General features: G+C 44.7%; 2 protein-coding genes across 5 annotated transcripts; one reads left to right on the top strand and one right to left on the bottom strand.

Annotated features, from left to right (window-relative positions):
* Positions 1–87,635: 87,635 nt before the first annotated feature.
* On the bottom strand, positions 87,636–241,608 carry CPS1 (carbamoyl-phosphate synthase 1). Of its 2 annotated transcripts, none has more exons than XM_048870121.2 (39): positions 241,457–241,608; positions 211,532–211,678; positions 193,441–193,550; positions 189,124–189,268; positions 188,176–188,265; positions 187,068–187,124; positions 184,310–184,402; positions 180,288–180,377; positions 178,076–178,204; positions 176,595–176,701; positions 174,195–174,336; positions 171,638–171,715; positions 170,006–170,104; positions 169,132–169,227; positions 163,314–163,503; positions 160,975–161,132; positions 160,307–160,435; positions 156,194–156,338; positions 155,630–155,840; positions 152,379–152,577; positions 148,942–149,118; positions 147,469–147,587; positions 133,782–133,923; positions 131,710–131,775; positions 130,149–130,212; positions 126,023–126,204; positions 119,040–119,234; positions 118,173–118,240; positions 115,171–115,246; positions 110,167–110,244; positions 109,039–109,146; positions 108,241–108,330; positions 106,727–106,897; positions 104,330–104,404; positions 99,016–99,114; positions 91,916–91,975; positions 90,765–90,877; positions 89,875–90,004; positions 87,636–88,668 (listed from the first exon to the last, which is right to left on the bottom strand). In XM_048870121.2, exons 2-39 carry the CDS (start codon positions 211,655–211,657, stop codon positions 88,570–88,572), a joined length of 4,506 nt encoding a protein of 1,501 aa, XP_048726078.1. In that variant the 5' UTR covers positions 211,658–211,678; positions 241,457–241,608; the 3' UTR covers positions 87,636–88,569. The 2 variants fall into 2 exon arrangements, with proteins under 2 accessions (XP_048726078.1, XP_074974223.1); XM_075118122.1 differs by having other exon boundaries at positions 241,520–241,608.
* Positions 241,609–257,239: 15,631 nt separating this feature from the next.
* LANCL1 (LanC like glutathione S-transferase 1) lies at positions 257,240–285,195 on the top strand. Of its 3 annotated transcripts, none has more exons than XM_048869402.2 (10): positions 257,240–257,326; positions 257,635–257,731; positions 261,222–261,339; positions 272,692–272,899; positions 277,219–277,354; positions 277,814–277,960; positions 279,956–280,138; positions 280,620–280,796; positions 281,320–281,392; positions 283,105–285,195. In XM_048869402.2, the coding sequence occupies exons 2-10, from the start codon at positions 257,651–257,653 to the stop codon at positions 283,179–283,181; spliced, it is 1,200 nt and encodes a 399-aa protein (XP_048725359.1). In that variant the 5' UTR covers positions 257,240–257,326; positions 257,635–257,650; the 3' UTR covers positions 283,182–285,195. The 3 variants fall into 3 exon arrangements, with proteins under 3 accessions (XP_048725359.1, XP_048725358.1, XP_074974222.1); XM_048869401.2 differs by having other exon boundaries at positions 257,323–257,411; XM_075118121.1 differs by lacking the exon at positions 257,240–257,326 and adding an exon at positions 257,392–257,415.
* The last annotated feature ends 3,163 nt before the right edge of the window (positions 285,196–288,358 follow it).

The raw sequence follows: 288,358 nt of genomic DNA, 5'->3' as shown, positions 1-288,358 counted from the left end.
ATAGGCAACTACACAAGAGGGAAACAGTGCCTGTGTTTGCTTTTGAGACTACCAATTCTGGTGCAGAGGAAGTCAAGCAGTGAGGGAAGCCTTGTCGTGAGGATCTGAAGTTGCAAGTCACACTAAAGAGAAGACTGTGTAGGGGAAAAAACTGAGAAACCTAACTGAAGGAGATATGAGATAAGACTGAGGGAGAGAGACAGAGAAGGAGGGAGGAGATAGAGCTCACGCAAGTAAATATATTTAAGAAGCTGCCTTAAAATGTTTCATGAGAAGTAAAGAGCTTGACAGAGGACTCTGATGGAAACACAGGGACCAGGGCATTCTGGTCATACCATTTGTGCTGGGGTGGCATAGAAGCTGCTATTCATTTTTAGCTGCTATTCATTCCCCAGCTGGCTGGTTCTGCCAGTTTTAGGGCAGCTTGATGTCACAAGAGTGTCACAGAGCTACCTTAATGGGAGCCAGGGATCTGGCCCAATGTACAGTACTAAACTTTTATAGTATAATTATGATCCCCTCTCATGTGCGATTTGGATTTTTCAGTGGATTATACCACGGATATTCCAAATGGAATGTTTAATGTAATGGATTATATGTCTTTATACTGAAAGACTCGAGAATAGCAGGAAGCTGCTCTTTTTCTACACTGGTAAAGACAGACTCCGAGGACAAGAATGCTCAAAATATCAACACTTTAGTAAACTTATTTGAGCATGCAAGTTGCATTTGAGGGCTGGTCTGTCAGAAGTGCAGCCAATTTATACATTTCAGAAGGGGTTGTTTGTTGTTTCTCCAGAAAGCACATCAGAGACCCACTCCTGCATGGCAGACATTATTAATGTGGGAGTTTGGGACTGGACTTGTGGTTTTGCTCAGGTCATTCCTGAAGTTTAAATGATAAAAGAGAAAATGGATGTTTAGATCCATTTTTCATAACAGTGTTGCCATAGGAGCTGATGTCTATTCTCATTCGGAGCAGCCCACATTTTAAGCCTAAGGAATTTATGGCCCAATCAGAAGAGAGCAGAGTGTTTCCTTTCCTTTGCATTTGCTCTGTGTATTTTACATTTGTGCCTGTGAACTTGGCTACATCTTCCCAGAGAAATACATGGTATTTTTTCCTCATGCTATTGTCTCTCAGGATTCCTCCTGGTGGGTTTGAATTACACTAGTAAATATGTTCCTGTGAGTCTCTGCATCCCCTTCCTAATTAAAACATCTTGCAGCCTTATCAAAGCAGAGACATTAGCATTCTGGGCCAGCTAGCTCTGATTTCTAACAATTCCCTGCATACCCAGGGAATAAAAGTCAAAAAAGTCAGAGAAAGAGAGAGAGAGAGAGAGAGAGAGAGATTGTCTCTCTTTAGGCCCCAAATTAAATCTATTTGAGCAAGTCTCCTCTAAGCCTCTCCTATCCTTGTCGGCCATCACACTATTTTTACAAAGCTGCCACTGCATGCAAGATTTTTGGCTTCAGGGAGAAAGTGATCAAGATGAAAGAATTACTTACTCCACTTCTACCAATCTAGTAAATCATTCATGAGCCTCACCTGAATCAGAGCCAGCTGTATCTGTCATATTCTTGATATAAGCCATGTGCTTTATAACATTTATCAACGAGCATTCAAAATCTTCTGTTAACACTCCTGAAAATATACACCATGCGTACTGAGAAATAGGAGAAAATAGAATTTATTGTTCTAGTTAAAGAATGTCTAACTCAAGTGCCATTGTTTTAAATGAAAACCATTTAACCTTTTTTTTTAGGAGCACAGAGTGTCTTTGTTTGCTAAGTGTCAAAGGCCATATCCTATTTATCAGATACTAGTTTCATTCTGGTTCCTATTGCTAGCTTATTTCAGATTCTTAGTGCAGTTAACAGGCACGAAAGCAGAACAATGGAAAGTATAATCATGCTTTTGATGTCACACCAGAAATTTTATGGCTCTTTGCTGCATCAGATCATATTTTGTTTGTTTCTTTACTAGAAACAGCCTAGTACATCCATATTATCATAGTTTACAAATTACATTATATACCTTATTGACACTGCCTATTTATAACATGTATTGGGCTAGATTTTTATGCCCATACTTGCCGTGAGTGGAATCTTACTCCTCTAGTACCCTAGCTTTCATTGGAACTGTGTGTGTAGAAAGGTGCTACTCAATGTCAGTGTATCAGAATTGGGCCCTTAGTTAAGTTATTTAAATCCTATAATGAGTTTGTCTTGCAATACGCTCAGAATAACAGGAGGAAAAGTGCCAGTGGACTGCTTATTAATAAGGCAATTAATAACAACAAAAGGCCTGATCCAAAGCTCATTGAAGTGGTCCCATTACACCTTACAAGTGATTGGGCTAAGTACAGGAGTAATGGGTGACATTCTATGATTTGTGTTATATTAGACATTTAATGCTCCCATCTGGCCTTAAAATCCATAAATCCCTAAATTCCACAAAGCTCAAAGCTAATGTAGTAAACACCAGGCCAGTGTAAGCCAATTTTTAGCCACTAACAGAGAATTATCCATTACATTTTGTAGCTCACTCCTTCTTAATGTTTACTTGGCACATCCCTATGATCTAGCAGAAGGGATTTTGGATATGTTTTTCATTCCTTTGTAATATTTTTCCTAATGACCAGAGCAACACAAACCCCTGCTTAATCATTTCTGGCACGATCAATACTGTTGCCTCTTGCAATGCATATTTATAAGTGTGCTGGCTCAGCACGTTTGAATAGTTATTCACTTATTCCCTTTGTTGGCTAAGTGTATAGACGTTAAAATGCTCCAATAACCATCCTCTACCAAGCTTGCAGTCTGCATGCCCTCCACATCATACTGCAAACTGTCGTGTGTAAGGAATGTCTCATCGTCAAGCGGTAGGAAAGTACCCATACAAGTAAGTAGTGCTCTGCATAAACTGCTCTGAACTAGAAGAGGGAAAAGAAAGGAGACAAGCAAGGGCTAATATAGCTAGATGCAGTCTATGACAGCAAAATGAGTTCTGCCTCCATAGCTGTACCACGTTACCAAATTACATTAGCTAAGCCCACAGAAGCACTCTTCTGTTCGTACAGGTCATCTACACCAGAGGTTTCGTAGGCATAGCTATGTCAGTTGGGGCCGGGGGGGGGGAGGGGCAATTTTTTCACACTCCTAGCCAACATAGCTGTGCCCAAAAAATGTTGTAGCTTTGACCATGCCCCAGCAGTGTTAGGGTTAGCAAGGAGGGTGGCATAAGAGGGATTAATTCCCAGCTGCCTGCAAGGCCCGGTTAAGAACTAATTGAATGAAACTCCGTGTGTTAGTTCACCCTGAAATTCTATTCCTCATTGCCTCAATTAAGTAGGAGCTTTAAAAACAGCATTCCAGCTCAGAGAAGTCCACCACAAGTCGTGACTGTTTTGCTTTCTCCTGGCCATTTTCCTGTCTCCATCTTGAATGGAGGATTTAAGATTTTTTTGTTTTGTTTTGTTTTGTGTGTTGTATCTTATTCTTTACACAGGATGCTTCTGTTAATGTTAGGGCTGTCGATTAATCGCAGCTCACTTGAGATTAAAAAAAAGTCTTAATCGCGATTAAAAAATTAATCGCATTTAATTGCCATTTTAATCACACTGTTAAACAATAGAATACCAATTGAAATGTATTAAATATTTGTGGATGTTTTTCTACATTTCCAAATATATTTATTTCAGTTACAACACAGAATACAAAGTGTACAGTGCTCACTTTATATTATTTTTATTACAAATATTTGCACTGTAAAAATGATAAGCAAAAGGAATAGTATTTTTCAGTTCACCTCATCCAAGTACTGTAGTGCAATCTCTTTATCATGAAAATTCAACTTACAAATGTAGATTTTTTTTCTTACATAAGTGCACTCAAAAACAAAACAATGCAAAACTTCAGAGCCTACAAATCCACTCAATCCTCATTCTTGTTTAGCCAATCGCTAAGACTAACAAGTTTGTTTACATTTAGAGGAGATAATGCTGCCCACTTCTTATTTACAATGTCACCTGAAATTGAAAAAACCAGGCATTCTCATGGCACCGTTGCAGCCAGCATCACAAGATATTTACAAGCCAGATGTGCTAAACATTCGTACGCCCCTTCATGCTTCAGCCACCATTCCAGAGGACATGCTTCCATGCTGATGACACTCATTTAAAAAAATGCATTAATTAAATTTGTGACTGAACTCCTAGGGGACAATTGTATGTCTCCGGCTTTGTTTTACCCACATTCTGCCATATATTTCATGTTATAACAATCTTGAATGATAACTCCGCCCATGCTGTTCGTTTTAAGAACACTTTCAAAACTGTAGATTTGACAAAGAAGGTACCAATGTGAGATTTCTAAAGACAGCTACAGCACTTGACCCGAAGTTTAAGAATCTGAAGTGCCTTCCAAAATCGGAGAGGGACGAAGTGTGGAGCATGCTTTCAAAAGTCTTAAAAAAGCAACACTTTGATGCAGAAACCAAAAAAGAAAATCAACCTTCTGCTGGTGGCATCTGACTCAGATTATGAAAATGAACATGCGTTGGTCCACACTGCTTTGGACTGTTATCGAGCAGAACCCGTCATCAGTATGGATGCATGTCCTCTGGAATGGTGGATGAAGCATTAAGGGACATGTTTCAGAGTAACAGCCATGTTAGTCTGTATTCGCAAAAAGAAAAGGAGTACTTGTGGCACCTTAGAGATTAACCAATTTATTTGAGCATGAGCTTTCGTGAGCTACAGCTGATGAAGTGAGCTGTAGCTCACGAAAGCTCATGCTCAAATAAATTGGTTAGTCTCTAAGGTGCCACAAGTACTCCTTTTCATTAAGGGACATATGAATCTTTAGCACATCTGGCATGTAAATATCTTGTGATGCCAGCTGCAACAGTGCCATGAGAATGCCTGTTTTCAATTTCAGGTGACATTGTGAACAAAAAGCAGGCAGCATTATCTCCTGCAAATGTAAACAAACTTGTTTGTCTGAGCGATTGGCTGAACAAGAAATAAGACTGAGTGGATTTATAGGCTCCAAAGTTTTACATGGTTTTATTTTTGAATGCAGGTATTTTTTGTACATAATTCTACATTTGTAAGTTCAACTTTCATGATAAAGAGATTGCACTACAGTACCTGTATTAGGTGAGCTGAAAAATACTATTTATTTTGTTTTTTTACAGTGCAAATATTTGTAATCAAAAATAAATATAAAGTGAGCATTGTACACTTTACATTCCGTGTCGTAACTGAAATCAATATATTTAAAAATGTAGAAAGAAATCCAAAAATATTTAAATAAATGGTATTCTATTATTGTTTAACAGTGCAATTAAGCGCACGACTAATCAAGATTAATTTTTTTAATCACTCGACAGCCCTAGTTAATGTGCAATATTCCACCCAGCCTGTGGGCACCAGATTATGTGGCCACCATCAATGGTCAATTTGATTTTCACAGGACTGCAGCATTGGTTACAACTCAGGACCTTCTGTTCAATAAAACACAGGCCTCTACTACTTCAGTTAAAGGAGAATATGCTTTAGAAGAGTTGGTTGAAATTTTCTGCACACAACGTTTTTCCATGGACAAGTGTCCTTTTAAAAAAAATCATGAAAAAAAATAAACATTATCAAAATACTTATTTTGCTGAAATTGTCTGCAATATATTTTACACTACCATTTTAACTGAACCTTTTATCAAAATCATTTGCCAAATAAGTTTTCATAATTTTTTATTTACTAAAGCCTGATTTTTAGTCAGAAATCCTAGTTTTCAGTAAAAGCGAAATTTCAGGTAACCCATATTGGAGAAAATGTCATGAAAAAAAAATAGGAAATGGGTCTATTTCAAAGTCAAACTCGTGAAATAGAAACAACTTGGAATTTATTTATTTTTGCAACATCTTTTTCCTGGTTTTTGCCCAGCTCAATTCATGAGATGTAGTAGTGAGGTTTGTTGAAGATTTTCTGTCAAAACAGTTTTTCAGTGGAAAATTCAGCTTTCTGACTAAACAAAATTTTTCACAAAAGGTCATAGAGTTTAAGGCCAGAAGGGTCCATGAAATCATTTCAACTGACTTCCTGTAAATCACAAGCCACCACCACCACCACCACCTGTACACTAAACCCAATAACCAAACAACGGCTGAAAACCTAAATGCCCAAAACCAAAATCTTTAGATTCTGCAACGCCACCATATTTCCCCATGGGAACAGTAGTGTGAATGTCTCATGCTCCCATTTCCTTCCATGGGCCAGGCTCCCAGCCAGACCATCTCCCATAATGCACCATGGCTGTGCAACTGCCATGATCTCTGACTTCCCCTTACCCAAAGGGAAGAAAGAGATGCATCGTGGGAGAGGTAATCCTGCTAGGGAGCCTTGCCTGTAGAGAAGAATAGGAGTATGAAGTGCCTGAGCTACAACTCCCACTGGGCACTACAGCAACATTTCAGAATGAAAAAATATTACAGTTTTTGATTTTTTTTTTTTTGAACAAAATCAAAATTTACAGGGGAAAAAAACCCCACTTTCTGATCTAATTAGTAGGTCTTATTTCCACAAAAAAAAAAAATGGGTAGTACTACTCATACGCATTAACTAATACATGACACTATCTGGCCCAGGACCGTTCAATCAGCCATGGAACAAATGAGCTGGGAAACCCCAGCCACACCGTCGGCATTGACCACAGAGAGGCTGATGCTGGAATCAGTATTGTGACTTTGTACCCCTGAGATCCCACTCTTACATGGTGTTGATCTTCCTGTGGCAGGCTGAGGCAGCTTCAGGACAGCGATGCATGAGTAGAGCAGTGCAAAGCTGCCTTAAAGCAGGGCAGTACATGTCCCTCTGTGTCTTGTGTTTCAATAAAATGCTCTGTATGTCCTTTGCTTACTCTTCACTTGCTACATTCAGTTCTTTCACACAATGCCACCGTAAAACGCTCAATTGAGGGGTCAGAAGTGATGCTTTAAGTGCGTTAGTTTGAGTAGTATAAGTTAAGGCCACCTAAGTGGTTTACTTTAAGTTGAGTTTCCAGAAACTTGCTGGTTTCTGGGAAGGACCTTTCTGCATTCCTTGCCTTAAACTTACACCTTATCTCATTTTTGTTTGCTCTGTGTAAGACACTGCCATTCAGACTTAACCTCATACCTGATCTAATTTGTTTGCAGTTACATTGTAAAGGTGGGCAGCATCGATCAGCGTGTAGGACACAGGACTGGGAGTCAGGAGTTTTATTGTCAGCTATGACATAAACTTAAACTTTGGGCAAGTCAGTTTACCTCTCTATGCTTTGGTAAAATTGAGATAATGGAACTGACCTGCTTTTGTAAAGCACTTTGGCATCTCTACATGAAAATGACCATTTAAAAAACACATTTTGTTTCAAATGCCAGTTAAGTGGCAGCAATGTACTTATGCAATACCCTGCACTTAAAACCCAGGCAATGAACAGTTAAGGGTATCAGAAATCTGACACTCATTGTTCTTCCTAATGACAAACAAATGGATATTTCTGCACTATATACCAAAAGCACAACTGCAGCTCTAGTGTTCCCCTGAGTGTGGGGTGAACATGGCTAATGGACTTACGCACCAATTCAGCAATGCACTTAGCATTTAGCAGTTGGGGCCTTTGTGGGTATGTCTGTGCTGCATTGTAAACCTGGGTCTGGGAGACCTGGGCTTGTGGAGTCGATGTTCCCAAGCCTGTGTGTGAATGTCCACACTGTATTGTAAACCTGGATCTACAACTCCTGGACTCAGGTCGCAGAGGATATGTCCACACTGCACTGTGAGACCAGGGTTAGTAGAACTTGAGTGAGCAGAGTTTGTTAACCTAGGGCCTGAGTGTCTACACTCATTGGTACCCCAGGTTAGGAATTGTTGAACCCTTGGTCCCAGCCTGGGTCTCCAGTGCCTACGCTGCATTAAGCAGGTCTGAGTCTAACTTCCTGGCACCGCAAACATATAGCCGCTCTCGCCCTTTGTTCACGGTGCAGTATGGAAAAAACTTGCCTGTCCACCAATCTTGACTGTCCAGAGGGCAAAGAAAGTTGGCCTGTGGGATTCTTTTGGTAGACTCCCAGAGCATATGTCCAGTGGAGTTGTGGCTACACTGCAAAGCAGTAGGGCTTGAACCCTGGGTCCTGGCTAGACTCAAACTTGGATCCTCCACCCTTGTGGGGTCCTGGGACCCTAAGTTGAGCCCTGGATCAGTGTGATTTGTGTGCAGATGGAAGGGGGGGTGGGATAGGCTTGAGCCTGAGTTTGAACCCTGGGTTTACACTGCAGAGTAGACATACCCACAGCCGTGCTAACACTCCATACTGCACTACGCAGACCTTCTGACTCAGCTCTGCAGCTTGATCTGTGATCACCCTGCAAAATAATAGGGCTTGGCCCAGAGTCTCAGTGAGACTTGGGCTCTGACCCATCCCCCTCACAGGATCCTAGGATCTAGGTCCTGTGTGCTCGCTGACCCAATTCAGACTCATTTGTGTCTAGATGGAAGTGGGGCTTGGGCTCAACCCTGAGTCAGAGCCTGGGCTGGGTGTGCATTGTACACGCACACTGCAGCATCGAAGCTGTGTTCCCCTGTGCACCAGGCAGCCCACAGATCCCTCTGAAGAGTGCGCCTTCACCTTGCCCCCAACCCAGATCTGTGCCCATAAGGCACAACTGAGCCCTCAGGCTTTAGTATTAATGAGGGGCTATTCTTTCAAGATCCGTTTTAAAAATCCAGGGCCGATAGAAGGGTTTAGTGCAAAGAGAGTTAGCCAGGCTTTTTGTTCATGAACTTTCAGCTTGCCAAACTAATGAGATTACAGCGAGCGATGGCTCAAAATGAAATAAAGCACAAAGTTAAAGCCATCAAAGACAGTTGCTCTGCTGTCAGACTATTCATTTTCTGCCATAATTTCTTAAAGCTGATTCTCAAAAGTCCATTTCTGTGGAGCTAAAACACCCTTCTGTCAGATGCAGTCATAAAGAAGAGTCTGGCAACAGGAACACTGTCCTCTCCTGTTTATAGTTCGAGAAGTGGCAAGGAACAGCAGCCTCGGAGTCTGACAGTACCAGCTAACAGCACAGCTTGGTGGATGTTTATACGGCCGTGGAAGCAATTATATTTTAAATGGGTTGATGTTACACTGATAAAGTGCACTCCCGCCCAGGTCTCAGTTCTTTTCACCCATTAAAAAAAAAATCTGAATAGAGACACAAAATCATGGTGTGCTTGCTACCTGTGGCCCTGGGAATGGACCGACGCAGCAAGCCTGAAGTAAGTGCATTAAATTTGGCAAGTTTGCTTGATCAGGGAACAAACAAACGTATCAAATTACAGGGTAGGCATAATGTAGTTTTCCATTAGTTGCATAAACAACCCTCATGCATGAGTAAAGGCTAAATCCCAATCCCACTGAAGTCCGCGAGAATTTTGCTATTGATGTCAGTAAAACCAGGCTTTAGAACTATATTATTACTTAGCTCAACAGGTGCTATTTAGCAAGACTTAATTAGCCATTACATATCATATAAAGGTCTTACCAGACCCGACAGGAGTTTAACTGGTGAAGTGACAGGCAGCATAGGAAATGGTCAGATGGCCTGGGTAAGGTTTGTACATGGCTACATTATTTGAGCACCTTGCAGTCTTTAGCATATTTATACTCCACAGCCCTGTGAGGTAAGGAAGTGCTATTATCCCCATTTTAGAGACGGGGCACCGAGATGCTAAGTGACTGCCCATGGTCACACAGGAAGTCTATGGTATAGCAGGGAATTGAACCCAGGTATCTCAAATCCCAGATTAGATCCCTAACCACAGAACCATCCTTTCTCTCAATTAAACAGCCACTTCCACTCAGTGGGCCGGATTCTGATCTCACACTGACTTCAACAGCGTTATTCCTGATTTACACCATTGTAACGGAGATCAGAGTAAGGTCCTGTGATTTAGATATAATCGACATTGGTGAGGCCTCATCTGGAGTACTGTGTCCAGTTTTGGGCCCCACACTTCAAGAAGGATGTGGATAAATTGGAGAGAGTCCAGCGAAGGGCAACAAAAATGATTAGGGGACTGGAACACATGAGTTATGAGGAGAGGCTGAGGGAGCTGGGATTGTTTAGCCTGCAGAAGAGAAGAATGAGGGGGGATTTGATAGCTGCTTTCAACTACCTGAAAGGGGGTTCCAAAGAGGATGGCTCTAGACTGTTCTCAATGGTAGCAGATGACAGAACGAGGAGTAATGGTCTCAAGTTGCAGTGGGGGAGGTTTAGATTGGATATTAGGAAAAACTTTTTCACTAAGAGGGTGGTGAAACACTGGAATGCGTTAGCTAGGGAGGTGGTAGAATCTCCTTCCTTAGAGGTTTTTAAGGTCAGGCTTGACAAAGCCCTGGCTGGGATGATTTAACTGGGAATTGGTCCTGCTTTGAGCAGGGGGTTGGACTAGATGACCTTCTGGGGTCCCTTCCAACCCTGATATTCTATGATTTTATGATTCTACCACTGGAGGGCAGCTCAGATGCCATAAAAATCAATGTACTTTCTTTAAGCAAAATGTAGCTGAAGAGTCTAAGATTAGTCTATGCAAAAAAAACCGGGAAGGACCTGTATACCAAAGGGCAGATCCTCAGCTCATGTAACTTGTCATAACTCCAGTGACTTCAATGGAGCTAAGCACCTCAGATATCAGGGGACACTGGAATACAATGTAGACTAATTCTGCGGAGAAAGTACAATACAGAAGCCTTGCAAAAATTCAGCTCCCCTATATGCTTGGAGTAAATTCTTTCTTTGACTTTCTTTGTGAGTCAGCTAATAACTTTCTCCCGGTTCAAAGCTATTACCATTCTGGTAAAGGCAAGAGTAGATTTTGTGCCCGGACTGGTTAATTTTCATAATTATTTTGCAAGCCATCTGGTTTCATCACTGAGGTATCTGTGCATTCATTGTACCACAGTGAGGCCAGCAATGAATGAATGTATGAAGTTACAAGATTCTAGCTCAAAGGGAACATAGAAATTGTGTCAGTGAGTCAGTCACCTGTAAGAAGCTTCTGGTTACTTGAGATGATATCAAAAAGAGAGAGAGAGAGAGAGAAGATATTGCTAAACAAAAAACTAAAAACCAATTGCTGCTATGTTCCTGAAATGGAAAATAGGCAAAGGCTAACCATGAAAATGGTCACTTTGGATGCATGTCCGTCCAACACACACACACACACAGACAATGTTAAACCCCATCTCCCAAAAATAAATCCAAATTGAAAGCATAAAGCCAATTCCTGTAACTCTAGGGATTTCTGACATAGCTTGTCATGTCCAGCATGTAATGGAATCAATGCTATAATCCAGTGCCCATAAAATCTTTTCAAATGGTGTACAGCAGGAGGGGTTCTGGTTTCCAAACACCTTTTGCACTTGGTTGGTGAAATGGTTGGGTTAGAAATACATTTAGAGCTAATAGACAGGCCTTTGCCACGAATGAATTTTGTTAGCAGACAGATTTTAATTGGGCCAGGAAGGAAAATAAAGTTTGCTAATATCATCCATCCTACATAATACTTCACTGCCAGGAGGAGGAAACTAGTACAAAAATGACAAAAACCTACTCATTTCTATTACACAATTTTTATATTCTCACTTTTCATCTCGCTCTCAGATGTACATGAATTTTAGCCACTGAGAGATCAGATTAGAACAGCCTATCATTTTTACAGCACCCATAAAATAATTTTGCCATGGCCCCAGAAGGAACGCAGAATGTCTGATGGACCCTTTTCATTTTTTAAAGGCCATTTTTAAATGGTTCCTCATTCTAAAAAAGGAACAGAAATATTCCCTCCATTTAAAGATACTCACCATATTCTCCAGGACATTTGGGTTCTTGTTGCCATATTATAAATTTGGACTATTACACAGGTGAAGTCAGCTGTGAAACTTGCAAATGAATTCTGAACAGCCACTGTGAGGTGCCGAGTGCCTCTCGGAGGGTGCTGAAGCTCTACAATCCAGCTGAAGTCCGTGGAAATTCAGAGCCTTACAGGATTTGGGCCTAGACGAGCATTACTTCTGGACTCTAAACACCCTGAACATTTGGATTTGTGGCCTTGGTTCAGGCCTAAGAAGTAAAACCACAAATCTCTTCAGTTATAAAAACAATTCTCTGCTAGACACAGCCAGGTTTCAGCATCAGAGGCACGGTACACCGCAGTGACAATGCTATTGTGCTGGAGTTTTGAGGGTTTTTTGGCCAATTAGCTGGCTTCTAAAGATAATGAAGTTATCTTCAATAAACTAAAAAGCTCTATGGCTTCTAAGCAAGGCCACAGTGTGGCATGTGACAGTCACCAACTGTTCCTTGGCTAATCGATGAACAGTATGAGGCTCTGTGCCAACACTTACTGTTCAGTTCCTGCAGCCTGGCTTCTGGGAATTTCACTCACCAGACTCCCAGCTCCTAAACACTCTGCCTGCAGACTCACACAGATTGTCAACACAGTTAATTGCCAGGAGGAGCAGCAGCTTTATTAAGAGAGCAGGTCTCACTGTAAAATCTTCACACCCGTTAGCATGAGTCAGAATAGCAAGATTAAAACAAAAACCCTGTGTGGACTCAAAAGCTAGAGATGAACCATGAACTGTGTTCAAACCACTAGCAGTTGACAATCTATCTCCATAGGGGGGGGAAAAAAATCTGCTAAATACCAAAATAATCAACTTTTGCCTCCCAGTGAAGTGCAAAGAGCAGACGTCAAAGCAGCCTTCTTTGTAAAACAAAGTAAAGACATTCTTTGAAATCTCAACTATTCCAGGTTTCTCTACTATGGCTGCATTCAAACTCTACTTCAGGAAACGTAACGACCATCTAGTTACTGAAAACAGTGCTAACAATGACAAATGACATTATTTACGCATCTCTCTCTACATTACACAACTCCTAAATACAGAGTGAATTCTCCTCTCACTCCCACTGAGGTAACTCCATTGACTTCAGTGAAGCTATTCCCCACCACACCAGTGTGAAAGCAGAATCCTTATTCTCTCTTAGTCTTCAGAGGAACAGCCGTGTTAGTCTGTATTCGCAAAAAGAAAAGGAGTACTTGTGGCACCTTAGAGACTAACCAATTTATTTGAGCATGAGCTTTCGTGAGCTCACGAAAGCTCATGCTCAAATAAATTGGTTAGTCTCTAAGGTGCCACAAGTACTCCTTTTCTCTTAGTCTTGCAAATCTGTATTTCTGAAAGCTGACTTACCCAGATTTGCTGTGAATGATGATGTTTAATTTGTTATTTACTGGATTCTCAAACAGAGAGTTCAATACCAGATCAACAGGCCTGATCCTCAACCACTCTCTGCACATTGTAACATTCTATACCCACTTTGCATGGCTGTAAATAACTACACAATGTCAGAATGGCAACATTTAATTATCCACTCATTTCTAGAGCTGTCGCTCAGGCCATTCAAACCCAAAGCATAGCAGTCCACCACACAAGGTTCTTCTAAGCTCCTATCTGGCAGAGACTTGCCCCATTTTATTGTCCACCTCATTATGGCAGATGGAGATTAACTGATCACTGGACTGAAAGTTGGTGGTTGCCTAGGGACTACTGATCATGACCTGACTACATTCAACATGGGCAAAGAGGACAGTACAATTAGCAATATCTCTCTCTAGGGATGAATCAGGGAGACTATTTTCTGTAGGTCTATAGAACTTCTGCCTCTTTGGTTGGAGGAACTGGCAGATGGGTCTGATTCTGTACTTCAGCTCCCGTTCTGTAAAACTGGAATAATATCATCCCCTCACCTCACAGGAATGTTGTGGAGATAAATTAATTAATGCATATGAAGCATTCAGATGAGCACCACAGTAAAGCCCAGGAGGAAATTAATAATTCCATCTTCAGAGCAACGTTTGAATACTGTGCAGTAAATAAGACATGGGGCCACACATTGAAAAGTGAGAAAAATGCAAAGGATTTAAAAAAGGCTCATTAATTGAGCACCATCCATTTTGTGCACTGAATGAGGCAGGTGTCCTGTGGAAAAAAATATTTCAGGATCACATAATTATACACTGTATCATAATGGATATGGACAAGGGAGACAAATTAAAGTTACACAGGCAACCTTGATGCTGACATTTCCTAACTATTGAGTGCTTAACTTTACACCCTCAATAACGTTTTTAAGTTGCCTTTGTGTGTTTTATATATTATATATAAATACACAGGGAAGAGACAATGAGTAAGGTAGTATGTCAATAACAGTACTGGTATGTTTCAGTCTTTCTAAGGGCAAATCTTCCCCTCTTAGGGTGAAACCAACAAGCTAAGAGAAATTGCTCAAACCAGATTCTCCCCCAGGGAGAGGGGTATGCGTGTACGGGGAGAGCTTGACAAACCAGTAAAGTGCCCGAACCACTGCCGCTTATTGCTAAAAGTAGGCGAGCTGGCACGGCGTAAGTGGGCCTATGCAGGAGCCTTAGCATGACTGAGTCAGGAGGGAAGGGGGATTGGGTGCCACAGAAAGGGCAGCTTAACCCTGCGTCCTTCCTGATGAGATCTCTCTCAAAATCGCTGAGATATACATTTTAGGAATATGGGAAACTTGTCTATATGTGCCCTCAGGGATGTGTCTGTCAGAGCCAGAAGGCATACAAACTCTGAAAAAACACATCTGGCTAATTGATGATCAGAAGGAAACCTCTTGCTTAACCTTTGAAATTGCTTGCTTAACAAGTTTTCTTTGAGTGACGTGTTATTGTAATACTAATGAATAAATAAGGGAAGAAAGTTTGGGGTAGTTGGACTCTTCAGGGACTCTCCCTGTGGACACATCCTGTGATCCCCACAAGCAGACGGAAGATTGGCCATGGGAAGACTGCCGCTGTGCCACTCGAGAGCCACACCCAACTTTGGTAATTATTCAGGGTTGGGGATATTTTACTAACCTGTTGTGGACGTATGTAAGTGCTTGACACTAAGTAAAGTTTAGCTTTAAGTGAAAGCACTCTTATGTTGTCCTGTTTGTGCCAGCCATCTATCGGTCGGATAGCCATGTCTCCCTTGATTTATTTCCTGACACCACCTCGCATAGAGTAAAGTTACCAAGAGCTTTGGGTTGAAAGAACCCAGGGTAATATGTAGAGGTGTGTCTTGGGGGCAACAATGATCATGTGAGTCAGTGAGTACTGAAGGAAGGGGTTAGAATCCCCCGATACAGACATGAAGTAAGGGTCTGACACACAGGACTGCTGGTATGACCCAAACAAATGAACATGTTATTGCCTGCCCTTTCACATGACCTGGATCAAGCTGCCAAAGAGACATACTTATGTGACATGACAAGGGTCAGTTTTTTGTGGTTTCCATTACACTAAGAACTCCACAAGGCTTGATGACCTGTTGGAAAGCGTTCACCTCTCCTATTGATTCTGGGCATCTGCATGCTATGTTTGCCCCTATGTTGCTATTCCCTACACCCACAAAGAGCAGCAGGTGCTCAAGGAACATGTTGCTATTGGCTTCCCCTCTTAAGCAAGATGGGCTTTTATGCAAAGTTGTCCTCTTCCTTGATTGTGGAAGGTGTTCTTTTTGCTCATCTAGCAAACTTCTTAAACAACTCTCAATTTTCATTCACACTTCTCTGGCTAAATTTTTTCTCTCAAACAATGTCACTCATAATTTTCCTCTTCTTTGGGAAAGTTGGTGCTTCAAAAGCACTAAGTATAAATATTACTGACTGGGACTGTCCGCTGTTTGCCTGTGATGAATATAATCAAGGTCATGATCACTGGTCTCTAAGCAACCACCAACTTCAAGTCCAGTAATCAATTCATCTTTATCCATCATAAAGAGGTCCAAAATCATTACCTTGTGATGGGTGCAACATCTGTTGTGCTGGAAAATTATCTGTAATTTTTAGAAACTCTAAGTTGTTCGACCGGGGCTGCATAAGACCACCTGTGTATGGCTCCCAACTTGAAGTCCCCCATGAAAACACCATTTTCTTTCCACACATTAAAGACAGGTGCTTAAGGAGCAACTCTTCTTGCTCTCTGGTTTGATTCCAGCATCTGTAACAGACCCCTATTAGTTGCCCTCCTGAACTTTGTTACTTAATACCTTGATCAATATGCATTCGAGAGCCTCTGGTTCTGAATTACTGATCATTACCTGTTTTAGAGTTATGTCTTTAACATACCTTCCCCTGCCCTTTCACCCACTCTCTCCTTTCTATTAGGTTGTAACCAGGACTTTTAACATTCCAATCATCCCCAGGCCCAGTGCAAGGGGCTGCAGGGGGCTGTGCTTGGAAATCAAGTCTCATTTGGGGGGAGGAGTTTCTCCCCCATTTCTGTCTCTCCTCAGACAGAAAGGGGCAGCCACTAACGAAATGGTGAACGGCACTTGCTGCAGAAGATGAAGCACTGAGGCAGATGTTCTAAGTCACTGCCTGCACCTCTCCCTCCTCCTCGCTCTCCTGGAGGGGGCACTGCTCTGGGGCATTACACTACCCCGCTGGCAGGAAAGGGTACAGACCCTGGGCAAATGACCATGTCGCTAAAAACAAGAGCAGGCCTTATTGCCAAGGGATGGGTTAACTTTGGCCTGCTGCTGGCTGGGGCCCAGAACACTGATCTAGTGTGGTAGAGGGGTTATACTTCCCATCTCATGAAGCCTCCCAACCCCTGAGCTATAAGGATTGGGACCTGCCCCTCTTATGGAGCGCTGTGGCCTCGGCAAGGGATGCCACAGTCTCACATGAAAAGTCAGTGGCGGAACCCAGAAGTCCTTATTTCCAGGGCCCTACACGAAATGCTACAGCACGTTCCCTCTCAGCACTGGGAATTTCACCCAGGACCTAGTTCTTGTTTCTCAAAGCCAGGAAGAATGGGGTCATCAGGAGATTGGGAGTCAGGACTCCTGGATTCTATTGCTGGTTTATTATAGACTTGTGGGATCTCGGGCAAGTCACTCCCACTCACTGTGGCTCAGCACCCATTAATAAGGTGGGGATCTAATACTTACCTGCTACTGTAAAGGGCAGTGAGATTTACTCGGGAGAAGCTGGTCCATAAGTGCTAAGTGTCAAATGATCACTGAAGGTCAGACCCAAATTCCCAGAGTGTCAAGCATTTCGATCTGGGGTTTCAGTTCAGCCCAGTATGGAAAAGGGCTCAGCTATGGAGTTTGAATCAAGGAGGATCAGCCCGTACTGTGTGTGGTGACGAGCTAACAGGCCTTTCCCTCTCAGGTGCCTGTGATTTTGGGCCTACAAGGCCAGAGGGATATTAATCACCTAGGCAACCAATGGCCAGCAACCCAGTAGAACTTCCAGGCCTGTTAACATCCGAGCATTCAACCTCAAGAGACAGTGGAAAGCAGCAGGGGACAGAGGGTGACAGGGAATTACCAGCCCTGGATTCCATGACCGAAGATGGGTTATTATTGACTTTGGATGGTGACCAACAGGAAACCAACAGGGGTTCTTGCCCCCAAACAACAATCATCCATTGTCCTTCTGAGCTCAGAAAGTTTACCACTGATTATCTGATCAAGATTCACTGTTGCCAAGGATTAGGGAAGTATCTCTATCCCCACTGGACAGATGAGGAAACTGAGGTACAGAGAAGGGAAGTGACCTGCCCATGGTCACACAGCGAGACTGGGGTAGAGCCAAAAAGAGAAATCAGTAGTCCTGATTCCTTCTTTGACCCATAAGCACGTCCCCTGAAGGCAGAAATAGAACCCAGGAGTCCTGACTCCCAATGCCTTGTGCTTATCACTACACCTCACCCCTTCACAAGCAGAGAAAAATCCTGTCTCCCCCTCTAAGACCATCCATTCTAGGCTTTCAGTTTTGCAGTAGCCCTTCGCACTTCTTAGGGGCAGGGCATATTCCAGTGTCTGCACAGACACTCTCAAGTGGATCCTCACTGCCCCCAGTGAGGTAGGTAATGGATGATTATGGTTCCCCAGTTTGAAGAAACTAAGGTAGAGGAAAGTGAAGTGATTTCTAAAGACATATGGCCAGTCATGTCGGAGTTGGGAATAGAACCCAGGAGTCCTGCCTATCCTCAGCCTCTAGAAGGAATAGGACTTATAGTCCTGACTTTCAAGCTATCCAACTGCTGGAATTTCATACTGGAAATGCTCTCAATAAAGTGGTCTCAAAGGATCTACAAGAATTTATCACAGAAATTATTCAGCAAGTGTTTTGGAAGAACTAATACTCAGGAGAATCCAAAACTACTTACAGATAATTATTGGAGAGAAGATGGCAAAATTTATCAAATAGATGGATTTGTTATGAAATTGTACCTTGGTTTTAAAGGGGAATAACTAGAGGGTTGCATACTTCATTGCTAACAGAAACCAAGCTAGCAAGTGGTGGAAGGGGCAGGAATTCAGACTGTATCCCTGGACCTGTAGTAATTTTTATCTGAGCAAAGTGAGGCCTAACACTCAGCTCAATGGTGTTTCCCTGTCTGTAACGTAATAACTTGTGAAAACAATGTGTGATCGATTCCAACATTTCAGGAAACGTTCCAGGCATCAGTGGGAAGAACACTATCTAGTTTGGTGAAAACTGGAAAACTAGGATGCCAGAAAAGCCTGATTTCCACATAGTGCCTATTGGTGCTGTGGCAGAGGAACATGGTGAGATAAGAGGTAACTCAGCCAATCACCATTCCCTCCCTCCAGTTCATTAGTATACTTCACAATCATTAATTGATGAGCCAGCAAATAAACCTCAGGTCGGGACTGAGGTACTTAGAGTGTGAGGCTGGGAGGTTCAGGATTGGATTAGCAGGAGCTATATTGAGACGGTCAGAGACTATTCCAGTCCCACCTCTTTGACAGCATCCCCCAATGAGAGCTAATGAGCAGCCCCTTCCTTATGATAGGGGAAGGAGAACGAAAGAAAAAAAAAGAGAGAGTGAGAGAGGAGGGAGGGAAGATCGAGGGATGTGATCATTCCCCTCTATTCGGCATTGGTGAGGTCTCATCTGGAGGCCTCACACTACAAGAAGTATGTGGAAAAAAATTGGAGAGAGTTCAGCGGAGGGCAACAAAAATGATTAGGGGGCTGGAATACATGATTTACGAGGTGACGCTGAGGGAACTGGGATTATTTAGTCTGCAGAAGAGAAGAATGAGGGGGCGGGGATTTGATAGGTGCTTTCAACTACCTGAAAGGGGGTTCCAAAGTGGTAGTAGATGACAGAACAAGGAGTTCTTGGACAGTCAAAAAGTTTTTGATGGAATGTCAACATTTCTTAATTAAAAATCCCACATAAATTGTACTGGTTTTATTTTTAACCAGCTCTAACCAGTTCTGTGCATACTGCAGTGGGGGAGGTTTAAGTTGGCTATTAGGAAAAACTTTTTCACTAGGAGAGTGGTGAAACACTGGAATGGGTTACCTAGGGAGGTGATGGAATCTCCTTCCGTAGGAGGTTTTTAAGGTGAGGCTTGACAAAGCCCTGGCTGGGATAATTTAGTGGGAGACTGGTCCTGCTTTGAGCACGGGGTTGGACTAGATCACCTCCTGAGGTCCCTTCCAACCCTGGTATTCTCTATGATTCCATGAGGGAGAAGGGGAGCCAAAAAGGAGAAAGCCAAAGGGCCCCAATGATTCTAAGGGGCAGAATTGTGGAAGGGAAACTTCTACCTTCTTAACCTTCTGTTTTCAGTGCCTAGAGCTTGGCCAGTGATAGATGGATCAGACTGAACAGGTTCCACACATCAAGGAGGCTCTTAAACCGGAGAGCTCTGTTTTCTATCAGAATCCCCAGCCCAAGAGGAGAAAGCTCTGAAGAGGCTCCTTCTTTGCACTCAGGTTAGAATCCTCATCTCCAGCTACAGCCCCAAGAAGAATATTTACTGCAGCAAGGACACAGGTTCCCCAAGGTTGCCGCTGTCCTGCATAGCTGATGTCAGATGTCTGAGAAGTTACTTTCTCCCCACCACCTTCGCCCAGTAGGCTGAGGCTCCTGTGAACTCACTGCCAGGCCCAACCCTCCCCTGCAGGGCTGATGGCCTGACCCTGTCGAGACACTCTCGATGTTTGAGTAGCTCCCTCTGTATCCCCTGAATAGCCCCATACAGCTGTGGATGCTCCCCGTGCAACAGTGAGTTTTACAGATTCACAGGGTTTAAGGCTAGAGGAAACCATTAGATCATCTAGTTGGACCTGCAGTATAACACAGGCCTTTAAATGTCACCCAGTTACCCCTTTATTTAGCCCAATACCTTGTGTTTCACTAAAGCATACCTTCCAGAAATGCATCCAGTCTTGATATGGAGACTTCACCACGGTAATTTATTCCACTGGTTAATCACCCTCACTGTTAAAAAATGTGTGTCTTATTTGATTTTGTCTGGTTTCAGCTACCAGCCATTGGTTCTTGTTCTCTCTTTCTCTGCTTGAATAAAGAGCTCCTTTAGTACCTGGTATTCTCTCTCCATGAAAGTATTTACATGTCGTAATCAAAGTCATCTCTCAATCTTCTTTTTGATAAAGTAACAGATTGAGCCCCCCAATTCTCTCACTGCATGGCAGTTTCTATGGCTCGTTAGTGCACCCTCTCCAATTTTTCAACATTGTTTATAAAATGTGGACAGCTGAACTCCATACAGTGTCCTGGTATCATCTCACAAACACCACATTCAGAACCAAAATCACCTCCCTACTCCCTCAACCAAAAAGTATTTCCCCCCACATGTCACTGAGGGGGAAAAAAAAAACAAAAAACAAAAAAAAAAAAGTGTCCTTGGGGAGCAGCTCAAAACAATTTTTTAAAACTTTTTTTGTTTTGTTTGGCCACTCTTCTGTGTTTGGAATGAAGCAGGATTAAGTGCTCATATCTTCTGAGTCCATTAGTAACTAAGGAGGATGTGAAACCTCAACTTCTAAGGAATCAACTTTTTAAAAATCAGCTGGTCCAGTTAACTTACATCCAAGAGTCCTAAAAGAGCTGCCAAGGGAGCTATCTGCCCTGCCCCCATACCCTACCATGTTCATTTGCAATAAATCATGGAATATCGAGGAAACTCCAGAAGAGTACTCATGCATTGAAACTCAAAAAAGGGCAAGTGGGATGACCTGGCAACTATAGGCCAGTTAACTGGATATCAATCCCAAGCAAAATAATGCAAAAACTGCTGATGGAAAAAATGGCTTTCAGGTGATAAAGAATTGAACGTTTGGAAAGAGACTAAATGCCAGTCAACTTGGTTATATGGAAAATAAGCCTTGTCAAAGCAAAGCTCATCTCATTCTTTGATGAGATTACATGGGATTGATAAAGGTAACTGTAGACAGAGAAGACTTTTATAAAGCATTGATTTAATGCTGCTTGACATTTGTATTAAAAAATTAGCATTACGCAGTATCAATAAAGCACATGGTAAATGGATTAAGAACTAGCAAACTGATAGGCCTCAAAAAGTGGGGAATCATCACTGAATGGGGGTGCTTGTGGCAGGGCTCTGCAGGGATCAGTACTAGGCCCCGTGCTATTCAGCATAGTCTTCAGCGAGCTAGCAGTAAATATAAAATCAGTGCTGAAAAAATTTGTGGCTGGCACAAGGATTGGCAGGGTGGTTAATAACAATGAGGACAGGGAGCCATGCAGAGCCATCCGGACCCCTTGGTAAGTTGGGCCCTTCAGACCACACGCATTTTAATACAGCCAAGTGCACAGTTATACGTCTAGGCTAATGCAAGGAATGCAGGCCACCCCTACAGACGGAGGGACTGTATCCTTGGAAGCACCAACTCTGAAGAGGAGCAAGCAACTCAACTTGAGCTCCCACTGGGAATCTGTGGTAAAAAGGGCTAATGCCCTGCTTGGATGTATAAACAGGGGAGTAGTGAGGAGATTTTACCCTAGTATACATCACTGGTGAGACCTAGACTGGGATACCGCATCTAGTTTGGCAAATTTACTCCAGAACATTTTTGTGAATGCGTTTCTTTATCATATTGCTGGATTTAGAGCCATCTTTCCCCTCCCTTCCACTTTTGCTTGTTCTATACAATCAACACACCTAGCCGGCCGCCAATTTTCTTACTAATGAGACGTTCCCAACCTTAGCTCAACCTCATTCAAGGGCTCGATGTGCATTCTCAGATGATATTTCAACCTATTCCAGGAAGGTTCCCTATGGATTAGTTCCAGAGCGCTGCTGGAACAAGCAACAATGTACCACGAGGTGTAGCAATGTTGGAGGATAGCTGAATGGCAGGAGAAGTTAAATATTCAGGTTGGGCTTTATAAAAAGGAGTCCAAGGGTTGAGTGTCCAATTCCCACTGAGATTCGATGAGAACTGGCACCTAACCCGTAAAGTACTGCTATACCACAGCCAGGGCGGTGATTTGCAGCTCATCTAGACATACCCATGCTAGCTTTAATCTACCTAACTTGGTAAAAATAGGAGTGAGGATGCACTGGCACAGGCTTTAGCATGGGATGCACAAGCAAGTACATGCCCATGGGGGAAATGGGAGGGTCTGGCAGGCTTGTGCAGCCCAGGCTTGTGTATCCTCAGTGCTATTTTTAATAAGCTTGCTAGAGGACAGCTGGCATGGGTACATCTGCCCAAGTTGCAAATCACGCTCCAGCTGCAGTGCAGACATTCCCTTAGGGCTCCTTTGAAAGCCTCAGCCTTAATCAAGATTGTATATTTGCTCACTCTGAAGGAATCTTGACATAACGGATTCTTTTCTTTTAAGCAATACGTGCTGGAAATACTGTATACTTATGGTCATCATCCGGAATACTGGAAGATATTCTACTTTATGCACATACTGATACTTGGCTAGTTACAGTACACAGCTGCAAAATAAGTTCATGGTGGGGTGTATTCACTTTAATGCCATATTTGCCTTCAAAATCCCTAAGGAAGGGCACAGAATCCACCTTTGCCATCTCCTATTGGAACTATTTATGCTTTAAAATTCCTGTCTGAAATAAAATGTACGTATGTTAGACTGGATTCTCTACTGGTATAACTCTGTTGACTTCCATGAAATTACAGTAGTAGAGAATAAGTGATTCCCCACCCCGTCCCCATATTCAAAATGTACTGAAACTCACCTTCAAATACCAGAGTAGACTAGTTAACATACCTGGATATTGCATGCCTAATATACATTTTTAAGGTTATTTGGCTCATGGAGTCACTTGCAAAATCTTTTCCTTTAAAACATGTGGTTATGACTTTCAAGGTAAGCAGTTATTCTATGCATGAAAGCAACATCTGAAAATGTTTGTTGTCTCAAATCCTCTCTCTCCTAATTAATAAGCAATTAGTAGAAACTGGCACATCAGCAGAAGATAGTTCAGTAGAGCTAGTTAAAAATAAAACCAGTACAATTTATGTGGAATTTTTAATTAAGAAAATGTTGACATTCCATCAAAACTTTTTGACTGTCCAAAAACATTAATTGGCGCCAAAGATATCCAGAAACCTAAAACTATATTCAATGATTTTTCTCCCTGAAAATTTCATTGGTGGCCAGAGAGAGGAGGATTTAGTTTAAGATCAAGTTTGACCAAAAAATTCATTGAAAACTTGAAATTACCAGAATTTCAACCAACTCCGCATTTAGGCAGCTGTGCGGGTAGTTAGGATATCAGTGAGGGTCCAGAGGCTCAACAGAAATTTATGCACCTGGGTGCCTCAATGCCTTTGAGAATCTGAGCCTGTGGGACTAAAGAAGCTTGTAGCAGTCATGAATCAATCTGGGGCGCTGGACTAGGGGGCAGGGAGCAAGGAGCCAGGAGAGGAGTGAACTACAGGTGGAGTCTTGGGGGGGAAGCGGCGGTGTGAGGTCAGAGCCCCAGGGGGTGGCCCGAGGGGCAGCGTGGCAGTTCGGGCACCTGTGACCCACACAAACTTTTAGGGCACTTTCACCGCTCCCGGAATCAATCCAGCTATTTTGTTGATGAATCATTTCAAAAACGATTTTACCACAGTGGCACATCCCTTTCGCAGTGCTCAGACCTAGATATGAGATAGCTCCTTACTAATCGTGACCTCCTCAATGGCCCTCTGCTCCCTACCCAGGAAGAAAGCACAAGGAAATCATAATGGCGCTGCAATTTACCACCACCGCAGCACCACAGTGTTAATAGAAGCACAGTACTGCATAAATGAGAGAGGATTTCATCTCCTTCATCCAGAAAGTAAAACACAGCTGAGACAAGACCTTCATCTTGAAGGGATCATCTATATTCTCATTTCTTCTAGAACCTTTGCCATACACTGAGAAAACTGAAGAAAGACAGATGGAAGGGAATCTTAACACCTATGAAATCAAACAGTTTAAACACACATGTGTTCCTGGAACGTGACTGCCAGGCCTAGGGAGGGAGCCAAGATGTGACACCTCCAATATTACCCCCTGTCCTTTACGTCCCATCCCTTTTGTCGAGAAGAAAGAAAGACTGTCAAACATATCCATAAAGGATCTTGCTCGTCACACGTGATAAGGCTCAAATGCTTTCCTTTGATTCTCTCTCCCTCTCTTTCTGTTTATTTCCCACCCACCCCACATTAGGCTTTCACCAAACCAAGTTACTTAGCTCTTCTTTCCTATAAATTGGTTCCTGTTTAGCTTGTTCCTTGAAGACACTGCTCAGGTTATTGTCCATCGTTCAGTTGGCTCCTGGTTTCCCTCCGTCTTCCGCAGGTCAGAATGCTGATTAGTGATTAAGTTGACACAGAAGAGAACCCTTTCTAGTTCCCACATTTCTTGATGTCCTTTCTTGCAACTCCATAACGCTCAAGTGGCCCCTCTTACAATTTCTGATTTGGCTTCCTTGGTATTTCTTCAGTGACTTCAATGGCTGTGCCTGCCTCAGTAGTTTTCCTTCAGAGAGAACAGTACCACTCTGCTCACTCCAAACATTGCTCCTCTTCCTGAGCCAAAACCAGGAAGGCTCTGTGCATTTACAGATCGTTACATTTCTTTCAATCCTTCTTTGCTTTTACTTTTATATCCCACTTCAAGGAAGTTTCCTCACTTCTTGTGTTCTGTGCCAGAAATGTCCCCAGATTTCTGTGGGGAAGTCTTAGATTCAGTCAGAAGCTCTCACATGATTAAAAAAAAATATGAGAGAGCTAGAAACAGTTAGGGTTTCTTACCCTCTAACTCCAGTTCCTTCTGTAGTCCCATGAAACACTGGTGACATCTTCCCCCTTCCTGCCTACTGCTCAGCTAGCCAATCGTTAGCAGACAAAGCTAGAGTTCTCAGTTATCAGCTGCTCTGTAGTGTCCCAGTTGCTTTTCAAACATACCACTGCTGAAATAGACCCCGCTTTCTTTGTTTTGATAGACTTCAGAAGTTAACCTCCACTTCCATCCTCTGGTCACACATCCAACCATTTGCTTTGACAGGTTTCAGAGGAACAGCCGTGTTAGTCTGTATTCGCAAAAAGAAAAGGAGTACTTGTGGCACCTTAGAGACTAACCAATTTATTTGAGCATGAGCTTTCGTGAGCTACAGCTCACGAAAGCTCATGCTCAAATAAATTGGTTAGTCTCTAAGGTGCCACAAGTACTCCTTTTCCATTTGCTTTGAGAAACACAGCACGCATTTGATGATCCATGGAACACACTGTGTTGCATAACCTACTTGGCAATACACCTCCGGTTTTTCCAAGCATGGTTTCTGGGTCCAAGGTGAAAATCTGGTCTAGGGCACTGCAGTAATTACTAAATTAATGACTCTATGGAATGTCTCCACGCACTGCCAATCTTCCTATGACATTCTAGGCTGCTACACCAAGTAATAAACGCACAGTGTGAGCAGTAGCTTGGAGGATTTCAGAGTAGATATTGGTCTCACAAGCAGGCTTTGGAAATGTAAACGTATGTAGGAAGCCTAGTGCTTCAGGCTTGTTCCTCATAAAACAACTTTTAATTAATTTTTTTTAAAAAATACCGCCCCCAGCAGCTCTTAAGCTGACAAGAAATGCATTCTGTTATTCTTTGCAGAAAGGCACTATACACTGCACTTAAATTAGGTAGAGAAAAAAGGCCTGATTCGGTCCGAAGGGCTTTAACAACATCCTTTTAAACAGAGGACACTGCATTTTTGTCAAACCATTTTAATATGAGACAATGCATATCTACCCAGTCATCTTAAAGTTATTAAATCGTACCTCATTTACCTCCTTCCTAAGAGACACTTCTTATTTTACAGAGAAAAATCTGTGTAAAAATCTTATTCCCACCAAATTGTAATTTACTGATTTTGAAAGTAAAGAATTTAGAGCAAGACAGCTTTAAAAAATAAAGAAATAAAAATAAAACACATTCCCTCCCCAAAAAACAAACTATCCACCAATGAGCCTTGAAACTTGTATCACGGTGGATACTATATTTGCTTTCATTTTCACTTTTTGGAGAAAAAAAATCATAAGACTTTTTTAAATTTTAAAAGACACTAGAATTCAGGAGTGGGGTATGTCTCATGACCATTGCTTCTTTTTTGGCCTGCTCTTGTAAACACATGAATAATTGTATTGCCACATGTTGAAGTCAGAGAGACTACTTACAGTCTTGATCCAAAGACGAGATAAATAAATGGAAAGAATTCTATTGCCTTCAATGGATCAGGTCCATAGGGCTACGTGTATCTCTGCAATCGACCTTGAGTAAAGTGCAGTGCATAACTTTACCATCCAAGAAGGAGACCACGGAATGCAATGCGACTTGGTCACATTTTCTCCCTTCCTCCACAGAAGGAGTAAGTTCTACCTATGTATGGATAGGGCCCTCACCTCACCACAGTAGAGTCTGAACACCTTAGAATCATTAATGTTTTGACAACAGTTCAAGTGATAGCTGGGGTCAGATCCTTTTTGGGATCAGGGCCTAAAATATCAGTAAGTTCCCAATCTTAGACCCCACTCTATAGCTATTGGGAAATACTGACTTTCTATGGGACTTCTTTTAACTAAAATAATTAGTTGACAGAGGCTTGAAGATAATCTTCCTCATTCTTTCCATTGAAAGTCATGAGAATCCAAACTCATTTGAAGAGAGAGAGACCACCTCTTACAAGCGACCACTTTTGTTAACTTCCATGAGTGGTCGCTCTTGGCAGGTTTCCTTTTTTAAAAGGAAAAAAAAATGAAATCAGAAAATAAATTAAAAATCCACAATAATAAAACTGATTTCATAGGGCCCTAGTAGTGGGATTCTTAGGAATGTCTTGGGGAAGAAAGGGAGAAAGCATGGACAAGGAACTTGTTACATTCCTACCCTTACCATCTTATCCAACCTTCTCACACAGGATCTTGCTAACTTCTTCACAGGGAATATGGACAAGATCCCAAAGGACCTAACAGGAATTTTGCATAAACAGCACAAACTGAGAAACAGTGAAACAACATAGGATTGCGAGTGAGTTTGTAAGAGATAACAGCCCACAATACACCAATGGCTCATTTTGGCATTCCCTTTGATATATCTGTTCCAGAAGAGCATATCAAGTTCTTACCATACACAGTCCAACGAATCAGCAAGAAGAGTCAGTTCAAATAGCAAAGAACTTGATCAAAAAGGTCCTGAATTCATTGGCAAATTAGGATGTCCATTGCATAGCAAAGAGCGCAGCAGATCTATTCCAAATGGATACACCAGAAACACTCAACAACTGTGAAATGGGTAAGAGGCCTACAGGACTAAGGCTCACCTCTCAAAAAGAAAAATGTCCTTCCATTGCACAAACTCCTCTCCACCAGAGACCTGTGAAGCCAGCCACTCTCACCACCAACCATATTAAAGAAAATGGCAACTGCAATCTGCTCCATATTGCAATAATACAAGTTAAATGCAATATGTTGGTATGTTCTCTCTCCATGGGGAAGCAATTTCTGACAGTAGAGGACCTTTTAATCTAGCAGACAAAGGCCTAATGAGATCCAGTGGCTGGAAACAGAAAGCATACAAATTCAGACTAAAAATAAGATAAATGTTTTTATCAGTGAAGGTACCTAACCATTGCAGCAACTTAGCTAGGGATGTAGTGGATTCTCTATCACTTTAAGTCTTTAGCTCAAGATTGGATGTCTTCCTTAATGATATGCTCATAATAGAAGTTAGGAGCTTGATGTAGGAATTACTGAGCAAAGTTCTTTGTCCTGCATTATACAGGGTGGCAGAATAAATTATTCTAATAGTCCCTTCAGGCCTTAAATCTATGGAAGCTGAGAACATTGATCTGTGGCCCTATGCGTCCCTGTATTCACATCCTACACACTACTGCGGTGATATTTGTTTAAAATATGCCTTCTGAGGTACCATTTAAAAACTAACACTGCACTAGTCAATAATATTGTTGTGAAATGTATGTGGCAATGCTGGATATGGAATTATGGATACAAACTTTAAAGTATAATAAAAATGAGTAACTAAAAGGTATTTAAACCAGGCCTGTCAGGCATAGTTGATAAACAGGTGTTTTCCAGACAAGGGAAAGTGACCAACACCTCAAACCAGGTGTGGCCAAATTCAGTGGGCCATTCATTTGTATAGAAGGTTGCAGGAAGAGAACATTTACATTGTAAAATTGCAGCAAGAAACATCACATGGGAGCACACCAGGCGACACCTTAATCAAGATGGAGTCGGCCTCGCAGAGGAGACAGGAAACTGAACCCCAGGGGATCAATTTGACTTTGGAAACAAAGACAGGCTTTGAGATAGAAGGACACACAGAAAGGCTTTAAATCATCATCCACCTTACAAGACAAGGAAAACCAGTGCCTTGGACTCTGTGGAGAGCCCAGAAAGGAAGACTGGTGAGGAAAGTACCTTGAACAAAGACTGAAGCTTGTGAAGCTAAGTCTTAGCTATTAGAAAGCGTGCGTTTACTTTTATCGTTAATAAGCATTTATCTTTATTCCTTTTACTTGGCATCATGTGACCTATGTCCTGTTATTAATAAATTCATTTTATTTTTATTATAAAACAGCATAGTGCTGTGTTTGAATGGAAGGGTGTATCTGTCCCAGTTAAGCTCATAAACTGTAATGTACTGTCTCTTTAAAAGAGCAACAAACGTAATATCTTCTGCGAATGTACAGTCATAGGGGCTGTGCAATGCAGAGAGATGTCTCTGAGGAGCTCGGGGGCTGGTGTTCACTGGTTCACTAGAGTCTTGAGTTTGCTGGTGAGGAAGACAGACTGGTGTGGCAAGGATCTGACACAAAGACTAATCTCCAGCAAAGCTCACTTTTGCTGAGGCAGAGGTAAGACTCCGCTCTGGTTTTCCCAGCAGCATGTTACAGTATCACAGCTGCGGGGAGGGATAGCTCAGTGGTTTGAGCATTGGCCTGCTAAACCCAGGGTTGTGAGTTCAATCCTTGAGGGGGCCATTTGGGATCTGGGGCAAAAATTGGGGATTGGTCCTGCTTTGAGAGGGGGTTGGACTATATGACCTCCTGAGGTCCCATCCAACCCTGGTATTCTATGATTCTATGGACAAAGCATAGGTGCCTGATTATAGACTATCCTTCTCAGGAAGCAGTGATTTAATTAAAGAATAATGGCTGGTTTAAAATACTCCTTCACAATTTACAGCAGGTCATAACAGATTATAAAAGAGGGTACACAAGATGGTACTCTAGCAAATTAGATGCTTTCAGGCACTATGCAAGAACAACAAGTAGGGCAGGGACTAGGAGGAACTGAGGAGACCAAAGATGTGAGTTGTAACTATACATATTCTTCGTGTCTTTTAAAGAGCATTGGGATTCAGTTAGAGTAGAGCCTCAGATTTATGAGCACCAGAGTTACGAACCGACTGGTCAACCACATCCCTCATTTGGAACCGGAAAGACGGAATCAGGCAGCAGCAGAAACAAACAAACAAGCAAATCCGGTACAGTACTGTGTTAAACGTCAACTACTAAAAAAATAAAGGGAATGTTTAAAAAAAGATGTGACATGGTAAGGAAACTGTTTCTGTGCTTGTTTCATTTAAATTAAGATGAATTAAATTAAAAGCACCATTTCCCTTCTGCATAGTAAAGTTTCAAAGCTGTATTAAGTCAATGTCCAGTTGTAAACTTTGGAAAGAACCATGATAATGTTTTGTTCAGAGTTATGAACAGCCTCCATTCCCAAGGTGTTCGTAACTCTGAGATTCTACTGTACAATGAAGGTGGCTAAAGCGGATATTTCCATGGCAGATCTTACAGTACAAAGAAAGTCACTGAACTTGATCTGCAGATTAAAGAGACATGAGATATTAAGAAGACAAGCTTAAAACAAACAAACCCATCCCTAAATCTAGTTGCCTAGAGGCTGCTTAAGTTAAAAGTCTGAGAAAGAAAACTGATCCATTTAATGAATGATGAACTTTCATTGTTAACACCAATTTTACAATAGACTTGAGACATGGATTTATGTATTAGAAAATTAGAGAAAGTAAATGTAACAACAGGATGGATAATAGTTACAGATACAGAGCCAAATACATTTGCCTCTGGAATACAGCTCCAACCCATTGGGTCCCATTCTCTCTCAGCTGTGAAAGTCCAGAGTAACACCATTAAGCTCCAGCTTATCACCACTGTTTGGGCTGGTGGCCTGCGTGATATTTTCCCCAACCTTCAAGCTTGAGTTTTAGGTTCACTTGTACATTTCATTTCAATCCTCACTAGCCTGACTTCACTGACTCAGGAAGTGGTAGTCATGTGGCCATTTGCCACTTGGCCAAATGCATCAGGTCTGTTATGGGGTCCCGCCCCAGACTGAGCCCCATGTGTACAGAAGCAACTCACTGGCCAGCACTCCTTGTGGCTGGGTGTGGAGGTTGCTGGGCCGTCCCCTTGGTCACTTACATCAGGGTCTGCCATGGCCTTGAGCTAGGTCACTGAAAAATTCAATCCCCTTCCAGGGTACTGAAAGTCCCAAATCAGCATCACTTTAGCCAATAATCCCAAATTAACATAAAGGAAAGATCTTTCAGCCTCCTGGGCTCAACTCTCAGCCCTTCTCACTCTTATCAGCATGCTGACTCCATGGGCTTTTCCTCACTAGGAGCCCAACCACAATGGTCTTGCACCTCCTAGGCTCCTTTTCCATTCCCAGTTCCACATGTGGAACACTGGCCCCAGGATGGCCTGCCTGGAGTCTGTCCCCTTGTCCCAAGAGCTTACCACAGGAGTTTGCGACACTCCTACAGCTCTGGTCACAACCCAGCCTGATTGTGGTCTTCCACAGCCAGCTCCCAGCTGCTGGGCTCCCACTCTTTTTAAATCCTACACCCCACATTGGTGTGGCAGGGCGGGGTGATTAAACAGGATGGGCCAACCCCAGGCCTCTTGACCCTGTTACAGGGTCCTTATTCTAATCTTTCGTTTTAGGGGGCTGGTCTGCCTTGTTCTGCACTGGTGTTGAAAACAATTCCAAATTCTGGCAAACACCCCAATAGGAAAGGGCTTTCTAAAGAGAGTAATGTTTCTATTACTTTTGGAGCATGACTGTTGCCCTAGAAGTCCCCTGAAAGGGTCAGTGAAGTCTGGTAGGGATGTCGGACTAGGAGTTTGAGAACTTCATGGCTGCACACATGAGCCAGTCCTGGAAATCTGGAGCCTTGGAGAGCTATTCGTATGACCCATCTCCCCCCTGTGGCTTTCTACTTTGCCCTTTTAATAGCAACAGGGCAAGAAACTCAATTAACTCCTCTATGTAGAGAAAGCATTGAGAGGGGAAGGCATGCAGACACAGAGATGGCAGGCAGAATGGTGGGCGAACAAGCCCACGAGCCAGGAGACGAGAGGGAAACAGCCATTGTTGACGGATTTATGTGATACAGGAAGATTTATGCAGTGTCTTGGCCACTAGTAAGCACTGTGGCCACTTGCCACATAATCATCATACTTCCATCACATAATTATGCACTGGGTCCTGATTATAATGAGCCCTTTCCCCTTTGGGGGTTAAGGATACTGGTTTCTTTGAGAAATACCTACTTGTGCCGTAGTAGCTGCAATATGTCCCATCATACAACCTAAAACCACAGCCTGAGCTCCAGTTAAAATGCTAGCAGCGCCTTCTCTAGTGCCCTAATGGATTTCTAAATGTTGTCTTATCACTGAGCTCCTGCTTTCCCTTGCCCCTGGGGGCTATTCCTCATCGCACGTCCTTGTTTATCAGTATAGTGATCATCATCTGTTTCAATATTGTCCGTGACACGCATTGAGCCCCCCGCTACTCCCACCTTCCGCCCAAATCTGATTTAAAAGTAGATACTGAACCTAAGGGATCATTTCCCTTGCACGGCTTTGATCCATGCTATATGCTGAGCTTACATCTCCCACTGACTGGCATTACCTGACATCAGACTTCTACAACGTCTTGGAAAGAGATAATATTAGATGTTATCGAGGACCTCTGCTGAGCCCCTTTGGCTGATACACCACCCATAAACCTGTCACTGCTTCCCAGTGCAACTTCTCATTCCTCCTTCGTTCACTCATTTCCCTGCATTGCTTTTTAAGGTTCTCATGCCATTTATGTCATTCATCCATCTTAGTTAATTACATCTCACTATTCAAAGTGAGTAGTGGAGAGTTTTCCTCTGGTTTATACCCACCGATTTTTTGGGGGGAGGGGAGGAGGAGCTGAAATAGAACACAACTTTGCTCAGTCCATCTCCTTCCCTCCATCTCCAGCACACAAGCTTTCCTTTGTCAGGTTTGTTGGCCTGTGACTGACAAGCAATTACAATAAGTAATTTCATTTCAGTGGAAGATAATAAAACGTGATACCATAACTACCCACAGAGCCTCAAAAGTATTTATGTTCACTCTAATAACCTGGTGTGATGCTGTTAATCTTGACAAAGACTGCCTAGCAGGTGCCGGGGACCTGAATCTTCATCGTCTTTCACTGTTTGCCGATCCTTCCGCAGGGAAAGCGCCAAGCTGTTAAAATGCAATGGCCCTGCTCTATTTTTCTTTTTTTAATTACCTTTTAGTTTATTCGAGGCACTCTCAGATGCGTAACTAATACTGGAACCTGCCTTGGCTCTCCAAAAGAGAGGCAGGCCTGGAGCATTTCAGCATTTGCAGTGTAGGGCATAGGGAGCCGTTTTCCACTGAGAGACAAAGAGAGAAGACATTAAAATGGAATGCAGAATGAAAAAAGAACACTTGTCATTTTCAAAAGCACTGATTCCATATTGAAACTTCTTCCTGCCCCCATAGCCTCTCAATACAGGTTGCCTTTGTTTTCAGATGCTCTTCATGGAGGCAAGGCAAGCCAAATTCTCTGCTGGGGTAATGTGGCAGAGCTTCCCTGAAGTCACTGGACTTCCTGCCAACTTATTCCAACAGCAAATTAGCTAGCCATTTAGACAAACTGCTATGTACTTGAAAAATCACCCAAACAAGCGCTCCTGAGCTCTCCTGCCAGCAAGCTGTATTACCATTCACCATTGTGCACGGGGATTTCTACGCCTTCTCCCTTTCCCAGGTAAAGCAAAGAGATAGAGCCAGTAGAGTGATCCTGTATTTCCCATGCTCTCCATCCATTGTCTTTACTTTCCATTTACTAGAGGACTAGGTCTTAGACAGTCTTACTGCATTAGATACCACTAGTCAGAGCAGCAGAAAGATCTCAAAAGGCGAACACATATAAGGAGTGGCTATGCGTTCTTCTTACTGTCGTGCTAGGATTTTGTTAGGAACAGTGCTTAATTTGTAATGAAAGAGTTCCCGGGGCTCAAGGAATTTTTTTACATTCATAATAACTGGCAGCAAGCCTAAAGGTGCCAGGGCTCAGTCCTGGCAAGCCCTGGCACAAATTGAGTACTGGTTAGAGAATCATGAACATAATTCTTAGAGACCAAGAGACTTAAGGAATGCCAAATTAAAGCTCTTTAGATTTTCTGTGTACCAGCATGACTCTAGCCACATTAAAGAATAACCTTCTACATAGCAGAGCCTGCCCTGATGCTTTACTGACAGAAATGGCCACATATATCAAGACTTGGATTATTTACCATGCACAATAATATTTTGGTCCATTTGTCCTCCTATGGCCAGAGAACAAGTGAGCATGGTGTGGGTGGGTCTGTGTAAGGAGGTGGAATGTGCATGGAGCCTCGCCCTTTCCTATGACAGGTGCCACCTTTCAGAGAGCACAGGGACTGCCGCCTCTGGGTGCCACTGGGATGAATATATTGCCACAAAGTGGGTGAAGAGCCGCAGAGCGAAGACAAGAAGCAGCAGACTCCACCATCCCTACAGGTGAGTGCAGCCTATGCACTTCTCTGCTAGGGAGTTTGTGGAGATGGGAGATCATGCCACCGCATTCATTGGGGTGGTGCACTTTCCTCCATGCAGGATGCACATGACTGGCATTATCTAGCCCTCAGTCAGAGGAGGAAGAAAATCACCTCCATCCCTACACCCAGAGGTATCAATATTGGAAAAGTGCATGAGGAGAAAACAGAAGGGGAATTAGGCCTTAAACTGATGCATCAGGCATCAGCCATGCTGGCATATAACCTGTCTGTTCCAATATCTTAATGACCCCCCCACAGTGGCAATTCCCGAGTTCTTAATCTAAGAGAGGAGAGTTGCATCAAGGGTGAATTTGGCTCCAAATGCACAAGTTTTGATGGATAGGGCAATTGTACCATCACCGGTGGCATGTCTAAGACACTTGGCAAATGACCATATGATTCCCAGCTCCTGAGCTAATGTAGTCACGTCCAGTGGCAGTTAAGACATGCATCCTTAGTCTGCCACCAGCAGAACAAGGACCAGGACTAAACTTTAAAAACCTCAGGACAGATGCTTGCAGTGGGGAATGGTATGCAGGCTAGTATGAAATTCTGGATAGCAAATCCACAACTATGGCACTTAATCTACCCAAGCCCAAATACTGGACATACAGTGAAATAGTGCAGGGAGCCTGATGTGTGACAAGTTCTGTGTGACAAGTTTCCGTTGCATTAATAATGCTTCTGGCAATTGTACTTCACACAGCATTTCTCTTACCAAAAAGGTGCAGAAACAAAGGCAAGAAAACAGAGGTTTCTTTTGGAGAGTGATGACTTGGTACTAAACTGGGTGATATTTTTTCTAGCAAGGGACCACTGAAACAGCTGAACCCAGTTTAGGGTATGTATTCTCAGATGGTGTGATCAGATTGGTGGTTAGACTCACTTTGGGCCTGTGTGCTAAGCAGTAGCCTTGCCAAAGGATTTCCTGAAGCATCAGCACGTACCTGATTAAAATTGGCCTAGATTCTGCTTGACATCCTGTTGATCTTGTCAAATCAGCAATCATTGGTCTACACCAGAGGTCCTCAAAGTGTGGGGCATGCCCCCTCTAAGGGAGGTGTGGAGGACCATCGGGGGGAAGGGGCATGGCAGGGCCCAGGCCAGCCCCCATGGGGGCGAGGAAGGAGCACCACCCAACCCTTCCCTGCCCCCCACTTCGCTCCAGTCAAGGCCCCAGCCTCAGCCACTGGCCGCGGCTCCATTCCCAGTGCAGGGCCGAGGCTGGGGTCAAGGCCAGGAGCAGAGCCACACCTGGCCATGGCCCAGCTGCCAGCCCCCACTGCAACCCCGCTGTGGCTCCGCATCCACCCCACTTCCAGCCTCAGACACACCCTCAGCTACGGCCCCAGCCTCGGCCTCCTTGCCCGTCCCCATCCCCCACCAGCCGCAGCCCCGCTCCTGGCCCCAGATCTGGGGGTGGGGTGAGGAGGGTGAGGACAGGGGCAAGAGGGGGGCACGACCCTTAAAAGTTTAGGGACCGCTGCTCTACACATATTACTGGGTACCAATGAACAATTTATCCAAACTATCACAAAGTAAATTGGAATAATGCCGAGATCAAACCTCTCTGTTGTAAACATCAGAACATGTGGCATCTTAATCACAAAGGAGGCTTAGAAATATTTGAGGGAGAGGGCAACATACTATTTATGACTCTCCAACTTCCAGAGATGCCAGATAGCGAGTAATCTACTTTCCTACCAGCAGACGGAGACAGAAGTAAAAGCCAAGCTGTCAGCTTTCTATACAGGTTGCTGTCCATGGTTATCACACCAATTCTTTCCCATCTCTGAGCAAAGAGAAAGCCCCTTCCCTGGCTGGAATAGTTCAGTTGTTTTCTCCTTAACAGAGTCTCCCTCAAACCCCTTTGAATTCCAGGGACACTCAGTACTATTGCTTAGGTGCTCCCCCATATGGGACCATTCCCTTTTAGGCCACTCTTGTGGGGACTGATCCACCCTTCTCATCAGCTCCAATCACCTTAAAGAGGCAGGGATCATCTTCACAACCAATGGCACTGGATTTCCAGTCCCTTGTCTTGTCTCTCCATGGCCATAGCCTGTGTGTCAGAGAGATGTCCAAAAGCCAGTCTTCCCGGCTCTGTTCCACATAAACTGGGACCAGGGTAAAGAGAAATGAGGAGTTATAGGCAGGCTACTAAAATAAGTAATACCTTCTTGTATTGCTTAGGCTAGCAGTCACCTGTGACCACGATCACACCAGTCTCTACTGTTACCTTTCCATTCCCCTCTCCCCCATTTGCCTGTTTATTCACCAGCTGTCTATTGTCTAGTCTGGTTCAGAGACTGTCTTCACATTATTTGTTTGTACAGTGCCTAGCACAATAAGGCCCTTCTCCCTTTTTGGAGGCCCTAGGGGATACCACAGTAGAAGTAACAAACAACAGTTAACAGCAGAGACAAGGGGTGGGGAGAAAACGTTTTCAGCTGGGATTAGAACAGAGATGCAGAGACAAAGGATGGCTGTTCCATATGGAAGGAGTGACACAGGGGAAGACTCTTACATTAAACAATGGCAAGGTGGAGATTTTCATTAAAATGCTCCTCCTCACAGCCAGATCAGAAGACATCACTGTGCAGAAGATAGGAGGGATTATGGCCAGGAGATCCCACTGGATCGAGGGATGAGAGAGGGGACACATTGCTCTGGCCATAGACGTGTTTTTTTACAATGCTAATGGTTTTTTGCATGTTCAGTCGCTCCTTTAATGTGTCTGGTGGAAAGTATGCAGGTCTGTTATGGGGCTGATGGTTGTGATTCATTGGTTGTTTTATTTGTCACGAGCAAGCTATAATACTAGGTTAATATTACAGATAAATACCAGCTTTGGAATTTTAATCCCCTCCATAAAATCTGCCTTAATCTTCTACAATACAGGATTTGTTGGGGAGGGAAGGATGGGGGAAATTCTACACGCCTGGTAAAATAAGAAGGGCTAGGAAAAGGGGAAATGGGCAGCCAGGAGAAAGTTGGTCTTGTTAAAACAAAACTAGTTTAGAGGCCTGAGTCTGCAAAGGGAATTCAGGTGCTTTTTCAATTGCTTCCATGATTTGTGACCTTTGTTGCACACTTGGCTTTAGCAACAGCAGGCCAGACTCTTGGTGTAACCCTACTGAATTTGAGCGGAAACAAGCCAGTTAATGCCAGCAGAGACTACAGCCCTAAATACTGACAACTTTGCTCTTTTCTCCAAAGAGCGGCTTTATTATTTCCACCTTGATCCAGTAAGTTATTTAATCTGAAACAGTTACAAACCAACAATTTCCCCCACGCACTAGCTCCCCATAGTATATGATTCTTGGTATTACTACCACAGGGCAATACCAAATTGCATTTTGTCGAGAACAAAATATAGCCATTTCACCATCGACGCTGACGTTATTTATAGTCTAGCAGAGTGTTCAGCCTGCGTCCATTTGAAGTAGGGCTGTGGTGGGAAGAGCCTCCTGTAGGATATTTCTGGAAAATATCTGCCATTTGTGCAATTTAGATCCATTCTGAAAGCCAAAAAGTTCGCTTTTCAGAAGCATTTTGACCAGCCCCAGCAATATATGGTCTCTGCTGGGATTTTATTATTATTTGTATTATGGTAGCATCTGGGAGCTACAGTCATGGACCAGGACCCCATTGTGCCAGGCACTGAGCAAACACAGAACAAAGAGACAGTCCCTGCCCCAAGACAAGAGACAACAGGTGGATACAGACAGACTGGTGGAGGAGTAATAGGAAACCATGCTGATTTAGCATTCCCCATAGAAGGGTGAGCTTCACCAGAAGAAAGTAATTACCCCAGCATTCCCTCAGATAGCCGAGTTCCAGCCAGGGGCTAATATTGGACACATCATACGTTACTCATGGGATGCATTGCTGCTACAAGCTACATGTAGCACCAGCTCTTTGTGCCTATCCAAGCCACGCTCCAGCCGTAGAGCGTAGATAGACCCAGGCATCTCGTAAAGTAATACATACTCACAGCAGAGTCTTCCAGAACCTGGAGCTGGTTCTGGCTGAATCCTTCAATTCCTCTGTCTAGATCTTGTAGCGGCTAAATCTGAAAGGCTGAGCAATTCCTCTTTTTCACAGACATACAGACACACTGGCCTTGCCTACGCTGGTGGCGGTGCATAGCGAAAGGGCAGCTACACATGGCAGTGTAGGTTCTGGTAGCCTACAAAAGTAGGCTGTCTCCACACTGTGGTGTGTAGCTACACATGGCAGCGAATGGCTCTGGTAGCTCCCTGTGGTAGGGAAAAGCTCCAGCAGCGTGGAGTCAGCTGGACACTACACTGGTAAAAATAGCAGTGTAGACGTGGCAGTCACTGCTCTGGTGTGTAGAGAGTCATGTAGGGAATGTACCCTAAGGTTCTGGTGTGTCTTTACTCACCTAAGCAGTGCCGTGCTGTCTACACTGGTATTTGTACCCATGCTAGGGGGCATGCAGTGTATGTACTCCACACACTGCCACAGGAGAGTGTACAGTGTAGACGTATCCAAAGAGACTTCAGTAGCCAAAACACTGTGCTAGTTATACAAATGGCAACATTTGCACCCGTTTATTTTTCAGTGTATCCTATAGTAGGGGAGGAGGATACTTGAGGCTCTCCAGATCAAGACCTTGGTTCTGCAAACATTTTAGCCCATGTGTACGTTTACTCCTGTGAGCAAACAGGGCCTAAGTGGAAGTTCATGAGCTTTATCTAAGAGACAGGAGAAGAGGAGAGCTAGCTGAAAAACAGTAAAAATTCAGCAAACGTGTTCTTTTTATTTTGTTAGGTCTTTTTTTAAAAAAATTGAAATTTAAAAACTTTAATGACATTTTTCAAAAAAATATTGACCAGCTTTAGAACTGGTCAAACCTCTCTAAAGAAAACTAATCTGAAAAGTTTTGTAGAATTTTTTCAGAGGGATTGGTGGGGGGAGGTAGAAATTTGAATTTTTGATGAAAAATTTAATCAGAAATTAAAATGGTTTAGGCCGGGTCTAAGTGAAAAATCCATGAGTAAATATCTGAAGGAAAGCTCCAGCAGCTGTTTTCATCCTGCTGAAGATAATGCTAGTAAGTTTACTAGACAGGCATAGTGATGCCACAGATACTATCTTAGGTACTTAAATAGACCCCACTACCATAGTATCTGAAAGCCGCAATTATCGGTACACTTATCTTTACCACACCCCTCTGAGGTAAGGAAGTGCTATCATCACCATTTTACAGAGGGGAAACTGAGGCACAGAGCGACTAAGTGACTGACACAAGGACACAGAGGAAGTCTGTGGCAGAATAGGGACTTACACCCAGCTCCCACAAGTTAATGCCTAACCACTGGGCTGGCCCTGTCATCCTGGGGGTTTTCATAGAATCATAGAATATCAGGGTTGGAAGGGACCCCAGAAGGTCATCTAGTCCAACCCCCTGCTCGAAGCAGGACCAATTCCCAGTTAAATCATCCCAGCCAGGGCTTTGTCAAGCCTGACCTTAAAAACCTCTAAGGAAGGAGATTCTACCACCTCCCTAGGTAACGCATTCCAGTGTTTCACCACCCTCATAGTGAAAAAGTTTTTCCTAATATCCAATCTAAACCTCCCCCACTGCAGCTTGAGACCATTACTCCTCGTTCTGTCATCTGCTACCATTGAGAACAGTCTAGAGCCATCCTCTTTGGAACCCCCTTTCAGGTAGTTGAAAGCAGCTATCAAATCCCCCCCCTCATTCTTCTCTTCTGCAGACTAAACAACCCCAGTTCCCTCAGCCTCTCCTCATAAGTCATGTGTTCTAGACCACTAATCATTTTTGTTGCCCTTCGCTGGACTCTCTCCAATTTATCCACATCCTTCTTGTAGTGTGGGGCCCAAAACTGGACACAGTACTCCAGATGAGGCCTCACCAATGTCGAATAGAGGGGAACGATCACGTCCCTCGATCTGCTCGCTATGCCCCTACTTATATATCCCAAAATGCCATTGGCCTTCTTGGCAACAAGGGCACACTGCTGACTCATATCCAGCTTCTGACTCTGACATGTTTTGTGACATGGTGTATTGAAGCTTCCAAATGTAGGGCTGAAGTTGTTGTTTTTCCCAAAATCTGAAGGAAAAAGGAAGAGAATGACAATGTTCATGAATCCCTTCATCCCTTCCTATTTTTCAACAAACCATAGAGCTGGTTGAACTTTGGATGAGAAAAGGGAAGATATTTTGAAAATATTTATCCACTTTTTCCCCTAATTTTTTAGTAGCTCCAAATAGTGTTTGGAGAAAGAGCAGTGAGAGTTCTAATATTGCTTGGAAAGCTGAAAATACAATATTGACCTCTATCTCTAAAGATATTGCCTTTTTTCCCCTTAGGGTCATATGTAGATTGCAGGATGACAATGGAAAATTTGAAATCATTGGAGGCCAGTACCTGTAACGTGTTATTGGGCAGGAAAGTAAGTAATCCTGGGCTTTAACCTCTCTCCTGTGAGGAGCCTGGCACTGTAAGAATATGGCAAATGCAGGCGAAACAACCCACAAGTCTGGGTTCAGAAAGATGGTCCAGGTAAACAAGAGACAAAAGACTTTCTTGTATAAAATGAAAAGGTCAAGAGTATAAAGATGTGATCTCTATGGGGAAAAAGAGCCAAGGAAATGGTTATCTATTTAAATAGCTGATTAAACAAAATATAATTAGGGCTAACTTGGCCTGTTTCCCAGAGTTTATAACCCTGCACAAGGGAGCTCTTCCAGGGGTAATATAGCCAGAAATGTGCTGTATTAAGTGAGGCCATTTAAATGGCTAACCTTTTTCTATCTTGCTTCTGCTTGTTCCGGCAGTATTGTTGCGTTATGCAGCTAACCTTTTCATATTGCAGCCTGACTGCCTGCGTACATTTCACATGGGGTTTTGTGTTTTTTCAGTCAGTACAAGAGTCACAGGAGTGACTTGAGCCAAGTCAGAAAATGAAAACTAGCTCAGCTATGTATAGAACAGTGAATTTGCCGGGAAATCCCAGGATTAGCTAGGCAATAAAGAGCTCTAGAATTTTATTCTGCAGGTGATTTTGCACAGATCTAATCACTCTATCGGTGTAGGGGTTTGATTACAACTCAGCTGTCAGGTAGTCCTGTGCCTCGGTTTCCGATTAGGCATCTGCTGATAGTTAGCACCCCACTCTATCCAGGTAGGCAGTCCCCCTCTCAATGGTTATTAGATTAGTCCCCAGCCGAACATAAGAGACCATCCCTTCTAGGAAAGCTATCTGTCCTCTGCTTGTGCGTATGGGTTTTCACAGATACCTCCTCCCCCTTGAAGGTACCTTATTTATAGACTTTGGATACAAGTATCTAGATCTTAATAACAACTAAAGCAAAGGTTTTGTGTTAGCTCTTCCCCTTAGTAAAATTAATATTTCACTTCTAAATTCTATTATATTTATGGACCAAGATGAGAGCCTTTTGGTAGCTAATGCAACACCTGTAAATTACTATTTCTGGTAAAGAAACACAGGGGCTAAAATGCTAGGTTCGTATTCCAAAGTTGCAAATTCTAATGCCCAAAGGTTTGTTTTTTTCCAGTTAATAGATCTATTAGCTGGTTTGTTAGTTAATGTGATTATGGATTAATTAAGTCTCACCAATTCTTAAAGCAAAATGTGCATCTATATGATGTGATCAGAAGTGTTTCGCTCATGCCAAATAAATCCCACTGGGGAAAGAGGGGAAACTTTACTGCCTGCCCTGCACATTACCAGGAAGCAGCTCACTTTGCAAAAGGCCTCATTGTTCGCACTCCATTGCAAATCCAGGAGGCTCCATGAGAGTGTGTCACAAAGTGCACAACTCACCACTAGGATGGTGCCTCTTCCCGGTCACTCTGAAGAATATGTGCCAGGTCAATGCCCCTTCCTGCAGTTGCACTCTCTCTGCAGCCCCTCTCTCACTTCAGGACTTCGTGCTTTGGTCACTCAGTGGTTTCCCCTTCCGGGGTATAGTCCTTCCAAGTCGGTGTGATTCTCACCCAGGCAGTCTTCTAGTTCCCTGCCCTACTGGTGCCACTTCCTCAGCAGCAGGTAGAGGAAGCCAGACCTGCCCTGTACGCCGGGTTCCAGCCCAGGGACTCTAAAATGCACAGCCAAGGTCTGTTCAGTCCCCAACCTTGCTGCTTACTCCCCAAGCTGCTTCCTACCCTGCATCTCACTGGCTCTCTTCCCACCCTGGTCTCTTCAGAGTATGCCTTTATTTCCGGGCCATACTCTTTCCCTGGGAATCCCGCCTACCCTCACTGCTTAACAGAGGGTGACCACAAACTACCACCCCGCAGTCTCTCCGCTGCCAGCTTCCTGGGTTACAATAACCCAGCCCAATCCTGCTCAGATGAGCATCTCTCCACTCAGGCTCTCTCTCCCTCTCATTTGCTGCCTAATTGGCTGATTGGGCCCACCTGGCCTAATTCAGCCCTCTCAGAGCCAGTGTGGGCAGGACACCCCATCACACAGGGTGCTTGCAGATCAGTGACCTGAGTCAAGCCAGGCTGTGTCTACACTGCAAAGCAATAGCGCTCGGACTCTGAGTGCCAGATTAACTCGAGCTCGGACCCTCCAGCCCTGCAGGGTCCTGGAACTGGGGGTCTGAGCCCTGAGTTAGTGCAGATGCAAGGAGGGTTAGGCTTGAGTTTGGGCTCAAGCACAGGCTTATGTTGCAGTGCAGACACACCCTAATGATACACCTACGCTGCCAAAAAGCCACGTGGCAGCCAGTCTCAGAGCCCAGGTCAACTGACTCTGGTTTGCCCTACGGGGCTGAGAATAACAGTGTAGATGTTCCTGCTCGGGTTGGAGCCCAGGCTCCGAAACCCAGATGAGGGGAAAGGTCTCCGGGCCCAAGCTCCAGCCCAAGTAGAAATGTCTATGGTGCTACTTTTAGCCCCAGGAGCCTGAGCCCCAGGAGCCTGAGTCAGGTGGCCCGAGCTCTGAGACTCCCTGCCGCAGGGTGGTGGTTGTTTTTTGTTGTTTTTTTTTTGCACGTAGACACATCCTGAGTATCTGATTTAATTTCATATTTAATTTGACATTTAAAGAAGTAATCCCTGATGTGGCCGTTTTTATAGATGTCACCGCTGTAGCAACCCTTTCAGTACCCATTCTCACGTCAATGTTATGATGCATGGGAAATATTTTTTGATCAACTTGTTCTAACTCTGCAGTTTCTTTTACAATGAAGAAGGTAAAAGGGAGGAAGGACATAAAAAAGAAAGAAGTGCAAATGTGTCCTGTCTAAGATATACAAGGGCCTGGTTCAAAGCACACTGAAATCAATAAGAGTCTTTCCATTGACTTCAGTGGGCTTTGGATCAGGCTTCTACTTGGGTTGGGAGGGGAGTACAGTGATCATCATCAGTTTTATCAAAGGACAATAGCAATTCAGTGCACAACTCCAGAATAGCTGAGACGCCCAGTTGTAATGTACTAGCTAGTGTACAATGTACCACTGCCCATTGCAATACATCATGTAGTATAGGACAAATAAATTGCTTACTGTCTAATTTCATTGATTTTGATTTTTCCTCTAAGTTTGTTTACAGGAAAATATCAGTTCAGAAAGTGATCTCAGCCATGTGCTTATGGAAAATATATGAATTAAGGAAGTCCAAATGCCACCACATCAAACATCACCTCCCAGTTATTTACAATGCTGAACATAAATCCTAATTGCCTGATTAAAAAAAAAAATCTGTATTGATTTCATTTTGAATTGATACAGTCCCACATGTACAGTAGGCAGGGTTTGGATTTCTTGCACAGACAGTTTTATATTCCTCTAAGGAACAGTAATTTCAAACGCTTTCAGAAAAGGAAAGAAGACACAGATCTAAACAAACAGACACAGAATATCTAGTCATTTGCGGAGAGGAGTTTGTCACTTTCATGTTAGAAGCACTGGAAGATTTCTACCAAGGGTCTTCATCATCCCAGTTACACTGGGCAGCACAGATGGACGTACACTCTGGCAAGCCACCGTACATTTATATATACTGTGGAGCTGCCCTGAGGTCAAGGAATAACTCACAGCAGCCTTGCAGACTTGCTGGATTTACAGTTGCCTCCTTCCTCAAAGAATTTCCCTTGAGTTGTATCTATTGAATGTCAAGCCTGACATGACCTATCACCGGAATTGGTTTTCTTGTGGGTGTATCTGACACCATTACATTTGGCTCAGAGAATTAGCACCACAAAGTGGAAAGCCTAAAATAAAATTACTTGGAGATTTCAGATCGTACATTTAAAACTAAGGAGTAAAATGAATGGAAATTCCACCAGCATTGCATTCTTAAATTCCTAGCAGTGAGAGGAAAACTTAAGGATGCATTAGGAGCTGTAAACATTTGCATCTCTTACTTTCATTCAGGATATGTCTAACTGCAATATAAGCCCAGGGTTAGTGGGACTCGAGTCAGCTGACCCATGTTAGGAAACTCTGGGCTTGAGCGTCAACATTGTTTTTTAACCCTAGGTTAAGACTTTTCTGACTCATGCTCAAACCGAGGGCTCTGGCGTTCACACAGCAGTGCACAGCATGAGCCAAAGTAACCATATCCCATAGGCCTTCGCACCCCACTCTCAAAATGTGCCCTGGGAATGTGGGAAAAACTTTACTGCCTGCCCTGCACATTACCAGGAAGCAGCTCACTTTGCAAAAGGTTTGCTCGGTTCGCTGTCCATTGCAAACCCAGAAGGCTTTCTGATAACGTGCTTGCAGGCTGGTGATCAGAAGAGAATGGGTTAACACTGTTATGTGGCATGAGGAAAGGTTGCTACTGAAACCTTTGTTTATTTTGCTGCCTGTAAACCAGAGCACATAAAAGAAAGCCTCAGATATTCTAGGAACGGAGATCAGCATGAGAATCCAGATCTGGTCACAGCTTTGCAGCAAGGGTCTCCCATATACACTTTGGATATGAACAGCCCCAAATTTTGCAGCTTGGGACCATCTCTAGTTTGATATCGCTTTAGAGAGTGAACAAAATCTCTGCTGTTGGACCTCACAGGGTCAGCGATGTGGTTTCTTATTGCCTAGTACAATCCCCATCAAATCAATCACCTACTTGTACATCATACTTGCCTGCTTTCTCACTCAGGGGTCATTCCAGTCATTTCAAAAGAGTTCCTTCTGAATTACACGGACTGGGAATAATAATTCCTATTATTGTTGGAATTTGCATCTGGATCTAACAGTTCTGCAGTTGCTGCATGGCTGGGAATAAGGAAATTCTGTTGAAACCAATGGGAAGTTAGTATATGCAGTGGGACCTTAAATTGTTAATTTGTACTGTTTATACTAGCTGGGTGTTAAATTTCTATACAGAAGGTCAAAACGTGATTTTGTTGTAGTTTATTACACATTATTGTATTTTGAGATGCGCACAGCATCTCCAAGCAAGGAACCTAGAACAAAGGAGGACCCTAGGAGATCATTCCTAGGCCCTAGACTAGACCCCCACCCCCTTCACCTTCTCTCTCTATTCAGCTTGGATTTCAATATGAAATCAAAGTCCATTAACTGTGACCTCAGAGTGACCTGCTCATTTCCAGGGCATATCTGCACAATTCCTATGCCCTTTCATGAGTACAATAAATAATAATAAAAATAATAATCAATCATCTCGTATCATCTATACAATCAACACATGAACAAACGCCAAAGAAATCAACAAAACTCAGTAGATGGAATTATGGGTAAACAACATAATAATTAATGCAGATGAAACTGGCTTTACCCCTTCTCCCCTGTAGAGGGAGCAGAAAGCTCCATCCCTCAGAGGGTATGTCTGCACCACAATTAAACACCCGCAGCTGGCCCACACGAGCTGACTTGGGCTCACAGGGCTCAGGCTAAGGGGCTGTTTAATTGTAGTGTAGATATTTGGTCTCAGGCTGCAGCCCGAGCTATGGGTCCCTCCCACCTCACAGGGTCCTAGAGCCTGGGCTCCTGCTCAAGCTCAAACATCTACACTGAAATTAAACAGTCCCACAAGCTGGGTCAGCTGATGGGCCAGCCTCAGGGTTTTATTCACAGTTCAGAAATACCCTGAGTATTCTGTACCTGGGGCGTACATTAGATTAAGGGAAACAAAATCAACAAAAATAAAGGATCCATCAGAGAGCACAGTGTGTGTGTTTCCTCTGCCGTAGTCAACAGCAGCTATAAGAACAAAATGGCTGCTGCACATCCAGAGAAGCCTTAGAGATTTAAAGATGCAGAGCACAGAAATTAAAAGGCATCCTGGTTTCACAGCTACCAACACAACCTTGGAGAGCGTGGAGACTAGTGATTTGCTAAAGAAGGTAGCTCGTCTGGTTACACTAGCGCTCAGAGGCAGCATCACCTACAGTTAACAGTGCCCAACACTACCCCGTATAAGACCCTGTTTTCAGTTTATTATACATGTGCGGCCTGAATAGCATGACTGTTATCATGTCTGCAGAAGAGAAATAATGTGTCTACCCCCTGAGCATTGCAAAGTAGACCAAGCCTTGACCCTAATTATTCTGATCAGCAAGCTCATTCCGGAATCCGCTGGTTTGAAAAAAGTTCAGTTGTGAAGTTAGGTGAAAACATGAATCACAGGCATTTTCACCATTGCGTGAATTAATAACCCTCTCCCCACAGAATCATCTTAATGGGACAGTGAAATCAGATTTCTACTTCTCTAGAAAGGAGTTTACAAATGGCTGGGCCATGAGCCCTCCTGCATACCTGCACAAGGGAGTAACGGGGACTGCAGACTTCCCCTTTGGCCCAGCACAGGCTTCCCACACTACAAGAGCCTGGACAGGTGTGGGAGGGGTACATGCCACTGGATTGCTACCCCTTACCACACAGGTGGGCAGGGAATGGGCAACCTGTGTTTGCCTCCCTGCAACATACCAGCTCCAAGTTGGTGCAGGAGTAGCAAACACGCTGGAAGAGGTGACTTCCCTGCTGGAGTGAGAGAGAGGCAGGAACTAAATTGCAATTCTTGGAGTGACCATCTGGTTCCTGCCGTGGTCCTGGGACAGCCCAGCTATGCCCTGCCTGGCCCCTACTCAGGTTGCATTGTAGGTTTACGGTCCAGCCCTAAATAATTACCGTATGCCCTTCGTTCTCCAACACACAGAGATAAATAAACGTACTGCCTTCTGAGTCCTCTCCTACATGTTACCGTTAATATTTTTCTCTTGCTGCCCAGCCTCTCTCTCTTTCTCTCTCCATACAAGATAAACACATCACAGTAATGGAGGTTGAATGGGCTCTAAAAATGCATATTCGGCAAGTTTTGCAGAATGTCCTGACTTCAGCACAACAGAATCCGTCCTTGCAGGAGAGTTTCCGACGGCTGAAATCAATTTATATAAAAGGCGAACAGAACTTCCTTTGAGCTTTTTCATAAAATTATCTCGGTCACTGGAAGATCTGCAGCATGGACCGGCTTGATGAATCTACAGGACAAGCCATGTCTTGTGGTTTGTTGTAAACACCACTTACATAATAGTGATTAATCATCGCCGCAGATGCTAATTCATGTATATGTATTTTGTATAAAAGCTTTTCTTAGCATTCCCAGCTTGTTTACTTTGAAGGACTTGATGCCCCCCGCAGGAAGATGTATTGATCCTAAAGGAGGCCAGTCTCTGAAGAGCACTGGTTCTTGCAATATTTATGGCATCTGAAGCTTCTTCTCCACTGCTGATCTTTTGAAAAGAGATCCCGGAGGAAGGTGATAAAGCATAGGCAGAAAAGGGGAAGAAAGTAGGACGGAGTTGCTACAAGAGGAGTCCCTTTGCTCTGAGTGCGCTATCGAAATGTAAACAGGAAGGTGATCAGGGATGGCACCAATTGCCAAATGAAGCCTTTCAAATGGATGCTAATGAATAAAAGAAAAAGAAAATCTAGTAGAATAAACTTTACAAGGAGGCAAACATTTTCATCCCAGCCTCGGCTTTCCAACTCGGCTCTGCTAACTTGGGCCAGCTGAACTGCTACGTTAAGGCAAGAGTTGCTGCTAACAGGCGGCACCATAAGGTAATTTCTTCACAGTCTAGCACGTCCAACCTTTCTAATTACCCAACCTGGGCACATTGATACCTAAAGATGAAATAAATATCAAAAGCTTATACCCTGCTTTTTAGCCACAATTGAAATGCAATAAGAGGAGGTTGAAAGTGGGAGGAAAGTATCCATTTGCTCCTTACCTGGTGTTCTTCTTGAGATGACAGTCCAAATTATACCACACACATCCCAACATCATAATTCCCAGATTAATATATCCTTTTACTTGTGTAGCAAGGAATAGGGGAGGTAAAACGTGAGAGGAAGGAAGATCTTGTAGAGAAGATGCCTGACTGGGCTCAGAAGAGCTGGGTTCGAGTCATGGATCTACCAGTGTCTTTGTATGTGACGTTAATCAATTACTGTTTTGGGTGCCTCTGTTCCCTATCTGTAAAATGGGGATCGTTTCTTCCTTGCACTTTGGGCTGCCTTTAGCTTGTCAATTGCTTGCAGCAAGCACTGCTCTTACTGTGTTTCTACAGCACCTGGCATAAGGGGCCCCCAATCCCACTCTAACCCAGGAATAGATGGGCTCTAGAGATGATAAACAAAAACTACCGAGTCCTGGACAGACTTCCACATGAGGAGAGATGGAACAGATGGGATTGATTAGTTTAAAAAGAGAACAAAATCAGAGGGGATATGATAAAGGTATACAAAAAATGAATGGGATAGAGAAGGAAATCAGATGGTTGTAACATATAATAATAAGTTAAAAGCAGATATTGCCTGAGTCATGTAGTCTTTTTATTATTTGTGTTGCTGGCCCTCAGCCAGGAGGCAGCTTCAGGTTGGCTTCCTAATGGAGAACAAATCAGTGACACATAGTCTGGGTATGCTACAAGTGTAACTTGTTCTATTGACACATATACACCAGTCCTGGAACAGAGGTGGTCACAAACAGCACAGAGGACAATCCTTTCTTTCAGGAATCTGAGCTCACAACAGTGACCAGCTCGCAGGAGACAATTCTTCCTTGAAAATTGACTCCAAATCAGAGACCAAGGCAGAGATCAAGCTGTCTGAAGCTCACACAGCTCCCTCTGCCCAGTGCTTGGTATGACAAAACTAATTCCACGTCTGAACATTTGCTCACACACGAAGAACTTGGAAGGCTACTTAAAACAGCGCCACCTGGTGATGCCTGCCATAACAGTTATAGTAGCAGTACCAACCAAATATCAGGATCCTATTGTGCTAGATACTGTACAAACACACAGCAAAGAGAAAATCTCTGACCCAAAGAGCAGTGACTCATTTGGTCATACATTGGATACATGTGATACCCAACAGCCAACTGTAGTTTTATATATATGTCAGTCATATTGTTGAACTAAATCCTGCATTGTTAGCAGTGTCAGGATATAGATATTCAGGCCTGTCTGTAAAGGCCTATACTCTAAGAATGTAGGTGTATTCTTATCACTTAGCTAGTTATAGAGGTATAAAAGAAAGAATCAAAATCACTGTCTGCCGGTGTTAGGGCCTTCTCTTACTGTGACGGTCTGAGGCCCTGTTCTTAGGCTAAGGCCTCTGGCTAAGCAGCAGAGGCAGCCATAAGCTGGGAAGCGACCGTTCACATCCTCACATTCCAAACGAGTCACATTGAAACTAGGTGCTATTGGGCTGTTAGGAATACAGTCCTGTCCTGATAGTGCCTATCCCCTCCAGAGAAAGGGAAGTGCCTAGAAGATGTAAAAGGAAACTTAGTTTGATAGCATCCTGTCTGGCAAGAACTCACTTATCAATAGCTGGGATGTGAAATCCTCATTTCTGTGTTGTTCTATCATTGTCGTCCCCATTTCCCTATTGTTTGTCTGTGTAGTCTCTGTCTGGTTCTGTGATTGTTTCTGTCTGCGGTATAATTAATTTTGCTGGATGTAAACTAATTAAGGTGGTGGGATATAATTGGTTAAATAATCATGTTACAATGTATTAGGATTGGTTAGTTAAATTTCAGGAAAATAATTGGTTAAGGTATAGCTCAGCAGAACTCAAGTTTTACTATATAGTCTGCAGTCAATCAGGAAGTGGGGGGGATGGGAATGGGGGTGGGGAATTGGAATCATGTTTTGCTAAGGGGGGGGAATGGGAACAGGGACACAGGTAAGACTCTGTGGAGTCAGAGCTGGGAAGGGGGACGCTAAGGAAGGAAACTGGAATCATGCTTGCTGGAAGTTCACCCCAATAAACATCGAATTATTTGCACCTTTGGACTTCGGGTATTGTTGCTCTCTGTTCATGCGAGAAGGACCAGGGAAGTAAGTGGGTGAAGGAATAAGCCCCCTCACAAGCAGTCACTCATTCACCCCACCTTTGCATTCTTCCCTGTTGACATATGCCAGTAGGAAGTGGGGGGAGAAAAGCAAATAGAAAACAATCGTTGTTTCTCCTATTTTCCAGGTGCCACACAAACTCATCCGCCAAGAGCAGGATTACAAAAAAAGGATTAGGCATTTTTCTGGATAACGAGAACACACACACACACAGATATATTAGCTAGGATTTGAAGAGTATGAAGGATGTACATCCTCATGCTTCAGCTATGAATCTACCACAAATGGTTGAGTGTTAGGATGAAACTCCTTATGGCCAGGCTATTCCATAATTGTCCATGGCAGGGACAGGAATTGTCTTTTCTTCGTGGATGTGTGGGGCAGGGGTGTATGTCCACACATAAAGCACCTGGCACACTGCAGCCCTGTCCCCTGATAGGGACTGCTAGGCATTCCTGCAATGCAAATAAGAAGTAATATTCTGCATAGTGAAGGGTAAACTTTAAAAGGCTTGAATGAGTCCTCCAAAGTCTGCGGTGTATCAGTACAGGGCCTGACTCAAAGCCCGCTGAAGCCTTTGGAAAGATTCATACTGACATCAATGGATTTTGGAGCAGGCCCTTCATGAGGAGAGAAGTAGATACAGAAGAATATTTTTTTAAAAAAAGCCCTAGAGAAGCAATGGCTCTTTAGTGAGCTGTGAGGAAAGCAATGTGTATCAAATAGTTCAGTACAAGAGAGAGAAATGGACATTCAAACTCATTTCACTACATAATGTTATTAGGTATAGGACATTAAACCAGCCAATACAGCTTCATAAAATGCACAGAGAATAAGAGTATGAGCCAGAAAGATGGAAAACACCGGGGAGAGATCACTGTCATTCATAAAAGAGTACCTGGCAGACTAAGAATTAAGTTCACTCTTTGGGGCAAGCTAATCCCGGATGTTATAAATACATTTTAATGCCTCTGTCAGCATGCTGAATGAAAGAGAACACAGTGCGTATCAGGTATTCTCAACAGTTCACAGGGAGTGAAAGAGACATATTTTGATTCCAGTTTTTTGCCACTTTCCCTTTTAGCTCTGCTGGACAATTTTCTGATCAGTTGGACAGGACAGGCAGGCATCCAGGCGTAAGAGAGCACATGAGTGTTCTGATTCAATGTGCTCTTTGGCAGCAGGGCTGTTTCAGGTTGTAGCTGGGCTCTAGCCTTCCACCCCTGGAAGCTTACATTCAAACTCTATCTCTCACAAAGGCAAACGCCTGCCGTGGTTAGAGTGTTGAAGACTCAGTGTAGATACGGAGGGTAAAATATCATAGAATACCAGGGTTGGAAGGGACCTCAGGAGATCATCTAGTCCAACCCCCTGCTCAAAGCAAGACCAATCCCCAATTTTTGCCCCAGATCTCAAATGGCCCCCTCAAGGATTGAACTCACAAGCCTGGGGTTTAGCAGGCCAATGCTCAAACCACTGAGCTATCCCTCCCCCGAAAATGGAACAAGCCTGGAAAGACACTGCCAATGTCAATTTGCCAAGCTGGAGAAATCTGGGAACACTGAAACCCATCCCAAAATACATTGCATCTCTCACCATGGGAATCCAGAGCCAATTCCCAACCAGTCCTTTATGAGAAGATAGCCATGCTGACACGCAATGTGTTCCTTCAGACCGAAAGCTGTGCTGGTAGACAGCCTACTAGTCAGCAGCTAGATATTTTCTGCTTCCTTCCCACATACTCTGCACTGCCATAGGCTAGCTGGGCAACACTAGATCACTGCAGTTAGATCAGTGGAGGAATGGGAAATATGTGCCTGCTTCTGTTGATCCTCAGCTGGTGTAAATCAGCACAGCCGTATTGAAATTAATGAAGCTATGCCAGAGTGACGTTCAATGCAGGGAGAAACCAGGGCAACATTTTCAAAATAATAAAGGTTTGTCAGCTGTGTTCTCATCCGGTGGCCACGTGGTGCTACTTACCCCAGCACATCACAGCAGTAGTTTATGTACAACAACACGACAAGCTATAGCAAAACATTCAATTGGCAGAGATTTCATAGATAGTAAGGTCAGGAGGGACCATTATGATCATCTAGTCTGACCTCCTGCACAACGCAGGCCACAGAATTTCACCCACCCACTCCTGCAAAAAACCTCTCACCTATGTGTACACCTTGTGTACTACTGAAGTCCTCAAATCATGGTTTAAAGAATTCAAGGAGCAGAGACTCCTCCAGCAAGTGACCCGTGCCCCATCCTACAGAGGAAAGCGGAAAACCTCCAGGGCCTCTTCCAATCTGCCCTGGAGGAAAATTCCTTCCCGACCCCAAATATGGCGATCAGCTAAATCCTGAGCATATGGGTAATATGTAACTTAGCCCAGCTGTCCTTAAAGGGACATTTCAGCTGTCAGATGGGTGCTGAGCATGTGAATTTGGCTCACCTGATACGCCAGTTGAGAGAAAGATTTTTCGCAGCTTACCTGTTGCAGTGTTACTTTTAAACCAACGTATGAGCTCCTGTTTCTAGCAGCAAGTGCATGCAGCTTGCAACTTTATAGCTAGCAGCACCAAGGCACAAATTACTTAATTCATCTTTTCCTAGGAAGGGAAGACAGCTGCTAAGGCAGAGTGAGATTTAGTTGGCCGAAGTGTGGCCAATATCCATTAAAATATGGGCCTCAGGAAATGCAAGTGACTCCTGTTTCCAAAATTTCCTCCAGAAGCATCCTCATACCCAAAGACTTGGAACTCCCCATCTCTCATCACTAGCAATAGACAGTCAAGGACTTTCATTAGAGTCACTTCTCCCAGGAACGGTAAGTATCAATGTTCAAGGCAAGGAGGGACAATTAGGCATCATTTTTCACCACTATTCTACTACCACCAGTGTAATTCCATCAGTTTGAAGGCAGCGGTCATGACTAAGGTCACCAAGATATTCTGCAGCAAGTGTTTTAGGTTGTGGTCTTGTTTGGACCCTGTCGGGAGAGCAAAGGAATGCCATTTTGCACGAGGTAATACTGCTTCTGTTGGACAGCTTCTGCCCGTTGGAGATGGCAGTCTTTCCACACTGCAGCCTGTCCTGCTGACTCCATCAGAGCAAGGCTTGGGAGGCCAGTCCCAGAGTAGGTTTTCAGAGGGTGGAGGAGAATATGACTGATGTAGAGGACATTTGGGGGAGGGGAGAGAAAGAGGAAGCAGTTATAAATCTGCCTGCCCACAATTACGGGCAGGTGCTTTTTCTAGCTTCTTGCTACATTTCCTCTCATGTCAGTGGGAGGGAGAGATTCTAGTACCAGTGTCACTAATCGTCTCTGATGTGTGGTTGGCACGGTTGGCTGTGAGAGAGTCTTTTTGTGGCACTCTCTGGGAGACAGAAGCCTTTGAATCTGGGAGTTGGATAAAGTGTTCCTCTCATTTCATATATAGGTTGTCTGAAAATGTATAGTCAAGGTCCAGGTACCTGTCAAAGTGTGACAAAGAGATAAAATAGCCTTATTACAAAGGACTCTCCCATTCAAGTCATTTACAACCTTCATAATAAGGGCTTTCTTTTCAATGGGACTAAGACGGCTGCCATCAACTATAACATCCTCAGTCATTGCAAACTTCTTCTACCTCACCATAGTATTTATTTTTTTTACCCAAGCCGTAAATTGAGAGGAAAAGCATTTTCTGAGCATGGCACATGCTACATAAACCTCATCAGAAGGTGATAGCAGAAAAATCCGCTAAAATGATCAGCAAAAAGAACAAGGAGTACTTGTGGCACCTTAGAGATTAACAAATGTATTTGAGCATAAGCTTTCGTGGGCTAAAACCCACTTCCTCAGATGCATGCAGTGGAAAACACAGTAGGAAGAGATACACAGAGAGAGAGAGAGAGAGAGAGAAAGAAAATGAACACGAAACAATGGGGGTTACCATGCCCACTATAACGAGAGTTGCCATACCCACTATAGCCAAGAGAGGTGACAGCTGAGGATCCTGGAGCCTAGAGGGGGTGTGCCCTTGTAGCACCACAGAGGGGGAATACAGGTGCAGTTGCCCTGAATTGTGATAGCAGGTACCAAAATGATTGCAGGAAAATACAATATGTATCCAGTTCATAGCGCTGGCTTCCAAAGGAACATGTGCCAGGATGAGTGTTATGCTCAAAACCTCTCTAGTCTCCCAGGCCCCAAACGTTTCCCCAAGAGTTTACATAAGTTAGGGTCTCTGTGATCAGCTGGTTAGAAACACAAGCTGTGGAAGTTTTTAAAAGGAGGGGGATTCAGACAGAACCCACAGTTCAATGCTTTAAAATCTTCCTGTCACTTTCTGCTAGCTGCTGCCATGGGCTTCTGCAGCCTCCATCACCCCGGGCAAAGAGACACCATCTCCAGGGCATCTCTAATGGCCCGCTGATTTAAAAAAAAAAATCATCACACATCCGAGAGCCTTGCTACAAAAAAGTGGCAGTTATGGTCCAATGCTGGCCTCCTGCCCATCCACAACAGCAGAGAACAAGTAATCCATAACAGTTTGGTGTCTCGAGCGACACATGAAAAGAAAATCATCAACTTGCTGAGTTGCAACTGCATTGGAACAAACGACAAACTACCTTTACCGTGGTGATTAGGTTCTATGCGCTGGACTAAGAGATCTGCCTTGGATGGAGCAAAAAGCACAGCCCGGGGACAACACTTTAGCTGGGGTAAACTGGTGCCAATGGAACTATGCTGGTTTACACCAGCTGACCTGCTGTGTGAATTGACACTGCCGAGGGGAAAATGTGAGCTTCTCTTTGTCAGGAGTTCTTTGTAAAAACACATCCTTCTTAGGCAAAAGATGTGTGGAAAGATTAAAACAAAACTCTAGGGTCAAATAGAGAGAAAGAAGGAAAAGCAATGTCATTCTTTGATTGGAGCCATCAAATTCACTGTCATGTTGTGGCTTTTATTTATTATTAACACAACTCCGTTCTCATCCCTCAATGTATCAGAATGGGGTGTAATAATATTAGAGTGCTTGGATATATGTGCTTCCCACGAGGCTCTGTGGTTTGTAAAAGGGGATGTGCCATTCCCATGCATGCCCTTGCAACCCTGTGCGGCACTGTCCATGTCTTAACTCCCTATTTGGGCATCATTCAGATCCCTTTAACGGATTGGGGCAAGGAGAATCCAAAACAAATAAAATAGCATGTCCCCTTTAATAAGGTCTCAGGAACAATTACAGTAAACAGTTCACAAGGGCCTTGCCCCAGGACCCTGGCTCAGAGCTCCCAAACTCCATCCTACAAAATCATGACTGGTGTGGAGAAAGTAAATAAGGCTCAAAATTATCTCATAGCATCAGATAAGACAGACAAGCAATATATGCTGCTTTAATTGTTGAAATGGGTTTCTGAATCTGTTGATGAGAAAAATAGTTTAGAAACCTACATACATTTTTTCCCAAGCAGTTTTCATCTCTTCCAGAGCATTGCTTTTTTGTTTGCTATATACAATTAAGTGATGCTATAGATAGTGCCCAGCATAATATAGGGACCCTACGGCTAAAATGGTTTTGCTTTGAACTCTTCAAAAATAGTCATTAGTTCAGTACAATATACTGCTAACTAACTGACCCAAACATGAACCCAGACCATGTTCCGAAGGGGATCACAGATACTATGGCTCTGAACAATCTGTGAGCTATGTGGGTTTTTCACTAAAGGATTGACACGTGTATAAGGACACATGTGTGTCTACCGCTTCCCCCCCACAAGCAGTGTATCACTTCTTCTACAGTTAATGAGTTGTGTGGTTCAGCAGGGCATAGATCCACCGCCAATGGAATGAAATTGAATTTCTATGAATATACTCTGCAAAGCAAAAAACACCAAACCAAACGTAAGCTGCTTTTAGTACAGAACATTTTGGCCAAGGAGTCTACACGTATGGATGTGCCCTAAGATCTTTAATGTTCACGGAAAAAGAGAAGTCTTTGGTTTTTAAGGGCCTGCCCAAAATACCCTCTCCCAGTAAACTGCATGGAACTCACTTCGTCGACCTTGGGATGGGGAAACCGGAATGCTGGCATGATTTGAACTGATGGTTCATGGGAATCTAGGCATGCTTACCCCATTTAGCCATTACTTCTGGAATGCTTATGAAACATGGGATTGCAGTGCTGGATCAGTTCAGAGACTCACGTAGCCCAGGGTAAAGCTGAGCAAATCAGATTTTTTCGGTTCAGTAGCCAAAATAAAAAAAGCCAGACAAAAAAATTGTTTTGGGTCAAACAAAATGTTTCACTCAATTCAAAATGAATTTCTCCCCCTGCCCACTGTTTTTGGGTTGGGGGGTTAAAACTTTTTTAAAAATGGACCTAGCTAACTTTCAAAACAAATCATCATTTTGAAGTGAAAAAGCCTAAACATTTTGCTTAGAAAACGTCAAAATGAAATGTTTCAACTTTTTTGAAATGTAAAAAGAAAAATTTCAGCAAAAGTATTCACTGAATTTGACCTGAATTCACAGATAGTTTTGGTCCTGCATTTTTCTTCAAATAAACTATTTACCCCCCAAGATTCATCCAGCTCTTGTTCAGAATACTGCCTCTGACATTGATAAACAGTGCTCCCAAGGAAAGTATCATTCCCCACACCATATAGCAACTAGCAATCATGGGTTTATATAGTCCAGAGTACTGCTTCTGTCATTGGCTAATACCCATTGCATCAGAGGAAGGTGACACTTCCCACACCCTATAGCACCTAGATATTTGTGCAGACCTGCACTTGGGAGGGGAAAGGAGATGAAAAGAAGTCAATCATCTCACATCGTGAAGCATGAGGTTTAATTACCCACAGCATTATCTTAGCTTGCTTCAACAGTATTCTTAAACCATATACCATAAAAGAGCTTCCTGCAATTTCTTTACCTCCAAACAAGTTAGAAAAGAAATGATTTGTTTGCTGGAATTTAAAAAAAAAAAAAAACACACGGGAGAAGCAAACAAACAAAGTAGATTTAGGCTACATATTAGAAAGGGTGTATTAAGGAGGAATGTTTAAGTTCAGGATGGTGACTTTCCTTAAGACAGCTCTTAATAAATAAGAAATTGCAGGAGCAGTGTGAAACAAGCAGTAAAGACTATTTTTAACAAAGATCAATGTTTCTGCAACAGATAACATCAGTGGTGTTTTTAATTTAGCCTGTTTCCAATGCAGTGTGCTTTATGGTCCTTCTAGGTATGGAGCAAAACTGTTGGGTCTTTGATAGTGCAAGCCCGCACTGCAATCAGTATCTCTGATGGTGCCTTGCCTCTTTGAGGGGGTTCTGCCAGTGGGAGGCTGCTGCTCATTTCCCTTGGCACTAGTTAGAGTTTCAAATGCACAGCTAAGAATGAAAAATGAATAAATAGGATTTGCCAGGGCCCCTCTCGCCAGTCAAGAGAGCAGGGAAGGAGAACAAAGAGGAAAAGTTCGTGTGACCTTGCACCATTTTCAGAACGCTTGCTGGGGATGGAAGGGGCTAAGTTTTCCTTTTATTTCCCAGAGAGGGAGTGAATTTTAATGCCCATGAACGTGAGAGAGACTGGTATCAGTGGCTGGTGCTAGGCACAGTTTGGACAGGCTCGCCCCACAGTAACTATGTCAGATCTGCCCTTCTTCTCTGGCCTGCCAATGCCCCCTGCTATTTCATACACTGAGCAGAGAAAGCCAGATGGTGCCAAATTAAATTGTGGGTGCAATTGTGCCATCTGGACAGACATCCACTAGTGACGGGAGCAATATGATCAAATTCAGGTCACTTATGACCAAAAGCAGGTTGGAATTCCAGAGCTGATGAGCAAGCAAATTAGCCTTGCGCTGCAAACCTTGCCTCCTCCTATTGGGGGTGATCGTCACACACCGAAGCAACAGAAGAGTCAAAGAAACAAAATACAGATGGGGGGTGGGCTAGATTCTAACTGGAGTAAATCAGCCTAACTCCACTGGCTCCAACATGGCTACACCAGCTGAGGATCTGCTCCCTGATCGACAAAGGACTTTAAAAATACCTTTGGGATTCTATTTGCTTTCCAAAGCTGCTTCAGCCCCCTGTAGAAATGAATATCCATTTCCACTCCCCTTCCCGCCTCACCTCATAAAGCTCTTTTTAAAATGCATCTCACAGTGCCAAAAAAAAAAAAATTAGTGTCTCCTCTCCTCCAAAGAGCAATTAAATCCCATTACCCTTCAGCAGGCCCACTCAGGCACAACGGTCACTGACAGCCTGTGAAATTGTCATCAAGGAATCATCATCAAGGTGGCTCAGAGCTTCTGTCACGGAGAAGCCAGCACAGCTCAGCCTGGAGCCCTGGCAGCTTGGCGGGAGGAGTGCACAGAGGGAATCCTCATTCCGGAGTTTTCTTAATGGTCAGGCGTTACTTGCCCAACGCCTGCTGGGGCTCCCTACGGGGCAAGGCACTGTCATTTTTCCACCATCGCTGGTAACAATAAGAGCAAGCATCAGTGGAGTGTAGAGAAACATGAGCTCCCAGAAGGAATAAGAGTGTGTTACTCTTATTTACCTAGCACTGGAGAACAGAAAAAAAGAGGAAAAAAAAAAACCTACCACAGGAAACAGCTACAATAGAAAACACGGATAGGAATTGTCCCACTGCATGGCAACACCTGCAGGCATTTTGCTTTCCTTCCACTTGAATTAGTGGAGCTGTGAGTTTAGCCTGCTTGCTTGGGGTCTGGCTTTCGAGGACTGGGTATAATTCGCTTTGCTGGCTTTATGAAGTGTTTTCAATGGGTCCAGGAGCCATGTCCTGGTATTAACCCTTACAATAGTGGCTTTTTTCCAGGCCCACTGCCAAATGAATGCTTTTAGCTGGCGTGTGTGTTTAACTGTAACATTCAGAGAGTTGAACTTGGCACTGCCAGGTCTCAGCTTGTCCAGCAGTCTAGAGCAATGGTTCTCAAACTTTTGCGTTGGTGACCCCGTTCACACAGAAAACCTGAGTGCGAACCGCACCCGCCCCCCCATTATGTTTAACACTTATAAATGCTGGAGGCAAAGCGTGATTTGGGGGTGGAAGCTGACAGCTTGTGACCTCCCCATGTAATAACCTCGCAACCCCCTGAGGGGTCACGACCCCAAGTTTGAGAACCCCTAGTCTCGAGGTTAGTCTCTGTAACTGCCCCCACCCCTACCCCAACATGCCACAAAAGTGGGCAGCTGGGTCTTGGGAGAACAGGAAATTCCACAAGGCAAAGGGAGAGCCATTCGAGGGGTGACAACCCTCTTTAGAAAAATTCAGCCAAATTATTCTCTGTGTTCTTTCTACAGGCTCAGCCGTGGTTTTGGCCCACGCCTTGAGCTCCGGGGGAAGCACCTTCTCTTGCTACCTCAGACAGACTGAGTCACGTTTGGCTTCCCAGAGATTCAGCATCTGTTTCTTGCTTGCATGTCCCTTCAGGTCTGGGTAGCTATACTAGCTGGGGGTGGGGAGGAGAGGGGTGGAGCCAGTAAAAACTGCCCTGCCCCCCTTTTGTGGGGAGAAGGCATAGCATCCCCGTGGTGGCCGTTCTCCCCATTGTGCTGCCATCCACGATCCATGGAGTCAGCATCATGAAGTAAGGCAGTACCCACCTTATTGAAGCCAGTTGTCCATCTAAGGCACCCAACAACTGAGGTACTCAAAATCACTAGTCACTTTAGAAAAATATTGGCTTGTATTTTTGGAAGGAAACTCCCTTCTTTGGAATTTCCCACAAAAAATATTCCCTGTTAATCCTCTTTGTTCCTCATTTATTTTTGTGGTGAAAAGAAGAAGAGTTCTCAGTTGCTCTGCCTTTCATCTTAGTTCTCTTCATCCAGAAAAGGTGTCCCATCAGAGCAAATAAACTAGAAACAAAGGAGAACAAGATCCAATGTAATAACACAGGGGGCTAGACCAGGACACCCTTCTTCACCATGAGTAGTACATTACTACACACTAGGGTGGGCAGATGCCCAGTTTTCGACTGGAAAGTCCGGTCGAAAAGGGGACCCAACAGTGTCCAGTCAGAGTTACTGACAGGACACCCACCCAATGTCCGGTTACTGAAAGTGGGGGAAGCAGGGAGGTGCTGGGTCATCACCCATACCAGCCCCTACTCAGCCAGGGCCACCTCCTATGTGCGTCGGGCAACTGCAGCTCCCAGCCCTGGCTCCACAGGTGAGTCCCTCTTGACACGGGCGAGGGGTAGTGGAAGGGGAAAAGCAGCAAGTGACGGGGGAGAGGGGAAGAAGAGTGGATGGAGATCATGGAGGCAGGGTCTCGGGGGAAGAGGGGAGGTGGGAGAAGTTCCGGCACTCATAGAATCATAGAATCTCCAGGTTGGAAGGGACCTCAGGAGGTCATCTAGTCCAACCCCCTGCTCAAAGCAGGACCATTTTTTGCCCCAGATCCCTAAATGGCCCCCCTCAAGGATTGAACTCACAACCCTGGGTTTAGCAGGCCAATCTCAAACCACTGAGCTATCCCTCCCTCCCCATTCCCTGCTGGAATGTCCATTTTTAAAATATTAATCAAGTTGGCAACCCTACACCACACACAGTTGACATTGACTTGAATAGGGCTGCTCCTGGTGTAAATTGTTATTCAGCATGAGCAAGGCTAGCAGTCTGGCCCAGAGATTAGACTCTTCCACCCCGTCCACAGTATGCAAGTTGAAGTTGGGGAAGAGAGCATCATTGACTGTTAGTGTTATATAAACATTACATTCTAATACATAAACCATGTCAGGAAAAATAAACCAGGCTGCTTCTCCCACCCATTTAATGGCCATTTCCTGAAGGCTGCTTAAATGAAGGCCTGGGTCAGAAGAGATTATTGAAGGGAAGCTATTTCCCAGCTCAGCATCAATTATTTAACCTGGTGATTAATCATTTACAGAGCACTTTCCATTTTACAGTATTTAACAGACACCACAGTTGGTTACAGGCCATTTCACTTCGAGCCAGAGCTGGACTACCCAGCAGAGTAGGAGTGACCAAATGGATTGTGCCCGTACGAGGCAGAAGCCATTCTCATGCCACCAGGTGGGTTGGGAGAGACCAGTCACTGCCTGCCCTTGCTACACCTATAAAAATAGTTCTGCCAGTCACTTAGCTAAACCCAAAACACAAGGGGTGAAATCTTGGCACTACTGAAGTCTCCCTATTTATCCCCTTCCTGAATAGGGCCTGGGGAGAACCCAATTGCCTGCTTTACCCTCAACATTTTCAAAACACCTGCAATTCTGCATTGAGACAATCACTATAATCAAACCTTGTGCTCTAGCTGATCACCTGCAGGGGTCAGGAAGGAAAGTTTTCCTTTTTTCACTTTCCTCAGAGATTGGCCACAGTTGGAGACAGGGCACTGGCTGGGAGGGTCTTAAGCATGTGCTTAATGTTAAGCACGTAGTTAAGTGCTTTGCTGAGCCAGGGCTACAGTGCTCACTCAGAGCCTGGCTCGGCGTGCCCTACTCACATTATACAAGTCTTCTCAAGGGCCCTGACTGATTTCATTTACACTGGTTGTAGACTGGGGCAGTGCCATTGACTTCAACACAATTATTATTGATTTACACCAGTGTGAGATCAGAATCTGGCCCACTGACTTCAGGTGTGAATGTGCCTAGAACTGGGCTCGTCTCTTGGAATCTTCAGTTAAAAAAAAAATTGACCCCAGTCCCCTCAAAACTGTGAAATTGCCATGGCCATTTAAGGAAATGTTATGTTTTCTAATTATACCACAATTTGCATGTTGAGTTCAGTTAAACTCTTCTCTGTAAAAACAAGCTTGTGTTTACACTGGGCATTCAGAACACTGCTGTTTCCTCTTATTCTGAGTGGACCACAGAATTATTCATTTGAGGCCAAATCCTGACTGCCTTTTTACTCCCACTGCTCCAGATTCTGGCCTTGGTAATATCTCTGCATACATCCAGAGTGATCCCAGCGAAGGCAATGGAGATGCAATGTTACAATGAATTTACACCAGTGTAACTGAGACCAGAAACTGGTCCACTGATTTCAATGGGAGTTTGGCCTGAGCAAAAATCTCTCACCCTGATCTCACTTCCACAGACAGCACAGTGGTCCCATGGCTTCACTGGAGTCAATCCTGATTAACCTGATACAACTGAGAGCAGAATCAGACCTTTTGTAAAGAATGCAGGACTTGTTCCAATGTCATAAAACTTTACATAAAAGTTGTACAAGTGACCCAGCTAATTATTTCCTGAAACAGTCTTACCCTGAACCCCCAGAAGGCCAATACTAATGTGGAGCCTTACGACAATACATTCTGGGCCATTTAAAGGGATATATTTCATGTTTTACGACATTTTTTTAAAAAAAAATGCACCATCAGCTAATCTCATGGAACATTAAAGACAAAAGGAATTTATAAATATTCCACATTAAACTTTAAAGTTTGCTGCTAACAGTCTGCAAACTTGCTGCTCTAGCATAATGCATTCGATGGTTCACTTTGTCACTGGTTATTGGATTTGGGACCCATCCAATAAACTTTTGTCATGTTGTTAGACTGTGAGATCTTTAGGGCAGAAATCGTCTTTTCCTTCTGGGTATGTGCAGCGCCTAGCACAACAGGGCCCTCATCCAGGACTGGAGCTCCTAGATGCTACAACATCTGGAAATCTTGAAGGGTTGTGTCACGGGATCCACTCAGTGCAAGTGGTGCCTCCTCCTGGGTCACTCTGGGGATGAGCTCTGGTCAGGCAGTGCACCCTCCTCTGGTGGTGTCTTCACCCATCCTCTCTCGCCCTGCAGCCCCTCTCACTCCAGGAACTGCAGCTTCCTCTTCATGACTCAGCCCTCCAGCCAGGTCATCATAAGTGTTCCCCCCTTCTAGGGTATCAAAGTCCTTCTTGACAAATGGGCCTTCCTGCTCACTGCCCCGCCAGTGTCACTTCCTCAGCGGCTGGTAGGGGGACCCGGGCCCACCCTCTGCTCTGCGTCCTGTTGCAGGAGCCTTCTCACTGGCAGCTAAGGTTCAACCTACCCCTGTATCTCGCTGCTCTTTCCCCTGAGCCTTGCCTACCTCTCTAGTTCCCCTCCTTGTCTGGGTTTGCCAGTCCTAATCCTCCCTTCCCAGGGAGGAGGCTACTTGCCTCTAGCCACTCACCTCCCACGTCCCAGGGAGTGACTGCAAACTCCTTCCCCGCAACCCCCTTCTGTTCCAGATTCCTGGCTTCCATAGTCATAGAATCATAGAATAACAGAGTTGGAAGGGACCTCTGGAGGCCATCTAGTCCCACCCCCTGCCCAGAGCAGGACCAATCCCAACTAAATCATCCCAGCCAGGGCTTTGTCAAGCCTGACCTTAAAAACTTCTAAGGAAGGGGATTCCACCACCTTCCTAGGTAATGCCTCTAGGTCCTGCCTCTCCCTACCCAGCTAAGCCTCATGTCTAATTAATCAATCCCTACTCCCTGGCTCCTCCTCCAAGTGCAGCCTTGGCAGTTAATTAGGCCTAATTTACCCTCTCAGGGCCAGTGTGGCAAGTATAGAATCATAGAATATCAGGGTTGGAAGGGACCTCAGGAGGTCATCTAGTCCAACCCCCTGCTCAAAGCAGGACCAATCCCCAATTTTTGCCCCAGATCCTTAAATGGCCCCCTCAAGGATTGAACTCACAACCCTGGGTTTAGCAGGCCAATGCTCAAACCACTGAGCTATCCCTTCCCCCCATCACAGGTTGGAAGCCATAATTATGTTTATGAAAATATTCCCTCTTGCACAGTTCTGTGCTAATGGAGAGGCAGGGATAACAAAGATAAGGATGGACCTAGGACCAGGATGGGAGAGGGAACCATGCTCCAGCAAAGTTGAATCCAATAGCCAATGGCAGCATTGGGAAGTGATGGAATCTGCCCCCCCACCCAGGGTTCAGCAGGGCACGGCAGGGCAGGGGGGGCCACATGCAGTGCTGCACAGCTTCTGCTCCTAGCCTATGAATCATTACTGTAGGCCAAGATTTTCGACAATGACTAATGACTTGGGGTTCCTCTAATTTTTGGCTCCCAGCTTGAGACACCTTCAAGAGACTTGACTTCCAGAATGTGCTGGGAACCCAGCCTGTGAAAAAAAGCAGGCCTGCTCATGGTGTCTCATGCTGCACACCCAAAATCCATCGGTGACTTGGTAAAAGGCTTGAAAAGTCCATCACCTATTCCCCATCCAGCCCTGGCTCTCCCCAGCCCCGCGCAAGGGAAGACAATACCGTCACACACTCCCGCCTCACTGGCTACCCCCGAGTCCTTTCTGCCAGGCCTCTTCCCAGCTACTTCAACCTCCCGGCCCTTTCACTTAGCTCAGCGCCTAAGGTGGGACACCCTGACATTGCAGCTCACTCAAGAGTCTGTGCTGTTGCCTCCTTTCACGTTCCTAAGACATCCCCCTCCCGCTGTGCTACGGGGCTCAGGTACCCTGCCGGAGAGTGGCTACAGAAACCCCCTCTGGGCTGCCTCACTCCAGAAGAGATTAGGAATAGAGTCAGACCCGCCCCACAAGGAACAGCGCATCCACCAAAGCGGAAGGGCGACCAGCTCCTTGGTTTCACTACAGCACGTGCCCCAGATTTACAGGCCAGGACGTGCGTGCTGCCCAGGTGGCTCCTGCATGCTTTCCCCCCGTCCAGTTGCACACCCTGTCTGCGGAGGTATATTATGAGAAGCCACCACTTTCAAAAGTAAAGTCGGTGGAAATTGCAAATTGTGTGACACACTATCCAATCTAACCCTCACCACTGGCTCCTTGATGATTAACATATACTACTTGCAGCTGGGCATAGGCATCTGGAGAAGGCTGATAGGCTACTCCCAGTGATGTCATCCTCCCTCTGCATGCCCTGACTCCACTCCCTCGGAGAAAATGGGTTCAGCATTGCTGCTCTTTCCTTGGCATTCTACCCCAGCCTTGCTTACCTCCTGCCACTACCACTGCAAAACCCACCCACCAGTCCCACCTGCTCCCCTCTGAAATCCCTGGGCCTGTGTGTACCCCACCTCTTTTGAACTGGGGCAACCAACAGACAGCTGGGTGGCAACCATCTCTCCTTGTGCCTCCTAGCTTCTGTCTGCCAAAGTCAAGTCAGTCGTCCCCAAATTTTTCAGGGTCGCACCCCAACCTTGCCCCTTGGGGCTGAGAGTAGGGCCACAGCTACAAGGGCAGGGACATGGACAGGGGTAATGGGGCCGAGGATGGGGCTGGGGCAGGGGTGCTTGGCACTCCCTCCCCACACACCATGAGGTCTGGCTTGGGCCTCACTCTGCCTCTCCCCCCCAACATTCCTCCATGCACTCCCCCAGGGGGCGCACTCCCCACAGTTTGGGGACCACTGGTCTAAGTGGATCCCAAGCAGTTTTTAAAAATAGATAGTGCGTGCCTTTCCCAAGGCCACACCCACAACTCTGTCCATTTAATTGTACGCAACGACCACAATGGAAAATCCTTTGTGTGTGTGCGCACTTCCTGCTCACATTCTAAGTTGCAAATGGTTCCCCCACCCGCCCATGAAACCTGATCAAAATGTAGCCCTCAGTGTTTGTGAGAAAGCCAAAACACTGGCATCTCTCAACTTCACTAAAAGGAAACGTAAAATGCAGGGACAGGACTAAATCAAAAACCTGGACAAAAAAGCACTTTCAGAGACTGGCAATGTTCCAATTCAGATTTTGTGTTTCACAACCATCTGTACTACTATAATAGCAGGGCAGTGTTTGGCTCTGTGGTAGAATCAGATGCACTTGGCAGAAATAAGGAAAGAGCTATAATTCTGTTCCACTGGGGAAAATGATCATTAGAGAATATTATCTGGATAGCGGTTATCTAAAACTGGCTGAATGGGCTCGATTTGCAGTGAGAAAATTTGCCAGAAAGAAATCAAAACATATGCATCCGGATGAAAACACTGTACTTCAGCAACATGAAAAGCCAATAATCTGGGAGGAAGTGAAAGCTGGATCGCTAGGAATTTTAAGCAATGATGATCAAGCTGCATCTAAGGTGGATTTCAAATCGAATCAGATCATCCAAGATTCCAAATCTTTTCTGAATTTTGGAGTAATAAACAAAAGGCTGCAACCAGTCTGAATTCTGGACTGATTTATACCCCATTTATTTCAATAAGGGGTATACACATCAGCACACATGAATTTGGCCCCGCTACTGTGATATGCAGTAAATACTAGAGGCTAAATTCTGTTGTCGTGTACTGTATCTGCACGTGGCTCCCACTGACTTATAATGGAGGTCACACCTGTCTTTGAAGGAAAAGTGTGGTCCTTTACTGCACCAAAGTAAACCTCAAAATCTTCCACTTCACATGTATCAGCAACTCCAGTCAAATTCCCTGTGTGATCACCCTACTCACAGGGTAGATTTTTATTTTATCTTTGTGAAGTTGTAATCATGGGCAAAAGCCTGCAACCCCTTGCCTAGCAAAATAGCCACATTTAAACCTACAGGTTTGGACCCATAGATGATGAATACCAAAGCAAAAAAGCTAGGGACGAGGAGAATTCTAGGTAGGTCTGGAGTAGAGTAACTCAACTGAGCCAGTATTGAGTGCATGAATCTGATTCCCCTAGTGGTCCTTTGGTTCTACATCCACAACGCTGTGTCTGGATCAACCCAGTAAGGGTTAGCTAGTCTTCATTCCACATATGGCAGCCCAACCAGACAAAGAGCCTGATTCTGAATATTGAACTCAATGGGAGTTTCACCATTGATTGCAAGGTAGGTCTGAACACAAGTCTTGGAATTCACTACAACGTAGTTTCTCAGCTCATGGTCCCTACCCTCAGTTCATGGATATGTCTGGGGAAGTTGTGACCATCCTCCTTTTCTTTATGACTAAATATGAAGGGGGCCCTGGAGCTATGAGTGGTGTTTCCCAAACCTTTCCCCCACACACACTAACATGGTGTCACATTACGGAAAAGTTGGAGACCCATTTCATTACACCATGCAGAAAAGTGTTTTTATCTAGCTACATGATGTTAGAATGCTTGGAACTCTCCAATTAAATATTTTGTCTTGTCTAAAACTTTCATGGTCCTTAATTTCAAAGTCAGACAAAGCCACCTCTTTGTAGATCAGACCATATGTCCCTCTCCCATGGCATGGGAGCCACCTGTAATTTCTCACACAGCATATTGAGGGACTTAGAGCTGCATTTGTGTGAGTCTCATTCATTCTGCATGATTAGTCCTAAATCTTCCAGTACAGATGTTAACACATATGGCCACCATCATCACCACACTAATCACACAAAGAAGACAAACTTTCCCCTTAACTTTGAGATTCAGATTGACAGAGCTGGGCTCTAATTATCCCTGTTCATTGTTTTCCTTCTCTGTTCAGCTGATTAAATTAATACGCCACTCTATAAACCAAAAAAAAGTTGCAGAGCTTGTTTGTTTGGAAATTGGGGCTCATAAAATTTATAAGAAAGATGGGTAGGACTGCATAGTACTGTTTCCTATTGCTAAACTTTTGAATTCTGTGAAATCTTGCATGCCTTCTGCAGGCATATTGTCTCATGCTGATCTTGTACGTTAAGTAGGGTCAGATCTGGTGAACACTTGAACAGGAGACCTCTAAAGAAAGTCTAGAATTCAATGGTTCAATAACATGGTACTTTTCCTTCAAAGTCAACACTCAACCAATATCTCAGCATGATGTTTGGGGGGGGGTATTGTTCTCTCTGAGCCCATCAGTGGAAGGTTCCTCAGGGCCAGATCACCTGTTGCCATTAAAGAACCCATGACTAGAGCATGGTCTCCATCTTCACAGAGAGAAGGTCTCATGGACACTTCTCCTTCCTTCCATAGATGGGAGGGGTGATGTGCTTCATAATCAGATAACATCCCTGGGGCAGCTACAGCCTTTGCTTACCAGTCAAATTCAGCACCCATCAAAGTGAGTGGAAAGACTCAACTAAATGTAATGGGTCTTGTGGCAGGACTCCATCATCATCATCGTTTGTGAATGCATCACAGCTGTTAATGGACTTATCCTTACAATGGAAGAGTTATTATGTTTGTTTTACTTGTGGGGAGCTGAGGTAAAGAAAGATTAAGAGCCAGACTTTTAAAGGGATTCAGGTGCCTAAAAATGCAGACAGTTGGATTTACAACAGCACCTAGGCATTTAATTCACATTGACTTTGTGTGTCCTCAGGCACCTAAATACAAGAGTTGTGCAACTAACTGAGTTTTTTGATGCACTGGCAATTCTGAAAAGTGGGAGGAAAAATTCAGCAAATTGACCAGTAACCAAAAAAACCAAACAAACAAAAAAAACCCACAACACCATTTGAGGTCAACCCAAAACATTTCATTTCAATTTTGACCAGTTTATTAAAGTTATATATTTGTATATTGTCATCTCTCTATTTTGTACATATATAGCAGTCTTTTTAAATAATGAAGGACATTTCTAAACAGTCATTTTGAATTAAAAAAAATCAAAACATTGAGTTTTCCAAATGCTATGTATTTATTTTTAAACACAAGCAATTTGGTGAAACCAGTGCCCATTCCAGTGCAACCAAATCTGCAGTTTTTTGATGCAAAAAATTTTGGCTCAAAAATTTCACCCATCTCCACTAAATCCCTTTAAAAATCTGGCCCTACATGACTTGCATTCAAAATATTTTCTTCTTTCTATAGTGAAAAGACAGGTTACTTCTTCTTGCTGTGGTTAGCCCTGGAGAGCTGACAGCTAAGACAACGATATAGCTTCTGCTCCTTCATATGCATCTCCCCCAGAATTGTTTAGTAAGCGCCCATCAGTTACACCTGTGTACATCGATTGAAGATAATGGGTTTGCAGAGGTGCCATTGAGAGCATCATTTGCCAGCAGAACATTTATTACTGGCAATTATGCATAAAAAGTATAGAACCCAGCATGACTCAAGCAGTTCAGACTGAGTTTGCAGGGCTAGTAGGTAGACGTGCATCTTTACCTGTCAGCTGAGCACATCCAAATTTGCGTCATTAAAGAGACAATGCACATGAAAGCACGGGGGCATTTTTTACAGTGGCTCTTTATTGTCCCCTAATTCTGAGATCAAACAATTTTCTACTGTCATTATGGCAATTACAGCCCGGCGACCATTATAGTACAGAATGTAAGGCTACCAACATCGGAAGACAGCACAACCTCCATCCAAGCCCTGGCAACCAGCACGTCCAGAGACTGTATTGTTAATATCATTAGCTGGAAGCAGCGTGGGAGACAGCTCTGATTTATAGCATAAACTATTATATACCAGTTCATGCCTCAGGACATGGAAGCTAAGACGTACAGGAAACTTATAAAAGGCCAGTCCAGGAAAAGTGAGGCCTAGCGTAAAGCCGTTAGCATAGAACTCAGAAGAGATAGATTCCAGCCTTGACTGATCTGTTGTGTGACCTTGAGCAGATCACTTCTCCTCCCTGGCCCTGTCTTGTCTTTAGCTTAACGCTTCAGGGCAGGACTGTCTCTTGCTATGTGTGTACACAGCACCTGGATATCAGTTTGGTCTCTAGGGGCTACCATAATACAGCGAATAACCATCAAAATAAGAAACTCAGACAAAGGGAAGCCAAAGTACATGGGACAGAGGGCAGGGGCAGAAGTAGTAAATTAGCACTGTGGGCTTGATGTATCCAGGCAAGCCTCAGAACCTCAGAGGCCAGCCCTGTTCTGAACAGAACAGGGCGGGGAACAACAAAAAACAAGCATATGCGTACTTGTCATGATCGCAAATAGCTGTGAATCATCAGCATTACCAATCTGCTTTAAACAAGCAAACAAACGACTGAACGAGGCCAATATTGTAATGGCTTCAACAGCTAAAAATACCTGCTGCCAAGCAGTTATTTGCTATCTGAATATAAATCTTGACTTGACATATGCATGCATTATGTTTTCCAGGTTTCTGGCTCTCTTTCCATTGTTTTGTAGTCCCAGAGAGATCATAATTAAGGAACACTGCCCCCATCAAAATGTCTATCAGTGCACTCGCCTGTAAATACTTCTAATAAGTATGGCTAATAAAATCCAATTTATTAGCCACCCTTGTACAGTATTTTTGCAGCCATTTCCACTCATCATGGATGAAAACAGCTGTGCTGGGGTTGGCATCACTGCCAGTCTCATTCAGGCTCACCTGTAATGTGGCAAGTAATTAAAGCCCTTATAGGAACAGTGGGGCTTTGATTGCTTGGCAGAATTCCATCCTCTGCGCTTCTGTCTGAGTCAGGGAGATAACGTCACAAACACCATTTCCAATATAGCTCAGCAATTAAGCCACCTTTTATTATTGTGACCTGATGGGAGAATTTAGGAGCTAGCTCCTCAGCTGTTGTAAATCTTTATGTCTTGTCCCAGGATGCACTGGGCAAGTTCTGTGGGCATACATCAGTTTGGCTGGTCAGGAATGTGAAAGAGCTACTACCACTGGACCACTGCAGGTAGAAGGGCAAAAGAAGTGCTTATTTGGAGTAATGAAAAAGTGTTTGCTCCATAAAACTTCTCAACAAATTGGTTTGGGGTGGCATTTGATGAGCCGTGATTGTTTGGCGTTAAAGGTGGACATAAACTTTTGGTTTTATTTACGTCATGACCTTCCCTTACTCAGCAGCTGGCTGGTCAAAGAACCACAAAACAGGAAAGTCATTAAAATCTTAAAATAGTGATTACCAGGAGGGCATTACTTAGCGAGCGCAAAGACTGCACATCACGTTCTCTTAAAGAAATGACAGAGTGTATTTCAGATGCTGTTTTATAGGGGAGGCCTCTTTTCTGGGCAGTCGATAGTCAGTTGTGTAACATGGAGTTCTTTTCAGTGAGATAAAGATAGATCCAAATGCATCACAGGAAATATGCACTTCCCTAACGTTTCCTCCTCTTCTCTCAGTCCTTTTCTCTCTTTTATTACATCATTAAGCAGGATACATTTGTAATTTATTGAAAAATGAATTTTAAAATTTGCTAAAGGGGGAACATTAACTTTCAATTTTTGGTTACAAATTTCAGTTTTCAAAATAAATATTAACTAAAAAACAAACAATGAACAATGGAATTGGAAAAAAACAGTTTGGCTGTTTGGTTGAAAATTTTAAAAAATGTTTGTTGGAAATTATAAAAAGGGACTCATTAAAATCCCCCCCCACCCCAATGAACTGGTGTTTTTGACCAGCTCTAATCATTGGTATTAATACTGATAATTGTTTACAGTGATAATTACTTTGAGAACAAAATCAGCTTGTTTTCATTATTGGTTTCTGGCATTCTTACTTTTACATCTGCAGTGTAATTCAAGAAAGCATTGCATGTCGGGTAGTCTGAACACAAACAGGGAACGAAGAAAAACAAGAAAGATGGAGGAGGGGAAAAAATCACATCTGCCAGCCACCAGACCCCCAAGAATCATCGCAACCTGTTACATTAGGTGGACCCAGGACACGGGGGGACCTTATGGTAGAATCTGGGGCTATGACTTTAAGAAAAGCCAGTTACCGAGAAACAAACAAGAGAGTGGTTTTTCTCCAGAAGTTAGTTTGGAAGAAAAAAAAATCTTGATGAGGCAAAACATTTTAAAACAAAAGGATCAGTAAATTAGGCTGAGTTGAGTTGGTCAGGGTAGATGAATTGTCATGATTAACTGAGATACAAGGTGGGTGAGGTAATATCTTTTATTGAACTAACTGCCTTGTCTCTCTAATATCCTAGGACTGACATGGCTCAACAACATGGCATACGTGATTACTTGAGGTCTACTGTTGGCCTCAAGGTGGAAATTTTCCCAAATACTTCAAATGAAAGAGAGTGGAAGAGGAAACTTATTTGGGAGGTGTCACAGGATCCACTCACCTCTGGTGGCACCTTCTCCTGGCCCTCCTAGGGATAAGCTCCAGACAGACATTGCACCCTCCCCTGGCAGTCTCTTTCCTATTGTCCTCTCGTTCTGCAGACCCCTCGCACTCTAGGAACTGCAGCTTCCTCTTCAGCAGTTAGCCCTCCAGTCAGGTCACTCCATGGTTCTTCCTTCCCGGGTAAACATAACCAAGTCTTTCCAGGACAAACCATCCCAGGCAGTCCACTGTCCTCTGCCTGGCCTGTGCCAGGTCCAATAGCTGGTAGGGGAACCCAGACCCACCCACTACCCTGGGTTCTAGTTCAGGGACCCTCAACCCAGCCGTTCCGAGCTTTACTCTCCCAGCACTCGCTACTCCTTCCGTGGACTGCTTCCTATTCTTCTGGTTCCTCCTCTTTCTCTGGGTGTACCAGCTCCAACTTACTCTTCCCAGGGAGTGACTGCAGCCTTTCCCAGCAGCACCTGTCTGTTGCCAGTTTCCTGGCTTTCTAGGACCCTCCTGCTCAGCTAAGCCTGCTTTCAATCAAATTCCCTGCTCCCTGATAGGTGCAGCCTATGGAATTAAATGGCCCTTAGAGCCATCTTAACTCCTTCCAATCTTGTGAGAGGTGGACACCCCATCACAGGAGGCAAATGGAAGGATAGATGTGACTGCTCCAAGTTAGTGAAGAGGCAAATGATTTTGTGTGTGTGATATATATATATAGTGGCAAGAGCATGAAAGCTTGAATTCGAGTGCAGAAAACCAGAGCCTCCCTCAAAATCTCCCTTATTTAGAGAGAGAGCCCTCATTTTAGTCCCATCAGTTATTTCCAATCCCTAAAGAAAGTGGAAAAGGAAGAGACAAAAGGGATAAAAACAAAAAAAAACCCTGAAAACTTATTTCAATTCAATTTGATATGAATCAAAAATTTATGGTTTTGAATGGTTTTATGGGGAGAAAATCCATAAATGAAACAATTTCAAGTGAAGCAAAACATTTTCATAGCATTTGACATTCTTTATGGAACATTTTCCCCATTTTATGACCAGCTCTAATACAGACTCAGGGCTTGGAGGCTAAAGAGAGAGCCATTTACATGTGGGGAATGATCTCCACAGTAACATACAGAAAAGGGCTACTAGGCTGACCAGAGTAATGGAGAGCCTACCTTATGATGGAAAACTAAAGGATCTTGACTTCTTGTAGCCTTGCAAAATGAAGGCTGAGAGGGGATTTGATGGCTCTCTAGAAAGAGAGCCAGGTCTCTGAAAGGTAAACTCCCAGGAAGGAGGAGAAGAGCTATTTAAGCTCAAGGACAATGTTGGCACAAGAACAAATGGATATTAACTGGCCATGAATAAGTTTAGCCTGGAAATCAGAAGATTTCTAGCCATCGGAACAGTGATGCTCTGGAACAGTCTTCCAATAGGAATAGTGGGGGCAAGAAACCTAACCGGTTTTAACATAGATCTTGATGAATTTATTAGTGGGATTATAGGATGGGGTTGGCTGAAATAGCAGGGTACTGGACTCTATTACCTAAGAGGTCCCTTCCAGTCCAGTATTTCTATGTTCCCACCGCATTTTTAGCTTCCTGCTTGGGTCATTTTTCTGGACCTACTCATTATGGGTCTTTGTCCGACACCACATCAGGTAGCTGAACCATGGCAGGTTGAGAGGCATATTGAAGCAAACAGGTCAGTTGGAGGAGGTGGGGAAAGCACTGAAGGCATAAATCAGGGTAAAATGTTTAAGGAAATAGGTAGTTACAGCTTGGGATCAGGGTGCGAGATGAAGAAATGTTGGTGATGTAACCATGAGGGAACTGAGGCTAATCAGAGATTGGCCCCGGTGTCACAACAAGTCATTGTAGTACAGTGTTTACTGAGTTGCCAAAAACTAATGCCACTAATGAAGGTGTAGGCCTAAAGGAAACCTCTTTTGCACAAGCCTGCATTTTTACGTACATTGACACTCTTAGTATCAGCAGTGATTCTTGTACATCAGTGTATACGGTGCAATAGAAACCTCTCTCAACAAGCCACTTTTATATGCTTAGCTGCTCACAAAGAGGCCATCTCTAGAGATGCACACATGCCACAAGATGTGCCTCTGCAACGCAAAGGTTTCCGGGGCGGAGGGGGTAAGTTAGCAGCTGGCGCTCGATTTGGGGCACTAGAATGACAGGAGCCATTCTCAAATCTCAACTCTGGCTCCAGGTTTGGCTTTTGAATCTTCCCCTTCACACACCCTGTCTAGGCCCTTTGGGCCTGTCTAGCTCTTGCCAATGTCAGCCTCAAGTTCGAAAGGCAGGGGAGGAAGCACTATAATGACACTCCTGTAATGGCAGGGGAGACTCAGCAGTTGTGGCAGTGATGGGAAATGTACTGCAGAGTCTTCTTCCCCTGGCTAAGCGTTTGTCAGGGCCAGACCAGCTACCACCGGCTGCTGGCCTGCTCCCTGCCTGACTTCACTGCTAGCAACCAAGGAGCCCAGCTGCTCTGCCTTGGAAGGGAGAGTGGCCACAGCCCCTGGCTGGCTGCTGGGTTAGCAGCCCTGCTTACAAGCCTGACCCCCCCACAGCTGATCAACCCATACCACGTACTCAGCAGCACTTTCCTTTCCTTTGTTCCAGTCCCTGCTCCCACTCTGCTCCCCTCCAGCTTCAGGCTTCGAACCCCTGCTCTGCCTCCTGCTTATGACTTGGGTTGACCCTCTGGTTCTGGCTCTCCAATACTGACCCTGGATCTGCCTTACAACTCCAGTTCGGCTTCTACCCTTCTGGCTTGCTCGACGCCGCCCACCCTGGACCCAGCTCTAACAGGCTGAGTTCTCACATCCACCCCTGGGCCTGACCACCCACTGCCTGGCTGGCTACACCATTGCCACAGGCGGCTACCTATCTGTGGTTACTTTGCACTGTCATTAGCACATGGCCCTAAGTTCAGGTCGTTGGCAATGAATGTGTTGTTTAGTTCTGCCGTATTACAGATTAGGCAATGTTAACATTGTAGTATCCATAGAAAACTCGTGCCTCCTGATACCCGGAAGGCACAATCTAAAGGAGAGGACACGTGACCACCCTGTGCCCAGCCCAGGGACATCACGTTCTCCCCACCGCATCAGAGTTATCCACGGTGGGGCTCTGTCCTTCTCCTAATGTGGCCCAGCACGTTCAGCCGCTCGCCCTGGCACCCGGGCCCAGGCAGGGAGCCGCTTCTTCCGCAGGCTGAAGCCGGCCACTCCAGCTCGCTGCGGCGCAGCAGCTGCCTGAGAGCCCAGCTGCAAAGAGCAGCAATCTGGAGCTGCCGGTGTGAGAAGTGGCTGGTCCTAACCCCTCTGCTCCCTGCCTGGGCCCAGATTCCAGGGACAGGGGCTGATTATGCCAGGCAGCAGGCACAGTGGGAGAAGGACAGAGCTTCTCTCCCTCCCAGGAGAAGAAGAAATCTGGGAGGGCATATAAACTCCACATGTCCCCACTACAGGTTGCCTATGACTATATCCCGTGGGTCGACTTTTCAGTCCTCTTACAGAGATCCAAAATGATATTTCTGTCAGACATTTATCTCAAACAGCTTTCTCTATGAAGCCCAAAAAGGGGAAATCTGTTCAAGACCTGTCTATTAATTTTTCCCCGGTAGGGTATTACCTCTTGATCCTTGTAAGTCTTTCTAACCCAAATCCCTATAGACCATTCAACAGCTGAATTGAATGATTCCAGGCATTCCTGCTGTAATTTACACATTTTAATTAAATTCATTGTTTTTTAGTTGAGGTTTTCCTGCACCCAAAATAATTCAGCTGGACTGGAAACTGTTCAGACAAATCTTCTCTGAATATCTTGCTTATACAATAATATTTATAGCCACACTGAAAAATTCATCCCAACTTCCAACTATGGGAAAAGTTAATAGACAATGATAACTCTTCTTTAGAATAGAATTCTCAAATAAATTATGTTAGTCCCAACAAATCTATACAAAAGATGTGATTTTCTATACAATCCTATAGGATTTTTGAGCAATTTCTATAAAGCCTTAGTTAATTTCTAGAGAAACTGAGTATATAAAAATTCTAAAAGCCTTTTCCATAAGAGGTTACATCCTGTTTTCACAGAAAAGATTTTGTTATTTGCATTACAATAGTACCTCTGTTTCCTGCACATATGAGCTTGCTGCCTCCCTGGACCACTTCCTACCTGGCTCTGTCTTGGGACTTTGCCTCTGCCTCTTCCCAGGCCCCCTGCGTTCTCTAAGCCTCTTCCCTAAGCTCACTGCAGAGCTTCTCAGTACTTCCTGCCACCCAGCTGGTTCTGCTGCAGGGAAGTTTTCTCTGTGCCCCAGGCAGGGCAGGGCACTGACTCAGCTGAGTCTTCTTATCCCTGAGCCCTCCACCAGCATGGAGAATCCTGGGCACACTCACTTCCCCCAGCTTTCCTTTACCACTGCCTTGGGTTTCCTAAGGCAGTCCCACATTCCTTCCAGGAAGCTCTGTCTGCCAGCAGTTCCAGTCCCATTCCCACTCAGCAGACTTCTCTCCCTGTGTCAGGAGCCAGATATCTGCTCTCCTTCCTGGTCATCCCCCACCTGAGCCAGGTTCAGCCTTTTAACTCCTCCATCTGCAGTGACACCTTCTACAGTTGTAGCAGGCCAGGGCTGATTGCACCCACAGCCTCTCCTTAACCCCTTCAGGTCCAGTGTGGCCTTCTGTGTGGTTTGGTGGGCATCAACGTCCAGGACTAAGAGCACCACAAGCATTTTGTAGAGGCATGCACCGTTCTGGTGTGGGGCATTTTAAAAATCTAGTCCTTTTTGCTTTCCATTTCCCTTTCACAATTTATATTTCTGGTTAAGCACTTGGAGAAGTCATTTTGTTTAGTTAATTCCTATCTGTTGAGGAAGATACATTAAATCAACACATGTCACTTTAGTAATTCCGTAGGGTGAACAGGCTTTGCGATGGATTTGCCTTGGCAGGCAACATAATGCTAAGGGATTGTGGTAAATGAATGAATTCTGCAAAAAAGCCATCTTCCTATTTAAAGGAGATAATAAGCACCAGAGCTAGTGTGGAGGCAATTAATCCTAATCACTTAAAAGACAATAAAAATTTAATTATGGGTTCTTTGAAAACTAAAAACCCAACAATTATTGTTAATAGGCTTTTCTTGATCATAAATAGTGAGCAGAATTTGTTGAGGCTATTTTTCCTGTAGTTAATTAAAAAAAAATCCAGCTTTTTGTTAAGGATGCCTTGGTTGAACACAAGCGTACACTAACGCACAAAATGGGTCTACGGGCCGAAGTTTTGATCCTGTAGGACAGAAGTGCAGTTAGCAACTGAATTCTTGGACATGCTTTAGACTAATTGGCATTCTCCACTCCACAGAGGCTTCAGATCTTTATTATCTGTTCATGGAAGTAGTTTTCTCTCATCTCAACAGCTGGGCATTGCTAACTTCATTTCAGGTATATTAATACTGGAAAATGCAAATGCTGCAAATCATTATTTTGAACTGTGTTTATTTTAAAGTTTTCTGCATGGTTTGGTGCTCAAAGACCAGAATTAATAGCACCAGTAGCTAACACCCAGGCGGTGAATGGGTACATCTCCCTATTCAAATGACCATGGGCCCAATTCACTGTTGCCTCTGCCTCGCATAGTTATGTGCACCAGTGAAAAGTGGGTGTAAAATGCAACCATTCTGATCGGGCAGAGTTTTAGATCCACCTTGCACAGCTGCTAATGACTGCCCAAGGCCCAGGCAATGATGAACTGAGCCCCTTGTCACGTTGCCCTAAGGCCTCTGTGCACGGCCACTCCTGCCACCTAGAGCTGGGCAAACACATGATTATTAGGTTCAGTCAGTGAACTGAAAAAAATTGCAAAAAAACCAAAACCAACCCCAAACAAACAAAGGGGGGGAAGTCATTGAAATTGACCCAAATTGTTTCGATCAACCTGACTCTGCATTTTTCAGTGGAAAAAAAAAAAAGTTTTGCACAAAAAGTTTGCCCAGCTCCACTAGCAACCTTGACGCTTTCTCTGACAACCATCTATCAGGAATGAGGCTTTGCAGCGGGGCCTGCCCCGTCCCTGAGCAGAACACAGCTGAGCCAAAGCCGGATGGACCACTCTGCCTGGCCGGTCGAGGAAATCAGCAAGTCTGCTTGCTTGCTCCTGATTCTGACGCCTCACTTCTCCTCCAACTACTCGGCCTGACCACCCACCCCCCCACTCATGACAACATCTCCAGGGGGGTATTCCACGCCATGCCTTACACTCAACCTCCTTCAGGGGCTGACCATTGCTCTCCCCACCCTCCAAACCTTTCACCACCCCCCACCGCGGCTATGCTGCTACAAGCAAAGAGTCAAAAACACCCATTTTAAACAACTACAGCACTCTGATCATGCATATGTTGTATCCCTCTCCCCAGCCTTCATCTGCTAGTGTGTGGATTTTCCTCTTTGGTCAAAAAAAAAAAAGAAAAGAAAAGAAAAAGACTGTCATCTCTTCCAAGCTGGCTATATGTTTGTGCCAGGCTTACCGCATTTTGGACACTAGTTTATTGGAAATAAATATTAACCCCCCACTGTTCTACCAGTGTATCCCAGATCTAAAACACAGCCCCTTCTGCCCAGCTATTTCAGCCCTCTCTGGACTCAGTTGTGTGATGGTTTTGTAACATGGACAGATATCTGCTGAGGACTAGGGTGAGACCATTGAACCCGGGGGAGGTCAAGGTTTGAGAACAACTTGCCCTGCTGACAACAACTGTGGGTAAATGTCTGTCGTTGTTAGCATGATTTCAACGCAGGAAAGACCCAGTGAAATACAACTGGCTGTAGGCTAGCTGTACAATGTTAAGTTGCCAAGACTTTCCTTTCATAGTCAGCCATTTGTGCCCACGTGCAAAATAGCTTGTGCATTTCGAACTCTTATGAGGGCCCTCTAACTGATACCTCATCACCTACATTCAAGAACTGATCTACAGTAAGCACTTGCAAAAAGAAAAGGAGGACTTGTGGCACCTTAGAAACTAACCAATTTATTTGAGCATAAGCTTTCGTGAGCTACAGCTCACTTCATCGGATGCATTTGGAATCTTCTTGGTAAGAAACAGAAACTAGTTATTTGGTGTGCAGTCTGCCACATCTGTACATTCAAGATTGGGAAAATATTAGATTTGACCTGAAAACAGCTCAGATTTGACCAAGGGTTGAACCTCATTCTAAAAGACAATTTGAAATGTTATTATTGATTTCCCATCTTCCTTCACACTATTTCCTCTGATCCAGCCCACGGGCCAGAGAAAATGGCAAGTACTGCATTCCATGGCACTTGATGTTCAGTCAGACCTCCTGAGCAAGGAAGTTCCATCTATTCGACTTCGTTTGCATTTATCGATCTCCAAGATGGAGAACACTAGAGAGCCATTTTACATTGCTGCGAGTAGGCAGGAGCTTAGCAGGATTCAGAAAATGATGGGCCATTTTATATGGATATCATGGTGTGGCGACTCACCACTGCAGTGCATCCTGCTGGTCTCTCAGGGAATTAGCTCTTCCAGCCTCCAGAGCGCCCTCTGAAGGCCGGTATCCCACTTGCTACTGACCCCCATGTCCCTCCCAGACCCCGGTGCCCCTTTCCCTGGGGTGGTGCCCCCTGGCAGTAGCCCCCCAGTCTTCCCGCCCACTGGAGGCCGTCGATCACCCTGCCCGTGAGGATTCACCCCAGCCCTCTCTATGAAGGACACCATCTTTGCTATGCTGTAGGGGGCTATAGCATGGGTCTCTGCAGGAGCCAGGTGCTCTCCTTCCTTTGGGAGGGGGGGTTCTCTGTGATCTTCCTACAGGAGACCCACACGGCTCCAGCCGTCGAGGCTAGCTGGCGGCTGGAGTGCAGGGGGCGAGGTTTACTTTAGCCACCTCGGCGCCCGTTCGGCTGGGGTGGCCACCCTGTTCTCCCCCAAGCTACGGCCCGAGGTGCTGGGGGTAGCCGAGGTCGTGCCGGATCACCTGTTGCACGTCTGGGCCTGCGTGGAGGGGCTGATATTAAACCTGCTCAATGTTTATGCCCCGAACGCAGGCCCGGAACGAGTGCGTTCCTATCGGCAGGCGTTGGCCTTCCTTGGCACCCTGGATCCTCACGAGTGCCTGGTCCTGGGTGGGGACTTCAACACCACCCTTGAGGGCCAGGACCGCTCAGGAGTTGAGACATCCCAGGCAGCCGTGGGCATCCTCAGGGAGATCGTGGATCATCACTCCCTTGTGGACGTCTGGCGCGACCACCACCCGGACGACGATGTTACCCTTACTTATGTCTGGGTGGAGGAGGATCGGTCGCGCCACTCCTGGTTGGACCGCATTTATATTTCACGTTTCCATCTGGCACAAGCCCACACCTCCAGCGTCCGGCCGGCCCCGTTCTCGGATCACCACATGGTGACTGTGACAGCCTCTCTCCATTCGGAGAGGCCAGCGCTGGCCTATTAGCATTTCAATAACAGCTTGCTGGAGGACGTGGGCTTCATGGACCTCGTCATTGTCTGGGCCAAGTCCTTGCAAAGTGGGTTCCTCCCTCTCTCATCCAGGCGAGCTGTGCTCGCCTTATTGCTGAAGAAGGGGGACCTCCGCGACCTACGGAATTGGCATCCCGTCTCGCTCCTCAGTATGGACTACAAGGTCGTAGCGAAGGCCATCTCACTGTGGCTGGGGTTCGTGCTGGCGGATGTGGTCCATCCCGACCAGACCTACACCATCCCGGGCCAGACCATCTTTGACAACTTGTATTTGGTCTGGGACCTCTTGGAGCTGGGGCGTAGGGATGGTCTGTCGTTCGCTCTCCTGTCCCTAGACCAGGAGAAGGCGTTCGACAGGGTGGACCACGGGTATCTCCTGGGCACCGTGCGGGCATTCGACTTCGGGCCCCAGTTTGTGGGCTTTCTCCAGGTGCTGTACGCCAATGCGGAGTGTCTGGTCAGGCTCAACTGGACCCTGACTGAGCCGGTCAGCTTCGGGCGGGGAGTACGGCAGGGGTGCCCCCTCTCGGGCCAGCTGTATGCTCTAGCAATCGAGCCCTTCCTCCGTCTCCTCCGCCAGAGGTTGACGGGGTTGGCGCTTCGGGAGCCAGAGCTGCGGCTGGTCCTGTCAGCGTACGCTGACAACGTGCTCCTTGTGGTCCAGGACCCGGACGACTTGGTGCCGGTGGAGGCCTGCCAGGCCGTTTACTCAGCGGCCTCCTCTGCCTGGGTCAACTGGGTCAAGAGCTCTGGCCTGGTGGTCGGAGACGGGTGGCAGGCGAGCTCCCTCCCACCTGCGCTTCATGCAATCCGGTGGAGCGCGGGTCCGCTGCTCTATCTTGGCGTTTATCTATCCACCACACATCCTTCTCCACCGGAGAACTGGCAGGATTTGGAGGCCAGGGTGGGTGAGTGGCTGCGGAGATGGACAGAACTGTTCTGGGGTCTCTCCCTGCGAGGGAGGGCACTGGCGCTGAACCAACTGGTCCTGTCCATGCTCTGGCACCGACTCAACACCCTGAGCCCGGCCCTGAGGATCCTGGCCAGGCTCCAGAGGATGGCTCTGGAGTTCTGGCCGGGGCTGCACTGGGTCTCTGCGGAGGCTCTGAGTCTTCCCCTGGAGGAGGGAGGACAGGGCCTGGTTTGCTTGCACGGCCAGGTCCATGTCTTCCACCTGCAGGCCCTGCAGAGGCTCCTTTACGGTGCAGGTAGTCCGGCATGGAGCACGTTGGCGCACACCTTCCTCCGCCGCCTCCGAGGGCTCCGATATGACTGGCAGCTCTTTTTTCTCCATCCAAGAGGCCTTCCGCAAGACCTCTCCGAGCTGCCGTCTTCTACCAGGACCTCCTCTGGACCTGGAAGCTTTTTTTGGTGACCAGGTCATTTGTGGCCACCGAGGGAGCAGACCTCCTCACGGAGCCCCTGCTACACAACCTCGATCTCCGTGTGCAGGTGGTGGAGGATCCCTCGGTGTGTCGGAGGTTGGTCCTGGCAGGAACCACCAGAGTCGGAGATCTCCTGGACTACGACTGGGGGGATTGGGTGGAGCCCCGCGCGCTCAGACGACGCATGGGGCTTTCCACCCTTCCAACCCCTAGGCGTGTACTCCAGGAGGTGAAGGCCGCCTTGTCACCCAATTCTCTCGCTTTCCTGCGGCAAGCCCTGTGAGAGGGCGTTCCCCGCCCACCCCTCACCCCTGGCCCTCCGGACATTTTTCTTGGGCCCCTGTTCCGCAAGCCCCCCGGGCCTCCCCGCTCCCACACTCCGAGCTGGCTGCAAACCCTGCAGCTGGTTTGGTTTCGAACCGCCCCTAGAAACCATCTGTACACGCTCGTGCTCCATACATCGCATTTCCTCACCCTCGTGTCCTGCCCCAACACCAAATGGCAGGACTATCTTCCACCTAAAGAGGGTGAAGAGCCCCGGTGAGCCAGCCTTTATTCCACCTTGGTCCCACGGCCCGCCAGGGACATTAGTTGGCGGCTCCTTCATGGAGCCATGAGCACGGGCGTGCACCTGGCGTGGTTCACCCCTACACCTGAGGCCTGCCCCTTTTGCGGGGTGAGGGAGAACCTGGCACACACCTATCTCGAGTGTGCCAGGTTGCAGCCCCTATTCTGGCTCCTCCAGAACCTCTTGTTGAGGTTCTGGCTGCACTTTTCCCCACACTTGTTCCTCTTTGCACACCCTATCCGTGGCCCCACGAAGTCAAGAGACCTCCTCATCAACCTCCTCCTGGCTCTGGCCAACGTCTCCATTTATCATACCAGGAGGAGGATGTTGGACGAGGGGGTGCGCTGCAACTGTGGGGCCTATTTCCGTTCCTCCCTAGTTTCACGCATCTGGGCAGAGTTCCACTGGGCGGCGTCTGCTGGCTCCCTTGACAGCTTTGAGGAGCAGTAGGCGCTGTCCGGGGTTCTCTGCTTGGTGTCCCCATCCAGTATCCTCATTTTGAACCTCTGACCTTCACTCCGATCCCTGTTTTTCATTAGTTGTCCCCCGTAATCAGTTGGTCCCTGGGTCCAGAGGTCCCTCCCGCTAGGCTGGGGGAGGGGCCTTTAGTGGTAAGCGGGATTGCGCCTGCCCACTTCGCAGGTTTTCCAATACGACCCCGCTACAATGGACAAGAATAACCAGAGCTATGTTTTCTTAAAATGGGTGTGATTCTCCACTGCCTGCACTGTATGTAATTATTTACCCCAGTGCAAAGTGAGTGTAGAACTGGTGTAAAATCAAAATGGTAGCACTGTACTCACTCTGCACTGGGCTAAATGATGACACAACATGGAAGGCAACAGAAATTCATGTTCCAAGAGTTTTGGAAGGGATCTAAACCTCCATGCTTCAGGGCACAAACTGACCTCTACTACTTGGAGATCAGGAGGAAATTTTCCTTGGGGGTGAACTATCCCATAACTGCCTACTGCAGGGTTTCTTTGCACCTTCCCCTAAAGTAGCAGATATTTGTTACTATTGTAAACAGAAAGAAAAGGAATACTTGTGGCACCTTAGAGACTAACAAATTTATTTGAGCATAAGCTTTCGTGAGAAGTAAGCTGTAGCTCACGAAAGCTTATGCTCAAATAAATTTGTTAGTCTCTAAGGTGCCACAAGTACTCCTTTTCTTTTTGCGAATACAGACTAACACAGCTGTTATTGTAAATAGGACACTGCATTAGATAGACCACAGGTCTGATCCAGTCTGAAGGGTACTATATTCCCAAGAACAGAATAGTATCCGTTAGTGAATATTAATTTCTTAAGTGAATTTTAATGAATCTTGAACATAATTTGTATCAAACGTTTCTCTCTCTGTTTAATCTTTGCAAACTTCCCTAAATTAAAAGAGTTCATCTAAACTGATATCATCATTTTGCAGCTTTCAATATATTTTAATTATGCGTTTGAATGAGAGTTTATCCCACCTAGTTAATGACAAAACATCATGTTCTCAATTTAATTAGAGCCCATTAGAAAGCTTCATATTCACATCCTCTTGAATGGTAAGATTGAAACAAATGTTACTATGTAACTGAATTATTCCCTGTAAATTACATTATTAAGTGTTCTATATTTAAATGGGGACGGAACAGAAACAGAGGCTCTGGGTACTGTTTGGCAGCAGACTTCAATGCCCTGCAGAAGGCTATAGCAGCATCCTTCATACAGCATGGCAGTGCCAGCTGTCCTTGCACAGACAGCCGGAGCGCTAATATGAAAGCTCCCCATGGCCCAGAGATGTTCTGATTCCAAGCTGGTGTTACGAACGCTTTCCCTGAAAGATGCCAAGGTCCACTCCTCGTTTTACCATTGCAGCTCAGTGTCTGCTACATCCCAGCTCTCCCTCATTGCTGTTTGCTTAAGATTGTTCTGTCAATAACCTTCTGCTTGAAAGAGCACTGAGTCAAGCACACCCTAAAACTTTCGAGTGCTGCCTCTCTATTACGGATCCTTACTGCTCCTGGATGCTGGTGGCTTAGCAGCTTGAATACTGGAGAAAATGTTCTCTATTACTGCCGACAAGGTTCTCTCCCATTTCCTCGACTCTCAACTCTGCTTCTTGTGGTGATCAAAAGCTCCATTTCATGTCATCTCTTTTCTTGTGCATCTGGGTTGTTTATTCCCTCCCCTCCCCAAATCTGTTGTGTAATCAATGGAAAAGAATAAAGTGATCTGACAGTTCATAGAGTAGCAAACGGGCAGTTGCAACTTTGAAGAGTGTCACATTTTGCCAGCCTCAACGTTCCCAAGATAAATGAGAAAAAGCCATTGACACGTCAACAATAGTTCATGGCAGAAAAAGAGCGTGGTACAAAGGATACTAATTGTAGTAGGGTTGTGTTTTTCCACGTCTGCACTGATCCCAACAGCTGTAGACACTTCAAGTCTTTTTCCCACCGTGTTTGCACCCTTCATTACACAAAAGAAAAGAGGAAGCTGGAAAATAAATACAATCATGTATTTTTTTCTGAGATCACAGGACGTGGGAGAGGAGGGAGCGGGAGGATTCGGCAGCTCAATACCTGTATCTTTTCTGGTCGTGACAGAAGCCACCCGTTCACCCTGTATCATGCAGCGTGACAGAAAGAGAACATACTGGGTTTTGTCCCCAGCAAAAACAAAGGAGGAGAGAAAAGGTAGTGGTGAGAGGCAGGAGTGCTTTGCTGTCTAAGGCCTTTGGAATGGCATGTAATTAAATGGGCCTGATTGTGTAGGGATTGGTGCACCTGTGCCTGTGGGGTGTTTAGCAGCAGCAGCAAAATGGTAAGGCTGGTGTGTAATTACAGAGCGCTTAGCGAGCATTCAGCCCTGGCGTGTTCCTCTGCTAATTTCCACTTGCGTTGTGCAAGCGGCTATGGACACTGCAGAAGCTGCAGTTCAAGTACCTGCAGCTGGTGAGACGAATGAATGTGATGGCTATAAAGCTTGCTGGGGGCGGGGAGCCCTGTTGAAGAAGAATGTTAAGCTATTTCTCTCTCTGCTTCCTAAGGGATGAGATCTGAATGCCCGGTTACTTCTTTAACATTTCCATTATCTAGACACTCATTAAACAGAGCCTTCGTTACATCATCAGACTCCTTGTTTGCATCTGACATGTCTCCAGTAGTCGATGGGGTCTCCGTCCTTTTCCGGGATCATCTTTCCTTTCCGTGTTTTTAACATTAACAGGTGGATGGGCTGTGGGTTCTCTCTTACTGCTCTTTCCCACTGCTGCCTTCTCTGTGATGTACAGAACTTTCCATTTCAAACATTTGGTAAATTATTTCAATCAAGAATGACAGCTTCCCACTGGGGCTGAGGCCATCAAACCTTCCTGCAAAAAGCTGTGTCCTAATTTAAAAAGTCTTTACCCAAGTTGAATCATGCCTCACTCCAAAATACTCCATTCGTTTCAAATGGGGCTAGTCACAGATGAAGGTAAGTGAGAGTGGAAGAACCTGGCCCACATGTAGTATTTAAGAATGAGTTGGGTGTGATATGCTGGGGGGGTTCGGGTGCACGGTGACAGAAGCAAAATAGAGAAGGAAAGAAAGACTGCACATGGAAATTTCCAGCCATTACATTGTTAATTGCCAGAGGGAGGGAATGAGACAGAACTAGTTGCTGGCTGGATTTTTGCCACTGAAAATGCATAGGGTATATTTGGAAGGCACTGCTCAGTTAACTCCTATAATTCATCTCATTTCACCACTGAATGGGCAAACAGTCAGTTGCTCTGCGCTCATTTTGAGCTGAATTTAAAAAAGAAAAGAAAGACAAAAAGACAGACATCACCATTCTGAAAAGTGCAAAAACTTCACACGATAAGAAGCTGAAAGGATTTTGTTCATCATAAAAGTTAATATCTGAAAGAAACGCAAATGATAGGAACATAGCAGTCGCCGGATGGGATCAGACCTTCGTCCATCCAGTTCAGTGTCCTGTCTCTGACAGTGGCCAACACCAAATGCACGGAACCCCATAGTAGGTCAATGTGGCATGATCTGACCCCAAGGTCTAATCCTAAACCCTAATAGTTAGAGATTGGCTTAAACCCTGAAGCGTGAGCATTAATAATTTGTTGGTATTAACTATAACAACTCTGGAGGTTTCTGTTGTCCATTTAAGCGTCCTATGCCTCTTTGAATCCTCCTAAGGCTGGGCACTACATGTATATGTTAAGAGAGAGCACAGTTTGTTACAAAATTAAGCAACAGAGAGAGGGACAAAAAGTACTTAGATTATAAACTCTATGAGGCAGAGCCAATCTTTTTATTCTGTATGTGTGGACTGTGCCTATTACGATGGCCACTGATCCTTGACTGGAGCCTGTAAACACTGCTGCAACAGAGACAACAAATATTGCATTAGCACGGTGGGATCTTGGGCCATGCCTCAGTGCTACTGCAATACAAAACAAATATAACCATTGGGATGGGATGGCATCCAGAAAGGAAACATTGGGTGAGAGGCAAAGACAGAGTAATTTCATCAGAATGAGCTAAGAATTGCAACACTCGAATCTCATTTTGAAAGTATTCCAGTTTAATGTTCACAATCATAATCCAAAATGTTTGAGAGCAGGGTGGCATTTTGGGAGTATCCTCCTTTGAAGCAATATATTAGATTGAGAAAGAATCCTGTGATGCACTGGTAGCAGTCCAGGATTCGTATAATAAACCGAATTCAAGAACTAAGGACTGAACAGAATTCAGAAGTGATTCCAGCACAAACCCCCTTCAAATCTGCAGCCTGGAAAAGCTGACACTCTGCCAGGATTAAACCAAACAAACAAAAAGTAGCTGTATACCCATCATTTGTTGTCGGAGAATAACAGTGAATTCTTGTGTTTTAACTTTAAAGAGCTCCTGTCACACTCAACATATCCCGCTGGTCTGTACTATGGCAGGCAACTGCGATAGCATCAGGTTTGATTATTATAAAGGAGAAAGTCGCAAAGATTTTGATAGTCAACAACAGGAAATAGACAAAAACTACCTGACAGTTCAATGGGGTGGGGTGTGGAACAGACTCTAGCGTTTGCACCTGAGTGTGGCAGGGGCTGTCTAAGGAGAACACAGAAAGAAACCTTCAAGGAATTAGTATAAAAAGACAGAGTTAACCACTGCTGTGTAGGACCATATACTTTTTCTTCTGTCTCCTCCAGCATAGTAGGGTCTGGCTCTACCAATCTACCAGCTAGTGAATATTAGCTCCAAACAGGGAAGGCATGGATAATGTTTTCCAACAAACATCTTGAGGGGGAAGGCTGACTGGGAATTGCTAGGTAAGAGTTACTGTGTCTCCTTGGTAAGTTACAAAGATAAAAATGTCAGATCCTAGGAAATAAATGTAAATAACCAAATATGGGCTGGACAGATGGTCTCAGCAGCCAGGATTGGGATTCCTCCTTTATCCTGGTGTGAGAAGACTTGGATTCACGCTGGTGATGCCTCTTCTATGGTGGATTGCTGGTATTTAATTTTCTGTAGTGGAAAAGACTCTTAGCGTCCACTTTCCCAGAGTACTTGATGGCTTCAGCAAAAAGCTTTGTCACCTGGAAATATAAAGCAGAGGAGACCGATCATTTTGCAGCCTTTTCCAGGGGGGCTGATTAATAAGACAAGCACACCAGTTCTACACCCTGATCCTGCAAACTGCTCCATGCCAGGTCATCCCAGGGCCCATCCTGAGCAAGAGACAAGCCTGTAAAGGCTTTTGGATCCTTTAGGAGGAAGGCATGATATAAATGCAAGATATTCTTTTCTGCTTCATCCCAGTCTTTATAGAGAAAATAGGGTTATTTCCTCCCTTTAGGGATTAAAACTCCACTATAAAAGAACTGAACACAAGCTGTTGGCAGGTTGGCTAGCTCCAGCCCGTGAATTTTGGGTCTGACCTTGCTCCCACTGAAGTCAACAGGAATTTGGTCACTGACTCCAATGGGAGTAGGATGGGCCCTTAATGGTTGTTATACATAATTGCAGAGATGGTCTATGTTCTGCTGGGAAGCAGAGTCCAGCTGTCTCCTATCAGAGATATGTTGGAATTCATAGATTTCAGACAGAAGGCAAGTGTCCCTACCTTTATCAATATCTGAAATGTAGTTTGCCAGGAACCCCAGATAGCTAACAGATGAAGCTTTGTTATCAGTTAGGAAGCTAACTGGGGGGAGGGATAGCTCAGTGGTTTGAGCATTGGCCTGCAAACCCCAGGGTTGTGAGTTCAATCCTTGAGGGGGCCATTTAGGGATCTGGGCCAAAAATTGGGGATTGGTCCTGCTTTGACTAGATGACCTCCTGAGGTCCCTTCCAACCCTGATATTCTATGATAAGCTGCCCCAGAAAGTATCAAATTCATTTGGACTGAGATATTGCAACAGTACAGATTTGCTTCAAGATTTTTAAAGAGGGGGCAACTTCTTGTTCTGAGCTTCGACAGCTATGGCAGAAAGCTGCTACTAAGCATGATTTACTGATGTTATAATGAACCAGTACTGGAGAATTTGCTCTAAAGATGGAATTGAGACATCAGTGGCCCTAGGCAGTGACATAGGATCTAGCCTATGCATTTTTAAAAATCTTGTCCTACAGCACACAGTAAAGAAAATGTATTCAGGCAACCACTTTGCTACAATTTCAGATACATCATCATTTGTTGAACATTAACAGGGGTCCGGAAATATTGGATCCGAAGCTCAAAATGGCCCCAGCACTTTTGACACTACCGTGACTAAGAGAAGAAAGAACGGCGAAGGAGATACCTGGAAGTTAGTGAGGAGAGCAATCCCGCTGTCAACAGCTGTCCTGCGGATCACATAATTATCATGGACGAACTTGGTGTTGCTGTTGGGGAGGTTAATCACCAGGTCTATGTTCCCATCTTTTATCAAGCTGAAAAGACAATACCGAAGACACTAAGGGATACTTTGCTTACTGAAAATCCTCAGTGAACGTATGTGTGTTCAACTGAAGAGCACTGGCATTTTTAATTCACTTTAAAATGTAATTTTAAAATGTAATGAGGAAGGACAGGCTAGTGGATAAGGCATTGCACGGGGACTCAGGAGCTCGGGGTTCACTTGCTGGATTTGCCTGTGTGACCTCGACATAGGGCTAAATTCAGCCTTGTTGTAACTAGGTGCAACTCCATTAGGGGCCTGATTCTGGGAACTGCTGAGCACCTGCAGTGCCCCTTCATGGTTGCAGGAGGTGCTCAGCACCTTTAAAGGTTCAGATCCCAACTGTCCTAATTTAAAGCTATGACATACACTGCTGCATATGCTAGAGTGTAGTCATATACTGGTGCTTTGGTGAGGTATGAACCTCAGTGACGTGCCAGGAGCCTAGGAAAGACTTGGAGTAAAATTGCTCCAATGCTATAAGAAATGGGTGCTATTAATTACACACTTCTTGATTAAACAGGGGTAAATTTCTTTCTCATCACAATTACAGGCAGAGCTGAATACGCCTTTCCGCAGCAGAACAGTGACCCATAAAGCCCTGGAGTGAAATCCTGGCCCGGAAGAAGTCAGTGTGAGTTCTGCCACTGACCTCAGTGAGGCCAGGACTCTCTTCTCTCTCCCCCCACCCCCATGACTTCACTTTTTGCTGAAGACTCCCATCATCTCCACAAACTGGGCTAAGCTCTTACCTCCTGATTGGGGGGAGGTTCGTAGTGTGGCTCTCCTGGGATGGCCAGGCCACAGGAGTTGTAGGTACACTGTTGGCATTGAGCCAGTTGGAAGTTGCTTCTGTGGCGTAAAGCTGCATTGAGAGGGAAAATATATTATTGCCTACTTCATAACACAAATGCTTGTAATGTAACCATGCATTGCACTGTCTGGGCCTGATCAAATGAAATCAATAGAAAGACTCCCATTGATTTCAGTGGGCATTGGATTAGGTCCCATTTTGTGTGTCTTTATATACAGAGACACCCACCTGCAGAAGCATAACTTTCCCGTTGTTTGTGTTATCAATGATCTTCTGACAGATGAGTGACAGTAAACAGCAGGTAATATTGCCAAAAAACACCTTAGGAGTCTAAGTCCCACTGACTTTCAATGGGACTTAGGTTCCTAAATCACTACTGTGAATGGTGCCATACAGAAAACAGATCAATACATCTAATATTTACATCAATACCCTGCAGCTGCCTGCCAGTTCTCCTTAAGGGCTTTCTATTAAATATGGTCTAATGCTTTACAGTCATGATGTTAATATTCTCTAGTGATGATGGATCCAAGATAACCCAGAAAAAAGGTTCTACATTGGACACACAGTTGCCTCATTAAAAGTGAATTGAAAGACAATACAAGTTTGTACACCCTTAGATGCTGCTTTGTAATATATTAAAGGCCCCATACAGATTTTTCACCGTAAAAGGATTTTTCCTTCCCCTTTTGTGTTTAAAAACAGGACTTCCTGGCTTGCTTCTTTTTCTTGGAGAACTCTGCAAGCCTCTGGAGGACCTGTATCATGACTGCTGTATCACATCACTGCTGCAGGCTGAAAATAGAGCTGCAGTTCTTCCAGCCTTGAAAGCAAAAACCTCTGGCTCTAGCAAATTAATCCTGTTTCTTCAATTGAATAATTGTTCAGAGTTTTAGTTGTGTAACTCTCATTGACTCTGACAGGAACAATTCCGCTAAAAGTCCTTACTGCACTTTGAAAACGTAGGTGGTATGTCTCTCTTGTTTTCCTTTGTCCTCGTCTCAACTCAGAGGATCTCAAGAAGTCATTCTGCTGTCCCTTGACCAGATTTCACATCAAAACCTAGCTTTAAAACCCAAAGCAATGTACCTTGAAACCTTCTTCATGCAGCTGCTCTGCTACACCAAGGAATTTGGGACGGAAGGAATGCTGAAAAGGAAACGCAAAAGAGAGCATCAAAGCTATGGTCTAGCAACAGGGAACTTTCCCCTTCACTGGACACCACGGGGCTTTTTCAGAATATGTTAAGAGGGAGATATGTTTCTTTGCTTGGCCAATCTGTAGCTGCATGTGTGGATGTGGGTGTGTCCATTTTTTTCCTCCTCACTAGATGGCTTTCTGTGTCATTCTCCTTTATGAAGACACTTGAGGACATGTGCAATATTGTAACATTACAAATTAATTGCCTGGTATGAGACTGAAGCCCAAATCCCACTATCAGCCAAGATACCTCAACATGCTAACACAATACATCCCCCAGAGTGTTTTACTGCAATTATTACATGGCCCTGCAAAATAAATGTCAGGACAACCGGACTTTTATAACCTACTTTACAAGTCTCCTCCTATGGTTTTAGCAACCGTTCTTTTTAAGGCTGCTCTATAACACTTGATTTCAGGGACAGCTAATAGCAGTGCCTGGTCTCAAACCCAGAAGAACTATCAAGAAGTAGCTTCAAACGGGAAACACGGGCTTTGGGCTGCTTTTGGGTGCCATGTTTGCAATTATACGACAATATCCAGGGAAGTCACTGTTTGTGTGCACACTTTTCACATACATACACCACCAACTTGCCTAAGATTTAGGCACCCAATTTCCATTAGAAACTAAGGCAGTTGGGTGTCCAGATCCCCTTGGCACCTTTGAAAGACTCTCTCATAATGCACTTGCAAACCCCACAACCATACCGAAGAAACAAGGACGTAGCATCTTTTATACATTTGCGTTTGACTTTACATTCATCAGGCATTTTAGGGCACAATGCAAATAACATTCTAGTAAGGACATATGCTGCCTCTGTACTTTGGGGGTTTAAGGAGTGCAGAGATCAAAAGCAATGTGTGACCTTTTCACTGTAAAGTCATTCTGAATCTCAGCTGTAACGTGACTCTGACCAGTAAAGAAGCAGGATTATGCAAAACACTTTCCACACTGGAACTGCTGATGCTCTAACCCTCACAGAGGTCAAGAAGGGCAGAGGAAGAAAGAAAGTGAGTCAACAAGTCTTTTGAGCTCTACAGACCCTGGCAAGAACCTCATAATAAAGTCATTTCTGTTCTATACACTAACTGGAGAATACAAATATACAACGTGACATGATTGGCAGCTTTCCCAGCCAGAGAATTGCTCTGCCTTCTGGTCAGAGGTGTTGGCTTTCACAACAATCTTATAAACTTCTATCAAACCTGTACTGAACACTTGTGACACACAAAACAGCCACTCCACAAAAAGAAATTACATCTGTCAGCTTGCATCTGAGCAGCCCCAGATTTAGAAGCTGACTGAAAGTACCTATGTAAGAAACCATGAGTAACTAAAGAACAAGCAGATTTAGTTACTGGAAGGTATTTATTGCAGGAGGGGGACGCTTATTTCTTTTCTTTAAAGGAAAAGTTTTATAGCCTGTAATATCCTTCTTGCACTGCTGGGACATCTGGCTAGTGGTAAAGGGACAGATCTTCGACTGGTGTAAATCAGGGACTTCAATGGAGTTACATCAATTTACACCAACATCTGGCTCAGTAGGCAACTATATAATCTTGATTCTGATGCTTTGATCGTGAGCTTTGCACTTAAGTCCAGTGAGGGGCAGACAGCAGGTTTTGCTCCTAATAATCTAGGATGGTAGCTGTGATACAGGGTTACGCTGAAACTACAGGCTCAGAGAGATGGGATTTAAAAATAAAACACTCCTTTAATGTTTTCAGCATTTCATGGCTATCAGCACAGATGTAAGACAGATGCAGTCCATCCTATAGGCATCACTGAATAGCCCAATCAGGAAGGAAAATGAAAAGAGCTTTTCAACTATTCTTGTATAAAATATGTAATGGCAAATATAGGGTTCTAGCCACCCCCACATTCCACAGCTTCACAAGATTCTCCATTATTAAAAAATACAGCAGACTGTTAGGACACAGATATTCAGGCCTGTCTATAAAGGCCTATGCTCTAAGAATGTAGGTGTATTCTTATCACTTAGCTAGTTATAGAGGTATAAAAGAAAGAATCAAAATCACTGTCTGCCGGTGTTAGGGCCTTCTCTTACTGTGACGGTCTGAGGCCCTGTTCTTAGGCTAAGGCCTCTGGCTAAGCAGCAGAGGCAGCCATAAACTGGGAAGCGACCAGTCACATCCTCACATTCCAAACTAATCACATTGAAATAAGGTGTTATTGGGCTGTTAGGAATACAATCCTATCCTGATAATGCCTATCCCCTCCAGAGAAAGGGAAGTGCCTAGAAGATGTAAAAGGAAACTTAGTTTGACAGCATCCTGTCTGGCAAGAACTCACTTATCAATAGCTGGGATGTGAAATCCCCATTTCTTTGTTGTTTTATCACTGTAGTCCCAATTTCCCTATTGTTTGTCTGTGTAATCTCTGTCTGGTTCTGTGATTGTTTCTGTCTGCGGTATAATTAATTTTGCTGGGTGTAAACTAATTAAGGTGGTGGGATATAATTGGTTAAATAATCATGTTACAATGTGTTAGGATTGGTTAGTTAAATTTCAGGAAAATGATTGGATAAGGTATAGCTCAGCAGAACTCAAGTTTTACTATATAGTCTGCAGTCAATCAGGAAGTGAGTGGGTGAAATGGGAACAGGGAATGGGGGTGGGGGAATTGGAATCATGTTTTGCTAAGGGGGGGAATGGGAACAGGGACACAGGTGCAAGGCTCTGTGGTGTCAGAGCTGGGAAGGGGGACACTAAGGAAGGAAACTGGAATTGTGCTTGCTGGAAGTTCACCCCAATAAACATTGAATTGTTTGCGCCTTTGGACTTCGGGTATTGTTGCTCTCTGTTCATGCGAGAAGGACCAGGGAAGTAAGCGGGTGAAAGAATAAGCCCCCTAACACAGACCCTCAGCTGTTGTAAACGGGAATAGCTCCATTTAACTTCAGTGGAGTGCTACTGATTTCGACCTGCCGAAGATCTGACCTGTAAAGTTCTGTGGAACGCTACAGCACACACAATTATGATCTGTGACCTGACTTGGCTGATAATCCAACCAGAATTTTGTTGCAAGGAAAAGGAGAAGTAATGCCTCTTTGCTATTTTTAAGGTGCTACTCCATTAGCAGCGATTAGGAACGGACATTGTCTAGTGGCCTCTCTAAAAGGGCTGCCAGGACTAGAAAGAGATACTAGGACGAAGCAATTGGAATGTCTCAAAGATGCTGTGTGTCATTAATTACAAATCTTTGGTTCCATTTACAATGTTTGATCAATAACTTAGCTGAGCCTTTGAACCTTTAGTGGGAACAATATATGCCAGAAGGATACAATGTTGAGGAAAATTAAAGATATCCCTTTTACTTCTGGTTTTGTTTCTCCATCCTATGAGGGATGTACTCTCCTCATCTCTGGATAGTTAATACAAATGAGACAAAGCCATATTAGAGTGAAGAAACACAATATGCTAAGCAAGGGCCCCCTAGTCCCATTCAGGGAAGCTAACTTTGCCACCATTTTGGCTCCTTTTTTCTACCTTTTATAACTCTGATGGCTCTGCAGGACCTAAAAGTCCAGCCGGGAAAGCAAATGAAGCAGTTAATCACTGACCACTGAAATGTCCGAAAGGGAACATTTATGTTCAACTCAGCTGGCCTAACATCCCCTGCAGATCAAATGTACTACCTCTGTACTAGTGTAATGAACAGGTGATCATCCCAGTACATCAGCGCCCTCTCCTAGATGGATTCAGCTGTTCAGCTGAGTGCATCACAACAGCTAAGAGAGACCATCCTGTAGTTCAAGAGCCAGGGGCCTGTCTCTGGGAACTCTACCCTGCTATGACGTTCTGAATGATCATGGCGTCTATCACAGTGAAGTCCTTGGTGGCTATGGATACTATTCAGTTTGTTTCTGAATCTGTATTTGCTACATGAGCATATATTGCCACCGTGTCCATTGGAGTTATCTGTTCTAATGTATGTGAATGAAATAAGAATGGCATTTCCTACGGTTATAAACCACCTCCACCCTCTCATGGCTCATTATTTACAGAGACGGGGGCTCCTTTTTTCCTGCCTGTTTATAATGGTGTCTGCTCACGCCACTATACTTCATTTATCTCTCTCATTGTCTCAAACACACATCACTCTGGAGTTTAGTTATCTAAGAAACACACTGTGCCGAAGCACTGGGAGAAGGGTGTATCCCCCTGATTTGTTGTTTTCTTTTCCAACTGTACAACACTCATAGAAAAGGACAGGCCTTTGTGCGCTCTTTAAAGTTTGTTTGGGTTTTTCTTTTTGTGAAAGACCTTGGTCCCAAGCACCATTTGGCTCCCGTTAACAGGTGCTGGTGCGACGTCACACTAACCCTTTACAAAACTCAAATCACTGCTCACTCTCTGTTTCCCCTGCAGCACTGGCATCAGGCACACAGGCTCAAATTTTACACATCAGTGCTTTCTTGAGCTGGTATTTCAAAATGTTAGCCCTACAATGATTAGCTGTGAAGATACCAACTGCAGGGCATGCTCTCCATGGGAAGAGCCCAGGGTCTGACATTAAACGATCTCTGGATGGCAAGAAAGCGCTTTGATGCACGTTTGTAGTAATTAGCAGCTGTGGTTTAAATCCATTTATCATTCTGATGAGTCTAAGAAGGAGGTTGGGCTCGATGCTGTGTTCTCACTAGTGCAGTTGATTTACATGTTGCTTTGTAATCAGTCATCTCCTAGGCACCCTCCGCTGGCAGAAGAAGAGACTTTCCCCTACAACCCTTTCAAACTCCCCAAGGACTCACTTCTACCATTGAACCTTGGGGCCCAATTCACTCTTATGAGGATAGTGTCTGTAATAATCATCTACTGGCTGGAGAACCAGTGTTGTTTTAATTATTTTTTTATTGACTTTGTGCAACCATGTAGGATGCAAGCTCATTACAAGCACAGCAGTGGTATGGCACAGGGCCATCAATTGTTTTTATAGGACCCTAGAATTTTCCAGTCTCGGATGATGTGATTGATCATCGGCGGGACATACAAGACCTTGAGAAGATTTATGAGCATATCTGACTTCAGTATCTCCTGCAGATGGTAATTACTGCAGTGTCGAGAAACTGTATGTGGGTTGTTGTTTTTCCCTGGCTTTTTTATCCTGAGATGCATATTCTCATTACAGATCCAGAATTGTAAATGGGCTAGGCCAAATATCTCCTTAGCTCCCTCTGCAAAAGCCCTTGCAATGAAGGACTTCCCCAATGACACCATTTAAACGTGCTGCCACTTACAGTGATTTGGAGGGAATGCTGACAGTAAGGGCTGCATCCACAGATTCAGGGCCCAAACTGGAAAAGAGCCATTAGACCCAGAAAAGGTTGATCTGAGATTCCACGAGGTGGCCCTGCAGGCAGAGAGCGCTGTGGTCTACCATGGGTTCTGGGGATATAGTATATAGGATGGTTTGGGTTAAGAAATAAGTAGAAGTTAGGTCTGGGGCTTAAGTTATCCTACATATAGAGGAGTGTGGGAAAGTGATAAATTGGAAACAGAGTGTTATTGGAAAGTAAGAGTTAGCAAGGACATAACCCAGGGTTATGTTACCTTTATGTTTTGGTTATAGTTGGTCTGAGCAAGGTTTTAATGAGTGTTTTTGAGAACTGTGAATGTTTTATTAAAATGCTATCTATACTGATAGTATGGGAAGGACAATGGTGCAGATGTTAATTTAAATAATGTGTAACGTCAAGACCCAATAAGAAGGTGGCGGACATCTAATTGTGGTATAGGGCTGTTTAATGTTAATTAGCATTATACTGGAGTATAAAGGGAGTCAGGTTTCCGAGGGGTAGCCCTGTTAGTCTGTATCAGCAAAAACAATGAGGAATCCTTGTGGCACTTTAGAGACTAACACATGTATTTGGGCATAAGCCATGAAAGCTTACTTTACTCTGTTGTCAGTGGACTGATTGATACATCACTTCATCTTTGTCTGTGAGTGTAATAGTAGCATTTGTGTAAGTAGTAACTGCATGTCTGTTTGCTTAACTAACCATTTTGCTTTTGCATGAAGTTTGGTTGTATCATTCCAAGTGTCGCCTAGTGGTCCTCTACTAAATATGTCTTCTGAAACCAACCTAGAGGCTTGAACCTAAAAACTAAGTTGGGTTTTATTGCACCTTTATCTTTTAACCGTGTCATATTAATTGGGAATATTTCAACATCAAGGTAACGGTGAGCACAAAGGAACGGGACTGGAAGCATCAGAGCACTGCTTTGTCTTGGTCCCACTCCTGTTTCACAGCTTCCTGCTCTAAGTGCCCGGTGCTGCATGCTTCCAGCTGGCTGATAGCAACAGCATCGTGAGGCAGAGTGCCGGCTGCAGACCCCAGCAGACAGAAGAGGAAGTAGCTGTGCATACTGATCTCTGACCCTACCAATTAATTGGTGCCACCCTTTCACTCCTATTAGGCAGCCAAGACAGCAGAACTCAGCCTGAGGAGATTCCTGCGCCTCACATATACTGAACTGACCAGAGAGAAATGCATGAGAGTCACAAGCACTTTGTGGGAACAGGGGGCAGATTTTGATTTCTTGTTGGGGTGGATCTTTGGTTAGATATGATCTGAGCTTCATCCACCACAGTGAGGCAACTCAGACCCGTCTCTGCCTGGGTCTCCCAGTGCAGAGGTCCATGGTCTCAACTCTGCCCACAGATATACTCCCCTACAGCCCCCATCAAAGCCATTGGATGCCACGTGAGCATAGGTGAGGGAGAGATCACCCACTATGTGGAATCCAGTAAAATTCCTCCTCTAGCAAGAGAGTACACAGGTTTACAGCTCATTCCCGCCAAATACTCACACACCACTGTCTGTTGTGGCACCAGAAGGACCCTCATGCAGAGAGCTTCCATTTAAAGCCAACATAAATAAGTGAATGGAAAGTGAAGTGCCAGTTACACCACCTCTATACCGTCTTCCCTTTTTTGCTCTGATTTGCAAACTCTTGGTACTCACCTGGATTCCAACCAGAATTCCCTTCTGTGGAAACTTAAATCCCGTGGAGAGCATTGCCTTCAGGAAGGCAGAATGGATGCTCTCCCCGAAGCAAGCAACCTGGGAGGGAAGAACAAGGCAGAGGAGTGAGAAACAAACAACAACTAAAAAAACATTATGGAACATTTTGTTTAAGGCGTGCGCGTTTCCCCTCTTTCTGTAGCACCCGGCTTGACTTCTTTTGCATCAACAGAGTAAAAGCAGATCAGCACAGATGAATCTTACATTTTTAATTAAGCAATAATGAAGGACTAAGCAATCTTTTACTCTCAAGCAGCACACCATGGAGCAACATAAATGGATTCTGCTCTGAGTTATTTGGACACCAAAACACAGCGTCTGGTTCACAGCATGTGAGCTTGTAACACAATGTTTAATATGACTTAATGCTTAAATAACAGCAAATATTAGACATGCAACTGTGTGCCGGTGCCTGAATGTAAAGTTTGCAGCAGGAAACAGAAGTTCTTTGAGATATGTGGTACCTATCTGTATCCCACACATGCGTGTCCATACGTGCTGGAGTCCAGAAATTTTAAAAAGCAGTCAGCAGTGTCCACTGGCCCACATATTCACAGTAGGTCTGCTCATGCTCCCAACCAAGGAGATAAGAGGCAGAGTGGCTTGATGCCTCTCCAGTTCCTCTTCTTACCACGGATTCAACAGGATCCATAACAGAGTGGAAAAGGGCAGGTGGTGGACTACAGATAGAGACCACACATCTCAAAGAACCTCCTTTTCCAGGTAAGCAACCTCCATTTCTTCTTTGAGAGCTGGTCCCTATGTGTATTCCACACTGGGGTGACTGACAAGCAGTGCTCAGACTGGAGGGGGGTGTGAGGAAGCTGGCAGCATAGATGAATGCAGTACTGCAGTTCCCACTGCTGCATCCACAGGAAATGCCTGAATTAGCGTGAACGCCTTGCAAACGTGTGGCTGCTCTGCATAAGTCTAGTATTGGAACGTCCTGCAGGGATGCTGGAGAGGCAACTTGCGCCCTCATGGAGCGTGCCCTGACTCTGTCAGGAAGAGGCATGCTTGCTAACCTGTAGCACTCCAAGATGCACCCAGGAATGCACTGAGAGATTCTCTGAGAGGATATGGCTTGCGCTCGTGATCTTTCTGCTATGGCAAGAAAAAGTCTTGGTAATTTTCTGATAGGTTTGGACCTTCGCAGATAGAACACCAAGGACATCCCCCTGACGTCGAGGGAATGAAGTCTTGTCTCTTTGGCAGAAGCACGGAGTTTCGGGAAAAGGACAGGTAAGTGGATACTTTGGTTTATGTGGAATTCAGAAGAAACCTTGGGGAGGAACTTAGGATGGATAGAGGCAAAGGGATACCTTTTTTCCTGTGAAAAACTGTATATGGAGGGTCTGCCATGAGGACTCCCAACTTGCTCACCCTCCCGGCTGAAGGGATAGCAACTAAAAATGCAACATTCATGGACAGGTGGGACATGGAGCATGTCATCAAGGGATTAGATGGTGGTGTGGTGAGTGTTGACAGTACAAAACTGAGGTCCTATTGAGCTATAGGTTTGATCCCTGACCAGTACCAATGATGAATCCAGAACCATGTTCCTAGATGGAACCAGAGGATGATAGTCCTTGTGTTTTGGAGCTGGAATCACCATTGGAACCAGTGGATCTTTCTTCTTGCACACTTTACCCTCCATCCTTTACCCTCCAGGGGCTTTCAGTGGTACCATCCTTTAGGACCTGTGAGCGAAGGCTCACCCAACCTTGATGGGCTTGGGGAGGGATTACATCTCTTGTGGACAGTCCTGAACAGGGACCTGTCCTTGTGACAATGACAGTGCACCCTACTCTCACCAGAAGTCCTGGAGGAAGAGTCCTTCTGGGCTTAGGAGCTGCCGACTCCACTCCTAAGCAAGAGCTTAGATGGGCACTGCTCATGTGTTGGGGCCGATGTACAGTGGGTCTCCCTGGCCCAGATCAGAATGGGGCCTGACAGCATTCTCGATAAGATGCTTCCTGGGACAAAGTTCACAAGCTTGGAGTGTTCTTGGTGGAAATGACTACAAATATGGCATTTTGCACAGATATGTGTCTCACCCAAACAGTAGAGGCAGTGTTGGTGATCATGGCTCATGGAGAATAAGCAAGGGCAGAAGACGTAATTCTTGAACCCCAGGAATGTGGGCAAAGTCCCAGACCACCGGGAGGGAGTCCCCAGTAGAGGGAAAAACAGTAACTACACTATAAAGTTCTAACTATACTAATATAAAAGCTGCGAAGAATAAAACTATTTACAAATCTATTTACAGGTTCTATCAAGAGAGAAACTCAGGCCACACAGTGTTAAAAAGCATCTGGAGAAGCATTGGCCTGCACTGTCTCTTATGCCCTTGGGCCAGGAGCATGAGGAGATCTACTTCACATGTGTGGGCCAATGGACTCTACTTGTTACAATTTCCAGAGTCAGGCATGTGGCACACATGTGTGCCCACATGTGGACGACACATAGGGACCAACTCTCAAAGACGAATGCACAGTTGCTTGTCGCATGGCTCTAAGCATTTATTTATGGAAAGAGTTCAGAGACCATAAATAAATAAGTAAATAAATATCTCGCTCTTATATAGTGCTTTTCATCAATAGAGCTCGAACTGCTTTACAAAGGAAGTTAGTATCATCAAGTAACACGATGTTCCAGTGAAACCTCAAAGAGTCCACTGATTGTAGATGGTAATTTTAGGTTGTACCAAAAACCCCACAAACAATAAACAGACACCTTGGGAAATAAATGCTACTGAAACTCCTGGAGGCTGGTTCAATGATGGCCTTCAAAAAGTCAGCATTTGGTAATAGCTATCACGTGGTTACTTCCTTTTCCAAGAGGAAGGCTGTGGTTTCTCAGATGCCACTGTTTGGTAATACAGTGACTATTGTACAGCTCTTTGTACTGCATGCAGTATTTTAGATTGCTAACAGGCACTATTTTCTAGGGCTGGTCAAACATTGTCAAAATATGCAATTTCGCTGAGAATTTTCATCACAATTTTGAATCTTGACCAAAAAAAAAAGGGTCTATTGATATTTCTAAGACTTCTCACAAACATTTTCTCTCTTTCTTTTTAATCATTTCTACAGGTGGTTGAAAAAGAGGGAATCGTGAAAAAGACCTTCATTGAAATGTTGAGTTCAGAGGAAAAAAAAAAACAGGGATGAAAACTTTGTCTCACTTTTTGACCAACTCTATCATTGTCCTTCCCAGTGAAACACATCACACTGTATTGCTCAGTATACCGAGACACACCCATACTTGTAGTAAACAGAAATCTTGGGGAAATGTCAAGGACAAATTACAGTTTACCAGCAAATATTGAAAAAAACCAAGGGAAAAAATTCATGACAATTAACTTACTGCTTTTTCATTCAAAAATCTTGATTTTCTCCACATTTTACCCACTATTAGACTGGGGGTGGTGCTCAGGTCAGTCTGGGTAATAGCCAGGTGTTATTACTGTAATAGCCTACAGCTGAAGCTAAAACTCATCCTTTAAGCCGGGGTTCTCAAACTTTTGGCCACATGAATCAGTTTATCACACCAACACCTGGATCGCAGCTGCTTGCTCCAACTCAATTGTGCATGTTCTAAACTACGCTGATGCTTGGATGACTCCATCTGTCAGACTTGCAATATCAGTGTGTGGCTGGTCACCTAGAGATTCATCATGGATGTATGGAGAAGGCAGAGCAGAGCACCAGTCAGGCCCGTCGAGAGAAATTTGGAGCCCTGGTACATTTTGTTCTTGCTTATATTTCACTTATACTTCAGCCTTGTATTCATCAAATGTATTTATTTATGGAAATATTGGTACTTTATTCACACAGACCTTGGAGACATTGGGGGGGGAGGGGCTGAGCTTGGAGCCCTCTATTACCCGCACTCTAGTCAGTCCTAGCACCAGTCTCCAAAACCAAAAGTGCCAATGCCAACGACACTTTTGCTAATGGTTGGGAACTGCTACTTTAAGCAAAACACAGCCTGTGCCTTCTCTGGCACATTTGGTGGATTCAAGCCCAACGCACATCATGTCTGTGTTGAAATGTCTTTGTAGCATAACTGAGCATTTTACCAGTACATCCTTACTTCATATGTAAGAAAGATCTTCATAACAATCATGTTTCATGGCATTTATGAATATGGATCTTTCCAATTTGTAAAAATTAATAATCCCTCCTTTATGACTAAAATATTCTCTAACTCCATCTAAAGCTCAAGAAAAGTAATTCTCACTCCTTGGCTACATTTCTACATTTCTGTTCTTTTCTCCTCCCCCCTTCCCCCACAATGAGTCAATTCCCTTCTGAAAGTAGGAAGGACACGTGTGTTTTTTTCTGTCCATTAATTACTATGAAAGCAAATCAGCAGCTGTACGGATTTCACATGCAATATGAAGAGCAGGCTAAAACAGTACCAGAGAGAAGCAGGAAACATGAGGTTATTTCAACCTTATATGTAGGCCTGATTCTTATTTATAGTAAGATTCCTTTACATAACTCTGACAGTGGGCTTTGTTCCTGTTATTGCCTATTCCAGCATGTGTTCGCTGGAATGGGTTTCAGAAACTCATCAGAAAGTCATAGCGTGTCCACAGCAAGGTTGGAAAAGACAGCCAAACCCCAACAGTTGTACCTGGAGTTAATACTTCGACTGCTACACTTTATTCACACTTGCTCTCTCTCTCTCATTTTGCTCCCTGGCACACATCTCGCTGGTTTCCAGGCAACCATAAAAATATCACCACACATATTTGTTGCTAGTAAGTAACCTGTACATTCTGAGACCAAATACTCATGACCTGGAGTCTGCTGTTGGCATTCTGACGTGCATCGATTGGGATTCTGAAGGCTGTATATACATGTCTGTCAGGAATTAGGCGATTCATAAAATGTACTGACACGCTAAGAACTTTCCAGAACCTGACAGCTCTCTTTGAGAAAGACATTTCATGCTTTCATGGAAACCCTCGCTGACTGATGGAATTGAGGCACAGGCAAAGAGGGACATCCAGTGGCCAAATACATTTTATTCTTCAGGGGAATGCCTTTGGTTGTTTGTTTGTTTTTTTAGAGACAAGGCAGGTATCTGTGTGGTGGGGGAGGGAAAGAAATCCCAATTTTACATTTTTGTAAAGACTTTGGTTCTTTTCAATACAGCATACAGATTCCATCCAGATACTTGCACTTATAAGATCATTAACAGTATCTGTTAAAGAAAGCTTAGTAAAAAATGTGAACGGTACCTCCCCAGTGGAAGCCATCTCACATCGGAGAATAGGGTCAGCATCTCTCAGTCGGGGCCAGGAGAACATTGGAGCCTGGCAAAAGGAAGGAAAAGAATATAAGGGAGACTGGGTATTAAATGAATTAGAATTCAGGTTATAGATTACGGAAGTGAGAGATATACAGGTCCAGGTTATGTACAAGGTGCATAAGTGTAAGAGAAACATTGGTCTAGGTTGATGACCAGAAAGAATACTAGGCAAATGGATTTCAGGTATCCCTAGAGCCTCGGTCAGGGAATGGGATAAATGATCATGGATTTGACCAGCAAAATGTCCCTGTGAGTAACCTGAGGCAGGATTTCTAATAAATTGTGATACACTGTGATTTTTAAGAGCCTATTTAACACAGAAAGGCCATTGGATGTCTGATTCCCGAGACAAAGAGACAGATGTGCTGCTGTCTGAGACACACTAAGTGGTACTGATCAGATATTTTTGCAACAGAGCGTTCTTCTGTCAGGAAATACCATTTCATTCAAATAAAGGTTTTCCATGGGATTGTGTCAACTTAGACTAAGCTTTCAATGGAAAGCTGCCTTGGTTCCTGCCAGCTCCCTCAGCTGCCTCCCCAGGCTCCCTGGCTCCAGGCTCCTCACCACCCAGCTGGTGAGCTAACGGGGAGCTCAGCATTCACAGCTCCCCGGCTCCTCAGCAGCCCACCTAGCAGGCTGCTGCAAAGTGGGGGCTCTCCTGGGTTTCCAGGTTCCCTGGCTTCACAGCAGCCTGCCTGGGTGTCCAACCTGAGCAGCCAGTTCCAGATGTTGGGCAGCCCAAAGAGCCACCTGTCCAGAGCGTTGGGCAGCCCAAGCAGCTGGCTCCCTGGAAGGCAGAACTCTGGACAGCTCAACTCCCCTGCCAGCTAGCTTCCTGGGCTGCTGAATCCTTGTTGCTCTTATAGCTGTGCTGGCTCCGCAGTGAAACACAGCAAAAATATATGTCGGCCACCCAAATCAAGAAGCTATGACTCTGACTACATCAGGGAGCAGATCTATTGAGAAAGAAGGTGACATTTTGACAGGCTTTTTTCAGAGCTTTTAAGAAACAAACTCCATTTTCATGCAAATGTTCCTAGAAATAAAAATGTGGAAGAGGGGTACGGAAAATACAGGTGTGTATAATGACGATTGAGTCTCTATAGAATATTTTTCAAAGTTCAAAATGTTTCCAACCTATTAGCAAGTCTTTAAATTTAACAATACCAAATAAACACAGCACATCAGCAATGCAAGAGCTTCCCAGTGAAATCTCCAGGACCAAATCTGGGAGAGCTCCTGAAAGAGATGTAACTCTGGACCGTTTAGCTAACAAGACTGCAGGATCCATGGGATAAACTATTAAAACCCCAAATCATTAATTTCAGAAAACTTGACCACAGGTATAAAACAAAATTCTTCATGATATGGCAGTTAGGTGGCTACTTGCCTTATCTAAGTCAGCCATCAACCTCCGTTATAGTCTAGTAGGATAGCACAGTTTGTTTTGGACATTAGATTGGTAGAGGGAAGTCGCATTCATTCCCTGTAAGTGTATTCACTCCCATATACAAGATATACTCTCAATAAATGTAAAGTCTTGCTAACAGTTCTGAAAATTCTGAACTTTGAAAAATATTCTATTTAAACACATTTCTACTTATACATCCAGCAGATTGTCTGCACTTCTCTTCCACATTTTATTTGAAACATTGGCCTGAATACAGAACTTTATTTCTTGATGTGTGCTCAAAATGTCTAGAGTACCTATCATTTATGTAAGTGTACAGGTATAGACTTAAATAGGGTGAAATGTTGGCCCCATTTAAGTCAAGGAGAGTTTTGCCATTGACTTCAATAAGGCCAGGGTTTCACCCATAATGTACTAGTCATATTTTCAAAAGGAGATGCCCCCTGAACCCTTTTTTTTAAAAAACACACAAAACTCCAAACCTAAATCCTTGGGCATGCAATTTTGGGACACTGAAAACTCAGATTTGTGCACACTCCTCAGACAGCGCTAGCAAGAGGTTTAAACTTGGGCTGTACAGTTTTGGATATTCACATTTAGAGCCCAAGTTGAAGTTAATTTGAAAGATGGCTCATGACATTCAAACCTCAAAAATGTCTATGACCATTGTGTCAATGGATAACATTTTCTTTGATTCTTCTTATACTGTAAAATTCCCACCCACCACCATGGTTGTAATAAAAGATTGAAAAGATCTATTGCACTACCCAGTCCATCTCCTTTCCCAGGCAGGATTGTTCCCTATTCATTTAAAGGTAGTGAAGGGATGGACTCCTAATGCCGACCCTATTAACAGGAGCCAGTGCAATTTCTCTGCTGCTTCCTTCATCTCATTGTATTTTAAAGCCATACCTTAATCCCGACATATTCAGAAGGGATAATGGGCCGTTCCAGTGTAGGCAGGGATGACTCATCGATCTTTTCTCCAATCATCACCTTTGTGGCCACATCAATGAAGTCCACACCAATAGTCTTGGACACAAAGGGGAAGGAGCGTGAAGCCCGCAGGTTGCACTCTATTACCTGAGGAGGTAAAGAGTAGATACTTCAGTGCCACAGATTTGTTAAGCAAAGAGATAAAGCCCCTCCTTGGAATGCTAATTCACAAGTGTAAACATACTCTGGAGGTTTCTGGAAGCTAGTCACGGTTGTTGCTGGGGTAGCACTCACAGTGGCTGGAGAGAAATCTCTCCAGATTCCCATATAAGAGGCACATGCAGGCATGGGAATTGTGGTCAAAGATTCTGAGTGTTGGGAGCCCACTTGATATGTGCTCTTTCTATGGTCACGCACTGCTTCTGTTGTGAGTGAAGGTGTGTCCAGGTAAGCATCTGGGAACATGGATGGTCTGGGCCCGTAGCTGGAGATTGTTTAGTGATAAAAGCTAGGAACAAAGATGGGCAGTGCCCATCACAGAATCTCACGTGGGGTTTGAGGGTAGAGGAGGAATCAGGTTATGTGAGAGACAGCAAGAAAGGAAGAGGAAAGATGGGTGGGAAAGAGAAGGAGATCACAAGAGAAGAGGAAAGAGAACAAAGGCAGACAGGGCTGGGAAGATCCACTCTCCAACTAGTAGTTCAACCAGATCTTGTACAGACCAACAACACTCTAATCTGGTAAAATCTCCCATGCTACGCCACAGCTCCCAGCTGCCCTTCCAGTCACAAACCTCTCCCTTTCACACATGGCCAGTACTCACTTTGACTTTCCCCATGACTGCCAGCAAGCAAAGCACCCATTAATGATGGTCATGAAAGGTCAGACACTGGCAATACATCTGTTATTAATAGCTAGTAATACCACACGCTTTAAAGATCACCTTTTAGGGGCCCACAAACATGTTTTGTCCTTTTCACGTCCACCCATACTGTCCTTCTAGCTTTTTAGCATGCTGCCCAGAAAGAGCCGGACTACCGAAAGATCAGCGGGTGTAGGATAACATGAAGATTGTGCTCAGTTAATAAGATGAGGCGTGTGTCACATTCCTGTAAATCACATTTGGAAATGACCCTTTTGGGTGGGATTTGAGCACAGTCTCACACTAACATCTGCTGACAGACAGCAATTTCACAGAGCTTGCTTCACCCGCAGATTACAACGTCGTGAAGGCAGACGGAGCTTTTTTCTCACACCGGACCAGAGCGCTTTACAAAGCAGCGAATGACATGTCAATGGCACAGAGATCCGTACGCTGTCAAACGAGACCGGTATTATGCGCGCAGCCCCACCCTATGCGCTACAGCATGCTGCTGCAATTGTCTTAGCCCCTCTGCTTTGGGGTGAGCACAGACAAAGGGAGCACTGCAGGGACACAAACTGAAACTGCTTTGAATATTCTCCTCCTAAACTGCGGTGGGAATTCTTACCAAGACATCATTTCCTCTGACCAGGAACTGAACATTGAATGGGCCAGAGATGGAAAAGGCACGTGCAATCTTCTTGGTGATAATTTTCACCTACAAAAAACAGGCAGCATAATGTTATTTATTACAAACAGATCCGCTCAAACGTGGCTTTCCTCACCCGTTGAGTTATCTCATTACTCAACCCTATTCTCTCATCCTCACAACCAGTAGCATCTTTTGGAGACTATTTCTGTCCCATTTGCCTGAGGAATCCAGAGCCAGAATGTCCACTCCAGGTGATGGGAATGAAAATGGAGTCTCCCACATTTAATCTTTACATGTTGAATGGTGACTCCCTAAACATTACACCCTACAGTGCAGGAAGGGGCAGTTCACGTTTTTTATCAACTGAAGATAACTGGACCACGTTATACTGGGTTTCAGTTAAGTGCACATTTTACAGTTTGAAAGAAGTGCTTTGCCCTGAGGTTTTCCCAAAAGCCATTCAGCAATATACTTGTGTCATCACAGATCAACAGTATCTATACCAACAGTACACTGGAATAAACTGGAAAAGGAGCCACCATCTCATGTCCTAGCCAAATACACAATGTCCCACAAGTTTAATAAAGGGGTTTATATACCTCAGTTCCATATTATGGACCATTGTGAGGAGCAAGTTTCTGGAAATTTTTGTAATTTAAATACCACTACTTGCTTAAATGCTCCTGAATATATAGGCATCTTCTGTGGAAGAGGAAATGTGATTCTGGGTCTTTACTTTCTGATCTGCCTATTCAGTGTTAGTGAAACACTCACCTTCTCCAAGGCTCCTTGGCTAATAGTCTGTGTGGGCAACATCAAGGTGGCATCTCCAGAGTGAACTCCCGCATCTTCCACGTGCTCAGAGATAGCGTGTGAGACGACCTTTGCAAAGAAAAAGAGTCACTGATCATCCAGTCTGACATGCCCAGCTACATACTAACCTCCAGGTCCACTGCAAAGAAGAGTCCTGCACAGGCCCATAGAGAGAGATTAAAACAGGTGGGGAATCAAAACAAAAATAGATTTCTCCAGGCACTGAAAGCTAATTTAGCAGGAGTAATCAGTGATGCTGGACATCAAAAAGGACTAGGGAATGAAATTATGGCCATTACTAACTTCTGTACTTTAGCACCACAAGCTGCAGTAACGTTAAGGAAAAGCAAATCTCCAGCTTCAGGATATCACCTGGTTGTCTGTGTGGTCCGGAGGAGGCAATTCCCTCCCATGTGCATCATTTCTACAAAGGGGTGGCTGTGTTGTGGATTTGTTTCACTTCCTTCTGAAGCAGCATGTATTGATCATTGCTGGAGGGAGGATAATGGACTTAATGGACCAATGATCTGATCTGTCACTGTGAATCCTATGTTCCTGTTTTAGGTCCCAATCTAAAGCCCAAAAGAAGTTCTTTCATTGATTCCAGCGGACACTGGATAAGGCCTTGCGAGAAGCACTGTCGCTTTTAAATACTAAGTGCCAGACAGAGGGAAATGCTAAAGAAGCATGAAGAGAAAAGCAAAGGCCTTGATTAGGAAATGTGTGTCATCTAATGCTGGATATATTCACTCTCACTCTTTCACCGTACGAGGAAGTCTAAAGGCACAGAGAAAAGGAAGAAAGGCAAATCTTAAAACAGAAACTGCAGACTGAAGAACTACCAATGGTAGCCATCTTCACGAGGCAGAAGAGCAAGAAAATCTCAGGAGACTGCATATGTTTTCAGTTCATCCCTATTCAGCTCAGCTACAAAGCATATCTATGCACCGTTGCACAAAAACCACATCTTCTACCAAGACTTTAATCAAACCCAGGTGGCTCACACTTTGCATGCCCCTGGGTAAAAACATAATTAAATAAAACAAAAAATAGGAGAAATTAAATATAAGGAAAAAACAAAATTCTTACTTTTCCAGCCTTGGCGACAGCATCCATTTCCACCTCTCGGGCTCCCTCGATGAATTTCGTGAGTACAACTGGGTGCTCCTGTCACCAGGACAAGACAGAAAATAAAACTTTTATGTGGAAGCATTTTTGGTACCGAGGAAGTGATCTGCCTTTGGCCATTGGAAACATTTTGGTGCACCACACCATGAGGGAAGTACTAATATCCTCATTTCAGAGGCAAATAAACTGAGGCCCAGAGAGATGAAGAATCAAGCCTTGCACAGGCTGAATGTCTCTTGAAAAGTGCTGCACAAGAGGTGCAGAGCCCTTTGAAGGATTGGGCCATGTGTGACTCACCACAGTGACAGAGGAAGTGTGTGGCAGAAAGAGAAATACAGCCCAGGGACGAAATCCTGACCCAATGAAGTTATTGGCAACACTCCCATCCAGTGCACCCAGGATTTCACCCCCAGGGTCTTGACATCCAAACCTGTATCTTAACTACAAGATTAACCTTCCTCCTCTGAGACGGCCATAACCTCCTCCTGGTTTGGGTTACTGGTCCATAGGATAACTGGTTATCTGCACAACTGAGGACTTTGCACTACTGATTGTTTGCTCACTCAGTCATGTTACATATTTCAATTAATTCCCATCCCATAAGTGAATCCACTGCACTGCCTAACTCCCAGGTTTCCCCATTGATGAGCCGCCATTACTTATCCATGGCTCTCACCACATCCCCTCACCTGTATCAGTCACTTTCTTCTTCTTCCTGGCCTCCTGCACCCTCTGGCTCACCTGCTCCATATGAGACAGCTCACCCGCTTCCACCGCTCCCTATCTCTGTCTCCCTGTCTCCTCACACGCACAAAGCCCGGGTCCCGCTGCGGATGCCACCACCCTCCATGTCACTCCCACACAATAACATGGGTGTCATCTTTGACTCTGCCATTTCTCTTGCCCGCACATCCAAGCTGCTTCTTGCACCATAGCATTGCCAAGATCTCATTTTTCCTCACAGTCCACGCAGCAACACTATTATCTAGGCTGCCACCACCTCTACTCTGGACCACTGTAACTTCTCCCAGGGCTCCTCAGTACCCACACATCGCCCCTCTCATGTCCATTCAAAACTGAGCTGCTAAGATTACCTCCCCTGCCTGTCACTTCACCATGTCATTCCCCTCCCTGCATCCCTTCACCGGCTCCCCCTTCTCTAACAAATTGAATTAAAGTGTCTTGTCCTTACTTTTAAGGACTCTTTCCCTCCTTACCTAGCCATTCTTTCATCCGACTGGTTCAATTCCACAGCTCCACTCCTCCCACACTGTACCTCCCATTTCTTCCACAAGCCTCTCTGCAACTTTCTTCCATGCCACCTGCTACATGTACCATCCCCTCCCTGGATCAGTCCATAATCTAACCTGCCCCCTGTCAAATCCCACCTGAATTTTACTGTAACGAACATGGCAAATTGCTAACTCTTCATGTCTTGGTACATGGGCAGTGGGAAATACTGGTATCTATTCTAGTTCCATGTTTAACCATATCTTATGATTGAAAATAAAATCACACAGAACCACCAAGTGATGCATGCAGCTGGTCTGCATAATTATGTGCTGCTGTCAGTGATACCCTCATTCTCCATCTCCCATTTCCTCTTTTTGTTTTACCACCCTTAGTTTGCCATCAGCAGTTTGGGGCATGGAGCATGCAGGACAGAGAGGGAGTACAGTCCAGTGGTTAGAATACTAGCCTCGGTCTTGGGAGGAGTAGCTTCAAAAGTCCCTGCTCTGCTACAGACTTCCTGTGTGACCTTGGGCAAGCCACTTAGTTCTCCATCTGTGAAATGGGGATAATAGCCCAGCTCTACCTCCCAGGGGTGTTCAGAGGATAAATACCCCTCTTAGGCTGGGAAGGGCTTAGATACACACCTAAAATAAATTAACAGAAGTCTTTCTAGCTGCCTGTATACCATGTCTCCTAATGGAGCCCCAATCCTGATGAGAGTCTCTGGTGTTATTGTAGAGTGTAAATAATAATAACAACAATCCACGTAAAGGTGACAGCCCAGCCGAATGGCTTTGCATATAAACAGGACAGGGATGTGGTAACAGAACAGAGCAGAATAGCTAAAGAAGAGCACCACACACCTATGCTGTACACACTGACGGCTGATCACTTTTTAAGCGTAAATTGCACTGTTGGCTTTGACTGATAATGGCACCTCCCCTGTTCCTCCCTAACCCTGGCTCTTTCCAGCCCCAGCTGCAGCAGATCATTTGGGCCACATTTACGTCTCAACATTTTACCTGTCCCACCCACTATTAACTGCCTGTTATTTATTAGAGAATAAAATGCAATAAAGGAGATCCTGTGGATGCACAAAAGGCTCCTCTGGGGAAAAAAATATAGCAGGTCCAAACGTTACAAAATGCAATCCCTTATATTTATTGGAGCGAAAGTAAATTCCCAGGAAAGGACAATGCCACCAGCTACAGTGCTTCATAAATTTAGAAGATTGTATCGCGTGGCTTTTGGTCTTGATGTAATTTGTCATCAGCACTTCCAAGTGTGCCCAGGACCCTACTTTATTCCAGTTCCCCTCACTGCTTCTGAGGAGGATGGAAATTTACTCGTAGAACTTTACTGATACACGAAGTGCCCGTTTGAGGCTCTTCTATGGAAAAACTGATGCAAGAAGTAAAAACCGCACAGAAAGTGATGTGGATAAACATCAGAACAAGCTGTGATGCTGGCTGGCCCTGTACCTCTTTGGAAAGGCTTCGTTGGATAGTGTGAGTTGGTTAAAAAAAAAAAAGCCACATAACCCATACAAAAATCCTAGCCTGCAAAAACGTATGCACATGCTTAACTTAATGTTAAGCAGTCCCACTGACTATAACAGGACAACTCCCAATGTGTGAAGTAAATCATGCGCGTCCTTGTCTATGCCAGAAAGGCTTTGCTGGTCTAGCTAAACAAACAAACCCTTCTAGTGCAGATGAAATAAGACCCTCAGGGACGTTATTATACCACTCAAAGTTTCCAGTGTAGGGATAGCCTAAGTCTTTGCAGGATGAGGGCCACAGGGCTCAAACACTGGAGATACATCACAATAGCCCAAATAGCAGTGACTACCACTGTACTATTTGCACAGGGACACCTCTCAATCACAACCACAGGGGACTGCATAAGAACCCCCACCCTTGTCCCCATGAATATAATACAATAAGTACTGCCAAGATTCTTCAGCCCCAGCTCCCAGAAGAATCTCTGTGTACTAAGGAGCAGGTCCTCTGTGAGTGCAAAGTGTCAGAGCCCCATTGATCGCCAATGAAATTGTGGCTCCTAATTCCCTAAATCTTCTCTTTTGAAAATGAGATTTTGGCTCCTAAATAAGTTAGGTATTACGAAGCTCAGCACAGCAAATGTCTAAATACCTTTAAAAAGCTGGGCTTTCAGCTCCATTCTCAAAGGTGCTTGGTATGTTGAAAATCTGTCTCCAGCTGTGGGTGCTGGCCCTTAGCTCTTCAGAATAGCTGGCCCTTAATTTCTTGTTTGTCTAAAGGAGCTAGTCATATTCACCCTGCTTTGTAAGGTGATTTGAGATCTACAGATGAAAATGTACTATGTATTCTTATATATTATCGTATTGACTTCTCTTCTTCTTTAAAGGTATTAACTCCAGCAATGTCTTATAACTTTACTCATCTCACCTTGCTGGAGGCCTAACCCCATCACTCTTAAAAATATCTAACTTTGTCAAACCTTCATGAGCTTTGTCTGTGCCAGAATCCTGCGTCACTGAAGAGTTACTGCCAGATTTTTTTTTTACCCCCAGCTATTTGTGATGTAAGTGTTTATTGCATGGCAGGTTTGCTCAGATCAGAGGCCACACATGAAAGAGGAAATAACTCATAGTGACATAGGAAGAGTCAGGACCAAACCTAGAGACTGTTAAATACAGTGATGAACTTTGGATACTTCACAGTTGTTTAATGTTCTTATCCTTCCCCTTACTCAACCTCCCAAATATCTGTTGTATATTAACGCTGACATCAGGCATGCAGAAACTCAACAGAACAAATAATTGAGCAGAACAAGCAGAGTTCTTGGATTTTGTTTGCTAGATCCTGCTGTATGCTGCTCATTCCTCTTGGAAATAATGCCCATTTCACTTTTCTGCTCCCTCTAAATTTCATAAACATGAGATCAAACTCTTCCCTGTATTAAAAAAATAATTACCCCAAACTAATTTTTGAAAGCATTTAAAAGGAAAAAACAGCTTTCATCTTCTGCATTGTAAGCTACATGGATCGATGATCCCAAAGGATAAATATATTAAGCAGAGAACTGCACTTGCCTTGTGCCACAAGAAAAGAATACACAACATGAGATGGGAGGGTGTTAAATGTCACCATGAAACTTTACAAAGTGTTATGCATTTCAACGAATGGAGTGAAAAAAAATCAATAGTAGATGAGATGTCAGTTTAAAATCCAAGTTGTGCACAGACGCCAAGTGACAGGATTTAGATATTTAAAAGAAAAAGATAAGATCTCTCACTAATAGCTACCTTGGATGGGATAGCCAGAGAGGTATCAGCCCCAATATATTATGCTCAGCATATAACAAAGGCAAGCCTCTAAATAATGGCTACTTATGCAACAACCATAAATGGCTTTTTGCACTTGACCTTGGTGCCCAGCCTCCATAAGGGCCAGATCCCTATTCACGTGGAGTAGCACCATATTTCACGGGCAGCCTCATGGACATCAGTGAGGCTGCTGGCAAAGTAAGTTACTATTCAGTCTATGGATGATCAGAATTTGCCCCTTAGGGAAGAGAGCGAAGGGGCAAGTGCCATCAACTATGTTTAAATTGTCTCATCCGCAAAGGAGAAAGCAAACAGCTGGGAAGAGGTTTCATGGAAAGAGACAGGGAAGAAGGAAGTACAAATGAAATGAGCGTAATGAATGAAGAGAGATGTAAAGGCACAGATAGGGCAAAGGCTGATACCTGGGAGACTCTGGTGGCTTCTGCTAAAAACTTCTTCATCTCTTCTTCTGTGAATACCACGTTCATTGCAGACCCGCTGAGAGAAAGGAGATCAAATAAAACGGAACAGGTCAGCTTCCTTTGTGTTTCAAAGCAGCCAAGCAAGCTAGACATCAGCGTGCTCGTTCTCAGAATACCTGACTCTTACAGACTATCCAAGCGTAGCCCTGACTCAAACCACTTGCTCCCCTTTTTGGCTGGCTGAAAGGAGGAGTTGGTCTCCAAAGCAAATCTCTATTGTACTTACCCAACAAGCCGAGTGACCTCAAGAAAACACTGGAAGAAAACCAGTGCTTGAGTGAAGAATCAAAAAAGAAGTGTGGTTGTATAGCATAACCCTCCCCAAAGATCTCCTTTCTGATACAATGTTTTAAAGGGTTTGCAAAACTCTTTTTATGTTCCAGGAGATGCCTATTCAGCAACTGCTTGCCATTCAGGACCAAGCCTCTCTCACCTCAGCTCACCACTAGCTTCTGATCTTTTTCCATGTGTGCATGTTAGCTATGAGTTCACTATCAAAAGGGATACTTCTAAACCGATTGCCTGCCACAATGTCACATGGAGCCAGAATTGCATAGGATGGTGATGTTTATGACAGCAGGAGAGCACCAAAAATGTGTTGTGCTTTGCTGAGAATTGTTTCATTGGGTCTTTCCCCCGAATGCTTATCAGGGCATGAATACCTTATCTGACAAACCTTTTCTTTGAAATCTCACCATCCATAGTATCAGGGACGGGGGACTGGAAGAAAGGGGAAGTTATTTTCCTCTCTTGCAAACAATTGCTTAAACTTTAAAGAACTGTAAAGTTGTTATGCTTGGGGTTTTTCTATGTTGCATGCCCAGTAATTCTCAGCCTCCCCTTCACTTTAGTATATAATCCTCAAGGAAGTTTGGGGAAGAGGCGTTTTATATTCATAGATACTAAGGTCAGAAGGGACCATTATGATCATCTAGTCTGACCTCCTGCACAACGCAGGCCACAGAATTTCACCCACCCACTCCTGCAAAAAACCTCTCACCTATGTCTGAGCTATTGAAGTCCTCAAATCATGGTTTAAAGACTTCAAGGAGCAGAGAATCCTCCAGCAAGTGACCTGTGCCCCATGCTACAGAGGAAGGCGAAAAACCTCCAGGGCCTCTTCCAATCTGCCCTGGAGGAAAATTCCTTCCCGACCCCAAATATGGCGATCAGCTAAATCCTGAGCGTATGGCTAAGATTCACCAGCCAGATACTACAGAAAATTCTTTCCTGGGTAACTCAGATCCCACCCCATCTAATATCCCATCACAGGCCATTGAGCCTATTTACCTTGAATATTTAATTACCAAAACCATGTTATCCCATCATATCATCTCCTCCATAAATTTATTGAGTTTTAAGGCTATTTCGTAAAAAATCCTTATCATTTGAGTTGCAATGCTGGCTCTTAAAAGTCTGTGAGTTTTACCTAAGATAAATAGATAAAATGCCTCAATATCGGCAGTACTGTCTTGTTTTCTCCTATTCTTACTGGGTTAGATCCTCAGCTGCTGTAACTGGGGTAGATTCCTGGATTTCAATGGAGTTATTCTGATGTACACCAGTTGAGGATCTGGCCCACTGTGTATAAGGCAAATACTGAAGTAGTCTAAAGGTTAAATATTTTGTTTTCCAAGTCAATTGGCAAATCTTAAGAACCTTGATTGTATTTAATCGAGCAACTGAGGAATATAACCAAGAGAACAACGATATGTGCCAGTAGATTTTTTCTATATTGAATTTTTCCATGTCTATCCATTCTACTCATACGAGTTGTGTGTGTGTGTATACTGCATGCACATACACATACATACACAAAAAGATACATGCGTGTGTATGCACCCCACCCAACCTAAGTTTGTCTAAAATGTAAATTTACTCCAAAAAGTGTTATATTAGCAACTACGCTAAGGGGAAAGTTCTACTGAATTTGATAGGGATGAAACAAATAGGATATATAGAATGTACTCAAAACCCCAGAGAATTTAACAGAGAATGACATCCTTTCTGTAGGATTTAACCATTCTACAGAATTTACCAGAGAATTCTATCCCAGCCATAGCTAGAATGGTGTAAGTTCTCTACAAAGATCATCCTGTATTAAATTCTAAAGGACACTTCTATAAGCATACATGAAATCTCATTTTTTTTAATAGAAAGGATTTTTTGTTCCATTCAAAGTGAATATTGTTCCCCTTCATCTTGATATTTATCTCTTTTTATTACGAAAAGGAGTCCATCTCCCATTCCATTCAGACTTGCAAACCGTGCCCAGCAAACTACTTCTCTTTTTCTATCCACTCGGGAGTGAAGAAGCTCCTTTCAGCATTCATCTCCAAAGAGTGGTCACTCAGAACTTCTATGTGCGCTGACGCAACTTGTTTCAAAGTTTCGCTCTTGGAAACACTTGGTTTTGTAAAATATCTATTTAGAGACAAGCCGCCACCAAGGGACATAAAACATGACCATGCACAAATGAGCTTTTGCAAGCAAGAGGTGCTAATAGTATATACAACGAGAGGCTGTCATTTCTGGCAGGATACGTGTTCCCTTCCCCTTTTCCAGATGCCAAACCACTTTTTCCTCCACCATACAGATAGACCCCACAGACTGCTCCAAAGGATCTATAGGAATATCAGATGGAATATCACAGATGACTCTTGCTTTTGGCCCCCAGGCATAAAGAAAAGTATTAAAGCAAACAGCTGTTATTAGGACTGTGTCCTGCCTCTGATCCGTGCCCAAAGGGTTTAGTGGTTTTTTGGATCCTTTTGTCGTCCTAGCAGGTGCTCTATTTGTTAAGCCTAAAAGCTCTATGATGTCTGCTCTCAGCACAGTGGTTTCTGTCTGTCTCCTGGAATGGTAGCCTACCTCTCACCTTTCTCAAAGAGGATCTGCGGATAGCACATGCAATTTGATTTGCACTGTCAGACAAGCTTTACCTCAAAACATAAGACGGTCTCAGCAAACATGGGTAGCCCACGGAGTTTGCAAATTCAACAGCATCTTTCTAAAGGGTTGGAGGGGAAAAAAACATACTGTGAATATTAAAAAAAAAAAAAAGAAAAATACCTGCAATGGCAAATAGTAAAAACTCAGATATGAGTCTACAGCCTGCACTGAATTGCTGTTCTTTGGTTCTGCTTCTTCAGATCTTCCCAATCTAACTCAGATACACGATTGTGAGAAAATCTAATTGCATCCCACCGTAGGCTGTGAAGAAGCCATCCAGATAAACTGCAGGGCTGGATCCTCTGCTCTGCTTTGGATTCTTCATGTTGCTCCAGCGATGCAGCAATCCTTAAATGCTTTGGAGCTGCCATAGCATCTGCTATGTCACCCCTCCAGCTCTCAGTGAAGAGAGTTTGTCCAGGGAAAAGGGGCATTGTTGAGAAGTCCCTACTATCTGGCAATCCTCAGTCGCTATAACAACATTTTGGAGGGGGCATAGACAGCTCAGGGTAAGTCAGAGCAGCCCTGTGGTTGCTCTAATTCATGCCAGGGCCTCAGGATCAGGGACATATAACGGTGGTTTAAAGTCACCTTCCCCTCTCATCTCCAACAACATCCTCCCATCTTCCACGGGGCACTGCTTGGCCAGACCAGAAGACCAGGGCTGCAGTATAAGAATTCATCCAACTGCACAACAGAAAGTGGGAGTGAAGCAGTTCACAAATCCTGGCGGTATGGTGCTTACTGAACCCAGATGCAATGACTGCTAAAGCACTCAAAAGTAACCTGTAAGCGATGCCACTCAAGGAGAAAGTCCTAAAAAACCCGTCCCTTGCATTCTCTCCGCCCCAACGTACCAAAGTGCTAACAGCCTTCCAGGGTGCCTGAGCCACATTCAGCTCATCCAGAACAGCTGAGAATACGGAGCGGTCTTCTGCGCGGTCAATCTGCATAGGGTTAGTGCCCATGATCTTAACTCCGTTCTTGTACAATGGCACTGCCAGGTTATTGGGGATTTGCCCTCCGACAGAGATAATGCAGCCAGCACATTCCTGAGGGCAGAGAGAGGGAAAGGGTGGTCAGAGATAAAGCCATTTAACCATTTGTCACCTGCTGTTGATATTTAAAGTGCATTAAGAGGTTACATTACAATCTGCCTGCGCAAGGGGCTGTGCATATCCTGGCTGATTCAGGAGCACCCCAGGAAGCAAACTACGATTCAGAGTGCCTCTTGCTAACATGAGTTCAAATCCTAGTGAAGACAAGGTGGTTCGTGGCTTTCAGATGTGTTAGCAGGTCAAGGCAAAGAGTTCCACAGGTTCACTGTGTGTTGTGTGAAGAAATACTTCCTTATGTGTGTTTTAAACCTGCTGCCTATTACTTCCATTGGGTGACCCCTAGTTCTTATGTTATGTGAACGAGTCAATCACACTTCTCTATTCACTTTCCTCCACATCGTTCACGATTTTATAGAGCTCTCTCATACCCCCCTTCGTTGTCTCTTTTCTATGCTGAACAGCCCCAGTCTATTTAACCTCTCCCCATATGGAAGCTGTTTTGTACCCCTAATGATTTTTGTTGCCTTTCTCTGTATCTTTTCCACTTCTGAGATATCTTTTCTGAGATGGGGAGACCAGAACGTCGCGCAGGAGTCAAGGTGAAGGCCCCTGAACCCCTCTCCCCGGGCCCGTCACGGCCCTACCCCCTCTCCATATCCCCCCCACGCCCGCTGCCCTTCTACCGCAGCTGCACATAGCTGCTGCGGTCCTAGTGCCGGGGAGCCTGCTCAAGCCGGGGGCACAGGATCCACGATCTTGCAGGGTGGGAGGGCACTGAGCACCCTGACCTCCTGCCTATGCTGCTGGGCCGGATCCTGCTGTGGAGGCTGATGCTGCTGGGCCCGATCATGCACCAACCCATTTTAGCACACACCCACCCACCAGCTCTGCATCTGAGACAGGTGCCCCTTCCGCCCTGCCCTAGTTATGGCCCTGAGGATGTCACATGGGCCACAGCTGGGTGCGGATTGGGCCGCAGCTGGGTGAGGACTGGGCCGCAAGTGGCCGCTGGCTGCAGGTTGAGCAGCAGGGATCTAGCCTCTCTTATAAGTGCTAGCAGCATGCTCATTGCTTGACAACACAAATGATAATACATTCTATCTAACTAGACAGTGGAATCAATCAAATGATCTGATGTGAGTCAATTATTCGGATAAATTTAGCCTTTTTCCCCCCATTCACAAATTATTAGTGAATGTAGGCCTAACTTAAAGCTGTTTACACTGCCAGAGTTTTGTAAAGAGGCTCAGCATTAAGGAGACTCAGGCCCAAAATATGGCTGAATTCACAAGTGTTTAGAATCAAGTGAGCATTTGCAAACACTATTTTGCAATATTTGACCCCCCTCTATCAGACAGAGAGAACCAATCAAACACACAAGACATAGGATGATCCGGAGGTTGGCTCTGTCTTTGAGAGTATCAAATCTGTTTTAATTGGCGAGTGGATTTTTACTGACATGAGTGAGCGCTGACGGGCTTTGCTGAAGAGTTACGTTTTAATGAGGGATTTAAGGGAAAAGAGGATTGAAGCCTTGTATGCCCAGTGTGGAAGGGACTCTGAAAACAAATAGGAAATAAAATGCCAGGGGAATTTTAATAATACAAACCCTGCTTATATTTGTTTAATTGCAATGTGGTTATTTCCTCCTCTAATATAGATTCATTATATAGCACCTTTACACAGCACCTTTCAACTCAAAGGGCAGGAGAGCTTTTTACAATGCGCGTGCAGAAATATACAAACTATATACAGAGATCATGTCATCCATTTCTGACATGCAGCCATTTCTGGGATCAAAGGCTTTTGAAACCAATACACGCAAATTTAAGATGGAGCGAAACCCAGCTCAAGGAGAGTTAGGTTGAAAGGATGTAATTATCTAACCTGAAGTTTCGCCAAGCCACTGGAGCTGATCACCCCCACGCTTATGAAAAGTCCCACGGGATGTGTAATGTCCAGCAGTGATAAGGCCCTTGGTTATATGTCTCATCCAAAAGAGAGCACCTCCAGCTTCCCAGCAGTTCCTTACCATCACCCTATGGCACTGGATTGATATTTCCCCTTTTCATCGCCCAGCCAAACCATGCTTACATTGCATGATCAAAACACATGTTCATTAATCCTAAATTTGTTTTAACATCCAGCCTTCCATCAAACATTCTCGCTTTTGCTTCTTTTCTGTCTCTCTGTATAACAGCCTCAGGCCATGCCTACACCAGCACGTACTATGCAGCAAGCTGGGCTATAAATCTACAGCACTTCAGCATGCCGCGTGCTAGGTGTCCGTGGGGACTCTGCTGATGCGCACTAAAAGTTTCCTGGTGCGCACTGAGGTAGTGGGCATCAGCGGGGTCCATACGCACACTTAGTGCGTGGCGTGCTGGAGCACAGTAGATTTACACCACAGCTTGCCTTGCCTAAGTGCTCATGTAGATATGCTCTCACTCAGCGTATCTCCATTTGCGGCTAGTGGACTGGCATATACATCTCATCTATAAAAACACAACATTGCACTGCCAGATATTGGGGATGGTATCTTGGACTCCAACCCCAGGAGCGCTGGAGAAGATGGGCTGCCCAAGCAGACAACAGAGGTCATAGGAGTTCCACCCCCAGAAGACGCATGGGCTGCGAGTTAACCCTCAGTGATAAGCCACTGAGAACACTGCTGTATTTTACAAGGGCTATGCTTACTAAAAGAATATTGCACTGACCAGCTAAGAACAACACTGTACTGCAGACCAACACGCGTGAAGGAAAATGGGCTGTGTCACATACCAATTTATCTTCAGTGATATTTTAATTCTAAAGTGAACCAAACAACAACTTGGATAGTACTTATTTTAAAGGTACGTGGTCATTCCATAATTTCATGAAGATTTTATCCCGTTTATAATAAAATCTCTCTTTTCATTTCCCCCTTGTTTTTACGCCATTAGTAACAGAGTTGGGATTTCTTTTTCACAGAGCTTGAAAACAAATTTAGACCATTAAAATTGTACCAGAGAGCCTCCTTTAGTTTTGTGAACTGCTTTGGAATAATCCTGGGAGCTTGATAAAGGATAGGAAGAGACCCTTAAACAGCCAGGTATTAAAAAGAAGTAGCAGCTCTGCTGGGAACAAGAACCCAATAAATCTGGCAACAGGAATTTTTTAAAAAAAATCATTATCTGCCATCTAAATTTTCAATAGAAAATCCCATACATTCATGGTCAATTACGGTGCTCCAAACGGTAACCGTTAGGGTCTGTCTCCACGGCAGTCGTGGGGTGTGACTGCCGGTCCTGGAGACATGGCTGAGCTAGCTTTAATCTAGCTTGCTCGGGGACGGGAGCAGCGAAGCTGTGGTAGCCCAGACTCCAGCACCTGGACAAGCCCACCTGGACCTCGCGTGGCTGGCGCACACTGCCACAGCTTCACTGCCCCGTGGCTGCAATGTTGACACTCCGTTAGGCCTGCCGTGCTCTCTCACTCTCATCCCTTCCTTTAGTTTAACAGAACGAGTGTGTGTGGCAGAGTTCAGAGTTGTGTCCAAAGACTATAAGGGTTGGCAGGACTTAAACCCAGGCTGAAGAGCTACCAGGCAACCAACCTCCCCACGCTACTGCCTGGCAGCAGCTGTAACCTGGCCTTTCCATGAGACCCCCAATCCACAGAGGTTGCATGCCACGAGAAGTTTTCCCTCTTGTGATATGACTGAGTGATCCTTGACTGACCGTGTGATCTGGCTCCTTGATCCAATAGAAGACCATAGAAGTGTCCAGGCAACAATGAAGACCTCTAGCTAGCTACCACAACTGCCCTGCTTCTCTGTTTCCAAGCTCCTAGTACTGACCTGGGCTCTGACTTGCATTTTGACTCCTGATGAACCCCTAAAGCCCCAACATGGCCCCTGATAGCTGGTATTGACCCTCAGCCTGATCCCTGACTCTGTCTCCAGCTCTGACCCTTGGCTTGACTCCTGACTCAAACTCTGGCTTGACCCTCAGCTTGACTCTTGATGCTGATACTGGCTCTGAACCCTGTCTACAGGTCCTGGCTCCCAAGCTTCTGCCACTAGTCCTGCCTACCTTTGCCCAGGATCCTGGCAGAAGTTAATGGGACTATTCCTGTGCTTAAAGTTAACTACGAGGGTGAGTATTTGCAGGACCAGTTAGGTTTAGTGTTGCAAAATTGCTCCCTCATTTTTATTTAATCTTTCCTCAAGCATTGACTTTAATGGACATTTGCAAGCATTTGGCCCATTGCTTTTTAAAATAATATAATGTAGCAAGGGGTATATGTTAAACTATGCATTACAGGAGACCTGAGTTCTATTCTACTATCTGTCACTGCCCTGTTGGGAGATGATGGGAAAGGCACTTCACCACTCTGTGCCTCAATTTCCCCACCTGTAAAATGGGGATAATGACTCTGTCCTCCTTTGTGAAGAATGTTGAGGTCTACTGAGGAAAAGCACTAGTTAAGAGCGAAGGATCAATCATCATCACCGTTAGGATATGTTCAATAACATAATCCGACATTTGCCTAATAACCTGAATGGTTTTAACATCTCCCTAGCAAACATCAAACAGCCCATGTTGATACTGCATGGAACCCAATCTAAAGTCTGTACAGTAGACTCTAAACCAGCTAGCAATTTAAAATATGTAGAGACAATTATACAGAGCAAATGAGGGTTACCCAGCTGGATACTTCAGCATCACACTATAGAGGTGCCCTTAGGGGTCTGACTTCAACACATGAAAGAAATAAGTCTAATAAGGAAATCCTTTACCTACCCCATTTTAACTGCTTCTCACATCTCCCCAAAATCCATTAATCCCTCTTTCACTTAATTACAGTCACTTCATTAGGAAGAAGTAAACATGGTAACAACCGAATAATGAAGGAAATACAGTAACAACCAAATAATGAAGTCAGAGCAGTGAAGCAGTCTTAGTTTTACACAATACATGCAGCCCCACCTCATACTTCGGTTCAGACTCCAGCTTTAACACCAGGTGCCACAGAACGTCCCAGACCATGCAGGGACAGACACTGCACCTGTCAGCGTAACCCGGGTCAGAATCTGGACCAAGAAGTATAAATTCAGACCCACAAAGAACTATCCTGTTGGGGGGAATTTACAGATAAACCAGATTTCAATATAAATTTATTATTCTCTTCATGTGCATTTTCTTACCCTTAGTTGCTAATTACCAAAGCTATTTGTGTTTAAATGAGCATTTTCTCCCTCATTACCCGTCTCTACCTTCTCTTTGATCCTGCTGTTAATATGCGCTGTGTTTCATCAGCATTATTTCTCTGACAGGCTGTCAGACTAATTTTCCCCACACTCAAGGTTCAGAGCTTCAGTTTTGGTTAAGCAACTGAGTTTAGATGCTTATTTAGATGAACCACATGCAAACTTTTCAAGTGAGCAGAACTGGGCTGACAGTCTGATGAGCGGAATCACAATTTGCAACAGTCTATCCAGAATCTGTGCTTTTCAACCACTGTCTGTGTTTTTACCAACACTTTATAGGAAGTAGAAAGGAGTGAGAAGGTAAATGGATCTGTCCATGCCAGGAAAAGCCATTCTGAAGATGGACACTGATTGCATTTTCGAGAATGGCTTCCAAGAACAAGTAAACAGCATTATAGGTCTGATTGGCTTTTTTCTTGTTTTTAATGTACCATCAGAAAATGGCCAAGCTACAATAATATCCTTAGAAACCTGCTTCCATTTGCAAAACAACAGTTGAAACAACTCGTTACATATTGAAAAGAGAGTCCGGAAAATATCAAAATAAACCACAGCCATCGCATAGGCTGGGGTTTGCAAAGTTGCTTAAGGGAGTTAGGCAGCCAACTCCCACCAAATTTCAACAAGGCTTCAGTGCATAATTCCCCTAGGCTCATTTGAAAATCTCAACCATGAAGTCCACATCTGTGGAATACAAAAAGAAAAGGAGTACTTGTGGCACCTTAGGGACTAACCAATTTATTTGAGCATGAGCTTTCGTGAGCTACAGCTCACTTCATTGGACTAACACGGCTGTTACTCTGAAATCTGTGGAATACAAACACTATGCCAGTGGCTCTCAAGCTTTTCCATACTGGGACTGAGACCTTTTCCAGACCTCCATCCCGCCAAATCCCTCCCCCATCTAGTCATGACCCTTCTGCAAAATGGACTCCCTCCCCTCTATTTAGTAATATGGGAAGGGCAGGGTGGTTGCGACCTCCCGACACATGTTTGCGACTCCCCGGTTAGGAATCCCTGCACTACATTATTGGCCCAACTCTCACTGCACACACAACTGTCATTTGCATTCCCTACCTCCTTCCTCACGGCCTGCCTGCCTGCCACCCGCCAGCCCCACCTTTGGAAATCATCCAGCATGTAACCACTACACTATAAGGTCTGATCTGAAAGCACTTCAGTTCACTTTAGCTTTAAGCATGTGAGTCATTCCACGTGCTTCAAGTTAAGCATGTGCCTAAATGCTTGCAGATTTGGGAACTAAGGCTCAGAACTGCAAAAGCAGAAAAATGTGGGCAATAAATGACTGTGCAACAAATTAAATCTGCTTGTAAATATTGCCTCATATGTCACCTTTGCAAAATCACTTAATATTTATTTGGCGTTTTTGCACAGTTTGCTAGGAACAGCAACGGTGCGCAAAATGGGTCTAAAAGCACCCCAGCCAAATCAGCAAGGGAGATGAATGTTGAGAAGTTTGGTCTGCTTTAGGGGCTTTTTGTTGTTGCTGCTTAGATTTCTTTTCCTTTACCTCGTGATGGTAGATGTCCAGGATCCTCTCCAATGACAGCTCCTCGAAGTACAGTCTGTCACACTCATCAAAATCTGTGCTCACTGTCTCTGGGTTGCAATTCACCACAGCGGTCTTGTAGCCCAGCTGACGCAGCGTGCGGATGCTGGAGACAGCACACCAATCAAACTCCACGCTGCTGCCTGTCAGGAGGAAGAACAAGAAGAGTAAGAGGGAGAAGAATGCAGTAACAGCAGGGAGTACAGACAAACACTTATGGCAGCCACGCTTAAAGGAAAAGAACAACATCACTTGTCAGGTCAGGTCAAGAAATCTAACTACCCTTGCGTGGTAAGGGTACGAGCCCTTAAATATAGGTTCTCAAGCGTAACATGTGCATTGGCTCAGCTGCTCAGGAAAGACAGGCCTCCATCATGTCTGTCTGACAGCATGCATGCAGGTACACTTGTCCGTCTTAACTGGCCAACTGCTGCTGCTCTCCAATACACGCACTTTGTCTGGAGAGCCTTTAAGCCAAGAGGCATAAGCTAGGAGGTGCCTAACTTCACTGGGCAGTATTAGTTGTGATTTATCATTTATTCCATAAAGTACAGAAGTGCTATAAAGAGGAGGAAAAGCTTATATCTACAAAGATACTGTTTGAAAGAAAAAGCAAAATGATAAGGAGAGTGTGTGTTTGTTTCTTCCCCCCTAGCTCAGTGGTTTGCAACCTTTTTTCCATGTGTGGACCCCTGACAAATTTCTAATGGAGATGCGGACCCCTTTGGAAATCTTAAACGTAGTCTGCAGACCCCCAGGGATCCACGGACCACAGGGTGAAAAGCACAAGTCTAGAGAGCAGAACACTTTTAGTTTACATGTTGTTTAGTTAACAGACAGTAAGTCTGATTTTCCATTCGCTTGCACCTCATGTAGTCAAATTAGAATGGGAACATTTTACAGCAGGGGTGGGCAAACTTTTTGGGCCGAGGCCCACATCTGGGTATGGAAATTGCATGGCGGGCCATGAATGCTCATGAAATTGGAGGTTGGGGTCTGGGAGGGGGTGAGGACTCTGGCTGGGGGTGTGGGCTCTGGGGATGGGGATGAGGGGTAGTGGGTGCAGGAGGGTGCTTCAGGCTGGGACCGAGGGGTTTGGAGGGCAGGAGGGGGATCAGGGCTGGGGCAGGGGGTTGGGGTGCAGAAGGGAGTCAGGGGTGCAGGCTCCGGGCGGCGCTTACCTCAAGCAGCTCCCAGAAGCAGTGGCATGTTCCCTCTGTAGCTCCTATGTGGTGGCGCAGCCAGGCACCTCTGCGCGCTGCCCTATCCATGGGCACCGTCCTTGCAGCTCCCATTGACAGCAGTTCCTGGCCAATGGGAGCTGCAGGGATGGCGCTTGGGGTGGGGGCAGCGTGCAGAGCCCCTTGGCTGTCCCTACGTGTAGGAGGCGGAGGGGGGACATGCCACCGCTTCCAGGAGCCTCATGGAGCAGGACAAGCCCCTGACCCCGCTCCCTGGTGGGAGCTCGAGGGCCAGATTAAAACATCTGGTGGGCCAGATGTGACCTCTGGGCTGTAGTTTGCCTACCCCTGTTTTACAGCAACTCTGCCCTATGGTGTTAATGACTAAATAAGACGCAGGTCAATGAAGAAGCATGCCTGTGGTGTCCAGTGGCTAGTATTACATACATTTCTGAGCTACAATGTGTAAGTGGCTCATCATAAACAGAGAAAGATGTGTCTTCAAATTTAAGGAACATCGTAAGATTGGTATGCTTATGATCTATTCAAAAAGAGCTTGAACTCAACCTGAGTTACATGATCGTTAACTATATGTATGGTTATTTTGTATATAATTGTGTTACAATTTCTGTACGAAATTCAAACAGCACAGAATTGCTCTTTCCACAATATGTAGTAACATACAGGTCACTCACTGATGGACACACAATTAAATTTCCACGTTCCTCTCAAGCTAGAATCTTGAGTGAACTGCATGTTTCATTCATTCATTGTGGGCTGTTGAGTATAGAAAAAAATCCCCAAATTGGTACTGGACCTTTCCAACAGAGGTCACCGAAACATCATCAGCCATTTTAATTGAATTTCAATTATTCAAGTGTCCTTACATTTACAGGAAGCCCAATTTTGAGACATGAATGTCATTTGTGGTCAGCATTTCAATGTATTGGATTTAAACCTGGAAAATCACAGAATGTGTGCAAGTATATTCCAGGCACATCCAGGAATTGCCATGTCCAGCTGCAGAAGACCTGCAGCCAATTAGTAATACTGATAAGCACCCGTGAAGAGGTCCACTAGTGTAAGCAGACAGTCAATGTATTTGTGCCAGTTTACATCATATCTTAATTTGGCACCTTATATTTATCAAAATGACAACAAGACAAACAAAAGTTTAGGAGCATGGGGCACTGTTTAAAAATACACAATATAACCTAGTCATTTTTTAATTACTCTTGACTTGTGCATGTTGTCACAATTATCTTGCACAGAACAGGTCCACAGTTTCTAAACAGAAAGCTTTTTCCCATCAAAAATGGCCTTTATTTTAAAACAAACTTCCTGTGTAAAATTGTTGGCATTATCAATATTTTGTTTTTTCACAAAATTTTCTGAGAAATGTTTCCCAATATTTTGATACAAAGATGTACTGAAATCATTATCGACATTTCTGGTTTATCTAAAAACCAGCTGTCGAGAAGAAAATGTGGGTTTGGGGAACATTTTTTAATTATTTTTACAAAAGTTTTGATTTGAAATTTCAATTTCAAATATTGTAGAAATGTCTGTGAAAGAAACAGGAGATTGATCCATTTTAAATAAAGAGAAATGGAAACAATTCTGAAATTTTCACAGACACACTCTTCCCATTTTTGACCAGTTCTAGTCCTGCAAATATAAGAATGCAGAGAAAGCTAGATGGATCTCACTGAATTACAACTTCTCTTTGATTTTACGAGAGACAGCATATGAAACTACAAAACTGCCTTCCAAGGATTAGTAAAGAAGAAACTACCACCTCAGTCATTGCACTAGGAAAAGGTATTCAGAAGTGCAAGTAATCAGTCCCTGCATCCCCATGCTTTAAGCTTTCCTTTGCTTTTACTGGAGATGATCATGCTTTTTTCTAAATGACAAAACATAGAGGATCAAGGTCAGGACCATGCTCTTTATCCAAAATAATAACTAGTTCTAGGTGAATACTGCAAAATAGTTTCCTCAAATATTTGCTTGAACTGTTCAACAACATTGCAGCCCTTTTGTGTTTACTTTCTGCTAATATGTTTACTGACAGGAATGCTCATAGATACAGCAAATAAAAGAGAATACTCCCGGAGAATTAATTCTGATTTCATTCATCTGAATATTCACATTGTAAACCTGATTTGAAGAGCTATGATCCTCGAATCAGGGACCTGAAACATACCATGTGACTTGCATGTCCGAACAAAACTAATCAACATAGTCTGAATTTCAGATATTGACGGCTTTCAGCAAACTTCTTGTGAATGACTTATAGACCAAACATTGCACAGCAAATATTTCTGAATAGGGAATAAATGTTAATAATTGCAAGCTGTTCGGGGACAATTCATCAACAGAAGAAGTGGTGAAAATTACCAAATTACTCACTGCAAGCTCAAAGAATTACAAAAAACAAGTATTTTTCTATTATTATCACAGTGGTCTACTGAAACAGCACACTTAATCCTCCAAACAAGAAGGGGCTGAACACAACCATATACTATCATCAGCATAAATAAGGATTTATCAGCTGGCGCACGTGCATTCAAACTATCCTAGGTGTAACAGCAATGAATTTGGATACAAGATACTAAATTCCAAGAGCCTTAATGTTAGCTGTAAATAAGAAATAAAAAACATCTCCATGGAAATCATCGATAGGTGTTATGATCCAGTTACAGCTGAACAATAACAAGAAGGCTTCTTTTTTATTTCCAGAGCATGAAATGAAGTCCCCAAGCAAATGGAGAAGGCAAGCTCTGTATTTGGAATTCACATGCTATATACTGTGTCCTTGCAGGTTTTGTTACCATTGAAAAGAGTATCAAATGAACCACAAGAATTCCCAGGATGGCTTTAGTGTGGAAGGGGGACAGATTTACCTATGTGATACGGTCCACAGCCCAACACCATCATTCCATGGTCATCAAATTTTACATCATTCTCCTAAGGAAGAAGGGAGAGAAGTCATGAGGAGCTATACCCAGCAGCCCTTACTCTGTGTTTATGAGAAGAAAACATTTCTAATGCTCAGCCCATATCCAAAAGCAAGGCACCCAGCGCTCGAGTCTGATCTCATTTACTGCAGTGTAAATCAGGCAAAACTCCATTCAAGTCAGTGGAGTTATACCTCAATGGGACGAGGCCCTCAGATTCTGCTGGCCTTAAGTACTATGGTCGATGTGGATCTCTACAGTTTCGGAAGAACAAATGTCAGTCCCATTATTCAGTGTAGGATTCTTTCTTAAATTATAATGATTTGCTGCTAACAACCTGAAAAGGTGACTCACAAGTGCAGGAAGAAGCCCCACAGAAGGCATCATACAACAAAATAACAGTAAGAGACCCTTCCTATCCTGTGGTCAGCCCAGAGCACCTGTGCTTGGCACTTGATGCTACAGCACAAGAGACCCGGGTTTATGTCTGTGCATGGCCTTTCACAAAAGGAAGCCGGCTACAAAGAGGAAATTTGAGGGAGAAGGAAAAAGAGAAAATCCCCTGAGGAGGAGCAAGGGGATAAAGTCTTCAGTGGAAGATGTGGAAGTGAAAAATAAGACAGACAGCTAATGAGGAAAGGGTTATGCCGGTTTGACAGAATGACTTGACATATTCTATTTCTCTGGAAGTATTTACCACACATTGCAGTCACAGTTCAGACTACTAGGAAGCTAACGTTTCCTTTGCTATTTTCCTAACAGTTACATGACCGAGTAAAGCTAGGGTAGCTATGAATAGCCCATAGTTTTCATAAAGATTTCCATCATGCAGGATATTCAGTGGCCAATGGATTGGTGGGCCTAATTTCTCGGGGATGGGTTGTCTGCAGCGTTCCCTCTAATTTTTGACAGGCCGTGTGCCCAAAAAATTTCTTCTGTGCCAATTTTTGACAGGCCATGTGCACAAAAAATGTCTTCTGTGCAAATTTTTGTGCACGCCCTGTTTCGCTGTGTGCGCAGGGTTTAGGATCTGTGTGCACACGCACACGGCTTAGAGGGAACAGTGGTTGTCTGCATCACAAAACAGCCAGCGACAAGGACCCTGATGGCCCCCTGATTGGCAGATTCAGCAGAGAAGCCAAAGATTGAATAGCCCCTGGATAACAAGATCTGGATCCACTCCCCCACAGAGGGTCTAAGGACTGAGGCACATTGGTGGGGCGTTGTGGGGAAGCTGTCACTGTTGGAGTGTACGCTATGCCCATTCTGCAGCGAGAGAGCTCAAATGCTGTCAGTAGAGGACCTTCCAATTAATGCACCGAGTAAATGTTTAGGAAGAAGAATGTTCCAGCCCTGCTCAAATGGGACTATGCATAATGCCACCTGAAACAGTCACCAGCTATAGAAAATGAGCATTAACTGAAAGGTCTCTAGAGAATCTAACCATGGAAGAAGGAGAGACATTAGAATATGCTGAGGCCATACTGTAGCATTTGACACCACCTACCTCCCCGTTGTATGTGACATAGAGGTAGTTCGTTACTGCAGGGTATTCTGCTGCCAGTGTGTCAATCTGTAAAGGGGGAACATTATGAATCAACAGGTGCAAGATTTTTTTTCTTTTGTTTCCCATTTTGCATTTCTATCCAGCCACTCACTCGCTGCTTTCCAGCCACTCCCTCGCAGAAAGAGAAGGTAAATTAGCAGTTCTGATGCCCTTCTTTCACAGTCTGACTTCCTTCCCTTGTGTCCCTAGCTTTCCAGTCAATCCTCTCCTCCACATGAGATTCCTTTGTTTCCCTCTCACACTGCTTCCTCCACACGCCAGCTTTCCCTCCCACACTGCCTATGCATGCACGCTGCCAAGCTCCTTTAGGGAAAGGAATCGTGGTCCAGAGACATTTTCCATGGTAAATCCATCCTCTTGTCCCTCTGCACTCCCCTCTCCTTCTAACTATCTTTACTTCTCCTCCATGGGTGAATCTTGTGCTGCCATCTGTTTCATTAGCACAGAATGAAGCTAAATGCAGGTTAAGTGGAACACTTTATTAAACCCTGCGCATTGCATCCAGCCTAACTCCTCTTCCTGTTCCACTGATGTCCTATCGACAACAGCCCCCCACAGAACATCGGCCCATTGCCTCCAGTTCCACTTATCCTGACGCACCCTCCACTAGTAGTTCTTCTCCAACTTTGAGGCTCCACTGCACTCTAACTGCCCTAACCAAGTTCACCAGGGACCTTGGGGTGCTTTTCTGTTCTTATTGCTGATCTGCCGGCTGCCTCTGAAAGAATTAGTCACTCTCACTTCCACAGTGAGCACAAACACTCTGTTCTTGAGGATCATCATGACCACGGATGGTAGAAATATTCACTAGCAGTTGTTATAATGTAGCCCCTCCCTTGGTTAGTTTCTTCCAGTGTATTTTTTGCATGTAGATATTCACCAGACAGCCTGGAGGAATAATTTTCAGACTGTGGGTGGTTCACAAACTATTTCCATCAACTGTTTCCCTCTCGTTCTACATAGCATACGGTTGACGATCCATAAGTCATGTGCTGTTGTTACAGCTACCAGAATGGATAGCTGAAACAAGGAGCATAATGAACAGGGAATACCAATAAAGCACTGCCGGGATGAATTTTACATGCTAAAACTCAAGAAATTTTCTAGATTATTAAATATTTTCATGAATACCCATCGGCTGCCCAAACACTAGTGAGGAATCAATAAAATGACTGTATGTTATTAGCACCATATAAGTGTCTGCCATTCATTACTATTATTATGGAATGTATTTGCAAGACTTGGCAAGTTTGCCTAGACCAGGTGAGGACAAGAAAGGAAAACACCAGCTGGGGAGCAAAAGGATATTTGGCATCTGGATTTGGGCCTACGGATGCAGATGGGCCCTCCAAGCACTTTCAAGAACATTCAATGATTTTTTTTCTAAGGACAAAAACCAGCTGCTAGCACTTGAGTATCAGCATCCCTTAAACGAAAGGCGAAATGACAATGGAACACCTATGAAGCACTTATGACATCGTCATGAATACCAGATGAACTCATTATGTTCAGTGCTATCACAATGAATACCAAACGAACCCTTAATGATGGGACACTTAAAATAAAGCATTTCCCTCTAAAAAGTTACTACCAAGAGCAAACAAGCTAGCTATACTTTTCACGGTCACAAGGCGGTGGGTTAGCAGTGGTGCTTTCAGCCTTTCGCATTTTACTGCAGCTATAGGGCAAGGTTTCAACCCAGGCCACTCAAAAGAAGTCTCTCTCTCTTTGGGGGCTGAGAAAGGAATTGTATTCTCACTTTCCTTCCACTGTTGCCAGCTGCTGCATTAAGGGCTGCAGAACAGGACCAAGAGCTGGGGGAGAATAAGATAGAAAGGTAAAATCTTGACTCCATTAAAGTCAATGCCAAAACTCCTCTTGACTTCAGTGGAGCTTGCTTTCCTATATTGTTCCTACCAGCCTATTAACCTCATGTCTCCTCCATCATCACAGGTCCCCAGACCCCCAACCCAACGGCAGTGTTGCCAAAGCAGACATGCTTCATACTGTACCTGTTTCACTGAAGGCTTTATGTTCTTCTTCAGCCTCAGCTCCCGGGTCTGGGCCTCAGTCACTCCAAGGCATTTCCCAATCTGCTTATCTGAGAAGCCGATCTGTTTGGCCCTCCTCATTGTTTCTTCTGGAATTGACTCACTGGGATTAAATATAAGACACACACAGTCCTTTACGGTAACAGATGAGCATGTGTGAATCTGTGTCTGCCATGTGGTACCCAGAGATGGCCGCTGCTGGACCATGTGTGTTTACAGGGAAGACAGCGGAGAAGAGATGGGCTCAGCTAACACTAAGCCATCAAATCCTTGTCTTACACACAAGAGACTACCTCTGTATGTCCCCTGCAGACAACTACTCGATAAAGCACATATGCACATCTGGGCGGCTGGGATTCAAGCCCTTTTCTTTCAGCAGCAAAAGCACCATTCTGAACTAAAGGACAGCTCCCCTAGCTAATAGCCCCATCCCCTCAGCCGGCAAGCCACTAGAGGGCCACATCACACTCATACACACAAAGCCAGTCCAGCACAATATTAACTGAACAGATATCTCACAGGTGCCTGTTCCCCATCTTCAGGTTCAGGGTATCCAAAATCTCCCACCCACACCCGATTCTACCACCAACTTCACTCTGGTTTGTCTTTTTTTCTCCCATTGTAAATTTAAAAACATAGGAATTGCCAGACTGAATCAGACCCAAAGTCTGTCTAGCCCAGAGTCCTGTCTCTGACAGTGGTCAGCACCAGATGATCGAGAAGAACGTGCAAACACCTTGAAGGAGGTAGTTATGGTATAACCTACTCACCAATGGAATTTTCTCCTAACCCATCAGTCCACGGTTGATTTATACCCTGAAGCATGACAGTCTATATACCTTTAAACAATCACTCATCCTAGATATATAAAATGGCGAGTCCTTAGCTAAACATTTAGTCTCCATGCTATCAAGTGACGACGAGTTCCACAGGCTAATATGCCGAGGTAAACATTTTCTTCTGTCAATTTCAAATGTGTTCCTTTTCACTGAACTTCTCTTCCTTCTTGCATTAAGAAAGATGATAAACAGGCACACCCGATTTACCTTCTGTATCCCATTCATTATTTCATATTTAATTTCAACAAGATTTCTCAGCATCCCCTAGGGTTTAATTCTTCTCTCTCCTTTTTTGCTCTTTTCAGACATCACATATTTTGGTACCTTCACCAAGTCCCCTATGCTCTGGCCACCTCTGCACATCCCCAGCTGAACTGCATGTGTCTTGCCAGCTCTCTTTTTTCATTTTTAATCTCCATTCCCATTTTTCTCCCTCCTCTATCAGCTTATGTTTCTTTCTTTGCCTCTATCTGTTGCTGTGGTAAAGCTTCTATTCTCTCTCTGGTTTCTAAGCTACCTTTTCTAAGCTAAGCTTTTGCAAACCATAAAAAAGCCTACATACTTTTATCAGCACTTCTGTTTCCATATTCATTGCCAAGAGCATCCTTGCTTGCCCAATAAATCAATATTTTATATGCAAGCAAGCACTGAATCAGGAAAGAGGAAATGATTAACAAATAAGCTATTTTCCTAAATCAGAGCTTTTGAATTATTGTCCTTGGCTTTGTAGTATTTTTAAATAAATATCACTGTGTTATCTGAGGGGGAAGAGAGGCGGGAAGTCTCATTTACTGGAATGCTTCCGAAAGCAGAAAGGCATTGGACTGGATTTGTCACTCACACCGGTTTAAATAACAAGCTGCTCAATTCACTCCATTGGAGTCTGACTGATAAAAAACAGGTGCAAGTCACAGGAGAGTCAAAGCCCATGGTTTGGATTCTAATCCCTGATCAGACACTTAAGTATTTCAATGAGAGTTTGGCACCTATGTGCCTTGAAAGATCTGGGCCTTACGCCATTTGTTACTTGCCCAAAGCCACATCTCACTTCCTCAGTTTCCCCATCTGCAATGTGGTGATAATATGACATACCTGTCTCATAAGGGAGTTGGGATTCGCTAGTTAATATTTGCATAGTTTTAAAGATGAAATGTGTGGTATAAATGCTACACATTAGAGTTACAGTGAGAAATTCATTCCATAGTGAAAGTAGAGCTTGGGGGCTCTGTCTTGCTGGCAGAGGGCTGAGCACGGGAATACCACCTTATATCCTTCAAAGTCTGCTAATACTCCTCTCCTTATTTCTCACTGTAGAACACTATTGTTTCCTAGTGTCGAGAGAGAAAGGGCCTGATCCAACACCCACTGATGTTAATGGAAAGACTCCCATTGACTTTACTGGGTTTGGATTTGGTCCCATATGCATAGAAAATTCCCAGGGAATGACCCACCGCTGCTGCATCTCAATGGATTTATTAAGGTCCAATTTCCCCTAGATTATCTTCCCTCTCCAGAGCAATACTCATTGGTTCACTTTGGGCTAGTTCCATTTCCTAAGCATCCCCATTGCTTTCAGCGGAAGGGCAGGCCATACAGCAAGATCTGCATATGGCACTGCTGGATTCAGGCTTGAGACCCATTTGTGTGTATGCAAACAGAAATTCTTGGGGCAGTAGCTTAATATTTCATGTGCCCATGAAGTCGCACAGACACGCAAGGCTGTAATGCTTTCCCAGAAGGGAAGAGGGCCAAAAACGTCTGTCTCTTCTCTGGCAAAACAGACGCCCAGCCTCACTAGCAATTAGCGAGGACACATCTGAGTTTGATTCATCGCTTAGATTCTGTGTTACCTAAGTATGAGTGAGTGGACCTGACCCCAAGAAAATGAGCTGGTTGCTGCATGCTCTCTCTGCTGTCTCCAGAAGACACGGGGCGGGCTGCCATTTGATTACTGACAGAGAAAGAAAATTGCCTTCATTTGCAGCTTGCTTCAATTCAGCTTTTTTTATATCTCATCATAATGATACCCCCCCCCCTCAAAAAAAACAAGCCTGTAAATCTGAAGACATGACTCATTAGCCCTGGGCTAGTGACTTAGACAAGGGTTGAACTCTTATTTGTCAAACAAGAAGATGACTAATTTTGCGCGGGATGACATGAGTGACTAGCTAATTTGCCGTACCTGTGGGGAATGAGATAGTATCTTTTCTTATCGTCTTTAGAACCCCATTTTGGGGTGCTCTGAAGAGATATCACTTCCGGGGGACTAGCGATGAAAAGGGATTTCAGTGTAGTTAATAAGCAAGATGCCATGAGAGCCTCATATCAGACAGTGTTCAACAAGGCAAAATGAATGTCGTGTTTTCTCACGTCTTCATGCCTTACTGAGTGTACGTAGTATACAAATTTCAGAGTAACAGCCGTGTTAGTCTGTATTCGCAAAAAGAAAAGGAGTACTCGTGGCACCTTAGAGACTAACCAATTTATTTGAGCATGAGCTTTCGTGAGCTACAGCTCACTTCAAGGAGAGTATGTATAGTAAATGGATACAGAGAGAGATGGGTGGTATCCTCACACCATTCAGGTTAATAGATGTTTTGCCACTGACTTCATTGGGGCCAAAATTTTACCCTAAAAGTGGGCATGTGCTAATACCCTGAGTTAAAACACCCTCCCCCCCACAAATATTGGGAGGTGGTTGAAATCTGGGTCCAGATGAGAACTTTGCAAACAGCCCCTAAGCCAGATTCTGTCACACCAGCTGAGGATCTAGCCCACTGTCTTTAAAATGGGTTGAACTAGACCAGGGGTCGGCAGCCATTCAGAAGTGGTGTGCCGAGTCTTCATTTACTCACTCTAATTTAAGGTTTCACGTGCCAGTAATGCATTGTAACATTTTTAGAAGGTCTCTTTCTGTAAGTCTATAATATATAACTAAACTATTGTTGTATGTAAAGTAAATAAGGTTTTTAAAATGTTTAGGAAGCTTCATTTAAAATTAAATTAAAATGCAGAGCCCCCCCCCGGCCCTTGGCCAGGACCCGGGCAGTGTGAGTACCACTGAAAATCAGCTCGCGTGCCACCTTTGCCACGTGTGCCATAGGTTGCTTACCCCTGAACTAGACCCTGAATCCAAACTGCTCTGAACTTTAGGTGTTTGGAAACCCAGATCTGAATCCACATTGTGACAGAAAGATACAGTTATGTTTAGATAGATTATGTTTTAATAAAAATAATGCTTAGCACTTATAAATGAAATTACATTTGAGGATTTCAAAGAGCCTGGCAAAGATGGGTTCGTCATATCATACCCATATAACAGATGGTGACACTGAGGCACAGCCAGATTAAGGATGTGGTTTTCCAAAGTGCTCAACATTCACCTTACTCTCCTCCCAGTCCCTCACTGGGAAACTCTAGCCTACAGTCTCTCCAATCACTGACTGAAGTCAATGGGGGCAGAGTTAGGCCAATGCTGAGCACTTTGGAAAACCCCAAGTGATTTGGAGAAGATGCTAGAGTGAGTTAAAACCAGGAGAAGATAGAAAATGCAGGTCGGTTGCTGACTCCCCATCTGGTCACCCACCAATGGGACTTCCTGGCCTCCCTTTTTACCTAGAGGTTTTCCTTATTCCATAGATCAAGGGCAAAAAAATCTTCCAAAGATTAAACCTCACCATTTTGTAACCAAGCCTGAAACAACAACAGATAAAGTGGCAGCGATTCTAGACTTTTATAACATTCTCTTTCCCAGTATTATCTTTCACCAAATGACAGTTTGAAGTTTTAGAGCTTCATAGCAGACAATCAGACTTTTTACACACTGCCATAATCATTTAATAGTTACACAGCGCAGCTCTCTTCCCACAAACCTAAATCTCCTGTGTATTTTGCAGTTTATAAACTATATAAGCCTTTGTCCACTCTCTCTCTCTCGCTCTCTTTTCAGCTTCCAGTGTGAATTTTCTGTTGTTGTTTTTGTTTAAAATTCTACCCTGTCATCTTTGAAAAGCCATCCACTCACGCTTCGTCTTCAATAATAAATGATAAAAGGAAATGGAATAAATTCCCCTTAATGGGAAATTTTCACCTGGCACAGAGAAACTGGGGAAATCTATTAACTGACTCTAGCAACGCCTGCAGAATTGCAATTACCCAGGGAGCCTGCATGCTTCAGTACGATCCTCTCTTACACTTGACCAGCTTTCGTCTGATCCGCCATCCCAAAAGTAATGCTAAACAAACGTGTCTTGAGAAAGCACCAGCTCTAATGCGAAAATGAGCCATGCAGTTATTGGAGGCAGAGCTTTGGAAATGGGATGAGTATAAAGGGTAGAATACATGTAAAATTCCAAACTTGGACCCTGTGTCAGGGAAGCAGAGAAGGTTTAAGTCCATCCCCATACAAGATAGCACCTTTGGGACTTAATCACATGGTTAAATTTTGCCCTAAAAAAGAAATGCAGTCCTGAATTGGGGCCTGACTCACTAGCTAACATGAACACTGGGCTTGACAGGATTAGCAGTCCTGCTGCTTGATTTTAGACTGGCATACTGGGCAAAAGGCATATTCCCGACTGCCCTCCCTCGCCGTTCTTCCAAGGTTCAGATCTGTTTCCTTGATTGTTTGACATTTCACAAGATTTAGAATAAGCTGTAATTACAAGCATGAGATCAGTATAAAAATTGTTTGTCTCCTTGCCTCTTCCTTCAAGTAACTTCAAAAGTTACTTATTTTCCTCCCAAGAAAAGCACGAGATGATGGACAAAATGTCAGGAACATTTAGGGAGGCGGGAGACATAAACCAACAAATCTCACTCTCTCAATTGTCTCTCTCTGGATCTACATCTTTAAGGCTCAGCACCCAGGCCCAGTAAATCTCACTGACTTAAGTAATGTGAACCTCCCATTATTTCCTTAGACCTAGATGGTTCACATCTAGGATGAAGTTGATGAGCTGCAGGAGCAATGCAGGCAAATACACAGCAAAGAAATGGATTGCAGTCACTATTTCAAACGCCATCTTCTTCCCCAGGTAAGGGATGGACTGATACATACCGATGGACTGATACAATATGGATTATTCTATACATAGCATGCAGACACTAGTGTGTCGAGATGGGGATTCAAATCCAAGTGATACAAGTATTCGGGGCTTTGGAGGAAAGTGTGAACCACAAATTTATTTACGACGCCTTTGTAACACAAATGAAATCTCTCTCCCATGACATCCAGCGCAAAGCACGACTGTTAGGTCTGCTGAATCAGTGTACATCACGCAGCCTATACTCATCTCACTTACTGAGTCAAACATTTGCCCCACTGGCTTCCATCCCTGCAGATGCAGTCAGAGAGGAAAGGGGCATACTCGGGCCTTCATACATTCTTTCTAAATAGTTCTGTTGGGGCCAGATCTTCAGCTGATATAAATCAGTGCAGAGTCCTTGAACTTCAGTGAAGCTACTCCAATACACACCAGTGAGGGTGTGACCTATGACCTCTCACCTGTCTAGCTAGGGAACAGGTTAGCCACATGTCTGCAAACTGCAGACAAAATTCATATCTGAAGAGGCCACAAAAATCCATTTTATGACACCCACTTAGAATGAATATGGTTTATTGATGGCCCTTTGATCTCTTTCCTTTGCACTGCCTCAGATTCTGAATGCTGGAGCTAAACTTTAATTTCAGCTGCTGTATTTTGCAGATACTTCTCTGCAGTGTGTTTGGAAATCAAGTCAGGCTTCCAGAAAGCCATTTTCAAAACACACCATTTGCAGTCCCAAGGACATTAGCCTGGGAAAGGGAGTCTCAATAAATAATTTTCTGTTGACTTCTAGAAGCCACTGAGCAGAGTCTTGTTAAAAATGCTTCTCTGGGGCTGGCCCTCTCTACTGCCCAGTGTGTGCTATTCTGTGTCTGATTACAAGCCACAAGATCTACATTCAGAATCACACTTGCCCACTCTGTGTATGAGAAGATCTGTGTCATAGAAGGTCACATTTGCTAATTCTCACTCGTGAGAGCATGCAGATGTCCAGTGACAAATCCTAAATATCCCCAGCATCTCAGTACAAGTCATTGATCAGCATATTATCAAACGCAAGTCATTGATCAGCATATTATCAAACTTGTGTCATCACGGTCTGCTGGCATTAATAGCACAGCTGTACCTTTCCAAGTAAAATTAATCAAAGAGAAAGAATGACCTGGCGATGAGAGCACAGATCTGGGTTTAATTCTTTGCTCTGACACAGACTCTTTGTGTGACCTTGGGCACATCACTTAATCACTTTGGGCCATCGTTCCTCATCTGTAAAACAGGGATCACAATACTCCCTCTCCCACCTTTTGTCACCCTTGACCATTTAGACTGTAAGCTCTGCATAGGGCAAGATTTCTTACTATGTGTATGTACAGCAACTAGCATCTTTTCACAGATTCTGTGGCTGGATGGGACCAATGCAATCATCTCATCTGACCTCCTGTATAACACAGGCCGTAGAACTTCCCTGAATTCATTCCTGTTTCAACTTAGTGAGGCCCAAGGAGACTCTACTGGAATACCAATATTATAATAAACTGCTATCGGAAATAAGGACCTAGAAAATACACCAGCTCCTGTAAGAACCTGTGTGGCATGGCTCACCCCGGCACAACACACCCCTTCTCTGTTCCAACACCGCACAGAATGCCATTGTCACTTCCATGCGAAACTTCACGACCCCGACATTTCAAATGAAAAAAGGGGATGCGGAAGGTCATATTTCAAACCGACGATATCAGTGCCATGAAATTCCTCAGTGCCACGAAACCACCCACAATGAAATGGGGAACAGTTCCAAGGAAACTGCCATGAGAAAATCGTCACCTCTTTCTACTTATTAATAACTCAGACACAGCAGTTGATTTAAACAGGTGGTTGCTGACCTACCAGTGTCCCTTTGAAAGTCTTTTACGGTCCTGAAAAAAAATTTCATCGGACAATAAAAGTAATCCTGTTGGTATTGACAGAGAGACAGATCCTTGGCAGGTGTAAATCCGCGCCACTCCTGAAGCAACTCGGATATGCACCAGCTGAGAATGTGACTCAGGATGTGATGGGTCTGATTTTCAAATCCGCCCCCTCCCCCCATTTTGGGCTCACAAGTAATGTTGAGTACAATTAATTGCAGGCACTGATCAAGCAGCTAGGTAACCAGAATGGGATTTTCAGAGGAGTTTAAATAATTTAGAAGCCTGAGTCCTGTTGACTTTCTAAGGGCCTTGTGCTCCCACGTCCTTTAGGTGCTTTTGAAAATTTTCACCCTGAGCTGTCATCATATCTACAGTTAATAGCATTTGGCATACGCTGTTCCTATTAACTGGAGCCTATAGTAACATGGACAGAGCAACAGGAGAGCAAAGTATTGTTACAAACATACACAGTTGGATTTTTCCAACGGCCTGCCCTGTAAACTCAACATGGGCTTTGGAAACCAAGCTGTGTGCTCTCCATTTCTCATATTGTAACCACTCAGAACAACTCCATGACTGGGTTCACGATATAAATGCTCTACCAAAGATGATAACCTTTTCTGGCTCCGTAATGACACACAGTAAGCGATCATTTACAACAAATCACTAAGTTATTGTTGATTAGTTGTACCACAGAGGCACCTAGAAGACCCAACAGACATAAAGGCCCTGTACAGACCCAACTCCTACATGTCTTCAGCATAATGCACCAGGATAGACTCTTTTTACATGTTGTTTTCTTTGGTTTCTCTCTCCCACCTCCCCAGTTCCTTGGGAGTGTTTGATTAGATTCACCAAGGGCAAGTCATGCCTGACTAACCTAATTGCCTTCTATGATGAGATAACTGGCTATGTGGATGAGGGGAAAGCAGTGGAAGTGTTATTCCTTGACTTTAGCAAACCATTTGATATGGTCTCCCACAGTATTCTTGCCAGGAAGTTAAAGAAGCATGGACTGGATGAATGGACTATAAGGTGGATAGAAAGCTGGCTAGATCATCGGGCTCAACGGGTAGTGATCAATGGCTCCATGTCTAGTTGGCAGCCAGTATCAAATGGAGAGCCCCAAGGGTCGGTCCTGGGGCCGGTTTTGTTCAATATTTTCATTAATGATCTGGAGGATGGCGTGGACTGCACCCTCAGCAAGTTTGCAGATGACACTAAACTGGGGGGAGTGGTAGATATGCTGGAGGGTAGGGATAGGATACAGTGGGACCTAGACAAATTAGAGGATTGAGCCAAAATAAATCCAATGAGGTTCAACAAGGAAAAGTGCAGAGTCCTACACTTAGGATGGAAGAATCCCATGCACTGCTACAGACTAGGGACCTAGTGGCTAGGTAGCAGTTGGGCAGAAAAGGACCTAGGGGTTACAGTGGATGAGAAGCTGGATATGAGTCAACAGTGTACCCTTGTTGCCAGGAAGGCTAATGGCATTTTGGGCTGTATAAGTAGGAGCATTGCCAGCAGATCGAGGGACGTGATCATTCCCCTCTATTCAGCATTGATGAGGCCTCATCTGGAGTACTGTGTCCAGTTTTGGGCCCCACGCTACAAGAAGGATGTGGAAAAATTGGAAAGAGTTCAGCAGAGGGCAATAAAAATTATTAGGGGGCGGGAGCACATGACTTATGAGGAGAGGCTCAGGGAACTAGAATTATTTAGTCTGCAGAAGAGAAGAATCAGGGGGGATTTCATAGCTGCTTTCAGGTGGGTTCCAAACTGGGTTCCAAAAGTGGGTTCCAAAGAGGATGGATCTAAACTGTTCTCAGTGGTATCAGATGACAGAACAAGGAGTAATGGTCTCACCTGGGAGAGGTTTACGTTGGATATTAGGAAAATCTTTTTCACTAGGAGGGTGGTGAAGCACTGGAATGGATTACCTAGGGAGGTGGTGGAATCTCCTTCCATAGAGGTTTTTAAGGTCAGGCTTGACAAAGCCCTGGCTGGGATGATTTAGTTGGGGATTGGTCCTGCTTTGAGCAGGGGGTTGGACTAGATGACCTCCTGAGGTCCCTTCCAACCCTGATATTCTACAATTCTATGCACATTGGCCCTCATCCTCTGCTGATATAAATCAACTTAGATGTACTGAAGTCAGTGAAGCTGTGCTAATGGACACCATGGAGAATCTAGCCCATCAGGACTGATACAAAGCTTTTAAACTGCACTGATCCATTACCAATTCCGTGTGTTGCTTCCCTTTTATGGCAAGAAGTATGAGGTCATGGACTGATGTGTGACTTGCAGGAGCAGGCCAGTCATGTACTTTGCAGCTCAGTTGTTGGCTGTATGGCTAATAATGTAGCAGTGTAATGGCAATGCTGCACGACACCTACAGTAGAAACAGGGCAGGGGAAGGGCAGATGCTTAGAGGACTGGGAAGAAGTGTGCCAGGGAAACAAAGGAGGCAAATGGAGACATAATGGCAGTGGCAGATCAGGTGAGAGCACCCGTGCAGGGCGGAGACAGGAGGGTAATGAGGGAGACAGAGTGTAAGGTGCACGTGGACAGGGCACAGTAGACAGGATGGTGGGGGCACTGGCTGTTGGTTGGGGATGGGGACACACAGCAGCGAACACCCAATTCCTTTCCTTTTCCTGCTCTCCCCCTTGGTTTTTGTGCGTGGCGGTTCAGCCTGTGAACCCCTGAAAACATTGGGTAGGCAGCACTCCCTCTGCCTGCCCTCGACCAGCCCCTCTGCTGTGGATTCTTCTCAAGCCAAGCCAACCGTGCAAGCCTTATGGGAAGCCAGGGGCATAATACGAGAAATAAGGAAGGGGAAGAGTGGTGCCCAGACACTGTACCTCGGCAACAGAAGTGCAACATGAAGAGACCTGTATTACCCAGCTGAGCCCCAGGCTAGCTAGGTATTGAGTCGGCGACATATGCTGCTGCTATGCAGCTAAAGCGACAGATAAGCAAACTGAGTTCCAAAGGGGAATGCTGATTAGCCTAATGGAGCGGCACTCAGGCTAACCCCTGCCTCCCTTTCTTTGCCATACTACAGAGCGCTGCAACTTCCTCGGTCACGTGACTCACGTTTCTATCCTCCCCACCTGGAAAGGGGTTTCTTGCTTCTCAAAAGCCAGCCGTGCTCAGTTATTCTGCCATATCTAGCACGATACAATCCATTATTTCACCATCCTTGGGTATGTATCCTCTCAATATATTCCCTGTCTCTGTGTGCATGTAAATATAGGGCCACGTCCTCAGCCCCACTGCACCACTTGGCGAGCCGATGGAGCTGGACGCCTGAGGATTTCCCCGACAAGAGGGAATCTCTACGGTATCTTCCCCTTGCAGACCTTGGTGTATGAAGCATGGCTGGTGGCGGGGGAAGAGGGCATAGACAGATGACTGCTATGCTCTGGCAACGACTGGCTGCTGGAACAGCCATTTGGTGGCTAACAGCTAGAATGAGATTGCTCTAACTTGCACGGATGGGGGGAAGCAGGGGAGCTGAACCTGTCCTTGGCTGGCCCAAGGAAGCTCAAATATGACATAAAACTGCCTTTACCCTTCTCTTAGGTCCTGCGTTGAGTTCATCTCACTCAGACGTGAGGCCTAGGGTTATACGATATAGCAATATATTTGTGTATAAAACACTCACCTCCCTTTCTGTGTGACTTTAGAAACATGCAGATCACAGGCTGTCCAGAGCCACAAAGTTTGGCTGTGAATCCATGTCTAAGGTTCAGTGGGTAGAGCGCTGGATTGTGACTCATTCTATTCCTGGCTCTGCCATTGCCTTGCTGGGTGACCTTGGGCAAGTCACTCCACTGCTCTGTGCCTCAGTTTCCCCTGACATCTGTACAATGGGGATAATAATACTGCCCTCCTTTGTAAGGTGTTTGAGACCTACTGCTGGAAAGCACGAGATAAGAGCTGGGTATTGTGATGATGATGATGATGAACTCATTTGAGTGTTGGTTTGGACCATTATAGAAAGATAAGGATCAACTGCAAGGTCTGGATATTATCATATATTATACACATACATACTGTGTGTGTATATCAGAATATCCATGTAGAGAGAGTCATGTTTGCATAAACACAGAGCTTGCTAATGCAGCTGTGCTTGTAATAACCCGTTCAGCCATTTTTCTGGGTTGTCCTTATTCCCTCTAAAAACGATTATGTCCAATTTGCAAACACTGAATCTTATAGCAGAATGAAAAATAAAGCAAGTAGCTCCAGTGAATACACACATGGAAGACCTGAGCACTGACTAGGAGAAATCTCTTGTTTGCATGCAACAGCTGAGCCAGCTCTCATCCAATAATGGCCGAAAGGGAGGAGGATGGAGAGTGTGTTCTAGTTGTCAACACTCCAACCTGGAAGTCAGTAACACTTTTTGTTCTAGTTCTGCCACTAAATTTCCTCCATGACCTTGGGAAGGTCATTTGACTATGTGCCTCAGCTAATCCATCTATATCATGGGTGCAATAACGTTAATGTACCTATCTCACAGAGGCATTGTGAGGTGTAATTAACTAATGGGCCAGATCGTCAGCTAACAGAAATCAGTTCAGCTCCCTTTACTTCAATGGAGTGATGTCAATTTACACCATGGGAGGACATGACCATCCTCTGGACCGTGTTTTGAGATCCTGAATACATAATTGCAGAGTATTCTAATTACAGCTGTGGCTGTAATTTCCTAGGAAACTGTGGGGGAAATAAATTGGTTCTGTGTAAACACAGGAACTTGATATGCATGAGATTTTTTTTAAATGAAACCAGCAAACAAAGGAAACATGACATGGAAGTTAGAGAGGAATTACACATGTGGGGTAATAATGGAGTTTTGTAAGTACCCCTCGAGAAGACATGCTCCTCTCTGTTCCTTTATTTCTGCTTAGCTAGAATCCCAGCTCACTTTCTGGGCGGAAACAAAAACTACTCAATTAAAAATGTACAGCTTGTCAAAGAAGCAGAACTCAGGGGAGGTGAAAGCATATTTCATAACAAACGCCTTGTATGTTTCTGCCCAGCCTCTCCTTACAAGTGCTGTGTACTAAAAGTTTCTGGTGCCCTCTTGTGGTTCAACTGCCGTAATGCAACATGTATCCAAAACGCAGGCAACAGAGCAGACAATAATAACTCAGCAAGAAGGTTCTGCTGGCCTTGTAAACCAGGAAGAGAAAGCTGCGGTCAGCAAAAGGCTGAGACTGATATACAGCCTGGAGCTTCGATTTACTGCTATCTATTGTGGTTCATTTTATATGGTTTAAGAAACCGGAAGATTTATATTTAAATGTGTTGGAAATTATAGCTGTTCTAAACTGAGGAGGAACAGCGCGTGAGAAGAAAGGCAGACAGCTTAGAAAGCTATCAGCCAGTCAGAAATGCACTGTTTGGCTCTCCGGTGTAAAAAGCCAGGGAGAATCTATTGAGAGTATTAGCTGAAAGGTTAACCATACCCTCGCTATGCAAATGTAGTCTCAGATCTCATATTTGGGGGGAGGGTTAGCAAATCCTAGCTTTGAAACTACATCAAGGACTTTCTAAATCCAGGTGGGATTTCTAGAACCCCTAAGATCAGCTGAGATGGACAAGATGCCTTTACTCCTAGAGCAGCGCTCTTCAGTGCAGTTGCTGCTACATGGGCAGAGGTAGCCTCTTAGTGTAATACATTAGGGTTTAAGATAACTCAGGCTGCACTGAGGACTGACAGTCACTTTTCGGCCTTGCTCGTGTTTGTGCACAAGCCTGCAGCTGGTTTCCCAGCTGTGTGATGCCAAGCAAAAAGGCTGTATCCTTAGAGAAAGTTGTTTGATTTCCTTACCTGCTGAGTTCCTTCAGGCTTTTCTCCATGTTCACAATATCCCGCATCTTATAGATGAACCATCTGTCAATGGCTGTGAGTTTGTGAATATCATCCACGGGGACGCCGTCGGACAAGGCCTGCCGAAGAGAGGAGATGGTAAGCCAGACTCGTTAACAAACACGTCATAAATATCTAATTTGCCTGGAAATGTGTAGTAATTATTCCTCATCTCCTATTAACATCAGCAAGACTTTTGCCTGAGCAAGGAGTGCAGAATTTGGCTCCCAATGAAGTCTTTGCCCAAACTCCAATTGACTTCAATAAGGACTGATGCTGGTTGACACCTGCTGTAACTTCATATGCTATGTATGCTTCATGCTCTCTCTTTATATATACATATATATAGCATGCTCATCCCCTGCTGCTGACTTCTCATCTGTACCTCTTATTACCAAGGTCCTGCACATTCCGTAGTCCTGTGGTCTGCTAGAAGCAAATGTCATCAAAGAAAGGTTTAGGTTTTCAATGGTTGAGAAACTGGCTGCTTTTGAAACTGACTCTGATTTATAATTTAAAGATAGATTGGCTCAGAAACCCTGACCTGAAATACCCCTGAACTATGGAAAAGTTCACATCCAGAACCAAACTTTGCAGCCGTGACACCACTCTGGTTCTTTCTCATTCTGAAGATAATGCAGGCTTCATACTTTCCTGGACATGCTTAATTATGTGGTTTTGGTTTTTGTAATTTATTTTTAGCAAACCATCCACATTCACTGGGTAAAAAGGAAACCCAGTCTATCATCCCAAAGGCAATGGATACAGTATTTTGTTTAAAAATCCCCAAAGGTGAATAAAGTACAACTATAAGAGCTGAATATTAATCATTATTATGATGTGGCGAAATATTTAACTCTTTTTTCTTTTAAACATTTCATTTTTTTTTAATAGAGCCCATTTCCCTGTGACCATTTCACAAATGGGCTACATCATCTTAATAATCTTCTCTTATTATCTGCTCCAGATACATCTAATTTATGAGGGCCCCAGCATGGTGCCAAGATTGGCTCATGACCTTGGCTCAGTCAGAAGTTCCATCGGGTTCCACATCTCTCCTGTGTTTGTCTTTTGACTATAGTAGAAGAACACGGGTAAAGGCAATAGCTGTCAATGGCATCTGAGCTCTCGCCTTTTCCAACATAACAGGCATCGTATTCATCACTCCAACAAACAGTGAAAAACCTTGACATGGGGCAGGGAGGGGGGGAAACAGAGAAGGCATCTGATGAGACGTGACTCAAACAGAGCTCAGTGGTAACAACGACTAGCGGCTGGTCTTTTAGATGTCAGAGAGCTGGTTAGGGATTTCTGATCCAATCGATACCAGCTGTCTGAGGGGTTAAAGAATATTACACTCTACTACCTCAACCAACACAGTCTGGTAACTATAGTCAAGAGGGTAGATCCCATAGCCTCTGCGTCCTTCATTACCTTGGCCATTGCATAGACTCGAATGCTGGAGGGGTCAGCCAGTTCTTTCTGGAGATCCAAGTTGGCCGGCCACTCTTTATTCATTGGCAGCCGTGATGTGAAGCCATCCACAGACGGGTGGCACATTCTCAGGGCCTTCTGGAAGCACTCCTCAAAGGTGCGCCCAATAGCCATGACCTGTAACAAAGAAATCTCTCACGTTAATGTGCTGAGGTGTTGCCCCTCTCAGTTATTCAGATGGCAGTGATGCTTATTAGGTAAGATTAAAGCCTATGGGAACATGCTACGGGACACAATGAACTGACTCGAAGGAAGATTACTGTCTCGGAGCTTTCAAAAACCACCTGTGTTATATGACGGGAGAATCCTGTAAAGTTGGAAAAGCCTCATGCAGATGGAATTTTAAGCCTTAGGAGTGGGCAAAGGCAGAAGACTACACTTCTTCCATTGAGCCCATGTCAAACCTTAAGTAACTATTATAGTATGTTTCTGTTCAATGATTATTTCACCTAAAAAAATGATCCCATTCCCAAGTTCCAGTGAGTCCATTCTGCATGGAAACTTTGCAACTCATTCCAACGTTCACATGTATATTTCACCAGAAAGCAAAATCTTAAAAGGACACAAAAATAATCTGAAACCAAATGGGGCAAAAGTGTCATGGGAAAACTTTCTCCCCTTTCACACAGCTCCACTGTTCCGAGCCTTCCACCTGTCACTTCAGAGCTCACCAATAGTCAGGCTGAGGCTAGCCAGTTCAACTAAGAAAAACCACAGTGGTCTATAGTCTGGTTACCGGCACAGGCCTAGGGAGAGGACTTAAGCTTTACCATGCCAGATGCAGTCACAGGAGACACTCTGACTGAGAGGGGTCTCTTTGAGAAACAGCTCCTCTGCTCTGGGGGTTGGTAATTTCTTCTTTGTCTGTATCAACAGTAAATTGCAATACTCTCTCTACCATCACAGCTCAGCACACCCCATGCTAGCTGGGGAGTATGAAGCCAAAGCTCTGTCTATTCCCCATTTCTCCCATTGTCCACTGGCTGCTGGCTTGAACCCAAGGTCCAGGTAGTCTGGGCAGGAGAATACGTGGGTGCGGGGGGTTCTTATCCTTCCTTATTTCCCCATACATGTGGATAGTCCAACTCATAATGCAGTTCAGTATTCATACGGTGGGACACTCCAGAGTATAACCCTTTATTAGCTGGAGTAAAATGTGCAAAGTGCATGTATAACATGAAGTCACGGGGCATTAACACCATAAATATTTGCAGGGACCTTCTGTAACACACAAAATACAATCACCCTGGCAAGGCTTTCCTCTAGAGCTCTAATTAATCCTTCCCACCGTGCTGAGGGTGTGCTCTTTGAGAGAGGAGGAGTGGATGTTTGTAAGGCCTCACTTGTCAAAATAATTTAGCAAGAGAGCTACTTGAAAAACATTAGGGGGAAAAAAAAGACAGACAACAAAGTACACAATTAATTATTTTGCTCTGGATAACTGATGAGTAATTAGCTAATTAAATGGATAATTTACCCATTTTGCTTCATTTCATTCCTCTTCAAAAATTAGCTGAAGATGTCACATTGTTCTCACCAGTCTTAAATTCAGATTTTAAAAGTCATTGCTGTTTTGTTCCTCATTTCCAAAGGCCTATCCTATCTATTTGGAGGGGGCAACTAACTGTCTAAGACAAAGCAATTTGACCCTTTCAAGAGGAAATCAGGTGCTGCGTTCTGTTTTCAGGTGCAGTATCAGGCTAGAAAGAAGGTGCACTTTTTTAACAGTGAAGGTGATTGACCACTGGAACAGCTTCCCAAAGGTTGTGGTGGATTCTCCATCACTGGAAATCTTTAAATCTTTCAGAGTAGATGTGTAGTGGGGCAGTTTCCCCGCTCTGGGCTGACTGGGGAGGCAGCCACAGCTGGGGCCACACCCCAACTGGGCCACACCTGGCCCTGTTGTGGGGGCTCAGGGAGGAGCTGGGTGGGTCTCTCTCTAGCTGTGGAGGGGGAGGGACCTAGCTGTCTGGGAGGTCAGGGTACCGGGAGCAGAGCAGTGCTGGGGAAAGGCAAGAGGAGCTGGGGAGCTCCAGCCTGGCAAATACCCAGGCTGCGGGTCTTGCTAAAGGCCAAAGCAGGTACTGGGGTTGCAGAGGGGCAGCCGGGGATTAGGCAGAGGCAGCTGGTCCGATCCCCTTGCCTATGATGAGTGGCCTTTACAGACTGCAGTTTGCCCCAGTGAGAGGGGGCTAGCTGATAACTGGCTGTAGCCACTGAGGCAAGGCAGGGGTAGAGGGTTGGGGGTTCCCCTGGGAGGGGAGACCCAGAGAGTGGAAGTACTGCTGGGGCAGTAAAGGGGCACCGGAGTCCAGGAGGGACGCAGGGGCCTGAGGCAGGCGAGACACCGGCCACCAGGAGGTGCTCTGAGACTGAAGCGCTAATTCCCAGATGACCAGCAGGAGGCGCTGCGTCGGTGAGTCTTCGCTTCACTCTAGGATGTTTTCAGCAAAGAAATGCTCTTGTTCAAACACAACGATTGGACCTGAAGCAGGAATTAATTCAAGGAAGTCCTATGGCCTGTGTTATGCAGTGGTCCCTTCTGGAATCTACGAATCTCAAGAGTGGCCTACCATGCTATTGCCTAAAATGGCCTTTACAGTCCCAAATCACTCTAATTGAAAAGGGTACTGGATACAGCTCAGGCGATTTGAATAAGCTCTCAAACGATCAGATGTTTATCCACACCCTCTGAATTAACTGGGGCTGAAAAGCCAGGCTGCACATATTTGGAAAACAAATTTTCTACAGCCATGCTAGAAACACCCCAATGGCATTTCCACAGGGAACCAGAAAACGTCGAGGAAGGTGAAAGTGAACAAGTATTGACTAATAAATGGTAATAAAACTTTTACAAACCAAAGACAGTTTGAGGTTCAGGACAAGTTTGCGTTCAGTTTAGGGTGATTTCTTCTCTCAGTTCTTATTTTATTTCTACTGAGTTCATTGATCGCCAGTCGACCTTCTGGACAACAACCCAGCATGGAGATCATGCAACAGACATGTTAAAAATGTCCCAATTTGGTCGCTAATTTTGCATTCAAAAGACATTGACAACCCAGTGAATGAATGCTAGCTGTTAGACAGCTAACTCCCTGATTAGTGGGCAAAACCTTGTTGACTGATGTCTCCATGCTGTCATGTTCAACCACAAATACACACAATACTTTTGTAACTGCAGTGGATAACTGGAACCAAATTGCGAGTGCATAACTAGCGTCTGCTTTTAGAAGAGCGGCCCTTGAGGTTCTAAATCCTCCTCAGCATTCGTTTGGCTGGCAGACTAGAAAGAACCAGCATCCAGAGAGTAGACAAGGGAGAAAAGTTAAATTTCATAGGAGACGGAAAGGAAATGGAGAGAATTTCTCCACACTCACCTCTCCCACGCTCTTCATGGAGCTGCCAATCTGGCTAGAGGTGCCCTGAAAGCGGTCCAGGTCCCAGCGAGGTATCTTGGCAACCATGTAATCCAGGCTGGGCTCAAAGCAGGCAGAGGTTTTTCCTGATACTACATTCTTGATCTCCGGCAAGGGGATCCCCAGGGCGATCTTGGCGGCAATAAATGCTAATGGGTACCTGGCAGAGATGAAGGAGGGAGGCGTTTTTTAGTATCATGGTTGGTACTGTAGAGGGCAAGGAAATCTATAACCCTCTGAAGCTGCTTTAATAAAAATAGTAACTGCAGTCTGTAGGGATGGCGCTCCACTCCTGGCACATGGTATGTGACTGCAGCTCACTGGAGAGCAGCAGTAAGCTCGGCTACAGCATGTAGATCATAAGGGGCATGTACAGAGCGCTGGAGTAGGAATCAGCTATTAAGGAGGAAAGATGGTCTGTGGCTCAGGCACCGGATTGGGACTCAGGGGATGGAGGTCAGTTCCTGGCTCTGCTACAGAGCGCCTGTGTGACCTTATGCGCGGCACTTAAACCCTCCATGCCCCAGTTCTCCTGCTGTAAAATTGGGATGATGAGAATAATATTTCCTCTCTCCCACCCTTTGTCTGTCTTGTGTCTTTAGCATGTAAGCTCTCTGAGCATGGCCTACATTTTACTATGTGTCTGTACACGTCTAGCTCCATTGGGCCCTGATCCTGATCCTCTAGGTGCTACTCTAACACCAACAATTAACAAAAACAGAAAGGTTTACTTCTGCCTGGGGGAGGGAATGAAAAGCCCACATATGGGGGAGCAGGGGTTATACTATAGGTATGTGCTTATATAAGTAAGTTTAGCACTGAGTGACTTAGGTTGGAACATGGACTGGACAATCATTAAAAGCTGGCAAATTGACTATCCTCGGTGAAATCTTTGCAACACCTGAAAAGTTTGGTGTTTCACTGCAGTTAGGCAGCTCAAGAGGGAAAGGAGGAGGAGGGAGAGACACAGAGAGTGAGTGCTATGGGAAAGCGGACACTTTACAACAGGGATGAGCGAGTGCCCTTTAAACATAGTAGCAACGCAAGCATATATCTGCATAACCTACAGTGAGAGTCCATCTTATTTCAGCAAATAAGGGCAACTGAACATCTTAGATCAGTGGCTGGACTGTAGCAGATCGGTGCTGGGATTAGTGTTTATCTGCATGTACGAGAAGCCAAATGTTTATGCTCAGAACAGAGGAGCCTTTGTGTCAGATTGGAAGGAGCCAGAATAGCCTTTGCAGTCATTCTTCAGCCAGCTCTGTGGTGGTTGTTGGAGTAGCATGTGGCATTCTTGCAGCCTGAGTGACTCCAGCGCAGAAGGAAAGCTGAATTAGTAATGTCCACTCAGCAAATGAAAGCGAAAAGCAGATTTTAGTCTTTTTAGGTAACAGATGATTGCCCCAGTCTGCTGGGGAACATTGCTGGACTCGACGAGTCAGCATGATTGACGTATTTCTTAAAAGCCCCAAAGGTACCTTTAAATTCAGAGCTAAATTCTCCCATCAGTTAACCTGGGCAGTGTCCTGCGCTTTCAGGGGGTTGAAATCAGCGAGATTGGACAGGTCTAAATGGGGGCAGAAATCAGCCCAAAAGCAACAAGGGCGTGGTGATAACTGGGCAGCGAAATTGATATAATCCAGTCTGCGGAAACCAAGTGATTATAAATCATCCAGCAGGATTCCCTATTGCCCGAACGTTTGCCACGAACGTCATCTTGCACAACTTTCATCTGACTGAGAAAGCCTCGTTGGCTGGGGGAGAGGTTAGTTTATTTCATTATAACAGGAGTGTTCTCATCTTTAAGAACTGCCTACTTGGAATCACCACCAATTCATGGAACAATGATAACTGCAGAGCAGCTGGAAATGCTAATAATTGAATATGAGCTGCTGGAGTACCTCTTCTGGCATGTGTTCTTTCATAGACGGTAATTGACAGCAAACCCATTCAGGCCATTATTAATTCTTATTATTATTTATATTGCAGTTACCAACTAGGGCACCATTGTAATAGGTGCTATACAAGCACATAACAAAAAGACAGTCCCCATCCTAGAGAGTTTCCAATCCAAATTCCTCTTCTCCATACAGGTCACAAAACCATTCACTCTTTCACCAAAAAAGGAACTTTTGTGGGCATAGGTTAATATAAGATAATGTATGCCCTCAAGCTAGCAGACTGAAGGAATTCTTTAGCTCTCTGACTCTGAGCACTTCACAGATAGTCAGAGGCAAAAATCCAAACTGGGATTTTGTAGCCTTCTGTTGAACAACACCCTGGAGGAACAGTCCTCTCTCACATTCCTATAATATTTGTACAAAATGCAGAGGTCCTCATTAGCTGCAAAAGCATCTTCCAACCAGTCACAATCCACACAGCACCATTCTTAGGAAAAAGCCCAATTCTGCAGTGTTTTTGTCATGTAGCCAAATGGGGACCAAGATCTAAACACCAAACCCATTTCCATTTGTGAATCTGCCAGGACTGGAATTTCCAGAGTAGGGTTCTAAAGCTGGTGGAACAGGTTTTACAAGCTGGTGCCTTTTTTTTTTTTTTGAGAATCAAATGATGGTTCAAATTTAAGGAATGCTGGGTGCCCTCAACTCCCACTGAAGCAATAGGAGATGTGGGTACTCAACACCTTTCAGGATTGCAATGGTAGATCCCTCATTGCAAAGCTTTCTTTGTTCTGTGTATGCCAGGCTACTATTTTATAGACATATTTACTGCGACACAAGACAAAAATGGATTTGTGTCACTGAGAAGTCAGCTAACACAATGAAATCAATCAAATGCTTGCTGTCACTTATTACTGTCTGTCTCCAGTTTGCTACAGGGCTTCGACAACTACAAGAGTTGTTGAGAACTGTAAATTAAGGACTAATTTGCACTTCTCAACAGCATCCGCAGAGTACAATTAAGAAGCCAATTTTAACCAGCCAGATTTGACCATCGTTATCTCGATTAGTTTATGATTAGCCAACAAAACAAAGACAGCTAGCAAGACCATTTGATTCAATCTGGCAGAGAGCTCATTAATAACCAAGTCCTTTGCGTTCCAGAGATGATTTGAAGCCAACGTACCGATGCCAGAGAATGTACTCTCTAAAACCAGTTACTAGGTCCCCTTCCTGAGAGGGTTTCCATTTGTAATACCCTAGTTCCCTGCCCCTTTCCCCTACCCTAGCTTTTATTTCCTGCCTTACCCTGTGGCCTTGGATGCCAAGGCAGAGCTTCTGGAGAGTCTGGCATTGACCTCAATGATGCAGTACTCCAGGGAGGTAGGATGCAGGGCATACTGGATGTTGCATTCCCCCACAATGCCCAAGTGTCGGACGACCTTGATGGCACTTTCCCTCAGCATCTGAAATTCCTCGTTGGACAGTGTCTGGCTGGGAGCCACTACGATGGAATCTCCTGTTTGCCAGAAGGAAAAACACAATAGTTTGATGGCGATAAATTCTGGTCATGTCTATGCAAACCTACTGCGTCTTACAAGTTTTGAACACCAGGTGTGATGGAAGATGCCTGTTTGGGGGCATTTCAAGGCAAGGGACAGACTATGTTATCGTGTGAAATAAGAGACAATAGGGACGGACTTAGGGTATTGAAAAGTGTGTTCCATCATATCCAGTAGCACTTAGATCTGCTAAGTATTCGACATCATCTCTCTCACCAGCCAGGTAAGTGTATTATCTATAGTCGGCAGAAAGACATTATATGAAAATGCTGATATAAATGCAATCTACGGTGAGCTATAAAGAACCTACCAGTATGAACTCCCATAGCATCAACATTTTCCATATTACAGACGGTGATACAGTTGTCAGATGCATCTCTCACAACTTCATACTCTATCTCCTTCCAGCCAACAACAGACCTCTCCACTAGAATTTGGTTGGTTACTGCAAATGCCTGGGGAGCAGGTTGAAGAATCAGTTAGGGAAGACAGACAGCAGGGGGATACAAAGGAAGAAATACATTTTTATTAAGCACACGTAACTGAACTGGACCCATTCCTGTATTTAAGGCTCTGCCACCACTGAGTGACTCTGCGCAAATTATTTCCACCCTCTGTGCCTCAGTTTCCCCATCTATAAAACGTAGGTGAAACTACTGGCTTCCTTTGAAAAAAACTTTGAGACCTACTGATGAAAAGCACTATGTAAGAGCTAGGTATTAATTATTATGTGACAATTGCCCTGTAACTTTTATTTTGCATTAGCCTCATTTAAATGTCATGGAAACAATGTGATTGGATACAAAAGAAATGAGGACCTTTGGCCTAGCAACAGAAACAAGAAATATAAATTAAAATAAAAAAAATAACGTGCCACTTCTGCAAACACTTACACACACGCTTAATTTTAGGGCTGCGAGTAGCCCCACTGACTTCACTGGGACGACTGCTCTTTGTCAAATTAAATAGCAGACGAAGCAATGGGTGCTTGGACACACTGCTGAATTAACAACACTATTAACACCGCTAGTTACTGTGACGTACTGACCAGAAGCAAGAGTTATGAATTATTCTAAAACTAACCCAGAAAACATTCCTGAGTTGCTAAACGGGTACAATCCAAATGGATACATTGACATTAATATTAACTCTTATACAAGGGGTTAGTTAAATCTCACATGGAACATAGAAAATAACACACACATTATCAGACCATCCTTTCCTCGGCCTCCTTTTTTCCCTTAATTTTGCAGCCAACGTTTAAATTACTTAGTGTCACGGTAGCCTGTGAACACAGCTGAGCCACAGCAGGGCCGCCTGATGGACCACAACACTTGATAGGACAAGGAAGTCAGCAAACCTGCTCTTAAACCCATCAGCCTAGCTCCTGCTCCAACCACTAGGCATCACCACCCACATCTCAGTTTGTGACACTTAGGCCATGTCTACAACATGTAACATGATAAATGCCAACTATGTTATAACATGTTTGTATCTTGCGATGGGGCCTTAAGGCCTCACGCTGTGCCCACTGGTATCAATGGCACTGCTCCCATTGACTTCAGTAGCAGAGGACCTGGGCCTTTGACAGCCACTGTTGTCCTCCAGCGTCAAACACCATGGGGCCCCAAGCTTGCTGGCACTACGGTAATGTAGACTAATATTAATCACCCATTTTCACATAAAAGCTCTTATTTGCATCAATGGAATTCCCTTGCACAGAATCACAGACAAACAAGAACCGAATAAAATTAGACTCGTTTGCATTGGGAAAAGGAGTCTTAAGGGCAATATAACTGAAAATTTGCAGATATTGCAGGGAATGAAGACAACAGAGTTTGATATAAAAAAAAAATGTTCCTTGGTCGAGTGTTTACAACCTTGCACTCCCTCCTTTCTAGCAGTAATTCCTCTGCTTTTTCTATTCTATTCTATATAGGTTTTTAATTCCATGCTCATCTCCATCGTATCTGAGAGCCTTCCAATAGTAAATTAAACAACATGACTACCCATCTGTCATGTGGTGTTTGTTCTCTCATCCTCTCCCCAGAGAAGCATGTGGAGTGGAGTGTCTTGTTTTGGTAGGGCTGGTTGGGTTTTGTTGTTGTTGAATATAATTTATTACTGAAGTCCAAAAGGAAACATGAAATGTTTGTATCCGAGTTCATTTATTTTTTTCTGCTAAATATTTTTAATCCATTCTGATGAAATGGAAATGTGTCATCATAGACATGTGTGATATTAGTAATCTACCTGCTAATTTACCTCTTTGTCCTAATGAGTCTGATGGGTAAGGAAAGCATTAGCACATTCTGCTTAACTAAGAAAAAAGGAGATACTCCTGCTCAAGTTGGCTCCTCAGTTTAGATCTTTCTCCAGGGCCCCATGCCTCATAAAAACGGCAATGTAGTGAGGAGCATCAGTGCATTGTGTCAATCAAACTCCAAGGAACACAAGGCCAGATCCCCCACTGTTGTAAATGGGCAGATGCCCACTGATTTCAATAAAGCTATACCTAAGGTTGCCAGGCATCCAGTTTTCGACTGGAACGCCCCATTGAAAAGGGACCCTGGCGGTTCCGATCAGCACCGCTGACTGGGCCGTTAAAAGTCTGGGTGGCAGCACAGCGGGGCTAAGGCAGGCTTCCTGCCTGCCATGGCTCCGCCTGGCTCTTGGAAGCAGCAGCATGTCCCCTCTCTGTCTCCTAGGCGTAGGAGCAGCCAGAAGGCGCCGTGCTCTGCCCCCACCCCAAGCACTGGCTCCATAGCTCCCACTGGCTGGGAATCACGGCCAATGGGATCTGTGGAGGTGGCACCTGCAGATGGGGCATCACGCAGAGCCACCTGGCCACACCTCCAAGGAGAAGCCAGAGGGGGGACATGCCACTGCTTCTGGGAGCTGCCTGAGGTAAGTGCCACTCAGAGCCTTCACCCCTCAACCCCTCCCATGCCCCAGCCCCCTGCCCCTGATCTGATCCCCCTCCCACACCCAAACTCCCTCCCGGAGCCCACACCTCAAACCCCATCCCTGCCTCTGCCCTGATCTCCCTCCCACCCTCTGAACCCCTCAGCCCCATCCCGGAGCACCCTCCTGCACCCCAAACTCCTCATCCCTAGCTCCACTCCAGAGCGCCCCCCCCCCGTCCCAGCCTGATGAAAATGAACGAGTGAGTGAAGGTGGGGGAGACCAAGTGACAGAGAGAGGGGGGATGGAATGAGCAGGGACAGGGCAGGGGGTGGGGCAAGGGTGTTCGGTTTTGTGCAAGTAGAAAGTTGGCAACCCTACCTATACCGTGTGCACCATCAGGTCCCACTGTACAGGATATTCTAACCTGGAGCCTAGTGGATTTTGTTGACTTCAGGACTGCCTACACTGTACTGCTCTTTGCTTTAATCACTAATCTAACCTTTGCGTCACAGAGTCCTACTTGTGCTGTTCCATGTTTTAATCTAGTTAATTATCCCCATCAGAGCAAATGAAACATGAGACTGAAATTATAGAAAAAAACACATCACGTTAAACTAACTGGTCCTTGATCTATATTTATCTTTGTTAGGATTCCAAGTGTTTGTCCTAGATGTTAATACTGAGATTCCAACATTTGGGTCTTGGCAGGCTAAAATACTTTTTAGAGAGTAAATTTTAAGCTTTTTTAAAAAAAATATTCAATAATATTAGTAAAGCTGGCTGGGAAAAAATATGAAGATTTTTTTTAAACTAAAAAACAACTTTTTAATCAAAACAAAAATTTTCATTGTAGTCAAATTGTTTTCCTGTTTTTCCATGGAAAATCAAAAACCCAGGCTTTCAAAAATGGAACAATTTTAACCCCAACCTGAAAAATGTTACCCACATTTTCTGCTTTCTGGTTTGTTTTTATGGGAAATTTTTAAAAAATGCTACATTTCCTGTGGAAAAATTATTGACAATTTTTGTCCCGCTCTAGTGAGTACAAAAGAGCTGACAGGCAGGTTCCTCACAGGAGTCTGGCACCGCACAAATTTCACAGTTCAGAACCAAATACAAAAATGTCCTAATCCTGTCAGTCTCTCTATTTCTGGCCCTTAGTTATAGCTAAGCTCAGTGTAGGCTTTTACTTTCTCTGCATCTTCCCTGTGACTATAGCTCCTGAGAGCAGGAGAAAAGAGGCCATTATATTGCTTTTTGACCAAAACTGCTGAAACATTTGTTCAAATTATGAATCGTTTCTGGCAGAATTTAACAGCCATGAACAATGTTACTTAATCATTCATACTACCCAAGTCAAGGGCAAGTATTATGAAGACAGAACCTTAGAGGGCATCAAGATAATGTTTTACCAGTAAGATAAAGTATGTAGATCTAGACTAATCTGTGACTATTACAAGAATATATTAAATCAGATGGCAAGGTAGATCCCTATAGCTATCAACTGCACACATACCTTGGTCCCAAGATCCAGCAGTCTCTCTTTGTCAGGACATATACCTGACCCTAGTCCACCCAGAGCATAGGCAGAGCGTATCATGACTGGGTAGCCGATCTTTTCTGCTGCATTCAAAGCATCTTCAATCTTAAAGCAGACAGGAATAAACGTCAAATAAAACGACAAGGACTAACCTGATTCAAGTGTACACATCAGGTTATATAGTGTACTGGGAAACCCATCAATAAGGCACTTCCCCAAATTAGACAAGAGAAAAGAATTATGCCTTTGTTGTGACTCCAGGAGCCAAATTTTTCCCTCAGATACACCTGGCCATTCCTACTGACTTCAATGCACCAGATCCTACTTGGTACATCTTCATTGACTTCAATGGATTTACACTAGGTATGCTTTTCATAGAATCATAGAATATCAAGGTTGGAAGGGACCTCAGGAGGTCATCTAGTCCAACCCCTGCTCAAAGCAGGACCAATCCCCAATTTTTGCCCCAGATCCCTAAATGGCCCCCTCAAGGATTGAACTCACAACCCTGGGTTTAGCAGGCCAATGCTCAAACCACTGAGCTATCCCTCCCCCCCAGCTTTAAACAGCTTTTGGTTTCAGCTGTTTAAAGAACAATAAAGCCGAGCATGGCAGCCTTGCGTCTCCGAGCTCCTCGCATTTACCGATTCCACAGCAAAGCTGGGAGCGATCTTCTCATTAATCTCGGTCAGTTTGTCAGAAAACAGTTGCCTGTCTTCGGTGGCCATGATGGCTTCAACAGACGTCCCCAGGACCTTCACTCCATACTCCTTCAGAACACCTCGTCTGAACAGCTCCACTCCTGTGGAAAGAATGGAGTTAGAATCCGATGCTGTACAGAAAGGAAAGCGAATGGGGAATCTGGCTTTGCAGCTAGCTAGCTGGGTCCATACACGGTCGCCACCGCCATAGTTTCTCAATTTGAACTGTCAAAATTCAGTGCCAAAACCAATACATTCAAGAAAGCACTTAAGTATGTGACTAAATTTAAGCATTCGATGATGTGACGTCTAGAAATAGGGATACTTTCCTGAATTGGGGCAACGAGTACCTGAAGCAGATTCTGAGCAGAGGAGCAAGCAGACCAGTGGCATAGTCACACATATATGGCTTAATTCTCTTCTTCCATGTGTCAACATGGATGGCTGCACATAAAGGATGTAAGAAAGCACTACCATTTTGATTTGGAAACATTTCACACACACTTTGCCCGGGTGTAGATGATTACACAAGGCATAGGGCAATAGAAAACAAGCCCCATTTCGTTCTAGTTCCATCTAGCCAATGAAATTGAAAGATCATTAAAGTTAGAGACAGACAAGTTCTGTTAGACAACCTTAACCACGTCCCTTTCTATGAAGGGATGTTCCATGGAGTGCAGTCTCAATGCTAAACCTGTGTAATTCTAAATGATCCAAAGAATGGGCAATCCTAAAGAGCCATTAGGTAGTGATAAAGTTTAAGTTTGTAAAGACAGTGTGGGTTTCTCCTTCCATATCTACTGTAACAGGATGGAATTATGGGAAATTCTAAATTACCACCCTTTTTGGAAATACAGTATATACTCATTCATAAGCCGAATATTTTTGGTAAAAAAGGGACGCATCAAAGAGCAGCTTATAAATGGGTCTACACCAAAATTTGATGATTTTTAAAACTCTTTGGAATCACCGAATTGAATATCTAATACATTGTCGTTTTGTTTACCTGGAGAGTCTGCAGGCATGGAGCCCCTCAGCTCCCTGTGGCTGCAGTTTGCTGTTCCCAGCCAATGGGTGCGCCACTTCCCGCAGCTCCCATTTGCTGGGAATGGCAAACCGCGGCCACTGGGAGCTGAGGGGCTCCATGCCTGTGAATGCTCCAGGTAAACAAAACGTCCAGGCCTGCTAGTGGCTTGCCCTAATGGGCCAGGAGCCAAAGTTTGCCAACCCCTGAAATATAGGGTCGGCTTATGAAAGGGTCATACAGCTTTTTCTATTTTTACCTAACCATCTTGGGGGGTCATCTTATAAATGAACAGGCTAATGAACAAGTATATACGGTACTGTAATAAAATAAACATGAAACATTTACATTTAATTTGACACATTTCAGGTCACAGCTAAATGTTCCCGTTTTAAACATTGTTTTCTATTAAAAGTGGGATAATGCTAACTAAGGAAATTCCTAAATACAACAGCACACAGATTCAAATACCTGCAAACCCTGGGGACAGCCACAATCTGCACCCAGATCCAGTCTGGATTTTGCAAATGCATCTTCCTTTTATACTACTTAGGACCAAAACCTTGAATTTGGACACACTTATTCTTTGAAGCATTAGAATGGAATGTGGTGGATTTCCTCTCACTTTAAATCTTTAAATCAAGACTGGATATCTTTCTGAAAGATAAGCTATACTTCCATCAGAAGATGATGGGTTTGGTGCAGAGATTATGGGGTGAGGTGATTTGGCCTGTGTTATACAGGAGGTCAGACTAGATGATCACAGTAATCCCTGTAGGCCTTAAAATCTATGAAAGCTGCATCTAGATCTGAATTTTGTGGTTTGGAGCCATCTCTGATCCTAAATGGAGCAGTGCCAGTTGGAGCTGCCATGCTAAGCTAAACTAAGCACCACTATCCCTCTAGCTTCCCTTTTCAATCTTCATCTTAATGTTTAGGTACAGAACACGCCCCAAATCTGTCGTCCAAACCAAGATTTATAAACTGCAATTGCAAAACACTGTTGCATGAAACATCTATAAGAGTTCTGTATAACTGATAACTATAAAATATAGCCACTACAAGTCATATTCAATAGGTACAATTAAATTAATACTTATATCAGTCCATTAGACCAATATCTCTGCTTATAAACATTTGTAAGTGAATTAAATGTTCTGGCTGAGATTGCTATAGGTTTGATCAGGCAGAGCCAGGTATAAAGGTGACGGATGTGGGGCTAGAGAGATTAATACAGCTACAATTCCACAGTACTTACCACAGTTGAGAGCTGTCTGGCCACCCATGCCCAGAATTAACCCATCTGGCCTTTCTGCTTTGATGACCTCTGTGACAAACTGTGGGGTGATGGGGAGGAAGTAGACCGTGTCAGCCTGCTTTAAGCCAACCTCATTGGTCTGGACTGAGGCAATATTGGGGTTCATCAGGACTGTCTTCACATTTTCTTCCTGAGAAATGAAAATCAACATTAAAGTTTTAAAATGTTCTGTATACTGAGAGGTAAACGCACAGAGATACTAGAAACATGACAACTATGAATGAAGATCTTAACAAGTGACTAGGTATCATGCCAGTAACTGAAAATAATGTTTTCTCTGGCTGAATAGCCCAACACCAGGTGTCTTGATCATGGTACCTGAATATTTTTCAGTTCTTTGTACCTCCCCAGGACACTACAAGAAGGAACTTCCTGTATGTTTTTCCAGACATTCTTCGAAAGAGAGAGACGGTGCAGTAAGTTTCTGTTCTCGTTTGCACCACTGCAGGTCTTTACAGTTGCTGGAATTACCACACTGAGAACCCACATTGGCCCAGTGTCTCTTTCCGCTCAGCTAGAAACACTTAAGAAAGTTCTTTAGTATTATTTGTTTTACAGCGGTGCCTGGAGGCCCAAACCAAAACCGGGGCTCTGTTTTCACTTGGACTATGCATCTAGCAAGAGAATCCTGCCCCAGCGAACATCCAATTTAAACAGACCAGACAAAGAGGGGGAGAAAAGAAGCATTTTCATCCCCATGTTACAGATGGGGAACTGAGGCACAGAAAAGTTTACGGGTGAAATCCTGGCCTCATTGACAAGGAGAGCTTTGCCACTGACATCAACAGGGTCAGGCACCTGGGATGTTTGGGAGACAGAGGTGGGAACTGAAACCAGATCTCCTGAGTTCCAGTCCAGGCCCCAGATCACCCTTCCTCTTCCTCTGGAAACATTATAAGTAGGTAGCAGAGAAGCCAACAGAGTTACACCAGTAACAATGAGAGCAGAATTCAGCCCGGTGAGTCTATAATACCTGTAGGCCAGAGGCAGACTCAGAACATGGCTGCAGCGAGAAGGTTGTATTGGGAAGCAGAGGGATTGTGGCCCTGAATGTTGATGGTCTGTAGTGCTAACACTGACTGACCTTGTATTAAAAATGACACCCAATATAGCATTCTAAAGGAAGGAGTCTGAATGATCAGTTTTACAAGATTAGTGTGGAGGAGAATAAGGAAGACGAGTGTGACCTTTACAGGACAAACTGGACACCATAATATAGAAGGCTATTGATCATAAAAAAAGAAAATGGTCAAGGGCTTGGCATGTCAGGGTCAGCAGCTCCTCAAAGCAAGAAAAAATTGCAATGCAATCAGGGCCGGTTCAGAAAACGCTGCCCAGGCTGTAGCTGTAGGAGTACCCAGCAGTTCTGCGTACTGCGCCGGCAGCAGTGTCTTGGGAAGGGGAATACAAGCAGTTTCCTGCTGACTGAGAGCTCTAGGAGGAGAATAACTCAAGCCCCCGGAGAATCTAGATGTCTTCCCTTATTATACCATCCTGGTAGGAGAAACCCCTGCTGGCTCCCCACCCTGTCTGTTTAAAAGAAAACTCCACCCACTACTCTCCTGACTCTCTCCACCAGTTCCAGGCATGTTACTTAATCCCTTCTCCTTGCAAGACTCGCCCCATCACATCCATTGCTTGCAGCCCAGAGGAGTTGGGCACATGGAGGGAGGAGGAGGTCACACACCAAACCCTGGGACTTGCACATAGTAACCCTATTCCAATGACTTTTGTAGGGGGCTCCAAGAGGTGTTTGAACTGCCTCAAATATCATGACACCAGTGTGGATCAAACCTATTTACCAGGTCATTTCCTGACATGCACTGGGAAGAACGTAATGTCAGGTTCTTTCCTACTTGAGAGGTTGGAATACCTCTTAATTCAGCAATTTGAGAGGATGATTCGTAATAATACTAAATGAAACACTGGGACAGTTCAACCAAGAGGTCCTCTGATTAGCTTACCAGGACAATCAATCTCTAGGGTTTCTGAGCTGAATAAAATGGGCTCTGATCCTCTGCCAGGAGCTAAATATCCACTGACATTATGAAAGAAGAAAGAAAAACCCTCACTTGCTCTCAGACTGGGAGTAAAGATGCATCTGGGACACATTATCCAGGAAAAAGCAAATACGGAGTAAAATACAACTAGAGTAGAATAATATAATAACCACGCACTTACCATACTGAAGCTTGTCAGAAAAGAAAACTGACATGGTCTCTGTGTCATTTCTCAAAATACATTGAATTGGCTTCTGACTGACTCAGCTGTATACTGAGAAACCAAACTCAGCAAATTATAATTTGAAAATAATTATTTTAATTACTTTAGCCTTTTTCTCTGTTCACAAATGATCTGTGAACAGGTTGGCACTGGTATGTATACAGTTTTTATTCAAAATTACTTGTGTGAACAAATGTATGGCTTGGTTTCACACTGGGTCACCCAGAATAGTCACTATTTGTGCTTCATGATTGGTCAACTAAGTCACATGCTGTTGTTTCTTTTCTCTATGTGATAACTGAAATTATATCTTCTAGGGCTGGCTAAAAAAAAGTTTCCACTGAAACTTTTAGTTGATGGAAAACTGGGAGTTTGTTTAAACAACATTTTTCAGAAAGCACCAGCTTTCCTTGCAACTTTGTGGGGGGGGGTTGTCAGAAAACCAAAAAGCAAAAGAAAAATGTTTGGTTTTTCACCAAACTGCGAAAATTTTTCAGTTTTGCAGTTTGAGTTTTTTTCCATCAAAAAGTCAAAACTTTCTGCTGGAAATTTCTCTGGAAACTTCCTCCCTTACCCCACTTATGTTGAAATTTTTCAAGGGAACCCCTTCCCCTCCCCCCCCACCCCATTTTCCAACCAATTGTAATATCTATCTATTTCAGATCCCTCCTTTATACTCATCTGTGCCAGGGTATCTGCAAACCCAGCTGGCTATGGCAAGGCCGCTCACTAATGTTCATGACAAATGCCTATTGTGCTAAGATATGCTTTTATTTAATTATATTGCATCTTCTCTCCTGATGGTTTGCTTTTCCCCACCTATCATTTTCTGGTGTGACAAAACTGCTCTTCTTAGTAAGTGTTAGAACTGTACTTTGCACAATGGGCCCTGAAATCGGATTGCAGTTCTTGGGTGTTACTGTGATACAAATAATAAATGAGTCTTCACCATAAGACGACAGGAGAGCTCCCTTTTTCTGAGTGCATAATACCTACCCGTATTTAGAATTGTTTCAGTGAATCTACCACGCAAATAACAAAAAGGCCATTCCAGCGCATATGCACTTTCAAATATTTATAGGTGCTACAATTCATGGCACACGTGCTTTCCATGCACATCCTTGCGAAGAAAAACTCACTCACCTGCGGTTTCAGAGTAGCAGCCGTGTTAGTATTCGCAAAAAGAAAAGGAGTACTTGTGGCACCTTAGAGACTAATAAATTTATTTGAGCATAAGCTTTCGTGAGCTACAGCTCACTTCATCGGATGCATTCAGTGGAAAATACAGTGGGGAGATTTATTCATTCCATGGTATGCATCCGATGAAGTGAGCTGTAGCTCACAAAAGCTTATGCTCAAATAAATTTGTTAGTCTCTAAGGTGCCACAAGTACTCCTGTTCTTTTCACTCACCTGAATGTCTGTGAATAATGCCTCGATTCAGCAGCCCTTTCAGCTTAAAGGTAGACACGTGCTTAAGTGAACTGGTGGATTTAAGTGCATGATTACGCTTTACGGAGCCAGGGCTTAAATGACTAGAAAGGTTGCAAACGATAGCAATATGGTTCAGTGTGCCTGGTAATGGCAATTGTTACTGATTATTTCTCCAAAAAAAATAATCATTAAAAGTTTGGCAAAGAAAAATCCTTAGCCTCACATTTTTTGCTCGTTACCTGTCCCCATTTTTCTCCCACCTATGCGATCTAGCTGTCCCCTTGCCAGATGCTGACCAACTGCCTCATCTTCTGCATACTACTGTAAATCACACTACCAGAAGCAAGGTCAAGGAGAGCAAGTAGTCTGGCTGATTAGCACCAAGATCAGGACAGCTGGCCCATGGTATGGGGAAGAGAGAAAGGGTACTTTGGAAGGGCAAGCTGGCAAGATTTATTGCAAAAAATAATTTTTGGCTCCGAATTAGAACTGTGAGAGAGGACAGAGAAGAAGAAATACGAGATGCCCTCCTTGAGAATTCAGACTGCTATCCGTATGGCTCTAGGCCGCTCCTCTCCTGATTTGATATGCATTGCTTGAGTATGTAGCCACCGTAGACTTGGAGCCAGCAGTGGTAATACACAGTGCAAAGAAAGCACAGAAAATAATGTTTCACCACATTTGGAATTCAGTTCTCAGCTACACCAAGTTTAAACCCGATGCAGTGTGTGAGTGTGAGTGTGTGTGTGTGTGTGTTTGAGTTTGAGAAAGAGAGAGAGAAAATGTTGGGGGGGAAGGTAGCTCTAAGCCACCATTCCTTTCCCCTGATCTTCGGCCAGCTATCTTACCTTAAAGCAGCCTCACAGCTGCTCTAAGTTACCCAGTCTGCAGCCAGCTGTGATTGTGGCAGAGTGCCATGAGCTTTCTCTTCATACAACCCCATGTGGAGCAGGTGATGGGGGCACAGGGCTGCAGAGCTGACTTTGCACTACCCAGTGATGACCCTGTCTCAAGAGCAATCCTCAGCTGCCCCTATGGGGTCATTTTTCAACAGCTTTGCTATGAACAGTGCAAAGCTGCCAGAGCTGGGGTTGAGCCTTTATGCTGTAAACTAAAACACACATAAGTTTGTTCCCTCTAGCTCTGCATATGAAACGCCCAACAAGCATGTACCAGTCAGGATTCTGGTGATGCAAATCCCTAATTCACAAGCATTCACAGGGTGTTTTACTTGTGCAATTTAGGCACACAGAGACGTGCACAGACACTTTTTCTGACTCTTGAAAATGTGGTGCGATACGTGTTAGAAAGGAGACACCAACAGGTCATACCAACATGCCTGCTCATTAAGCTTATTGGGCAAAATTCATCCCTGGAGAAACCCCTTTGACAGTGGAGTTGCCCCATGGATAAAAATGGAACATCTGGCTTTTTAAAACCTATTTTATCTCATTTATAATAAATAATAGCCTGTTGGGGAGAGCTGACTGGATAGCGCACAAAGAAAATTCACACGTATTTTCACCAGCAAACATAGCTTGTGCATGTCACTATTAATAGTGGGGTCATACCATTCATTTCCCATCAGCATTTTGGTGACTGGCACTTTCTGTATGAAAACATTCATGGAATCACAAATGTTTCACTAATTTTAGCGCAGATATTTATTCATCTGACAGCTCATTTCAGAAGTAAGTGCACTAATTACCATTCATTACTCTCCTGCTGATGAAGTTTCAGTCATCCAATCAGGGAACACAAGGAACACCATTAGACAGCGTTCAATGGTCAAGGGGACATAGTCAAAGAGAACAGATCACAACAATACAAAGGCTGAAATTCAAAGTCAAGCTATTTCCATAAGCTGGTTGGTGAGTACTTATGAATAAAGTAACACAGATCAGTTGGTCAGTAATTCATAAACAGAAATAAGGGCTAAATTTACCAATTAATTTATTCTCCCCAAATAATTCAACCAGCTCTACTGCTCAGTAACTTACATAAATCTGCAGCTTTCGACTAGGGTGGAATAAATAATCAGGTTAGCTGCAACAAGGAAAAGCAGATTAACTTCTGTTAATGTACCTGGAGCCTTCTCTTACCTTCATGGCCTTAACAGCCTGTGACCCAGAGTAATCGAATTCCCCCGCCTGGCCAATTGACAGACCTCCAGATCCTAGGATGAGAACTTTGGAAACCTAAAAGTCAACAATATAAAATGATTAGAATGATTTCACAACAGGTGCAAAGGAGGGGAGTTAAACTGGGGTGAAGGGAGACTATGCAGTGTGGAATGGCCTTGAATTATGAAAAGCTAGGTCAAAGAGAGAAGAAAAGCCAGCTTCAGAAAACCTGCAGCTTTCCGTCCAACTTTCCAAAAAAAAATTTATTGAACCCATATCGTGCACAGGCGGGTAAAGAAATGGAGGCAACTGATGTTTTACACAAAATATGCAGTAAACGTACTGATTGTTTAATTTATTTATAGACAGCCAGGCTTCACTTTGGCTTCCCACATCTCTGTGTTGTATTTTTTATTCAGCTGCATTTTGAAGGCACAATTCGCTGTGCAACTCGGCTCATGCTAAGAATTCCAAACTTCTTCTCTAGCAATGCAGCTTCAGCTTGATGCTGTCAACCAAATCTCATAGCTGGATACGACTGCATGAGGTGCCATGAAATACAGAGATCACCATAACAAGCATAGATTCTGCTCTGGAGAACATACAAAAACATATACACAAACCTCCATGTTTCAAAAACTTCCACGAAGGAACAGAGAGTTAATAAAATAATGAGAGAGAGAGAAATCCATAATGAGAAGAAATTAAATCTTAATGTAGCTTTTGTAAGGGAATCCTGTACTTCAGTTTCACAGGTAATTTTTTATGCTCTGCATTCTCTCCATCTGATTCAATACAAGTTATAGCTGGTGTATGACTGACAGCTAAAAATAAAGAACATTAATATACTGACCTCAAGTCTAGAAGCTACAGCTGTGGGCTTGGGCAACACTGAGGCAACAGTTGTACCTTTTCCCCTCTTGATCAGCGAAATGAACGAATCAAACAGGAACTGGTAAAGGTAAACATATGTATTTTAGTGCCCAACCAGGACTAAATAAATACGAATGAAAGACAGAAAAACCAGGCCTGCCATGGGTCAATCCACTGCTGATGTAAGTCAGCATAGCTCCATTGACTTCAGATGACTTTGACTTACACCAACCAAGAATCTGGCCCCATATTTCTAATTTCTATAATGATCTTTGGCGTAATGCCATATTCAAGGAAGCAAGATGGTATCAGGGGGGAGAATAGGGAGAGAAAGCCTACAGAACCCATTCAAAAAGAAAAGGAGGACTTGTGGCACCTTAGAGACTAACAAATTTATTGGTTAGTCTCTAAGGTGCCACAAGTCCTCCTTTTCTTTTTGCGGATACAGACTAACACGGCTGCTACTCAGAACCCATTCATTCATTCACTCATACCCATCCCTCCCCAACACACATACTTTACTTGTACATGGGTGATAACACGTACAAGGGAAGAATGAATGTTAAAAGTTAGAAATCAGAATATTGTACTCTTAACCAGATCAGTGGAGCTATACTGATTTACACCAGCTGTGGATCTGATTGGGCACAGTGCGCTTTCAAGGACACACTAAATCTGTCAGCATATGCAGTACACTACAGTATTCAAAGACTGGACCTGCACAAGGGGTTACAAGGACAATTCTGGGGTGGTTTTCAGTTCTTTTCAATTCACAGATCACTCAGACAGGTAAGAATTTTTACCAAGAGATTCACTTATATATTTAATCAACAATATCAAATTACAATTAAAATCAAATCAATTCCAACTATTTCTGCTTCCTTTCCCAAGAAATACTCAATAATAGATTTATGTTCAGACATGCCCTCTCCTTGCACCACTGCCTGCAACTGCTGCTTTGGCATTCACTGAGACTACACAACCAGTTGCTATCGGAATTTGCATGAAGTCACAGATGGGGGATTAACGTTTCATTTCAGTGAGGAGAACAAGAAAGAGTGAGTGTGAATCCATTTATATAACTCTACAGTTACAAAATCTGAAATTAGAACTAAAATGTATGAGAAAGTTAATGGGGTTTATTCAAAAAAAGCATCTGGGTTTCTTTTTTTTTTAATAAAATAGAAAATTTTCTTTTACAGCCATCTCAGGTAAAAGGGGTATTGGTCCCGTCCTGCAAAGATTTAAGCCCATGAGAAACTTTCTGCACGTGAGTAATCCCATCAATGTGAATGAAGTCACTCAAGGAGGCAAAGCACATGAGATCGATTTCTGCTACTCGTGTTAATGGAGTCACTCAAGAGCCTGACCCAAAGCCTACTGAAGGCAATGGAAGTCTTTCCACTGATTTCAATGAGCTTTGAATCAGACCAAATGCAGGCAAGTCTATGCAGGACTGGGATCTTGGTTAGGGTCCTGACCTTTCCGAAAACAGGACCTAGGAATGTCACTGCATCAAGATTGTCAGGGCTCTTCCATTAGCTGCTCTATACTCTACATGCATTCCTTCAGCCACCCCCATAGCAACCCTGAATCAGTCTCTGTACAGTACCTCTGTGTCTGTTGGCCCCGCACTGGCCTCCGGGTTAAATTGTGCTGTGAAAATTGGTTTGGTCTCATGCATAATTCCCTGCAGGGATAAAAGAGATTGCCTTAGACAACGACATCCTGGTAATGAGGGGGATAGGGGAGGGCTACTGCTTGCAACCCTGTAGGCACTGAAGGGCAAGCGGCTGGTATGCTTTTTGAGGCCTTTGAGTTGAAACTTATTTCATTCCAAGTCTTCACAGCGTGTTTTATCCATTAAAGCATTGAGCCATTCACCATTTTACCGGCAATACAGTACCCATGTAACCTACTGGATTGTGCACTACTGAATAGCGAATGCTTTGAACAGCGCTACTGATTGCCAAGCACTTACCAGAGAAGATATGCTAGTCTCCTTCCAGATGCAACATTGGAGCAGGTGGTGGTGGGGGGGGATACATTGGAGCAGGCTGGGAGGAGGGGACACATAGCAGTAAAAGGTCACCCTGGAGACGGCTGAAGTAGAATGACTACTTCTGCTGCTCTGATTTCATATCAGTACTGCTCAAAACACTGGGCCAAATACATCCCTGCTCTAACTCCACCGGCGTCAGTAGTTTCATTATTCTAGGGTTGGACATGGCACCGTGTCTGTAATTCAACACTGTGAGGCAAATTATGGATGCTGCAGCAGCGAACACAGGTTGTCTCTTCCCAGGGCCATTGTCAGGAGATGACAAGTGGGAACACTCTGCCAGGCCAAGGACAGCTGGAGAGTTGCCTGAGCTGGGTTTTCAGCAGATGCTGGCAGTTCCAAGCAAGCTGCAGCAGGAGGTACCAGACCTCTCTCATGAATGGCATGACACAGGCTGCAGCTTGTCCCTGGGACAACAAATTAGAGAGGTCTGAAGGAGCAGTTGCTGCATCATGAGAAGGTGACCGTGTCAGGTAGAAGATGAGAAGCCCTGGCCGCTGAGAGGGCCCACTGCAGGCTCCACCTCCACTCCCCTGAGGAAGGGCCAAAGTAGGCCTCAGCGAAGGTGTGCTGGGTGGGAGCAGGGATGAGAGATGTGGTTGAGAGCGGAGGGAGACAAAGGGAGAGAGCCTGGGATGGTGGTGAGGGTGGAAGCGAGAGATGGGCTGTTGGCTGGGGGCCTTCGTATAGCTACCACAAAGTACAGAATTCACAATTAGTTAATTATTGTGCGAGCTATGCCCTGCTTCTGGTCACAAAATATCATGAGCTGGGTACAGTGTCCCTTAATGTATTAGTTATTTTTATTTAGTCTACATATGTCTTTTCCAAATTTTTATTCCATGGCTTGATTATAAATATTTGGTATCCGCATTGGTTTGCTCAGCTGGGACTGGCCAGATCGGTCGCACGGTTTCATTTCTCTTCCCTGAACAGAAGAGAACACAACTTACACGTGGGGTTATCAAATTCAGTTTCTGTGAATGTTTTCAGAATGTGGGCTAACATCGTGTGGCTCTTCATCCCCTTCTAATGGCTACACCACGTATAGCTGTTTATGAGTCTGCTACTGCGTCCAGTATAACAGACCTGGTTCTTTAGATCAAGCAATAGGGTCTCGTGTTTTTTAGATGCAGAGGTTGTAAGTTTACCTCCCACAGATGACCCAGCCCGGGGCATCATTCTTGATCATCTGACTCTGAATTTTGCTTTCCACAAATATTTTTGACAGCCAAGTTTAACTGCTCCAATCTTCATATAAAGTGAACACAAAACGGGGTGTGCGAATGAGGCCAAAGCTAACTAATTTCAACACTGAAGCAAACGGTGGTGGGAATTTTTTTCTCCACTATTTGTCCAGCTCTACTCAGAACTGGAGCCAACACCAGCCGGCAAACAAACTTCTGCTAACAGTGTCTTCCAGAAAAGGATTTTGAACACACACTAGTACAGTACAGCAGTTTCCAACCTATCAAGTTTAATGTGGGGTGGGAGCAAAGAGCTAATACAAGGGGATAGGGAGGTATCCACCCACGCAAAATGTTTTTTTCTAAACAGCTACTCTTAAGCAGCATTTCTCTGAGTCTCAAGAATAACACAGGTTTACAGAAGGCAGCCTTGGTTTGTGGATAGGGCACCGAACTGGGATTCAGGAGGCCTGGTTCCTATTTCTGTTTGTCCACAGACTTACTGTGTGACCCAGGACAAGTCATTGCTCTCTGTGCCGCTGCTTCCCCTCCCACACTTTGTCTATTAAGGCTGTAAGCTCGTTGGGGCAGAGATTGTGTCCGTACAGCACACTGGGACACCTCAAGAGGTGGGAAGGGATCACTGCACTGATTCTGCAGCTTGCTTAGCTGGCCAAGTGGTCACCCACAGGTCACAGTAACCGATTCGGCTGACAAAGCAGTGCCACCAAATAAAGGTAATTATCAGATAATGAAACAGAGAGAAAAGATTTCTTAGGGAACAACTGGTCATGATGGATAACCTGCAATGCTGTTCCTGCAGATAAAGCAGGCTTGAGTGATGCAAGTGAGTGAAATAAATGACCATCTTTCCCGTCTCACCCATTGCCTGAGCAGGTATCTGGAGAGAGTGTGTTTACCTCATTTGTCTGATCGTTGACATTCACAAAAAGAGGTTTCCAGCCAGCAGGAAGGGTGTTGCTGTCAAGTGCATAGCCATGGTTCTGCGCAGTAATGAAAGCTTGTCCGTTCAATAGGTTAATAACTGGCTGATTCTGACCTCTAAGAAAAGAGAGGGGGAAAGGACAGAGGCAGAGATGTGGGTGATGGAGGGAACGGAACATCAAGGGCAAGAGGAGAATATCACAGTAATGCATGGCAGTTAGCAAAAGCAAAGTACTGACCATTCTAATTACGCACCTGCAGAATGACACAGATACTTTATCTCCCCAACACAAATTAATTTAGAAGGTCTGGCTGGAGGAGCGAGTTACAGCTAAGCAATAGCAGCTATTCGATTTCTATAGTCAATATCACAACCACAATGATCAAGAAATCAAATTCGAACAGTGATATTCTTTAGCAGCATTGGACCAACTCATACAAACAGTTTCTAACCTGCCTTGAAATGAACAATTGATTTAGGGGAACAAGGTCAATTGCTGGAACGAATAAATAAAGTTACTGCTATCCAGGTTACGATGGAGTCATATCAGTGTGCAAGCTGAGAGAGAGGCCCGCTGAGAAGTATGGTGGAGACAGTGCACAGAAGACAGTATCCAAAGGAGCATCGGTACTTACAAGCCAAATGTATCTGTCAATGGTAAAATCTCATCATCTGTCCAGAGTCAGATTTGTAATCTGAGCAATACACTGAGCAGAGATATCCCATTGCAGCTGCAATCAGCTTCCAGCAGGAGCAGCAATGGAGGGTGTACCAATGTTATCTTTGAAGGTGGTCACACCTGCTCCAGCTCTGATCTCTTGGGCACACAATGCCCAGTGTAAAAGTGCCATGGTTGGCCTGCTGCATGCAGTGATGAGCTGCCAAAAACTTAACAACCAGTTCCCTCCTCACCCCACGAGGGGGTCGTAGCCCACTCCCGCCCCGCCGGGGACTCCTGCCCCATCCAACCCCCTGCGTTCCTTGACGCCCCACCCCCGGACCCCTGCCCCATTCACCCCCTCCCCTGTCCCCTGACTGCCCCCAGAACTGGGTAGGAGGGTCTCATGGGCCACCGTAGTGGGTACCCACCCCACCCCTAAGAGCCAGAGGCACCTGCCGGGGGGCGAGGTGGGGAGTCCCGGCAGTGCTTACCTGGGGCAGCTCCCAGGAAGCATCCAGCAGGTCCCTCTGGCTCCTAGGGGCGGGGGAGCGTAACGGGGGGGAGCAGGGGGAGAAGCCGCTCCCCCCACTGATCACATCAAAAGTGGCGCCTTAGGTGCCGACTCCCCGCCCCGCGCCCGGCCCCAGCTCATCTCACCTCGGCCTCCTCCCCTGAACACACTGCCCCGCTCTGCTTCTCCACCCCCGCCCCACCTTCCTATGTATCAGCTGTTCGGCGGGAAGCCTGGGAGGGCTGAGAAGCAGGCGGCGACTTTGCGCTGAGGCCCAGGGAGGTGGAGGCGAGCTGGGATGGGGAGCAGATCCCCTGTGCCCCCTCCTCCCTCCGGGTTACCTGCTGCGGTGTGGGCGGCCCTCCTTGCACAACCCCACCCCAGCTCACCTCCGCCTCCCTGGGCCTGAGCACAAAGCCGCCGCCTGCTTCTCAGCCCGCCCTGGCTTCCCACCAAATAGCTGATTCGCAGGAAGCTGGAGGAGGGGGATGGAGAAGCAGAGCAGGGCGGCATGTTCAGGGGAGGAGGAGGAGGAAGAGGAGGTGAGCTGGGGCCAGGTGCGGGGCAGGGCGGGGAGCTGCCGGTGGGTGCTCTGCACCCATCAAATTTTCCCCATGGGTGCTCCAGCCCCAGAGCACCCACAGAGTTGGCGACTAACGTGCCACTTTTGGCCAGGTGTTAAATTTAGAAGCCCTTTTAGAACCGGTTGTCCCTTATGGAACAACCGGTTCTAAAAGGGCTTCTAAATTTAACTACCAGTTCTAGCAAATTGGTGCCAACCAGCTCCAGCTCACCACTGGCCGTATGTAAATTCACAGTTTCTCCTAGCGAGTTATTTAGCAGGGAGGATTAAAGCAGTATCCTTTGGACCTGAGCTCCAAAGCTGTCAGGGGATCTAGTGGAGATGTTAATTAGTGACCAGCAGCAGGCATAGTGCACAAATGAACACTGCTGGTTTCTAGCTGTGCTTGACCCAGGGAGAAAGATGTGCATTCTGCATCCATGGTGTTCACTCTACCCCTTAGGTCATGTTGAGATGTGACCTATGGGAAGAGGGACAGATATGCAGCAGCATATGTAGATCCCCAACTCATCTGGCATCCCGGACATTGGAGAGGGGAAGGCAAAATATTGATGTATTGGGTTCTTTGCAGTCCTGAGGGCATGTGTTCAGATTCTGTAAAGCAGCAGTGTCGTCATACCTGTTGGCCATGGGCATCTTGTAGGACGTAGCTCCAGCTGCTATACCAGTTACCAGACTCCCCATGCTGACTCCAAACAATGGCTCCTTGCGATCACTCTTCAAGACCTAGGCGGAGATAATTTTCATTAACCCGACTGTGAGATCCATGGGAACAGTGAATCTCCAAGTTCAGCAATAACGCAAACTAGTCCTATTCTTTACGCATTTAAATGCAATGTTTTCAATTAGGATTTAATTTGTCTTGACAGATTCCATACAAAAATGAGCTAGTCGCTTTGCTGCCAGGGTAGTGTTTCTTATACACTGCTAATGCCCAGGTGGAAATTCAGAGTGCCCAGCACACATGCACAGCTAGGGGTCAATGCTCCGCCCACCATCACATCCCTCATCCAGGTGTTTCGAGGTCACTCCATACAGCGGAACTGGTGTGGTGCTGCTGGGCAAGATCTGGGGAGGCCACTCAGTGAGTGTCTTTGTTCCTGGTCAAAGTGGTAGTGACCTTGGAGGTTTTTTGCCTTCCTCTACAGCGTGTGGTGTGGGCAACACGCCAAGAGTATGTGGGTGTATCTGACTTAATCATTTCCCTGGGGTCTTGGGCAGTGGAGCACCTTGATCCCTCCTATTCTCTACCCATGGCGCAAAACAGTCTACTCTCCTGTGGGCTGTCCTACCGTAGTCTAATTTCAGTTGTTGGGTTTAGCACAGGGTGTGGGGTGCTGTTAGTGGCCTCTGACATACAGGAGGCCAAACTAGATGATCTGGTGGTCCCTTCTAACCTTACGCTCTATAACTCTATGACTACGGGTAGTGGATGCATGGCTCTGCAGATCTGCTGAGATTGCTCCCTGAGAAGCAAGGAAACATGCCCCCCAGAAGCAACTACAGTCTCAGGGCAGGGGCAGCCACAGCCAAGCAGAAGCTCTGTGGCCTCTCTACAGCATGTGAAGGTGTGATTCCTTCTCTCCTTTGCTCCAGAAGAAAACCCCAGTGCCCAGAGCTGTGACTCAGGCTGTTTTCCTGGGCCACAGGGAATGAGCAGTGGCATCGCGCATCACTGGAACTGAGATGCTCCAGCCATTTGTAAGTTACATAATTTAGAAGGGAAGGGCATATTTCTCAGGACAACCATACTGCTCCATAATGTACACGTTTGCCTTGCTTGACTTCAACACAGATATGTACTGACTCATTAGAGTATTCTGCAAGACACCACCAGTTCTTCTTCAGCGCCCATAACTGTGCTAAAGACCTTACAACCCTATGACTAGGCAGATCTTTGGCCCAGAGCTAACAGTCTAACTAGACACAAGACAGGGATATATCCTACTAGCAAAATGACCGAGGTGAACTTGGGCACACAACTCGTTAGCTCCATGATCATTCATTTTTCAAATACATGATCTGCTCAGAAAAGACTGAGTCCTCCTAAAGGAACCATCAGGTCAACACCGGCAAGTGACCCCAGTGCACACGCTGTACCTTCTTAAGATTCTGAATCAGCTCTTGTGCCTGCATCGGATCCCCCGGGCCACCGGAAAGAAAAAGCCCATCATACTCCATTCTGGTGAAATCATGATTCCATGGGACCAAATGCACCTCCGCACCTCGCTGGCAGAGAAGCAAAAGAGGAAGGAGGAAAATGCTTTAAGTCAACTTAGCCTCTTACAGGGCGAGTTCATTCTAACTGCTCCCTTATGGCCCAGCAGACATATTCCACCAAAACCAATCCTGCATGCCAATATATAGACTCTCTTTGGTAAATCTCTACTTTTAGGGATGTATTTAACAGTGTAACAAGCTTGTGGCCACTGAGGACTTCATAGTCGTCACTGAGCTGTTCACCATGACATTAAAGTCTTCACAGTCACAGCACGAATAGCCCATGAAACCTATTAACCTAAAAGCACAGGATCCCAGCTCTTTACCAAAAGGAGGCAGGTTAGACCATGATTCAGTAGAGACAGGCGTGGCAAAATTCAATTTCGTAATCATTTTGATGGATAGTCTAGATGTTTATTTTTATGCATTTTTTATTTTTATCAATTTAAAGTTTCACATTTGCAGGAATTATGTGAGGTTCAGGCACTGGTGAGGAATCAGATGATGATTTAATGATTGTAGATGCTGAGATTCAAAAGGATAATGTTTTGTAACCGTTAAAACACAAATGGTCAACAGCACATGTCAACATAGACAAAGTAAATATCCTTAAAACCAAACCCTAATAAGTTCTCAAGCCGCATTTCTCTTCCTTTGCCTAGCTGGAAATGTCGATTGTTCTCTCCGGAAACCTGTTTTGTCAGTTTGTGTACATATGGTGAAACCGACGTTTACTGGCGTGTACGGATAAAAATCTAATCCTTGCAAGCCTAAGTAAGTAACTTGGGCACAGATGCTCAAAGGTATTTAGGCGCCTAACTCCCACTGAAGTTAAGAATCTGGTCGTTAGGCACAGGCTTTACTTTACATCTGTGAATAGTCCAATTGACTTTTCTTGGCTCCCAGGCGACGGGCCCACACTGGAGCTTCAAGTGAAGCACATCTTTAGTGTTTTGCTGAATCGCAGTCAAAGTTACTTGCTCAAGGCTATCCAGCATGTAAGTGGCAATACCAGGAATAAAAAACCCAGGAGTCTTGTTGTATAGTTTTCTGCTTTAACTGCTCAGTTACACTCCTTCCGTTAATACTAGTTCAATGGACTTCTCTTCGACCACACATAGGTTGTGCGTGTCATCCAGAGAAAACAGTGCAATGATCGGTTACAATTCGATCTTGGATTTGTGCTGCGTAGGCAACTCTAGATGGCTTTTGCTGGGCTGACTTCCCTAGTACCACACTGCTTCCTAAACCCTTTTCCACTGGAAATGCTCCCACCTTCTCTCTTTAGCTTCACCGACCTTTTGCTACACCCTCTGTGAAGTCCAAACGGTTCCCTTTGGCCCAATCATTTAAAATGGGGAAAACAGTCATGAGGCTATCAAATATTAGGTGCAAACTGTAACCAAAAACGGCCGCATGATGCAATGCAAAGCATGCTTTCTGTTACAGCCTTAATGTTTGAATTAGCAGAGAATGATTTTGGACATCAGGAGTCCCAGTTCCTTCAGAGAACAGAAGGCCACCAACTTAACTCCTTCTGCTGAGAAACAAGATGAAGGGCTAGTGTGGCATAAAGGCCGATATCTCAATTATGAGAAAGTCTGCCAAGAAAAAAAGCATTAGTGCAGAGTTTTCTGCTTTAAATAATTTTTTGCAATGCAGGGCTGATTCTTCCTTGGTTGCTATTAGGCAGATAGTGACATATCCCTTGAAGTCTCCTCAGTTCACACGTGAGTCCCCCAATGAAACCATCTCAGTCTCCTGCCAACAGAGCTTCTCATGGAATTCAGACACAATGGCTGCCTTATGGCTATTCTTCACCACCATGTTAGCTTTAGGGACCATCTGTAAAGTTCAAAGAATGACTCAGCCCACTGGGAATCATCTAACAAGGATTATACTGAAATAAAAACATTGAGGTGGAGGGCAGTGGGTGGGATGGATCCCTACCAATTTTTCAAATAGAAAGTTCAGTAAGAATGAGTGGCATGCTCCCTGGGACAGATACAGCTAAACAATCAGCCAGTCTTGTACTAAAGCAATGCTGCAAAAGAAGCTCCCTGGAGGAGAAGGATACAGAACACTGACTTACCTTTACTAGCAAACGGATAGCGTTGTTCTTTAACCCACAGTCCACAGCTACAATTTTAATTGGATTCCCTTTGCCATACACCTTGACTTCCTATTGACAGGTTTAGAAAAAAAGATAAATTACTGTAAGTGACAAACCACAAGCCATAAACGCAGTGATGGTGTTTTGCACACAGGTTGGTAGCAGATTGATTGTTCACTGCCAGAAATGACTGGCATTTACCAGTCAATTTACAAGGAAATCTCAGGAAGTGCCACAGAGGTTAATTTTTGTTATGAAAGGCAAAAACAAGTGTAATGCTTTTTCATATACTGTTCACTGTAGTCATAACAATGATCCCTAAGAAACTGGTTGCTTCCATAGTTAATGACTAGCTTTTCTGTGTTTCACCTCATTAACAGAAAGTAGCAACTGAATTCTCAAGAGCTGTGGCTTAGATGTAGCACTAGAGACAGACAGTGATAGATACCTTGGGCCAGGTCCTCAGCTGGTGTGAACTGGAGTCATTCCACTGACTTTAATAAATCAAGGCCAATTTACACCCATTATGCTTTCAATGTCACTTTGATTCTCCACTTGCAATAAGGCTGGGATGTAACAGAATGAATCACTACATGTTCCATCTACACAATACAGAATCACCACAATATCAGTACAATTTGCCATACCAGTACAGACCAATAGCCCATCTAGAATGTCACTGAGAGTGGCACATGTTTATCCGATGTGGATGGTTTTATGTATTTTCCAACTCCTTCCCTGCAAGACACTTTCCCATCAGCTGTCATGTAGCCCCCTTCTTCTCATTTATCCTAATGTAGCGCATTGTTTTGATAAGCTGAATGATTCTATAATGTAGGCAACAGCATGTCCTTCTCTATGCCAGTTCTGATCATAAGCATGGTGTGTGACTGATTGCTATGTTTGAAGAAGGAATTCCCCTAATGGAGTGACCACTATAGGACAGTAAGACGGGTAGGAATTAGCCTTCCTCTACAGCTGAAAACAGAGATAATCTATTGGGATGTGTCTACTGATTTATAGATCATACCATCTGGTAGGAACATGCCCCACAATCCATTTCCGGAGTCTGCAGAGCATTGGTGGATCTAGGTCCTCCCCATCTTCTTCTAAGTTTCTAATACTATTTGTCATGCCTGTGTTCTGATTTGCAAAGGGGTTATCTGCCTGTTAGCCTCTTTGGTACATTATCTTATAATAAAACAGTGGTTTAATTTAACTTAGTAAACTGCAGAACCACATTTATGCAAAGCAAATTTGTTTTTGCTTTTTTACAGCTCTTCTACCTATGCAGACATTGTCGTATATGCTTGTTCGAACAAGTTAATTACGTAGGTTGGGACTTTCAAAAGTGCCTGAAGTCATTAGGCACCAAACTCATATTGAAAGTCAATGAACACTGGGTGCCAAACTCCCTTGAGCGCTTTTGAAAAATTTCAACCACAGTTTTAAATAGGCTTCCAGAGGGCTTTTGGCTCCTTGCAGCTCACATATACAGGGATCTATGCAACACTAATGATGCAAACGCTTCACTGGGGGTGACTTTCTTTGGTTGTTCTACTCCCCATACAATTAATTACAGGGCAAAGCTGCTCTGAGTTATTTGGACTAGAAATGGGCCTGAACAAAAAGCTTTCATTGGAGCTAAATCTTTCAGAAATTCAGATCCAGATTTGAAATTTGTAATTCAGAACAATCTGTTATACAGGTCGCTAATAAAACCCCAAACCCTTAGTTTTTGAGGCTGGATTCGTGGCTTGCAGGTACCATAACAATGCAGCATTAATGATTTTACTCTGTCCAATTGATTAGGTTCTTGTGTACATAAATGACTTGACCTTCTCAAATGGTTAAACAGTTCATCTGCTCTGGGCATCTGAATATTACACACTCAAATGAACAGCATAATAATCTCTACAGAAACTCCCTGCAAAAGGCAGCTAAAGTCTACAAGTCTGGCCTACATAAACACCTTCCATAAACAGAGCCTATCTCACTAGCATACAAAGAAAAAAATCACTTCTAATGTACCACTGATAAGAAAACTCCTGGTCTTACTGCATCCTGATTTACATGAAAATAGCTGTTTGCTAGCAAATAGATCATCATGTCCAGTAATTACCACCATTGAAGAGTTTAGCTAATTGTCAGCTTTATTTGCGAAGTTGGTTTTTAAGACTATAAAATGAAGTTATAAACATTATGAGACCACAGAAGCTGTGTTAATCTTTTTATATCTCTTTTATGGATGGTATTTCCAGTATCTTTATAGTAATTCTGCCATTACCAAGAGAGTCAAGAGGCGGAAATAACAGAGAGGGGTTTTATTGTAATGTTTTGATCAGCTGACGGCAGATGGACATTCACATGTACGGAATGGTCAAGTTTCATTCCAAAAATACAGTGTAGTTGGTGGAGAAGTGTACAGTGCCTGATCTGAGGGACTCACCAATTTCATGAGATGCCCCAGGGAATCAAAAACCAACATGCATTAACCTGTCATAGTAGGCCACAATAAGGGGCTCTTCAGAAACTGAGGAGAGCACTGACCTGTCAGCCTTCCTCACTGCCATCAGGGGCAGATACAGAGTTAGCACTCAGCCCCACCCAAATCTGTGTGAATGCAGTAGCCAACATTTGCGTGGTTGTGGATCAGGAACTCCTGGCTAATTAACAGGTGGCTTTCAGCCCATCTGCCGAATGCTATGACCAGCAGGGAGCAGAGTAGCCCAGCGGGCCCATGCCACTGCCTATGCTCAGCACTGGAAATGTCTCCCAGCCCCAGACTACTTTGCTAAGAGCCAGGCCCTGTGCAGGCTCCACCTGGCCCGCCTGACCCAGCTTAACCTGTGCTTCCCATGGGGCAGTGGGGATCACGCCTTCTTCACTGGCCAGTCCAGCCCCCATGCTCCCTGCACTCAAATCTCTTCTGTGCACCCAGTTATCTACCCCTACAATCAAGTATTCAAATAGATGCTATAGAATAGATAATAATGTACAATATAATAATATGCAATGCAAATGATTTGCTGTGACATCAAACCTCTTGTCTTTGCCTGTCCACCCTAAACTGGGGCCCACCCAAATGTCTACTCCTAGCTTTGCCACCAACTGCTACCCTTTCAGCCCTGTGCAGATTGACTGTCTGCACTACTGCTACATCAGGGTCAAGGGACCCATTACAAAAACATTGCCCATTGACTCAGTTATATCACAGTTAAAAAGTGTAGTGTAGACATGACATCAGTGCATGCCCGTACTGGTTTAATAGTCTAACCTTGTTAGGATGGAACATGGCTTGCAGACCCTCATAACACGGTTACAATCTGTGTTCCGTTACTGGTCTATACGCTACCTAGAGCAGTGGTATGCAGCTATGGGTAATACCTACCCTGGGGAGAAAAAAAATCCCTGTCCAGTACAAAAATGCTGACTGCTACAACCAAACTAGCAAAAACTGTGCTGGAAGAGAGTGATCCATCAGGATTATGAGTTTTCTGGGATTTCCAACTTTTCACTGACATTCCTTTAAGAGAAATCACATTTTCCACCAGCTGAAAATTCTTCTCACGGTGTGAAAATCACCCCCATTCACCATGGCGATACCTACCACCTACTACAACTTGGTCTCACCCTTCTCTCAGTCCCCTATCTGGTGTTGCCAGTTCCTAGGCTAACTTTTAGACCATTCCTACTCAACACAGTACTCCTTCTAATGCCACCTGGCCCCAGCTCCAAGCAGAGGACTAAAGGGGTGCTCTTTCTGCAGTCTTAAAGTCATTAATGGGTAATCCTCAAAAGCTTTGGCGCATGGTACAGTTTGCAGAAGCACTGCGGCGCATGGTACAGTTTGCAGAAGCACTGCATAGTCAAGTGACAATGGTTTATCGATGAACACGCAGTGTTTACTATGATAAGGAAAAAGGAAACTCTCTAGGGCAAACGGGGAGAAGTTTTATTAATCAAGTGTACAGCACCCACATTGGAGAGAGAATTCTCACCTTGGTTGAAACGTCTGCAATCAGGTTCTGCTTATTTGGATCTACAAACTCCACAGGCTGACCTTCAAATTCAATCTTCCCCAGGACTGTGCCCTGTGGAAACAAAGCATTAGACAGCTAAGTGCAAGCAAACAAGAAGTTGCAAACAGTGGCGCAGGTGCTGACAGACAAAAATCCGTAGGAAGTAGAACAGCTGCTCCAAGACTTTAGTTTAACATTACAACTTCAAAAGTTTGCTAGCCTTCACCAGTATCAAAAGCAGGTAAACACCCTATATTTTGGGGGAGGCAAAGCAGGCAATAAAATCAGTGGATATGGGGCTAGGTCAGCTGTCTAGTGGTAGCAAGGTGGATTGCTACTCAGGGGAGATCAGAATTCAGCTCCCAAGATGGCAGGCTTGCAGGTCTGGGAGCACTCCCAAATCCAGCATGCACCTTAAATGCTTTCCCCCGCGTGCTGTCTTCTTGCCAACCACTCTGGCTGACTGCAGGAGCAGCTCTGGTGTCAGGCACAGGGAGTTACATCCTCTCTTCTCAGTGGAGGCATGGCTGGACCTTTCAGCATGGTAGGAGGAAAGTGAAAGGGAGAAAGGGGGTGTTTTTATATCCCTTCCTCAAACTCCTATGGTAAAGCATGGCATCTTTACATTCTGTATCCCCACATTAATGTGCGCAATGGGACTCCATACAGGCTTCAAAGGTACTCCCGTGCACAGCTGGACCATAGCCAGGCCAAACACACTAATACCTGAGACATTGCAGTCCTTTCCTTATTCTTAGAGCAAGAAGGAACCCCAGTCTCATGGACACCAGCGTGTGCAAACTGTGGGTAAGTGACAATGGCAGGCACTAGAAGGGCTAGAAGCTGTTACCTTTACTCACACCACCTAGCATCATACACCACACATAGCCACAGGTTTCAGAGTAACAGCCGTGTTAGTCTGTATTCGCAAAAAGAAAAGGAGTACTTGTGGCACCTTAGAGACTAACCAATTTATTTGAGCATAAGCTTTCGTGAGCTACAGCTCACTTCATCGGATGCATACTGTGGAAAGTGTAGAAGATCTTTTTATATACACACAAAGCATGAAAAAATACCTTAAAAAGATCTTCTACACTTTCCACAGTATGCATCCGATAAAGTGAGCTGTAGCTCACAAAAACTTATGCTCAAATAAATTGGTTAGTCTCTAAGGTGCCACAAGTACTCCTTCACATAGCCACAGTGGGACAGGGACAGCCCCCATGTGAGCACAGGTGGCAGAGTCTCTCTCCTCTCATTTCAGGTACAATGCCATTAACAAACTCTTGTCTAATTTGCCCTCTTTCTGGGGCTTTGAGGAGACTTCTCTTTCCCTTCTCACATTTGCTGCTTTGGTGAAGTTTATATGGGGCAGAAGTTGAAAAGGCCCGTACGACCTTCAAGAGACAGCCACTTGGGAGCTCTGAAAACTGCCTTGCAGCTCTGGAAAAGCCGATTACAACACCCCACCACCACCACCACCTCACACGCACAGCATCTTACCTTGACACTGGATTACTTAATGAAATGGTGCCCCAGGTTTACTGTTCATTTATGCATTGACCATGCTGAAACCCTCTCCTCATCTCCCATTTATAAACACACAGAGTGAAATACTAAGCTAGTTTTTCATCCTGACTGAGATTAGTGGGAGAAAAGGCAACATGATGCATTTTTTAAAAAACATAAACCAATATCGCTCTGAGTCCAACATAATGCGCATTACTACTGTACAGTGTAAGCTAAGCAAATGGTTATTGAAAGCATATTTACTATGGATGAAAGTGGCACTGATCTATTAAGGGATACATATCAAGGAAGTACAAAATGTATTTCCATTTACAAACATACTATATTCAACAGTACTTGTCTTCTGTCTACAAAAACAGGCATTTTCCTTAGTATTCATTTGTGCAAATATTCAAGTTAGGTCATTCATACACTGCTGGGTGGAGGGAATGTAGGTTTGGACTGTATCATGAAACCCAAACACTTAACCAAAAAAACCCCAAACAAGAGCAATAGAAAAGCCTCAGCGGCACAATGATCTTCATTCCAGATGGATTTGATCATTGTTTTACCCAAGATGTGAAATGTACCTTGCCATTAACCTCCCTCCAGTAACGTAATATTCCACATGTCCTTCAAGGATCAGTGCTGGGAAACCAGATAGGACTAATGGCCATAAAAAAAGAAAATAAAGGCTTAGCCCCAAAAAGGTGTAATCGGCCTCATCTTTGGAGGGTCTAATATGAAATAAGACGCAAGGAGACCCATCAAGCTCTCTCTCTGCCTGTATTGGGGTCTGCCCATCTCTGCCTACCCACAACACACACACACACACCTTCCTGCCTGGGACTCCCTCAGGCTGTAGCAACCGCTCTCCCCCCAGCCCGCACCTATGTCAGCACAGCTTTGTCCTAACCCACTTGTACAGAGTGGGAAGCCAAGAGGAGAAGAGCTCAAGGACAGTTGGGGAGTTCCTGTTCTGCATCAACTCAGGGGTACTGGAGTCATATGGGGTGGCAGATGGGGGACTCTCATCTGGAGCCATGCTCTGGCTGGCAGGTCAGAGTGTGTGAGGTGCACAGTGCTTGGCAGAACAGGGTCCTGAGGAGCAGCGTGAGTCGCGTAGCCCCACGGCCACCAACGGCTGTCTGTGGTTCTCTCAGCCAATAGGGAAAGCACAGGATGAGGCTGGGTTTAATATACTTGGAATCAGGGAGGGGGATCGTACCTTGCCCCGAATTATTTTAGTCAGCATCCTTGTGTCAATCCCACACAGAGCAGGCACCTGGAGGAAACATACAAGAGAGCCCGGTCAGAGAACAGCCAGGGGAATATTACAGACACTGCACTTTGCTGGGCAGCCTATCAGAGAGAGACAGTCCCAGGACACACTTCTCCTTCTCTTTCCCTCTCTCTCTCTCCTTTGCACATTCCCTCCCCACATCCCCTCTCAGAAATAGCAAAGTATCTAGGTGCTGTGCTGGGCAGCTGGTACCTGTACAATGAAACACCTGTGTGGCACATGCCTTTCTGTCTAGTCTGCGAGCCCTGTTCTGGCCTAACACCAGGGGGCTGGGTCCTCAGCTGATGTAAACTGATATAGCTCCACTGACAAGAAGTCGTTGACTTCAGGAGTGTGGCCTTGGTTTTCCATCAGTGGGACTCAATTAACTTGGGGGGGAGGGATAGCTCAGTGGTTTGAGCATTGGCCTGCTAAACCCAGGGTTGTGAGTTCAATCCTTGAGGGGGCCATTTAGGGATCTGGGGCAAAAATTGGGGATTGGTTCTGCTTTGAGCAGGGGGTTGGACGAGATGACCTCCTGAGGTCCCTTCCAACCCTGATATTCTATGAACTTCAGTGCACTTACTCCCAATTTACACTGGGGTGAGCAGCCTCAGGATCTGGGCTTACATGAGCAGACCCCTGATCTCTTAGCAGCACACACTGAAGTAGTTTGGAGAGAAATAGTTGGAAGGGAAAGTAATGGAGAGTAATCACACAGGGCAGGGAGAGAAACTGAAGTGAGGATAAACTTAACCTAACGTGAAAAAACAAAGAACCAAATATCCCCACTTAATGAGCATTTCTCCTAGTTAGTCTTGTCCGTGTCTCCTCATTGTCTCAGAAGTAGGAAACCCAGAAAAAGCCCAGTGCAAACTAAAGAGAGCAGGGGGGTTGCCAGCACAAACCAAAGGTCTGATGAAAGGAACTGTCGCTCACTGTAAACCAGAATCTCTCTCTCCTGGTTTCCATTACTCAAGGAGTCACTTAGCAGTTTCCTCAGAACAGATATTCCATGTCAAGTATACGGTCTGGTTGCCCAAAGATCTCTCACCTTTTCTTCTTGCAGCCACTGTCCCAGAGTTTTGACTGCCCGCCAGTGACTGTACTCATTACTGTAATCCAGCACCAGCAAACCTGATACCTGCAAAGAGAAAAGAAGGGGCAATGAGTTGTGATTAGTGGAAGCATTCACCATGTACAGCTGATGCATTTTAACACACCTCTATCTTTGTTTACACTAGAAGTGTTTATAAGCCTGTGCTGACTAGCACACTTGCTAAGTACACCTCATGTTCCTACTCTAAACAGCGGCTTGGCAAAACTGTAATCCTTGCTGTGTCAAATGGTCCTGCTGAAGGATATTCAGATTTTAAAGGCCAGAAGGAACCATTAGATCATCTAGTCCAGCAGTTCTCAAACTGTGGGTCACGACCCCATTTTAAGGGGGTCACCAGGGCTAGCATTAGATTTTCTGGGTCCCAGGGCTGAAGCCGAAGCCTGAGCCCCAACACCTGGGGCTGAAGCCAAAGCTCAAGGGCTTGAGCCTGGGACGGCAGGGCTCTGGTCCTGCCCCACCCTGCCTTGGGAGGAAAAGCTCAGGCTCCGGCCTCCTCCCACCCGGGGTCATGTAGTAATTTGTGTTGTCAGAAGGGGATCATGGTGCAATGAAATTTGAGAACCGCTGATCTAGTCTGACCCTCACCAATCTCTTCAGTAAAGACGGCCTGTGTGCTCAGATGGCTCTCTCTTGCCATGATCTGATCTCTCTATGGCAGTTTGCCTCTGGGAGACAAAATCATATCTGAGGCACCAGAAATAAAGATGAAGGGGAAAAAAAACAATCTTCTGCATGTTTCTGGGAAGTTCCATCTAACTTTCCCCCTCCGAGGATGAGCCTGAAAGATGTCAGTAAACTCCCATCCACCCCACGGATTTGTATTTCTAAATCAGGTCTCCACTGGACTAGTTTGTCCAGTCCTGATTTTGCTGCTGCCATTACCTTGATTCCATCAGACTCTAAAAACTTGCTGAGGCCCATTTCATCCAAGGCAGTGGTGTCTGGCGCCCCACCATTGCCAACAATGGGGTTAACCATTGTGAGAATCTGCCCCCGGTAGCTGGGATCTGTCAGGGTTTCAGAGTACCTGAGTTAAAAACAAACAACAGACAACTGTTGGCATGGGGATGGGAGTGAAAAAGCCAACATAAACCAGCCAGCAGTGAACTCCCAGATACAAGGGAATGCTGAGTCTGGAGAAAACTCCCAAGGAGGGATAGATTTAAACACACGATTAAATGTTTTGCTGAACTGATACTCAAATCTAAAGGTTTCTATGAGGTCAGTACTGGAACATTTTTAGCCCCATTTTACAGATCAGATAATTGCACTCTGCCTACATTTCCCTCTGCAGCTCCAATTGAATAAGTAGTTCTTCACTTTCTCTATGTCCTGTAGCTGTGAACTGTTAAATAATTGCTGTCTTAAACCCCAGAAATGGCTGCATTTCAGCAGTGGATGAAATTATCCTTTCGTATACTTTCCCAAGTGCATTGGGTGTTTCAGGATGAATTTGCCCTATATATATGCATAATGTATTATTATTGTTGTTTAAATGGTATGTAATTGGAAACTCCCACAGTTTACCAGATATCAGCAATTTGCAAGAAACATTTTTATGGAACGCCAGCCCCACTGCCAAAAGATTAATTGTCAAACTCTGGAAAACTCTTTACAAAAGCCAGAATGGTTGCAGGCTGATACAGACGAGTGAGTGCTCTAGCCAACTAAGAGAAATGATGTGTCAGTTAAACAAAGTCCATGAAATATTCCTCGGTATGCTTGTCCTGCTTTTGGAAATATATTTCTTGCTCTGGTTAAATATGCATGAGGTTTTCAGTGTTAACATATGGTTATAGTAAATGCATAGTATGCATACATTTGGCACATATAGTATGTGCCTTATATATATATCTATATAGAGATATATATATAGAGAGAGAGAGAGATTCTCCTGCCTATTGGATTGTTTACGCTACCAAACATCCTTCATTAATGCCAGTGCCAATGTAATTAACCTTTGTGTGTTGTTTGTATTCAAAAAACATTGAAAAAAAGCCACTGGGTTTGGCTGTGACATACAGGCACAGCTCTGCACTGGGACATAATGCCCTTAACGCATGCACAATGCCTCCTATAGCTTGGAGGAATGGCACAAGGAATGACACACATGGCACAAGAACTAAAGAAGCATCAGGGTCCAATCCTCTCGGGGCTTGCACAACAAGTCCTGCCTGATCTCTGTAAATTCCTGTCAATCACTTCCTCTGCTAGAATATCCATGGGAAACAAACACAAAAAAAGGGAGCAAACATCTCAGGGGAAAAAAAGGGGAACTTATTTATCTTTTGCAAAAGTGTTTTCAATTCTTCCTGCTTTTTTCTTCTAAAATGAAATTATTTGTATACAACTAGTTGAATTTTTTGTGAACATTTCTGTGAAAAATCATCCCATTCACCAAAATTCAAAAATTTCACCAAAAAGCCTTGTCAAAAAATTTGAACTGCGCCAAAATGTCAGCCATTTCTAATCATGTAAAATTCAAACACCTCTCCAGCATTCCTTCTCTGTAATGTTAAGTGACAACTCAAGAGTTCAGTTTGTCATTGAAAAGACATGGCTCCATGTACTAATTTTCACAAGCTCAGTCTGAACATAGTCAGGATTCTAGTAACATTCAGTTCACACAGGGCATTGCTCAGAGGCTTACGAGAGGTCTTGGCATAGTCACTCCTATGCCAACACTACATCAGCTCATTAGCACACTCACTTCCACACTAGTAACTTGCTATCTATCCTGACCAGGTCCTGTGCCTGACAGGGACTTAAGGCCAAGACGTCTATCTACTCCTGCAGACCCTTATCCTGGTACAGTGTCATTAAAGTCAATCCACGGGTGAATGGATTCCTTTGGATACTTGAGGCCTTAATTATTCTGGGACTTTGAGAGCTATGAGGTCTCACTCTCTGCCCAGCAATCCCTGTTTGTGACAAACCCAGCCACATTTGTGCCCTGCGAGAACACTGCAAGGTTTAATTCCTGCTCCCCTCCCCCCGCCCCGCCCCATTCTCTTTTCCATAGCAGTCAGGGTTTCCTACCACCCTAAAGCGGGACGCAGCTGGTCACCGCCAATCCCTGGGAGCCATCTTTGCTGCTGCTCCTGGGCTCAGCACCTCATCCACCGAGTCTGCACGATGCTCAGCCCCTGCCTCCCAGCCCAGTCCACCCTGGTTTGGTCCCGCTCTCCAGCCCTGAGCTCCTGCAGCCACTGCGCACTCCCAGTGGGGCTGAAGCCGCTGCCCTTCTGAACTCTGCCCCTGCCAATGGCACATACCATGCATTACGTACATGTGGCTGTGAGTGCCACTCAATATGGAAAATGTTCTACTTCAACCAGGACAGGGGGCTTGGGTTCAAAGTGGGACAGTCCTGCAAAACCAGAGTTGTTTGGGATGAGGTTATGCCCATGGACAGTAAAATAAACCTTAACCTCATATTTTGCTTCTTCCCCATCTGTCCCCCAGCACAGGCCATTCCTTCTGAGTGTGTCCTCTGCGTATCGTCAGTAAACGAATACTAAATCCAGCTCCTGCTGCTGAGCTGCAGTGTTGAAGGGAAATTAATCCATCAGGTGTTGCTTGACTTTTGCGATGTGACAAGATTTATTACCCATAATCTATCACAGGGACAAGAACTCTAGTGCCCTCCATCATTTTGATCTATATTAAACAGTTGTTTGTTGGCAGGTATATTAACACAGCTAGTAATTAGTGCTGTCGAAAAACATAATTAATTGCCTTGTGATGCAAAACTTTGCAAACAGATTTCCTAGGCTGTAATTTAGTGTTCTCACCAATGGAACTATTTAAAAACCCATCTTGCGGTATTTGTTCCAGTTAGGAAGAACAGAGTTTGGGGAGAGTGGAGCAGGTGCACAAAGATTTGCACTGAAACCTTGAGCTTCAATTTTACCTCAGAAAAGTCTTGATTCTCCCTCCCATTGAGGCCTGCTGCTCCTCACTAATGATCTTATTGTATCAAGCAAGTTTGCACTATGGCTGACTTTCTCATCTGGACAATCCTGCAGAAAAGGTGGCCAGTGATCTTGTTTGATTGACCAGGTCCACTAGCTCCGAGCTATCGCAGACTCATGAGCTTCTACGCTGAAGCTGGACAAAGAGTCCCAACATGCTTGTGAGCATCACACACTCCTGCTAGATGAGGGGCTCAGAGCTCAACAGGCAGTGGTTTGAGCATTGGCCTGCTAAACCCAGATTGTGAGTTCAATCCTTGAGGGGGCCATTTAGGGATCTGGGGCAAAAATTGGGGATTGGTCCTGCTTTGAGCCACGGGTTGGACGAGATTACCTCCTGAGGTCCCTTCCAACCCTGATATTCTATTTTTGATCCCTGTATGAGTCACCACTTGTAATGATGCCCCTGGACAGAACCTCTGGGAGGGCTGAACTTGGGTCCTGTGGATTTGAAAGCATCAGCCTCTACTGCTTGAGCTAAAGGATGTGCTTTATTGGCTTAGAGACAGAAGCAGACTCATATACCACTATATGGGACCTAGCCACTCAAGGGAGATGAAGACACGCTTGGCCAGTATGTTACAATTTATTGCTGTGTGCCATTAAGCTGTTACCACGTTTCAACACAGAAGTGGCTGCATTTCAAAGCTGAGTGAAGGGATTTACCCTAGTTATCAGTTTGCAAAATAGGGATGGCATGATAGAATGTTCAGAAAGTCCACATGACCACTGAACCTTTATGCTTTCTACCATGATGCTGCCTATCACATTTGGGAGAAGCTCCCCAGAAATATCCACAAAACTACATTTTTTCCACCTTCAAATCCCTTCTCAAAATCTCCTTTGCCATGATGCACACAAAAAACTTGACCACAGTTAGGCTACTGACCACTGCTTGTCATGCTGATAAATATTGTCTCATTGTTTCTTTGTACACCCCAGTTAGTCTGTCTATAGCCATCTGTTGTCTATTGTCTTATACTTAGATTGCAAATTCTTTGGAGTAGGGGACTGTCTTTTGGTTCTGTATTGTGCAGCACCTAGCACAATGGGGTCCTGGTCCATGACAAGGGCTCCTTCACGTTATGGTAATACAAATAATGCATTATTATTAATTTAATAATAAATAATAATAATGAACAGGCAGCTGTTTATCTTTTTTCCACAGCTTAGTGCTGCATTACAAAAAGCATCCCTACTTATGTATCCTTTCTGTTTGCCTTACCCAGCAAGACCAGTGTTGAAGACAACTTCACCAGCTGTGGACGATGGATGGCCAAAGGAATAGCCCTTCATCTTCGTTCCATCATCTAGCACCAAGTTTGCCGTCTGTGCCTAGAGGAACAAGTTACATGATGACACTCAGATCTGTATTTTAAATGAGCACCCCCCAAAGTTGGGAAAAGACTTGAGGTTAGTAGGAAAACATCCAAGGTACACGGCACTTGTGATGCAAAGCACAAATTCCCTCATCCCCAAGAAATTGTCTACTACCTTAGCCCCCTTCAGATGCCTCCTTCTGCCATGATTCTTACAGAGCACAGTCAGTTGGGAACAGCTAAGTGGGAGACAAGTTAAACTGAGTACAGAGCTAGGCTAGACATAAACGTGCTTGTTGGACCATTTTGCCCCCGCCTACCCAGACTGTTTGTTCATTTCATCCTCCTTCTGTATCTTGCAATTAACCGAGGTTATAAACTCTTTAGGCAAGTCATTGTTTTACTACATGTTTGTTCGGAGGTCAATCTGACAAGATAATGAGCATGCTGGCCCCAATCCAACAAAGTACGTAAGCACATGCTTAACTTGGACTTCAATGGGATAACTCATCTGCTTAAAATTAAGCATGTGCCTAAGTGGTTTGCGGGATTTGGGTCACAGTGCTAAATGCCTCACAGGTCCAGCTTCTAGTGAATAGGAATTGCCAGACTGGATCACACCTTGGTCCATCTAGTCCAGCATCCTGCCTCAGACAGTGGCCAGCCGCAGATGTTTCAGAGGAAGATGCAAGAGACCCCACAGCAGATATTTATGGAATAACATGTCCCCAGGGAGAGCTTCTTCCTAACCTCAATGAGTTAGTGGTTGTCTTAGGGAGTGCTTAGCACAATAGGTCCCACGCATCACTGAGGCCTTGCAACAGGGTGGCTCGCCCCTTAATGGCTGGAAGGCTGGGGCTAGCCAACCCTGATTACAGAGTGAGTCACACCTGAGAGGAATCAGGTGATTCCAGTAAGCTGCGGGGGGGAAGCTATGAATCTCTGGCTATACCAGCAGAAAGTAAGGTTATGTCTTCCCCCAAAATGCTGTAGCGTGCTGCCGTGCAGCACAGACGCTTGCTCCTGTGATGGGAGGGGTTCTCCCGTCCCTGTTGTAAAAACACCTCCTTGAGAGCCAGTAGCTAAGTCAACAGACATTCTTCCATTGACCTTCCACGGTCTACCCCAGGGGTCAGTTCGGCTTAATAACGTCACTTGCAGGGGTGAATTTTTCATACCCCGAGTGATGTAGCTGGATTGACCTAACTTTTTACTATAGCCCTGGCCTAAGAAAGCTCCTGCATGGCCCTGACTCAGCTGGGGGAAAGGCACCAGTGGGGAAGGACAAATTCTAGGTGGGAGGTGTCAGGAAGCAGAAAGACAGGAGCGGGTTGTCTCCGCTGAAACGGACATGAGGACTGCGTGAGTTTGGGATCCATTTTGGAAGACTGTAGTATTTCAGATTATCAGGAGAGAGACACTGAACTGAGATTGGGGCCTGCAGGACCAGTGGACCGGAGGACTGAGTAAACTGGACACCAAGTAGGGAATGTTTAATTTCCTTTGCACTGCATGGAGTACAAGAAGAGGGAAAATGAGGTAGGGTACAGCCGAGGTACCTCTGGCCACAAGGTGGCACTCTGAAGGCAGCTGACCCCACTGCAGGCCTCTGGGATAACTATGATATAAACTATAACTGCCGTGACCGTTTTGCTAGAGTAGCATTGATACTAAGTGTTTCTGTCACTTGTCCATCACTTTCAAAGAAACTTTCTTGTCATCATAGGTACTTTGCCTTGTTTTAAAATGACTTGATACAGCAAGGTAAAAAACATCCATCCAGAGCACATTCATGGTTTCTACAGCTTATGCCTGCTGAGCTGAACAAAAATGAGATGGCTAGGTATGGTATTGTGGGCGTGTCGTCTCTGATTACTGCAGTTTGCATGCCTTCTTCCCTCAGAAGTGCTACGGGGGGCACATAAGTTATCAAGACACTTTGTACTAGAGTTTCTGTAACTATACCATCACATTTGTATTCCACTCCTAGCCCATGAAAGTCAGTGACTGCACTCCCACTTAGACGAGCTAATTTTCATAGGTAGGAATTATGCCCAGAGAGACTGCTGTGGCTATGGACTGGTGACCTAACACTTTCATTTTGTAATTACAACCACTGCTCATAGGAGGATTTCAAAACTCTTTATGACATTAATTAAGCCACAACACCCTTGCACGGAAGATAAGTACAGCCATCCCCATTAAAAAGCCAGCATTTCTTATCGATGGTATCTGACACTATTTCTATTTTCTCCTTTACTTCAAATAGATCTCTGTGGTAAGTGTGCAGTAACAGATAGCGAAGGTTAGCTTTTTAATGTTTTGTGGAATTATGATCTATTTTACAGCTGAGCAAACTAGGGCAGAGAGGTTATTTGAGTTGCCCACAGTCATATGAGTCAGTGGGAGCACTGGGAATAGTCCTGCAAATGATTCCTCGTTCTGAGCATTAATGACTACACACTACGCCTTTCCCTAGAGCTGATTTAACAAATTAGCAGTCCCCATCTGGCAGCCGAACTCTGCATGCAGTCCTGACAAAATACCACAGCTAGGACCCAAATAGGGCTGGTTCAAAAGCAGTAGCAGTAGTCTTGTGAGCCAATATGGAAACTCCACTGGCCAAGGCTGGAGGAGCTGTGCTAAGCTTGTCGCTGCTGGAAGCAGCTTTCTGCATATCTTAGAGGGTGATCCCTTGCATTTTGTTGTTAAAAAGAAAACGCCACCATCACTTTGCTGCAGAAGGGGATGGAGAAACTACTTTCCATTTGTGGCACATTAGATGAACACTCAAGACAGGAGGAATTTCATTTATAGCACTGAACAATCACAGCAAACATTCATCCAAAATGTCACATATTAAGAACTTCATTGCTGTTATAAATACACTGCAGTTCATTTATTAGTATGTGACAAGACATTGTAAAAACTACATTTGACAAGTAACTGAATTCAAATACATTTGAAGTACTATCTTTGCGTCTTCCTTTCTCTTTTCCATTCACTTACTACTGTGCAACATTCAGTCATTTTCAAGGGGTCTCCCAGTCACCTGGGCAAATTAGTACGGTTCTCCTCTCTATGGAAGAACCCAAACTGCCCGGGCCTTTTTTTTTTTTTTTAATTTGTGGGGACTAAAGGTGAAAATTAATAAAAACATTTAGCTGTTCAATATAACATTAATGAATAGTTTTGTACCATGACTAAATTTGTCCATGCTTAATCAAGTGAGATAAATGAGTGTCTGTTCCAAACTCAGTATTTCGTTTATTTATGAATGTAATCCCTATTTTTTTATGGGGAGGTGCTTAAGACATGCCCCCCCCCCCGACATGCCCCTACGTGTCTGTATCCATGGGTGGAGATATACAAGGTCGCCCAACTCCCACTAAAATTCAATAGCAGCTGTGTGGCTAACTCCCTAGGGCCCCTCTGACAATTCCAGCCTCAACTATTACTTAATGAAATATAGCTCGATCGATTTCCAAATCTCACAGTGCTGATCAGTCCGATGAACTTCTCATTCCAAAGTAGTGGTTCCTTCCGCAGAGGGCCTGTATGCTCCGTTGCCTATAGAAGAACTTTCTTCCTCAGAGAGACCTTCTACAGCCACTAAAATAAAAAGGGTCTGCAGCACATGGACCACAAGTGGCATTTGAAAATGAAAGGTGATTTCAATAGAAGTTGCCGGTTGCCCAGAACCTTTGAAAATCAAGGCGATCATCTGGGGGCCTATGGGGTTAGATTTTCCATGGGACTTGTGCTCCTAGGTCCGGGGTGGGCAAACTACAGCCTGTGGGCCAGATCCGGCCCCTCAGGGCTTTGGATCCGGCCAGCAGGATTGCCCCCCACATGGCGCTGAGCTCCCCGCGCCACTGCTGGAAGCAGCCGGCACCACGTCCCTGCGGCCCCTGTGGGAGGGGGAAGCAGAGGGCTCCGCGCGCTGCCCTCACCTGTGGGTTCCACACCCAAAGCTCCCATTGGCCATGGTTCCCCGTTCCCGGCCAATGGGAGCTGCTGGGGGCAGTGCCTGCAGGCGAGGGCAGCCTGCAGAGCCCTCTGCCCCCTCTCCCTGCCCGCCCCCCCCAGGGGCCTCAGGAACGTGGTGCCGGCCGCTTCCGGAAGTGGCGCGGGGTCAGGGCAGGCAGAGAACCTGCCCTGACCCCGATGTGCACCGCTGCCATCCCGAGCTGCTCCAGGTAAGCAGCGCCAGGCTGGAGCCCACACCCCGAACCCCCTCCTGCCCCCACATCCCAGCCCCCTGCCCTGAGCCCCCTCCCGCACCCCAGTTCCCTGCCCTGAGCCCTCTGCCTGCACGCCACACCCCTCCTGCACCCTGAACCCCAGCTCTGAGCCCCCTCCTGCACTCCACACCCCTCCTGCAGCCCAACCTCCTGCCTTGAGCCCCCTCATACACCCTGCACCCCTCCTCTGCCCCAACTCCTTGTCCTGAGCTCCTTCCTGCATACTGCACCCCCTTCCACACCCCGCACTCCTTCCCGCACCCCAATCCCCTGCCCCAGCCCTACATTCAGGGCCCTGCATACAATTTCCACACCCAGATGTGGCCCTAGGGGCAAAGAGTTTGCCCACCCCTGTCCTAGGTGCTGTTGAAAACTCCAACCCTGAATATCAACTTAGGAGCCCAACCTTAGAACCCCATTCTTTTAAAAACTCTTGGCCTCAGAAGATGTTGTTCTCTTAGAGGATAATACATGCAACCTACATAAAGCCAGCTCTATGCAGGTAGAGTGGTTTAGGGAGTTAAGACCTAGCCCTCAAAACAACCTGGGATAGGGGCTACTGCTGTAACCTCTAGCCCTCTGTACCAGTTGTAAATGTGCACCCACACCCCAGATCCCTCACCACCACCCCGTGGGCCTGTCCCCATAACAGGCTTCTGCTCCAGCAGACACAAGACCAGCCCAGAAGTCATTTCTGCAGCACACAGCTGGCTCTCAGACATCCCTACACAACCATTGTAAACCATTCTACCTACAGACACCCACACAGTCCTATGCAGAGATTTAAGGAGTACAATGGACTTTGTACAGACCCTTTGCAGCACTGGTGAACTATCCCCTGCATGCATGCATGCATGCCTAGAGCTAGGGTGAGATGTGGGGATATTTCCCTCTCCTTGGTCTATCATCATCTAAGAGCCTTGTTTGTTTAGTCAGCATCCTTGGAACAACTACTCTTACTCACATTTCTAGTGTGGGCATTAGCACATCCCTGAGCTGCTAGCCTACTTTTATTTAATAGGAAATGTGATTGAGGCTACATCTACCCAGCAAAAAACACCCATGCTGGCAAGTCTCGGAGCCTGTGTCAACTGACTCGGGCACGCAGGGCTAGTGCTACAGGGATAAGAATAGCAGTGTAGACATTCTGGCCTGGGCTAGAGCCCAGCTCTGAGGCCCTCCCCACTTACGAGAGCCTAGGCTCCAGCCCAGGCAGGAATACCTATGCTGCTATTTTTAATGCCATGGTGTAAGCCCAAGTCAGCCGACCCAGACTCAGACTTACGGCTGTGGGGATTTTTTTTTATTTTTTGCTGTGTAGATGTACCCTTACAGACCACAAAAAGGCCCTTGGGCCTATCAGTTTTTACTGTAGAGGAGATTTCCACTTAAAAACTGAGTTCCTTTTAGGGTTGTCACCCATCCAGTTTCCACTTGGATAGTCCAGGTTTTGTCTTGTGTGTCCTGATGCCATTTGACAAGACCTGATGTCCGTTGTTGGTTTTTTTTTAATCGGGGTGGGGGGGGGGGAGAGGCAGAGAAAGGGTGAGGCCTCAGGGGTCCGGCTACCAGCCATTAGAAAGGTTTCAACCCTAGTTCCATCCTACTCTGTATGAACTCTGGCATTTTTCAGAAGAGGAGTTTTCCTTGGTAGCCTGCACTAAAATTTCATCTCCTGCCACAACTGGGAAGTGTATTGGCTGCTGTCTGACTAATCTCTTTCCCCAGCAGTGACCGCAGTTTAACAGTGCTGCCTGAATACAGTTTGTGAAGCACTTTAACACCTTTCAGGATTAACATGTAAATTATTATTGTTAGATTTCCTGTATACTTGCAATAGCACGTAGAAGCTTCAACTACATCAGGACGCCATTGCACTAGGCACTGCATAAATGTGTAGTAAAGGAAAACCATTTTCCTCAACTGATATGTATTTGCCATGCAGTGCATGCACTTAAAAAGCTTCTTTTAGCCACATTCCCTATTCTAGCAGCATTCCATTTGTAGTCTAGAGAATGTTTCTGAGACCTGTAATATCACTATCCCAGAATTAACGTTAATGCACCTGCCATAATCCTTTCTACTTTATTAGAATTTTTCATAATTCCAGGTTTCTCTTGAGGTTTTTTTTTTTTTTTCCTGCTTCAAATCGCTTAGCAAAATGAACCAATAAGCATTTCTCCACTATTTAGGCTTGCTAGGCAGGGTAACCCCTCATTTACTTCCAGGATTTATTTCTCCCCGCTTCAATATACTCTTGCTACAGCCAGTATAACGCCGACAGCCTCCGGTCGTCAGTGGGCGAGATCGAGCCTGGGACTTCTGCAGCTAAATACATGAGCCTCTACTGCATGAGCTAAAAGCCATATGGCTCTTAGCTAAGGCTGTAGAGCAGACTCATTAATCTCTCTCTCTAAGTAGTCTCAGTGTCACTAAATGGGACAGAATACCACACCAGGAGGTGTGTGGGTTACACTGGCTCCCACACTTTCTTCAATTGTCTTTGTAATGCTATGTTTACTTGCAGTCTGCTATTCAGCCACTAGATGTGCTGTAGAGTTCCAGATAGTACGTGGTCACTGGTAAACAAAGGAAACCACGCTGGAACTTGAGCTGTGTGGGAGCCCGTTTGTTTCTCTCTATTTAGAAGCAGTTTTCTGAAGCAGGAAGCATTTATTAAGGACAGACCACGATTGTTCCAGGATACACCCTTGTCTTCTCATGGAGCAGTCAACTGGCCAGATGGGCAGAAAATGCCACGGGTGTAGCAGTGCCTAAATTTCTTCAGCAGCAGATTCCTGGTGCTGAAAGTGTAATGCAGCCTCTTCCTCAAGATCAAATAGACTTATAGCAAGCTTGGAGTCTCCCCGCAGAGGCAGAAAGGCCTCTTGAAGCAAACTCTAAGCAATTTTGGTCTAGAAATCCAACTGAAAATTACACATAATCAGCCCCTCCTTTGCAATTTCCAGTATTCCTGATTTCAGCCAAGCCAGATATTTATATTTGCTCCTGGCTAAAAATCAGGAAGAGCAGAGAAGGAGGAATATTTCTTATTTAAAAAAAAAACACGAAAATGAACTCAATTTGTTTTAAAACTCAAGAGAGATTCAAATTCAGTCTGACCTTAGGGTGACAATTTGGGCCAGCTCTGATTTTGTTCAAACAGAGAGGGAAACAAACCAGAACACTGGATACAAACCTCCTAAACTGTAGAGACGTTCAGTTCTGGATTCAGAGCTGGATAGGAAATTTGTAGCTTAGGCCTGTCTCTATAATAGTCCTGAACTCCAAATCTCCAACTCCCCTGGAGCCTTGGGGAACTTTGGCTCTGTATCTGAATTCCATGGGTCAAAGCAATGTGTAATCCCTGTGCTGGAAGCTACTTCAATAACTGTTCTATTCTAGTCACAAGAATTTCATTATTAGTTGTGTTACAGTGGTACCAAGAGGTCCCAGCCAAGATCAGGGCCCCATTGTAAGAGGTGCTGTACATACATGTAAGAGTCCCTGCCCAGAAGAGCTTACAATCTAGGTAGACAAGACACACAAAGGATGGACAAAAGAAAGTATTATCCTCATTTTACAGAAAAGAGAACTGACCAAAGAGATTAAGTAAACTTTTAGCAAATCTGGGGATTGATCCCAGATCCCCAAAGTCCCAGTTCATTCTTAATTACAAGAGTGCCTTTCCTTCTCTTGTATATCTGTGCACTAACTTCTCCCCAGCCCATCTGGAAATAGGATCTCCATTTCACTCATCCTCCTCCTTCTCTGAGCAGACAGAAGTATAGCAACTCCTTAACTGATCTGCTGTTTCCTCAATCCCTCTCTCCAATTCCTATGGACCAATTTTCTCTTTTACTTTCTGCCTGCCTCAAATATTTTTGCACAGCCCTTTGATAGCTGTCTGAAATAGTCTCAAAACCCAGCATTGGATTTATTTATTTTCCTCTTCTAATTATATTTTTAGCTTGCTCCTGGTGGGTTATTTTGTGTTTGTTTTTTTAGATCTTCCAATCCTCTCCTTACCAGTTTGTCTCTCTAGTTACACGCCTTTCTGGCTTATATTACTCTTTACATCCCTACTTAACTGCATTGGACTTGGACTACGTGATACGAGCTGCAGTATCGCTGCTCGTTTCTGAAATGCAATTAAACTCCATTAGAGTGAACCCTATTACAGTAAACATTCCCTGAGGCCCCCTTCTTCCAAGTGAAATCAACTAGTGGTCTCAAGTCTGCTTCCAGTTGACCAGAATCCCCATGACAAAGCCAGCCATCACCCCGGTCAGTAGAAGAGGTAAGGGGTGAATTGCTCTGAAGACTGAATTTCTCTCTGAGGCATCCCTTCCTTTTCAGGGTTGACATATGTTGGTGGAGCAGGGTGGGTCCCATTTCCTGGGAGCTCATTCTTCTATGTTCTCCATCAGCCACTTTCTAGAAAAATTTACTTAAATCATAAAATCTTCATGCAGGCCCAAATCCAGCGACTCAGCAGACTTTGCTCTGGCTGGGTGTATTTAGGGGAGGGGACAGGTCGGGTACAATTATGCAAAAGTTATATAAAATCTAATATGGATGAAACCCAGAAAGTTCTAGGATAATTCAAGTCAAAACCTATACAATTTAATAGAGAATTATACAATTTCTTCAGGGTTTTTTTAAACAATTTTATAGACTTCTACAGGCAGGATTTGATTCTCTATTAAGTTCGATGGGATGATTTTTTCACTATTTTTCTATTAACTCCCATAAAAGTCCAGACTCCATGCTGTGATGCTGCTCTAGAGACTGTTACACATTAATAGGTCCACTGGTCCTTATTTTCTATGTGGGGCTCAGATACAACAAAAACAAGTTTTGTGCAATGAATCTGCATGCAAACCCTATCCCTGACTGTGCCTTAAACCAGAACCCTGGCCTAAAGCTATCTAGATCTTTGTGGTGTCTCAGGCCCATCTCCAAATAAAATATACCCACATTTCTGCCCCTCTCAAGCACAGAGGTTCAAAAAAAGTTCAGAAAGAAGGTATTAAAACAACCGTGTTCTTGCATGTGCCCTGTTCAAGATAGGAATGGAAACAACAGAACCAAATATATATAAAATATTTTTGTAAAGGCTGCTCTCTTGGTCTACCTGGCCAGAGCAGAAACAGGAACATCTTACACGAGAGACTGTTCAAACAGGATTCCAGCTGACAAAGGGCAAGAGCAAAATTTTAATGCAGTAAAAGTGTCCACGATGTACCACGATGGCAGAATCAATGGACTGTATTGGATTGCAATGCTGTATCACTGTGCTACATGAGTGAATGATGGTTTTGCTTCATGCATGTATTCCAGTTCCTGCTTCTTTTTCCCTAAAGTCTACAGCACTTGTGTCAACAGTAACATCAGCATCCATAGAGCAATTGCCTAACTGCTGTCTTAACCATAATATCAATACTCAGTGTTGACAACTCTATTTTATTTATTTTTACCAACTCGTCACATCTGCTATCCTATATCTTAAATCCTTTCTTTCCTAGTTCATCCATGTTAGTGTTTTACTGGGTGTCATACTCCTCTTGGGAAACACGCCAGTCCAGCATCAGACTCAGCATGCTCTTGGTGACACTGTCTCTTATTTCTTCATCATCTCCCTAATTCAAGCAGACCAGGTCACAATTTTCCACACAATTTTTATCCGATCAGAAAATGGTTGTTGTTGTTTTTTTTTAAAATGAAGCTAACTGCAAAAAGACAGTTGGTGTTCTTAACATTGTACAACTTCTGTGGAATTTTCCAAAATATTTTTCCAAACCAATTTTCATGGAAATTTTACTGAAGTCAGTTGCAAATTCTCATTTACTGACTCACTGAAAATGAGGGAACAAATTTGGGTAAAAAAATTCCATTAAAATGTCAGAAATATATTATGAAAAATTTCATTGAAAATGAGAATGGGTCACTAAATGAACAGTAAAATGGAAACAACAAATTTTCGCCCCATTTTTTGATCAGCTCAGAAGCCAAACTCTTCTCCATTGTAGGAGCCAATTTCTTTCCTCCCACACAGCTGAGATGCACTTGGTCTGGAAATACTGGATCCAGATCTAGATCTGAAGTTCCCCGAAGGCTGAGGAGAAACAGCATTCTGGTCAGGAGTTTTGTTTCAAGCTCATCTCTAAATGAGCTGCAACTAACTCATCTGCTTTTCTTTTCTGTTCATCCACTTCCAATAATCCAGGGCGCCAGTGAGATTTTTCAAACAAGTTGACTACTGTATGCAGCATTGTAGCCTGTCAGTCATCAGATTTTAGAGAGATAAGGTGGGTGAGGTATTATCTTTTATTGGACCAACTTCTGTTGGTGAGAGAGACAAGTTTTCGAGCTACACTGAGCTCTTCTTCAGGTCTGGGGACAGATCTACACTTAAAACGCTGCTGTTCCTACACCAACAGGAGAGCTTCTCCTGTCAGCGTAGCTAATCCACCTCCCCGAGAGATGGTAGCTATGTCAATGGGAGAAGCTCTCCTGTCAACATAGTGCTGTCTACACAAGGGTGAGATCAGTATAACCGTTGCTTAGGGGTGTGGATTTTTCATAGCTCTGAGCAAGGTAGCTGTCGTGAGGAGGCGTGGCCTCTCTCCGAGATTGACAGGGAGGGACTACTGCCCGCCCCCTGGTGGGTGGGGCCAGGAAGGCCATGCCTGCCATGCTGGAGGCAGAGGGACAGTACCGGGAGTGCAAAAGGTGAGCCCTGCAGCTCACTTGGGCTGGAGCCACCCAGGAAGATGGATGCTTCCCACCCGCCCCGGCATGGGAAGCCGAAGAGGACGTCTGCTGCCCCAAGGATTCGCCAGATCTTCCGGAGCTGTCCGTCGCCCCAGACCTTCCAGAGCTGTCCGTCTCCCCAGACACCGAGGAGCTGCTGGGACTGCCACTGGCAGTGTATCCTGGAGAGCTGGAGGACGACCCCCGGATCCAGGTACACCCCAAGGGGAGGGGAGGAAGTAGCCCAGGGACAGCCGACGGTAGTCTGGCTGAGTTGCTGCCTGAGGCCAGGTGAGCATGTTGCAGCCGGATCCCCGCTGACCCAGTGGCGGAACACGGTTAGGGCTCTGGGCTGGGACCTGGTGAAGTAGGGTGGGCCTAGGGTCCCCTACCCCCCGCTGTCACCCCACCCCTGGGGAGGCAGCCTCCGCACCTTAGGCCATGAGGCCTGTGTTTGTTTGCTGTCTGCCAGAGCTAGGACGACAGGTTGCAGGTGCGTGAGAGTAAGGAGGTGTGGCCTCCCTCCGAGAGTGACAGGGAGGGACGGCCACGCACTCCGACAGTACTTATACCCATACAGGTCTGTAGTGTGGACCTGAGCTGGGAAATGTACTCAGACCGAGGCCATGTCTACCACTTAGGTCAGCAAAATTTTTGTCGCTCAGGGGGGTGAAAAAAAAAACCACACACCCCCGGGCGACATACGCCTTGTCGGCATAAGTGGTAGTGTGCAAAGCGTGGTGTTGGTGGGAGAGCTTCTCCCGCCGCCGTAGCGACCACCGCTCGTTGGGGGGGGTTTAATCATGTCGACCGGAGAGCTCTCTCCCGTCTTTGCTACACAAGCCATCTTACAGCAGCACGGCTCCATAGGTACAGCTGTGCTGCTGGAAAGTCTCCAGTGTAGACATAGCCTGTGTGAAAAGTGTTCCCCCTTGGGTGATAAGACAAAAACACTATTACTTGTGGGTGAACATTATCGCTGACCTCGCAGTCCTCATCCTCAAAGGCAACCCGCACAATACCTTCAAAAGACAAGCCTGGGAGCTTAAACTCATAACTTTGCTTGGCACTAAAAATCACGGTCTTAATAAAGACAGTGGATTTATGGCTTATTACAACAGTCTGTTGCCCACTAACAACCCCACCAGGGCCATCCCTAGCTATTCTGGGGCCCTACGCCGCCCCTCCATGGGGAGAGGGGCAGGCCTCCATGTGGGGGTTGGGGGTAGGCCCAGACTTCCGTGCGGGAGGGTAGGGGCTGGGCTTGGGGGGCAGGGGGAACCACCCCCGGCTGGGGCCGGGACACTGCACTTCCCACCGCCGGTGAGTGCAGGCCCGGCCCTGTTGCAGTCCTCAGGGGAGTGGGGACAGGGCAGGGGCGGAGCAGGGCGGGGGCTTTGGGGAATGGGTGGAGTGGGGGCAAGGCTGGGAGGAGGTGGAGCAGGGGCGGGAGCAGCATACAGTTGCATAGGGCACCAGGAAATGTGGTGCCCCAAATTTCCTGGTGCCCTACGCAGCTGCGTACTTTGCATATGGGTAGGGACAGCCCTGAACCCCACTGCCCAACTCCTAGCTCCCCCTTCTTTCCCCCCCCCCACCATCACTGGAGGGGTGTTAACGGGCCACTTCACCTTGAGTAGTTCTTTTAAATGTGTGTTAACCACTTATGCAAAACAATCTGTCCCTTGTATTTAGCTGTGACACTGAGTAAGTTTTCCAGACTGAAGAGGAGCTCTGTGTGGCTCAAACGCTTGTCTCTTACCAACAGAAGTTGGTTCAACAAAAGATATTACCTCACCCCTTTGTGTCACTAAGTGGACTACTATTCATGCATACACAAGTCCTTACCTAATACATCATCCCACCACCAGCAACCAGCACAGGAAACCTACTACTTTATCTTTGTTAGTTTTCAACCTGATATCAGAAATACTTTGAGAATTCTTTGCCTCCTAGAGTATTAGCAAAAAATCAATCCCATTCGGATCTAAGATTGGATGGATAACTGAACATTCCCATCTCATTCTGCTTATATAGGATGATTCTCACTCTCCAAATTTAGTGTGTTGAGAAAATATTTGTTAAAATTCCCTGTTTCTAAATAAAGTTGCTTGGGCAACATTCATCCTCTCCCCCCTGCCCCAAGCATGTTTGCTTTTCTCACACATTGATGACATTTAATTTTACTGTCACTAAAGTTTGCAAGAAGAAAATTTCTAAGTGCACAAGATTTTGCGAAGATCAGATTTTACATTTGTATTAAGAGTTCTCATGTACTTATCTATCATAGACCAGAAATACCCTCTCATATTTGATCAGCATGAGTCAAATGGTGGATACCAACAACTTGCAGAAAACTGTTCTTGATCAATGTAGAGTTAGAAGTAATTTGCCAAAATAAATTTAAAAAAACAATCAAATAATTTTGAACAATGAATCTGCTATCTGCTCACCTGATAATCTGTGAGAAGAAGATAAAAGTTTAATTGCAAACTGTTTGCTCAGCTCTAACTATATAAGCTAGCAAGGTAGTTTCTGCAAAGATATGAGCTGAATAAGAAGGTGGTGGCCAAATGATCCATAATGAAAGTCAAACCTGGAAGTTGAAACATTCACCACTTCTAGAAAAAACTGCAAAAAATCAGGTCTGCTCTTCACTGTACAAACACCTGAGACTAGTGCTTAGTGTTGCAAGGGACATGTATTTTATTTTCCATGAAAAAATCCTAAGAAAATTGAAGTTATTTTCATCAAAAGTTTTGCTAAATTTGAGGGGAGGGAGGTGTGAAAAAAACAACAAGCAAAGTTTTTTGGGGGGGGTTATTGAAAAAAAACTATATGAACCTATGTTATGAGAGAATTTCTGTTTTCTCAAATGTCACTTTTCATCCAAAAATTTTGAATTAAAATTTTTGACCTAGTCTACTAGTGTCCTACATCACGTACTCCTGAGGGAATTCTGTGCCAGAAAAATGCAAATTTTATTTGTCAGTAAATATATGTGGAGGGTCCAACATGGCAGTGAGGCACATAGGCCACCAGCTTCACGGAGCTGGAAGATCACCCGGCAGCCCCCCACCTCCAGGACACTGACTCATCAGTGAGATGCACTTGACACAGCACAAGGGCTGGGTCTGCTCCATAAACACCTCAGGCCTTGCCCCTCCACGCCAGCCACACCAGCTGTGGGCAGGCAGGCTCAGTGTGGGGGGATCCAGGTGTGGGTTGAGAGAGTTCTGAGTGGGGCAATATGGGTGCAGGCAGGTCAATGGGGGATCTGGATGCACAGGAGCAACGGGACTCTGCAGAAGGTTCCAGGTGAAGATGGGTGGGGCTCAGCAGGGGGGTGTGGTTGCAGCTGGTTGGGGCTCAGTGGGATGGGGGTCCAGGTGCAGGAGGCTTGTCAGGGTGGTCCAGGTGCAGGGGGGATGGGGCTCATTGGGTGGGGGTTCAAGTGTCAGGGGAAGACCTCAGTGGGGTTTCTGGGTGTGGGGCATTCCAGATGCAGGGGTGAGGCTCAGCAGGGTGGGTGAGCTCAGCAGCGGGGTCTGGGTATGGGGGGGTTCAGATGCATGGGGGTTGGATGGATGGGGGGACAGCTCCCTATACAGTAACCCCTCCTCCTGTGGCTGAGGAGCAATGAAGGCTAGAAGCAGGGGGGTGGGGGTGGATCTTCCTTCAGCCAGGAAGGTTTCTGGTGGTGGTTCTGACCCAGACCCAGCTTGACAGCTCCTTGCAGAAGAAGAGGAAGTTCTGTCCTCCCCAGTCCAGTCAGGGCTTGCAGCTGAGCCTGGCGCAGGGCAGGAGCCTCACTCCCCCCCCCCCCCCGCAGTGATTTACCTCTCCACCAGCTGCTCCAGGTGCCTGAAATGATACACCTGTGCTGCTGGGGAGGCGCATGACCACTCTTCCTGTTTCCCTTTGCTTCCTTGTCAGAATATAATTTTTTTCTTCAGGGAACAAAAAAATCTGCAGGGGACATTAATTATGTGTGTGCGCAATAGCGCAGAATTCCCCCAGGAGTAATAACAGCCAGGCAAACATCATGTGGCTCTTTGTCCCCCGCTAGTGGATAAATTGTGTCTAGAGGTTTATGAGCCTGCTGCTGCCTTCAAGGTAATGGACCTGGCCTTTTAGCTCATGTTTTTAGATCCAAAATTCCAAAGTTCACCCCTGCATATAGCCCAGCCAGCGGTGTGTTTACATATCTTTGCTGTGACCTTCATTAGGAAGATAAAGCCAGAAGATGTTATTTCCACATTCATCTTCCATAAGTTTAACCATTCCCCGGGCAGAGCACACATTTGGAAGGCATTAACCACACATAAATGAGCAAAACAAAAAGAACATGCATGTTATTTGCTTGCATCAGCCTCCCACCCACCCCTTATGCCATTATACAATAGGGCAGGCCACGTGCCTGAAAACCCTTGGAAAGAAGCTGCTGATGCCAATTGTCTAGCAGTGAAGGAGTCATGATGAAGATAGCAAGCAGCCTGTCACAACCCACTTATAAACGTATAAATGCTCAGCTCTTTTTATACATGGTAAATCTTACCACACTGCCCTTGACCCACCAGCCAACACATAGCTATGCTTGCATTTATCACCTTCAATGACTTTAAGGTCACACCTTCTTAAATATTCCAAAAGCTACCATTAAAAAGACCACTAAATAATACAGTAGATGAACAGGTGTATTTTGGGATGAATGTATTATCGACAAAGAGCTAATTGTGTTAGGAAATCACTCTGTAGCCTTATGAGCTTAGAGTTAGCTACCACACAGAGGACACTAAAACAAGACCAAAACAGCTGGGCAGTTTTCTGTGTCATAACCTTTTTAACTGGATGCGCCGCGCCACCCAACCTAGCAGACTCCTATAAAGTGACCATGCGGGCCTTGTCCTTATGCAGTCCCGTTGACGAGTTACAGTATATGTGCATACCCCCCTATAGATCTGTCCTTTAAAAAAGTACAAGATGCCAGACCAGAACATTAAACACCAATATACTTGTCACTGGGAAAACCAAATCAAATCCATCAACAATCTAAAGTGGTCCAGAGCCCAGCATATGACTATCACCCTAGCGATACTAGTATCACCAGATACTTCACTACCGTGAAACGTAAAAAACAAAGGGAGATTTGTGCCAAATGCTGAATCAGTGACCGTGGGAAGAAGGCGAGAGATGGCAGAAATGACACTGCAATCTGTAGCAACCTGCCACCAGGTCAGGAATGAACACTGGTGACAAATGGAAACCGGGGATCAGATCCCCAGCACAGAACCCTGTCCCAAGCAGATCCTCTAATACACATTGGAAGGGTCTGTCTTGCTTTTTCAGCACTTCAACATACTCTAGCCTCTCCTGCCAATAAAGTCTCATTGAATTGAACTGAATGCCTCTGGCTTGCATATTTACAGTGTGGAAAGCTATATCATTTGTTCCACATGCATGATTTTTATTTAAGTATGTCTCTTCTTCAAATGGTTGTGTTGGCTAGAGCTGTAAGGATGGCAGGTGTTTAATTTGCCAAGCAGGATTGCAGTTGCCATCACAAGAGGAAGATCTCCTGCTCTCCTGACCTGAGCAGAGGCTGAAGCAGCCCTGGGTTTCATTGCAGAAGGAAGGGTTCTGCACTGGATTTTAAGTCAGGGGCAGACATGGGCATAATTCATGTCCACAGTAGATTCTTGGGAAAGGGAAGAAGCAAGATGGCAGGCTCCACCAGAAATAAACCAATAACAATGCAAGTGTCCTAGTTTAGAATGTTACCATATTTGTCAACTTCCATAATTCATGCTTCTTTTTCTTTCAAAGCCCATAGTCCTAGATGTCAGATGGGACCCAACACGAGTTGGCTCCTATGCAAGAAGCAGAGATGCCTTTTTCCTCCTTCAGTTTTCTTCATCTTTACAATGATTTGTGGTGTAAGATTAACAGATCTCTGGTGGGAGCTAAGAGAGCTGCTCTCTGTTGTAATTCAATGGCCTACAAATGTGTCTAGGGAAACTGGAGGCCTCAGTGGATAGAAACAATGATGATTAGTCTCATATGGTGGAAATTAACTATGTTAGATAACACCCATTGGCTTCCCCTACAGCTTTCCCTATAACACTCCCCATAGTTATGATTCTGATGCTTGTTGATAGTACTGTGGCAACAGGTTACATAGGTGCTGGAACTAGGGGTGCAGGGGGTGCTGCAGCATCCCCTGGTTTGATGTACTTTCCATTACATATAGGGTTTACAGTTTGGTTCAATAATTCTCAGTACCCCACTATCAAAATTGTTCCAGTACCCATGGCAGGTTACATAGGCAGAGGCCTGTTCTAGTCTGGGTCTGTCTGATGATGAAACTTTTGTTGCAAGTGCTACAGAATTTACACACAGGGCCCAATGCCTCACTGCACTAGCTTTACACCAATATAACTCCATTGAAATCAACTGAGTTACACTGGTAAAGCTAGAGAAAGGAGCGGCTGGTGACTTCAGCCCTCTGTGTTGAAGACTGGGAGCTAAACTGATACTATTTCAGCCACTTAAATAAAGGGCTCCAGTGTGAGGCACAGGACTGTGTATCTCCCATGTATTAAGAGTTTCAGGGCCAAACCCCAGTATAACCCCTTTTAATAAGCATAATCAAATGCTTAAAAGTTAAGCACAGTTTAACAGGCATGTAAGTATTTTACTATTAAAACAAGAAGATCAGCTCCTTTCGCTATCAGCACTCTGGAGATCTAAGGTATTTGAAAAGAAAATACCTCTATAATATTTAACAGGAATAATGAACTTTCACCTTTCAGTGCAATTCACCCTACAATTTCAGCTCTGACTACAGAGTCCTAGACAATAAAACCCTGTAGCCAAGCAGGCTCAGAGTAAGGCTTAGAAGCCTAATTTGGCTCAGTTTTAAGTCAGTCAACTTATCTGCATCAAGCGGTTTATTTGCACACTAAACATATACTAGCGAGAGCTTGGTTATCATTACCTTGACACTTAAAAATCTGGTACCGGACCTTGACAAACGCCAGTGATGATGAGCAGTCACATTGCAAAACTCAAATCCGCCTTTCAAAGTCTTCACCACTTTGCAAGCAGTCAAAATTCTTGTCATCTTGAATAGGTTGATTGGTAACTAAAGTTAAAAAAAGAAAGATATATCCTACTTGTATTTTTTTAGACTTAGATACAGGCAATCAGGTACTTCTGCAAATTACAGTAAAAAAAACAGAGGAGCAGCCAGCGTGTTGGATTGACTGCACAGCACTCTCTTTTGCCTTCCCATGCTTTCTGGCATTAAAAGTCCTCAGTGTGGCCCCGCCTTCTTCCCTCCCCTCCTCTGAAGAGCACTTACAACAGAGATGAACTGTGGTCATGTTGACTAGGTTGCATCATACATCGAATACTAACTGCCCCTACTGGAGGACTGAGAGAATTGCAGGAAGCAACCAGAGAACTTCCCGATACATCGGCTTGATACAATTTTTATGTGTGTAATATTGTCAATGTTTATTTAAGCATTTTCTCTATTTGTATCACATTAAATTTTAACATTTGCATTAAATTATTGCAGGCGGGAGGTCAACATCACACAAAAATATACAAAGTAAATATCTTTAAATCAAACTCTAATAAGTCTTCAGCAAGCATTTTTCTTACATTGCCTATCCGTAAATTTAGATTATCATCAGTGGAGATATTTTTTTCAACAATTTGCATGTGCACTGTGAAATTGTCATTTACAGACATTCACCAATAAAAATCTAATCCTTCTAAACCAATTTATACAGTGAATAAACAGAGCTCAGATACACTAAGGCAATACTCTGGAATATTATTTAACAAGTAGATTAGGAACAGCTGCATTTATTCTTCCAGTAGTCTCCAGGACTGTAACCTTAGAAAGATTTTCTACCCATTAGGTTTCCTAGAGTTCTGGTGTGTGATGTTGGGGACAGGTTACACATATTGGACAAAAGGGGAAAAAATAATGTGGTTGCTACCAGCATGTTGCAAAAGAAAGTAGGGAAATGGAAAGCTTGTAAGCTCTTTGGGCCAGGACCTTCTTCTGGTTCCATACTTGTACAGCACCTAGCACAACAGCGTCCTAGTTTATGACTGGGGCTCCTAGATGCTGCTGCACTACAAGTAACAATACAAATATGTATCAGCAAAGATCACAAAGTCAGCAGCTGAAATGGACTCCATGCGGTTTCCTAATTCTCGCCAAACATTGGTGAGCGTCATGTATTTCCTGCAACTCCTTCCAGTATGTTCCCCAAATGTAATGGCATTCCCCATTAGACAGAATTGGAGTGGGGGGGGAGGGAATGTATAATGAACCCAGAAACTGAGGAAGAAAGATACATTTGTTTTCTTACATTATTCTCATTACTGATTTAAAACTGTGGCCCCAGTTTTAAAGCATGAATGCCTTAAATAGAATCCCTGGATCTCCTAACTGAACACTCAAAGTAGCAGGCAGACACATAAAACTGGGTGCTCAGCTCAGCACTTAGGCATATATTATGCCAAAGGATTTGAGTGCCCTATGTATGTACCCACATTCTCTCAGCAATACATATGCAATTGGAAAAGCTTTAGCTGAACAGAATGCAAGTACCGTATGATAGTATTTCCTTCAGTTACAGTGCATCGAGTAACTAGTTTGAAGAGCTGGGTGCCTGATACAAGTTAAGGAGAGGGGAAGACACTGGGGTAAGGCTATATGATGGGGTCATGCCCAGAATGTTGTGGGCCTGCCTGTATGAGAGAAGGGTTGAGAATTAAGAAATGGGCATAGGTGGCCAGAGGAAAGGAGATGGATGTAGTTGGGGGAATGGGAAAGCAAACCTCAGATCAGTTAGGTAAGCACTACAAAGGCGGAGGGGCTTATCTGAACCCGGCCAGCAAACCTCTTGGATATTCACTCATCGCTAGAGCTGCGGTGAGGGAAGGACAACACTTCCAAAATAAAATAGCACACAGCTGTTCAATTTCAGATTCAAAGAGGGGAATGATAGGAGGTGTTTTTCCAGGCAACAGAATGCCCTTGATGCAACCTGACGGTATGTATTGAAGAGGGGACGTGTACAAAAAAGGCAGGCGTGTTCATGAATGAATGAATACCAGAGAAGTGCACTTTGTACTGGAAAGGTCATTCTGAATTCATGCAAACACACAAACTCGTACATGCAATTCATAAACTAGTATTTTTTCCTACGATCTCAGCATTTTGCATCTGTTAAGTTATATTCACACTATCACAGATTATATTTCGAGCCTTGAGTTGTTGTTTTTTTCCTCCTTTCATTGTGTTGGATAATATTCAGTGCTTGAAACGCAAACTCGGATTCTGCATTCTGGGTGGGTGACATAATATCGTTTATTCGACCAACTTTTGCTGCTGAGAGGGACAAGTCTTTGAGCTACAGGGAGCTCTTCTTCAGGTCTGGAAAAGGTACTCAGTGTGTCACAGCTAAACACAAGATCCAACAAAGAGTTAGCATAAGCAGTTAGAATATGTGCTAAGGGACCATTTTAGGGGAAGTGGCTAGTTAACCGCCCTGTAGTCATAGTTAGCCATTTTTCTTTGTTTTTTGGTATATTGAGGTACAAATTGTGCTCCCAATTTTACTTTGTAAATCTCCATTGAAGTCAGAGGAGTTAGGCCATGTCTACACTACCACTTATGTCAGCAAAACCTATGTCACTCAGGGGTTTGGAAAAAACCACACTGCTGAGTGACCTAAGTTTAGTCGGCATAAGCGCTCGTGTGCACAGTGCTAGGTCAGCGGGAGAGCCCACCGTCGAAGTGGTTTTATTATGTCGAGGGGAGCGCTCTCTCCCATCGACAGAGAGCAGCTATGCAAGCAATCTTACAGTGCCGCTGTACGTTTGTTAGTGTAGACATGGCCCAAAGAGTTTACTCTTTTGACACTGTTTTGCATTATTTGTGAATTTGTACTTGTCACAGGGCACCTCAGTCACTACCCGGTGTACTTTGCTGCCTGGCCAGTTCATGGGGTCACAAACACACCCAGGTTATTATCCTTTCACCAGCTCCGTATTTATTCTTTCCTTGCAAAGTATCGCTGCAGGCTTACAGCAAGAGGTGGTTTCCCCGCAGCCTTCACTCCTCAGCCCAGGCTCACTTCTGAGCCTTCCTTCTGAGCTTCCCCTTGCTCCCTGTTCCTTCCACTTATGTCCTCCCAATTACACCGGTAGCCCAGTGATTGCCATCCTGGTACTAACAATCTCCCAGCACAAAGTGTAATTGTTCAGAGCTGAGCCTACAGCCTTCTTCATGGTGCAGCAACATCAGTGACCAGCTACTTATAGTGCCCTGTCACTACTAAGAGTGCCTTGTCTCTCACACACACCCTGCCCCCCTTTATTTCACTTGAGGCCTTTTCTGAAAGAGGTCTTCTTTGCTTCCTGGACCCTACCCTCTTTAAAGGGTTGATATTCTACTGAGGGTTCCTGTTCCCTTTGGGGCTGGCCTTCCATGGACCACCAGTGAGGGTCTCCTGCTTTCCACCCAAAAAAGACACCTAGAGGGTGGAGATTTTCCCCACAGCTCCATCTCTGCCCATTGGTCATCACACCAATCACATCCCACAGATCTTTCTTCCAGTTTACTTTGCTCTTGGCTTATATCTACCCATGTGAATTGTCCCTCTAGAGCCACCACCTCAGGATCCCTCTCTTCCCCTGTCTTATCTTGCCCCTGGTTCAGGACTATCAGGGTAGGTTCACCCACCAAAGCTTCCTTGGCAGGACCCCTCTCCCTCTCTTCGGCTTCTTCTCCATCCTGTGCCTTGGCTTGGGCTTGCTCCTCCCAGGAGCTAGCAGAGCCTCCTCCCTCCTTCTCTTCCAAGTGTCCCTGAGCTAGCACACTCTGTTCCGCTGCCCCTCCTCGCATTTTACTCCTCCCGCCAAGTCCTCCAGGGTCTCTCATCTTTCTGAGCGTGTTACCACGTGTCTAGGGTTCTCATGCACTGAACCTGGAGGACTCCCTGGAGCATCCACACTCGTGAGCTTTTTGTGCTGACCCAACTGGTTGGGGTCCCTTCCCTCCCCCCACCATCTACCCTTTTCACACAAGGGGAATGAGGTCCCCTCTGTTCCTAACATTACCGAGTAAGGCAACGACTTTACTATCCCTACCCTAAAGTTTACATCTAAACTTTCCTTCTGCTTCAGCTTCCTTCTTCTTCAGCTTACTTTGACAGGAATTGTCCTTATCCCCGTGCCCCCTTTTAGACCTGTTCACCGACAGAACTCTGTGAACCTGTAGTGCACGTAGGAACACTCTCTCTTTGTGTGTCCTTTGCCCCTGCACCGGGGGGGGGGGCAAACTATTGTGTGGCCAATTGGGGCCCCCTTGTTAGTCCCGGGCATCCCTTCCTGGGCTTCACAGCATGAGGTTCTTCAGCCTTCTTCCCCCCGTCCTTGGTCCTAGGGCTATGGAGCTCTTTCCAGGGAAAGTCTGCCTCCACATACTCCTCTGTTAATTTTACTGCCGCCTCTAAAGATTCTGGCTGATGCCTCCAAACCCAGACTCTTGTCATCTTAGGGATGCTGTGTGTAAACTGTTCCAGAATAACAGAGTCCATTAGGGCCTCAATTTCCTGTCTATCCAGCTGTACCCATCAAATGGCTCAGTCTAACAATTTCTGCAAAGGCCATAGGGACGTATCCTGCCATTCCACTTGGGATGCCCTGAATTTTTGGCAGTATTTCTAAAATAGTGGCCTTCAGCGTATAATAGTCTATGGCCTGGCACTCGCTCAGGGCCATATCAGCCTCATCAGCCAGATAAGGGGCTAGTCAAAGGTCCCATGCACTCTTGTCCCATCTGAAGCTAGTAGACACCTGCTCAAAGTAAAAAGGCAACAGGGTCATCCCCTGGTGCCATCTTACATAGTCTCAGGCCCATTATTCACCAGCCTGTGCAGCAGCTGTTGCTACATCTGGGTCTGTTACTTGAAGAACTCTTGCAAGATTTGCTGCTGCTGCTGCTGCACCTGACAACCCAGAAAGGCTTGCCCCTCCGCCTGCTGGGTCTTCTGCATCCCCTTTTCTTGTTCCACTAGCCAGCACAGCATCTTGTCCCTGGTGCCCAGATCACCTGCCTTCGCCCAGGTTACCCCTCAAGGTTCCTTCTCTCAGCTGCAAGGGTTAATAGTCCTGGACAAGCCTCCACTTGTCACAGGGCACCTCAGTCACTATCCAGTGTACTTTGCTGAGTGGCCAGTTCATGTGGCCTCACGGTCACAAACACACCCCAGGTTATTACCCTTTCACCAGCTCTATATTTATTCTTTCCTTACAAAGTATCACAGCATTCTGCAGACTTACAGCACAAGGTAGCTTCCCCACAACCTTCATGCCTCAGCCCAGGCTCACCTCTGAGCTTTCCTTCCAACCTTCCCATTACTTCCTGTTCCTTCCACTTATATCCCCCCCAATTACACCATTAGCCCAGGTGCTCATCATCTCCCAATACAAAGTGTGTAATTGCTCACAGCTGAGCCTGCAGCCTTCTTCATGCTGCAGCAACATCAGTGCCCAGCGTGCTATTTATAGTGCCCTCTCACGGTATTGTATGAATGAGCTGCTCTGGTAGAAAAAACCAGTGCTGTTATTATTATTATTTTATCACTGTAGTGCTTAGGTATTGGACTAGCACCTCACTGTGCAAGATGTTGTACAAACACAGAATACAATGGTCCTTCTTGTCGGCCAGACCCTCCTGGAATGTAAAGTGGTGCCATACCACTGAGTAAGCATGCTGAACTACACTACCTGTATTTTTTGATACCATTCCCTCTTTATTATTAAAAAAATGATTTGTAAAGTCCATTTACGAGCTCTCCAGGGATCAAAAGGAGATTACCCCTCAAATCTGGGAACCACTTCCCTTTTCAAAGTCACTGCATTTGCATGAGGCAGGAGAAGCAACTTATCTGCAAAGACCAGGAAACAACTCCCAAATTGTGTGGTATGATGTCAGCTCAGACCACACAAGTGATCACACAGAAGTGATGAACTGCTGACTTTCTACAGCCAGCAAATGTATCAGGCATTGCTAAGAGAGCTCTTAAACAAGTCATTAGTCTGTTCCTATTGAGGGCAGCATTAAACACTTATTTAACTTTAAGCACATGCTTAAATGTGATTTCAATGGGACTTAAGCATGTGCTTAAAGTTAAACACATGTTTAAGGGCTGTCCTGAATAGGATTGTTGTCTTGAGTCAAAGCCAAAATGGAAATAATTGAGAGAAAGAAACAGTATAGGAAAAATAAAAAGGAGTACTTGTGGCACCTTAGAGACTAACAAATTTATTTGAGCATAAGCTTTTGTGAGCTACAGCTCACTTCATCAGATGCATGCATGCTGTAGCTCACGAAAGCTTATGCTCAAATAAATTTGTTAGTCTCTAAGGTGCCACAAGTACTCCTTTTCTTTTTGCAGATACAGACTAACACGGCTGCTACTCTGAAACCAGAAAAATAAAGTGTATCACTGTTAGAGCTAAAACTTTTATCAGATAAGAAGTGGGGGGTTTGTTTGTTTGTTTGTTTGTTTTTTTGCTAGTATGTTTCCTTCCCTCTCCTCATCCCTTCTACAGGTCAGTTTAAATTCATTCCAGGGCTCCAAGATAAAAGACATGCATTTGAGAAGTTAGGGACTTTAAAGCCACAAAGCCAGAAGATCTGTCAGATGGTAACATCTAAAGTACTGAAAAAACAAATCTGAAGAAGGTGACCAGTGTTATTTGGCTGACACTATACTGGAAAATAGTCTTTTAAAAAAATTTATGGCGGGGGGACACTGAACTTTATTTCACATTTATTTACAGTGTCCTGCCGAGGTACAGAGTAGAAGGAGGAGGCAAATGTGCGTATTAAACAGAGATACATTTTAAAATTGTTCTAAGTGTAAAACCCAGAAGCGAACCACTATCATACAGTTACTTTGCAATGTGGAAAGCAGCAAGAATCAATATTTCATGGCTTGATAAAAGCCTCCGACCAAGATTTTAAAGTGAGTAAGGATTCTGGGTTCCCGACTGAAGATGCCTGATTTTCAGAGGATGGGGGCTCAGCCCCTTTAAGGTTTCTCAAACTGGTCACTCAAATGTAGAATCACCGAAAATCACTAGTTTCAGAGTAGCAGCCATGTTAGTCTGTATTCGCAAAAAGAAAAGGAGTACTTGTGGCACCTTAGAGACTAACAAATTTATTTGAGCATAAGCTTTCGTGAGCATCCGATGAAGTGAGCTGTAGCTCACGAAAACCTATGCTCAAATAAATTTGTTAGTCTCTAAGGTGCCACAAGTACTCCTGTTCTTTTTGTGAAAATCACTAGTCACCTGTGAAAATCTTGGTTGTAACTGATAGCTAATTCAGTCAAAATAAAATTACGGGGGAACTTTCATCAGAGGCCTGCTCCTGTTCCCATTGAGATCAATGGCCGCAGAATTGGGCCCATACTGAATGAAGCTTGTTCTACCCAAAAAATCCCCAGAAAACCTATTTCATTATGCACAGAGGTTCCCAGTAGCCAGAACTGCAGTTCATTCATCGCTGCTCATGAAAACTACTGGAGGGTTTCATTCTACTTCAACTGAGCTTCACTGTAGCAGAGCTTACTAGAGGGGAAAGTTCAAATCCCACAGGAAGCCTAGGAAGTCAGACTTCATGTCACTGTCCTGCACTGGGGGCGGAAGGAAGAGATCCATACTTATGCAGCCTGCCAGATCCAATAGTGTGCAGCCTTTCTGCAACTTAGAGACTGGAGAAGCAGCTGCTTCCCTTCCATGAGGTTTCCTGGCCCCTGGATCCGTGTGAATTAGCTCCCATGATCCTTCCCTGTTTTACCCCCCAGTACTACCCTCTTCACTAGTAGATTCAGAATTGGCATGCACCTATTCTGTGGGGCCCATGGACCACAATGCATCAACACACCTAAGCTCATGCTTAACTTTAAGCACATGACACATTCCATTTCAACATACATTTAAGTGCTTTGTTTGATTAGGGCCAGGATGTGCAGCAGCCTGCTTGCATAGCCACCCTACTTGTGCCTCCTATCAGAAGGGTCCCGTGCAGATCTCATGAGACCTATGGCCCTGTATGGATGAGCCACCAATGAGGGAACTTCCAGAATTTAAAAAAAAAAATCAGTCAGCTGCTTTGTGCAGTAACATGGACTCAGCGATTCCACCTTCCACTAAGTCACACAATACAAAGCAAACAGCTTGAGTGGAAAGGGGTTTTCTTTTTATCTAAAGAGTGCAAAAAGGCAAATAAGTTAAGCAAGGCTCTGAATGTAACCAGTGATCATGAGAAGGGGTTATCTGAAGTCAATCAATGGGTTATCTGATGGGGGGCGTGAGTGGGATTACCACAATTCTACATTAAACAGATTTCTTTTGCAAAAAAATACTCCCTACAAATAGGACATTTTGCAATACCCTTTGTAGTAGCTGACCTGGACAACAGGTCATGCTTAGGGTCATGGTGGGAAATTCTGATTATAAAACAGGACTGATATACCTTATATAATTTCACACCCATGCACACGCCAATGGTCACGAGTTTGACACACCCCTTCTGATTTTATAAGTACAGTTTTGCGTCCACAAAATTGTGCCCATAATTTTGCACCTGCAATTAATTGCTAAACCAAATAATTACAAGCCAGATCCTCAGCTGTCATAACTCAAGGTAATAAAAATACCACTTCACGCTGAACCATAGCTCTCAAAATGCTTTACTGAAGGAGATAATGACCATTATCCCCATTTTACAAAAGGGAAAACTGAGGCACAGAGCCGTGAAGTAACTTGCCCAAAGTCATCCAGCAGGCCAGTGGCAAAGCTGAAAATAAAATCCACGTCTCCTGAGTTTCAGTGCATTCTCCTATCCACAGTGCCTCTGTCAATGAAGCTATACTGACTTACACCAGGTGAGGGTCTATCTATGTTTATCTATATGACTGTGCCCTTAAATCTGGTACATAGATGTTACAGTTTGGGCCTGCAGTCAATCAAGAACCTAAGCTGTATTCAGAGACAGGCTGGTTTGAGATCTTTAAAAGTCAGGCCCACTCTTTGCTTTAATAACCAGACAGAAAAAAAGTTTAAGGGTTTCTATGCTGAAGAAGGAGGTCACGCACTGTTTACGTTCTGACTGGATTTCAATTCCGCTGCTTAACCCTGCACTTCCACTGACCTATATTCTTTGAGCACGCGTTCCCCTTTGTGTGTTATTTTTAAAGTAATTTCTGCTGGTAATCCCCATGAACAAGATATAAAACTCCCCATTCATCCATATGTACAGGTTGATCAACTGATCCAGAGTTTAAACCATCAGGGCTTAGAGAACACAACAACTGGGTTTTCATGGTTCATCTGTCAGACTGGGATGTGCGTGATCAATTTTTGATCAGGGGCTAAACGTCTGTGAGGAAAATTGATGCAATGCAAGGTTAAGGAGTAAACTGCTGTTTGTTTTCATGCTAGCACTGGAGCAGTGAGTAGAAAGACCTGACATGGATTTGAAATGCTTTCGCACATGTGAGTCTGGCTTTTTTATTGCTATTGTTTCTATTACATAGCACCTACAGTTAGGGTTGCCACCTTTGGACCACTGGGGCACCGCCCCTTCATCTGCTTCCCCTCCCCACGCCCCCCACCCCAAGGCCACACCCCTGCTCTGCCTCTTCCCGCCAGATTAAAAAAACTGACACCAGGGCTTGTAAATGGCACCGGGACACATAAACCAAAACCCGGACTGTCTGGGTGAAAACCGGACGGGTGGCAACCCTACCTAGAGTCCTCAGCTGAGATCGGGGCCTCATAGTGCTAGACCCTGTACACACACACACATGCACACGTATATAGCTGACTTCAACAAAATGAAATTCAGTAAAGGTAAGTGCAAAGTACTTCACTGAGGAAGGAAAAATCAAATGGACAACTACAAAATTGGGGAATAACGGGCTAGGTGGTAGCACTGCTAAAAAGGAGCCCGGGGTGATAATGGATCACAAATTGAATATGAGCCAACAGTGAGATGCAGCTGCGAAACAGGCTAATTTCATTCTGGGGTGTTGAGATGGGGTGTGTTCTCCACACTCACCCTGAAGAGGTTAACATAGGCCAGATGGGCCAATTAACCTATTAGGCTGCAAGCTGGGGGATATTTACACTGAGAGGAGAGCCCTAATCCAGGGAAGCTCACCATTAGAGGAACAGAAGGGGCTTCTATAAAAACAGGGAGCTGGTAGTAGCAGCCAGAGGGCTGCAATCGCTCTCCTTGGGGTAAGGGAGAGAAAGGGGTTTTAGACCAAAGAGGAAGGGTTTGTCTAGCAGACCCAGGTGATAGGGGCATAGCTAAGGTGCAGAATGCGAGCCTGGGATAGGCAAGGTAGGAAGTAGTCCAGGGGAGAGGCAGGAAGGTTTGGGGTAGTACAGACCTGGGCTGCTGGAGATAGGACCTGTAAACTGGAACCCAGAGTACAGGGTGAGCTTGAGTTCCCCCTAGCAGCCATTGAATGAGTGGCCCACTCTGGACCGTGATCTTGAAGACTGACCAGGAGCATTTGTCCCAGTCGCTGAGGGAGTGACTCACCCAGGACAGTGGATGTAAGGACTGGCTGGGATGCTGTGGAGGACTTTCGTAGAACTCCAGAAGGGACGGACTACTGTGACTTGACTGGAGGGCTAAGTTACAATGACGAGGCGCTGCAGCTCGTGAGGAGCAAGAGAGAGGCTGCAGAGCAAGACAATGGGCCAAGAAACCGCAAGAAGAGGGAGTTAAGCTGAAAGAGCTAATCCCCAGAGTGGCCATGAAGAGGCACCCCTAGCAGTGACTAGTGAACTCTGACAACATGGTGGAGAATGCAGCAGGACCTGTTGCTGTCCCTCCCCCATGTTCTCCTCCACTAGGGATTCTTTTGATCATCCTGGGTGTGGTCAACTCGCCTACCTTCTTCCCTGAGTCCAGTCCCTGAAACATCGGTAGTTCTTTCCTGGGAAAGTCTGCATCCACTAACTCTTCTGCAAGCTTTACCGTTTCCTCCAGGGTCGCTCGCTGGTCCCTCTGGACCCAAATGGGTGCACTTTCAGGAGGCTCTGGAGAAACTGCACCAATGTTATCGAGTCTGTTATTTTCTCCATGCTTGGGGTGTCTGGCCTTAGCCAGTGAATTGCCCAGTCTGTTATTTTTTGCGCAAACACCCTGGGTCACCTCCAGTCCATCTAGCGGCCCAAAATGTCTGTCATTTTTTGACCAAAAGGCCAACCCAGTCCAGGATAGGTGCCTTCACCCCTGTCATAGTCCTGGGCCTGTTCCTCCTGGTCTTGAACAAGGAGCCACTCGGAGGGCCCCCGATCCCTTATTCCACTGGGCTTTCATTGCTACCCTCTCAAAAGTTTGTAAAAGCGCATCAGGGTCATCTGTGGGGCCCATCTTACACAGGCTCACCCCCTGTGTCCCACTGCTGTTCTCTGTCACGGGACCCACCAGGCCCTGTATCAGTTGCTGCTGCACCTGTTCCTTTATGAACTCTTGCAGGCTCTTTGGCTGCTCTGCCTGCCACGTAAGGAGGGACTGCCGTTCCGTTGGATAGGGTTCCTGGAACAAATGCATAGCCTTCTGCATCGCTCTTTGATGATCCACCAACCATTATAGGGTCTGCTACATTGCCCGAACGCTGACTCCTCGCACTGGCTTTTCCCATCTGCTCTTCTGTCACCGTCAGTGGGGAAATCACGCTCCCAGACAAGCCCTCATGTGTAACAGGGCGTAGCTTCTTCCCCATGGAAACTGTACCAGCTCCACCAGGTGTGCACTCAGTGACCTTTTATTTCTAGGTCCCTCCACCAATACTATTCCAGGTGTACTGACAGGAGTCTTTCATGTAACACACAGCACGTAACTGTCATGATCTACTTGACACTGGTGAGGCCTCAGATGGAGAACTATGTCCAGTTCTGTGGCGCTACTGTGTAAGAAAGTTGTGGACAAATTTGAGTACGTTCAGAGGAAAGCAACAAATATGATAGAAAATTTAGAAAACCTAACCTATGAGGAAAGGTGAAAAAACTGGGCAAGTTTAGTCTTGAGAAAGGAAGACTGAGGCGGGACCTAATAACAGTCTTCAAATATGTTAAAGGTGGCTATAAAGAGGACAGTGATCAACTGTTCTCCCTGCCCACTGAAGGTAGGACAAGAAGTAATGGGCTTAATCTGAAGCAAGAGAGATTTAGGTTAGAGATTAGGAAAACTTTCTAACTATAAGATTAGCTAAACTCTGGAATAGGCTTCCAAGAGCTGTTGTGGAATCCCCGTCATTGGAGGATTTTAAAAACAGGCTGGACAAACAGCCGTCAGGATTGGTCTAGGTTTACTTGGTCCTGCCACAGCACCCAGGGCTGGAGTAGGTGACCTCTCACAATCCCTTCCAGCCCTCCATTTCTATGATTGTATAGTAAGAAACAGTCCCTGCCCAGATGACTTTACAGTCTAAATCAGCAGTGGGCAATCTGCGGCACCTCAGGGTAATCCGCTGGCGAACCACCAGACAGTTTGTTTACATTTGCATGGCCTCCTGCAGCTCCCAGTGGCTGCGGTTCACCGTTCCCAGCCAACAGGAGCTGCTGGAAGTGGCGCAGGCCACAAGGACATGCTGGCCACTGCTTCCTGCAGCTCCCATTGGCCAGGAACAGCGAACTGCAGCCACTGGGAACTGTGGGCGGCCGTGCAAATGTAACCACGCTGTCTGGCGGCCCGCCAGCAGATTACCCTAATGGGCCGCAGGTTGCCCACCACTGGTCTAAATGGATAATACAAAGGGGGAGAGGGGAAAGAGAAGCATAGAGAAGGAAAGCGACATGCTCAGGGTCACACAGCAGGCAAAGTCGTACAGCCAGGAATAGTCCCTAAGCCTCCTGAGTCTACACACCACCTACTAGACCACACTAGGATGTTTAATGTTTCTTTCATCTATGGGTGTTGGTATTGTTGGGTTATGTTTCTTTTGTGTTTCAACCTCTTTACCTGTGTCATGGCAAAAGGGATATTTGCCAAAACAGCAAATTTTAAGCAGATTTCAGAATATTATGGAACGCAAATCTCATATCTGCAATGACGTGCATTCTCCCCAGAAACCTAACACTCATCTAAATCAAAGGAAAGAACTGCCTCACGCGACCTGGGTCCAATCAAGCAGGGCACGTTTCAAGTTCTCCTCATCGATTGCCAGCTCCTGCTCCACCCAAGCAAGTGAGTTGAGTGGGGATTCTTCCCTTAGATGTATCTGGAAGCCATGGAAGCAGTCAGCATAGGGCAGCATGGTCCCTATATGAGTGCAACAGGGAGACCAGCATGATGTCTCTCTAGCCACAGGCTCTCTATGAGTGTGACAAGCGTACAGATCATGGGACAGCCACTGGTTTAGCACACCACCGCCCTGCCCATCCCAGTGGATATCGCTTTCCTCACCTCCTATGGAAGGATTCAGAGGAGATTCTCCAATCCGAACTGATAGAATTTCCTGATCCATGTGGGTCTTCTCCACAAGGCGAGAATGTGATGTGTATGAGTTATAGAGAGTAAATGGGACACTGGGCTAAAATGAAAATAGTGATGGGAGAACCCTACGGATTTCTGGGTTTTGTGTAACAGCCATAACTCCCATGACCCATACCAAAGAAAAAAAATCACAAGGCTATCTAGACTGTCTGTCATCTATAAACGTATTATTTTCACCCTATGTTAAAATTATACAGCTTCCCTTGAGGACTTTAATGGCAAAACTATCTACACACCCAGCTCAGCTACTGCAGTAAAATGACTGTCATTTCCATGTTCTCCTTAAAATTACAGTAGTAGACCAATGCTTATTTAAAAAAATAAATCAGAGCATCTCTGACATCCATGAAAATCTAGAGTAACTCACATGAAGTCAGTGGAGTTTTGGTGGAGTTTCACTGACGTGAGATGAGACTCAGGCCCAACATAGTAACTGAAAAGTTTAAATCAGTTGAGTTACTCTGGATTTACACTGGTGTACCTGAGATCAGAGGGAGAGATTTGGAAAAGCAGTTGATGGATTTAGGAGCACAAGTTGCATTGACTCCTAAAGCCTGAGGGTTTTTTAAGATCTTCCTCAGAATCTAAGGCCTTAGATTTCTTTTATTAAAGAGTAAGGATATCATTTGCAAAGGCTCCTAAAATCCCTTCAAAAGTGGCTCACGTTCCTATGTTCCATTGACTTTCAATGAGACTTCACCTCCTAAATTATGTAGGTGCTTTTGCACATTTTACCCTACGAGCCTGTTCCTGAGATGTACCAAGGCCCTTCTGATGAGGCTTTAATTTATCTTTACCAGACAGCAAGATTGCTACAGGGGATTCCACAGCAGGACTGAACTGGAGCCAGTGAGGTTAGTTTTTACTCACACTGCACTATTAACAACTTTATGAAATCCCCCTGTGATGCTGGCAAACCAGCCAGCTCCTGCCCAGACTTCAGATATTAGCTAAGAAATCAAACCAGGTCACCTGTATGATGGTTTTGCTCAAAATAGATATTCGTCTTATAAGGATGTATTTAGGTTTTAGACTGTATGAAATGCTTGTAAGTTCTGCATGCATTAATCTCGCTTGTAAAGACTGTATTCCATGCTGTAAGAAAATATGTAAGTTTTGCTTTATAACTTTGAAAATGTATGCTTTAAACTTGTAAACCCCAGCACTGGAATCATGCTCCCTGCTCATCCAGACAGATTATCAAAACCAGATGTTCCAGCAAGGAACATCACAATACAAAGGATTTGTTAATGGGCCTATTACACGGTGGAAATGCTATGTGCAAGGAAGCTTGTCCTGTGGACTTGGCAGCTGAATAACGGAAATCAAAGTCACAAAAAAATTTTCCATCTCTTTGCTGTTTGAGCTCTGACTGGGTTAGAGACACCAAACTAAAGCCAGAGATCCCCAAGGGCTGCCTCCTGGATCTGCCCTGAAATTCACTTTGAATGGACAGATCACTACAACTCTGTCACTCTTAGGATTTAGATGATAACTCATTTGTGTGTATATGTTTGCTTGCTTTATCCTGTAAAAAACTTTCTTTTTCCTACTTTATAAACCTTTAGATAATTTATTACAGAATTGGCTACTGGCATTGTCTTTGGTGTTGGATCTAGAGTACATATTGATCTGAGGTGAGTGGCTCGTCTCTTGGGACTGGAAACAAACTGAATATCGTAGGTTTGGGTTTTTTTGTTTTGGGGGGGGTTTGTTTGTGTGTGTGTGTAAGTGACCATTTATCATGAAGTCCAGTTTGTCTGGGTAGCAAGATGGATTGGGGAATCTAAGGGCATGTCTACATTTACCTCCAGAGCGATCGATTTAGTGGGGGTCCATTTATCGCATCTAGTGAAGACAAGATAAATCCACCGCCGAGCGCTCTCCCGTCGACTCCGGTACTCCACGGGAGCGAGAAGTGTAGGAGGAGTCAACGGGGGAGTGGCAGCAGTTGACCTACCGCAGTCAAGACACCGCAGAAAGTAGATCTAAGCATGTCGACTTCAGCTACATTATTCACGTACCTGAAGTTGCGTAACTTAGATCAATCTCCCCACCAGTGTAGACCAGGGAACTGTCTGTAACTCCATGGTAAGACTCAGCGCTGTAACCAGGGCAAGGCAAGCAGGGCAGCCGCCTAGGGCGCAAAGCCACAGAGGTGGGAAAATGACCAAAAAATCCAGTAGGGGGTGCAAATATGCTTGCTTACCCTGGGCACTAAAATGCCTAGTTTGGCTTTGGTATGACTGTTGTAGTGATCCAGGAGTTCACATTTGTTACTGGCTTGGTGAAATCTAATTATAGAACACACCACCAGTTTGGGGTGTCTGCCCTGGTTTTGGAAGTCTGCCCTGAGGTAGGCACTCATGAGCCACTCCAAATAGCGTGACACCCCTGTTACATCGGAGTTTGTAACTCCAGGTTTTTTTTCTCTCTGTAGGAATCACAAAAACTATGTGTTATCTTGTTCACATGCAAATGTACTAACAGCGTCCAGGCATATGCTATCATATGATCACTCTGGGAATGCTGCAGGAGAGAAAGCATGCTATGCTACACTTCTACACCTGCCGCTCTGAGCAAAAAAAAACAAACGGAATTTGGACAGTGAGGAAATCATTATCCACACTGTCACAAGCCCAGAATTTCAAAACGAATGCTGACCCTCCATGTGAGTGCAGGGAGAAATGTTGAAAGAGAAGAATTGGGATAAGAATAGTGTGCCAGGCTTTACCTTTAGATTTCCTGGCTTTTATTATCTTGAGCCATGACCATAATGGTTTTTTAAAAGTAGTTTGTTCTGTTTTGTGGGTTTAACATTTTTTCTTCGTTCTTATTTATGTATTTATTTTAAAAGAAGGAGAACACTCAGAGTAGATCACAGATCACATTAAGGGTCAGATTCTGCCAACCTGATTCAGTGTTTCCAGCTCTCACAATTTTATCTCATGACACTTGGTGGTTTTCTTAAGGCCCATACTGCTGTTAGAAGTTTATTACCAGAGAACTTCTGCCTTTGCTTAAAAAAAAAAAAGTTTCTAGCCCTCAGAGTTGCAGAGAAGCTTGAAAATGTGATCCCTAAGACTCCAGCACCAGAAGGCAAATAAAAAGAACAACAGTGATTTAAAAAAAAAAACTTGTGATTTTTAAGAAAATTCTCATGATTCGGGGGAGGAGGGGCTGATGCATGTTTTTTGGATTGGTTGGGGTTGACAACTCATGCTGAGTAGGACTTTATTCTGTGAGGATACTCCACAGGAGTAAAAGGGGGCAAAGCCATCCATCGTAACTCCTGTGCCAGTTAAGTCCAGGGGGTGTTCTGGATGAACAAGGAATACAGGGTCAGGACCACATTTTCCTTTATCATTTTTCATGGTCCCTTCCCTTAGTTTGTTTCCCATATTTAAAAAAATCTAATAAAATGATATACCTAATAATAATCTACCCCTTTGTTCTCAGAGAGACAGGAAAAGTGGAATTATCAAAGAAGCCAACATGACTGTGATAACAGCATTCTTTTGTACCTATTATGGTACTGTACATTTGAATACATGTGTAAATGTGTGATCATTCACCTTCCTGTCCAGCCTTTTTGGAAAATACATTCTGTATTTAGGCAGCTGCTTTAATTTATGCATTGTTTCCACATTAACCCTGAAAAGGTCTCTTAGGAGCCTTCTCATTTACTAGTCAAAAATTGGATGTTGTCACCCTTTCTGTCACATTGGATAGTACCTTACTCCACAAGTAGTTTCACGGTGGTCAGTAGCTCTAAGAAGGATAAGGTACTAATCAACTTAAGTAAGATATCAGAATAAGATTGTAAGTGCAAAATTTCAAGTCTTTTGAAAATGCATTGTTTTAACCACCAGACCAAAATGGTATGAGCAAGCCATATTCTTTACTCAGTTCTCAAATCAAGTAGTATGTTACATTGTCAAAACCTTTAGAAAATCTGGTCCTTTGGTTAGGTGTCTCATCGAGAGATGAGATCTTTTGAACAATCTGGCCATTTAACTGGGTGGCTGACGCAGGTGATGAGCATTTTGGGAGATCTGGCCCATGGTGATCATGGCTAGAACAAACACGTCTTATTAGCAAAAAGAAAAGGAGTACTTGTGGCACCTTAGAGACTAACCAATTTATTTGAGCATCAGCTTTCATGAGCTACAGCTCACTTCATCGGATGCATACTGTGGAAAGTGTAGAAGATCTTTTTATATACACACAAAGCATGAAAAAATACCTTAAAAAAGATCTTCTACACTTTCCACAGTATGCATCCGATGAAGTGAGCTGTAGCTCACAAAAGCTGATGCTCAAATAAACTGGTTAGTCTCTAAGGTGCCACAAGTACTCCTTTTCTTTTTGTGAATACAGACTAACATGGCTGCTACTCTGAAACATGTCTTATTAGCTGCATGTTCAGCTGTTAGGGTTTTTTGTTTATTTCTCTTTTCAATGCTACTCCTTACTCCTGACCTTCAACCCCATTGGATCATATAAGGAATCAGTTAACTCACAGGATAGATAAATGGAATAAGAAGATTACCCCAGGTATTCCCTGTATTTACCTGATTAAGTGAGGTTAGCTAATTGCAAAGACAAAGTTGTAAAGATTTTATTGGAGGCTGTAGTTGGCTTGTAAAAATCATTCTGAATTGCACTATAGCTACTTTCCCAACTTATTTTTTTTCTTTTTCACATTTTTCTTTTAACCATGCCTTTTCTTGTGTTAAGCCCTCATCATGTTGTGCAATATCTTATTCCATGAATAATCCCATTGCAATGAGTCAGACTAGTCACAGAGTAAGGTGCTACCCAATGGAAGGGTATCAAAGTCTGTCCCCAAAAAGCACATTAGAAATCTAATTCCTGGGTTCCAATCTGGAGTTCTTACTCAGACAAAGATTCTGCTGATGTTAATGGGCTGTTCCAAGGACTCAGGAATTCTAGGTCTGTGTCTGATGGGGTTTAGATTCAGAGGGAAGCCTGTACAATTGTGCAAAACTCTCCAAGTAAAACCCAAACCAGACAAAAAACTCAGCTTGTTTTAGGTTTTCATTACAGGCTCAAAATTCAACCTAAGTGCTGTGAATTCTTCACTAGCTTAGGCCCAGCTTTAAGTGCACCTGGGTAGATTTGTGGTTTCAGATGGAAATTATGTAATATTTAGTGATCTCTCACAAGATGGACTGCAACTAAGAAAAAATCTTGCTGGTTTTGGCTATCATTGAGTTTTGGGGGGTTCATTAGAACTGGAAACGTGAAAGGAAATGTCTAAAAAGATTTTTCTTAACTAGAGCTATTTCTGCGGGGAAACTGCAAAAAAAAGTGTTTGAATTTTTTTGTGGCCAATTTTGATTTTTTTATTAAAAAAAATTCATAATGATATGAAAATTAGTTTTCTTTCCAACTGAAATTTGTTTCATTTCAGTTTTGAAAATACCAAACGAAAATTTCAATTAAAACACTAAACAAAAAATCTCTCTTTTTTTTCCAATTGAAAAATCAAAAATTTGGTAAAAATCAAACATTTCTACACAACTGCATTGTTCAATGAAGAAAATTCAGCCAGCTCTAATATGGACTGACTACTACAAATAACAGCCACTAACTCTATAAACAGACCCCTATAATTCACACACAGTTCTATGGCCCAAGTCTTAGACAATCCTTCATAAAATGGAGAAAACATTACTTTAGAACAAATGTAGAGGCATGCAGGTAGAGCAGTGAATATTATAAGCAAACAGAATTAGGCATCTTCATGATCAATCCAAAGGTTTCTTGAAATGTCAGTTTACTATCCAATATAATAATTTTAAGAGGCACTAAACATAGTTCCTGTTTTGTAAAAAGAGAAATTAAAGCAAAATATTTGAAAAAGTCAGACATCATATCAAAATGAAAGTAAAGTTTCAAGCTACAATAGACTCTCACAGTTATGAACTGACCAGTCAACCACACACCTCATTTGGAATCAGAAGTACGCAATCAGGCAGTCGGAGAGACAAAAAAACCAAAAATGCAAATACAGTACAGTGTTGTGTTAAATGTGAACTACTAAAAGAAGGGAAAGTTTTTTTAAAAAAAGATGTGACAAGGTAAGGAAACTATTTCTGTGCTTGTTTAATTTAAATTAAGATGGTTAAAAGCAGCATTTTTCTTCTGCATAGTAAAGTTTCAAAGCTGTATTAAGTCAGTGTTCAGTTGTAAACTTTTAAAAGAACAACCACAATGTTTTGTTCAGAGTTATGAACAACCTCAGTTCCCGAGGTATTTGTAGCTCTGAGGTTTTACTGTGATCGATATCAGAAATAATAAACTTTCATATTAACTCCAAATTACCCATCTCACAACCGCTTGTCTTTTCCAAACTTTGCAAATGAGCAGTTAGAAAAAGCTTAGCTGTGTGATAATCAAGACAAATAGACTATTGACCATTAAGGTTTATACACTGTTTAGCTGGAAACAAGATGGCCATATCCATTCCAGGTTAGCCATAACCATTTTCAAGGAGATTAATCTTTTTCTTTTAGGCTTGAGCAGCCCAGTCTATGCACATCTGCTCTCTGGGATACTGATTCTATGTCCCTTCCAAGCTGGAGAGAGATAAGGCTCTTTCCTTATCTCCAGCACAAGAAAACGAATCAAAGGTTTGGGAAAGGGTCAAATTCCATTGCCATTAGGATTAGCAGCCCAATTTAGAAGGAATACGGAAAGCCTTTGTAGTAGTTAATGGAGGCTCACATTGTTCCAAAAGGCTATCTGGAAATCCTTACTCAGGTGAAACTCAAACTGTAGCCAAGGAGAGTTTTGTATGAGCAACCTGGGATTGCAGTACTTATCCTAATAACAGTAGTTACTCTCTCCTCCATACATTTTGCTTCCACCTCACAGAGTCCCAATGTTTGAAGATTACTCTTATTTTTGCAATAAAGTGTTGCCTGTACTGAGAACACCCATGAGAGCCTTAGAACGAGATAGATGGGGTTTGTAGCGCCTGAACAGAACTTTGAACTCAATATCCAGTGTTTAAGCCCATTTATTATGAGAGGCTCGCAGTTATTGAGGTTTCTCATTCACAGCCATCCTCACCAAACGGATATTCACAGAGGGGCTATTGGGGGAGAGGGTCAACTTTATTGTGCTTTTTCACTGGGCTGCACTAAGCTTTCCATGGCCCATGTGCTCCAGCGATCAGACCATGAACTCATCCAGGGTGAGACTGATCCAATCCCAGTGAATTGGGGTTTGGGGAGTGAATTTATCAATTGCAGGGGATACATTTCCCCTCCAGACCATAGGCAATTACTGCCTTCCTCTCCCCGCGATGAACTGTGTGGGTATGTCGGTATGGTTTCTCTCCACGTCCGTCTTCAAGCCTCCGTGTTTGCTAGCTTTCTCAGAGCTGGCGTGGAGCCCCATCTCCAGCGTGCCAGCAGTGTGCATGCCCCACTTCATGGCCACTCTGCCTGCACTGGCTTCTGTGGTGCAGAGAGCCCAAACTGAGCCAGCGTGTGTTAGTTAAAGGCAACTGATAGAAGGTGTTCCCAAACAAGTGCTTAAAATGCTGAGAGCAGGGAAAGGGTTCCATATGGCTAGAGATTGAAAAGATCAGGACTCAGTCACTTGGGGAAGGTAATGAATAAGAGGGTACATGATAGGAGTATGTAAAATAAAGCATGGTATAAAGAGGTAAACTAGGTGATCCTATTTATCCTCTCTCATGCTAGAAGAACCAGAGGACATCTTGTGAAATTGAATGGCAATGAGTTTAAACTTGATAAAAAGAAATACTTTAAAACACCCCCAAATAACCTGTGAGATTCTCTGCCACTAGATATCACTGAGGCCAAGGTTACATTTGATAGGATTAATACACATGTACGTGTGTGTGTATGTAGGAACTCTGATACTATAGAGGGGGCGGAAGTATGAAACCCAAAGATGAATAAACTCTCATGCTTCCCTTCACCACTGGTTTCAAGTAAAAATAGGTCAAAATAATTTCTCTCCTCCTCCCCCTACGCTCAGTTCTGGGAAGGACCTGATTCTCCTCCAATACTAAGAAGGAAGCTACCACTTTCTAAAAATGACCTGATTTCATCTTCAAACTAGTAAATAGCCAACTCTCCTCATTCATTTGAATGCACATCTGAACCAACGGGGACTGCCACTAGATGGCTCATGGGATACGGAGTTTTTAACTGGTTAGTCTCCGCTTTCCATTCAGCTGACATGGGTAGTGACTACAAGTCATCCCCAGCTGATGACTGCCTGGTGATCAATACAAAATGCACTGGTGATCTTGGGTGTCTGCATCATAAAACCATCCCCGCAACTTGTACTTTGTTACGAAGACCCAGCAGAGAAGCCAAGAACTGAATAATGCAGGAACTATTCCTGAAAGGAAGCTTTTCCAGTTTTAGCCTGGATCAAGGCTATGTCTTTCTTACATGCTTGTGCAGTGCCTAGCACCATGGGGGCCCTAGCATCTAGGCACCAACATAGTACATAGAATAAATAAGATTAGTAATTGGTGGGGTAGTGGGGGAAGCTTACACTGCTGCTGCCCATGTTCTGTAGATAAAAGAGAGGATCCCATGCTATCAGATGAGTACATTTCAGGCCTGCAAAGCACTTCAGAACCTGTTGAAATCTGAGCACATGAGCAGTGTCATTCAAATCAGCTGGGACTAACAGATTGCAGACAATGGGACTACTCATGTGCTTAAAGTTAAGCACCTGCTTAAGTGCTTCGTTGAACTCTGCCTTCCATGAGAGAGGAATACCCTGCTAATGCCAGACTTGCACATTCCAGACACTACATAAAAACAAAACAAATTCTTTACCACCCTATTTTTTACATATTTCAAACAAGGATACAAAAAATGTCACTCCATGCCCAGTGCATTACCCAAAAGTACAAATTCAGAGGATAGTGCCAGCCAGTTCTTCCCCCCACCCACCCCCCTCCTTTTTTTTTTTTTTTTGGAGGGGGGCAGGTTACACATTTCATTACACTTAAAATGGCCTTGAACTCTTCAATCTACGTGCAGCATGATTGATCAATCAGCGTTTCACCCATATATTCATGCCTTGTGGTGGGGGAGGTGGGGTGGGTGAACTTGCAAAATTTGTTTGCTTTATTTTCGTTACTCTGGACAAAGCAGATAACAAGCTGCAACTGCGGCACATTGCGTAGACTCCAAGCAGTTGGTAACATATAGATAGATACACCCGGGCAGAGATGTGCCCTGGGCTGGAGATAGCTTTCTGTATAGGACAGCATATTTGGGCTAGATGCATTTCGTTATAACGCTGTTTAGCTAGGAAAGGGGGAGAAGTGGTAGAATGGTGATGGGCCAGAAAACATGCCTGAGGGGAGAGCGTAAAAACTAATCCCTCCGCTGAAATAGCTGTTCAACATTGTAATCCTATAACTCCAAGGCTTGCCCACTCAGCTGAGATTTTTAATAGCCCCCTTCACGCTTAAAGTTGCTTCACCTGGTAAGTTACTCATTAGGCCACGATACTCCCTCACGGGGATTCAGACACTTGGCTGAGCTTTAGGCCTTGGGATACACAGTGGTGTAATTGTGTCCTGATAAACACACCCCTTCACGTTAGCGTTTTTCTTAATGAGCCTATTTCCATACAAAAAGCATTTGGCTTGGAGTAGAGCCGGTACTTCAGAGATAAAAACTCTTATCAGCTTACCCTTATGTTGTAAAGATGGGTATGAGTCTGCCCTAGGCCCCTGAGTGGGACAGAGTGTACTTCCTAGGCTATGAAGTGTGTTAGTTTCCCCCAGTGATTTATAGAGCTTTGCCACCGAGGACTTTCAATCTGCCGAGCCTGCAGCCATTGTTGTTGTGTTAAACAGAGCCAGACATCCCCAGTGAACCAAGAAGAGTGACAAACTGTTCAGCACATGCCTGGGCACTGCCAGCAAGAATGACTCGAGTACAGTAATGCTCTTCCCCGTTGTAGCTACCAGCGTGCAGACTCCGCAGCAGACACTGAGCCTGGGACCTATAACCTCTTCACCACAACCCTCTACTGCTTGCATCCCCCACCACCCAGTTCTCTCTTTTAACGTTTTGATGGGAAAGCCCAGGACCCCGCCTCCAGCTCAGCAGGGTGTAACGTCCTTCTTTTCTTCCCAGATGAATATATTCGGCGGCACCTCCAACACCTCCTTTCGCCTTCCTGGCAGTGTCACCAGGGCAGCTGGGAAGGAAAATTCTAACCCCAGGGTAACCCCCAGTTACGTGCCAGATAGTTGGAGACTCCCACGAAACAAACACAAACACCCAATATATTCATAGTAATTATATTAAACAAGAAGTAAATATAACATAACAGGGTAGAACATTACTCAGGGTCACAGGTGCCGAGGCTGATAATTCCCTTGTATTTCCCCACTCACATGACCTGATAGACAAAGCTGGTACGCCTACTTTGTAGGGGCCCTTGGTGACCTGTGCTAACAATCTCTTCTGTAACAACAATAAGCAACTTGGCTGACTTGGTTCAGCACAGCCCAAAAGACTCTCATGTGGGATAAGATGCAAGCCTCTCCCCAGGTTTAATAGGCAGCAGGTAATAAAACCTCCAAACCCTCAGCTCCTGGCCTGAAGATGCAGTCAGGGAACTGGGGGGAATGTCTCCAAAACCATTTCCCTGACTGGTGCACTCACCACTCTGTGAATGATCCCCCAGGTTCAGAGATCCATCTGGACTGCTCAGACACTGCAGAGGGGCTGACAGTCTCAGTTGGTAGGCATCGTCTTCATGCAGGCTGCTTCTCTTTCTGAGATTTCCCCTCATCATAAAATGATGCAGGGATCAAGGTGCAAATTATAATAACTACTAAAAATCCTAGCTCTAATCTCCTACCTTCATGCTCAGCGACAATCACAGCAGGCAGGCAGCCCTGAATGAGCAGCCAAAGCAGAACTTGCCACATAGCGGCTGCTTTTGGAGCTGAAAGACTCATTCAGCCCAAGTGGGTATGGAGTTTTCCCACCAAGATGCTATAAACTGGGCCTCACCTGGAACAGGGAAAGGGCCAAGCTTAGGGATATTGCTTTCAGGTACTCAGATGCCAGTTCTGAAGAGGGAACCAGGCTGGGACTCATGAGCTCACCATAAGGCAAGTCCTTCCCCTTTCAGTGGCTGGCTTCAGACTCCTCCAAATTGGCTTCTTCCTTCTCGCCATGCTCCCAGGGGAAGGCATCTCACTGAGGACCTTCCTGTGGGTCAGGCTAACTCTTCTTCCCGGGCTTTTACTTGTCAGTCATTTGACTCTAACACGCTCCTTTCTCTGAGACACTGCTCCTCCTCTGAGCAGGCGGCTAGTGGCCATCCAGGCACCCTGCTATCGTCCTCCAACCTGAGTGGGGCCCCATTGCTCCAAATAGGGGCCACATTACTCTCCTCTCTTCCTATTGCCAAGCAGACTCTCAGTGAAGCAGTGGCCCCCCTTCCTCCCTGGGACAGCTGTGCCTCTTCCCGAGTTACAAGCACACAGAGATCCAGGAGCCAAGCTCCTTGGAAGGTACAGCAGTTACCACTACACTGTTATACTCAATGGGCCTAGCCCCTCAAGTGAGGCATGATCACATACACACACACTAAGCCAGTGAGTCACGCTATTTTGGAAGCCTTGCAGTCTTCATAGGAGATAGAGCAGAACAGGCATGTAAGAGGAGACATAAGGGCCAAATTCAAACTGCTCCCTCCCTGGGATGCTAGAAAAGAAAGGGTACAAGAAGCGCATTCCTCCTGCAGGCATATGCCATAATTAGCCTGATAGGAACAAAGGGGCAGGGTGTGAGGACTGCTACTGCTGATTGCAGAGTTAGCGCCCCAAAAGGGGCATTTCTGGCCACTGTGAAGGTGGGGCAATGCCCTTCCCCACTAGCTAATTTGGCTGTGTTATAGGGTTGCTTGCTATATCTGTTCACTAGATGTAATGGGGCCATGTCTCCACATGCTTCCTCGGTGTCATGACCCACAGATCTTGAACCTGGGTCTACAGGAGGAAACCACACTACAACCCTCCCTCTGGCAGCCTGCTGATGCTTGCGTACCTGGGATCCATGAAGCCCAGCACCAGTTTGAGGCTCCACCCCTGCAGTCCTATTGGTGAAGTCCTGGAACAGCTGATTGGCCTGCTGGCCCTACTTAAGACAGCAGCAGGAACAGGAAACTACCTGAGTAACTGGGCTCTGCTCTGTTCTGGACTCTGTGCTTACTGCTCCCCTGGCTTGATTTCCTGGCATTCTGACCTGGAGTGACTCCTCGCATCTGATTTGTGGTTCTGATCTCCAGTTTGTCTCCCGCCTCTGACCTCCTGGTATCCTGACTCCTGTCCTGTGACTGTGAACTCTGGCTCTGGCTACTTGGTCTGGCCGCCCATAACCTGGCTGTGACACTCAGCCTCCCCTCGGGGCCACAGGGACGTGCTCAGGGCCAGGGCAGGCAGGGAGCCCACCTTAGCCCCGCTGCACTGCCAGACTTTTAGCTGCCTAAAATCTCCTGGTTTGGCTTCAGTAGCCTTCTGGAGATAGAGCCCAATTCAGGGAGACTTCCAGTGAAACCGGGCGGGTTGGCAACCCTCTTAGTAATCTGTATAAACTGCAATGGGGAGCTCTAAAACATAGGGCCATAGCATTAACAGAGTTAATTACTTGGACAGATGATGTAGAATATTATCAGGCTTCTTCTTATGTGGCATAGCATTACTAACGGTTTTCAACCATGGTAGGCCATTCCATATGATTCTCTGATAATCTCTTTGTGCATGAACAGTCCTTTTGATCCACCCACAATACCATATTGTCCATCTAAGATCTTCTATTTCTGACTGGTATTCTTCTGCCATCAACTTTCCCTTCCAGTGTCCATAAACATACACTGCCCGCTGAGTCTCTTAAATCATGTCCTGCCATTCAAATCTTTTCTTTTCATAACATCTCTGACTAGCATTGGCTAAGTTCCAATCATCTCCAATACTTTTTCATTGGTTATGCAGTCTACCCATAATATTTTCATAATTCTTTTCTAACACCATAATTCAAATCATTGAAGTTTCTTTATTACCAGTTGTTTGAACGTTCATGTTTCACAGACATAATTTAACACAGACCAAATGTAAGTTTTTAAGAGTCTGAATTTAGTCTTTAGAATTCAGGATAAGTTAAAAAAATAGTAACCTAAATGTATAGGATAGAGATAAAAATAGTGGTATAGTGATAGGTTTATTCATTTCAGAGTATTGATTTAAGTCATGCAAATATGCCACACTTCTTTAATTTATATAATAAATATAGTCAAATCAATTTGATCCATTTAATTCTGCTTGCTCTGATTTCTAATATCCCACAGTACATATAACACAGCCTGTTCTGAACCAGCAAGCCCAACATTATAAGACTGTCCTAAACTGATAAAACCAACAACAGCCAAATACATCAGAAAGGTTCTCAAGCCATTCCACAGCTCAGGTACCCATAGCTCGGACAAGGGAGCTGTACAATTGCACGTGTTCTAAGAGTTAGTGGCAAAGGTGGGGATTTAGGTGACATAGGCCATAATGTTCAGAAGTGGCTTCTAATATGGGGTACCTGTCTTGAGAAAAGATGGGCCCGAGTTTCTGAAGCGCTGAGCATAGGGAACTGGGGGTGTTCAACACCTCTGAAGACAAGGCCCAGGTTAAGCACCCAGGCACTGAGGAACCCAAGAGCAGTGACCATTTATAGCCATAATGCCTTTCATCTGTGGAGACTCTGGTTTAAATCTATTTCTATTCCTCAGGAACTTTCAAAATTGCATTTTTTTTGTTCCGCTTTGGAACAAAATCTTTTGAAGTTTTGGAATTTTCTGTGGAACAAGGATTCCAGTTTCTGGCCAGCTCCAACTTACACACTTAAACAATACAGACCTTCCAGATGCATTTCTTTCTGAATTCTCTAGCCTACTCAGTGACCACTCATGTCCCTTATGTGCACGTGAAAAGATTCTCTTAGATACAGAAAGTAACATCAGAGTTCAACATAGGAAGCAGAAGTGAGAAAAGTGGTGAACAATGGGGGCTGTTAATCAGGGGCATGGCCTTCTTTTAACAAGAGGAGAAGCTGATGCAATAACGGTGAAAGCTGAAGTCTCTAAGGCCATGTCTACACTGCAAAATTAAGTCGACTTACCTTACGTCGGTATATAGCTGCTGCAGTAATTACAACGTTTGTGTGAGTCTACACTTTGCTCCTTGTGTCAGTGGTGTGTGTCCATACCAGGAGCACTTGCATCAATTGCATTGTCACTGTGGGGCATTGTGGGAAGGCTCCTGAAAGCCAGTAACAATTGACATAAGCAACGCAGTGTCTACCCTGGCACTGTGTCGACCTAACTACATCGACCTTGACTCTGCGTTGCTCGTGGAGGTGGAGTTATTAAGTCATCGTAGCAGGGCAGTTAATGTTGGTAGGAGCGAAATTTAAGTGTAGACACTTAGACTCATAGACTTTCAGGCTAGAAGGGACCAAGATGATCATCATCGTCCCACTTCCACAGTCAGATCAATGTAAGCTGCCTTGCGTGGATCTATCTCTGTAGTAAGAAGAAAAGGAGTACTTGTGGCACCTTAGAGACTAACCAATTTATTTGAGCATGAGCTGTAGCTCACGAAAGCTCATGCTCAAATAAATTGGTTAGTCTCTAAGGTGCCACAAGCACTCCTTTTCTTTTTGCGAATACAGACTAACACGGCTGTTACTCTGAAACCTATCTCTGTAGTGTAGACCAGGCCTAACAGAGTTTGCTAGTAGTGAGAGATATTATCAAGTGTTGTGAAAGAATAGGCCTTTCCAAAGATCTTCTGCTAAGTTCTCATGATTAACACACTGGTGGCGCAGGTAATGGCATGCAGCTGTGACTTAGTTTGTTTCAACCCTCCTTGCAGGTTTTCATCCATAATCTGATATTATAAAATGCCTGTGTAGGCAAGTAGTGTCACTGAATAAGAAAGATTCAACTGAATTAAACACAAAGCTTTTGCTGGGCTCTGAAATGACACAGGGATGCCCTTAACCACAAGGGTTGATTTTTCTAATGCTATTCATTTCTTTTCAGCTTTATGAGTTTCTGGACTTCAGCATGGAAAAGTCTCCCTGTTGTGTACTCCAGTAATTTTGTTCTCTCTCTCTTTTGGACAGAATGCAGAATCCTCTCTCTCTCTCGCCCTCTGTATCTCACATCAATCAGAGTTGCAGCCATGGTGCACTGTACAGTGTTCTTTGCACCTTTTGGGGTAGATTAGTGCCCGCTCTTCCCTTCCAGTACCAATAGCCTATGGCAGCTGCAATTCTGTTTTCCACCCCTCCAAGAATAATGAGCTTATGAACTCTTACACTTCGTAAGGCTTTGCGGGATCTAATCCCACTCAGCTGAGTGGGTCTGTCATTTCTACCTGTGAACCCAGTGGCTGGGACTGCAGCACTAACAAGATTTGATTCCTCCTTCTTCCAAGCCAGTTTCCACCATTATCCTACTGAGGGCTCCCCACAGTTGGGATAGGGTGAGAGGCCTAGAGTATAGCAGGAGTCCGAAAATATTTATATGAATAAGGAGAACAGCCACTGTTACAGTAACAAGGATTAAAAAAGTCTGAGAATTCTGGGAAACATAAATCCTCATGCGTATGGATAGAACACCTATTTGGTAATGTGCTTTACAAAAAATATTTCCCTGTAGACAGGTTCATCTACTGGCAGGTTTCTTGCTTCTTCACATGAGACAGGTGGTACTGGCCTCAGTTGGATATAGGATACTGGACTAGATATGCTCCTGATTTGATCCAGTATGGGAATTCCTATATTCTTCTGCCTAGGGTTCAATCCAGGCTGCTGGCACTCAGTGCAGAACCTCTAACAAGTAGTGTTTCCACTTCGGCTGCTCTGGAGAAATCAATGGGAGTTAAGAGACTAAATACCTTTAAGGATCTGAGCCTCAGTCTCCAAAACCATCAGTTTATAATCCTTGCACTGAGCTCCTGAGCAAGGGAAGGTGAGGATCTGAGCTGAAGTTAACCCCTTGTTCACTGGACACATGGTAGTACCACTAACCTTTGTCACATGACAATTAATTTTTAGCCAACAGAGCAAAAAGAACCTGTGAAGAATTCTTTATGCTTTGTTTTTAACTGCTGGAGTTTTTCCATTTCTTAACATTGGAAGTGGCAGTCTGTATCACTGCTCAATAGTAAGAGACACAGTAAACTCACACACATACCTGGGGTTTTTTGGTGGGCGAATCACAACTCAAAACTGTTAGCAGATGAATTAGTAAGAGTACCTTCTAATGCAGAGAATGTCCTTAATTACCACCACCATCTCCCATACCACATTTCATTAGCTCAGTCTCCTCTCCTGAACCAGACCTAGGTAAATACTGATGAAAGACTTGTTGTTTGCTCAGTTGGTTCCCCACCCCCACCAGCAATACCTTTGCACTCTAGTTTGAAAAACAGAGATAAATAACTAACCATACCGAAGCTGAATTAATCCCCAGAGCTCCCTCAACCAAGCATGTGTATTTTTAATATTGTATATAAACCTTGTGTTTAATATAGTGTATAATATTTTTAACTACTAGTATATAAACCTTCCCCGGCACTTACACATCCCAAAAGAACTGCCAGAAGACACACTTCCATAACGTTATTCCAGAACTGAGTGGTACGCAGCACTGCAGTAGCCTATGCGTTACTCAGTTATTCAAGAGGAGCCAGCACCAACAAGTCCATCCAAGACAGGTTCTTGACACTTCTGTAGTGGGAGCCATTTTAAGTGCTGGACCTTAAGTGCTCCTCCAAGAGTCCAATGGCCTTGTCTAGGCAGACTCCACTCCTGAGTAGGGGGGATTGCTCCTGGGAGGCCTAATCTGTCATTTTGTGGCTCCTAGAAAGGGGATGTAGGAACTAGACATGAGCCAAAGCTCGAAGCTAAACATCTTCATGTTTCAAGGAGAGGGGAATAGATGTGACTTTCTGGATCTGAACCTGTTTTGATTGTTCTGGTTCTAGGCCTGATCAGAAAGCCTTCAGGGGCCTGTTTTCTACTTCTGGTTCAGAGAAGACCAAAATCTTACTAGAACAGCTGATACCGAAAGATTCCCATGATTTGAAATGTCCATAATCTCAAGGGATCAGCTGAGCAATCAAGATACCCATCATTTGGCACCCATATCTCAAAGTAACTTTGAATGCCAACCTTAGACCGACTTCACTTTCAAACCAGATGCTAGCCTCGCTTTTAGCCCAGATATGGATCACACACTACCTCCTTTGCCCATTTCTAGTAGACATCTTTATGACTACAGAGCCCAGGAATTTCACGAGGTCCTTAGGCATGAATTTTCAAAGCAGCACCGGAAACTACAGGCTTGCAGAATAACAGGCATAATGCACTGGCAACAAATCTCAGCATCATGAAGCAGCAGACGATCTAACAAGAGGGAAACAAGAATTATTCCTTTCTTTGTGAAGAATTTTGTGCTGTGAGCAAGCATGTCCCCATCTTATTTTTCTCTTTCTCCATTCAGAAAGAAGGGGACTGTGCATGTTGTCCATCCTGTGTATAGCAGATGGAGGACACATCCACGTAACACGAGCCCTCCACTTTGGCCTTCTCAAACACGCTGAGTAACAAGGGTCAAAGGAACATTCACTAAAGAAAGTGAAAGTGAACTTGGATGAAACTCAGTAATTGCCAAGCGGAGAGATGTAAGGCAGAGAATGTAGCAAGGAAATCACTCGGATGGATTTGAATAGCACAGCTAGTTAACAGAATTTCCTCACTTTTCAATGGCTCAGCTTTCAGAAAGAAGATCTACACAATTCAAAATAAGATTTAAAAAATGCTAAAGAAATATCCTACTGCCCCTCCCCTCAAAAATACCACGGAAAGGGAGAGCAAGAAATCTTTTCACACGGAGAGCTTTGTTCCAGGCAGTGACCCATCAACAGATGTCACTCCCTGGAGAAGAAAGCAAGGCAGGATATCCTGGCACTGCAGCGTGGCATGCGTCTGAATGATAGGCAGATGTACTGCATCAGGCAAGGGATGAGCAATCTCTTTGAAAATATCAGTACTACAACTTCAGTTTTAATAAAGGGGAGGGGGTAACACTGAGTGCTATTTATATAAGTAAGAGACAGTCTTTCCTGTTAGTGAGGAAAGTTACCCAGCCACGCATTCCTGTAGCACACTTGTAGCATGCTGTTGTCAATGCTGATTAAAACCCTGATCCTGCTTACACCTGTGCTTAACTTTATGCAGAAGAGTAGCCCACTGAAGTCAATAGGACTATTCACATTTCAAGTTTAGCATATGCTTAAGTCTCTGCAGGATCAGGGCCTAGTTGAAATTCTTTATTTTTGGGTTGATTCCATTTGTCATTAAAGTGAAACCTTATCATACAAAAAAGCAAGGGTCAAAGCCTGGCTAGTCATTACCGTTGGGTAGTGCTGTGTAGGCACTGTGGAAAAAACCAAATATGGCCCTGAGCCTGCAAACAGTTACACATGCACTTAACTTTACAGATGAGTTACACGCACGTTTAAAACTTCACACACACAAGTAGCCCAATTGATATCAATGGGACAAATCAATTGCTGGCACTGCTTGTGTTTGCCAGGTGTGCATGTGTAACTGCAAGACACTGGGCTGATTTTTGCAGGTGCTAGGTGACCACATCTCTCTTTGACTACAAAAGATGCTGCAAGAGCTTTGTATCTCCAGAAGAAAAAAAACCCACTTATTTAGATGCTGTCACCAAGCTTCCTGTTCTTCTCTTGGCCCACCCTGTGAGGCATGGCTGTTCATAATGTTGGAACCCACTGGGAGATGTGAATTGATTCTGGCTGACTCCCAGTAGCAGGTGTGGCTTGTTATCGCCACCCAAGGTGGAAATGGCTCTATAGGAAGAGTCATCTAGGACAGAACTGTGCTACAGGAGGATTTCTAAGAATACTAAGGGTATGTCTACACTACGAAATTAGGTCGATCTTATAGAAGTCGATTTTATACAGTCGATTGCATATGTCCACACTAAAAGCACATTGAGTCAGCCGAGTGCATTCACAGTACCGTGGCAAGCGTCGACATTCCGAGCAGTGCACTGTGGGTAGCTATCCCACAGTTCCTGCAGTCTCCACCACCCATTGGAATTCTGGGTTAAGCTCCCAATGCCTGATGGGGCAAAAACAGTGTCACGGGTGGTTTTGGGTACATGTCGTTAGTCGCCCCTCCCTCCGTGAAAGCAACGGCAGACAATCATTTTGCGCCTTTTTTCCGTGCAGACACCATACCACGGCAAGCATGGAGCCCGCTTAGCTCAGTTCACCATCACCGCTGCTGTTGTGTCCTGGGTGCTGCTGTCAACAGACGGTGCAGTAGGACTGCTAACCGTTGTCATACTCTGCTTCTGCTGCAATTCTGCTCTCCTGCTCCCCAGTGCCGAGCTCGGGGGATCTGTTCTGGTCCTCCTGGATGCTGTACGACTGCTAACCATCGTCATCCACCGCTTTCGCTGCAACTCTGCTCTCCTGCTCTCCTGCAGGTGCCATACCACGGCAAGCATGGAGCCCACTCAGCTCACCATCACCGCTGCTATTGTGAGCATTGTAAACACCTCACGCATTATCCTGGAGTATATGCAGAACCGAGCTAAGAGATGCCAGCACGAGGAGGATTATGTTGAGGACATGGACACAGATGTTCCTGAAAGCACGGGCTGTGGCAATTGGGATATCATGGCGGCAGTGGGGCTGGTTGATACAGTGGAACGCCGATTCTGGGCCTGGCAAACAAGCACAGACTGGTGGGACCACATAGTGTTGCAGGTATGGTATGATTCCCAGTGGCTGTGAAACTTTTTCATGCGTAAGGACACTTTCCTAGAACTCTGTGAGTTGCTTTCCCCCACCCTGAAGCGCAGGAATACCAAGAGCTGCCCTGACAGTTGAGAGGTGAGTGGCGATAGCCCTGTGGAAGCTTGCAACACCTGACTGCTATTGGCCAGTCGGGAATCAATTTGGAATGGGCAAGTCTACTGTGGGGGTTGCTGTGATCCAAGTAGCCAACGCAATCACTGAGCTGCTGCTATCGAGGGTAGTGACTCTGGGAAATGTGCAGGTCATACTGGATGGCTTTGCTGCAATGGGGTTCCCTAACTGTGGTGGGGCGATAGATGGAACCAATATCCCTATCTTGGCACCGGATCACCTTGACAACCAATACATAAACCACAAGGGGTACTTCTCAATGGTGCTGCAAGCACTGGTGGATCACAAGGGATGTTTCACCGACATCAGCGTGGGATGGCCTGGAAAGGTGCATGACACTCACATATTTAGGAACTCCGGGCTGTTTGAGGAGCTGCAAGAAGGGACTTACTTCCCAGACCAGAAAATTACCATTGGGGATGTTGAAATGCCAGTAGTTATCCCTGGGGACCCAGCCTACCTCTTGCTCCCATGGCTCATGAAGCCTTACACAGGCAGCCTGGACAGTAGTAAGGAGCAATTCAACTATAGGTTGAGCAAGTGCAGAATGGTGGTAGAATATACCTTTGGACGTTTAAAAGCTCGCTGGTGCTGTTTGCTGACTAGGTCAGACCTCATTCCCATTGTTATTGCTGCTTGCTGTGTGCTCCATAATATCTGTGAGAGTAAGGGGGAGATGTTTATGGTGGGGTGGGAGGTTGAGGCAAATCGCCTGGCGTCTGATTTTGAGCAGCCAGACACCAGGGTGATTAGAAGAGCACAGCAAGGCACGCTGCACATCAGAGAGGCTTTGAAAACCAGTTTCATGACTGGCCAGGCTTCAGTGTGACAGTTGTGTGTGTTTCTCCTTGCTGCAAACCCGCCCCCTTTGTTGATTTTAATTCCCTGTAAGCCAACCATCCTCCCCCCTTTGAAATAAAGTAACTTGTTTTCAAACCATGCATTCTTTCTATATTAATTAAAAAAAATAATGAGATAGCGGACAAGGTAGCCCAGGTGGGGTCGGGGAGGAGGGAAGGACAAAACCACATTGTTTATTGTAGCCATACTAAAAATCAAACTGTTTGAATGACAGCCTTCTGTTGCTTGGGCCATCCTCTGGAGTGGAGTGGCTAGGTGCCTGGAGCCTCCCCTCCACCCCCCAGAATTCTTGGGCGTCTGGGTGAGGAGGCTATGGAACATGGGGAGGAGGGTAGGCAGTTATACAGTGGATGCAGCAGGGGTCTGTGCTCTTGTTGGCTTTCCTGCAGCTCCAACAGATGCTTCATTGTGTCCGTTTGCTCCCCCAACAGACGCTTCATCATGTCTGTTTGCTCCCCCATTAGCCTCAGCATCGCATCCTGCCTCCGCTCTTCGCACTTTCCTTAATTCTTAAGGAAATTATTCTTTCCTGGCCTCTGCCACTGAATACCTCCATGCATTAAGCTGTGCCCTATCAGTGCAGGAGGACTGCATGAGCTCGGAAAACATGTCATCGCAAGTGCATTTTTTTCACCTTCTAATCTGCGATAACCTCAGGGACGGAGATGATAGGGAGGGTGTAGAAACATTTGCACCTGGGGGGAGATAAAAAGGGAGAGTAAAATTGGGTTCGCAAAAAGAAAAGGAGTACTTGTGGCACCTTAGAGACTAACCAATTTATTGTCTCTAAGGTGCCACAAGTACTCCTTTTCTTTTTGCGAATACAGACTAACACGGCTGTTCCTCTGAAACCTAAAATTGGGTTGGCTTTTTATGCCTTCATAACATGTGGGAATGTTTTCAAACTGCAGCACCCCCCTTTACCAGAGCAAGCAATGGGTTGGGTTTCACATTTAAAAGGAGGGGCTGCAGTATTCAGGTAGATGTGCAGCACACACCTACCCCCACCCCACCGCGTGGCTATTCTCCAGGATGATCCCTTCAACCTGCCTTCCCCCCCACCACCATCATGTGGCTATTCTCTGGGATGATCCCTTTTAGCCAAGCGCAAACAGCCCAGCATGAACAGGGTCCTTTTACTGTTCCCTTACAAAAATTCCCCTATTTCAACCAGCTGACCATGAACACTATTGCTTTTAAACCCTGTACTGTAGTTACAAATGTGCACTCACCAGAGGTGCCTTCTCCGGCTTCAGGGTCGGGGATCCCACCCTGGGAGGGTATTGGCTCCAGGGTGATAGAAAGGACCTGGCTGCCGGGGAGAACAGATTCACCACTTGCCTGCTGCACATTCTCCCCCTCTTCATCCTCCTCCTCTTCCTCATCCACAAAATCCTCCTCCATGCAGCGTGAGACTCTCCCCTTGCAGGTGTCCACAGACAGTGGTGGGATAGTGGTAGGATCCCCCCTTACAGCAATCAGACCCAGTGTCTCCCTTTTGGTCTATGCTGGAGCTCATTTGCGATTCTGGGGGGACTGCATGGTCACCTGTGCTGCTGAGTGCTGCTGAGTTCGCCACACTGACCAAATAGGAAATGAAATTCAAAAGTTCCCGGGGCTTTTCCTGTGTACCTGGCTAGTGCATCAGAGTTCAAAGTGCTGTCCAGAGCAGTCACAATGGAGCACTGTGGTATAGCTCCCGGAGGCCAATACCATCAATTTGCGTCCGCACTACCCCAAATTCAACCCAGCAAGGTCGATTTTAGTGCTACTCCCCTCGTTGGGGAGGAGTACAGAAGTCGATTTTAAGAGCCCGTTAGGTCGACAGAATGGGGTTGGTTGTGTGGACGCAGTCATTTTTAAATCGACCTAACGCAGCTAAATTTGACCTAACCCCATAGTGTAGACCAGGCCTAAGACTGTGGAGACAGCCTGGGCTGGAATTGATGCCGTACATTTCTTTATTATTTAAGGCCAAACCACAATCAGTGGGGGGTCTGACCCTCCACAGTGGGCCCAGACTTTGTTTGGAGAGGAGTGAGAAATCACAGGTGCCTAATTTCAGGCTCCCAAGTTTGAAAATGTTGGCCTTAGTATTCATGAAATATACCAGTTTCCATGTGATGTCCTTGGAAGAGGTCAGCTAAGCCCAGGGACAACCAAATAAGTGGCAGGGACAGAAGTAAGGGTACGGAGTCAAAACAAGGGATCCAAAGGGAGTCACTGGGTGGAGAACCCCAGACAACGCCCACAGCAAGAAGTCAAGGGGGGACAGAATATGCATGAAACACACCAGCCTATCTAAATGTTGAACTTGGAAACATGGAACCCACCAAACAACCAAAGCCTACTGTGACAGAATATACCCATGTGTTCACACCCTACACACTACTGTAATAATTTTTGTACATAGTATGCCTTATGAAGTATCATCCAAAAACTCATAATTTGCTCATCATTATTGTCCTGGTAAAATAGGTGTGGCAACATTGTATGTAAAGTTATAAGATTCCACTGCATGATATTACTAACACATGTTCCAAACTGAGATTAGTAAGCATGTCTGTCTTAAACAAAGGAATGGGTGCTCTGCTAAGTTGGCATATAAGCAGTAAACAGAGTCATCAAGCAGGAATGGAAACAAAGGAACCTCAAACTGGTGAGAAAAAAGCAGCAGGGAACAATCTTCCACATACACTTTTTGTGTCATGGTACCCAACTGGAAATGTTTTTCGTGTGAGGAACTGAAATTATAAAAAGGAGGAACAAACCCCCTAAGACTTTCCCCCCTGCTCTCTGCCCATGGATTCACTGCACCTGGAGGGATAAAAGAAGCAGCTGTTGGACTGGGGGAGGGGTCCTGACTTACAGAGTTTGGTCAATAAGACTACAGAAAGCATGTGGTAAGAAAACGTTGCTTTGAATTTAACAGTGTGTTGTTAGGCACCAGTAGGGTTGCCATTTGTTGTTGGACATATTCCTAGAGGTTTCATCACAAGACATAATCTTTAATTAAAGATGAATCTTTACTTCCTGGAGACTCCAGGACAATCCTGGAGGATTGGCAACCCTAGGCACCAGTAGCATTTTATCATTATTTTTCTTGTAACCATTCCTGATCTTTATGCCTCATTACTTCTACTCACTTGAAATCTCTCTTTTTGTAGTTAATTAACTTGTTTTATTGTTTTATCTAATCCAGCGTATTTAAATGGAAGTGTCTGGGAAACTCCATTTGGAGTGGCAAGTCGTGCGCATATTATTTCTATTAAAGAAATAAACGACTTTATATAACTTGTATGGTCCAGGAGAGGGCTGGGCTGGACAGGACATACATTTCTGAGGGAAAGCCTGAGACTGGTGGGGGTGTTGGGGTCACCCTGCAGTGTAACTCAGGCTGGTGAGAGCCAGAGTGTAGCCCAAGCATGGCTGGCAGGTTGCAGTTACACATGGACACTCTGGGTACAGTTTGCCTGCTGGAAGGCTGTTTGTGAGTGCCCAGCCGGGAACTCCTTCAGCAAGGCATTGTAAGGCACCCAAGGTTGCAGGGCAGAGCTGATACAGCAGCTCATTAGTCTGGATTGTACCCTGGTATGTCACACCCACCCCCTTGGATGAGGGAGGAGCCAGGGGACCCCACACCAATGTCCCCTATAAGCTGCGTGGCCATGCAGCAATCTTGTATATAGGGTGCAGGCAGAGAAACTGTCACACGTCTCCAGCAGGGATGTGGGGTGTCCCTTTATGAACCTGCTCTGCTCACCCCCAGCTCCTGGGATGGGGCATGTGCAGCCTGGCTCCTCCCTGCGGCGGTGTGGAAGGACTTCCCATTCTGGGGAGGAACATGCCCGGCCTGGCCAGGAGCAGCAGCAGCAGCTCTGGGACGCTCCTTGCACAGGAGCTCGGGTGAGGGGCTGGACAGGGTCTGTGGTGCTGGCCTGGGGCAGCAGCGGCTCTGGAGCTGCGGCCTGATGGCCAAAGCACCAACCCCCAGCCTGGCAATTAGTGTTCAGAGACACAGCAGCTTCCACTGCCAAGAGGCAGTGTGGGAGGAAGCTATGGCCCAGGCCTCTTCCTGGGAATGCCTGGAGGGGGGTCTGAAACCCCTGGACTGGGGAGGTGTGGTGTGACCCCTCCCCCCAGCACAGACCCCTGGCCTGGCTCCTAAGACTGCTGCTGCAGAGCAAATCACCTCCCTCTGGCACCCCACAAATGGCAGGGACAGAGACTAGTATGTGATACTGAGGGGACCCACCCTGGTGCAGTCCTCTACACACCCCTCTTTTCTCCATACACAACTTCCCCTGCAAACCCCTCACCTCCACCACCTCAGTAGACCCGTCATCCCCCTCACAACCTCCCCTGCTTACCCCTCACCTGCCCACACTCCCACCCCAGTTTACCCCTCACAACCCGCTCTGCACACCCTTCACCTCCCCCCCAACCCCAGTACACCCCTCATCCCCCTCACAACTCCCCCTGCATACCCCCATCTCTTCCTACCCACTATGCCCCTCATCCCCCTCACAATTCTCCCTGCATACTCCTCATCCCCCCTACACAGCTCCCCCTACACACAACCCTCTGTACGCACCCTTCAGTACCCTTACACCCCTCACACACACACCACCCTCCCCCATAAGCAGCCCTCACTTACAAAGTATAAGCTTGCCCAAGGACAAAAATTAGTGCTCAGAGGAGTTTGTAGCCTGCTCAGTAAACAAGAAAAAAATTAGAGGGAACATTGCCCAGGACCTACCTAAATACAGGGAACAGCAAATGGTAAAAAACACGGATGGGAGAGAGGAGCAAAGGTTCAGAACAAGGATACCAGATGGGGGCATTGAGCCATGAACCCCAGACAGTGCCCACTGCTCTCAGAAAAGATCAAGGGAGTCAGTGACGCATGAAATCCACCAGACTGACAGCCCTGGAACTGAAGCCCTCTCTTTACCCACTGAGAGTTACAGTGTAGGGTACTCATGTCCCATGGCTCTGGATGTGTCATAAATACCAAGGTGCAGTAACACACTCCAAGGTGTTGCTGCGAGTGCTGCAGTACACCAAGCCACTTGATATTTGGTAGCGTGCTGACTGTACCACGAGGCTAGGACTATAGGTGCTCCAAGCACTAAGTCCTTTGCAACCTATTCACTGGTGGGTTCCTCTGAGTAACATACACTCTGAGTAGCACAGAATTCCTTTATTAGGGTCAGCAGAAATAAAAGGTGTAAATGCCCTAAGCACAGTTGCTTTAATAATTACAAGAAAGCAAGAGAAACCTGGCCTTAGAGACAGTCCTGGTGTAACTCCTCTGCACAGTCCTCTGGGCTGCAGCCTTGCACCTTCACACTGTGCCTATAGGTGGCTCCTGGCAACATTAGCGTGTGTCTTGACCCAGCTCTCAGACCACCTGCTATCTCGGCTTCCCAGGCTGCTGCCTTTGACTTGTTGCTCCTGCTCACACATTGACCCCAGCTCCCAGGTTCCACTCTGGCATTTCTTCCCTTCTCTGTGCTGGAGGGAAGACAGAGTCCTCCACTGATGTTGCACTAGGTGCTAACACAGTGCTCAGTAAGAAGCCAGTATGATCATTAGCAATAAAGCACAAATGTTTAACAGCAAGGTGGTTAAATTAACCATTTGAACAATGTAAATTGTGTGGATTCTCCACCACCGCCAATGTTTAAATCACAATTGAATGTCGGTCTGAAAGACATGCTCTAGTTCAAACAGGGAAGTCCTATGACCTGTGTTATGCAGGAGAGCAGAGCAGATGATCACAATGGTCTCTTCTGGCCTTGGAATCTATGAATCTATGCATTACTATCTAGACAAAGCATAGCAAGGAGAGCAGCAATACAAGCTTCTCCAAACAGTCTCACCAAGATACATGACCTGGAGGGATCACCTCTCTCCCGATATCTGAAACCACAGACCTTCTTAAACAAGACAAATTTATTTATTTATTTATTATTTTTCATCCTTTGAGATGGTTTAATATGAGAGAAAGTGAATCCATAATACAAAATTTAAAAACCAGCCCTTTGGTTTCCCCCCTTTTTTCTACCCATTTAGGAGATGACAAAAAATGAAATAAAATAAGGGAATGTGGCTGTCCAAAGCGCTGCATGGCAGTGGACAGGCCCCAGGTGGAACATCGGGATGGCAGAAGGACTTCAGACAGAGAGAAGTGGCTTACAGAGACTTCTCCCATCCCGACAGTTTCTCCGGATACACACATACAACACGATGCTGATACACAATTGGTCTTTTTATCTTTATCCCTTGTGATGTGGTCTGGATCCCAGCCTGGCCTGGTCCCGACATGCCCATCCTGGCCCAGGCGTGCAAGCTCACTTCTCTTTTTTATCTGTTTCCCTCTTTGCGTCTTTGGAGTCCCCAGGCTCCTCCTTTGGTGTGGAATTCTCCTCATAGCTGAACATTTCAGTTACTTCTCCCTTCACCAAGGCCACGAGGAGAGGGAACCCAGTGCAGGCAGGGACCAGGTGCAGTAGGGCTGGCTGGGCATGTTTGAAGATGTGCATGATGAAGATGGTCAGGTCCAGTCCAAAGATGTATTTATTAGGGAGTAGGGACCACAGTCACAAATGACAAACTAAGCAAACTGACTTCCGTTGCGGCGTGTGACGGGAAAGCACAGGTTATCTGGCATGCTCACTATAGCACAGTGACATCTAGAGGCTCAACTGGAAATCTGCAGGTAACTATTGCTACAACTGCCAGAGTCGTTCATTTTCACCCCCAATGGTTCAGTCATAGGAACAATGGACTGGAAGGCACCTCCTGAGTCCTTCAGTCCAGTTCCCTGCTATCACAGAAAATTCACTCACATAATATCATTTATAATCCTTGGCCGCTGTGCTGAGACTGCTAACTATTTATGCAGCTAGAGGTTTTTGTGCTGTCATCTCCTTCCCATTGGAAATCGGAGTGAGGCTGCTAACGAAGGACCTGATTTTCTCAACTTGGCGGTTTTCCTTTAAAACGAAAGGTTTTATCACTGCAAGGCCAATTATGATGCTCACCTTGCCTGAAAACCTTCTGTTTTGCTTCAGAACTGCACTATGATTTCCAGTGTCTTACTATGTCAAGTTTTGACCAAGATCAGATACAGTGAGCCATGGCTCTAATCTTTAAGAACAACAAAGTTGCTAGGATCATTGCTGTTTTATGGATAGTTTTATGATGGAAATAACATCTGATTTTGTTTTATGTATATATTTTTAAAGGGGAATAAAATGCATTGTAGGCTTTGATCTATGAAGCCCACTCTGGACTGCAAGCTTTTGGATTTAATATCTCCAGCTGTGCTGTTGCTGAATAAATCATGAGTAAGAGAGGCGAATGATTATCACTGGGAGACTCCGCTCTCTTGTTCTATCCTTTCAGAATTTTGACTAGGGAAGAACCAATGAGGAAGAAGAAACCAGCAGCATTAGAGTCATGGGGAGAGAGAGTCCGAGTATATTAAACATGATGCCAATTTTTGAAAAATCTATCTTCAGAAGACACTTAATGAAATGTTTGGGGCAGGATATTTCATTTCAAGGCAGAGGTATTGAAACAGCTTGTTTCAGATCAAAATGGAAAATCATCAGCAGGGCATTGTGAGGCTATAATTAACTAGCTAGGGTTGTGTCTGGGAGGATGGAGTGGGTAACACTTCCCATCTACTGGATGAAATCAGAACTGCTCAATTGTTGTAGGTCCCATACTGCTAAAAGCTAACAGGGATTCTCCTTTAATGCATGTGGTGGTGTCCTGTGCTTTTGGAGCAGGAGATTCTGTGTTCTAACCCCAATATTGCCATGAAGCTTTGAGTGCCCATCATGTACTGAAAAATTATGTCCTAGGTGATCACAGTTTGTTACAATATTGTATGCATTCTCCGCTCAAAACCAAAAGATTAAGGACAAAAAGGGAGATGTCTCAGGCACTGAGGTACAGTGAACAAATCAAACCTTCTGTTTCTAGGTTGCTTTTCTTATTAATTGACGAAAACAGGAATATTTGTGATAGGATCATCAGCTGCTGGAGAGCGGTTTGACCTTCAGAAATATGATCTCGGCAAACCAAAAGAAATTAAAACCCAGCTGCTCTCGGCTAGCGGCAAGTTGTTCTGATGTTTCATAAATCACTGACAGGCACACTACTGGAGCTCCTGTGTCACTTTGTGGGGACAGTGACAACTGGACTGACTGCTTTCTAAATGAGCAGATTTGCACTATTTAAGCTTTTCACTAATAAACCCAGAATGACTGGTATTCTAAAACTAACATGGCAGCAGCTTCTCTTTCTCATGCTGATTTCCGTAAGTTTGTTCCTCTACTCTTTTCATCATTTCCACGTTGTGTGTGGCTTTGGGGAGATTAGTGGGGAACCATAGTACATTGCCTGGCCAAGTGATGTCAGCAGCAGGTCACACCTGAGTCATCTTGGGCACAGTCAGCTCCAGAGAGGCCTAAACTAAACTAAATGGGACATGGACCCATTAAACAACACTACATCCAAGTAGAATCTCTTGTATTGGGGGTTGGCTGAAGGGGAGAAAAAAGATGATAGTTTGGGGAAAGGATCTTTGATATTAAGTGGCTATTATTTTAAAAGAACTTGAAATGAATAAGGGATAAAAGAAGTTCTGAAGATAAAACTGTGCTTTATGTTAGATCTTTGCTGTTGAACTGTAAAGAGGATATAATTCTAACATGGGAATATCAGACAATATTACAGGGCTCTCTATAACTCTCTGAATTTTGATATGAGCAAAAGTCCCAACACTATTTCTGCCAATACTCTGCTCACTGATCTGAATGCTAACATTTCACAACTTGTCTGGTTCGCCTTGAATTTAATGCAACGATGGCAAGATTTGCAGATTAAACAACCAGAACTATGTACTGTAGGAATCACTGTGCGGAAGGGGAGTTGAAATTGAAGGTTACTGTATTTTCCCCACTGCCTCTTTGAATAAATTACACTCTTTGATCTTTAATTTTATAAACTGTAATACAGAAAAGGACAAAAAGGACATATGGACAGAAAACTGGAAAGTACAATACACTATAATCCACTAAAAGGTGAATGCAAAAGCCTAATTTTTTACAACATATTCTCTTGTATGTTCCTATCAATGGCAAATGAAAACAGTTCCAGTAGACCCTTATGTCTGGACCCTGCACTTGGATCTTTTTGGGTTGCAATGCCACAGAGCCCCACGGTCTGTTAGCAGGGCTGTGCATGGGCCCAGGGGTTCAGCCATATGGATCCAACTCCTACCTGGTGTTCTGCCACTCCATGCATTTAAAGCCCAGATGCATTTAATGCTGGCCTCATCCAGCACCTCCTCGCTGAATTGTGAGACACAAGGGAGTCTGGAATGCTACAGTTCTGGAGTGCACCACACTCAGGGTTGGCATGTCCAAGATTGCAAATCAGTGAGTCTGAAAGAAGTTGCTGTTGACACACTTCTGGCCCTAGCTGCTCAGATACCATCAGGAGAGCAGATTATAACTTTCCAGGCCGATAGGTGGTAAGAGCTGGACTCAGGAAGCTATTTGTAGTGTGTAACAATTCTATTGAATTTACATCTTATAAACTATATCACATATTCTTATTGCCAGCAGAGGGCAATCTTGATATGAACTGTCTCCATAGACACACAGACAGCTATAGACTGATAGATAGATTTTATGCAGAACTCTTGTAACAAGAGATGCACTAGGGGATGTGGCCCTCAGCAGGGTTTGAATCTAAGATTAAAAGCATGAGCCTCGACTGCTTGAGCTAAAAGAGTAACCCCTGAGCTCGGAGCAGGCCCGATGTTCAGTGAGTGTTCAGGTGAGGGGTATGATAAGAGTTTGACATACAGGATTGTAGTGACAGGTTTCAGAGGAACAGCCGTGTTAGTCTGTATTCGCAAAAAGAAAAGGAGTACTTGTGGCACCTTAGAGACTAACCAATTTATTTGAGCATGAGCTTTCGTGAGCCACAGCTCACTTCACTGCATGTTATTTCCCTGGGTCCACCAGTCACATAATCTTGACAAAGATCAAGTATCCATCGATTACAGTAGGTACTGTCACAAGGGGCAAAGGGCTCAAGAAAGTACTTCCCTTTGTGAAATGCTCTTTCAATCTCCTCCTCTTTCATCTGCCATCCCCTGGCTTTCCCACAAGGACTAGGGTCAAACGCCCTCAGCAATCCACTTCAGAACATTAGATGCAGCCTGTGAACCCCATAAAATGTCATCTACACAGCTACCACAACCATCAGCAGCCTCTCTTCCTGTGACAACACTAGAAACGGTGGCCTAATTCTCAGCCCCAACCTGGTTCTTCTGGCAGAGGGTGAATGATGAAAGAGAGTCAGGGGAGTGGGGGAGCTGGGAGTGCTGCAGCAGCAGATCAGCGGATCGTGGTCCAGGCAGGAGGGCAGATGCTGGAAAGGCCAGCCTCCTACAGCAAATATGAGACATTTTCAACTTCAAAATAGGGATCTATTTCCTTAAACTGCTGCTGCATCTGCCACTGACCTGCTGGGTGACCTTGGGTGAGACATGTTGCCCCTCTGTGCCTCAGTTTCCCCTCACAACCATGTCTGTTTAGACTGCACGCTCTTAAGGGCAGGTCTGTCTCCTAGTATATGTATGTACATGGTGCCTGATCTCAGTTGGGACTGCTATAATACAAATCATAACAATATTTTACAGAAAAATACCATTAAAACACCCCAGAGCAGGATTCTCCCAGGAAAGGGACAAGTGTATTAGTCTTATAAGCAATGTTAAAAATTCTGCTGTGGATGAGTGTAAGATCAGGTTGGCTATTTACCTGACTGTCTAAAAATAATCAACATATTATCTAGCTCTCGCCATTATTTGATATGAATTATTCTTAACCCATCTTACCCCTTAAAAAAAAAACCCTTTGGAACTTGGCAGAACACAATGTGCTGCGGAAAGCGCAGCAGAGCCAGGAGCTGCGCTCAGCTTCTTTCATGAGCTCAGCACTGGGAGCACTGCCCAAAAGTTTGGACTGGCATAAAAAAATGCCCTGCAAAAGTAGACTTCCCTCCCTGTCTCTTTAAGAAGCCGAAGGTGTGTGTGTGTGTGGCTGGGACTCCAGGCCCTCTCGAGCTCTCATTGGCTTGTGGCAGCAGGAAGTGGGAGGTGGAAAAGTCAGATCTGTGCTTGTTGTTGTCTGAGCTGCAGGGTGAGGTGGGGGGAAACGTGGTTTCATGTCAAGGATTCCTTCTGTTTTCCAGGCAGAGTTGTATTGTTCAGGAAGGGGGGAGGATGTTAGTAAGCTGTTGTGTTGCTTCTTTAGATCCCTGAGATCTTCTCTTGTGTGTTCGATTTGGGTGCAGCACGCTGGTGCAGCTGCAGAAGCTGGCTGGCCTGCCTGCTCTGCATCTCCCAGGAAGCTGGGGCCTGGGGGCAGGTAGCTGTCATAGCAGCAAGCAATAGCCTCAGCCTGCTCACATAACTGGATCCCAGCTTTTTCTCTTCACTCTCTTGCAGGTTTGCTGTTGCCATTATGGCCCAAAGGGCCTTCCCGAATCCCTACGCGGACTATGACAAATCACTGGCCACAGGATACTTTGACTCTTCAGGGCGGGTGAGTTGGGGCTCTAAAGCGACTTAATTTTACAGCGCTGGAGTGTTTCTTTCTTAACAGGTGTCACGGGCTTGTGTGAGCTTAATTTTTCTTTCCGCTGTTTCTGTGGCATGGCAGCAGTGCCCGGTCGATCCAGAGAAAGGCAGGGATTGCACTCCTAACATGCCTCAAGACAGGGCTTGCGCGTTCGATGTTAATAGCGTCCCGGACGTTTCTTTTTGAAATGTTTTTATGAGCTTCCTTGAGCCTTCTCGTAGGCTTACCTGAGCACCCGAGCCAGGTCAGCATTCAGGTATCTGCCATTGTCCTCTGGGACAGTTTCCCCATTTATAGCCGCCTCATCCAGTTACTGAAAACAACTATAGCGTCTAGTTTAATCCTATGAAATCATGAGCCAAGTTAAACTTTTGTAAGGAGTGGGGGGGCAAATGCTAATGGAAAAATCCTAATGTAGGTTAAAGGTTTGGATGCAGGAGAAAAAAGCCAGTCCATGCACCTGGGCAGTGGTGCTGTGTGACCAAAATCACTGGCTCTTGTGAGAGGGTTCAAAGGGGTGTGTTAACAGTTTGGAGAAGAGAATGTATATGGGGAGAGAACCAATTTCCGAAGCAGCTATCTGTGACATTGCAAACAGGATTCTGACTTCACTTATGTAATAAACACCCTGAGACTATGAGCAAATAAACAAAGCTTTTGCTTTCCCACTTGCTGTAGGTTTATTGGATATTGACAAGACAAGAAGCCACTCCATGTGGACATAAATCAGAAACACTGACCCTTTCCCCTGGGGACTTTATAAGGCCCCAGTAGTTCTGAGTAAAAAACAGAGGGAGATTGTATAGTTTGTGTGTCTAAATCTCCCAGTCGATTCCCATACATCTGTTGATATGGATCTTGAGTTAGGAGCAGTGTTGCATTTTATTGTAATAGCGGGAAAGGTAAGATGAAAGGATCTTGCAGCCATTTGGGCGCAGGTGTGGTCTGAGAACATGTCTGGGAGCCAGAAACTCCTGCATTCTAGTCACTGACTCTCAGTGGCCTTGGGCAAGTCACTTTATCTCTCTGCTTCAGTTTCTCAATCAGTAAATTAAAATTTCCTGCACAGAGGTGCTGTGAAGCTTAAGTAATTAATGTCTTTGAAGATGAAATGTGCTGTGTAAGTGCTAAGTATTGTGAAGACGATGATGCATTCAAACACCACAGGGGTGTTTGCTTTGGCAGCCTCTCATCCACCCCGTTTAGACTGGCTCTGTATTTTCTGAGCAACGCATCTCAGAGCCAGGAAGAGATGCCCTGACATGTAGTTATTACAGAGGGGCCTTGAGGCTTTCTGCTTTACTTTGGCAGAGGAGATTTACAGTCTCCCATTTCTGAGGATGCATCATATGCACAACTACAGAAGTCTTCCCAGTTGAAGGTGCAACATATCTGCTGTCTCATCACTGCTAGGAAGCACCTTAAAAGCTTTAACCTTATATCTCTGGATTTGGAAGTTCTTAAAGATCTTTGGGCATCTGGTGTTTATCTTGATTTGGTGGTGTTGCTACCTGAAGTTTTTATTCCACAATGTTTCACTGAGATTTGCTTCCAGAGTCTGACTCCAACAAATCAGTTCTGAGCCACTGCACTTTTATCCCCTCAGCAATTTTAGAAGCATATATATATATGAAAAGTCTTTAGTCACACATTTAACAGAGCAGATCTTTGTATCTAACCCAGATTCCCTAGACTAAAAACAATAATCACAATTTATTGCACAAAGCACTTTTTGTGACATGTTCTGGAAAACAGACTCAAACAAGCAGAACTAGTTCAAAATCTTTAAGCTCAGGGGATTGGACCCACGAGATGTGCCTTCTTTAATGTATTAACCCAAAGACCACGGCATGGATTACAGTCTCTGAGTTACTTAAGTGGCAGGCTACAAAAAGAAATGAAGGGATCGTGACATGGTTAGATTTTTAAACTGATGAGCTGGATCTGCCTAAACTGCAGCAGTCTTTTCTAGCCTACACAGCTTAGTACAGTGTGAATGCTTGTGGCACACAGTTTAATAATACTCATCCACATCATACCATCACTTTTACTACAAACGGTCCAAACAGAAAAATACTCTTTCCTTCAAAACATTGGTCCCCCCAGGCCTCTGCAAAGGTGTGTAGGAAGCAGACTGTATGTGTGTGTGTGCATACACAGCCAAGCCTTGGCATGAGACATTCTGATGCATCTGAGCTCTCAACTACTGTTCAATCTTGTTAAAACAAAACCTTTTGTTATTGCTTAAGGCTCTTACTACATTGGTGGGTGCTGCTGGAATTATCACAAAAGCATGTACCCACACAGTATGGTAGATACTTTATCATAAGGTGATGCCATCTTGTGACATACAGTACCATATCACAGCCCTTAGACTGTCTTATGCTATAGACCTGTTCAGTCAGTTGTGGTGATCCAGAGGTGGTGATCCCAACGGTGCTATGAATGGACTGCAGTTATAGTAGTAAGTATGGAACTAAGCTCTACAAATTAATTTCATTTTTTCCAGCCAATTGCTTAGTTTCATTATCTTTTTTTTTTCAGGACAAAGCAATTAAAATATGCCTGTAGGGGAATGAACAAAATGTTGCAGTTCACATACCAAAATCCAGCAGCTTGGAAAACCACAGCAAATAGGCCTTGATGAATGCTAGGTTTTTAAAATATAAAAAAGTCATCATGTAGCATGTTTAGCCATATGGGAGACGGGGTGTGGAAGGTTGAAAAGGGAAGGATTTCCATTTCGTGGATTGCTCCCTACAACCCATTTTATTAGTAACAGCTAGGTCAAGCCTGGCCTGGACTAGCCTACTTAAATTAGGGCCTGAATTCTTAAGATCTTATTTTGCCCTGATGGACAGCAGGAGTAACTCCTTTAACATCAGTGGAATTTTTATGCTGGTGTGAATGAGGAGAATCAAGCCCATGCAATTTGTTATTATTAAAGTGAGATCTCAGTGCTGGGCAATCTATCACCTCACAAATACAGGGATTAAATCACAACACCCCAGTCACTCCTGCAGTACCACAGCTTTAAGGACAGAGAATCTAGGTAGCTAACCAAGGGCAGTTAGTGAAAAGCCAGCCCAAAGAGCTGCACCTTGCACCACATTTTGGATGGGAGCAGGCTGGAGCTGAGTTGGATTTCTTTTTGGAGCAGTGGCTACCCTGCTCTCAACTTCCTCAAGCCTCACCTGTGGGCCAGGGCCAGGTGGCGTGTTAGAGCTGTGGAAAAAGGCTGCCCCTGAGGTAACAGGCCGAGGTTCCAGTCCATTTTACTACTGCCAGCCAAATACAAAATTGAGCATTTCTGGCTACACTCGCTGACTGAGAATCCCAGTTCCCCAGTGTAATCCCTGCTCTCCGCCATGCACACTCGCAGCAATTTGATGAGCCCTCGCCCAATCTGTTTGCTGATATTTACTTATGTGTGGTATTTCTTTTCTATCCACAGCTGACTCCCGAGTTCACTCAGCGCCTGAACAATAAGATCAGGGAGCTGCTTCAGCAGATGGAGAGAGGCTTGAAATCTGCCGACCCCAGGGACTGCACTGGCTACACTGGCTGGGCAGGTAGGGCAATGACATGACAAGGACATTTGAACTAGCCGGCTGTGTGGGGAAGAGCAAGTCTGCTTGTTAGCTGCCTTTGAGGTTAGGCTCATCCAGTCTCTGCCTCCTCTAGTAAAGAAAAAAACAGTGCTGCTTTATTGACTATGATGCATGGTCTCAGTCAGAAATGATCAGTGTAGACTAATGCCATGAAGCAGCCCTGGCACTTCTTGTGATAAAAAAGACATCCTATATTTGAAGCTGGGGTCCACCTGTCCTCCTCATTTCTGGCTGCTGTGGTCGGAGGGTGGGAACATGGTATCCTTGGCATTGCACTGCAATATAGGGCATGCTCTTGATCCATTCTGCTAAGGTGCTCTTACAAATAAAGCTCGGCAGGTTAGATGCCTTGCGGGGCTGATAAACATCAGAGCCTTTTACTTTTAAGGTGCTGGCTCAGATCCAACCCATCAGTTGTGACAGAGTTGTTGGCTCCCTACCCACAGTTAGGTGAACATGAAGTGAGCAGGTGGGTGTCAGTCCAATTCCTGGTGGACATGGATGCCCATGACAAAAGCTGCACTCGGCACTGTATAGGCAGGCTCAGCAGAGAGGCTCCATGCCTGTGGAGACCGAATTCCTCTCAGCCTTAACGGTGGCCCTGCCAGTTTGGATGGAACCATCTGGGTTGGCCAGCATGTGGGAGCTTCCATTGCCACCGTCCACAGCTACCTCTGCCTACTGTAGATAACGGGTAACTGGCTTGGTTACGGAAGATGCCTCAGCACTGAAATCAGAGTATATTTATTTCCCAGTAAATATTTCAGGGTAGTTTATTTTTTACCAGTATTATGTGATGTAGCATGATCACCAGGCTGTTCTTGCTCTTGTTCTGGGTTACCTGTTAATGCCAATCGACTGCTCCAAAACTGGTTCTGGCCCAGTGTCTTTGAGAGGGGGAGGAAGAAGAAATGCAAGACAGCATCTAAGTCAGGAGAAACCCTGTCCTTGAACTGATTTTTCTCCTCAAAGCTACCAAAAATAGCTCTACCTCAGATCTGGAATGTAGCCAGACTTGCCATGACAAGCACCAGGGGCTGCTTCAGGTAACTGGTCCTCAGTCCCTTGTTCATCCCAAGCTTCCCTACACGAGGACCAGGACTGGCTTTGTCTTCGATCGCACTGGTCAATAAGCTTGTCTGGGTTAACAATAAGAAGTCAGAGTCTAAGGTTACGTCTACACTTGGAGGGTGTGATTCCAACCTCAGGTAGACCTACTTGGGCTAGCTCTTGTAGAGTTAGTGTGCTACACGCTGTGGTGTGACCGCAGAAGCACGGGCAGCAAGGAGCAGCTGCCCCAAGGACAAACCCGCCCAGACCCCCTTGGCACACATTCAGGGCAGCTAGCCCATTCTGCTGCTCGCCACTGCCCGTGCTTCTGCGGCCACACTACAATTTGTAATGTGCTGGCTGGATGGTGCTTTAGTATAGTCGCAGCCTAAGACCATTTCCCCCTGGTATTGCAGCAGCCTGTAGTGTTTAGGACGAAACCCTGCCTGCTCCCTTCGTAGACAGCATTAAGAGAGAATGAGCCAAGGGAGAAGACTGCCACTATCCCTGCCCATTTTCTCTGTTGTGTGACTGTTTTTGCTTTCCCTGTACTCTCCTTCTCTGGACCTAACCCCGACTCTCTGTTCCCTGCCAGCTGGGCCCTCCATTGCCACCACATGCTCTCCCTTCCCCAGCTCTTTCTCTTACTTCTTCCTGTAGCAGGCCCCTCTGCAGAGAGAAGCCCTGCATAGCACCCCGATGGTGGAGAACCTGACATCACACACACCTGACAGCAGTGACATGGTTTTTGGTGACAATTCAGGGGGTGCCAATTTCTCTGCAATGCCCATACTTGTACCCATATTTCCTTATCCTGAGATCTTCACGCTGGCCTTGGTATGGCTAGGTCTGTGCCTGGGTGCTACAGAAAGTGGTACTAAAGAGAACACTTCTTGCTAAATCACTACTGGTCGAGTGCCCAAGCATGGTGTTAGAAGGCATAGTAATGCTGAAGGTGCCAAGCTTTTGAATGAGTTGGCAAACTGGGGCCCAGACAACTTGTGACTATTACTGATTCTGAGGCACCTTTATAAAGCGGTGAATTGTGGCTTGCTGGTCAAATTCCAACTCAGGAGGCCTTGCCCAGGTTCCTTTTGGAGGAACCTGTATCCTTCACTTCCTGTCCAGCACTGATCTGTGATGTCGCTGTTCAACACCTTCTGCATTTCTTCCTGGTGGTGGCTGATCTGATCCCCATGGACAGCCTGTATTTCCATCTGCTTGCAGATCCCTTGGGATGAAAGGCACTGTGTGCAAGAAATCTACTGTTAATGTGCCAGTCTCATAAGTGAATGGTGGCCTATGGAGTGGGGCATAGGCATGTTATTTGAAGTTCTTTTGGATTCTGCCTATTTCCGGTACAATTCAGAATGGAAGGTTGGAGGATAAATAGCTCACATGGGCAAGACTCCTATAGTTTATTGGGAGGAAGAGCTCAACTCCCACTGCGGGGAAGGCTTCTACCTCCATAGGGTAGCCTTAAGGTGCATCCTGCACACCTTGATTAGGAAGGAAAATGACTCGAGGGATGAAGTAATGAGCAATGCTATGGCTAGGACTTCCACCCATTTTTATTTGGAAGGGAGTTACACAAAAGGGATTCTTCCTTCTCCCCTTTCCATTGCTTCCGGGCTTGTCATTTAGAAGACTATGAAGATTTCCTGTGAGTCGCAGCCAGAGAAATGGAACACGCTGATATTATTTTGTATCCGTTTTCCCCCGCTAATCGTCGCTAGATTAATTTATTCAAAGTTGTTTCTGGATAGAAAATTAATTGGGCCATGACAGCAGCTTTTCCTCTTAATTGCTTATGTAGAAAAGGCTTGTTGAGTATCTTCTCATGTAAATCATCTCATGTAAATCAGGCATCTGAAATCAGTCGGCACTCTGTGGCTGCTAATAAGAGATATTTGAAATGAATAGCTGTGGCTTTCAGTGAGCATTCTTCCTCTGTATGATGTAGCACACCTGAGTGTACTCCATTATGCCTAGGCATACATGGCACATGCTGGAATTGAACTTCAGATGTGTTCTGTCTGTTCCTTCCACTGTACATGTGAAGAACCCCCATCCTACTGGCCTGCATTAGTGTCAGGGGATCCTTATTTCTAGTGCGAAGAAGCACTAGTGTAATGGGGAGGAACTTCACTGCCTCTAAATAACAGAAACTTACAACTCACTTAAGCTGCTGTACTGAGCTAATCCAAAGTAATGAACAAACGCCCTTGGAGCACAGGTTTAATGTGTATTACAGTAGCACCTATAGTCTCCAAGAGAGATCAGGGCACTGTACAGACACACGAGCTGGGTCTATATCCAAAGTTGCAGCAGTTCACGGTTTGGGGGGTTTTTAACCAATTTAGCTAAGTTGATGCAAAACTCTGTGTGGACACTTAAATTTAAAACCTGACTGATATATGTATAGCCTGCATGTAAGTTACTGATCTCAGTTAAACTGTGGTAAGCCCCTTTTGAACTGATACGCTGGTCCTTAACTGAATTGTTCTTAAACCACTGCAATTTGTGTATTGACACAGTTCTGAAGAGTGTACAATCGAAACAGGCAAGACATGGGTGACCTCAGACAAGTCACTTCACCAACTGGCCAGTGGTAGAGCTGGGACTAGAACCCAGGACACCTAAGTCCCTATCCTGCCCCCTGTCCACTGGACCATACTGTATCTCTAAGTCTATGAGCCTGATCCATAAGCTGAAATGGAGCAAGGAAAATCTGGCCCTCCAGTGCATTTGCAGATCCTCTAGCCACCTGTTCTCCAGGTTCTTGGGCATCTCATCTATTTATACATACGGTGCTACACTTGCCTGAACTAGAAGGAGACAGGGCGAAGATTTATGTGCCTGAAATGTGTGTTTGTTTCAAGATTGTTAGGCAACATGTTAAAAAACGAGGGCAAGTAACTGTAGCCCCAGGATGCTAGTAATTTACATGTTGACCTTTCCAAGCCATTATTATGGTTTCAAGCAGTTGTTTACTCTGCTGCTCTGAAAATATATGCACTGTTTGAGCTGCTAGTTTATCATACGCTTCTCAGCTGCCTCTGGGACCCTGAGGTCTTCTGAAACAAATAAGACCACAAAGCCCATGTGTCTCACCTATGTTTTGCTGGTGGGGAGGAAGTATGGAAGGAAGGTGCATTGTGTGCTACCAAGAAATGACTGTCCCTCCCCAGAGTGAGGAACCAGGAACCTCCAGAGCTAGAAGCACCTAGAAAGCCAAGCTCTCTGGATGGGGGCTGTAACAGACTCACATCCTTTGCGAGTCGGGCACAATGGGGACACGAGCTGACTGGTGGGCTACATCTGGACCCAAAAGAGAGGCTACCAGAGCTATGTGGGGCAGGTTGAGGAGCAACAATGGGCAACTGCATGGGGAGGCTTGAAGGTGAGTTACTAGGGGAGTGTTTTGAGGGGCAGTATAACAACTCAATGCGTAAGATCCCTTTTTCCAGGGAGAAATGTATCTCTTGATCCCAGAAAAGCAGATAAGATGCCAACATAAAATGCACAAGTATTCCCCAGGTCAGGGGTTGTTCCCCAGACCCACTGCTCCAAGTGTCAGCAAAGAGCCTCCTTCCCCACAACCGCTCTCCTTCCTGTTTCTGGAGTAGCTGCTTTCATAGCCCTCCTGCTCACCTATCTAGGCTTGCAAGTCCTTGTTTGCTAGTAGCAGGATAGGGTTTCTACACCCTGTCACAAGTAGAGTGCAGGGGTTGGAAGGAAGGGTAAGCTGGGGTATATGGAGGGAGTCTGGGTTCTGATAACTACTGACATGGTATCTCTGCGGGTTTCCCATCACCAGTGTGTACTCAGACAGCACTGTGCCATGGCCACTAAAGGTCTAGGAGCGCATGAGCTGCAATGATTCTGAAGCTATCCTTTGTTTTTAATTTAGGATCTCAGGCTCTTCGTGGTTTGGGAGGCAGTAAAGTCAATATAAGGAGCCCTATTTAAAATGGTCCCCCAACGTATTTACTAGCTTGTTAGTCTGAAAGCGGAGGCAAAATCTAAATGACTAATGCCATTTTGTGGAGGTCAGGATGAGTTCTACCGTCCTTTAGTCACATCACTTGAAAGGAAAACTGCTACTTGTTAAGAAAAATTTAAAACTCAGAAGTCTTAAGGGGGAGAAAAACATTGGCTCTTTAGACTGAGTGTTTAAAAGTTAAAGTACGTATTTAAAACAACCACCGCAGACTGTCCCACAATGAATAAATATATGACTGAACTGTTCCGTCACCCCTATACAATTCACATGTCAGGTGAGCCCACCGGGTCAGTTATAGCTGGTCTCTGCTCCAGTCACACCTATTACCCTAACATTACAAGGGGGGGTTTCAAAGGTGCTCAGCATTGCCGTCACTCTGCTTCCATTGAACTGACTTCGGAGCGGGGGTGGGGGAGCAGAGCTAGGCCAACACTTATCACTTTTGGGAATCCCACCCTGTTGGTTTTGAGGCAAGACCTGGTAGCAGCGAGGACTGTAGAAATGGCACAGTCAGATCTCTCTCTAGCCGTCCATTGCCCCTGTCGTGTAGTATCTGAATCCCTTGCACCATCCCTGTGAGATATGATAGTGCTGCTGTCTTCACTTGCACATGGGGACCAGAGGCCGCAGACAGACTAAGACCCAGATCTGCAAAGGTATTTTGGCTCCTAACTTCTATTGATTTTGCTGGGAGTTAGCCCCAGATCCACAAAGATATTTAGGCTAAGTGACTTGCCCAAGATCACACAGGAAGGTGTCCTGGGTCTTCCAAATCCCTAACCACTTTCGCCTCTGGGAGAGTGTCTTTCCTATGGCTGAATTACCACATTTGTCATTTTATCTGTAGAGTGAAGCTATAGAGGAGAGATACAGGTACATCTATTTGTATGAGCATAGGTTTGTCACATATTGATCACTTCTCCAAATCCATTGGGTTTGTGGATTTAATGGGCTGGTGGAAAGGGAGGATGATGCGTTAGCGTTTGAGTTGCAAATGGTACAAAGGAGGGGTCTTATAGTGCATTTCTGGATGAGTAAATCCAGCCAAGAACGCAAGCTTGGTTCTATTCCTTCTGATGTGGCAACAAATTTGTAGTAAATTCCAGTCATTTACATCCTTATAATCCCATTGACAGCAAACAGATTGCACAGCTGTTAGTGAGGCCCTGGTTTGGCCTACAGAACTCTTCTGAGTGGTGACTTTGTGAGAGATGGAAAGAATACAGTTTGACTTTTGGAATACACGTTGCGTTGCAGGGCCAACCATAAGAAATTAACTGTCACACTTTAATATAAAGTTCCATTTATAAATGGTTTTTGAAAAGGGTTAATAAATGATTAATAGATGTTATAAGCACATTAGACATGAGTAATACATTATAGATGGCTGTAAACACATCACTGGTTACAGATGATTATGCATTTTTGTATAAGCAACCAAGTGAGCTGTTGGACTCTTTGTCAATCTATGACAATTGAGGAATACTTAGAAAACATCTAATCATTTCTTAACACTTGTATATACTGTTTATAAATAGGACCTCATTATAATGTGTGATCAAAAATCTTTTTGAAAACTGAGCACGTAGGGAGACCCGTAAGAAGCAAAAAATATGGATTTCCCCCCTGTCGTTTTACAGAGTCACTTTTCAATAAAGGTCTATGCTTGCAGGGCATGATTCAAAGCCCACTGTAGTCAGCAGAAGTTTTTCCATTGCCTCCCATGGGCTTTGGATCACACCATAAATAAGTAATACTGAAAATACTAAATACAGAAAATATTCTGCCTGAGGGTAGTCAACTGCAATTTTGCCTTTACTAACTGTATCTTGGAGATAGACTGGTCAAAGGGTGTTTAGCTTTCTTCTGTCTTCATGGTGAAATTAAATGGCATTTCTACTTGACGTGCTCCAAGCACCAAATATTAACTAGCCCTCAGTCGGCCCCTCTCCAAGGCCCCAGCCCCTCCAAGATACCTGTGTATCAGAGACAAGCAAAAGGAGAGAATTTTTGTGAATTTTTTCACCCCTGAGATGCAGCAGGGCACCTGCCTGTATGAGCTGCAGCAAAGCTGAGACAGAAGAGGTAGCAGGCAGGCATGTGCATCAAAAAGAATGGGAAGAGGGATGCGTCCAATAATCTTTGAAGGTGTTACTTTTGAAAGACTTATAAGAACAGAGCTGAAAACCTCTAGTTAAAAAGTTAAAGATTTTTTTTAAAATTCTGTACATACCAATGAAGGTGTGCTCCTTGAGAAACGCTGTTTGAAAAACTCAGTTACTTTAATAATAATACTTACCTAAGTGCTAACACTCTTCTTCCATAGATCTCAAGTTGCTCTACAGAGGAGGTATCATCATCTATTCCCAGTTTACAGATGGGGAAACTGAGACACAGAGAAATGAAGTGACTTGCCAAAGGTCACCCAGAAAACCAGTGGCAGAGCCAGGAATAGAAGCCAGGTCCCTAACCTCTGGACCACACTATTTAAAATTCAAGTTGCTAGTGTCCCTTTAGGAGAAGTCAGCTAGTTCTCCTCTTTCCCCCCCCCAACTTCACTCGCATTTGGTGCCTGTGGATTCTGGTGCTGAGAGGTGTTACAGAACATTACAAATGCACATGATCTTGTGAGCTCAGCAGCATGCTCTGTATGCCCAGTGCATGATCCCCCATCCTCAGTTTAATTAAAACAACTTAATATTTTCCATTAGATGGCAATATAGGTGGGTTTTACCCCATTTGTAGCTTCCTGCTTTGAGGCCACAGGATGGTTTGCTTTTCAGGGTTGATGGAGGGAGTGTGAAGCCTTTTCTCCCTCCAGTTCGCAGGTCTGAATCTGGCCCAAGTTGGCAATAACCAAAAATCTCCTATCTCATGGCAGTTGCATGTCCTTTGTTACACGAGTTCACTGCAGTTCAGTTCCTAGTGGACTGCACGCTGAAAACCACCATCTAATTGGTGTCCTTAGCAGCAGTCTGGATAAAGAGACTAAGATTGAATTGATATTGAAAGTATGCTATCCCCTTGCCTTCAATCCCTTCTGTTCAGGGTTGGCGTGGTTCAAGTCAGCAAAGTTTGCATTGCTACTGCTTATGCTGTCCCTTAGCAGTGTATCACAATGGCCTGCAGTTTGCAGGTTGCTGACAGTCCAACATCAGTCACAAGCCCTGAACTCAGTATATACCTAAAGCAACATCTCAGCCTCTCCATTAACTAGTGTGTGTGTGTGTGTGTGTGGATGAAATAGTCTTTTAGCTGGATGGGAAGATTGAACTATACGCGCCCTATACTGTGACAAGATTTTAAACAAACTAAAACATCTTACAACTCTGGTGCTGCTGCAATTAATGGATTTAGCAGGTGCTAAAGTAAAGGTCATAAGCACTAGATCTCCCGTGTCGCTGTACAAATGCACCACTGTGCCAACACAACCCCCCAGCACAAAACCTGCGCACTCCACTGGACGCACAGTTCGTCCCCTGCGGAAAGGATGAGAGCGAGAACCAACGACACGTGACAGATGTTAGCCAGGTTGCTGAATGCACAACAGGAAGATGCTCAGATTCGGACACCACCGTTATCGCCATAGTGTCTATCTAGAACAGACCCTGCAGATCCCCTGCTACGGCAGGCCATCGACTGCCGGCTGTGTGGTAGTTCTGAGGGGCACAAATGGGAATCGGAGTGAGACAGCCACATACGTTTGAAGCAATTCAACTGGATCCAGGTTTCCAGAGATGCAAAGCTAGGGGAACTGACCTCTCTGGCTATCTAGCCCCCCGCACCTCATTATGTAGTAATTATTTGATATGGTACTTTACGCATTAGAAGCATATTTCAAATATTATCTAGCTCATCTTCAACCCACCATGCACATGTGGGAGGTTAGGTATTTACCCTTATTTTACAGATGGGGAAACTGAGGCAGGGAGGCGCAGTGACTTGCCCAAAGCCAGACTGAGTGTGTGGCAGTGCTGGGATTATCATTTAGGACCTCCTGATTCCCAGCCCCATACTCTGTCCTCCAACCATGCTGCCTCTAATATACATTGACTAGATATTAATCATGGGTCAGCCTACATTTGATGCTCTTATTTTTTTAGTCTATCTACTTAAACATGCTTGCTTTCCATGTTGGGTGTTGCTCTTCACAGTTCTAGGGAATGGTTTGTATACCAGATTATAAAAACTTTTTGGTGTAGAGAAAATCTTGCCCCATTTGGGAAGTGATGCCAACATTCCAGTTCTACAAAGCCTCTCAAACCTAACTGTGTTTTGATGCTTTTGGAGCTTTTAAGAGCAGTCATACTGGGTCAGACCAAAGGTCCATCTAGCCCAGTATCCTGTCTTCCTACAGTGGCCAATGCCAGGTGCCCCAGAGGGATTGAATAGAACAGGTCATCATCAAGTGATCCATCCCCTCTCTCTCATTCCCAGCTTTTGGCAAATAATTGTTCATTGTTCAGGATGGGGAGGGAGGGAGTTGCTAAAAGAGATTTTTGTGGGAAAAGGGGAAGATGGGATTGGAAGAAAAACTCACCAGGTAATTTTATTTTTCCAGACTTCAATCCTGGCATTATTCTTATCATGGTAGGTACATAAACAATTAAGCTTGTTCCAGTGGCAGCTGCTTATGAAGTGAAAAGCTAAACATTAAAACAGGTAACTCCATAGTCTGAGCTGTTTAAATGGATATCAGGCCTATTGAGAACCTAAAGATGGTGATAGGTCATAGAAAGACCTAGTAGGTGAGTATTTCCCTTTAAAAAGAGCTTCATGCCCACATCCTTACAAACATGAATGATGGTACTGTACATCTGAGCTTCTCTCTGTGGAAATACTAACACTGAACTGCGTAGAGCGCAGACAAGGTTATTAACTTTGGCAAGAAATGGAAATTTGCCCTTAATATACATATGAAATTGAATTGTCTATAGCACGAAGCTTTGGAGATTACCCATGCAAAATGAGAAAATGATCTAAATTTAAAATTGTCCCCAGTACAGTGGAAAGTAATTTTTCAGGCTGCCTTTTTTCTTTTTTCTTTTTTTTTTTTACTGGATTGAAATCTGCAGAGATTGGCTCTATTAATTTAGGCTTAAACACAGGACCTGTGTCTTCTTAGAAACGGTTAATGAGATGGAAAGCATACTGTAAGGGGCAAAATGAGATTTTTCTGGAAGTGATGCAGGCCACTAGCTTCTCTGATACATATTCTTTGAGGATACCCCGAGACCATATAGCGTTTTGAGGGTGCCTTCTGATTAGCGGATGTTTAGAGGGGAGATTCTATCTACTGTGACAGACCTTTTGAATAACGACATGCTGATGATTCCTCAATTATGTATAACAGGCAGGATGAGAGAGGGACAGAGCAAGGCTCCGGGAAAAACCAGCGACATAGCCTTTTAACAGAAGCATTGTTTATGTAGCTGGATGCCTGGTATGAAAGACTCAGAGGCAGAAGAATGCATTTTCCTGACTCTTGAATAGCTTTTTATGTTTCAGACAAGGGCTGCACTTAGAATTAGTGTGTGGTGTGTGCTTGCAGGAATTCTCTTTGTTTACAATACTTTTCTTGAAAGCAGCTGATTCTCTGTGCAGAGAGAAATAAAGGCCATTCTCAGTCTCTCCCCTTTTCTATGAAGTCCAGTTTAGTCTACCGCTTCTCTAATTTAGGAGTCACCAACAGGTGTCAGGGGATTGCAAGCACCCTGCCATTACCATATTGCTCGATGGGAGGGATGTCCCAGACAGATGACAGGCTGGTGGGGGTGTCCTGCTATGGAAAAGGGGGTCCCAGGATGGTTGCAGTTGAGAACAGCTGCTATAATGCAAATATTTTCTTGTCTATCACTAATGCTTATATATTTGTCATTGCTTTTCGGCAGGTGGCCTGTTTAATAAAATAAATTATAATGATACCACCTTATAAGATGCTTTTCAGCAATAGAGCTAAAAGAACTTTACAAAGTTACACTTTGTACACTTCACAATTATTACTATTTTACAGATGGGGAGACTGAGGCGGAGAGGTGCAGTGACACATCCAAAGTCACCTAGTGGCCAAGCAGGGAGATACTAATGTCCCAGTACAGATAAGCTGATCAATAAATCTGTTTCATATTTTTTGTCTCCACCATAAGCAGCTGGGATTTTATGTTTTAAAGTTAGAGCAACAAAAGTATATAGTGCCAGGGGAGAGCAATAAAACAGCTGATCCATGCCCTGCGCTTAACCCATTTATTTCTTTGCAGGCATTGCTGTCCTTTACTTGCACCTCTATGATGTGTATGGAGACCCTTCCTACCTCCAGGTAGCAGAGGCGTACGCGAAGAAGAGCTTGAATTGTCTGACAAAGCGCTCCATCACCTTCTTGTGCGGGGATGCTGGACCTTTAGCAGTGGCTGCCGTAGTGTACCACAGACTGCAGGATGAGACGCAGTCGGAAGCCTGCATCACTCGGTAACATTTCAGGGTTTGGTTTTGCCCACCTGTTTCTAAAGTTGTTGCTTTTGGGACGCACGAGCTGGTGTCCAAAACTACTGGGCTTTTCCCCATGTTGAACATCCCTCTCAACCTTGTTAGGGTGTGCTGTGGTGCTCTGTTTGAAGGAGAGCGTTCACTAGCTGGACAAGAAGCATGCAAGAGAATCTTCACATCCTAGAGAAATGGTTGTCATTAAGGACGTAAACCAAGCTCGGGTGACTAACTGGCCCTTTGTTACAGCCTTCTTTTCTGGATGGGAGGGTAGAGTGGCTGTACTGTCATTCAGCAGGGATTGCCACAGCACTAGAGCTGGCCAGACAGGCTGGGGGAACTGCATGTGGTTGGTTGGTTTTGTTATTAATGTTTCCATTTTTCAGAGTCTTCAACAAAATTAGATTTTTTTGAAAACTTTACACCAGTTCTATAGTTGGTTGAAAGTGGGGAAAATCTTGGAAATATTTAGTCTGGACTTTTCCCCATTATCTTTTTCTTGGGGTGGGGGGTAGAGAGAAGGGGGAGATTTGGAAATTTTTAACCAGCTCCACCCTTACAGTCAAAGAGACATTTTGTCAAGGTGAGGCTTATCTTTTCCATTTTATCTTATGTCTTTTTTCATCTGTATTTTTGTTGTTATTTTTTAAACACAAGCCGCTGTACGCTACCTGAATAGTGCTAGCATGTGATAGAGAAAAAACACTTAGCAGAGGAGCAGATTTCAATTGTAAGCTTTCAAGGGTATATGATGGAAGGAGTCTTAAAATGATGAAAAATACCTTGGGGCAAACTTTCCATTTAAAGTTGACCAGTAAACAAATCTACCCGATCCTATCAACTGCAGAAACATATGCTGAATTATCTGGCTATGAGGGTCATACAGCACAATTGTTTAAAAATGAAGTGGGGGGGGGGGAGTGAGGTTCAATTGCCTAAAGGATTTGGAAACCCAGTTTCCATTAATTTTAATTGAGATTGAGATGTTCTTCTTTTTGGTGTGAATTTAGTGCTCATGAAATATGCAGCTTGGACCAGTCTAGAGACAAAAGTCCCTTTTTTTATTCTGGAAATATGTACATGTGATCTTAACAATACTGCATTGGTCAACAACATTGCATCATATTGGTGAAGCTTGCTAATGTGATGTAGATATATTTGCCTACAAAAGGGACATCTGGAAACCATTCTTTCAAACTGTGATGTACAATTGTAGGGGGAATTAAACCCCAAATTGTAACAGATCACAAACCATGTCCCTTTATTGTAAGTGTCCCTTGCTGCATCAGTTTTGTGGCAGAGCAGAAATTCAGATTAATTCTGCACTGCCATCTAATGGCATCTGGAGGACAAAGCACTGGAAATGGGTCACTTCTGAAAGGCAAGCAGAGAAAAGAAAATGGGGTATTCAAGAAGCAATGGTTAGGTCAAACTCTCCTACTGCCTGCCCCCTGATTGTTCAGAGCAGTCCATAGTATCCTTTAAATAGGAAAAGCTGCTTTCTACAAGAAATATTTCCATTAATCAAAATGCGGAATGGGTTTTCAGTTTATTACTGAGCTCCCGAAGAGTTTGCTGAGTTCTGGAGTGGAAAGCTCTTAGCTTCTCCTGTGGAGAAGGATAGCAATCGCTGTGCCTGTTTCTCTTTGGTTCCCTGTGCTTTAGAGAGTGCATTCAATCTGTACAAGAGCTGAAGAGGGCCTCTCAGCAGAGCTTTCTCTGCAGCGGAAGACACACAAACTTCTTTTTTTCTGGGCGGCTAGTACTTGCCTAAATGAGTTCATGACCCCAAAATGTGCTTTATCCCCCCGAGAGGCTCCAGCACTTCAAGGTGGCCAATTTTCCAACTGCCAGTAAAAACCTGGACTACATTCTTACAGACTGCGTTCCACGGTTTTCCTGCCATCAGGAGATCAGGTGGTTGCTTCTAGAGTAATTGGCGCACAAAATCCTGTCCCACTGCTGCATTTTCCCTTCTTCCAGAAACTGTTACTTTTCAGCCGTTAATAGATTGGTTTAGTATCCGTGGTGTCTAACTGTCAGGAACCTTTACTGCCGTCCCCGTGCTGGAAAATGGCATTCTAGGTACTGTCAGAGCTGCCAGGAGTCTGGCACCTTGTGTGACACACCCAGGATTGGCAGCCCTGCCACTCTTGACCATATTACCTTTGATTCCCCTGTTTATTCTGCGGTCTGGTCCCCCAAATGCTGACTGGAACTGCTCTGTGGGCTTCCTCTCCTCCTCCCCTCCCTTCTCTAGCTGGGGGGAGCAGCTTGCAGCAGCAGTAAAAACACCGGCCGTAGGTGCTCCAGACCATCCCTCACCCACCAAACTGCCCCAGGGAGCTCGTCACACGCTCCCCAAAGACCCCTGCCGTGGCATACCATCTACCCACCCCCTCACCCATCCGGTTTCCCCAAGCACCTCCACCCAGTTACAGTCCCGCAGGCTCTGGCATCTCCCCCAGCACTGCATCAAACCCCAGGCATTCCCACTCCACCTGCCATAGGTATCCCACTCCCTACTACAGCCTCCCAGCCCAGCTCTTCCAGGCACCCCTTTCCTCCCACACAGCACCCAGGAGACCACACTCCAGCTGCTTCTCCCCAATCCTCCCTGGAAATAGGGTCACCAGGGGATTGTGAGCAGCGGCATGAGGCAGGGAGATCTCCTCCTGCTGCCTGATTGGGGAGGAGTGTGTGGGAGACCGGCTCCTGCCCCCTACTCCCATCCACATTTGCCCGCACATGCTTGGGAGGCAGGGTGAGACGTCCGCGACTTGCTCTCCCGGGTGGGAAACATCTTGCGGGGAGGGGTGCAGCACTCAGTTGCCGCCTGTTGTGAGGAACCTGGACCAAATCTGCCTCGAGACCCTCGCTCTCTAAATATCTCGAGTCACATTGAATCCAACACCAAGCAAAGATTTGTCGCTGCAGGGGAGCCGGAACACAGGGCCTTCCATCTGATCCCAAGGGATTCGAGACAACTGGCCATTGCCTCCTTTTAAAAAAGAACGGGCTGCCCAAGAGCAAGCCCAGACACTGTACCTTTGCTGTTCCCGCACGTGGCTGTGACGGGGAGCCCTGCCCCAGAGGTTCCTCGGGGCTGCTGTTCTTGTGCCTGTCAGAGTGGCAGCAAGAGGCGCTGAAAGGCGCAGCCTTGAGGAAATGCAGCACCCATGCTGTCATTTTGAAAGTGACCGTGTTTTCCGGGCTGCTGATCTGGGGGAAGGGAAAAAATACGACTCAATGCTCTGACAGGGAAGAACTTCTGACCTTGTTGGAAGAGCGGCGAGAGGCAAAAACGGAGGGTAATTTGCATCTGGAGCGACTGGGTTGCAAAGCACCCGAGTGAACAGTTGTCAGTCGTTGTTAGCGCTGGCGGGAACGTCACCAACTTCTGGTGCAGTCAGGCAATCCATACGCTCACTCCTATGGTAGGTGACTGCACTGAAAGAAGCCAGTGGTTAACCCAGCCTAGATGGATGAAGAGTGAATGGCTGCTTCTTTTGAACCCCATAGAGGCTAGTTATTTCATAACCACCCTTTCCCACTCCACTGTGCACTGTTGCCTAAGTGATTCACATTCCTTCCCTCAGCCCCCTCGCCTCGCCTCCCCTCCTCATTCAGATGACCCCAGCTGTTTTGGAACAGCACAAGAGAGCCGTTGGGTTTTCACAGTCAAGACTTCTAAACATAAGGGATGGAGGACCTTCAAAAATGGTCAGCCATGGCTTAGGTCTGCTCCCATTTTGGTAACACTCCCTTTGACGTCTACGAAATTAGAGTGAAACTGTTGCCGATCACTTCTGGAAGCGCCTCTTGGCACAGAAGCTGAATTTCTGAAAGCAAGGCTAGGCCTGTGATGGGGGAGCTGGGAACGGAGGAGAAGTTTTCCTTGCTTTAAAGGGTCATCCTGCCTTACCCACGCAGTTATCAACTTGGGTTTGACTATCAACGTTATTATCTGGATTCCAGTAATGCCTAGAGTCCCCAATTGACCCATTGCACTAGGCGCTGTACAAATACATAATAACTGACAGCCCCTGCCCTGAAGAGCTGACTGTCTAAATAGACAAGACACAGGCAGGATTATGTCCATTTTACAGATGAGAACTGAGGCACTGAAAGATTCAGTGATTTGCCCAAGGTCACATAGAGTGAGCCTGTGATGGAACTGGGATCTGCACTCAGATCTGCTGAGTCCCAGTCTAGTAGCCTTCAACTGGAGTTACAGTTTGGGGGTGTTTTTGTATAGCTCCATCCCTGTCCATCAACTTCCTCACCTGAATCTTTCTTTCCAGCTTGCTTCAGCTGCACAAACTTGACCCCCGAGCACCTGATGAAATGCTTTATGGGCGCATGGGATACCTCTACGCACTGCTGTTTGTGAACAAGCATTATGGAGAGGAAAAAATCCCTCAAAACTATATTCAACAGGTACTCTGTCATCTCTCCAGTTGCTCGCCAACGTAGGCTGAATTAGCTTCCCGCATCCTACTCGTTTGTCCTCTGTGTTTTGTCGCTTCTCACCCAGCACATCCTTGGAAGGGTTAAAATAGATGCCGGTCTAGATAACTCTGGCATGTGTGAAAACATGACATGACACGTGTGAAGGCCACAGCACGGAACCTCCAGCTGTTGTTGCAGGCCCCATTCTTCCAAAGGGATATTGTGCCAAATGTCCTTCCCAATCCTAGGATTCTGTGCCTAGAGTCGAAGAAGCCCCAGTTCCTCTCCCCCATTCACAAGCTAGGATTTCCACGTGCAGAATAACAAAGGTGCATGACTGTATTTTGCACTGTGATACCTGTTGCACTGGCTACTGTCTGCCAGGCTGGAGGGGAGAGATTATACACCTCAAAGCTGTTGTCACTCACGTCTGCTTTCCACCTGCAGGTCTGCGATGCAGTCGTGGCGTCCGGGGAGAGCCTGGCCAAAAGGAGGAACTTCACAGCCAAGAGCCCGTTGATGTATGAGTGGTACCAGGAGTATTACATAGGGGCCGCCCATGGCCTGGCAGGAATTTATTACTACCTTATGCAGGTGAGAGACACCTGGAGAGAAAAGGCCTTCCCAGCTGTTTCACTTCTAATGTCCTCCAATTAGAACGTGGAACACCTGGGGAGCTTTCTGATTGGCTATTAGTGATGTCACAGTGGTGTCAGTCATGGTCAGTTGTCCATCAGATGCTCTCTTTTGTTTGGTTTAAATCCTATTTCAAAACGGCTCCAAAACGCTCCAGACTCTGTGTTTCTAGGGGGCTACTACACCTTTGCGGTGGTTAGTCACTCAGGGCTAAATTCATAAAGAAACTTAAGTGTCATCATGCCTAATTTTTAGGTACCTAGAAAATCATGGGGATTCAGAGAGCCTGAGTTTGACATCTTGGCTCCCTATACAGTGACGTTACAAGCTGAATCTGGACTGCATGGGATATAGAAAAGAGCAGCCAAGCATAATGCACCATACACTTACAGGGAAAGCGTACCAGGGAAGGTACATTGGAGGACATTTGACTCTGTGCATGTCTTTATCACTGGTGGCTTTACAGCACAGGTATTGATTTTCAAATTGCACATTAGCAATTTGGGAATGAGATGATTCTTAGCTCAAAATGCTCATTCCAAGGGGCTCAGAGCTGCCAAGTTAAAAGAGAACTCTGTCTATATAGATTTTGGCCAATGCAGTGCAATTAGGGGAGGATCCACTCCTGCTTTCAATGAGGTCAATGGTGACATTGCTCCCTTAGTTTTAAACTAGTTTTTACCCTTGAACCTGTTTACATGATCTGTGTACAACTAAGAATTGAGATCTTCAAGTTGGGCTGGCCTTGCAGCTCACTATGGGCCCGTGGTGCTCTGCCTGGGTAACACTGATCTGCTAGGTCTCGGTGTCTGGGAATCATTCCTGATAGTCATCCTGAGTTTTTCTCTTTGCTTCATTTCACCTCACTAATCCTGATCATATCCTGTAAGCAATTCCTAACTGCTTCAGATTTGTAGGATAGGCTTTTCCTTGCCTCTTAAAATCCAAAGGGATCCCCTTAATTTTCTCCCTGTAATGGGGTTCACTCACCAATTGGGGCGCCCCCTTGTGGCTGGGTCCGGGGATCAGCCCTTGTCGAGTCGAGCACCCCCTTCTGTTGCTCGCCTGCCCCGCAGCCCCTCTCCGGGCCTGGGAGGTGCTCTCTCTTTGTAACTCAGCCCTCCAGCCAGGTGACAATATAGTTTTCCCCTTCTGGCATATCGAAGTCTCGCCAGACCAGTGGTCCAGATGCCACTTCACCAGTCCTGCACCACTTCCCATTGGCTGGTGGGAAACCTGGGCCACCCAGCAGACAAGGTCTACACAGTCTGAATCCTCACTGCTCCTTCCTTGGAGCTTCTTCCTACTCTGCCTTCTACAGGCTTTCTTCTCCACACCTCCCCAGGGTGAACCCTTCTGTCAGGGACAGGACCCCAGGTCTTTTGTCCCCCGTCGGGTTTCCCAGAGAGCGACTGCAGACTCCCTCCCTGCAGCCCCCTTCTGCTGCAAAATTCCTGGCTTTATACCTTACCCAGCTTCTCCCCGAGCTGGGCTTTTTCAGCAATTAGTAATTTATCAGTCAAATCTGACTCTCTCTCAGGTGCAGCTTAAAGGTTAATTTGTCCCTTCTGAGCTACTCTAACCCCTTCAGGGCTAATATAGGGTAAACACTCCATCACACTCTCCTTGCTGGGGACTGGCTGGGGCACCCTCCAGAGCCAGTCACTGTTGCTGCCGACGAAGAGGCATTAAAGGATGACCAGGTGCACGCCCGCACCCAAGGCATTGAGCAGCCTGCCCCCACAGTTCTCCTAGCCTATCTGTAGAGGAGGAAAGATATGAGCCGATGTAGCACAGCTGAAGAAGCTGGAAGGAATCTGTAACGCCAAACTCTCTTCTCATCTTTGAAGCATAAATTGCTTATGCCTCTAAAACTAGCACTGCCGGAAGGGGGAGGGAATAGTACAGCACTTCTTTCCCCGTTTAACAGCCTCTCTTGTCTGTCTCTTTCAGCCCGGCCTTGGCGTGAGCCAAGTGAAGTTGCATAACACAGTCAAACCCAGTGTGGATTATGTCTGCCAGCTGAAGTTCCCATCAGGCAACTACCCCCCTTGTATTGATGACGCCAGAGACCTGCTTGTCCATTGGTGTCACGGGGCACCTGGCGTGATCTACATGCTCACACAGGCCTATAAGGTACAGGACGTCCTGGGAAACGGTGACAGGAGAGCTTTAATGTGGAACTTGATCCCAGAGCATCCTCTAGCCAGGAGTCCCTGTCAGGGCATGTAATATTCTAATGAAATAACCCACCAGCACCTCCATGCATGCCCACACTTACACACCAATCAAAATGCAAATTAGACTTTTAATGAATGATTTCTGAACATGTCCCAGTGTCTTGTCCCAAGTGCAGGATGCTCTCATTGTTTGAGGAGTCAGCCATGTGTTGTATTCTTTCTGTGGCAGGTGACTAATGGTGACAGCTTGTTGTGAGTTCATTTATCACTTCAAAAATCTTTGACAGTAGAAGGCAAAGTCACGGTGCCATTGCTTAAGTAGGAGAGGTCACTCTCGATAGGAGCTAATTAACCAAGTAGGTGGGGGCCTGCTCCACCCCAGCATGGATGCTGAGGGGATAATTGCAGTGAGTGGAATCTCTCTCTTGTCTCCACAGGTGTTTGCTGACCAGCAGTATCTGAGTGATGCGCTGCAGTGCGCAGAAGTGATCTGGCAGTGGGGATTACTGAAGAAAGGTTATGGGTTGTGCCATGGGACAGCTGGCAATGCTTATGCCTTCCTAATGCTGTACAACCTCACTCAAAACATGAAATATTTGTACAGGGCCTGCAAGGTGAGCATCCAAATGAGCAACAGACACAGAGAGAGACTCCTGCCACCGGGTCATGGAAAGACTGGATGATGGCTGGGATAGCTCACCTTTTAAAAAAGTTATCTGATAGAAAATCATGGGACCATCTTTGGTGAAGGAGAGGAACCAGTCAGGCTAGTGTGACATGTAACTAACATTCTAGAGCCAGTTACCTTGAAGGATGGTTTGATTCTGCACTCTGCGTGATGGTTCTTTCCTTTGTAATCTAACTTCTAGCCTGGCAGAGATGCAGCTAGCACTAACCAGTTCATTTCACGTAGACCAGGATGGTCCTTAAACAGTCTCTCATTACTGTCCGTCAGACCAACAGTGTGCTGGGCTCCAGTCAACAGCAGTGCCTGGCAACCGCCTGTGTTCTGTTCCATTGTCACGACTAGTTGGGAGATGGAGATCTGGAGGACAGTGAGGTGGGGGGGCGTCTGTATTTTTAACGTCCATGTCACGTCTTCTACAAGGTTTGGACGCTTTGTTCTTCCTTCCTCAGTTTGCAGAGTGGTGTTTGAGTTATGGGGAGCATGGGTGCCGGACTCCAGACACTCCCTTCTCTCTCTTTGAAGGTAATCCCTGTCCAGCATTTTCTACGTCATATGTTCTGAATTCTGAGTCTGATCTCACACTGGTGTAAATTGAGAGTGACTGCATTAAAACCCCATAAAATCAGTGTCAGGAGAATCGCACCCACTGTTTTGACCCCCTCTGAATGAGGTTTTAACAGCAGTGGATAATGGCTACAACTGGAATTCCTTGTTCCGTTGCAACCCCAGCTGGGAGGGCTGGAGGTTGGCATAGCACGGAGTCCTCCTGCACTCAGCTCTGGTATGGTTCATAACACTCACTGGAGTAATTCTTTATTGGGGACAGTTTAAACCTACAGTAATTGCAGGCTGGCTGCCCAGACAACCTCTGCACTCAGAGTGCTTACTATTTTGTGCAGGTCCTTTTCCGTTTCCCTCCAAAGAACAATGAAGCAGCCATAAAAAGCAGCCATAGATCTAGTCCATGATTGGGCAACAGAAAGCGTTCCCAAATGCTGATACCTCTGCTGCTCCATAAATCTGCCAGCAGGGGGCACCCTGGGCCAGTTCCACAGCCATCATAAATCACAGAGTCACTCCCTGTCAATGGAACTAGGACATAAGGTTGCCAACTTTCTAACTGCGCAAAACCAAACACCCTTGCCCCACCCCTGCCCTGAGGCCCTGCCCCTTCTCCAAGGCTCCACCCCCACTCACTCCATTCCACCCTCCCTCTCTTGCTCGCGCTCCCCCACCCCCGCTCACTCACTCATTTTCACTGCGCTTGGGCAGAAGGGTTGTGGGGGAGCTCCGTCTGGGGGTGCGGGCTCTGGGGTGGAGCCAGGGATCAGGGGTTTGGAGTGCAGGAGGGGGCTCCGGGCTGGGACCGAGGGGATTGGAGTGCAGGAGGGCGTTCTGAGCTGGGGCAGGGGGTTGGGGTGAGGACTCCGGGAGGGAGTTTGGGTGTGGGAGGGGGATCAGGGCTGGGGCTGGGGGTCAGGGCACAGGAGGGAGTTCGGGGTGTGGGCTCTAGGCGGCGCTTACCTCAGGTGGCTCCCCGGAAGTGGCGGCATGTCCCTTGGCTCCTAGGTGCAGGGGTGGTCAGGCAGCTCTTTGCGCTGCCTGCGCCCACAGGTGCCGCCCCCACAGCATGGTTCCCAGCCAATGGGAGCTGTGGAGCTGACGCTCGGGGCGGAGGCAGCGCGCGGAGGCCCCCTGGCCGTCCCTCTGCCTAGGAGCCGAGGGACATGTTGCCACTTTCATGGAGCCAGGTAGGGAGCCTGTCAGCCCCGCGCCAAACAGACTTTTAATGGCCAGGTCAGCAGCGCTAACCGGAGTTGCCAGGGTCCCTTTTTGGCCAGGCGTTCCGATCGAAAACCAGACACATGGCAACTCTACTAGGACGGTTTACACCAGCTGAGGATCTAGGGTACAAATTTCAAAAGCATTGAAAGGCCAGATCTTTAAAGGTATTTCAATGTTTACAACTGCAAATAGGCACCTAAGGAGATTTACTTGCATCTTATTTGCATCTTAGGCACTTACATACCTTTAAAAATCTGGCTACATCCCTTTGGGAAAATGGGCTTAGACTCCTGAGTCACATAGGTACTTTTGAAAATGGCCCCTGGCTCCCTGTTTTCCATGATGCACACTCACACTCATTATGATTTATTCTATAATAATACTGACGTGCAATGAGAATCTCCCTGTTATATGCTTTGAGAAATAACAATTTTCTTTTTTTCCTTCAGGAATGGCTGGGACAATATATTTTCTTGCTGATCTTCTGGTACCAAAAAAGGCCAAGTTCCCAGCATTTGAGCTATAAAACCCTTCCCAGCTGTTCCCTGCACGAATCCCACTGCACTCCACATCCGTTGGACAAGAAGATAGAGCTTGCTTGAGTCTCTTTTCAAACTCATCTCTTGTAAAGTAAAGGCGTTCTGTTGTTGATGATTTCAGTTCTTTTCCATATTTAAATTTCTCTAGTGCTCTTTTTGCTTTGTTTAGATTTTAAAAAAACATGATTTTTGTTATTGGTTCCTAAAGATGGGAAATGTACAGTATTTTGTTGGATATGCAAACTCAGAGCTTTGCTTATTTTATGTATCTGAATTCCAGGGAGAAAATTTTTTCTATTGAATGTAACTTTGTCCATTTAACTTTGTCATGAGTAACAGTGATAGAAGCTTAGAGTATTGTCTTTGGAAAACAAGAAATGAAATCTTATGACTGTTACCTCCTATTGGCACCTAAGTATTCTCTCTCCTAATCATGGAGGTAGGCAGTTCTAACTGAGCTCCTCCTTGGGCAGTTGACTGTGATGGACTGTGGAGACAGAAGGTATTTCTTATGCCATCCTCTTGACAGACTGCAACTGTCACAGCTATCACTGACATGCCAGAGTCCTCTCTGAAACCTCACACCTTTCTGCTTTTATAAGCAGACTGTGTTTCACTCTTTGTGCATTTTGTCAGTGACAAGAATACAGGACATAATCCATAACCTATTGTTCAGATTCACCATATTCTGCTAAATGCTGCAGGAGAAAGCCCTCAGTCACTGAAGTGTCAGTTCAAAAGAGTTAAGTTACTGCCAAGTGTGATCTTTCATGTTCAGTTTTGAAAGCTTTCTGCGGTCTTGACTTAAAATTATATGTAACACTGCAGCTGTTAGCCTGGTGAACCAGGCCTGGAAACAGAAGTTGTGGGAAAAGAAACCTATTTCTTTAAGTTTTGTCAGTATTTAATGTGTTATGTATGTAGGAGCTGTTTGTAGCTTTACAGGCTTCTTAATCCCTCCTACTTCTTTAATCAGCTTCCATGAACCTTAGTAACTTGGCTCGCTTGTTACTACTCATTGTAGCCTAGTACGTGAACAAGAATCCATCTGACCAGTAGCTGGAAAATCTGCCCCAAATTGGTATTGATTGAATACCTTGTCCAGTCAATGGGCAAGATCTTCGTTGGCTGTAAATTGGAATTAATCCATTGATGGAACTTCACTCATTTACACCTGCTGAGGACCTGTCCTAGTAAACTCTTGTCCTGCTAATGAAGGTGCTCTGGTAAAGGAGCACTCTCCATAGCTGCTGGAGTTCCTGAACCTGCTTCATGGCTCTTCTATTGGCCGCTGGAGGTGACCTCTTCTTCTTCACCTTGCCCCAGGCCTGAAGAAGGGTGGAAATGGTTTTGATATTTCAAGGCTGCTGATAGCGAGTAGCTAGAAACACTAATAGAGCCTAAAGACTGCATTTCTCTTAGAAAATCATCTCCAGCTCTCTTCCCTGAACTGCCTGAGCAAGCAGCGTAAACTGTATTCTGCACACAGTTCTTTGCCAGTGCAGGCAGGGCTTTCATTGACTTTCTCACAAAAGGTTTCAGCATTGATTGTGTGGACAGCTAATTAGAAAAATTGGAAACACAGTGGAGCTAATTTGCTGTTCGCTGGGTGTCCCAGTTAAAAGCATCAAGCTCATTTGGACTAGCGAAGACTCTCACTGCAGTGTTTCTCAGCGTTTAACACTGCAGTGAATAACCAAAAAAAGTGACCTCCAGGAAGGAGGGTTTGACTAATTGAATAGTTCTGGGGAAGTGCTATAGATGAAGCCTACTGTAAGTTAACTTGCATCTTGCCTGTAGTGACATCTGACTTGAGACCCCTGTCTTGGTTTTTTGGCTTTCTGTTAAACATAATTCCTAAAAAGTTCATGCAGCCTGTTGCAGAGTGTTCCAGCAGCATGTATGCTACTGTTCTTGTGTGTGTACTACTTGAAAAGAGCTGGGGACGTGGGGTACAACTCTTAGGTTGAAAGCAGTTTAATAAAATCCTGAAACAAACAAGGGGTAGGTCCTTTTTTCTTAATCCTATTCACTGATAATGCCCAATAATTGTGTCTTGAGAGGGCAGCGTATGCCAGCAGCTTCTGGGACTCTACTTTGGATGGCGCAGTCAGAAAGACCCAAATGGAACCTGTTTGTAGGATCCTGCCGACGTGCTGTGAATGCCTGCAAAGAGAAGTCCACCTGTGGCTTCACAGAAGTGTGTGAATTTGTCAGTTTTGCCAGCTAAATCCCATCGCTGTGGTACTCTGGTCACAGCCATCAAACGTTGGCTTTATTGCGAGCCTCTGACTATAGCATTTCCAACACTCACAATTCTCTCACGCCTCGCTTTCCTTAAAGCCCCAGCTCGTGTAACTGAGAGATTTCAGGTTTCATTTTGAAAAGTTACCAGCCCTCTAGAAAGGTTTGTCAAAAAGCCTGAAAACATGACTGAGTTTGACCTAAGGGCTCAGAAAGCAATAAAAAAGGAAGCCAAAACGTATGTTCTGAATCTCACGGTTTCAACACTCCTGATTTGCTAGGGGGAGGAGAGGGTGTCTGATTCATTTTTGAACATTTGGGGTTGTCAACACTGTGACCGTAACACTGCTGGTTTGTAGATACAGTACCTACATGCACCTGCGTACTGGTCTCCACTGGGGGCCCAATTACAGCTGACAAGAGATTTGCATGGCTGAGCTACAACTCCTCTTTCCCCAGTTTAGTTTGGCTTGCTCCAGTAACCCTAAGGCCCTTTGCTGGCTGTTGCTTTTTGCAAACTAAACTGGAGGAAAAAAAGCTGAGTAGTTGGTCCTTTTTCCTTTGTGATAAATAGTGTTTTGGGGCTTTGTTTTGCTTGCCTCTTATCCTGCCTGGCCTTTTCTGTCCTGTTAGCGAAGGGGGAATGGAAATGCTCTCACTCTGTCTCTTGAACATCTTCTCCCCCACCCTCACCAAATAAAACATGGTTTTACTTTATCCTGAAGACAACTCTCTCATTTCAGCTCTATGTACTCTGTACCCCCTGTGGCTTTCACATAAAGTCCAGGCCTGAACTACTCTTTATTCTGGCAAAACTCCCTTGTAAGCAGCGTTAGTCTTTACAGACTGTGTGCACTCTGTTAAAGGGACTCCATCCGTTTGAATATCCTGTTCCCATTCTAGTTTAAAGGAGTGCTGTCGAGTGATTAAAAAAATTAATCACGTGATTAATCACACTGTTAAACAATAATAGAATACCATTTATTTAAATAGTTTTGGATGTTTTCTACATTTTCAAATATATTGATTTCAATGACAACACAGAATACAAAGTGTACAGTGCTCACTTTATATTTATTTTTGATTACAAGTATATGCACTGTAAGAAAGCAGAAATAGTATTTTTCAATTCACCTAATACAGGTACTGTAGTGCAATCTCTTTATCATGAAAGTTGAACTTACAAATGTAGAATTCTGTACAAAAAACCTGCATTCAAAAATAAAACAGTGTAAAATTTTAGAGCCTGCAAGTCCACTCAGTCCTACTTATTGTTAAGCCAATCGCTCAGACAAACAAGTTTGTTTACATTTGCAGGAGATAATACTGCTCAGTTCTTGTTTACAATGTCGACTGACAGTGAGAACGGGCGTTTGCATGGCATTGTTGTAGCCAGAATTGCATGATATTTTTACGGGCCAGATGCATTAAAGAGTCATATATCCCTTCATGCTTCAACCTCCATTCGAGAGGACATGCATCCATGCTGATGACGGGTTCTGCTTGATAAGAATCCAAAGCAGTGCGGACCAACACATGTTCATTTTCATTATCTGAGTCAGATGCCACCAGCACAAGGTTGATTTTCTTTTTTGGTGGTTTGGGTTCTGTAGTTTCCGCATTGGAGTGTTGCTCTTTTAAGACGTCTGAAACCATGCTCTACACCTCGTCCCGCTCAGATTTTGGAAAGCACTTCAGATTCTTAAACCTTGGGTTGAGTGCTGTAGCTATCTTTAGAAATCTCACATAGGTACCTTCTTTGGGTTTTGTGAAATCTGCAGTGAGAGTGTTCTTAAAATGAACAACATGTGTTGGGTCATCATCCGAGACTGCTATAACATGAAATATATGGCAGAGTGTGGGTAAAACAGAGCAGGGGGCATACAAGTCTCCCCCAAGGAGTTTAGTCACAAATTTAATTAACACATTTAATTTTTTAAATGAGAGTCATCAGCATGGAAGCATGTCCTCTGGAATGGTGGCCGAAGCATGAAGGAGCATATAAATGTTTAGTATATCTGGCATGTAAATACCTTGCAATGCCGGCTACAAAAGTGCCATGCAAATGCCTGTTCTCACTTTCTGTGACATTGTAAATAAGAAGAGGGCAGCATTATTTCCTGTAAATGTAAACAGAGTTGTTTGTCTTGGTGATTGGCTGAAGAAGAAGGACTGAATGGACTTGTAGGCTCTGAAGTTTTACATTGTTTTGTTTTTGAGTGCAGTTATGTAACAAAAAAAATCTACATTAGTAAATTGCACTTTCACGAAAAAGAGATTGCACATCAGTACTTGTATGAGGTGAATTGAAAAATACTGTTTCCTTTGTTTATCATTTTTTCAGTGCAAATATTTGTAATCAAAAATCATATACATTTTTATTTCAGTTACAACACAGAATACAATATACATGAAAATGTAGAAAAACATCCAAAATATTTAATAAATTTCAATTGGTATTCTATTGTTTAACAGTGCAATTCAAATTGTGATTAATCACGATTAATTTTTTTAATCACAATTAATTTTTTTGAGTTAATCGTGTGAGTTAACTGCGATTAATTGACAGCCCTAGTTTAAAGTAATGCTTAAGATACCCCGTCACTGAAAGAAAGGAGAAAACAGACAATATTAGTTAGTTTGGGTGCTTGTCAGTTGCACTTCCTGTCTCATGCAGTACCATGGCATTGCTCATGCCCTCTTGCAGGGCCTGGGGGAAAAGTGTGAAGCAGGTCTGAGCGAGTTCAGTGGTGGTGGTCCCATGCCTGTCAAGGCTCTTCTAGAGGTTAGCAGGAGACCAGAAAAAAAGGATGTCTATGTGTGCTGGGCAATGGGGGGTGTTTAAAAGATTTTTTTTCTGTTTTCTCTACAAGCTACTCAAGGAGCGTGCTGTCAGATACACAAACTTCAACAAGTTAGT

The sequence above is a fragment of the Caretta caretta genome, chromosome 11, assembly GCF_965140235.1.
Source record: "Caretta caretta isolate rCarCar2 chromosome 11, rCarCar1.hap1, whole genome shotgun sequence".
NCBI lineage: Eukaryota > Metazoa > Chordata > Testudines > Cheloniidae > Caretta > Caretta caretta.
This window is presented reverse-complemented; position numbering and strand designations above follow the sequence as displayed.

Coding starts and splice junctions, on each gene's coding strand:
- CPS1 (XM_048870121.2), bottom strand. CDS start 211,657: ATGACAAGAATTTTGACTGCTTGCAAAGTGGTGAAGACTTTGAAAGGC. Junction 163,504..169,131: donor AGGCTGTTAAGGCCATGAAG/GTAAGAGAAGGC, acceptor TTCATTTCTCAG/GAAGAAAATGTGAAGACAGT. Junction 160,436..160,974: donor CCAGCTTTGCTGTGGAATCG/GTAAATGCGAGG, acceptor GTCTGCTTTAAG/ATTGAAGATGCTTTGAATGC.
- LANCL1 (XM_048869401.2), top strand. Junction 261,340..272,691: donor TGGCTACACTGGCTGGGCAG/GTAGGGCAATGA, acceptor ATTTCTTTGCAG/GCATTGCTGTCCTTTACTTG. Junction 277,355..277,813: donor CTCAAAACTATATTCAACAG/GTACTCTGTCAT, acceptor TTCCACCTGCAG/GTCTGCGATGCAGTCGTGGC.